Source organism: Salvia splendens, chromosome 8 (genome assembly GCF_004379255.2).
Source record: "Salvia splendens isolate huo1 chromosome 8, SspV2, whole genome shotgun sequence".
NCBI classification, from domain to species: domain Eukaryota; kingdom Viridiplantae; phylum Streptophyta; class Magnoliopsida; order Lamiales; family Lamiaceae; genus Salvia; species Salvia splendens.
In genome coordinates this window covers 3,655,287-3,885,877 of record NC_056039.1, presented here as the reverse complement: position 1 = coordinate 3,885,877, position 230,591 = coordinate 3,655,287, and the positions used below count along the sequence as shown (strand labels likewise).

Sequence of the window (230,591 nt, the reverse complement as noted above, 5' to 3'; positions counted from 1 at the left end):
GACATTTGGCAATTGAAAGAGGAAACGCAGCTATCTCAAAAAAGGGTTGTAGTTGAGGAAGCAGCAAAAATTCAAGAATGGGAAATCCAAAAAGTATTTTCAGGTGGTTAAGGAAAAGATTTTGGATTTGGAAAATGACTCTATCAATGTGGAAAAAAGATGCCAAAATAATTGGTATATATATATGTCATTTTCAGATAAATATAATGTTATATATATTGATGAATGAATATGCATGCATGGGATGACTAGTAGGTTATTTGGTGAAATTTCAATGCAGCAGCCCAACACGTTTAATTTAGGACCCATAACAAAGTGAAAGTCTTTATTTGTAATTATGATTTCCATTTTCATATCGTGAGCACACATATTCCAAAAATGTCAATGTGAAATATACTAAGAGACATGCATATATAAAAAAAATACAAATTTCGTAAAATAATAATACTCATACTAGTACTTAGTTTTTATTACAATTTTTTCGCAAATATCACAATTTGGACCCTTTTTGTCACAAGGAGCATGTGAATATAATTATGTTGAATATTGCACAATATCAATATTAAACACAATTTGAATGAATTATACTATAAATTAATTGTGTATAGGTGTAAGAGGAAAGAATGCCATATAAGCTAATGAATCTTGCATTTGGAATTAGAAAAAAGTTCAAAGCATTTGAAAGAAATCCAACACAGTGGGAAGGAATATCGAAACAGAAAAAGGAAGTGCCTTTTCACCTAAAATATTTACTTTGATGAGATATAAATCAAACGTGTTCCTTGCACTCTAACAACACTAGCAAAATGTTTAGTTAATCCTTAATTATAATGACAATACTACTTAAATGATTAAGCTGTGCTTACTGAAATTATATGTTACCATGCATATTGATATTTTTTCAATATACTTCTAGAAAAGAATTTATATATAGGGTGTATTAGGGTCATCACAGCTCCTTGATCTTAAGCTTCAAACAGATCACAACCCTTGGATCCTTGAATTGGATGGTTGTGATCAAAATAGCCGAGTTACATTATTTGATGAAAAATCTACATTATTAGTTGGGGTATATTATTAGAATGAAAATCTACATTATTAGACTATAATGCTACATTATTAGTCGGTGTACATTATTATAATGAAAATCTACATTATTAAATGACACGTTGCATTAATCTGACCGTTAGATGACAAAATCGTGGGGCTGAGATTCAGTTGAATGTTTGGATAATATTTACATGTTGAACTTGAATACATACCTATATATATATATATATATATATATATATATATATATATATATATAGGTATGGGATTGTATTCTAATCCTTTTTCCACTATTAATCCAATCTCCTTTTTAATCTCAGCCGTGGATTTGTTGTGATCGGATGGTTAAAACATTGACAGATAATTAGTTAATTTCTTAAATTTTAAACGTTTAAAGGGCATAATAGAGATTAAAATTTGTAGTTAGTTATGGAATGCTCCATAATTTTAGCCGTATTATTTTATGCAGATTTCCCACTAAGTATTTGTGCAGATTTTCATATTATTTTATGCGGATTTCGTTTAATTTTTAATCTCAGCCATATTTAGCTTCGAAGGAGGCATGTTGACATATAAAAACAGAAATGAACATAATGCAGGCACATAGGCAAATAATGTAAGCACATCAACTAATAATGAAGAGCTTATACCGAGTAATGAACAAACAAATATTCGATCAACTCCTTGACAATATAAAAAAACTTTGACATGATGCATGATACATGACATATAATGAATACAAATATACACATTAATGAACATAATCATTTACTTAATGAGCATAAGCTATTTCAACAATGACCAACGACAATTCATGCATATATGAAAATAATTCATTAACATATGAACGTAATGCAGAGATTATATGAGGTAATGAATAAACAAATATTCCATTTGACTGTTGACAATTAAAAACAGAAATGAACATAATGCATGCACATAGGCAAATAATGTAATAACATCGCCTAATAATGAACAGCTTATACCAAGTAATGAACAAACAAATATTCGATCAACTCCTTGACAATATTATAATTTAAGTTGTGCCGTGTGTCGTTGTTTGGCGAACGTTTCTTGTTTGCCCTAAGGGTTTGACAAGCCTAGGGGCTAGGGTGTAGTATGTTCTAAGTCTAAAAAATGTTGTCCAAATACACGAGCTGGAGTAATTCGTCTGGGGTTGCACATGCATAACGCGTGGGTATATTTTAAAACAGATATACATAATGTACATATTGTGTAGTATAATGCGTAGTTTAGTTTCTGTAACGCATTGTTTGTGGTATGTAATGAACATTTATCCTTACCCGTTTAGTTTAGGTTCTATAATGAACATTGTTTGTGGTATGTAATGAACATTTATCCTAGCCCCTAGTTTAGGTTGTGCCGTAATTCGATGTTTTACCCACGTTTCTTGTTTTCCCTAAGGGTTTAACAAGCCTAGGGGCTAGGGTGTAGTATGTTCTAAGTCTAAAAAACGTTGTCCAAATACACGAGCTGCAGTAATTCCTCGGGGTTGCACATGCATAGCGCGTAGGCATTTTTTAAAACAGATATACATAATGTACATATTATGTAGTGTAATGCGTGGTTTTAGTTTCTGTAATGCATTATTTGTGATATGTAATGAACATTTATCCAGCCCCGTTTCATTTAAGGTGTGCCGTGTTTTGATGTTTGGTGCACGTTCCTTGTTTTCCCTAAGGGTTTAACAAGCCTAGGGGCTAGGGTCTAGTACGTACAACAGCAACCACGTGATGCATAAAACAAGATAAATAATGCATTCAAATAGCCAAATAATGTTCATAATCAGTCAAGTAATGAACATACAAATAATGCTCTGAATGTTAACGAACAATAGATATTATTGGCTATATAATGGACCATATGTGAACTGCAATGTATACGAATAAGATGTGCCGTGTTTCGATGTTTGGCACACGTTTCTTGTTTCCCCTTAGGGTTTAATAAGTCTAGGGGCTAGGGTATAGTACGTACACATAAATAACAACGTTTAAACTAATACTAATAATGCATCGAATGGTTACGAATAATGGATATTATTGATTATATAATGCACCATATATGAACTGCAATGTATACAATTAAGATGTGTCGTGTTTCGATGATTGACACACGTTTCTTGTTTCCCCTAAGGGTTTAATAAGCCTAGGGGCTAGGGTATAGTACGTACTCATTAATAACAATGTTTAAACATAAACGTATAATGCACCGAATGGTAACGAGTAATGGATATTGTGGACTATATAATGCACCATTTGTGAACTGCAATGTATACGTATAAGATGTGTCGTGTTTCGATATTTGGCACATGTTTCTTGTTTCCCTTTAGGGTTTAATAAGCCTAGGGGCTAGGGTATAGTACGTACTCATTAATAACAACGTTTAAACCGATACGAATAATGCACCGAATGGAAACGAACTGATATGAATAATGCACCGAATGTTAACGAGTAATGGATTTTATTGACTATATAATGCACCATATTTGAACTGCAATGTATACGAATAAGATGTGGCGTGTTTCGATGTTTGCCACACGTTTCTTGTTACCCCTAAGGGTTTAATAAGTGTAGGGGTTAGGGTGTAGTACGAACTCAATAATAACAACGTTTAAACTGATACATGCACCGAATTTTTGTTCGTTATTGGATTCTATAACACTGAATTACTCTAATAACTGTGCGGTTAACTCATTGAAGTACTCATCAGCCCGTTGATAGTTCGTATTTCCTACAACAATCAAAATAATGACAACTACTATCTGGTGCCTTCAGCTTCTCCATGTTATTCAAGTAAGAGCACCAAGTGTCTATAATGACCGGGCTGACAGCTTTGAATGGTTCCAACGAAAGGAACTCACTCTGCACCGTTTGTTTTTAGTTGTCCTCATACACAATTGCATCTCTGCATATCAAAATCAAACGTAATGTAAAAAAACAGGCTACATAATGCACTATCAAATCCAAATAATGAAATAATATACCATAATGCATTCACATATTCAAATAATGTAGTCATATTGGCAAATAATGAAGAAATTTTAACAAGTAATGAACAAGCAGATTTTCAATGTACTCGTTCACAATCTATAACCACACCAACAACTTTAATAATGTAATCATATAGGAAAATAATGCATTGATATACAGTTTTAATACACAGAATCTAACTCTAAATACCCTTCCGCTTTTACTGTATAACACAGAATTACACATAATTCAAGGATATATGAAAATAATGCATTCACATATGAACATAATGCAGAGATTATATGAATTAATGAATATATTAATTTTAGATTTGTTATTTGACAATATAAAACAGAAATGACCATAATTCATTCACATTTTAAAATAATGTAGACACATTGGCAAATAATGAAGAGATTTTAAAAATTAATGAACAAGCAGATTTTCAATTTACTCTTCCGCAATCTATAACCACACCAACAACATTCATAATGTAATCATATAGGTAAATAATGCATTGATATACAGTTTTAATACACAGAATGTAACACTAAATACCTTTCCTCTTTTACTGTATAAAACAGCATTACACATAATTCAAGGATATAGTAAAATAATGCAATCACATTTGAACATAATGCAGAGATTATATGAATTAATGAGTATACTAATATTACATTTGTTATCTGACAATTTAAAACAGAAATGACCATAATGCATTCACATATTCAAATAATGTAGTAACATTGGCAAATAATGAAGAGATTTTAACAAGTACAGAACAAGCAGATATTTTGCAAATAAAATATCAATTCGAATTGCAAAATTATGTTAAACCATGTCGGAGTAAAATCCAAAAATAAACATCAATTCGAATTGCAAATGAAAAACAAAGGCTCACCCTCTTGCTGGGATTGTTGTGAATTTGTTGGTCATCCTCTTTTTGTCATTTTAAGAACTGCGAAGGAATCCAATGAAACAAAGGGGAATTAGACTGTATTAACAAATACGACCGGTCGGTGGTATGCAGTTGAATTGTGGTGTGTTACAGGCGAAACTTGGAGAAAGGGTTGTTGCAACTCGAAAATTAAACTAGTACATACACATTCGAAAACCCTACCTCTTCTTATTGGCGAAAACGGTGATGGTGGCGGTGGAGTATTGTTCAGAACAGAACGGATGACTGAAAATCGAAGGTAACAGCGGATGAATTTAAGCTTGTATCGGCTAAAACGGTGGTGGAGGCGGCTAGGGTTTGGCTGGAATTTGAGAAGTCAAAAATGGAGAGAGAAGCTGGAGTAATTAAGGATGATGATGAATGAGGCGAGGAGTACATGGAAAGTAGTGGGTGTATCCCGCTAAAATCTCGGCTCCTCGGTTTCTCCAGATTTGAGCACATATAATTACTAATTCACCCTCATAATGCACGAAATAAACTAAATAATGAACTACGGAATGCTACTATAAGAATTAAATCTAGATCGTTCATCCTCAAGATCCAACGATCCCAATAAAAACGGAACTTAAATCTAAGTGGTATATAGGATTTTAACACTACCCTATAGGTATGTATTCAAGTTCAACATGTAAATATTATCCAAACATTCAACATGTAAACATCCTTTTATATATATATATATATATATATATATAGGGTTGTGATCAATGTCGAACCAATTTTAAAGACCGAACTAGAGACCAAATCTGGGCCATTAGATCTAGTTTTTTTGATGAGATGTGCTGCTGTGTAAATTTTCGGTCTTCATTACAAACCCATTTTACTTCATTGTATAGATTTATTACTTCATTCCGTACGTAATACCTTGAAACTACAACATGTTTTTACTTTCTTCCAGTAGGTTTTGAAATGATTCAACATATGTTTCATTTGAATTCATTGACCTGAGTTTTTACTTTATTTACATTAAAAAATGCAATTTATTCAAGTGCGTTTATTACTTCATTCAGAAACGTTATTACTTCATTGGATAAGGTTTTTACTTCATTCCAGTAGGACTTCACATACTTCATTCCAATAATTTATTGCATCATTCCATGTGTTTATTACATCATATCAGCGTTGTGGCAGTGGTGATAGATATTGTAGAGAGAAAGAACGACACGCGACGGCGAAACCGCATTTACGTACTGGAATGAAGTAATAATCCTACTGGAATGAAGTAAAAACCTACTGGAATGAAGTAAAAACCTACTGGAATGAATTTAAATCTTTGTAACATGTTTGTATGACTTATTTACCTTCGGATGAATTAAAATAGGCTCGTGATGAAGGTGAAAATAAATTATAAATTTGTGCCTCTCATCCATAAAAAACTAGATCAAAAAACCCTAATTTGGTATGGTTCGATGGTTCGGTCTTTAAGAGTGGATTTGTGAATAATGGGACTCTATATATATATATATATAGGGGAGCGTTATTCTCCTTTTCACATCTTAGATCCTTTTTCCTTCTTAATATTACGCGTTAGATCTAAGGCATCAACGGATCAGATTGATTCTATAAAACTGGTTCCGTGTTGCATTATAGAAGGTGGTTGTATGCATTACAGGGTTATTATTGACATTTACCGGAAAAGTAACTGCCACATTTTGGTATCTGCGAATAATGCACCACATGGTCACGAGTAATGCATATAATTGACTATATAATGCACAATATGTGAACTGCAATGCATACGAATAAGATGTACCATGTTATGATGTTTGGACACACGTTTCTTGTTTCCCCTAAGGGTTTAATAAGCTTAGGGGCTAGGGTATAGTACGTAGACACGTATGTAATCTTCACATGGTAACGAGTAATGGATATAATTGACTATATAATGCACAATTTGTGAACTGCAATGCATACGAACAAGATGTGCTGTGTTATGATGTTTGACACACGTTTCTTGTTTCCCCTAAGGGTTTAATAAGCTTAGGGGCTAGGGTATAGTACGTACGCATTAATAACAAATTATAAAACGATACGATTAATTCACCAAATTGTCACGAGTAATGGATGTTATTAACTATATAATGCACAATATGTGAACTGCAATGCATACGAATAAGATGTACCATGTTATGATGTTTGACACACGTTTCTTGTTTCCTCTAAGGGTTTAATAAGCTTAGGGGCTAGGGTATAGTACGTAGACATTACTAACAAATTGTTGTTATTGGAATATACGTATGTGCATTATTTGGTTTAGGTAGTGCATTATGTAGCTGTTAATTGTCATTATCTCAGTATATTATGCATTATTAGAGGTATTGTGTATATGGGTTAATCAACGGATTGAAGATTACATACGTGCATTTAGTAATGTCTACGTACTATACCCTAGCCCCTAAGCTTATTAAACCCTTAGGGGAAACAAGAAACGTGTGTCAAACATCATAACATGGTACATCTTATTCGTATGCATTGCAGTTCACATATTGTGCATTATATAGTTAATAACATCCATTACTCGTGACAATTTGGTGAATTATTCGTATCGTTTTATAATTTGTTATTAATGCGTACGTACTATACACTAGCCCCTAAGCTTATTAAAGTCTTAGGGGAAACAAGAAACGTGTGTCAAACATCATAACACAGCACATCTTGTTCGTATGCATTGCAGTTCACAAATTGTGCATTATATAGTCAATTATATCCATTACTCGTTACCATGTGAAGATTACATACATGTCTACGTACTATACCCTAGCCCCTAAGCTTATTAAACCCTTAGGGGAAATAAGAAACGTGTGTCAAACATCATAACACAACACATCTTGTTCGTATGCATTGCAGTTCACATATTGTGCATTATATAGGCAATTATATGCATTACTCGTGACCATATGGTGCATTATTCGTAGCGGTTTCCAGCCATTATTAGATTACTATTGTACCCTCATAATGCACAAAATATGACAAATAATGCAACACGGGATTAATTACCCAATGTTGATTTTGACCGTCCATTTCTCTAATCTAATGGCTGATATTAAAAAGGAAAAAGGAGGAAATATAGAAAAAGGAAATGAATACATCCCTATATATATATATATATATATATAAGGATGTGATCATATGATAACTCGTATTTATAGTGATAACCTAATAACCTATCATTCTATGGACGAAATATATCATTTTATAAAATAGAATATCATTTTATGGATTAAAAGTATCATTCCATGCATGCTGAAAAAATATCATTTTATAGTGTATAAATATCATTTTTAGTAAAAATGATATTTTTGACCCATAAAATGATAGGTTATTATATATATAGAAAAGGTCGTAATTTCTTGGAAGAGCTTTTACAAGTTCTTACTTTTTTACATTTCCAGAAATGGAGAGTAATTACTACTAGTACTACTAATTAGTGGTATTTACAAGTTTTAGCATATGGTTTTAGCTTTTACGAATATTAAAGTCTAACTTATTTACTCACATCGATTCCACAATGACAATGTTACGATTATATACGCCAAACACACAATAAATTAATTGTTTTCTTGAATAATTTACAAAAAGTTATGTAAAAATTTAATTTATTGATCTTGTCGAGCAGAAATTCAAAATCAATTTTAATTTGAAATTTCTCCGTTCTCTAATGGGATGATAAAAGTTTTGTAGAGTAAATAACAAATCTCTTAAATAAGCCATTATATATTACAGTATTAATCTTGAATCTCGTATAGTCGTATATAATTAAATAAAACAGCCAAATTAAACTTTTAGATCATTTCTATACTAATAATACACCCTCATAAATTTCACAAAAGTAAATAAGAACTTAATTATAATTCAAGTAATATTTTGTTGTTTGGTAAACTTCTTTATCATCAAGTACTTACCTACATACGGAGTATCTTGTCTTTCGATTTTATAAATAAAATTGTTTCACAAAACGTACTATGAATAATGTTGTTAAGGGTGCACTCCCTTAACAAGATTCCGGCGACGACGAGCGGTCGACGACGGAAGGATAAAGGTGGACGTCACGGGCTTTCCCCGGGATCAGCTCCAAGAACAATACAGAATTGAAATAAAAACGTGAATATACAATGCTCCGTGCTCACTTTGGCCGAGTCGACGTACAGGTCAAAAAAATTTGCGGCATCTACTCGGCCGAAGAGGCGAACTACCAAAGCGGAGCTTCGGGCGCCGACATTCTGAGGGCGGCTTTGCGCGTCTTCTACCAGGACACCGGGCTACAGTTCAAATATGTTGATATTTGGCAGCTCGTCAAGGACGAGGAAAGGTGGACCGGCGGTGTCCGCTCGAGCTCGGGCTCAACCTCAAAGCGCACGAAGCACACGACGACCGGCAACTACTCGTCTGGTGACACCGGTGAGGCCAGCGAGGGTGAACAGCAGGTGTTTGGGGGTACGGGGGATCCAACGCCCGGCGAATACGGGGGATCCAGATCCAGCCGTGGGCGCCGTCGGCCGCAAGGGACGAAGGCGGCTAGAGAGAGGAAGGGCCGAGGCGAATCAAGTCAGTCGGCCTCGGGATCGGGCTCGCGGGGAGGCTCGGACACACTTATGGTGGCGTACATAACCGCCACAATGGCGGACCCTTCCCGCTTCTCGTATGCCCAATTCACGGCCTGGTGGAACGGAATTGTTGCTATGGCAGCACAACTTGGCCTTCCGACTCCCCCTAAACCTCGACCGCCTCCGGAGGATGATTCGCCGGCGGAGTAGTTTTTTTTATTTTCCCACGTTGAAGTGTGTGTTTTTTTTATTTTTTTAAGTTTAAGTTTTAATTTTTTTTAATGTTGTGTGTTTTTTTAATAAGTGTGTTTGTTTTTTATTAAAGTGTGTTTATTTAAATTGAATTGGGTTGGAAATAAAAATAAAAAATGAAATTGAATGAATAGTAATTTAAGGAACGGTTAAGGAACGGATAAGAAACGGAGGGTTGCAGGTTCCGTTCCTTAGTTAAGGAATGGAGTAAATAAGTACAGTGGGGCCCTCAAATAGTGGTTTAAGGAACGGTATAGGAACAGCGTTGTGGATGGCCTTAGATGTAAGAAGTGTCCTTCAATAAGTTTAGAAACTGAAAAATAAATTACATTATAAATTTATCTTAAAACATGTCCTTAGAAATCCAGCTAAATTGTGTCTAATTGGCCTATGTACTCTATTTTTTATACCAAAACGTCACTATATACGTACACTTAAATAATTAAGACAAATTTTAAATTATACTATAGTCGTTCCACATTAAGTGTCATATTTAGTGTGAGCGTGGATTTTAAAGAAAAATAGATTGAATAAGTTAATGGACTATGACTCTGACTTATATATATTAGTTTTACAATAAAATGTAAGTAGAATTGGTTGGTGGAATATGTAGTCTACTTACCATTTATAATAAAAATGAAATGTGACTTTTATTGTGGGATAGATCAAAATGGCAAAATGTAACACTTAATGTGAGATGGAGGTAGTAATATACAATAAGTGAGATGGAGGTAGTAATATACAATTATTTTTAAGGAAGTCAGAGTCGTATGAGACCCATATTTGGTGGTTTTATAATAAAGTTGCACGAGTTTCGACCAAAATAAGGAATGTTTGGGAAAACGACACATGATAATTTAAACAGAGGCTGTGAAATTGGAGAGAAAAAGTCGATATTGATGATCAATACGAAAAATCTATTGTTTTTCTATGCCTTATTTATATTCTTATATTATCTCCATCTTTTAAGCTTAATAACTTTTGAAGCAACACAAATTTAATAATATAATTAAATAAAGAAAAATATAAAACAAAATTAAAACATTATTAATAGAAAATAGATCTATTAACAATATTATACTTATTAAAAATTGTTAACACGTCCTCTCCAAAATGACACATCAGACTTCCATCACATGAGTAGCCAAGAGAAGAGATAAAGAGCCAAAATTCACCCATACTTATATTAGATGAGCTAGGATCATCACCAAGTCGATGTGAGAGAAGATTTAAGAGTTTTAACACACCCCCTCACGTGTGGGTCGGAATGACACATCGGACTTCCATCACGTGGGTAGGCAAGAGAAGAGATAAAGAGTCAAAATCTATCATCGACTTGGGCCCGCTCTGATAACATATTAGAAATGGATCACTCACCCATTAAAATGCCTTATAAGGAGTAGTGTTATCCATACTTATATAAATGAGCTAGGATCATTACCAAGTTGATGTGAGACAAGATTTAAGAGTTTTAACAGAATGCTAAATTGTATAATACTCCCTCCGTCTCTAAAGAATATGCACTTTGGAATCGGCACGGATTTTAATGTAAAATTAGTAAAGGAAAAGAGAGGTAGAGAGAAAAAGTAACTAAAGTATTGTTAGTGAAAAATGTGTCCCACCTCATTAGAGAGAAATGACTTTTCAAAATTAGAAAGTACATATTCTTGTGGGACGGACTAAAAAGAAAAGAGTGCATATTCTTGAGGGACGGAGAGAGTAAAAAATTAGAGCATTCACAAAATGGATAGGCCTATCTCTATTTCCTCCTACCACGTCAACATTTTATCCATAGGGCCTATCTCCCTGTAATATAAAGGTCGATCTTAGGAGCTATCCCACTTCTCATCTCATTTCCACTCCGCATTATTTCGATATTTCATTTTTAATTATTGATATAAAATAAAATGAGATAAAAACAGTATAAAGTGGGAATGAGAGATAAAAACAGTATAAAGTGGGAATGAATGGGTGAATGTAAATATATAATGGAGAGTGAAGGTATAAAAAGAGGATTAAAAAATAATTAAAACAAAAATTATTTCCCGATGATCGGCTCTATCGCCGAAACGATGGGCATGGCCGTTGGAACGGCCCTTTAGGGATGGTGAGAGAGGGCTGATGATAGGCCCCTTCTCCACTATTTCAGAATTAAAACTACAGCATGTCAAAAAGCACATGATATTCCTTCTATCAGACCACCTGGCGCCTGCCCGTTGCCATTCCACTGCCACACATGGGTCATTTCATGGTTCAAAACGCCAATACCATACTCATTTTTCACGTTGCCATAATTGACGCCACTCCGGCCATGTTATCGATGAACAAGCTAACTGTCTGCAAATTTTTCCGATCAGCAGCGGAGTTCTGCTGGAAAGTCCTCCAGATGAAGCCTGTGGAGGTATTCATGGCTTGTAAGGTATACTGGACCGACCCCGATGTCTCTAGCAAACCGAACACCACCTAGCGTCTTCGCTACTTTGTTCGTGACAGCCTCATTCCCTCGGATTGCGGATAGTAATGCCAAGCAAGACAATATCACCATGTGACCAACAATCCCTTGCCTGATGAAAGGGAGCCATGCTTTTTAATCAATCCATAGTAGTACTATGTAAAAAATAAACAGTGGGTTATTTCTAATTTTAATTATGTCTTTATATGTAACATATGTCCTTCAGAAAGTTTAGAAACTAAAAAATACATTACATAATAAAACATGTCCTTATACTCTTCATTAATTCTTTGAAAAACTTGTTGGCTAGCTAGCATTAATAAATCTTTTCATTTTATCATCTTAACCAGATTAACAGTGGGGTTTGAAATCCCAGTCCACAAATTATGAAAATGATAATTCCTTTACCTGTCTTCACATCTGCACTTGTTTGTTTTTTCTCAGTTCCTTCCGTGTTTATCGTCGATGATTCATGGCTGAGACAGTTGCGATATGTATTTGGTTAAATTCATGCCCTTTAACCTTTGTCCAGCCAAATTGTGTCTAATTGGCCAGTGTACCCAATTTTTATACCAAAACGTCACTATTATACTCACTCCGTCTAGGAACTTTTGAAATGACACAAAAAAATTGGTAAATTAAGAGAGATAGAAAGAAAAGTGTATTATTGGAAAATATAGAGAGAAAGAAATTTCCTAAAAAGTGAAGTTTCTATTTTTAAGGATCGGACTAAAAAAAGAAAGAATTTATATTTTAAAGGATAATTATTTTAAGTAAGTCAGATTTGTATGAGACCCATAACAAGCCATATTTGGGGGATCGGTGATAGTAATCTCTAACGAAAAAATCTCATGTTTGCCTTTGCCTTATCTCCATGTTTTTGGGTTGTTTCTTGGCAAAATCATGCGTTCAGTGTGGTTGATCCATTTCTGCCAGGCCCAAGCAATTCCCATGAATTAAAACAGATAAAAATCGTGGCATTTAAATCTGGAGTGGACTGTTGATCCAGAATTAGTTGTTCAAAAGACTAATTTATCCCTCCAAAAAGTAAATCACCCCCAAAAATCGAACAATTCAGGGTGATTTTTGTCCACTCATGTAAAAAAAGGAGAGCTGCACATCTCTTTTACTTGTATAGTAAATCATAGTCACCGAACAAAGAGCAATAAATCCAACTTGGTGGGCCACCCTTCTCCAATTCTTGCCCAGTTACATTTATGATTCCCTCCAAAAATTAATTAAAATATTACTTACAAAAAATAGTCCAAATCTTAGAATGGAAATTTTTCTAAATTAAAAAGTTGTTAATTTTAAGGAATTGTTTATTTGAAATTTATAAATGAGGATATGACGAACGTGCCACTGGGACACGTTATAAACATTAGGAGATATTAGGATGTTAAGGGTAGGGGTGAGCAAAAAAATCGGAAACCGAATATCCGAACCGAACCAAACCGAAATTTTGAAATTCGGTTTGGTTATTTCGGTTTTTCGGTTCGGTTCAGTTTTGAAAATACAAAAATTTCGGTTTTTCGGTTCGGTTCGGTTCGGGCGACGAAAAAAACCGAAAACCGAATAACCGAATTATATATATATATATTCTATTAATTTAATATATTATATTATATATAATATATAGTATATTATTTTAATAAATTCTACTATATTATATTTATTATATGTATTATTAATTTTATATTATATATAAATATTCTATTAGTATATATAAATAAAATAAATTATACACATATATATATTAATATTATATTTATTTTTTCGGGTTTTTCGGTTTTTTCGGTTTTGTTCGGGTTTTCGGTTTTTAAGTTCGGTTTTCGGTTTTTCGGTTTCGATTTTTCGGGTTCGGTTCGGTTTGGATATTGAACTAAATTCAATTTTTCGGTTTTGATTCGGTCTTGACAAAAAACTGAACCGAAACCCGAATGCACACCCCTAGTTAAGGGTGCTCTTATATTGCTTATTACATTATAATTCAAAATTCAAAATTAAGATTAAATTTTTACCCTTAGATGTTAAAATGAATGGATGATTTTAAATCTTATGAATTTCAATAAATAGTAGACAAAATATCAACAAAAGGGTAAGATCGGCATTCTATTATCATATCATAATTTTCGTGTTTTTTATATCAACATAGTGTATTACAAATATCAACACAATGACATGAGTATTTCAACACAAGTACACGAAAATATCAACACAGTTTTATTGAGATTTTAAATGCATTATATTGAGATTTTACATGCATTATATTGAGATTTTTTTATGTATTTGTTGATAAAAAATCTGTTTATCAACATATACGAAAACTGAAATAAAAATCATTAAATTTCATCATCCGAACGTTGTTGGAACATATGCAATTGAGATCTCGTTAGAATCCTTATAAAATTGTCTTTAATTTGATATATTTTTTGCGAAAAAATAATTTAAATCGATAGAGTTACGTAAATTTAAAATTTTAGAATAATTTTAATAAGAGAGAATTGATATTAATACCTTTAATTTTATTTAACAATTATTTAAATTTAAAATATAATCTACTTGCATTATATAACCACTAGATCTCCTAATCTAATAGTTACAAATTAGTCTTAATTTTGGATTGCTAATTAGTTAGCAATTGATCACATCTCTAAGATGATATTTTTATCTTTTTATAAAATATAATATTAAAAATTAATTCTCCTAAATGCCCAAATTGTATCATAACCAAAGATTAGAACATCCACAATAGAATCGGCCTAATAATAGTCTAGCCAAAAACTCCTCCTGCCATATCATTATACTCTTTGCATAGCCTAGCCACAGCCCTAGCCAAGTAACATCCTAGCAATAGCGTAGCCAATGCACTAGCCCAACAAATAAGTTGACAAATACAATTTAATTCATTTTAATTATTGGTGTTTATCAAATATTAAAAAATAAAGTGTAATTAGTTGTAAATGTAGAGTATAAATAAAAAAATTAAAAATAAATAAATTTGGCTAGCCGATCGCTGGCCGCCTAACAACAAGTACCAGTTTAACCTGGGGGGGTGGTGATTTAGTAGCAGTGGGCGGCAAAGTGGCTTTGTTACCTATTCCGTTAGGAACCGCGGATTTTTTGGTACATCATATCCATGCATTTACGATTCATGTCACGCTATTGATACTCCTGAAAGGTGTTCTATTTGCTCGCAGCTCTCGGTTGATACCAGATAAAGCAAATCTTGGTTTTCGTTTTCCTTGTGATGGGCCTGGAAGAGGGGGTACATGTCAAGTATCGGCTTGGGATCATGTCTTCTTAGGACTATTCTGGATGTACAAAAAAAATTAAAATAAATAAATTTGGCTAGCCGATTAGTCCACATCCGACCTCTCATCCGCTCCGCGCTCGTCCTTACCGTCAACCGATTGCAATAGTGGACTAGCCGTTAGCCTGTGGCTAGACGGGTGCTATTCCATTATTGTGGATGCTTTTAGGAGAAAAAAGTATTCATACAGTATTATAGTCAATCGTTTCGTAGGTCACAACTATTTCAGAAAACTCGAAACCTCATGAATAAATTCAAATACTGTATGGAAATATATTTCAGTTATAATTAGACGACGAAATTTGTATTCCGTAATATTTGAAAATAATTTTTTTTCGAACATCATATTCGTATTTATCATATTCTAAAATAGACCATTACAGCAGGTCACAACACACATCACATCATGTCGAAATCCACATTTTTTGAATGTTCATGTATACGATAGTTTTTATTGTTCAAACAGGAAATACAAACTCAAGCCATAACCATAATTTGCCGCCATCATAAACTCAAGTTGCATACTTTGCCTTGTAGTCTTTCCAGAGCTGATCCACAGTCTTCCCCAGCAAGTCCACAAAGTAATTGTTGCTGTAACCACCTCTCATTTTCTTGTTGAGTTGAGCCACAAACCCATTCTTGAGTCTGTTGCAGTAGTCGAGAAACCTAGCAGTCACGTCATAGCCTTGATCCCATCGGTCACCTTGCCCGGGCTTCACCCAGTGGCTCGGGGCATAACCAGCTTTCAGCCTCACAAAATCGGCTATTCCTTCTATCAGACCACCTGGCGCCTGCCCGTTGCCATTCCACTGCCACACATGGGTCATTTCATGGTACAAAACGCCAGTGAACTCATTTTTCACATTGCCCCCATACCCATTAATGTATCTGCACCAACACCAACTCATCACAAATAGAAACAAGACACAAATTTCTTTCCATGAGGTAAAAAACTACACATACCTGGCGCTGACATGAATCTGGTCGTTGCTGGTATACGCCACCCCGCCCATGTCATCGATGAATAAGCTCACTTTCTGCACATTTTTCCGATCAGCAGCAGAGTTCTGCTGGAAGGTCCTCCAGATGAAGACGGTGGAGGCATCCATGGCCTGTAAGGTATACTGGGTACCGATATCCCTGACAAACCGAGCACCACCTGCCGTTGTTGCTGCGTTGTTCGTGGCAGTGTACTGGACAGCCTCATTCCCTTGCATTGCTGATAAGAATGCCAAACAAGACAATATCAACACAAAGTTAGCCATTGCTGTTATTCTTCTTTGTGGTGTGGTATGAGTGTCAAAACACTAGGGTTATATATAGTGGACACAAAACATATACAGTCAAATACGTCTACATTATTTAAATATTTATCTGCAGAGAGTAATGATTCAAGACTAGAAGATGAGACCAAGTCTTCTGTAATTTAATTCCGCCTAACACCATAAAGATAAGAATTCCGCCACATGTAGATCTTTACAAAATTTTGGTTTTTCAATTATAAATAAATGATGATGGTACACTAATACTAATATTCATTGACTATAGGAAGGCTTCACCGTGTTGTCACTTTCCACTATACATATCCTTATATCAATTGACTTGGTTATTTCTTCTATTAGGAACAGGCCTTTCTGGTTAAAGAGTCGACAAACATTTTCCCATTCATAGTCATAAAACAAATGACATAAGTATCCTATATAATACTCGATCAAACAAAACAACAAGATCAAGTCATAAAGTTTTCTTCCTCCTCATATGCCAAATGACAAAATAAAAAAAATAAAAAGGCAAAGCACGAATTTGATATTTATTTTATCACCAAGCCTGATGAAGGAGCCAAGGTTTCTAAATATGAAAAACAATTACACCGATAAACAGAAACAAGCAGGTACAATATGGTTATCTGTTTATACATTAACCAGAAGAAAAAACATTCACAGTCTGAAGTAATATCAGCAAATAAGAGCATCACTCTTATATTTATGAGGGTGGTTAAACATGCAATGTTACCGAAGAGAATAAAACATGGAGTTAGGGGTGGTAAATCGTGTGTGTTGTGTCGTTATCGTGTCGACACGATAACGACACGACACGATAACAACAAACACGAACATGAACCGTTAAGAAAACTCCAAACACGAACACAAACACGACCCGCTACCCTCAGACACGAACACGACACGAACCACTTCGGGTCAACACGACACGATAACAACACATATATGACACGGCACAATAATGACACTATAATAATACGAAAAATGAAAATTCTATTTTCACGCTAACACCAAGTGCTCCATTAGACTAAACCTAATTTAAATTTTAAAATAAATAAAAAAATGATAATATTATAATATATTAATATTATTTCTTAACGTGTAACACGAACACGACACGAACCCAATAAGCTTTGACACATACCCATTATTTCGTGTGGGTTCGTGTCGTGTCAAAAATTGTCAGCCCTACATGGAGTAGGTGTTAGCTAGAAAAGAATATAGAACAACATGAGAAAACTCAACTATTTACTGGATAAGAACAGAAAGGATCTACATAATCTGCACTATTGTAGTTCCCTTCATACATTCGACAATGAAATAGTTAGGCTAGAACATGATGTGTAATCGTTTGGGCCGATAGGATAATCATACTAGAGAAACTATACGAGTCAAGTATGCTTGATAATAGTGTGGGTCGCAAACATATCCAGTCAGGTGCCAAGTATTAAGTGGTCGTTCACACTATGCATTCACTATGTCAATCTCTGATTCTGATGGGTTTCTTCCCCTCAAATCCCACGCACTCAAAAAAACAATATTCAAACACCCCAACGTCATACTTAACATCTGAATGGATACATACAAATAATAAATACATAACTAGTGAACTAATGGCTTACCCATAGCATTTTCCGTCATAGCCAATGAGGTCTGCACAAACAATTTCTACAGCAAAGGAATGCAAAGGGTGCCCCCATAGTGTTCACCCATAGATGCCTGAAAGATATGAGTCAACATGTCATCATAAAGAAAAAGTCAGACTCAAAAGGAGCAGAAACAATTATTCCTCCCAGAAAATGAAGGGAAAAAAGGGTTATAATAGAGTTTAAAGATAAACCACGACGACTCTGTTTCCGGGAAAAGGGCACTAAAGGTGTGTGTACGGAGATGGGAAAACATAATAAAGGAGAGTAAAGTAAGTACAGTATAGAACCTGCAAGTGAGGCATTATAGCATTGTAGACTTGTAAGAGAAACTCAAACCTCCCAGTCAACCTGAAAGAAGAAAAATTGAATTCAATAACAAATTAAGACAAGGACATGTAATGATACCACCATGAATTAGAAAAGAGCAACATGTTAGACGACATAAATTCAAAGATCAGGTAGAAACTAGAGGACAATAGGTAACTTCACATTTTCATAATTGCAAGAACAGAAGCCAAGATATTAGTCTATATCACATAGAATTCTAATATATGGGCTTCAAACTCCAACAGAACAGAGAAAATGTGAGTAAAAATTGCAACTGTCACAGCCATGTATCTTTGATGATAAACAATGCAGGGACTGAGAAAAACCAAACAAGTGCAGATGTGAAGACAGGTAGAGGAATTATCATTTTCATAAATTGTGGACTGGGATTTCGAATCCCACTTTAATCTGATTAACCTCATAATTATTTCACATAATTTGAACATGCAACATCCTATGCATATAACTGCAAATCAAACAAAGCAACTCACAATGTCAAAATGGCGACATTGACATACTCTTCTCAAAATTAGTGTGTGACATGACAATTCTTGGAGAACTAGATAATAGTACTACATATTTTCAATGTTATTCCTCCAAAAACACCCTTAACATATACTACAATAAAATCTTCTTCAGCTTCTCCGAATCATAATATATAGGAAATTAAAGAATTCTATATCTGCCTCGGACCATATTCAAGGAAACAACTAAATCTTTCTGATAATTTGATCAATTAGATTCTCTTTGAACTCATAATAAGATGGCTTAAATGATGGACAATGCTTGTAGTTAATAAAGAAAGCTAGAAAACAATTTTGATGAATTAAAGCACTAATTACAGAAAATCATGACAAAGTAATAGATGAATAAAAGATATCTTTATAACCATAGCATAGTAACAAGGAGAATTTTGATTAATAAACATACCTTCTCAATAGGCATATACATACATAGATCTCCTCAACATCTGTTGTAATTTTGAGATCTATATATTGCTTGAAAAGCTCATCCAGCCAACTAACATCATTACCAAATCCGTCAGTGCCAACTCCAGTGAGTACAAATACCCTACACATCAAGCACTGCAGTAGAGAAGACAAACAACCACCAGATCCAGACAGATATATTTCAGCAAAAATAGTTAACAAGCCACAGTTGCTTATTTGGAACTTCTTAACCCACTTCGGAGGATTTCCGACCCAAAGGCCACTTAAGTCAGAGGATTCAACTTCAGTCTGTTTATCAGACACATCACTGAAGGCTCCTTTGAAAAATTCTGCTCCTTGGTGATGGCCAAGATGCTCAATAATGTCTTTTCTGAATTCCTCAGGCAATTCTTGGAACACTGAGGAATCTACTTGACTTAGAGATGAGGGCATGATATCTTTCCGAGAGAAAGTAGCAGATGCAGCCAAATCAGGATCTTCTTCCTTGTCACATCCCATTACCTTAAGAACACATTACTATGTTTCTTAAAATCTTAACAAAAAAAGGAAAACAAATATCAATTTAAAACAAAACATTATAGGAAAAAAGTTTTAGTAGCTAAAATAAAAATGTGTTAGAAGTAGCAACATTAAGCAAAGTCGCCAGAAGAATTGTCATTATCCATCCACGCATGAAAAGTAAGATTGTTATTCGCACCTTATCAGTAGCAACCGTATTTGATTCCAAAAGATGTGCCCCTGAGAGAGATCCCATATCCTCAACTGCTACACCTGAATCTACAAGCAACATTTACAAGGTAATGATAAGAGAAGCAATTTCGCAATCATACTCAGCTATATATCCATCCAGCAGTTTATAATTCAAGTTAAAACCATCATGGTACTTACCTTCGTAACTTTTTGTTGAGGCATCATGGATGTTTGTATTGATAATTTTGTTTTTACTTGCAGAAATGAAACCTAATAACTTCCCGCCATACATTTCATTAATTTCCGAAACCACATCAGGGGGTAAAGACTCTATAACAGCCACATCTAGATCTTGAAGAGGAGGAATGCCTGTGGAATTGTGAATGCCAGTTTCAGAGCTGGACAAGCCAGTTTGCATTTCAATACAGGATCCTTTCATGCTGGAGCCTGGCTGACACAACACACCATTGGTTGGCCTCCAAGCATCTAAATCAGAGATAGATCCATCAAATGTGTGAATATATGACAAACCTATTTCATTATGCATGAGAGGAAATATCCAAACTTGAATTGCTTTTCTACCCCAAATGAGAAAGATAACATTCCTGTTGTTCATAACAACTTTTGGCTGATACTAACTCAGCATTACAACTGTACAAAGGACTACTAACTCTGGCACTGTGCAATCTATTACAGATTAGAAATTTCATTCATTCGATTGTTGCAGATGGATACAAATTTTGAACCAATAAACCGATAAGGATTGAAGTGAAAGTGAACAAAACCGCCAAGCTAGAACAGCAGATGGGATTCAGTCTTCGATGGAGATGAGAATTTAACGATGGGGAGTGTAAAAACTCTAACCACAATATATTTCTACTTTATAGCACATAAGATCATAGAATACAAAGGAAAAACAAATGTTCAAGCAGATAAAATTTACATACAAAACTACTTTGGGGAAACTTTAAACAACGTATTTATTCTACCTGACTCACCACATTTTGGAAGATCACTTATTAGGTTCTGGTTCTGCTCCTTTGCTGATGTGGAGGAAACCCAGGAAAGAATGGAATTTCGTTTGTTACCTTCAAGAAAAGAAGAAAGAAAAAAATCTATTTACGCAAATGCACTAGTATCCAGTCTAGCAAAACAAATTTGGCCTTCTTCCCAAATGATCACAAATCCCCAAAGAAATTGATCCCATCATACCACGTCTGCTATCACCGGCTCCTTCAAGTTTTGAGACCTGTAAGGCCACACCTCGAATATCTTCAACATCTGGCATTGGCATAGGCATGTTGTTTGTAAGAAAAAGATAACTTTCAGTAGACAAGCATTTAAAATAGACAAGTAGATACTTGTTATATTATATATGCTGTGCCATGGTGTCCAAAAATATTACTGATATTGCTTACGAGTCATATATACACTAGTTGTATGCAATTTTTCTCTTCCAAAACACAGCTTATCAGGGAAATGTTGCCCTTGTGTTCCCATAATATTTGGAAACCAACTTACTTGACTATGTGCTAATGCATAAATTCTAAAAACAATTCTTTAAGCATTCTTACTTATTTATCCCAAGGACACTGAAGGGAAAAACGTAGAATCACATCACAAGTCTGGATGATGACAACAGCAATAACAGTATTAAGAAACAGCAAATTACCAGAAAACTTTTAAACTGATTCTCTCATTTGGGGAAATGTACACGACGATAAATAGTCAGAGCAAGTATTTTGTATAGGGTTAAGAACACATCAAGTGTACGTGTTAATATACATCATGGCAGGGCATCACAAGTAGAGATAAGAAAGTTAAAGAAGAAGTAAGCTTTACTAGTACTAAAGCAATAACTAAACCCAAGCATCCCTATATTTCAGAAATCTAGAAAATAGATTTTATTGCAGAAGAACCTAGTTAGTTGGTCTTTCAAATATGATCAATCCAAACCAATCAACTAAAAACACCACTCTTTACATGGTAAATTCTAGTTTGTATGTAAGCAAGCATTATGAAAAACAATTGAGGCCAGTCAAGATTATTAATAAGCTTGACTACTACACTACCTATGTGGAAATGTCCAAAAAGCTGAGTTGCCAACCTCTGAAGCACGCCGACATCATCTGTGGCCATTGGGATCTGCATAGGAACCCTTAAATGTATAAGAAACATTGAGCTGATTTCCCTCAAGAACACCACATGAGCAAAGTTGGTACCGTTATCGTATGGCTCAGATTCTCGCAGTCCCCATGACCCATGTACTTTATTGGCTCTCCTGCATCACCTTTCTTCTTCTTTATCTAGAATAAAGGTGGAATAGTTGTTTAAGCATTTATGATATCATCTAATGGCCGACACATTCTATCTATGCGGCACCGATACGTCACCCTGTTGCCGTATCGCGTATCGGATACGTATCCGATACTGATACGCGACGGATACACCGACGATACGTATCCTGGGCGTATCCGCGAGGTGGGCCGTATTGGGCCGGGAAACCTCAGATTCGATACGTATCTTCGGTGGATACGGCCCAGTTTAAAGCCCATCTAAAGGAGCCCTGTTGAAAGGAGTATATAAGCAGCGGCTAATGTGTTGCCCTACCCCAGCTCGTCCCCACGCCTGAGACGACGACGACGACCCACGCCCGCGCGGCTGCAGCAAGGTTCTTGACATCGTTCTCTCCCTTCCCCTGTTAGAGCTTTCAATTTCAGCAGTATGACATCGTTCTCTCCCTTTTAATTATTTCCTAATTTAGAACCTGCTGCTATCATGTTATTTTGAGTGTAATAGACCTTTAATGTCTCTATGTTGAATTAGAATATCAATTTTGTAATTTATTATGCACTATTATTATTTATTAAAAAAAATAGTTAAAACGTATCCGCGTATTGGGTTGTTTGGGAAAGAGCTGTACCCGCGTATCCGTATCCTTCGGATACGGATATACGTATCCGTATCGGTGCCGCACAGCATTCTATAACAGTTGCATTAAAATATATACTGTTTTACTTGAGGAAATGAGACACAACCTTGAGTGTAAAAATTCGTCCTTGCATTCCACATCCCTGCAATCGAAGTGCTACCTCCTTGCATAGACTTGTTAGAAAATGCTGAACCTGAATCCAGAAAACAACAGTTACAAAATTTAACTTTCAAGTACAGAAGAATCGTAATATGATGGATGACTAACATCGTTTGCATTATTGAATCTGACACCCCAGTTAACATCTGCCCCAATAGACTTGCTTTCCTGCAGCAAAAAAAAAAGAAAAAAAAAAACATAAAACAAAATATGTAGGAGGAGTACATAACTAAAATATGATATTGACAATATCTACCTACAGGCAGTGTAGAAAAGAAGACTATTAAGGGGCACCAACATGATCACAAGAATTATGTGGATGTAAACTTTATACTTCAGTTGGAATTCAATTAAAAATAAAGGCCTTTGAAGTCAATGTGCATCTTGTTTCAACTAGTTTGTCATGTAGTCAAGAGGCAAGTCAATGCTAACAATCATGGGTTCTGTACAAAGTTCGCTCATGCAGATTGGCCTAACTAAGCCTGTGTTACACACTTTTCAGGCCAATTGAACATGTTTGTGATAGAGGACTCCAGAACCATGTCTATCCAGCAAGCAGTAAAGACTGTAGATATCATCAACTACACCAAGCATACAAATGATAACGAGTTGGACGAATATTAATCCACTGAAAAACAAAGATCCATAGAAAATAAAGCAAAGACCACCTTGTATTTCAAACTCAAAGAGAAACTCACCTGAATCAATCCAACCAGTCGGCTGTCTATTCCCCTACTATAGTTCCACAGCATTTCTCCAGTTTTCATTCCAAAATCCTTTTGAAGGGACTCCTGGACATGTTAGAAAGTGGAAAATCAAGAGGACTGAAATGACCACGAGAAATATCTGAATAAACCTAAGGCAGAGTTGGTCAGAGCAGAACGGAGTGCATCAACATTAGTCAAAGAAAAGCCACTCTGAACTTTTTGGACAACTTATGGTCAGTCTGAAAAGGATGTGTACGAAAAGAAAGAGCCATAACAAACAATGCCAAATGAAAAAAACTCGGTCCAATTACTGTAAAGATTACCTTGGCAATTGGACGCAATTGGCCACATATTCTAATTTGTTTTTTCTTCAATTTCTCTTCCAAAACATGTCCAATACCAGGAAGTGCCTTAACAGGAAGTGTGTATAAATAATCATCCACCTGGACTGAGCCATGGTTAGATAACAAGGATAAACAAAAAGTACGAATTTTGGAAGTTCTCCAATTTGATGCCAAAACTATGAACCCTCTTGAGCAGATGCTCTTTATAAGACGAGAAAAAGAAATTAGTGAAGAAAAGATATGAACATACTGAAACAACTAATGTTAGACCTGTACCTTTCCAGGAGGAATATGGAACTGCCCGTCAGGTTTTGCAGTTCTTGTGGCAAGGCAAGCCATAAGCATATTTTCTGCAATTCCTGCACTAGCAGTGCATCCTGTGGTGTTAAGAATCTCCTTTCTGATTATCGAGGCTAAAAGCTCATAGTCCCCCACTTTTGAGTCAGATACATCCAAGAATGCTTCGTCACAGCTCACAGCCTGCCATAGAAACAACACTTCAAGAATAACAGGGCCTTGGAAATAGCATTTCAACTGCATTGACGAGGACAGACCTGCACTTTGTTGCAGTGATTGTGAAGAATGTCATAAAACTGATCTGCAACCTGAAAATGAAAGAATCATATTGAAGAAGAGACAGGTGACCATCATGCAACATATAGGAAAATTATTATAACTGCTATGAGCCTACGCTTGAGCTGATACCATCTCATAAGCTCTGAAGTCATATGGAACAATTACAAGCTGAGGGCACCTAATCTTTGCATCTTTGACGAACATTCCTGCCCTCACTCCTGGAAGAATGCATGGAATTAGCAAGAGTGCATATGGAAAACAATGTAGAAGTGTGATTTACAGAGGACACCCCCTACCATATTCTCGGGCGGGATAATTGGCTGATGAAATTTCAGCTGTGCCTCGGGGATTATCTGAATGACAGACGGCAACAGGTTTCCCATGTAACTCAGGACGGTTCCTGATGACTACTGAAACAAAGAAGCAGTCCTGAAAACAGGCCATTCAATTAACCGAAACTAAAATTAGGATAAACATAAATAAGTAATACCCAACACATAAGCCAATAAGATACAAATTTGGCTGGACAAAAGAGTAGGAATTAACCAAATCAATTAGAGAGACATAAAGGGAGAGGACGTCATAATTTAGTTATAAAAGCTGCTAATGTGCTTACCATGTCTATGTGTATCACAACATTCTTCTCATTCGCTACACCAGTTTTCTGACTGGAACCCACAGTGTAGAGATTAGAAACTCCGGATGTAATCCCACTAGACAAGCTGGGAAATTTCTTACGATATCGGTTTCTCCAAGTACCAATAAAATGCAGTCTGGAACTCTGAAAGGTGTAACATTTATTAGAATACTATATATGTCTGATCGTATCGTTTCAACTTAGAATTCCGCACCAGAAGGCCAGAATATTTAAAGATCAAAATTTTCTAAACATCAGCAAGCAGTAAAAAATGGTTATCTGGATTATAGTAACACATATAAACCAGAAGAAAATACACTCAGTCTGAAGTAATATAAGCAAATAAGAGGATTGCCTATACTTATGGGGGACATTTAACATGCAATATTCGTAAAAGATAGATCTTAGTCGGAAAAGAGTAGAAAATAATATGACCAAACTTAACCATTAACTGGATAAGAACAAAAAGGATCTACATAATATGTACTACCGGAGTTCCCCTCATGCATTCCAGATATCCAGTAATTAAATAGTTAGGCTGCACAGGGGACTGCTCATGAAGCCATGTTCACATGGAAGAACATGCTGTGCAATAGTTTAGGTTGATCCAAATGGGTGCTTTCATCTCGAATCCCACACATTCAACAAAACAATCTATTTCATAAAAAATCTATCTAAACATATTAACCTGAAGCACACACTTTACATACGTAATGGAATTTCAGATTAAAACTGAAATTAAAGGAGAAACGATAGCATAAATGACTAATTTTGTTTGCATCTCCACTTTATCCAAAATTGTAAATTTCAGAGAATGATACATATTGCAACTGCAATGGTCATTCTTTTTTTATAAAGATTTGGCTATTGGACAACATCATTTCTGACGCACTACGCTCACAACCTAAACTACAAAAGATGAAAGCTCATATTTTCAATGTGTCAATTTTGAAAATTCATTTAAAGGTCTTTATTTAGAAGCAAGCAGCAAAATAAATTATAACCAAAAATGGCATATTTTTTACCTTAAAATAATTTTCCACAAAATTGGGATCTGAGAGTGTTGAGTGGAGTTGATTTGTGGGCAGACAGTTTCTTGAGCTTGAAGCTTCACAAGAGTTATAATTATCCAAGCTATTGCTGCAATGAGTAACAGTAGCCTTGCATGGACTAGACCTGTACTCCAAATCAGAAATTTTCATATCTGAAGGTGAACAATCACTCTGCTCAAGACCTTTTACTTCACATGAACTTTCTACACTGCACGATGGCCCTTCAGACATCACCCTATCAGTCTTAAGTTGCAAAAGGTCAATCTCTTCTTCATTGCAGCTTTCTGCTTGTTCTAAAGAGGCACGACCTTCATCCTTTCTAATAACTAATTGATTATTACTATCATCAACAGAATTATTTGCAATCTTTGGTGCTTCGTTGTATTGGAGAGTGAAGAAGGAAGACAACTTTGCTTGGTTATAATTTTCAGCAGCAAGTTGATCAAGTTGATAAGGAGTCCCTGCCAAAACAAAACATCCAAGTGTCATGACAGCGGACAGGTACCATGTATATCTTGAAGACCACCAAAAAGTAGCCCCGAGATAGTGGAAATCATTTGGCCTATGAAAATGAAGATTAATTGAAATCATGATATAGTACTAGATTATTTTATATTATCTTGTGTCTCTTGGGATTAGGATGACCACTGAGAAGGACGCGGGGGGGGGGGGAACTGCTTGTGTTTGCTCTTACTAATAATTTTAAATGTAAAGTAACCATGTTCACTGATTTATAGAAGCTAAGAAAAAGGAAATGAAATCCTGGGCCACAACGAATGAACCTGACATATACCACCATATCTCTTCCAGTCACACTTACAACTAAGAAGTTTATTAGCAGCAACAGATTCCAGTAGCCACGCAGGTTTAACAATTGGAAGCCCACCGCTAAATGACCTACATCATGAAAAAAAACCTTTAAGCAAGCAAAAACAAAACTAGTAAGTTAGTCGGCATGATGCCTGCTTACAGACTGAGGTACTGAACCTCAAATTCTTGATTTTACTGTCAGGGAGATTGCTGCAAATTATATGTGTGACCCGATGCCTTGAAAAATAATTTTCAAAGCGACCTCCATACTTCAACATATATCCTCGGAGCTCCTGGAAATTTCTTAAGATTACTTGAAAAACTGTGTCGCAGTAATAAACCATTGTTTTTCTTCCAATTCAAAAAGAACAAAAGGAAGAAAGAGAACCTATTGATGAAGAAAAACAATACTAGAAACAGTATATGTTACTCTGAGAAGTCAGTGATGAAGAATACTTATAACAAATAATGCATCTTCAAAGTGCAAAACAATGGCCAAATGCATCAGGGTTCAAAATAACCTGACTTGAGGGAACAGTATATCCATCAACAAAAATTGACACCCCAGAAAATATATTCCCCGAACTGGACCCACTGCATGAAGAGCTTGAAGCAGCAGCAGCAAACTGCTCCTGTAATTTCTGATTCTTCACAGCCATGTAACTAAACCAATTAAGCAGTAACCATCAAGAAACAGAAGCACTAAAGAGTTGTTATCAACAAAATTGCACCCCTCAAACAATTCGTAATAATTAACATCATGATTTGCACAATTAAACTGAACAGGGTGCTTCAGTTCATCAGTATATTACAAAATCCACTCCAACATCCTTGATTTTCACTGAAAGGTCACTCGAATAAGGTTACACGCACTGCACAATACCAATTACAAGGAATCACGCATTCCCCGCACACAGACAAAATGAAATCTGGTATCAAATAGACAATTAACATTTTATATTCATGTAAACAAATCAGAAACCTGCCAACATCGGTGAATGGTGACTTGCGGAAGGCGGAACGAGAATTCGCTCCCCAAGCCATGCCGAGGGTTTTCTGAGCGGTTTTTTTCCTCTTGCCATCGGATGAAGAAGGGTTTGAAGACGTCGAATTCAAACTCCGTTTCGATTTGGAACCCGAATTGGAACTCATCACTACCGCAAAAGACACTGGAAAAACTCGAGTGCAAATTTGAATTGTGAAAAATCGAGAAATGTTTTCGCGAAGGATTTATATAAGAAAGTGAAACTTGGAGGGGAAGAATTTAAATGACGCGGCAAAGCGGTGACGTCGTGATTTGTGTCAAATGTAGACACAGTAGAAAAATTTTGCAAAGCAAGATATAGTCGACTTTTGGTACTGAACTAATTTTCAACTATTTCAATTATCTCATTTTTTTCTTGGTTAATTACTTTACATAAAATTGGTACTTAGTAGTATATTTTTTCTCCCTCTCTTGCCGCAAAGCATCGCCAGAGATATGATGGCAAGCGGTGTGAGTCGAGAATTAGTCTCTTTTTTTTCATAAAAATGATTGTAGCCTTAATTTGACGGTCAAATCGATTTTGATTCAACTAGGAACTAAAACTACAACGGCCATGAGGATCATCCGGCAATCCCTACCTCGCAACAAAACACTTCTTCAGTTTTATTTCGCTACACAAAATCATCAACATTCCAAAATGGATCCCATACTTCAATTATAGCATAAGAAGAACAATTATACTCAACGCAAAAAATAGGAGTACATCATAAAGGTACATGCCAGTAAAAATAGTACAACCATCAAATCAAAGCATTAGAAAACAGACCAACAAACTAAATTCCTGAATTCATTTTAAAAAGTGCCAGAATATCACCAGCACACCGTTCACATTATGTTGCTCCCCCTGCCTTGGCTATTAAACAAAAATTGGGGGCCCAAAAAAAAACACTTGAAAATTCCCTACCTCCAAACAAAAATTTATCTTTACATCTGATATTTACTAGTAGGAGTACTAGTTTTCTTTTTCTTCACAAACTGCATATTTGTGAACACAGAAACCAAGCTAAACCTAGCTTGATGAAACAGTGTTAATCATGCGTGCAGACGACCAGAGGTCGGCTCCATTGGAGTCGGCCACATGCAAGGTCAGATCAACAGGGACAAGGCACAGCCCCCTGCTTCTCAGATCATCCTTACCACTCTTGCTATCTATTTCATCCTGTCAAATTACATCCAAACAATCTATTAGTACAACATATGCATAGCATACGTGAATATAAGAACAACAAACAAATGCATAGAGACATACGTACCCCAACAGATAGACAACCATGGGGGGCGTCCGAGGAGGAGGGCGACATGTGCTGAAGATATGGAGAACAGAGGACCTGCACCTGATCGTGCAAAAATCTTATGTAACCCAACGCTTCGTGAAGCACTGATGCTGTATCCGTCTGCACAATGCCCAGCTTAGTATTATGACTCTACAGTTCTATACATAATATCCAAATTAAATATGTATGTACAATAATGTAGTTATGGAACCATTGTTGAGATATTCACATCTCACATTGAAAACATGATTTTAAAAAAAATAGATCAACTTAAATACACACCAATATCACCAATTTGTTTTCGGAAAATTTGATTACTCAATGATTCATGTGTATCAATTACTCCTACTATAGTCGTACCCCTTTCGCGTATCGAATACGCTGATTGTTCTCCCCGTAAAATCTAACAACCAACAGATTTCCCTACTCATATAAAAAAACATTGGGGAACAAGGGATGAAGGGACCACTTCAAGTCTTCAAACATGTTGTTATTTGACTGTATTTCCCAATAGACTAGACAGAACATCACATCACGTGTATAATTAAGAATTGTTTCACTTCTTTGAATTCACCCCCTACATTACTCTTGTAAAGTAATCAAATCAATAAAATGAAATGACATAGTAATCAAATCAAATCAAACAGTAATTTCAGACCATGCCAAATTCAAACCGACCTTGCCAAACGGAGACACGAGCTGCTGCAACGCTGTTATTCTCTCACCAAGCTTCTCTTTCTTAACCACCTAAACAAACAGTAAATTAACATCACAATTTTTTATTTTTTAGATTAAATAACAGATGTAGAAATTAATATTAATAAATCAATAAAAAAAATCAAACTCACCTTTGCATGGCCGCCGGCGCCGGTAGACTTATCCGATTTCGCCTTCTTACCATTACTAGCCGGGGCTCCGTCACATTGCCCCGCAGCCCGAGTGCCTAACCCGTTTCTCTTCTTCTGCACCATCAAAAAAATTGAGAGAAAAAATATTTTTTTTGGCAGAGTAATAAAAATAAAATAGATAATCCTGACATTGTTAATATTGGGTGAAGGAGCCATGCATGTGAGTCCGGGTTTCTGCTCCGTTTTCTTGGCATTTCCATAGTCACCAAAACAGAGCATTTTGGGGTTGGTGCTATTATCATCAAAGCCGAAGCAACCATCCGAATCCAGACCCCAAATCTCGTCGCCGAATAGAAGCTGAGAGTAGCACCCGGGTGCTAGCGGGTCATCCCCGAACCCGGAATTACCCGCCATTGATGAAGAAAAAGGCAGAGAAAGAGAGTGGTTTCTGACTTAGATTTTAGAGAGAGAGTAAATGAAGAGAAAAGCGAAGGGCTATGGCTATATATATACTCCTACTACATACATGTAGGTGTAGCTAGGCTAGCCTATTAATGTGTTGTGTTTTTCAACAACTGTAGCAGCATAGTAATCTCTATATCTGTATTGAAATTAGTAGAAACAGTGGTGGTCCGTTTCTCTCTCTAGAGGGAGGGAGGGAGGGAGGGAGATGAGACGACAGCGGGCTTCGGTATTGTCGTCGTCTAACAGTCAAAGTTCCAAAGCCACCCGACCCGAGGAAAACCGTGCTTTATTTCTCCAAAGCGGTATGGCGACCCATACTCCATGACCCGACCCATTTTAGGTCGTGGCAGGGTTCCACTCAATGTGGCCCACTCGTCTTGCATGCATGGCATGACTCATCCATACGGAATTACTATTATTAATCAATGTAATTAGTAGTACTAAGTTTTTTTAGAGCATCTCCAATCCAATAGCAATAGATCAGCCATAGCCCAATCACAAACTCCTCCCGTCACATCATCAGCACTAAAACTCCTTCTGCCACATCATCAGGACAAGCAACTGGACAAACAATAGCCCAGACATAATAAACAAAATTATAAAAATAACAATCACACAAAATACGGAATTCAACTTACGACACAGATACGGGAAAATGCAATAATTTCATTTAAATTAAAAAAAGGTACATGAGCCTGCAATGGCGGCCACGAGATCGCCGAGCGCTCGGGAATCGGCGTGCGCTCGCCGTTTTTCTCGCCGATTGGGCGCTCGCCGGCTGCAATGGTTCGGCGAGCGGACCGGCGAGCGCCAAGAACCGGCTAGCCGGTGCGCTCACCGCTATTGGAGATGCTCTTAGAGTTTTCGGTTTGATTTTTAATTTGAATTGAATGACATTACAATTATTTTGAACGACTTTATGGATTAGTTTAGCCATACGGAACTTCTGTTTTTTTTTATTAAGTTTGTAGTACTCGTTGTCGTCTCCATTACAAATTCTATTTTGTTCGTCTTCATTAGAATATCTCATATTTCACTCACTCACTTCTTTAATATTTTATTATATAATAACCGGATTCACATTTCATTAATGTTTTTTATTCAGCTTGCAATATAAAGTCAAATAATTTCTTAAAATAAATGAGACTTTTAATGAGAACCGGAGGGATACTAATGTGTTTAGAATGTTTGTTTGTATTCATTGTTATGTAGTAATATGCATTGAATGATATTTTCATTTTATAAAACTCGCCAAGAATCTTAAAGGGTGTAAAGAAGAGTGGTGGAAAAGGTTAGTAAAATATACGGAGTATATTCCATTGTTATATAGTTATGTGTATTAAATAGCATTGACATTTTATAAAACTCAGCACGAATATTAAAGAAATTAAAAGTGGTGGAAAAAAATCGGCATGAATCTTAAAGAAAAGTGGTGGAAAATGTTAAATGAATATAAATTATATTTTTATACAATTAATTACTTATATGACAATGTGAATAAATAAATTAATCGAATGTGATTATTATTTATTAAAAACAATAAAATTAAATATAATATTTAATGATACATATACTTGAAAATAACAACATGCAATTCAAAAAAATTGATAGAAATAAGACCCATCCGGTATTTAAGGTGCATTAAAAGTGTTTTCATGAATCATGATTTATGGTTTATGGTTTTTTGTCCCGAGAAAGTAAATTCAACTTTTGGGATAAATTACTTTCGGTGATAATTCATTTTACTTATGTCGTTTTATCAATTAAGTAGAGCATATCTCAATTTGGTTAATTTGTCCCTCTCTCTAGAATAAAGTTTATATAAGTACCAAGTACCTTGCATTTAATTATTTATAGGTGTAAAGGGAAAGGGATGTGAAGAAATTAAATGATACATTGTCTGCATATGTACGTAGTATCTAATAAAACAATACGGCATATTACATTTTGTAAAATATGCCGCGTATTATTTAATTATATATACTGTCTGGCTAAAAGGCCATTTAAATTAACTAATTAAGATATTATTATCCATTCGGCACATTTAAGCGATGATGAACTTGTTATTAGTATGTTACTTATAATTTTATATTTAAAACATCGAATCTCGTACTATTATTATTCTTATAATTTCGTGGTATTGCTTATAAAAGCAATTAGGGTATACTATCATGAGTCCAATTTATAGGAAAATGAAATTATTGATAAGGAGAACTTTAAGACAACTAATTGAAAATTTTAAACTAAAAAAAGTAGTACGTAATTACTAATTACTACTCCATCCGCCGGCGATTAGGAGCCAGTTTTTCTATTTCGATCCATCAGCGACAGCGAATATGAGTCCTGATTTAGTTTTACTATATATGATAATTCCACAACTCATTTCATTTGTATTTCATTTAAAACTAATACTAACTGAAATTAATGTTACACTAATTTCTTTCCATCAATTTTTCATAAAACATGTTTCGTAGTGGACGGAATGGGTACTATATAATTAAAAAGTTTGAATTCTTTATTAAATGAAATCGACACAAATTGAATTCTACTACTATATACTCCATCTGTCTCAACTTAATTGTTACTATTTTCCATTTCAGACCGTCCCAACTTAATTGTTTAACTTCATTTTTACCATAAATAGTTAGTATGTCTCACATTCCAGTAATTCATTCTACTCACATTTTATTATAAAAAATAGGTCTCATAATCCAGTAACTTTTGCAACCAATTTTTCTTTACATTTCTTAATACCCGTGCCCACTCCAAAAATGACAATTAAGTTGGAACAGAAGGAGTACCTTCCTAGTACTACTACTATGATTTAGTAATTTCTTTTAGGGACGTTAAATATGAAAATATAAAATTATGTCTCCAAAACAAAATAAGAAAATGGGGACACGTGTGGGGGAAAAAAGAGTGAAAGCGACAAACAGTCTTTTTCACAAATAATTAATGTAGTTAAATGAAAAATGCAGATCTATTTCTCCAACACAGTCCTCGTCTCACGATCTTCTTCTCTCCAACTTCCAAAGCAATATGCATTTGACCACATTTCTTGATGCTCGTTTTCTATATTTCAAAGGAACTCTATTTTTATTTTTTAATCGACTCAGCGTTATCGTTAATTTTTTACTGTGCATATTTCAAGTTGGTAACTGCGCCGTGTGTGCTCACATTAAAGCGATGAATGGATTCTGATTTTCATTTCTCTTTACAAATGTCAAATAGGGATCTAATTATGCAACAAGGGCATATTCATTCATCCCTGGAATGGAATCATAAAGTAGGATGATTATTGCAATCACGTTTATCTGAAATATGAATAAAAATGGAATCATTAAGTAGAGTAGTGTGATGTACATATCAAATACTCAAAGTTAACAAGCATACAAAACTATATTAGCATTAAGATTGTATATCAATTTGGCATTGCTGCATCATAACTCTATCCAATCTATACAAACAAGAAACTATGGAGAAAACAAAAAAGCTATTGCCAGATTACTTTGCAAGTTTCTTTCTCCAGGTGGCTTGCAATTGCCAGATTTTGAGGCCATCGAAGTAGTGTTGCACTCTATAAGCACGTTCTTGCCCTTGAACTCGTTCTTGATAGATCGCAATTGCCTGACGATTTAATCTAATACGGAGTAGTGCTTTCTAAAAAGAGGGCATGCTAAATCACAAATAGAGATGTTCAAAGTTCGCATTCAAATTTTTCAATTGTTTCTTACCATTAAAATTATGATAAATTTCGATAAAACTTTTGTACTAGTACTATTTTTTTTTTATCATTATATGTTCACCGGATATCATTTAGAAATTGGCCACTACACAAAAAAAATACTCCGTACTAATTTAATACTAGTGAAAGTTATGAGATTAATAAAAATTCAACCAAAATTATGATTCAAATTAGTTAATTTTGTCCTTATTTGATTTAAATAAATTAAATATTTCGTTGGTATTTTAAATAAAAATAGGGAAAATACGAACCGAGCAACTGCCTACCGCAAAATTGCCAAAATCATTTCTAAAACCCTAGACAAAAACCCTAGCCCTTTCCCCAAATTCACAAGAACTCTACAACAATGGCTTGGCGTGGTTCAATTTCCAGATCTCTCATCTCCACCGCAAGGGCTTCCGCCTTCCGCTCTTCGCCGCCACTCTCCGCCCCAACCCGCCTAGTCCATTCCCCGATCGTCGCCCCTCGCCTCCGTCCTTCCCGCCTCTCCCTCTCCAACCCCAGGTCAAATTCAATTTAATCCATGTTGCACCGGAACTGCTACATTTTTCTTGCTGAATTGTGTCATTGTCCTACCCTAATTATTGCGTTGGATATTTTGTTTATCGAATTATTGTTGGCTTTATGAAGTTTTTTGATGTTACAGGACACTGGGAGAACTAGGATGTGCGCAGTCGTTGCTTCCATTGAGTAGCATGGCGGGAGTGCAGCTGACTTCACATACGTCTCTCAACGTGCGGGCTTTCTGTGAGCTGTCCCACGGTACCTTCCGCCGTTCTTGTCAAGATCGCTAATAGTTTCTTTGTGAGTCAAATACTGTTGTCTGAGGATTGTCATCGTGATAATTAAATGTTCATAAAGGAACTGGAATTTTCCTTTTTCTGAATATTCGTATTAGTGTAACTAAGTGCAATCACCCATGAGATAAAGGTTGGGGTATTTGGTTTATGTAACTTTGTTGAATTTGGTTGATAAAGAGATGTGGAATGATTGGGAATTTGGGATTGATAGGGAGGATTGGAAAAGATGGGTGATTTCAGCAGCGCTTCCAGGCAATCAAAGTCTCCCTCACTCTATCTTGTAGGTTAATTGTCAATTTGTACAATTGTAGGTCAAAAAAGTGAGATAATAGAAGACACTGGATCATGCCTTGGATCATGCCTTCTAAGTTTATTGTTTTGTAAAATCTGTTTGTTTTTAGTTTTTAACAAAATGTGGAACATATAAAGCTCAGGCCGAATATGATTAATCTTAAAACACTATGATCTTCCGAATTCAATGTCATTCTGAAACTTGTATTGTTGGTTGAGTCTATACATGTCATGTTTGTATGTGTGTGTCAATATTATACTGCCATGTTCAGAGTACTGCAAATTGAACATTTTCTGGGAATGCCTTATTTAACGAACTTGAATGATATTAAATGAAAAAGTTTGATGAACATGGATGGCAGTAGCTTCTTTCTAATTCCTTTTTTGCTATAGCACAAAATGTTTCACTGAAATCAAGGATTAGATTGTAGTTTCATACTTACTTTCTCAATGTCTCTTTTGCACCACTATCTTAGTCACAAGTGGCTCTACATAGTTCATGCTGCGCCCCCTGCCTCAGAGTGCTAAACACCTCAGCAAACACTTAAATTTGCTCTTTTATAAAAGTTAAACACAGTTTCAGACTGTTTCTCAGCTAGTGTCATTTACTCATCTTACACTGTCGCAGGTACTTGAATGTATTTCTGGGTCTTGCGCAGAAGGAGCTCAAAGATCTGAGTCTTGTCGTTAGGGGTGTCTTCCTGGAACTTTCCTCATTACATAGGAAAAACAAATAAAGATATGTCCTTCCCTCCTTGTCTTTGCTGACTGAATTGCAATTACTGGCTCAATGTCTTAAATTCTGAGACACTCAAAAGTGCTGCATTATATATGCATGCATATGCTTGACCTGTATATTGGAGTTTGAGTCATGATGCTCTTTAAACTTTGGTGTTTACAATCCAGTGCACCACTGGCTATACAGTTGCCAAATTTTTTATTTTCCCAATTAATTTGAAGTTTCTGTGTTTTTCTACACCACTCTGCCATTAGTTATACGTCTAGTGCTGGCTGGCTGGGATGTCAAACTCATCACTCTCTTAACCTGTTTTGTTTTAATGATCACCATTTTAGTTGGCAAAAGATAATGTTGAATTCTACTAGTTACTCTATCTAGCAGGGGCCTAGGGTGACTGACTGTGTGGCATCTATTTTGGATTCCTCTAAGATGGTTTTTATTCTGTAAATGGTATATTCGACTAAGCTTGGCTCATCTCATGACCAGTAGTTTAGTTACATCCGCCAGTTGCATAGACAGGGAATTGGTTAGAAGGCTGGGTGCAATGTTTGTGATGTAAAGAGGATTAGGGAATCGTCTTCTGAATTGCAGAATATAATTCAATCTATAAAATAAAGTACTGTTGTTACTTAACTTTAAAGCTCGACATGTTAGATGTTTCATGGAGTGGGAATCCATAAAAGTAACTACCTATACCCAAAGAATATAATCATATACTGTGTAGCCACCCACATATATGGATTCAATTATATTTTGACCATAATAAACTTCCCAGCAACTTTTATGAAGTCCTGAGGGAATTATGAGTTATGACATCAACTAGTTACCCAAATATTGCTCAACTTGAAATCTTGAATTTCAAGAAAGAGCTTTCCTTTCTTATACTTTTGAATATTGACAAAGACTCGATAGGAATTATAGTTTTGCTAGGATATTATTTCTGATGCCTTCCCCACCAATTATTATGCCATACAAATGATAATGTTTATACTATATATCTTGTCTTGGAGTGATCGAGTTCATTCGGACATCATCAATAATTCATATATAGACTCTAGACATGTTGTTAGGACTCCGGTGTCCAAATAAAAGGACCAAAGGAGGTCAGATCAAACCTATTTATTTTTAGTTTTTTATTTTATTTGTGAAGGTGTGGGAGGCCAATTACTATTTGGGATCAAAATGGGGCCTTTCAGAATCATGCATTGTATATAAGTACAACCAATTAAATAAATAAATGATAAGATAGCAAGAAAAAAAGTTGAAAAGAGAGAGAGAGGGGTGAAGAACTAAGTGTAAGCATGCAACTTAGTTGGTAAAATGCTTATACTCTATCCAATAGATCAGGGGTTAGAGTCACTATGGGTAAGTGATGAACCGGTATTTATATTGTTATAAACATGAGTTTCTTTCTATGTACTTTCATTTTATTTATACACGCTATTTATAGTATTAAAGCTATGTTTGTAGGGATACTGAGTTGAAAGAGATGAATGAAATTGAAGATTAGTAATAGGTTAGGGCAATGCAAAAAGCAGTGATGTGGAATTCTGACTTTGAAGTTGTGGTCTTGAGCTAGTGGAATTCCCAAGTGTTTCAATTTATGGCATAAAATCAGACAACTCTTGGTGTTCAAAACAAAAAAGTTAGGTCTAATCATCAAACATAGGAACGTCGTTTGTCTATAGCACCAGATCTATTATGTAAATAACTAGTTTTGTACAGATAATCTTGCAATAAAGTAGTGATCTAGAGCAAGTGATCATTAAGTACATAACTAGAGAACAAATCACAGCCACAAGATCAAAAAATCAAGGGCTAGTATTAATACATGTGATTTTTGAATTTAAAGGAGAATCAGTTCCACTTCGCCTTTCACCGACTCCGACTCCGACTCCTTAATTATCTGCAAATCATCTTGGGCAACCGGAGATTTGAGATCCGACCCAGATGAAGGAGACTCGATTTCTGAGAAACAGAGTGTAGTCACGTTGTCGAAGAACGAGTCCGCGTCTTCGAGGAGGTGCTGGCGGATCAGCTCCAGCATGCGCAATGATGTGTTTGAGGCTGTCGTCATTTTCTGAGAAAATAAGTTTGGAATAAATGAAATGGGAAGCTTAAATATATAAATATGATGAAGCCTTGTGATTTTAAAAAGATAAGTACATAGTGTTTTGTCGAGACAAGGATGATGGCTGCATTGTTAAATATCTTTCGGAAAATAAATTATATAAATAATACTTTTCTAAATAATTTGGATTGGCTGGAATTGTATAATGACATGTGCAACAGTTGTTCGGTGGTAAAATGCAACAAGGCACATCGTTTTCGCAAGTGGGATATGAATATGATGATGGAATGTATATGACGGCTTCTGCCTAAACTCCGGTTTAAGGAATTTCATTGTTAATGTTTCGTTTTCTATTGTTTTTTCGGAGACTTCACTCTAACCTTAGAACGTATCACTCTAAGCATGTATTTACTTCACTATTGTGAACAAAATAGATCACTATAAGAAAATATCACAGAGACTTCACTCTAATTTTGGAACACATCATTCTAAGCATGTACTTATGTACTTCACTGATGTTAACAAAATAGATCACTATAAAAAAATAGCACAGATACTTCACTCTAGCATTGGAACACATCACTATAAGCATGCACTTACTTCACTGATGTGAACAAAATAGATCACTATAAGAAAAAGCATGCTTACAGGGATGTTTCTTTGATATTTCCTTATAGTGATCTATTTTGTTCACATCAATGAAGTAAAAACATGCTTAGAGTGATCTGTTCCACGGTTAAATGATGTTTCTGTGATATATGCGTATAGTGATCTATTTTCTTCATATCAGTGAAGTAAAAACATGCTTAGAGTGATGTGATCCACGGTTAAGTGATGTTTTTGTGATATATGCGTATAGTGATCTATTTTGTTCACATGAAGTAAATACATGGTTAGAGTGATGTGTTCTAAGGTTAGAGTGAAGTCTCTTTGATATTTTCTTATAGTGATCTATTTTGTTAACATCAGTGAAGTAAGTACATGGTTAGAGTGATGTGTTCCAAGGCTAAAGTGAAGTCTCTTTGATATTTTCTTATAGTGATCTATTTTGTTAACATCAGTGAAGTAAGTACATGCTTAGAGTGATGTGTTCCAAGGCTAGAGTGATGAGGAGTAAAAATGACAATTGTTTGTAATTGTATTCCCATTTGATCAAAACCTAAAAAGGTAGAGTTGGTCTTCCTTTTTCTTTTTGTCTATATTACTGTACAATTGCAAGTTGCAATTAACATCCCCATCTGAATCCCTTTCCCAACCACATTGATTCGACACTCATTGTTACAAAACATTAATAATCCTTTGTTTCTTGGCACAATCCAACCCCATGATCTCCATCTCCCTCGTCCTCTTCCCACTACCGCACTAAAAAATATTCAACCCAAACAGCCTCACCATCTGAACCCGGTTCGAACCGCCCCTCACTTTCCAATCAATGTATAGCTGCTTATCCGGCCCCGTCGACCGCTCAAAACTCACCACATCCCCTGCCCGCAGCTCCTTCTCCTTCACGAACCGGCTCCACCCCTTCGCCAGCAATAGCTCTGGCTACTATTCCAATACGAATACCGGAATCTCCACACTTTCCCATTCCTATCTTCCAAATTCAGCAACACTCCTTTACTACTAATGTTTCCGTTTTGGAAAGGGAAGTGTTTCTCCGCGTGCTGTTTTGGTATCACAAGCCGGTTCAGTTTCCCCACGTCGCTCGGCGTCACCGCCTTCTCGAATAGCTGCTCGTGTGCCTTCGCCACCACCGTTGAAGCGAAGAGATTTTGGCTTGGGGAGATACGACCACCGCCGTCACAGCTGAAGCTGCAAATAAACTGTCAATACAAGTTTATTTCCAAAAATATCCCTATGCTATTTTTATTAACTAATAATTTGTACTTTTATTAATCATTAGATTAAGATAATATGTGGCTGGGATTTGTTCTCTAGTTGTACACTTAATATTAGTTATACTTTGATCACTCTCCTTTATTATATATATATATATATATATATATATATATATATATATATATGGATGTATTCATTTCCTTTTTGTATCTTTTCTCCTATTTCCTTCTTAATCTCAGCTCCACGATTTTGTCATCCGACGGTTAGATTGGTGCCACGTGTCATTTAATAATGCAGATTTTCAGTTAAATAATGCACACCAACTAATACTGCACCATTATAGTGTAATAATGCAGATTTTCAGTTGAATAATGCACACCGACTAATAATGCATCATTATAGTGTAATAATGCAGATCATCTAGACCGTTGATGAATGAGATCTAACGGCACATATTAAGAAGAATAAAGGATCTAAGGGATGAATAGGAGAATAACGCTTCCATATATATATATATATATATATATATATATATATATATATATATGAAAATGATCAATACAAAATTTGATCTCAATACAAAATCCAGACCAAATCCTGACCATGAGATTTGACAATCCAATGGTCAATAATTAAATAAAAACACGGAGGGTCATTGTAAAGCAGTTTTAGGTCATATAATAAACTTTGGGTTTGAGGTCATGTTAAGATCATTTCATGTCATCATTACTATAATGACGTAAAAATAAGCTTACAATGACCTAAAAATGACTTTTGTATGCTTGGTTCTGCATTTTTGTATTAAGAATGGTTTTGCATGGATCAAAACCCTAGGAAAATGATCAATACAAAACTTGATCTCAATACAAAATCCAGACCTAATCCTGACCATGAGATTTGACAATCCAATGGTCAATAATTAACACAAAAACACGGAGGGTCATTGTAAAGCAGTTTTAGGTCATATTATAAACTTTGGGTTTGAGGTCATGTTAAGATCATTTCATGTCATCCTTACTGTAATGACGTAAAAATAAGCTTACAATGACCTAAAAATGACTTTTGTATGCTTGGTTCTGCATTTTTGTATTAAGAATGGTTTTGCATGGATCAAAACCCTATATAGGATTGTGAAAATATATATATATATATATATATATAGGGTCTTGTTAGGTTGAGATTTTTTAGCTTAATTGAGAATTGAGATGCATTTTCAGCCACTCATTTTGAAATGTCAACTGCAAGTAGATTATGTCAACTAAGGGGTATTATCGTCATTTCATTTCAATAGCCAGAATATCAAATGTCAACAACTCGTATTAAAATGTCAACAACTAAAAAAAATTTAATTTTTTTAATTTTTTATTTTTTTTTAATTTTTTTAAATTTTTTTTTAAATTTTCGCGCGATGTCAACTACTGAGACATTATGTCAACTACGATGTGTAGTCTGCACATCAAATGTCAATAGCTCTGCACATCAAATGTCAACAGCTTATAATTGACATTATATATGTGTAGTTGACATGAATTGTATATGTAGTTGACATTATATGTGTGTAGTTGACATGAATTGTATATGTAGTTGACATTACATGTGTGTAGTTGACATGAATTGTATATGTAGTTGACAAAAAATAAAAAAAAAATAAAAAAAAATAAATAAAAAAATAAAAAATCGAAAAAAAATAATTTTTTTAAAAAAAATAAAAAAAATATTTATTAAATAAAATATATGATGAAATTACAAATATGCCCTTTCACAATTAATTAATGTAAAAATATTTTCCATGTGGCAAATTCTGGACCACTCATTTAATAAAAATGAGTGGCTTATAATGCATCTCAATTCTCAATTAGGCTAAAAAATCTCAATTGATCACAACCCTATATATATATATATATATATATATATATATATATATATATAAAATGCTATTCAAAAACTAATTAGCTTAACAGTGTATATGAAGTGAACTGGTACTAGATAGTAAGGGAGTACTAGATAGTAAGGGAGTACTAGATATTACTATAACGATGATATTTTCGTTCAATCATAGACATAAAGAGCAAAATATTATCCACATTTGACTCGGCACGGGTTCTAAGAAATGTGAAGAGAATTGAGTTGAAAAAATTGGCGGAATGTTGGTTCCACAATTATATACTAGTTTTGTCATAGAATGTGAGTGTTATGAGTTAGTGGCAAGTGAACTCTATTTACTAAAATGAAAAAAAACAAAACAAAGCGGACAACATTTTGCGAACGGATTGAAATGACAAAAGTGAACAATATTTCACGGACGTTGGGAGTATTTTTTTCGGACACAAACTAGGCACCAAGCCACTTACAATTAGAAACATATAATGGGAAAAATGGTTGTGAATAAATAGAACCGTATTTGCTCAAATTGATTCAATTTTAATCGCAAGAAAAAGCCATCAACACATCCTCACAACCAAAAGTAAACACTAATTTATTTAATGGATAAAAAACCAAAGAAGTAATCACCTACATAATTGCCTCATGTGATAGGACATTAATCACATCCCTATGGACACAAAACCATTTACATTTCGACAACTCACATCCTTGTGAATAAAAATGCTCTTAAATCCTAGTAGTAAGTACTGCTACTATTTAACACTATTGACATTTATTATTATTTTTCTTTATGACATATACTTCTAAGTTTTAACTAAATATATCACGCATACAACAACTCTTAAATCTTAAGCATAAACATTATTTATGTTTATTATTATTTCTTTATTATTTGAGTTCTAATTAAATATATCTTACATACAATAGCTCTTAAATCTTAAGCATTTAACGCTATTTAGATTTATTATTTAGCAAAGTCATTAGTAAAAATTATATATAAAAATTACTTAATTAAAGTAAAAATAAAACGAAAACATGGCATAATTTAATTAATATGTTGAGTAATAATAAAAAGATACATAATTTAATTTCTAAATAATGAAAATTACATAATCTAAAAAATATTCAAAAAATTAATTTTTATTAAAACATTGCATAATTTAATTAATATGTTGAGTAATAATAAAAAGATACATAATTTAAATTCTAAATAATGAAAATTACATAATCTAAAAAATATTCAAAAAAATTAATTTTTATTGTTTAAAAAAATTGTTATTAGAAAATGAAAATAGAAAAGCCATATGTCAACTTGACTGACTAACCAATTCGTGTGCTTAGGCACAAATTCAAAAGAAAATTCGTTTGCCTGACATTCTACATCAACGTGATTAAGGTGCTAAGCACCTAACCGCGTGCCTATTCTCACCCAGAGCACCGGGATGCACGTGCCCTCATTAAATAACTAGAGATCTTCTAATTAAAATTGCCAATTAATTCATATATTGTCGTGGTTGGTTGGACACAACTTAGATATTGTTCTCTTCCATTTAATAGTTTCAAGGTTTGAGTCATCACGAGGAAAACAATGAAGTACTATTGATATTTTAGAAAAAAACTTTAAATTTCTTTTCAGGTTGCAAGTACAATACTATCTCACACAACAATTATTCACACGTAGATTCTCATGTTTCCAGCAAAGATCTAATTAAAGAAAACTAGTTTAAATGCTCCATAAATATTTTTTTACTTTACCTAATTCTCAGTAACACTTTTGTTTCTTATACAACAACCATAACGATTAACAAATGAAACATTTTAAACGTTGAGCTGGAGTTGATGCATTTTATTTAGACACTAAAATTAAGAAATACTACGTATTTAATGGGTTAATTGGAGAGGAATAAAGTAGATAAATGAACAATAGATAAATACTAATTGAAGAGAGGCTATTTTTTTTAACAAAGAATAAAGTAAACGTATTGATTTGTACCGTAAGAGAAAACAAGTCAACTATACAGACGACAAGAAAATGAATGCAAGTCAACTGCTTCCACCACTACCTCCTCCAATCTATACTATATCCGAAAATAATTAAATGTATTGGTTTTTATCGTAAAAGAAAATAATTCAACTGTAGTGGATGAGCGACCAAAAGAATGAATACGAGCCATACTCTTTCGACCGTACTACCTCCATTTTGCCCCACTTCCGGAAATAATTAATATTATCTTTTTGGTTTCATCATTCCTCTTGAATAAAACATGATATCTACTGGCTCAGAAGCTTGCAGATAAAAATTACTCTTATAGCTTTATGAATTAATTAGACATAAATATAATCCCCCAATTATTAAAGTGGCACAAAAACAGGTAGTAGGCAAGAATATATGATGGCAGGCAATATATAGATAAAGTAGTGAGTTTGACATGACTAGAAATGGATCCAATTAAATGTCCACTGGTAGTCAACCTTTAGCTTTTCCAAAGAGCTCCAATGGAAGTTGATGTAGATAGAGTATTAGTGGGGAATCTCAATCTCAACAGCATACATACATAAAGTCATTAACACATAATTAACAACTCTATATATAACACCCTATAGCCCAATGTAGTTGCTCTCATTCAACAAAAACCCTAAATTATTACTTACTTCAAAGATGGAAGAAGCACAAAAGCAAGATGAAGGAGGGTGGCTGAATTTGAGTGTGACTAGCACTACTAGTCCTCCTCTTCCAATAGAAGCAAGGAAGACGTTCCCGTGCAACTTCTGCAGGCGTAAATTCTACAGCTCGCAGGCGTTGGGAGGGCACCAGAATGCTCACAAGAGGGAGAGAGGTCTTGTCAGACATTATCAGACAGGAAGGATTGTGATGGCAAGATCACTTGGTGTACAAGCTCACTCTCAGATTCACAAGCTGCCTGTGTCATGCCGGGCTGAGGAGGGAAGGCCGGGCCATGGATTGGGAGGTCATATCTTGTATGAAGCAGCGGATCATGCAGTTTGGCCGGGGAGTTTCAGATTCGGACATCAACAGGCGAAGAAGGAGGACGAGGAGGAGGAGGAAGTTCTTGATTTGAATCTTAAACTTTGAAATTATTTTAGTATGTTGTAAGAATTAAGATTACTTATAGTATTTGAGTGATGTAACATGTACTCAGTCAATATTTTAAATCTATTGAAATACTTCAGAATTGTAGATGTTGCACATTTTTTTTCTTTGTAGGATCAGTGCCCTTAACAGTGTATACTCCATTATTTAATCAAAAACAAACTCCATGCTATATATTGGTTGAAATCCCTCTTTGTTAGAAATCATCACAACCAAAAATTTGAGGCTATGGATATTAATTAAGAAACTAGAAGTTGGGAAGTCTGAAAATGATGGGAAGTCAAGAGAGAGAAAAAAAAAGTTGTGAATGAAAACGACAATGAAATGGCTGGATTTGAGGGTTCCACACCCCACAATAATTAATTATTCAATTCACACTCAGCTTAGTTAATGAAATAATTTGATTTGGGTCATGACAAATTAGGAATCATGCATTCAAAGAAATGAGTGTTATGTTGAGAGTGACATTCATTGTTAATCACAATCTATTTTAATTAAATCTTTCACATGTTAGCATTTTTGAATTTCAAGCCTTCAACTCTTCTTAATTAGACCTTATTGCATGTGCATTTTGAGGAACAATAACTCAATGGGGCAACTACACTTTGTCGTCTTCTCAGCATACAATTTTTTTGAGGTGGTCCGAGCATTATTATTATTGATCAATTTTATTTTTGCTATAGTCATTCTCTATAGATAATTTAATTGTTATAGAATAGGTGTATATTTGAAATTAACATAATTTTATTACATTTTCTTTCAATATTACCAAGCCGAATTATACATAGAAATTCGAAAAATTTAAAAAATACAACCTTAACATATACTGTAATTGAAAAAGAATAACACTACTGCTCAGAGAAGCCATCATTTTTTTTATAATATTGGTATCGAATAATATAACTGAAGATAAGACTCAAAAGAGGCGATTTACGAAAAAAGCAAAAAACTATTGCCTTCAAAAAGATTTAAGATAAACCCCTTATTACATTAGTGGGCCCCAACTTGCTCTTATCCCACCATTAATGGTTTCTTTCCTATAACTCCAAATAGGAAACAACCTATTCATTTTCCCTCTTTTACCAACACAACTTTTATTCCTCACCTTTTTTTTCTTTCTTTTGATGGAACATAAGTTCTTACCCTCAAGTACCAAAGCTCTTCATTGCACTATATTTTAATCTTTTTTAATAAAAAGGAGAGGTGAGGTCTCTCTATATTGTATCTTAATTTTCATAATCTGTATCTTTAAGTATAGTTTCTAATTTTCAATTTAATATTTTAAGTCATTAATTCGAATATTTACCCAGTAAATTTGAATCTCTATTTATTTAAGTATAGCTGAATTTGGTGGTGAAATTATGGTTACTTGTGGTTGAATGAAATATTGACGTGAGTGTTAACAATTGGAGTTGTGGCTAAATTTGAGGTTGAATATGTGGCTATGTTGTTAATGATCTTATAAATAAATTATTTAACTTTATTATTTATTTTATCCAAATTTATAATTTTTTTTATTTTAATTTATTCGATATAGAGTTTAATTTTTTCGGCGGCCCTTTTTAGGTCCAAGCCCAGAATGAATGCAGTATGTAAGCCTAGTACATTCAAATAAAACAAATACGGAATACTACATTTATTTTATTTAGTCTCTCTCTCTCTGTAAATCTAGTATTCAAATGATAAATAGATAATTTCATTTATTTAGTCCCTCTATTTTTGTAATTATAATTGGCTCAACACTTTACGTACTAATATCTTCGAACTACTAAATTTTTATTCGTTCTGTATTGATCCCAAATTCTAAAGCTCAAGTTCTCAATTTAAAGTCTAAAATATTTAAATAATCCGATCCTCCATATATACTGATATTGTTTGAGATCATTAATTTGTAATCATATAATTTCATGACATTAGTACGCGGCGATAAAATTCGCATAGGCATCAATAATATAACAATACATATCAAAATTCAACAAATGGAATCATGAACCGTGAATTGTAAAATTTGAAATGATGAGGTTTTCACATCTATATTGACTTAAATTAATCAAATTGTATTTTTTTATTTATTAATTTCTATTTTAATTAAACCTTTTACAGCCAAGAGTGCATACCTAGTAATCAATTTAACCCATGAGAATAATCGATGTTCAAATAATTCTATCACCACACGATATTTCTTTTTGTAGATCCCACTTCTTATATTTTGTTAGATTTTATTTTTTGCAAATCCCACTTTTTATATTTTGTTATATATTATTGTACTCCAAAAGCGAATTCCTACCCCAAAAGGCTCTACCCCTCGTTCCGATAAGTAAATCAAAGTTTAATCTAAGTCTAAATATTCACACTGAAATAATCATATATCTAATGCGTACAAGGAGTCACCATAATGGATGAAACTACTATCATATTGCCATTGTTGAGATTCGATTTTGAGATTTAGCTTGTGGAGACTCCCTCTCTTCTTCATTTCCTTTTTTAATTTGTCTCATTCAAAATGTTCACTTTCTATATTTAGAAATAAATATTTCTTCTTTCTCCTCGTTAAAATATTCAACTAGTACTTTTACCCTTTATTTACTCTAGTACTTTTTTCTATCTACTTACTCCATCTAACATTCCTAAAATTCTGTACCACTACAAAATATGGATATCTTGAATAGGATGAAGTAAGTACTTAATTACCTCCTTGAAAATTATCTACACTATCCGCACACATGTATTTTATTTTTATTTTTATTATTATTATTTGTTGCACTATTGAATTTTGTCCCAAATTTTGTGACAGAAGTTTATGTTTCACGTGCTCGGTAAATATTTTGAATTTTAACCACAATTAAAAGTTTTCCATTTATTATATTTATTAATAATCAGTTTCATATATTTATTCAAATTGCAATATTTTTTAGATTAAAATTAACTTATCAAAACTCTTAAAATTATATAATTTAAATAAGAAAACTACATTGTTTAAATTCTTGAAATTAATTAATTAAAGTCAAAATTAAATTAGCCTCAGTTAATCGGTAAGATACCCTTTTTAGAGTAGGTAATATAGTTAACAAAATGAATCGGATTTTATTTGAACAAATTTGCCTTCTTTTTTAAGGAACAAATTTAATTAATTTCGTACGATAATATTTTTTCAATTAATTAAACATGTAGTATGATCTTTCTTTTTCTGTATATCTAATGCGAAACATTAATCTCGTAAGTATCGACACATATATATTTAGATCCTTTTCACACGTGTTTACAAGTTTCTGAATTTACATGCGACATCTTACAAAGTTGTTCCAGAGTCACAAGATATGTTACAGTAATATAATATCCCGATTAATTATTAAAAATTTAATTTAATATAGGCATAATTTTATTATATTAAGGATTTTTGAAAGAAGAAAATGACTGATCATGGAATACTCTGCATCTGCAATGAATGAATGTCTTGTTTTATAGCAAAAGCAGCATCTGAAATATACCCCACTTGTTTCCTATATATGGCCGAGCAAATAGTCTATCATCAAAAAATATTATAGTCATATTATGGAAGGAATTGGAAAAAAAAAGAATGAGTGAAGCTTACACTTTAATAATTGGCGTGGAAAATTGTGGTAGGTAACACAAGCTTCTCCTCAAAATAACGAGTCTAAATAATTTAGATTGATGCACGACACTGTAATTTCTTTTGGTTTAAATCAAATATATCTCACGGTGAACCCAATAACTATTTTTCGTGCCGATATGTAAGCACCTCAAAAGATAAGGCAACTGACCCAAGAATTTAAAACTGCTTCATACTCAAAGGTAGAAATCCATCATCTGACCAATCAATTAAGGATGGACGAGTTTCACACCACTCGACCACATCCTTTGGGTTGATACACATAAAGGTGTGAAAAAAATACCAAAATACCACACTTACCATACTGAAAATACCAGTTTTTCGGTATACCACAATTTTCGGTACGGTATGATATCATACCGAAAGATTTCGGTACGTTAACAACATCAATTTTCCTATACCGTAGTATACCGAATATTCGGTATATATCGTAGATTCAGTATACCGAATCCTTGGTGCATACCGAAAAATCGGTTTAGGTTGAAATATTATGTAATGATTATATTATTTTTAATATATTTATATTTAAAATAGAAAAAAGAAATCTCGAAAAATCCAAATTTGAATATTTTTTATATAAAATAGTTTTTTTTGCTTAACGATATTATGGTATACCGTACCGTACTTCGGTATCGTAAAATTGCAGTATACGAAAATAACGGTATCAAAAATTGACTATACTGAATTTTTGGTATACCAGATTGCGGTATACCAAAAATTTGGTATGATATCGGTATGGTATTTTGTCGTACCGCAGTTTTTGGTACGGTATGCGATATGACATTCTCGATAAGATATATCATACCGACCTACCCCTAGATATATTGTTATTTTAGTATGATAACTAATAAATATAGAAAAATCTTTAAACCACCTACCCCTAGATATATTGTTATTTTAGTATGATAACTAATAAATATAGAAAAATCTTTAAACCACCTTCATATCTTGATTTTTTTTCAAAACAAGTCTTTGTTAATGTTTAAATCTTTGATTTTTTTTCTCTTCATATTTTTATTACAAAGATAATAACTACTCCCTCCGTCCACGAAAAATAGAACACATTTGTCATTTTTGGTTGTCCACGAAAAATAAATCACATTTAAAAAAAGAACGTTTTCAACAACTTCTCTCTTACTTTTTCCCCTTCTCTCATACTAATGATATGGACCATACATTCCACTAACACTACTTCTCTTTAAATTTTTTTCCTTCTCTCTTATTTTACAAATTCCACATTAAAACCCGTGTCATTCACAATGTGTCCTATTTTTTGTAGACAGAGTGAATATGAATTTTGTTCAAAATCCTATAGTCCCATTTAATGAAATTTGAAAATAAAATATTAAATTACTAAATTTTAGCTTTCTCAATTATTTCATTTATGTACAAGGTGAGGTCTTTGGTGATGTTTAGAAAAACATTGTTTAATTTCAATAAGAAAACAAAACAAAACAAATATTTATTTTAATGAAATAATATCGTTTCAAGTTGAAAGACGCCATTTTAAATACAAATATAGGACAACTGAAAATAATTGAAATGTTGTTATTTCCAAAACATTACGGTACTAACTAGATGTTTAACAAAGTTCGTGATTGAAATGATTAGTATCTTTTAGTATTAAATCTCAAAAAATGTTCAACTATCCTTATATATATCTCGAGAAATATTTACTCCCCATATATAATACCATACCAATACCACAATGAGATGAAACACCCATGATCCTATCCACAATATTGTTCTAGTCTTTGTGGCGATTTTCCGTATGAGTATAAAACTCAGAGAAAACGTGCAAAAATAAAACTCTTAATTGTCTACTTTAAATTTATGATAGACTAGAATTTAGATAAGAGAAGTCCACAATTACTGTTCCTCAAAATAAGTGTTTGGTCTGAGCAAGAAATTGCTAATTAATTACGTGCATAATCATGCATTGATGCCTTTGTAAAATATGCCTAATTTACTTTGAATTTTGAGTAATTTTCTAATGCAACATCGCTTTCAATATTAAGATCAATTATGGTATTTTTCTAGTGCAACGTAACGTAGCTTTCAATATTCAAATTAAGTTGTTATCCCTATTTTTTTTGCATTATCTACTAATCAGTTTTACAAGCTGAACACGTTATTATTTTAGATTTTTTGTGATTTATTTTGAAATCGTATCTATTTGGTTAACTAATGAACTATAATTGAACCAAATCAAGGTTATCATTTGAGTGATTTGGTTCGGATCAAGCAAAAATCCATGACTACATCTATATATAGCACTTAAAATTGAGATTAAGTACATATATAATCTCAATATATATAAAGTAATATATCTAGACCACCAATAATTTCATACTTTTACCTCCACTAAGAAAAAACCAACCGGTCTACATAAATATTTTTTGGTACCCCCTCCGTCCCTGATTAATTATCACTCTTTTTCATTTCGATCCGTCCCTCAATAATTGTCACACTTCATTTTTACCATAAATGGTAAGTAGGTCTCACGTTCCACTAACTCACTTCACTCATATTTTATTATAAAACCAATATAAAAAAGTGGGTCTCACATTCCACTAACTTTTTCAACTAATTTTTCTTTACATTTCTTAAAATATGTGCCCGGTCAAAGAGTGGCAATTAATAGGGGACGGATGGAGTACTATTTATGTTGGACATAGGACATGATAATGGTCGTACAGATATTGTCTGAGCCAGACTGCATGTCACTGTTGTTGATAGTAGTCAGCGGTTGAGCTAAAAAATTAAAATTAATTTAGGCGATAAAAATGTGGAGTGGTATTAGTGTATGAGAAATTTTTAGTGTTGAGAAGGGGCTTTGTTAGAATAAATTAAAATAATGTATGAGAAATTTTTAGTGTTGAGAAGGGGCCTTGTTAGAATAAATTAAAATAAGTAATCCCTTCGTCCCGCTAAGATAGACACACTTCTTAATCGACACAAGATTTTAGGAATTGTTAATTAATATAGTTTATTGAACTGAAAATAGTGAGTGTAATTATTAAATGGAGAGAGAAAGAGAGTTGAATATTTAAGTAGAGAGAGAAGAAAGTGGTTGAGTGTATTAATTGAAGAGAAAAAATTACTATAAATAGAAATATGTCATTTTTGCTAGGACAAATTAAAAAGTTGAGTGTAACATCCTAGTTGGGATGAAGGGAGTATAAGAGCATCTCCAATAATAGGCGAGCGATCGGCTCGCCGATTTTTGGCGCTCGCCGGTCTGCTCGCCGAACTATTGCAGCCGGCGAGCGCCAAATCAGCGAGAATTTCGGCGAGCGCACGCCGATTCCTGGGCGCTCGCCGATCCGCTCGCCTCTATTGCAGCCTCCCGATCGGCGAGCGGATTTTTGATTTTTTTATTTATTTTCGGAACTCTATATATACGCGATTTGCAAGTCATTTTCATTCGCACCACTTGTTTGAACGAGTACTTTCTCTATCTTAATTTCTGTACAAGAGCAACAACGGGAAATTGATTTTTTATTTGACTTTTTTAATTACTTTTAAAAATTTTAATATTATTATTGAATTTTCACGTATATGTATCGTAAATTTAATTTTGTATTTTGTTTGATTGTTTAATTATTTGTTTTTAGTGCTGATGATGTGGCTGGACTATTGCTTGTCTAGTTGCTTGTTCTGTTGATGTGGCAGGAGGAATTTAGTGCTGCTGATGTGGCAGAGGAGTTTGTGGCTGGGCTATTGCTTGTCCACGAACTGTTGTGGAAGCTCTAAAGTAAGTAAATTATAGGAGTAGTAGTACATGTGAATGAATATATGAGAGTTGATGGAACACAGTCTTATTACCAATTACTCACATCTTAGACATAGTTAAAAGAGTTCGCGATTTTTAAACATATTTGTAGTATTTCTTATGTATTTTGAACTTCGAACCACTAATTTTAGGTTATTTTTACATCTTTCAGAGTTGAATCCAATTTTACAAATTTAATTTAAATTCAAATTGTTTTAATGTTCATCCTGTTTTTACACCTGATTCTTTTACTCCATAAAATTGACTTTTATTTTCATTGACTTCCCTTTTGACGAACTGGCACAAGATTGGCCTGACGTGGCATAGTGGCCCCACCTGTTCCCTTTGGCTAGTACACAGCGGGCCCGGCATGTACACTATCCCCCCTACACGACCCCACAAGACTTACGTCACTCCGTCCCATCTCACGCATAGCCTGACGTCATGCCATAATTATGCTCCCAACTTTTGTTGTATAAATAGAGTCGAATCCCCTTATCCCAATCTCAATACCTCTCTCTCCTTCATACATACTCTCCTCCAAAAAGCTCAAAACAAATTCAATGGCAGCTGACTCAACTGTGAAAAACGCAACGGCTCTTCAGTTTATCGAAGAGATGACGCGAAACATAGACGCGGTGCAGCAGCGCGTGCTCGCAGAAATCCTGGCTCAAAATTCGGAAACGGAGTATCTCAAGGGTTTCGATCTCGGCGGCGCCACCGATCGGGAGGCGTTCAAGTCAAAAATCCCGATGACCACCTACGAAGATATCCAGCCGTTGATTCAGAGGATCGCCAACGGCGACCGCTCTCCGATCTTATCCGCTCGCCCCATCTCTGAATTCCTCACCAGGTATATAAAGCCAAAAATTTGGCATTCATGCATTATTTTCTCTTTTGAAGTTTTTATGTTTGGTTATGATTGGTTGATTGTTTTTACGTTTTTGCAGCTCTGGAACTTCAGCCGGTGAAAGAAAACTGATGCCTAGCATCAAGGAAGAATGGGATCGCCGTCAACTTCTATACAGTCTTTTAATGCCTGTTATGGACCAGTAAGTAGGAGTATATAATAGTACCATTAATTAATCCCTCCGCCAGTAATACAAGTTTTAATTTTTTTAAATGAGTTGAAAAGGTTAGGGCAAACTTTGGTTTAATTGTACTCCTTAAAATGGAACAGATATGTGAAAGGAGTGGATGAAGGCAAGGCGCTCTACTTCTACTTCATAAAGGCCGAGACCAAGACACCGAGCGGGCTACTAGCCCGACCCGTGCTCACCAGCTATTACAAAAGCCACCTCTTCAAAAACCGTCCTCACGACCCGTTCAACGTCTACACCAGCCCGAACGAAGCAATCCTCTGCGAGGACAACTCCCAAAGCATGTACGCCCAGATGCTCTGCGGCCTCTACGACCGCCTCCAAGTTCTCCGCGTCGGGGCAGTCTTCGCCTCCGGCCTCAGCCGCGCCATCCGCTTCCTCCAGCTCAACTGGAAGCAGCTTTCCCACGACATCCGAACCGGCTCGGTCAGCCCGAAATTCACCGACCCGCCCCTCCACGAATGCATGGCCCGGATCATGCGGCCCGACCCGGAGCTCGCGGATTTCATCACACGTGAGTGTGAAAAGGATACGTGGAAGGGGATTGTAACTAGGATTTGGCCTAATGTGAAGTATCTTGATGTCATCGTCACCGGCGCCATGGCTCAATATATTCCGACGCTGGATTACTACAGCGGCGGACTGCCGAAGGCGTGCAGCATGTACGCGTCTTCAGAATGCTATTTCGGGTTGAATTTGAAGCCAATGTGCGACCCGTCGGAGGTGTCATACACAATCATGCCAAACATGGGATATTTCGAGTTTTTGCCCATCGGCGGCGGCGATCTCGTTGATCTCGCCGCCGTGGAGGTGGGGGAGGAGTACGAGATTGTGGTGACCACTTACTCGGGGCTGTGCCGGTATCTCGTCGGCGACATTCTCCGGGTGACCGGATTCCATAACTCGGCGCCGCAATTCCGATTCGTGCGGCGGAAGAACGTGCTTCTGAGCGTGGATTCCGACAAGACGGATGAGGCGGAGCTGCAGGCGGCGGTGGAGAAGGCGTCGGAGATTTTAACGAAGATGAGCGTGGTGGAATACACGAGCTATGCAGAGACGAAGACGGTGCCCGGGCATTATGTGATATACTGGGAGCTGATGGGGGGTGGGGCACCGCAGGAGGGGGTGATGGAGCGGTGCTGCCTGGCGATGGAGGAGGAGCTCAACGCGGTGTACCGGCAAGGGAGGGCGGCGGACGGGTCGATCGGGGCGCTGGAGATTCGATTGGTGAGGAGTGGCACGTTTGAGGAGTTGATGGACTATGCACTGTCTAAAGGGGCTTCGATCAATCAGTATAAGGTGCCGAGGTGTGTTAACTCGGCGCCTATTGTCGAGCTGCTCGATGCGAGGGTGGTGTCGAGCCATTTCAGCCCCGAGGCACCGCGGTGGAGCCCGGAGCGCCGCTTCTGAGGAGTTGGTTCGAATGGATTGGGAATAAGAGCTACTTATGTTTAAAGCTACGATGTTTGTGTTTTTACCATTATATATATATTCCTAATTGTCTTGCGTTATATGGTTAATTAATGGAGTATTTCATTATTGTTTGCTTCTTTTTTGGTCCACAGGGTTCAAAATTGTTAAATTTGATGAAGGGTGGTATTGCCAAATTAAAATTATGGAGATATTGATCACATTAAAATTTTATTAAGGGGTATATTGTTTTCATTTAAAATATATATTGGAGCAGAAAAGCAGAAAAAAGAGAAGTGAATTAAGGGCATGAAAAAGGTTGCATGTAAAAAGAATATAGAAGTACTCCACAAATTAGTTAGATTTCCGTATTTGAAAAGGAGATCATTTTTCCATGTTTCTTATATAGGAATTGGATGTGCCCCTTACGCTAATATATTACCATGATCTCTAGTATCTACCGATCACCTGCAGCCACTACTTAACAAAAGAGATTAACAATTTAAGATCAATTATAGATTATTTTCTTCGAAAATACAATAGTTTCAGACATCAATTAGTAATTTCTTTTCAAGAAGCAAAATTTGTCCTCATGTTTGATTAATTGAAAAAGACTTAGGTACGCGCTACCGCAACTTGGGCGTACCTCTATTCAAAGCATAATATTGATGACATTAACTATAAATACGCTTAATATTCTAATGCGCTTATAATGTTTTATACGCACTTGAGACTAATCCCCTTATAACAAAGGGATTTCGGGAAGCAACTGAATTCTAGATTTATAAATGTATAATCCCAACATCTTTGTTTAAAATTTTAACTTATCTCTTATAACAAAAGTAATTCCCGGAACCTGCTGATTTCAATATTTTTTCATAGCAAAACTCAAAATCTTTACAACGGGCCATGCCCTTGGGCTCAAATAATCCAAAATCACTTTTTCGGGCTTGGATTCCCATGCTGGAAATGCCCCTCTACTTTTACTTTTGTTTTGTTCCATTCTTATCTGGAACTGTTTTTTCAGGACATAAATTTATTTTTGTTGTTCAATTCTTATATATGGTATTTTTAGAATTGTTCACAAAATGAAAACTCAACCATCAATGCAGTTTTACACAATGAATGATCATGTTGATGTATTGAATATAATGGAGTAAAATTTTATATTGGGGGAGTTTTAATGGAGTACAAACTATTCAAATTAACTTCCCCTAATCAGTAGTAGTATTATGCATACACTAATGTTAAACCGAAAATCAGGTGACGCTTTCTCCGGCACCAAACTGATGGCTTTAACACTAGAAAATCCCTCTCCATTAGGGTGAGTAACCATAGCCTCGTACTCCCCGTGAAACACCGACGCCTCGAAGAATCCCTCCGCATCCGTCGTCCCACTCGCCTCCGCTCATGAACCTATCCACCACGGTCACCGGTCGCCAAATTCCTAAAATTATTATCCGTCAAGCACATCCGGTAGCAACCCTTCGGGCCCCACAGCACGATCCCCTTCGCCTGATTCGGCCCGGGCCCCACGTCCAGCTCCGTCACCCAAATCGGAACCTTGGCAGTCGCCAGGATATCAATGGCCGACCTCATGTACGGCAAATTCGCAAATCTGAAATGCCCCAATGCCTATGGTTCCCTTGAACCCTCCCTTCCATATCCCGCAAAGCTTATCCAAATATTTCTGTGGCGAGTAGGAGGCGTCGCCGCTCTCCTCGACGGTGTTGTAGTCGTTTAAAAACGGCACCATTTTAGGGTAATCCCTCTGCGCTCGGAGATAGTAATTGAGGGAGGCGCCTTGGCCGAGCTTGCCCCCGAAGAAGTTGAAGTGAAGATTCTCGTTCATCACGTCCCAGTGGATCAGCTGCCCTCTGTAGCGCCGCGTCAAGGAGTCGAAACGGCGGCGCGGAGGTCGTTGGTGGAGAGTGTTAGGGAGTTTAAACAAAAACGTGAACAATTTGGATATCTTGAAAGGCGTGAAACACTTTCAGATCAAATCAATTTGGCGGTTCTATCAATATTTGATCGGACACAATTCAGGTTTTGAAGATATTCGTACGTTGATTCTATATATTTCTTTGAATCGAAAATTGATCAATAAGAAGAGGTTAAAACGAAACTTTGTGTCTCTTCACTAAGAGTTGCGTCTCTTCGTTTTGGGTAACCAAATTTAACCGATTTTCAAAGGGTTTCTAAAATTGCAAATTAGTCCTTCGACTATCAGAAAATATTTTTTCGGATGAATTTTCTGTACAGCAACTTTAATGGAAATAAAAAATTTCCCAGCTGACCTGAAAATTTTCTGTACAGCAATTTTCTGTACTGCTCGATCCCCGCTAGGGGCTCTGCCCCTTGGACCCCGCTACTTGGGGGCGCTGCTCCCGAACCCCCGTTTAGTCATAACGAATTCAAATAAGTGTACATTCCTCACTTCCAACTTATTTGATGCCTCATTATGATCACGTTGATCAATCAAGTCAATCCAATTACACTAAAATATCCAACAATTGATTTGATCTGAAAGTGTTTTACGCCTTTCAAGATATCCAAATTGTTCACGTTTTTGTTTAAACTCCCTAACAGAGAGGCTGGGGAGCCAGGAGGGCTGGCGGGAGGGGTCGTCCCAAAGGATGTTGTGGCCGGGGACGGAGATGCCGTGGGACTTGGCGAACTGCATGAGGGCGTCCGAGACTGAGTAGTCTTCGGCGCCGCGGGTGCGCTCGGTGGAGTACCATTTGAGCTCGTTCTCGAAGACGGTGTAACGGAACCGGGACATGAACCAGTTCTGGTATGCCGTGTTTCCGAGGATGTTTTGGTTGATGGCGCAGCCGAGCGGGAAGTTGGATTGGCGGAGGCTCATTGAGACGTTGGCGTTTCGGATGGGGCGGTTGTGTTGGTCCACCTCCTGGAACTTCACCTTTTTCTTCCGCACCTGCAAATTCAAATTTTACTATTATGGTCTGGAACCATAAATTTATGATATTACTGCCATCTTCATCCGCGATTATAAGTCCTTTTATTGCCACGTCTTTTTAAGAGAAATGCGAATTGAAATTGAAAAAATTATTGAAATGTGAGTTGCATTTGAATGTGATCGACACAACAGATAAAAATGACAAAAAGAAAATCATATTGTTAAACAAAGGTAGTAGAATTTTAAAAAAATAATAAAATAAAATATTGAAAAAATATAAATACTTGTGAGAAATGGACTATTGAGTGTTGTACACTTGCACTGTGCATTTTATATTTAATGCATGTCTCCACAATCAAAAGCATCATTTCTTTTTTATTTTTATTTTGGGTAAATGGAACAACATTCACTAAATTATTACACCCAAACCAAAGTTATAAAAATGAGATTCATACAACATGACTCATAGAGTAAAAACAAGTTACTCCGATATTGCAAAGATAGGAAGTATTTGCTTTTGGCTATAGAATTTAGACAATTGAATTAGAGGAATATGCAATAGAAACCTAAATCTAAATTTCAATATTTTTGTGGTACTAAATATTAGGTATGGATCGCTAGTTCAATTTTCAAATCCGAACCCTCAATTTCATGATACGAAACCCTAATTTAAACCACCTTGATACTTTCATCATTTCTTTATACCTTTAGTATGTTCAGATCTTGGTGCGATTTCCACTCTTCTTGAGTAAATGGCTGTAGTGACACGCTGTCTCCTCTAATATCTATGGTTGAATTTTCGCACTGTCATTAAATAAGAAAATTTTGACCATCAACAACTACTCAAGTATATGTAATCCAACCAAATTTTAATTAAATTCATGTGTTCAAAATTTATATTCATCAAAAAATGAATGAACCTGAAAATAGAGTTGGGCAGGGCCAGAAACATCAACAACCAAGCCACCCTTGAGCATGGACCAGCAGCCCTCTTTTGCAGACGCCCAGCCTGCGATTATCGAGCCTTTGGCCGTCTTGAAAACCGCTGCTACATCAGCGCTGCCTTTGCTTACTTGCAGCCAAGCTTCATAAAATATCAACAATTTTAATCACTTTCCACCACAACTTAACAATTACTAAAACATTTTATTTAGAAATCAATTAATCTAAAATTTACCAGAAAATGTGTAAAGCTTATCCTTGTCAAAATCAAATTGTTGAGAAACACTATGGTGGGGTAGGTTTCTAGCAGTGGCGGCAACATATTTGTCGCCATCGTTGGCTTCTTCAAGCCTTATTTTCGCATAAGCAAACGACGTCCATCCTTTCAATCCCTCGTTGAATTCCGGATTCACCACTATTCCTCCATTGTAATGAGGGCTCAGAGGCTTCTCCAAACACTGAAAATATAAAGAAATCATATTTTTTTAACCATTTAAATTGTTTTCTATATATGTCACACACACACATGTATAATTTATTAAAGACTTGCCTCACGTGTGTAACTGTGGTCATAAGGCACAACAGCATAAACTTGAAGACCTGCATGGACTTAGCTAGTTTAATTTTGTGCTTTTCAATTATATGAAATTCTACTGCAAAAGGAGAAGATATATAGAGTTAGATGAGTTTTACCAATGGCCTGAATCAGGATGAAAATGGCGAAGAAACAATAATTTAAATGATTTGCCATTTTTGACGCTAATCGAATGTTTCTTGGTAATGCCATGTACGGACTGTTTATATAGACATAAACGTTTCAATAATATTTTAAATAAATCATATGTGGAGTGGATTACAAAATCTAGATCTTTTGGTTACATGAATATTTTCCACGTGTGAAGAATCTAATTTTGGTGCAATGAATATTAGTTTGAGCAAGATTTCGGTTAATTGTCGAGTATTTCCTTTTAGATGTCCGTCATTAAATTTATCTATCACTTTTACGCTCTTTGTCAGTGATTAATTGTGTTACTTTAACTTATTTATCACTTTTACTCTCCGTCCGCGATTAATTGTGTTACTTTAACTTACCTATCACTTTTACTCTCTCCGTCCGTGATTAATTGTATTACTGTGACTGGATTTGGGTTTTAAAAAATGTCAAAAAATTGGACAAAAAAGTTAATTGTATTATTTTTGATAAACAGATAGATCCTACCCACATTTATATGTAGTTAATAGGATGAAAATAAATTAACTACTATATGCCTAACTTTACATAGTGAAAAAATACGTGAAATTTTAGCATGTAGCCAATTTTCTATAATAAAATATTTTGCCAAAATGAAATCCGTGTCCTATGAAAATTTTAATAAGCATTGAGTTGATGTGAAAAAATTAGTGTTGAATTGAAAAATCAACACATAAAAAAACGATGTCGTTTTGATTATTAAAATTTTCTAAAATTCGAACTTATTTGAAATTGGGGTGCATTCATGATTGGGGTTTTGGACTTATCGTGTATGGGGTATACAGCGGTGCTGAAGACGTCGGAGGAGAGGACCAACAGGCTATGGCGAAGCGACGGAGGAAACGTAAGAGAGATGTTCCGATCAGATTGAGATTTGAGAAGGAATCGACAGAGAGAGAATGGGATCAAAGAAGATTAAATTAGTTTAAGTTTAAATTAGAATTGACGAGGTGGTATTTATCCCTTTGTACTCCATAAAAGTAGTAAGATCGATCCAAATTTTACTAAATTTTTTCACCAATATTTTTTTAATATGGAGTACTTTTTGTTTATGGACAAAAGTTTGGTATTTTCTATTGCACACATAAATGAAAGATATTACTATGCGCAATGCTCAAGATCCCAAGAATCAGAGTGCATTTTCCTAATGTAGTTCCATATTTGATCTTCGCCCAGACGTAATTTTATCTAAATATTTTTTCTATTTTTTGTAATACCATTATAAATTTTAGGGTTTAAAGACGTGTTGATTATAATTATATATAAATTCACTTCCTGTGAAATATGAAATTAAGTTCACATTATTCGATTTGGATATAGTCATTATTTGATATGAATTTTTTTTAAAAAGCTTAATTTTGTTAATAAAATATGAAATACAATTTTAAATTATTGTTATTTTATTATAATTAATACGGAGTATATGTTTTATCTGAATTTGATTCACAATGCAACTTTGCTCTAATTAGTTTCAATGACATTAAGCGATTAAAGTAATTTCACTAAACTCTTTATATATTAATTTCGACATTCTTCAATATAAGTCATTTCAATTTCCAACTTTATCATTTAATATTCAGAAATATAAAATTGAGAAAACTAAATAAGCATCATGCATGAAATTATAAAGATATTTTTCAATTTTGAAAATTTATATATTTCAATTTAGTAACTACACGAATATTAGATTAAAAAAACCAGTAATGGTGGATCTTCACTTATCATTTTCGGGCATTTTCACTATAAAATTGCGAAAATACAGGCTTGAATTTGTCTTTTATACTCTATATTTGGCAGTGTTTTAAAAACCATACCAGACCGGCAACTGGTTCGGTCTAGTTCATCCCTAAAAATCATTAGTATGTCAGACTGTTTTGAGCCGGCGGAACCGGCCGATCAAACCGGGAATTGGAAACCGATTTTTATGTTTAAAATATTTTTAAAATATGAGAATCAAACCCTAGACCTCTAGTCATGACACCAACATCTCTACCACTCCACCACATGCACTTGAATGAAATATTGTGAACATTAATTATTTTTATACATTAAATCTGTAATTTTTTGTCCACACAAATTAATAATTTGTGATTAATTATATATTCTTTTAAGTAATTGTTAGTTGTGATATATTTAATTTTAATTATCATTCACTAAATTTACTTTTATTGTATTATGTATATAAATAATTAATTTTACCTATGTTTAATATTATTAATATAGTTTGTTATTTACTAAATATTACTCCAAGCATACTAATAATTCATGTTTAATTTTATGTATTAACTAATAATACTAATATTATTATCCAAATTAACTAAATATTCATGTTTAGTTTTATATATTCGATATAATATTATTCACCACATAAACTTTTTTGAAGTAATATGAATATTATATATTTATATATATAAAAATATGTACTTATTTAGCTACACTAATTAATAATTTAGGTATTTAATTATATGTATAGATAAAAAGATTATTTAAATCATTCACTTATTTTAAATGCTCTTCATATTTAATAATTTACATATAAAGTTGAATAGTATATTTTTTTGTTATATATTACTAATAATTAATTTTTTACTCAAATACTTTATTATATTTGGTAAGAGTATATTATATATAATTATATGTATTTGCAAGGTAAAACGGTTCGACCAGTAATTTAATCGGTCGGACCGGTCGAACCATAAACCAGTAACCTTACCAATTCACTCACCATTCTGGTTTTTAAAACATTAATATTTAGTCTTTCCATCCTAATCAGTGAAAAATTTATTGAACTTTTAGTTGCAACCATTTTTTTAATTTACTAAGCTGGTGATATATTATCAATTAATGAGACGCATGTGTATGTAATTTCAAATCTTATAGTAGTATATAATTGGATTAATAGCATCAAAAACTAAAAAGGTTTTGTCAAATTCTAGTCAAAAAGTTTAAGAAATCCTCAAATGTACCATGTTTCTTTCCAAAAAAAATACAATATGTGTAAAATTTGGTAATGTAGATGAATAAATGTATATTAATATGTTATGACGACACGGATGATTAAACAACTTCATTTTGCTACAAAGAAATTAAAAATAAAATAAATTTGGTGATAATTTTTTATTCGTGATTTATCGCTCAAATTATTTTTTTAAGTGTGGTTCAAACAAGAAATAACTTATTCTTGGAGGTTTTATAGGCAGTTAACTCTATCTTTTTCTATATTTAGAATTTGATTATAATATTTCAATCATATTTATAGGGAATTCGGGCCGACGAAATTAGTTGGTCCGTGGTTTGCGTTATGCCACGTTTGGCGTATGGGATATCAATCCAGTAAAACCTTAATTTGCTGCTTTCAAATATTTCATTCCATTTCATTCATGGAGATCGCTAAAGTAGTGAAAATTCCACTTTCTTCAGTCCTTGTTCGGGGAAAACAAATCCAGCACTCGAAGACGCCATTAATTCACGCTAGAAATCTCAATTTCAAATCCAAATCAAACGCACAACACAATTCTGAGATCTCCGGCGCCAAATTCGACCAGCGAGGGACCTATGATCTCGAAATTGAGGTGCCCACCATGGCCGAGATCGTGGAATCATCCAGATTGCAGAAGCTCGATCTTCAGCTTCAAAGATTTGGGCCTTTTTTCAGGATTACAGCGAAAAGCTTGGAATCGGGGAGGGAATTGGGGAGGGCGGAGGGCGTGATTAGGTTTTGGTTTGGGGGCAAAATTCTGCATGTGGATTCGATGAAGCTTGAGAGGGAGACGATTGGGATGAACAAATCGATATTTGGGATCGGTTTGTTTCTTGGCGCTATGGCGATTAGGTTTGGCTATGACTGTGGATGTGCTAAAGCTGAGCTGCTTGCTATCAATGACACTCATCTTTATCATTCCAAGGTAATAATCATCATATTTCTAAGCTATTATAATCATTTTAATCACCGTTGCAATTAAATTAGTACTACGATCAATATCATTGAATTTGAAAATAGAATATAAATATGATGTTTAATTTTACGTAATTACTTACCCCTTCATGTTTAAAACAACCACTTTTGATGATGATGTTGAAAACAACTTTTAGCGATGAAACTATGTCGATTTATGCATCACTAAAAGTCGTCTGTAAAATTAAAACTTCATGGTTTTATATGATACTAGAAAATTACTTACTTTAATGAAACGATTTCTGTCTGCAGCTTGTGAGATTTTACACGAGATTAGGGTTCAAACAAGTGTACGAGGTAGGAGGAGGAAGCCTAAGAGATTTGAGTGACATGTTAGTTTGGGGTGGTGTTGGAACTCGCATGGATGCCAATCTTGAAGACCTAATGATCAAATGGTGTTCAAGATTCAAACCAAAGTAATCATTTTTCTAGGCTACAAATTGTATTATAAAGAATGAAACTCTCAGTTACAAACAAATCACATCTTAACTGAAAACTTGTTTTTTCATCATAACAAAACATTATCAGTAAAACCTATGTACAAGGTGGAACAAACATTAAATCATAGTACTTCTACTTCTCCTAGTTTCCACCGAAAGCAGCTCCTCCGGTCACGTCAGTCCGATGCCGTCCCGTAGCCCTTGAAGGCACGCGTGTAACGTTCGCTGCACGTTGTCGGCGACCACTCTCAACCTTCCCTGATTGCTATCGCCAGCTGATGATCCATTCGCTTCCACATTTCTCATCACTCTCTGCTTGCATTTGTCCCAGTCGTCGCCGCGCAGCCAGCAGGCACGCCCTCCGTGGCTGCCCTCCATTCCGAGGAAGGACACGACGGGGTTTTCACCGAATGAGTATCTTAATCTGACAGACACGCAATATGGCAACCAGGCAGCGCCACCGGCAGCATTCAGATGGGGTATGTGGGCGGGATCAAGAACCACGGTCAATGCAAAGTCGACCGAGTTATGGGCTCGGTCGTAGTGGATATTGCTCTTGGAGGCTGATGAACTATCAGAGACCCCTTCTCTGTTGTACCCCATGTGATTCTCGAGGCACAACTCGATACGGGATTTTTGTGCGGGGGCGGCTTCGGCTCCTTGCCCTTGACCTAATCCTTTCTTCCACGCTATGAGTTTCAGAAACTCTCTTAACACTGAAATTGGCAAGGTCAGAAGAGTAATGAATGAAGCAACCCGAGAAGCATCGTATGGCTCTGATGCAACACGCCGGCTAAAGTAGTCGCATATCTCTCCTATTTCGGACTGAGTCAGTTCCTCTTGGGCAGCGGCCAGGTTTTGTTGCTGTTGTTGAGAATGATGAAACCTTTTCACACTGAGAACTTGGAGAAGAAGCTGGACTCTGTGAACACTAACTGCAAACACATAACCTCTGCAAAAACATTTCCTTGTATCAGAAACTACATAAAGAATGAAGAAAATGAATCCTTTGGTTCGAGTGTCTTACCCGACAAAGAAGCGCAGGGCAGGCTGCTCCTGATCCAAATTCAACAAAGCACCTTCATTATCCTTCAAAATCGACCCAAGGATCTCCTTTAGAAGATCTGGTAATTGTGCGAATAGCCAGAGAACTCCGAGATACTTAAGAATGCCTCTAAGGACCTTTTTAAGTGCCACGAGAGGGACCCACCCTCCCCCATAACCACCATCATCGCCAAGTCCAATAATAGCAGTATTCAGTTCTCCTCTAACGGGAGCAGGGACCCCAGAACCAGGTGGTCTACGCAACGGACTACCCATGGGTAAATTGGTTGCTCCTGGAAGAGCAGTTCCTATGCGGTTCAAAGCAGCTAAAGCGTTTCCTGCTCGAGATATTGCAGCAGCACTTGAGAGGTTAGCCCTATTCCCTGAAGCAGCTGACAGCTGTGGAGCTGGAGCTGGACCTGGATTGGCATTGTTTGGATTAGGCAATCCAAGTGCTTGCTGAGCAGCCGGAAAATTAGAATCTATGCCATTCAATTCTTGAGCAACATGCTCCATAATAAAAGGTCGAAATTGCGGGCATGGAAGGGATCCTCCAATAGGTTGGCCAACTTTTGGTGGGGTAGCTGGTTGCAACCATACTTGGTCTCCAGCAAAGCACCGCATGTCAACTGCAAATTTTTTGCGATATATAATCCTAATCCAATATGGGCCTCTTAGTACCACAGCAACATCAATGGGCAACAATGAACTGGGAACAATTCCAGGTCCGCCTCTCGCCGCCGCAGCTGCTGCCGCTGCCAACACAGCTGCAGTATTGTGAGTTCCAATAGGGCCTGGTTGTGGGGTTATGCCAGGATTACGTCCAGGACCAGATGAAGCTTGACTAGCATTTGTGTTGACATTGTTAGCAAGACCCTGAGATGGCACATATCCAGTCTGCTTTAAAGTGGAAGAAATAGAAGCTGTGATGCCAGGGAGTCCAGAAACAGGAGCAGCTCGTGCAGGCCTTGTAGCGGCAGCAAGAGCATGCAATGGTCCAGCAGTCAATCGAATGCAATCCAAAAGAGATGCAACCTCACCTCCATTAATGAAGTCTTCAAGAAACTATCCAAAAAAAACCCCATATGTTTACGTCCTCGTATAGGAAAAAACATGAGGAAAAAAGATAAATTACACATGATTGCAGGGACTAGGGAGCACAAAAAACAACTATGCAATTAGTAACCAAGTATATAACCAAACTCATCCATCAAGTCAAACTACTATTAGTAATTCAAATAATAACACACACACATGCAAGTATGCAGCACATCTTTCTCACTTATAGTAGGAGAATGCTTAATTTCTTAGATATGACACGATGATAAGAAATAAAATTGCCACGTGATAAGGATGAAGAGATATCAAAACATCTAGAACGTGCCAAATTGCCAATGACCAGCCTTTAATATCACATCCTCCTAAAGAATGCTGAAGAAACTTCAATTGTATGACAAACTATATTTCATATATACTCCTTCAGTAAAGTGAGAACGAGATGTGGAACACGGAGAGATTGAACAAATTAGTAATGAAACTCTGTCTTCTAGGCAACAAGGGAAAAAAACCTTAGTATGAGGCCAAAGCTGGTCAGGAGAAACATGCATTCTGCATCCCTCTTTACCAGATTCCCACTCCACAACAAAGCGGGCGAGAACTCCTGAGCCAAAACTAAACCACAAACTCGTAAGTCCAACAGCCTCAATTCTAAAAGCTCTTCTCATCTGTTCAGAGAATTTCTCAGAACCCTCTGTTGCAAATTTTGATCCAGGAGGTGATTTGCTATCTAAGCTTGCATTGCTATCATCTATCTTCTCATCAGTCCTTGCACCAAGTAGTTTTCTCATTCCAAGAGCAAAAGTTCTAGCATTTGATAGTCTTTGTATATCAGCAACCAACCTTTTAATACTATCAGCCTCCACAGAGTTGTAACTCAATACAACACCTTCTGAATCATAACAAATATGAGAATCCACATCAGATGTATTAGCTATTCGAACACCAGAACCCCATGGAGTAGTATTGGTCCCTTTCTGAAGCTCCCACAAGTCCTTATAGTGCGGGTCAATAATCTTCACATCCCAGTACAAGCTTCCAGGTCTGCCCAGCCTCAAACAAATGTACTGCCATGTGTCACCTCTAGAGAAAGGAAGGCGGAACCACAAGTTTGAGGATGCACTTCTTAGACCCACCTCTTCAACATAGGGGATGTCAAGTGCCTCCATCTGACTGGTCAACCGAGCATGTTTTATACACAGTGAACAATGCCTTACTATGTGAAGAAGAGCAGAGACGTAAATACTAGGAGATGCATTGCCCTTATTTGCTTCAGCTATAAGATTTGCAAAACTGTGTTCTCCCGTTTTGTTAGGATGCTCGCAAGAAATAATCGACTGCATGGGAGGAAGTTGAGCTTGTGGAGCTTCCTTGATTTTCCTTCTCTTGTTAGAAGATTCATTTACTTCAAGAGAATGGAGTGAGGGAAGAGATTTTAACATATCCAATACAGTGCGCTTTTGAGGTCTGCCCTCTTGTTTAGTAACAATTTCTTGATTTGCATTGTTGAGAACAGCAGAATTCAGTGTAGAAGCTGAGAACAGACGAGGCAAGCATGGAAATTGTGATTAAGAACAGTACAAAAAAAGGTTAATGCAATCAAAGAAACAAAGGCAATAAGAAACAATGTGGATCACCCCTTACCTGTGGGAGAAACAACCCATGAGTTAGAACCAGAGACAGCAAAGCTACCCGACATAGCCTCCGAATGTGGCGACCTAAGAGCGGCCAAATCTTGATCCGACTTTGAAGCTGTTAGTCTCTTTATGGATTGGTTTTTGGTGGTTAGCGAATTGGCAGACCCAGAATGCATCGAGCTCTTGAAATTGCTCAGTGAATTTTGGGATGTTTGCCCTTCCCAGTTAGGTGATGAAATGGAAGGTTTTATGCTGTGAATATTCATAGTGCCCAATCCAAAATTGGATGAAGAGGTCAGAACAGATTTGGAAGAGGAGCTCTGTCCATTTGACCCTTTCTCAAGCTCAAAAACTTCATCAACAATGGAGGAAAAACTAATGGGAATATTAGACCGAAGCGATGCGCCATCCGAGTTTGGGTTAGAAGGAATACAGCGTTCAGAAGTCTCATTAGCATTAACCTCATTGGGAACTGATAGAATCTTCCTCCGGTCAAGAAGGCTCAAATTGAGTTCATCTTCACACATGTGCATCCGACTAATATCCAAGTTTTTTACTCGAATAACTTTGCTGTTGTCACCAAATGGCTCACCGTTCCCTGAAGATTCAGACTGAACTTCAATTAACTTGGGACAGGGTTTAAATTCCTTATCAAGCTGCATCAACAAGAAATAAGAACTTCCACACTCCGGGAATCCCAGGAACAGTGAATTTGAGTCTTCTACTAGGGTTTTAGGCAATTTTGCTGCTGTAAAACCGTGTTCAAATACCTGCAAGGCATACCTAATTAGTTTCCTCAAATAGATACTAATACTTAACAGAAGATACGCCTATTGGGTGTCCAACATCTTGTGTAGAGTGTAGACAACAAAGTGATATAGCTACTACAATTTTACTCTTGTTACATATATTTTGACATGCAGCATTTTAGTTTGTTATATACATGGGAACCACTGTGTCATATGCTAAAAGTGGCATCAGAAATATCTTAACTTCCATATGCAATGTTATATACCATCTGTTGCATTTCTTTCAATTCCTTTTTTCTGACTGCATATATGAAAATCAAGTACTGTTGCCAGATTGTAATACCTTCCTCTTGGATAGCAATATCACAATTTATTATAAATGTATTAAAAGATTATACGTACCTCAAGACCCAAGAATCTCCCAATGCATGCAAATAAATGTAGAATACTACTACTCCTCAAGTTGACAAAAGCCTTGGCTGCAGTAATACTTCCCTGGTTCAGTCCCTCTTCACACTCTAGCAGAGTTTTCGATGATATAATATTTTTTGAAGAGCGAAGAATAAAACGGCCATTCCTGCAACATAAAAGGAAAAACAGTCCTTAGTTCTTATAAGTAATCATATCTTATCATAAAAGAATACTTTTGGAGACCATTGTTCAAAATTTAATGATTTTGTTAAATAAGAATTTTTTTCCATCCCTCAGAGTAAGTCAGACCACTTTTTTTCTGAAAGAAAACCTTATCAAGCCCCATAACTTACATGCGACTTCATAAGATTTCTTTCATAACTTCACCAAATACTTAAAGAGATCTCAAAACATCTTACATACAGGCGCATCAATTGATCCATCTAATAACCTATCTGAGCACCACATTTATATAGCTCAAACATAATAATTTAAAGTACAGTTAGCAGGTCACAGGGACACAAAAAGAAAAAGATATAAGAATCCTCACCTTATATAGTAATCAGATACACTAAAAACAATGAGTTGACCATATTTACAAGGATATATCATGTAGCAGTACACAGTATATTGTCAATATCCTTGTAGAGAATTAAAAGAGCATAGGCATTGGCAACAGAAAGGGAAGTAAAAGAAACCTTATGTTTATTCCAAGTGTGAAAAATGAAGAACCATAGGCACGCAAATGAAGAACCTCCTCGTCATCATGCTTTTGCGAATCAAGCGTACTATCCGTCTGTAAATGCAAAAATTAAAATCATGGTTTAACAGTGAATAACCAAAATATTTAGAAAAAAAATGCATGAGAACCAAAGCAAGGGGACAACTAGAATGCCAATGTATAAGAACAGTTTCAGATGATAGTGAACTTGGTGTAATAACAGGCCAAATCAGCAGTATGCAACTGCTATGTGACTTTAGATGATGGAGCAACAATTTGGCGGGAGATGGCTTCTCAGTATGCAAAATCAAGTATTCCCAAAAATTCTAGGATTACATGTAGGGTCCAGTTATTGACATAGACAGAATTAATGTAGATGGATATTTTGCATAAACAGATCACCGGAAACAGACAGAGAATTTATATGCCTTAAAACATAATGATGTGGGATTGATGCCTTTCTTCAAACAATAAAATCTGCTAGAGCTGAATAGCAGCACTGTAATAATTTTATCAGTATTTTCAAATGATACAATTTAAGTATAAAAAATCAAATGGCACTCTGACTTATATAATACTAGTTCTAGTGTAAATTCTGGAAGCCAAAAACACAGGCAGATTTCTTTTTTCATTTATCAGGATCTTCTCGCTTCACCAGATACAAGCATAAGCAAATCATACTCATTATTCAGAGTATATTAAAAGTTCTTCCTGGACACAAAAAGGAATTAAAACAAATAAGGAGATTTGTTTAACGGGACTATTTACTGACTATAGAAACCTCATTTTATAACGCAATATAAAGACATATGTACAACACTGTGACGGTTAGTACCTTTTCATCTTCAGTTTCAGAACTATCCAAATGAAATTTAATTTGGACATCTCCGGAAGTTCTATTAATCTCTACATTCTTCTCTACTTCCTTGTATATCTCAAGCAGCCGAGTATATCTATTACAGCTGATGGCTCGGAGTAGTAGCAACTCAACATCAATGCAACTCCGGTTAAGGTTAAATTCTGCCTCCTTGCCAGTTTGAGGATCAATTACAAATGTGCTATGCAAACACTTTATTTGCATATCAGGACATGGTTCAATTTTTAAGAATGGGGATGCCCCTGCTTCAGATGAAGCATTACTTTTATCAAGTTCTAACCAGTATATGATTTTCAATCCAGGAGTCCGTAACCCAGCAGAATCAGTTTCTCCTTCTTGAGAGAAGGCAGTGCTCCCTCCCTGCCCAACAGTGCCATCCGATATGAGTTCAAAGCGAATGGCATCCTTCCACCTGCCTTGTCGAAGTGCATTCACTTGTCTTATAACAGTGTCCATAGTAAGGGCAACACATAGCTCATGTAGGATAGAATACAGCATCATGAATGGTGATTCTGATGCAGCCATTCTACGTTCCAAATCATCTCCTAGAGCATGTCGTCGTGATGCTTCTACTTTCACGAGTCCACTTCTCTCACCAACAAGCAACTCCAAATGCAATATTCTCCACATTGATAAGTGACCTCGATAACCAAGTGTAACGAGAATTTTAAATTCCCCATCGACACGGAGCGTGACAACACCATCAGAGACTCTAATTTCAGTAAATTCTTTTGGCAGTGAAACTTCAAGTAACTTGGACCTAACAAGTGTATCTAGTTTCTTTAAAGCTGGACCTTGCTGGTCCTCATTCAATGTGCCCAGCATGCCCACATCTTCAACACATTTTGGTAAACGCTGATAGTTTCCAGTAAGTAGAACCTCAATGGCAGAGGGAACATCATAAATAGGAGCTCGAGCTTGTTGTAGTCCCTCATGCATAAAAAACATGGAATCTGCAGCTTGAGTGAAACAAGTTTCATGACTGGACAGAGTCGACGAAAGTTGTTGGCAATATTGTATCAGAGGGACCTGTGACTCCAGTAGCAAGAAGCAGAAATAATAAATACTATGAAAATATGTGTCTTTACCTGAGAAAGAATATGATAAGGTAAAATAACATAGACTCCTACTACTATAATCTTGAACACTGAATAGCAACTCTTCTCTGATACATAATAACGATATGCAGTATGGTCATCAGAAAACTTTGGAAAAAGCAGCTTGGTAATAGTCTGCCACCTATCTAATGAACTACTAATAGGGAACTAATTTGCATTTTGCAATGATATGTAGACTAACAAACACTGTGAACTCCGATGAACACAAGCTAAATACAGCCCCAAAAGGAAATCCTAAGGGTACTGCCACCAGATTAAACATATTCACTATATGGGTCCTAAGAAAAAAGTGAAAAATATAGATCCTCTATCTGTACCCACTAATCAGAAACAACATAGAAAGGCACAATGTCTCTCAAGCAACTCTTGTGACTGTACCCTCCAATTTTTACCAATACATTCAATTATGAATAAAGCCCCAGTTCCTAATTTATGGAATCCTTATGTCATATTTAATCATAATCTTCCCTCCCAAACAAGTTAAACAACAAATCTTCCTATACACCCGAAAAACCCCTCTCTCCACCCCATAATTAACTGAATTCAAATCAAGAATTCAGCCACTTAATCTATCATCCGTCCCATTCCATCAAAAATAACCTAAATGCCTTAATATTTCAACTGGACAAATCCACCACCACAAGTCCAGATAAACTCAACACGCTTAATTCTCTGCCACCGCATTGAGATACACATCCACACAAAACCTGAAGTAGAAAATAAAACTAAATTGACAAAAGGATAGCACCTGCTGGCACCACTTAGCGAGGACATCAAGACGGAGCATCCGCTGCTGCGTCTTAACAATGTACTTCAGAATCATAATCTTCTTCTCGGAGTCCGGCATCGACTCCGAAGACTTGGATTTCTCCACCAGTTCCTTCAGCGCGACGTATGATTCCTCCGCCGCCCTCCCCACCAGAGCGGCGAAATCCACCGTCTCCTGCCCTACCTCCGTCATGATTCCCCCAACTGAATTCGCGAATTTTACAATTGAATGCGAAGAATCGTTATGACGGAGAAGAGGAAATCATCGGAGCAGGATGTTTGTTTCTTGGTCTCTCTCCTCTCTCCTCTCTCTTCTTTCCTTCTGCTTTGTAGTAAAGAGGAATTGATTTAGCTCGCTACTGTTATTTAACATCGAGTCATAGTTCTGGGCTCGGGCCGTCGATTCGGATCTGGGCCGGGCCCAATGTATTGTTTTCAAACTAAAATTGAAGTTTTCCACGAATAAAGTTTACTCAAAAAAGAGAAATAAAATAAAAGGATTAAAAATAAGGCGTGAAAGGGTTGAGCTGAGTTGCTCAGTCGGATTGGTTTAGGGATTGAATTTGGTGCAGCAGTTTCACCAGAACAAAGTGGTGGCGCCGCTCACTCATTGAGAGAGAGTGTCAGTACGCAATCCGATGTCACGTCGAGAAGACCGTAGCTCGGAACCGAAGCGGCACCGTTCGCGGTTCGACCGTGAACCTAGGTACTTCGAAATGATACATTTTCACATTTCTCTGATTGTTCATAACAACCTGAATTTGATGAATTGACGAGTGGTTCTCGTTTTGTATGTCTGCACTGAAGCCCCAAGAGATCTAGGAGAGATGGTAAACCGGAGACTGAAAGGCCGCCAACTGACCCGGACTTGGATAGGGACCGGTCGGACCGGGTTCATCGGCACCACCGCCGCCTTCCACGTCCGCCGCGGCTTGAATATGGAAACTTGAACCGCCGGGAATCTGATAGAGGAGCTGATGGACATAAAGAATCTGATCCTGCGAAAATACCTCAGTCGCGATCCTACTTTCAGGTATCTTTTTAAATTTCTTTACTTGTAATGCAGATTGTTCTAGAATTTTGTGAAATTTTTATTGCGATGTGGTTGTTGGTTGTAATTGCTTGGTTTTTGAGTAATATATCTTTCAAATTGTGGTGTATCTTTCTGGTTTTCTTCATTGATAATTTCAAATTGATTTATTGTAGTACTACTATTATTTGTAGCAAAATTATAAGTATTATCCCAGAGTGTTCACGCATGTAGTAGGACTTGATAGGAATAGAAAACGAGCTATTCTTATCGGGTGCGAGTCTACTTAATCATAATCTCTATGGTTGATATGTGCTTGGCTGCCTGGACTCTGACATGCGTTGAAATAACCTAAGCTTTAGATTTCGGACGTGCGTGATTATGGTGTTTCTACTCGAGGTGGCTGGAGCCAGATAGGAATTTGTTCCATCATCATGAAAGTAGTTGAATGCTTTCTGTTGCTACGTTGGAGTACTAGTCTTCAAACACTGTAGAATTCTTTAAATTTAGTAGTAATTCAGAAACCTAGGGTCTGCGTGTAATTCTTTGAAATATCAGTCCTTGATTCAGTCGGCATTGTTAAAACTGTTTACCCAGGTATTTACTTTTGTGTTCAGCTGGTTGAATACGAGTACCCCCAGTTATATAACAGTTTAGGTCTGCCTGTGCATGTCTTGTAACAGCACGATGGTCGTGATAATACTGGGCAGAATGGAAGAGGCTTCAGCCGCAGGACAGAGAGTGGTATGCTTTTTATCATTTTTTTTCCTGTTATTGACTGCTGGGGCAGTTCTTATTTTGTAGGAGTACTATTAAATTTCTTAGAAGTTTTTCTTAGTGTCTGCATTATTTGGAGGAACTACAGAATGGTTCTTAGTACGAGTAAGCAGGGAACAGAAAAATGTTGAGCATTGTTATTCTTTACTTGTCCGGGGTCTTCAGCACCCATAAGATTATCATATATTGATAGACGGTCTTTTTTGCCACGCATAGCACCTTGATATGATCAATTTTATCTCTTTATGTCCTACTACATCTTCTTTGTATGTCCTTACATTTATGTGATGTCTTCATAATTCTCAAGATCCTTGTGTATTTTACATTAATAGAAAGTGAATTCATATTTTAGATCTCCATATATGTTTATAGACATCTCATGGCATTTTACATGGGAGATTAGAATTAAAATCCATCTTCTTCTGCAGAATGTGGATGGTGGCCTGATTCTAAGGAACAGCGAAACGATAGATCTATCAATAAAACTGTGTCAATTGATGCTCAGCTGAAGGATGAAAAATCTAAAGACAACAGAGAAGGCAGTCATATGTGGCACCATGATGGGTACTTTGAAATGGAAGGCAATCATAAACCTCCTGCTCGTAGAAGGCCATCTTTCAGAGAGCAGAAGATTCCTGCCGATCCAGAGAAACCCAGCAAAGCTGCTGATGATCCAGTGCTGCGAAACCCACAAGATCATGCCATAGACGGTGGAAGAAGAAACAACAGAGTGCATAACTCTCGGTACTCTGACAGACCTGAAAGACCAGTTGCAGGGGAAAGAGAGTTGAACAATGCTCAACCTTGGAGGGGTAACTTCCCATCCAGAGAGGGATTAAACAGCAACGGTAGGCAGAGAGGTAGAGATAATAGATTCACTCCTAGGCAAGGCAATCTTCCTAGTGGGGGCCGTGTTGAGAAGTGGAAGCACGACCTATACGATGAGGCCAACAGAAGTCCACCCCGGAAGAATGAAGAAGATCAAATTTCGAAAATTGAATCCCTCTTGGCATCGTAAATGCTTTGTTCCTGAAACTAGGGAGTTTATCCCCCCTGCTGAAATGCATTCTTCTGATTGGTTTGGTGCATAATACATTTGTTTGGAACTGGAAAGCAACCTATTTTGAGTAATTTTAACAAATTCTAGTTTTCCCTGCTGTAATTAAAGTTGAAAGCGATTTAATGTTTATCTTTGCTGCTTTACTAATAACAGATTCAAAGATTGCATGCATATAAACAACTTGAATTTGTATTAATTCTATCTCTTTACATTCTACCATTACAGCACCAAATAAAAGAATATTACACAATCAAACACTCCATCAAACTTCATGAAAGTATGTATGATCATCTCTTGCTAATGACCTCATTTACTAGCCCCTCCGACCTGGCCGACGTTGGCCAGGGCCCTGGCACTGAAGCTCTTGGCGTGGGGTAAATGACCGAAATCGATGGTGGATGGAGGCTGGTAGTCGGAGCGAGTCCGGCGATGGGAGGAGCCTTCGACGGAGTCACTGCCGCTGAGGAGGAGATGGTAGCTGCGGGCGGTGGTGGAGTTGTCGGAGAGACATCGGTAAGCATTTTGAGGCTTTTCCTTCTTCATGGCGTGGATAAGAAACGGTATCAAACCTTCCATTTTGTAATCTGATTCTTCAAGTATAGATATAGATGTGATTATGCTATAAACTGGTTTTGGTATACCACTTCTATGAATTGGGATGAGGAATATATATAGACTTGTTTCAGGTCAGCATAGTTGAAAAATGGGAGGTGTATTGCTTTGAACATCCACATCTACATGCTTATCCCAAGACGATACATTTTGTTGACAATTTGGAAATATTTCCATCTTTATCTGTGTTTCGACTTTAGATTGGTTGACGAAAACAGCAACTGGCAAACACAATGGCGGCGCGCTTAGAGCATCTCCAGTGGGCGGACATCCCACTAGGACATCCACTAGGACATCCCAAAAACACCTCCTGCCACGTCACTAGGACTTCCCATCCCACTGCCACGTCACTAGGACATCCCCTCCTATGTCCGCCCTTCCCACTAGGACGTCCGCCCGCCCGTCGCCGGGACGTCCGAGGACACCCGACGTCCTCACGGGACGTCCGTATCCGACCCTAAACGCCACAATGGCGGACGTCCCGGTCGCCCGTCGCGACGTCCGACCGGATGTCCGACCGGACGTCCGCCACTGGAGATGCTCTTAGAATAGTCAAATACAATTTCCATTTTTTAAGAAAATACAATTTCCCCATTTTTGTCTTAGTGCTTTCGTTTGAAATTCAATTCCAATAAATTGTTTGACTTCTTTATCTTTACAGATAAATCCAACTTGGTTATTTAAAAGATACACGCTCAAATTTATCCAATGCCTTCGACAAATGAATTACGTCATCAATTGCATTCCTTTTCTAGTTTATCACATACTCCTCAGTGTCCTATTTGTGTATCACTACAAGTTGGGTTTTTCTCTTCAATTTCAATTTCTAATATGTGAACTTAATTTATACTACTAACTAATAGTAATTCCGATTAATTATATCCAATTTAGTCTGTAGGTTTTTTACCATACTATAATTTATACTTTTAGTTCTGATTTATTATTAAGTTGTCAGCTGGGTTCAAAATTTAATTTATAATGGTGTATTAATTTTATAACAACAATTTTAGGGTTTACATGAATTGCATTCCAACCAAAATAATTTTTACTACTTTAAAGAAACTGAATACTACTAGTATTTTTCCTAATACTTTTCCATGTACCTGTGAATTAACAAGTTCATGGTATAACAAGTTACAAACTACATACTAACAGTCCAACAGTTTCTCAAAAAAAAAATAAAAAACTTACAAACTAAGCTCTTCTCTATCACAATAATAAGCACAACCCTCCTCCTTTGATGACTGTTCAATGTTCATCAGGTGTGACAACAATGACATTAAATACAAATGCACTTTCCTATCAGAATAGTACTAGAGTTTAACTAAATCAAACATAGTAGAATTATTGTGGAAATCGAAAAAATAGCGACAAGGAAAGCAAACCAGCAAATGTGGCTGCGCTTTTTCCCGTCTTCTACAGGTGTAGATGGGAACACGTAGAGCATCCGAGGCTGCTGCACGGACAGAGATATCACCATTGTCCAGGTTCAGATGGTGAAACGTGTGTGCTGAAGGACAAAATAAAAAATAGGAATAACAGTACTTTTTCAATAAATATTAAAAGTTCATGAGTACATATATATATAACCTGAGAAACGTAAAAACAAATTAGAATGTTATGCTTTTGAATTGTATATCGAAATGTAAAAAACCAACAAAAAGCTTCGAATAAAGGATAACAAACTACAAACAGTATCTGTTCGAGTTAAGGTGCGAGCCAGTCTGTATCAGTATCACAAAGCTATTATTGGACATACACCACCAACAGGCAACACCCCATATTCTCTACATGGCAGCTACTTTCACAAATATATCTGGACAGACAAACGCTCATATAGCTTAGTACTGGTATAATTTCAGTGTCTTTTGATTAAGCATTTAAAGTACTGGTATAAATGATTGTTCATCCATGGAACGTAGTGTTTGGCAGATGAGGGAAGTGCCTCCTTGTAAAGTTCATTTGGTTGATCCCCAGATCCAATTGAAATTGACAGCAGACTTGCATAAAAAATGAAAGAAGAACATAATACAACTGGTAGAAATGAAATAATGTTAATTGCTATGATTAATGAGATCATGGAGGTTGCTGGTGTCAGTTTTGTTAGAAGAACCTGATTCTCTTAACTGGGAATGCTGTGTTTGGGGACATCAGTGCAAGTTCCACTGCTCAAGAAATCAACTACGAAAAATCAGAAACAAGGGTTCAGTATACAGGACGAACTTATTACAGGTGTGACTTAACTTTGGTTAACACTGCAGAAGGGTCATAGCAGAAACAGAGAGGTCTAAACAGCAAGGGATGAGGTATTTGGGCTGTGTAATAGGACAATATAGAGGATCCGTGGCCTTGGACAAACAGAATAAGAGGCCAAACACAGGTGCACTGCTCTAGCTTTGCGCTGAAACTGATGTAAATAAGCTAAACAAACCACAGTTGTGAAGATGTAACAAAGTGACAGACACGCCCAAGCAGATATTACTTATTAGAATAATTAGTAACCTGAGAAGAAAAGAAACCAAAATTTCAGGATGAGATATTGACCAGAATTAGAAGAAACGATCTAACGAGAGTGAAATTGAGGAGGTGCACCCTTTAATCCAAGGAGAATGTAGTCAGGATTGTAAGAATGAAATGCAGCTAAAACATGAGTTTTCATTAGCAGAATCCATCCAAAACCAAGTTAAGGAAAAGAGATTATTGAAGGTAGAATAGAAGAAAATCAGTTGTAGCAGAAAATGGCATGATAGAAAAAAATTAGCAGAAACTATTGCATCAGAATATCACAATAAATAACAAATAGGAAGAGAATAGAAAAGAGAGGTAGTTTCTATTAATAAAATTTACCACTTACAAGAGTCGCATGAGGAAACTGCTTTTCAATTTTGGTAACTAATCTGACTTCAATCCTACTAACTCATTGAATAGACTCTGTAACTGCTTACTGATTTTGCTATTTACCGAACTAATATTAACTTGTTATATATTCCTGATACATCCTACAACTGATCTGGATGCAAGGATGGAATGCAAGCTGAAAAGGGCCTTTTGGCTCAAGCAGTCATCAAAGTTTTGGTTTGAAAAACTTACAACAATAGTGTTGCTTAGGGGAATTTCATTTCGCTCAGGAGAGAAAAACCTTCTCCGACTTTTCCATTCTTAACAAACATATACAAGAAACGCTAGTTGCACAGACTCACCCAGTGCACACATAGCCAAGCATGTGACTTTCGTTTTTGAAAGTTACATATCTAGCAGACAATTTCCTGGTGAGGAACTACCATTACAAACGAGATGAAACCTCAACATACACCCATGATCAGTGAACTATCTAAAAGTACAGCTGTCTTTGTTTGACCCTAGGATAACAAAAACTTCTGTTAAGTGTTGACAGAAGTTAGATGATGACATGTTTTCACCACAGATGGCCATATAGATCAAAGCATTTATAGTATTAAAAATGAGCTTTCAGTAGATACAAGTTTGAGCTCAGTATCCTAATTTCCTTACTATTACTTACCAGACCATCTTTGCATATAAAGAGAATAAGAAGCTTATCGATCTCAATCGTCTAGGACTTGTGCAGCTGGAGAAATACAGAAGTCTATTCTCGTTGATGCTCATTTAGAAGATACCAGATCATAGATATTCTATTTGCTAAACTTTGATGCAGATTATTCTGTTGTATTGTAATATCTCAATGATTGTTGCAGACTATTTTATTATGGTCATCTTTACATAGGAACGACCCAAAAGTGGTCAATCCCCCACAAAGAAAACATGATATACCCAGATGCCACAAAGCGATGGGGGGCTCTTACCCATCCTCAAATTTAAATCTGAGGTTAGGATAACCCCATTGGTCCATCCTAACAAGTGCCTTCAGAATTGGTGGCGCAGAAATATGATCATACACAGTGAGATCAGAGGTTTCGGTCCCTCTGCTTGCCAAAAAGTCTGCTGCGCGATTGCCTTCACGGGGTATGTGAGTGATCTTGTATTGAATCTGCCGAAGGAGGAGCCTGATCTGAACTATTGTGTATCGGAGAGCTGTTGGGCCTTGCTTCCCTGATTTAATCAGGGTGACAATAGCAGCCGCATCAAGCTCAATCCAAACATGGACCCCATGCTCCTTTGCCATCAACAAACCTTGAAATAGTGCAAGAAGCTCCGCTTCAAAGCCGGAAGTAGCGGCGAGGGGGGTGCAGAAGGCACCAAGGAGCATGCCGTCTGAATCCCGCACCAGTCCTCCTCCTCCTGCCTGCCCTGATCCTGCGGCAAAGGAACCGTCAGTGTTAAGCTTCACCCAGGGATGATCTGGAGGCTGCCATTGCACAAGAAGGGACCTCATAATCCTAGGTCGCAGTGGATTTGGTAGCATGAAGTCGTCCTCTTCATTACCGTGCAACGTCTCACATTGTATTCCAATACCCAAATCCGTGGCTCCTGTGAAGTCCGATCTGGTGGGTTTTCTTCTTGTAGTTTGATCAATGGGCATTTGCACAGCTTTGTTATAGTCTCTCTTTGGTCTTTTTCTTTTCTTCCTAAAAACTTTGCAGCATGTCTTTTTTAAATGCCCCACATTTCGACAATCCATGCAAAACAGAGGGATAGGTCTTTTTCTTTTCTTCCTAAAAGCTTTGCAGCATCTCTCTTTTGAATGGCCCACATTTCGACAAACCATGCAAAACAGAGGGATCTTGTCCCATTTCACCCTTCGGGTGATTTCACGTCCACCAATATCAAGCACAAACTTCTTTGGTGGTGGTTTGGATATGTCTATTTCCACACACATTCTAGCAAAGGATATTCTAGAGCGTGTGATAGTGGCGTGATCTATTTTAATAGGATTGCCAAACATTCTACCAATTGCGAATAGGGTGGCAGTATCAAAGAAACGCAGAGGCAAGGCAAATAGATTACACCAAACAGCAACAATACGGGATTCAAATGACAGATCAAACTCAGTTGTCCATTCAAACACACGCATAGGATGTTGTTCAATGAACCACACAGGTATGCCATTAGGTCCATTAAGCAAGTTAACATAGTCAGTAAAATCAGAGAGTTCAATGAGAACATGCCTATCATTTAAATATTTCCATGAACACGACCCAACAAAATTCATGTTAGCAAAAGCGTGTTGGATATGTTGGGAGGTGGGGATTGAGAGGGGAAATTTTCCAACAATGACGTGTCCTAGGCGAGGTGAGAGGTAAGGAGTATCAGTAGCCGAATAATAGATAGACGGCTTACCTAAGCTCTCGCCGATGATTCCCATCGGCTTGATTTTCGACGGATCTAGTAAAACCGGCCCCAAATTGAGGTGGTTGTTGTTCATCACTAAATTCATTCCCTCTAACTCCCTTCGCTGTCAGCGTAGAGAAGGTTGGTAGGTAGAGAAGAAGGAAAATAGTGGGGGCGTTCGGTTAAGGGCCGGTGATTGTGTAGTAACGAGCTCTACATTTTAGTCACCGGAGGTCAACCTATCCTCCTCTGCTCTCCTTCACCGTAACAACTCCTCTGCACAGCAGCTCCAGGAACGAAAGGAAGCGGAAAATAACCACCGAATAAAACCGAGGGAAAAGAGCGGCAAAGTTGAGAAAAAGCGTATGGAAAAATCGCCCCAATTTTCAAATCCTAGTTCAATACGGAGTGGAAGTACACGGCGGTGGCGTGGTGGCGGAAGAATTAGAATCTTGGTGCAGAACCTGAAAATTCTGGATTGGGGACGACAAGCTCAGGAAAAGATGCCCAAATTGATTTAGGGTAATCAAGGGAAAAGCCAAAGTATAACGATGCCGTTTCAAGAAACGCCTAACATAAACAGTCGTGCAGTTGATGGGATATTGGTTTGTATAAATATAAAGTTTTTTAAAACCTAACAATATCGAATTGAATTTATTCTTTTACTAGTCTATTTTGGATTTAGATACGGCAGGCATAACGAATTAAATTTGAAATTTATGGTAGCTTTTAAATAATAATTCATGAATTAATAAATTCAAAATAATATGAAGAGAAATATTAATATAAGTTTCCAAAATAACACAAAACTTTCGGCCTATCCATTGTATTGTAATAAGTACAGTAATTCTTTACAAATTAAGTTGTGATTTACTAATTTTGCTAGAACTCGCGACTGAGCCTCGTAAGCTATAAGAGCATCCGTAACAGCGAGCAGGACGACATCCGTCCGTCCGTGTCAACGGCATGGAGACGTTATCCACCCCTGCGCTCTCGCCGCTGGCACGGTGCTGCTGGATGCATCGAGCACGTCGGTGCCAGCGAGCAGGCGACGTGACAGCGTGTGATTAGCCAACGGCATAGCCGTTGGCAATTTAAATTTTTTTTAAAAAAAATGGATTTTAATTAAAAAATCCAATTAAAAATAAAAAATATATTTTCCCACTTCCCAAAAAATTATATCCGTTTTCTACCCACTTTTAATTTATTTTTCAATTTTTTCCCCCAAAAATACACATTTTCATCTATAAATATGCTCACTTCCACACCAAAAATTCACACCACACTACACAATTATCATCCAAATTCTCTCATTTCCATTCTCAATTCTCATCCAATCTTTCAATCACTCTTACTCTTACAACAAAACAATGTCCGGCCACGACGATCACCCCCCGGGCTCCCACGGTTGGAACCCCGATTGGTTCGGTTCACAACCGTTTCCTAATCCGAAAACGGAATATTCGGCCCCTCCTCAAACCCAAGGTTCGGAAGTTCCGGGTGGCTACCGGCCTTACCCGATCGACGACCAAGATGCCCCGAAGGGCAATACGGGTGGACACCCAAGCCTAGAGCGAGGTAGAGCGGCCCCTCCCAAACTCGGACTCCTCCTACTTGCGGTGTCCGCACACCGTACACTCCGGCGGAGATGGAGTAATTGTTCAAAGCGTTCTTGTCAATTTCCGAAGATTCGGAGATTGGCACGAACCAATCCGGCGATCATTATTGGTGGCGCATCTGTCGCCGGTACAATGAAAACCGGCCGGCTGGAACAATCGAGCGCAACGAGAGTATGGTGTGCAACGCCATATACAGAGCCAACGAAGAAATCCAAAAGTTCCAGGGGTATTACCTCCAGGAAGAGCGGTCGGGGGGAGCGGCCGGAGCGAGGTCGACATCATAAGTTCCACCTTGTCGACCTACCAATCCATGAACTACGAGCCATTCAAGTACCTCAACATTTGGCAGAAGACGCGGTCGCATCCGAAGTATAGGGGATGCGTAACATCCTCCTCTAGCGGCTCCTCCAAACGGTCAAGGTCGGTATCCCTATCCGAAGCTGGCTCCGAAGACGCGGCTAGCCAACTTGCCGGAGCTAACTTGGGTAGCCCGACGCCGGCCCAAGCAGTTCCCAACACCGACCGCAAGGAAGGAAGAAGGCGGCGGCCAACCGCCGTCGCGCCGCGACTCCATTTGCCCCCGATCCCGAACTAAAACCCGCTCCCGCTCCCTATGTGCCACCTCAACCCCCCACGAACTCGTTGTGGAGGGTTTTGGCCCAACTCAATTTGGCCGATAGGTCAAATATGACCCCCCGAGCAACTTCGATCGCATGTGGCGATGGTACGGGGTCTCCTAAGAACGTTGGGGGTATTGCCGGATGATGATTAGTCTTTACCGGGGTCATTTTTACGCTTAAATTGTGTAATTTTTATTTTTTTAGTAGTTTAATTATGTAATTTTTATTTTTTAGGATTTTAATTATGTAATTTTTAATTTTATTGTAATTTGTAATATTATTCCGGGTATTTTTAATGAATTTTAATTTTATGGAAATGTTTTTATTTAAATTGAATAATAGAATGGTGGGACCCTTGTGCTCGTCCTTGCAGAAGAGCACGAATGTGGGTGTTGTGCTCTTGCCTAAGAGCATGCAGAAAAAGTGGGGTCGGGCCCACATCCATGCTCGCTGGCAAGAGTACGGATATGGATGCTCTAACATTCTCTACTACACATACTCAAACATGAGTGATGGGGTCCATTACTTATATTTTTGTGTGTAGTAAGGAATGTTATAGGTGATCCTTAGAGCTTGTAAGTGCTTCGTAACTCCATTTGTTTATTTTATTCATGTTATGTCAAAAACATATTTCATTTCGAATAAAGGGAATATTTTTTTTAGTATGTGAATTTTGTGAAAGTATTAATTTTGGTATGTAATATTTAAAAATATCTTTTAAGGTCCATAAACTTTGATATAATATTATTTTAGCTATTTTTTCACTATTTCAATTTTTTTTACAAAAATACCCTCAAGCCCATGAAGGGTATCTCAATCCATTTATTCTCTATTCTTCATTAATATTGAGAGAACATCTTTTTTTGCTCGCAAACTTTGCCAAAATATCAGTTTTGGTCTGAGCTTTAATTCATTGAGAAAGCGATATTTCTCCATTGAGATTGTTCAAGATAGTTTAAAAAGGTGATTTTTCCGATGATATGTGGGATTACACCGTGAAATCTGTTGTTGTTCAGGTTTAAAACTAAGAGATTTAAAAGTTTTTGAATTGAATCTGAAATCGAGTCATCAAGATTGTTCTTCTCAAGATTCATCATCTTTAAAGACAACAAACTGTCAATTTCATCCATACTTCCTTCAAATTTGTGGTGACTCAAATCCAACTTCTTAAGAAAAATCAATCTCACTAAATAATTGGGGATTTTTTCAGAGAGATAATTGTGATCAAGAGTTAAGGATTTAAGCGTAGCAACAAAGCTCCATGAATTTGGGAAAGAGAATGTGAGATTATTGTGTTGAACAGTGAGAGAAGATGATAGAGAAAGGCTCACTGGGATCGAACCATAGAATGTATTAAAGCTCACACAAAAAATGATGTTTTGACAAAGTTTGCGAACCAAAAAAGATGTTCTATCAATATTTCAATAAAGAATACAGTAAATTGACAGAATTGCCCTTTATGGTCTTGAGGGCATTTTCGCCCAAAAAAAAGTTTGAAACGGTAAAAAATATGATATACCTTAACAAAGTTAAAGGATAAAAAAAATATTCCATCTTTTAAATATTGACGGTTTATCTCTAATCAATGGATTATGATGGCTCTTTGATTACAGATATATTCCATAACTTATTTTTTGTAATTATAAAAGTATCTATCGGTGAGCTCAACGACTATATCCCGCCCTGATTTATAGCCACTTCAACCTCAATTGTCCATAACTTGTTTTCAGTAATACATAATCTTTCATGCATATAAAATTGGAAGTGCCAAAAACCTAATGACGTCCGCCAAAATGATATAGAAAATAGATTTATAAATATTAAATAATTCAAATTTCATAAAGCTGGAATAGCTCAGTTGGTTAGAGCGTGTGGCTGTTAACCACAAGGTCGGAGGTTCAACCCCTCCTTCTAGCGATTCTAATCTTTTAGCTATTTGACATAAAAATATTAAAGATTTAAAAATACTTGTTTTCTGTAAAAAGTCACTATATATAATTATAATTGCGATTTCTAATCTTTTAGCTATTTGACATAAAAATATTAAAGATTTAAAAATACTTGTTTTCTGTAAAAGTCACTATATATAATTATAATTGACCTAATTTTAGTATGAGAACATGCTTCATTTTTTTTAGTTTAAATACTTGCCTTCCTTAAAACATCAATCATTTTTATCATTTAATATTAATTTAAAAGTTTTCAAATTGAATTAAAAAAATACTTGCTTCATTCCTAAAACATTATTAATTATATCATTCTAAATTGTTTAGCTATTTGACATAAAAATATTAAAGATTTAAAAATACTTGTTTTCTGTAAAAGTCACTATATATAATTATAATTGACCTAATTTTAGTATGAGAACATGCTTCATTTTTTTTAGTTTAAATACTTGCCTTCCTTAAAACATCAATCAGTTTTATCATTTAATATTAATTTAAAAGTTTTCAAATTGAATTAAAAAAATACTTGCTTCATTCCTAAAACATTATTAATTATATCATTCTAAATTGTTTATATAAAAACTAAGCGTGACATCTACCATTGATCTTAGCAAACTTGAACTCTTATTATTAAAATTAATACCCAAAAAAATAAGTAATGTTGTATGGAACAGATAAGTATTAAAGATTAAGAACCACTCATTTTTAATGTAGAATTGAATAATATTGGGTCGATTGACTATCTAATATTGGAGTAGTATTTTTACACAGTACGTTTCAAAATTTATCCATGATTTCAAGTTTAACTAATATTAGATACTACTATAATATTTTAATGACTATTCAAACTTTTATTTGTTCATGTTTATTTGGTACTCCTTTTAGCCATCATTGGATAAATCACTTAAAAGAGAACAGCACAAGCTAGTGATTCATAATCGATATAGATGGTGATTGATGATATTGCTTAGGTCTTTTTTAAATTTGAAGTCTTTGGACTTTTGGTTATTTTGATATTTTGCATGGTTAATTTTATGTTTTGGGTGGTGAATGACTGGATGGTGACTTGGTTCTATATTTTAATAAATGAATGAATGATGATGAATTTTTGAATCTGCATTACATGTAAAATTTATTAAACATACTAATATATAAGTTCCAAATCTTGAATTTATACATAAAATATAGTAACATATGAATACGGTTATGCTAAAATGAACCCAAATTAACGATGAGAATCTTTAGATTTAGAAGCAGATTTAACTATAGCATGCCAACTTACTTATGTATCGCAAATTACTTGATTATCTTTGATTTTGTATCGCATATTGTTTGTAACCATATGCATAGTAGCTTGCATACGTATTACAAATTGGTTGTCTAGGTTGTCATTTTAACTATGGTGTTACCATAGTGCTCTGATTTTGTACTATAGATTATTTGGAACCATATACTGAACTGATTAACTATATATCACATATTGTTTGTCTAGATTATCATCTTGACTATAATATCAGTATAGCACATCCCATATAAATATGTAAAAACTATAGTAAAACAGTTGTATATTTGAAGTATAGCATAGTTGTATGTACATAATACAGTCAACAACTTTTTATTTCATAACATTTAAATTAAGGTATAATATCAGTATAGCACATCCCATATAAATATGTAAAAACTATAGTAAAACAGTTGTATATTTGAAGTATAGCATAGTTGTATGTACATAATACAGTCAACAACTTTTTATTTCATAGTAACATTTAAATTAAGGTAGTGGTGTAGTTTTTTTCGCATTTTGTTGAAAAAGGCACAAGATCGGAAATTTGATGGCCACGATTTAATGTTATTGATATCATCATCATATTGTTTTATATAACACTTATCATATTTTGATTAATTCCTTCTTATTAGTAAATTTAAAATGTTGGTTTCTAATACACCTCTAAATATGTATGCTCCTTGGGGCGTCATATTTTATGCATTTATCGCCTTCCATCTACTACTACGACTTGAGTATGCTCCTTGGGGCGTCATATTTTATGCATTTATCGCCTTCCATCTACTACTACGACTTGAGTATGCTCCTTGGGGCGTCATATTTTATGCATTTATCACCTTCCATCTACTACTACGACTTTAAACCGACAATTTATTAGGTTGAATTTAATATTTTAGTCTCAAACTAAACCAATCCTAATTAATATGGTTTCACAAACTAATTAATTATTTTCTCCGATAATAGTACTATTATTTTTAATTTCTTAATCAACACGTTCACGCCTCATTCTCAAACAACAAAATGACGAATTTGATCACTAAAAATAGTCACAACTGCTAATCTAAACTCACTGTCACTATTCAAGAATTTTCAATCTTCTTCTTGAAGTCTCCCGGTCAATATTTAACACGCAGAAGTCCTACAAAGCAAGAAAAACACCCCAGAAATATCTGGAGAATTCAGCTGATCTCCAATTCCATTGATTATTCTGCAAATCCAATCAAATGGGGTGTTCTCGGGGACTAAAAGCCGCACTCTTGCTTGGAGTTGCGTTGCTGATTTTCACGGAATCAGCGGTGGGTCGTTTCGTGGTGGAGAAGAATAGTTTGAAGGTCATGTCGCCAGATAGCATAAAGGGCAATCATGATAGCGCCATCGGTAATTTCGGGATTCCACAATACGGTGGAAGCATGGCTGGAGCTGTTGTATATCCGAAGGATAATCAGAAAGGATGTGATGATTTTGGGATTTCTTTCAAGGCTAAACCTGGAGCGATGCCTAATTTTGTTCTTCTCGATCGTGGAGGTACGGTCCTTTCTTCACCTAATGTTAAGGTGTGACCGGCATCTCCATTAGTCAAAGGGGGCTTTTGACGACGATGATAAAGAGGCCTAATTTGATGTTGTTTTCGTGTGAACTTTTACTGAGATAGTGAGATGTCTTTTTTGTTAGCTTACTTTGTTTCTAATTTTGCTTTGAAGCCTGTTATTTATAGGCAATATCCCTAACTTGGAGCGATTCCCTATCGGCTTATTCTATTGATTTTTATATCAATCTGATTTTGACAGTTCTTTTCTTAGGATGGTTAGTTAGTTGACATATCATGTAATTGATTTGATTTCTAGGACGGATTTGGAATTTTGTTTTTACATTGTCTGGTTAGTGGGCTAAAAGCATAATTTCTCATCATTTTTCTGGGATGGATCCATGCTTTGTTTTAAGACTCAATCCTACTGTTATTTATTATGCTTCATGTCCACTGCAGAATGTTTTTTTGCTTTAAAGGTTTGGAATGCCCAAAATGCTGGTGCGGCTGCAGTTTTAGTGGCTGATTACATCGATGAAGCATTGATCACAATGGACTCACCCGAAGAGAGTTCTAAAGCTGAAAAGTACATCACGAACATTACAATTCCATCTGCATTGATTGATAAAAGTTTTGGTGAAAAGTTGAAGGAGGCAATCAGTAAAGGCGACATGGTGAATGTAAATCTTGATTGGAGAGAAGCTGTTCCCCATCCGGATGATCGGGTTGAATATGAACTGTGGACTAACAGCAACGATGAGTGTGGATTCAAGTGTGATATGTTGATGGAGTTTGTGAAGGATTTTAAGGGCGCAGCTCAGATTCTCGAGAAATCTGGCTATACTCAATTTACACCACATTATATCACATGGTATTGCCCTCAGGCATTTACCATAAGCAAACAGTGCAAGTCTCAATGCATCAACCATGGAAGGTATTGTGCTCCAGATCCCGAGCAAGACTTCAGCACAGGTTACGAGGGAAAAGACGTTGTCATTGAAAACTTGAGGCAGCTATGTGTGTTCAAGGTAGCCAATGAAACTAAAAAGCCTTGGATGTGGTGGGATTATGTTACAGATTTCCAAATTAGATGCCCCATGAAAGAGAAGAAATACAATAAGGAATGTGCTGAGGGTGTCATCAAATCATTAGGTGGTTACTTGTGTCTTTCTCATTAACACACATGCCTTTGTTGTGGAATACTCATCTACTAATGTTTCTTGCAAATCAGGGCTTGATCTGAAAAAAATTGAAAAATGCATGGGTGATCCTGAGGCTAATTCGGACGATCAGGTTCTGAAGGAAGAGCAGGATGCTCAGGTAAGTATTACTACAAAGTTTTGGAAATAGTTTTGAAGTGAAACAGAAATTTTGTTTGCACCACCTTTTTGTCTCGAAGATGATTGTGTAAAATTTCTGAGAAGTATAAGTCCTGCAGGTTGGCAAAGGCTCACGTGGTGACGTGACCATATTGCCTACCCTTGTGGTGAATAATCGGCAATATCGGGGTATGCTCACTGCTTAATATAATTACCTCTCATATTATAATTAAAAATCTAATGTGCCTGCTGTACAGGAAAATTGGAGAAAGGGGCAGTATTGAAGGCTTTATGTGCTGGTTTTGAGGAAACAACAGAGCCATCTGTTTGTTTAAGTGGTGGTAAGATATTTTGAGCGTACATCGTGCTGACTTGCCATAATGAAAGCGACCATTGACATCTACAACTTGGATTAATTGATCTGGTAACTGCAGATGTAGAAACAAATGAGTGCTTGGATAACAAAGGTGGCTGTTGGGAAGACAAATCAAACAATATTACTGCTTGCAAGGTGCTTGACCATAAATTATTTTTATCATTGCAGAGGTTGCTAATTTCTGACATCTATTATACGCACATCCAGGATACATTTAGAGGAAGAGTGTGTGAATGCCCAGTAGTTAATGGCGTGCAGTTTAAGGGAGATGGATATAGCTCTTGCGTTGGTAAGTAAACTGGAAGAAGCTGGTTGTTTTTATGATCTTCATTAATTATTTATAGCTGTAATGTTTCTAACGACATAAAAACGGTGTTTGAAAGTTGTTTTTTAACAATTTGAGAGTGCTAAGCATGTATAAAGTTTCTCTTATGCGGTGATTTTGCATCTTAGAAATAAATATACACAAGCATCTTTTGATCGCTTGGATCTAGTTTTTTGTGCCATGCATTTAAACAAGATTGCACAAACTTTGTGATACATCACGAAATTATATGTGAAGTGCTAATCAAATGAATCATGTGTCGACGTTGCTGTGAGAAGTCTTGGTTGTAGTTATTCACATTATTATCATGAACTGGAGTAGGCGCATGGCTTCCATAATATGATATCTGCAACCTCACCAATGAGTGTCTCTTTCAACCTTACATAGTAACATACAGTACTTGGTAATATGTGGACAAAATTTCAGCAACTAACATGAAGGGTGAAAAGTGGAGGTTTCGTCCCATATTTAAAGCCACATAGAACTGCATGCCAGTACTTCTAATTTTTTATTAAAATCATAAATTATGATGGTGCTTTCCATGTGGATTAATACTAGTCTTGAAGGCATGTAATCTCTCCTAGATGCTCACTCACATCATCTTGTAAATCAATGGGCTAGTGCAAAAATAGAACAATTAGTTCTCTATATTTTTTAACCATAGTTCTTGTTTGTAGGAATTATATTTGGTAGACCACCTCACATCTTTATTTATCTGCTAGAATTAGGAGAGCAAACTCTTATTTCCTTGCAAAAATATCTTAAGCTGTTTGGAGATAATTGTCTAGTTGTCATAATTTTTCCCATATTTAATGCAGCAAGTGGACCTGGGCGCTGCAAAATCACTAATGGTGGATGCTGGCACGACACCAGAAATGGGATCACTTTCTCTGCTTGTGTGGTTGGTTTCTTATGATGTTTCGTTATTATTTCCAAAATTTATTATTTGGTCCGATATAAACTTTTTGGCATTCCTTTTTAACAGGATAATGCAGATGGGAAATGCACATGCCCTCCAGGATTTAAAGGTGATGGTGTCAAAAGCTGTGAAGGTAAGCGACCTTGATTTTTTACGTATTTTGGATATATTTTATACCTTTGTGTCCCTCCCGACGCATTTTTCACGTGTCCGCTTGCGTGAAGAATAACTCCACTGCACTTAGTATTGTTATATAGTTCCATTATACTCCCTCCTCCCAACTAAGTTGAGACAAATCTTTTGGGCACGGAGATTAAGAAATTGTGTTGAAAAGTAAGAAAGAGGAATAAAGTAGGAGAAATAAAGAGAGTAAAGTAGGTGATGAAATAAAGTAATAGTGATTGGATGTTTTGTGTTTTATCAAAAAGGGAAATGACTCAACTTAGTTGGGACATCCCGAAAAGGAATATGACTCAACTTAGTTGGGACGCGGAGGGAGTATTAAAAACTAGCACTTCACTGATAAGCTGCCGAAACGTGACTTCCACTAGTCTTAACTGAATTGCCAAATGAAAAAAATTACTATCTCCAAAATGCATCAATAGGATAAATTGTAAGTTTTGTCTTCTCAGCTCAGCTCAAACTTCATTACATAACTGGGCGAGTCATGACTCATGATCCTAAATTTGTTCATATATCAAGTTTCCATTGTACATGGCTGAGCTTAGGAGATTGTATTGATTTTGTTATGAAGAGGATCGTGCATTTAAGATGATTGTACTGGAAATTGGGTATTTTTTTGACTCTGCTTTTATAGTATTATAAATATTATGAAGTGTTTTTTAGAAAATGAGGGCTCCATTGTAAAGGTGTGGTTCTAAATGAAAAATAATAGTAGCAGTATGTAATATGGTTGGAAAAATATATAAAGTGGGCCCAGTGAAAAATTACAACTGATGCCAAGAAACATGACCAAAGCAAAGCCATAGTTTCTAAGCCCTTCTGGTTGCCTCTACTATTAAACGTTTTTATTATTAAGTCAATTCATGAAGGATGCTAGTTACAAAGTAACACGTGAGAACAAGTTAATTGGTTGTTTCATTAACAAGATTGATGCATCTGCAATTCCTTCCTGCTATTGTTATGGAACATATTAGGAAGTGGAGGATGGCATGGAATACTATGTCATCAACTGAGAATCGGATATGATTATTGGGCAAATCTTGTTTACAAATTGAAAGATTTGTGGACATGAGGCTAAAGATCATCACTTTCTATATGACTGTCCACTGTTTTCTTGAATAAAATTCTGCCCTTCGCTGATTTTCTTTTATACATGCAGATATTGATGAATGTAGCGAGAAGAAGGCATGTCAGTGCCCTGAATGCAGTTGCAAGGATACTTGGGGCAGTTATGAGTGTACCTGTAGCGGAGACCTGTTGTACATCAGGGACCATGATACCTGCATAAGTCAGTCCACTTTCATCTTTTTGCATGTCGCTGGTTCACTTTGATTCGTCTGTTTTTCACCAATTACATTTCTTGTGCAGGTAAGAGGGCTACCGAGGTCAGGTCTGCCTGGACTGCTGTTTGGGTCATTTTTCTCGGATTGGCTATGGCTACCTGTGGAGCATATCTGGTGTACAGATATAGGCTGAGGGTATGCTTTCTAAACATATCACGATATGATCTTGTTTCATATCATTCATGGATTCACGATTGGTACAAAGCAAAAACATGGCGTTTACTAGTTAGGTGGCACTTCAAAGTCATTAACATGATATAATTTATTGTGTGATGTTTGTCAGTCGTATATGGACTCGGAGATACGGGCTATAATGGCACAATACATGCCCCTAGACAGCCAAAACGAAGTTGTAAGTCATGCAAACGAAGAGCGTGCTTGAAGATGGGGAATAGGCATTTGCATGCAAGGGTGTGACGTTGCGGTAACGCGGTTGGGAAGATAAAGAGTTATATATATTAGTAAAACTTGTTGGGATTATGAAATTTAACCCTCAGATGTATTTGGTGAACAAGAAAGAAAGGTGATAGGTTCGAACTGTGTACATTTTAGCAGATAGTAGCATTTTGTATACAATAGATGATGCATCAAACCCTTTTCTTGATGCAAGGAAAGACACCTTGTTATTCACAAAACGAGTCTTGTATTAATTTAATATTGTGGAAAATTAGGATTTTATGTGGACCTTTTTCTTTTCTTTTTCTGTGGGAATGTTTTATGCAGATTTTGGACGTATGATGGTTAAATTGCTTGGTTTAAGTCCCTGCAAGTGTGCTGAGATTTATATTGAAGTTAATACTATCATGTTGTGATTTTTATACTGAAAATTAAATTTTTTGAAACAAAAAAAAGATGTCTTAAGTGGGAAAATGAAAGAATTTTATGGAAGCATAGAATACTTGGGTTGCCGATGCTCAAAGCCCAATACTGACTGAAGTTTTAAATCATTCAAACCAGTGTCCCATATAAAAGGTAGTACAATTCAATCGATTACATCGCTCTGAACTTGTCAATGGTACTTTAGCTACACAATTCGGAAACAAGATCACGGGAGAGAGGGTTACGAAATTGAATATTGCTTAGACCAAAAATCACATCTTGGAGATTTTGTGTTTTCTACAAAAACCATAAAATTAACAAAGGTCCTTCATCGGCTGTGTTGTAGCCTGAATCACTCACTCTCAAAGGTTGATCATTGTGGCTCGTCATCGCCCAATTCGTCACCCAGACCACGTGCAATTCTGTAATATAGAATACCCATTGTCGCCATGCACGCCCTGTGCAAACGAGAAAACGCTTGTAAATGAATTCATGCTCATAACTGAAGCAAGGAAAGCAAAGAAAAACTCAATCAGCTAAAATTTGAAAACAATCTGCCAATCTTATTGACCAAGCTATCGAACTACCATTCCTAGAAAAAGCCTACCATATCTGTTAAAAGTAAAATATGCAAAGAATTATAGATGATATTTTCCAAATAAATTTTCAGAACCAAATGAAATAACTGCAGGTAATAATATCTTACATGATGGCTAAAACTAAGAGCAACTTCCTTGGGTCCATTCGTGAAGTCTTGTGGTGCCTTGTACGGCGTTCTGGGCCATCATCCCCATGAGATGCATCTTTCCTTGGTGGCGCAGTCACTGGTAGAGTAGGCAATGCACTAGACCAGAAAGGCAGCAATGACCTGAGGAACTTATGGCGAAATGAACCTACATTTCATAATTCCACACACCTGATTTAGCATTGTGCAATATAGAATATCACAAGTCGCACCTGGCAGAAACTAATTTGATTTTACACTGAGGATAGAAAACATATCACCAAATCTATCCAAACATGGACAATCAATCTAGATTTGAGGTGAAAATTAGTGTACCTGTAAAAGTAAAAAAATCTTTACCTATGCAAATATTGTTTTAATCTTTCATTTCACTGAACCTGATTGGAACCCTTGATTTACAATTTAGTGTAGAAATCCACGTACAAAAGCCTTGGGATATGAAAAATCATAAGCAACAAGGTAGTATGTTTAATTGTTGCTTTCAGTTCCAGATATAGTAGAATGAAAACTGAACAAATCAACATCTTTAGAAATAACTAGAGTTTGTAAAAGGCAGGAATATCCAACCAAAATGGCTTCATTAGGAAAGTAATATGTTTGAGATTGAGGTTGACAAGGAAGGTGCAGATTGCCAGGGTGAGAATATTATGAAGCAGGGTTCTGGGGCTGGACCAAGTTGCATGGACAAGCAGGTTGTGCATGGCCTTAGGTTAGCATAAGGATTTCCTATCTAGTTATTTCCCATTCTATTGCTTTGTATTTTAGTCAAATATCTTAGCAGGAAATAACTTCAACACACCTCTTCGAGAGTACTTTTTCCTATTTGCGTCTTCATCGTCGGCATAGTATGGAACCTCTGAGTTTGGTCTCTCCACTTGCATAGCACCTTTTCTTGTGGTTGCACCAGGCTGGGAAAAAAACGTTTTGAGAAACCCAAAACCAGCCAGATGCAAACCACACAAGACATGAAGGTGAAGAGCGAAAGCTACAAAACAATTAATGCATAAAAATATCTTACACCAGTAGGACTTGTGTTTTTCATAAAGTCGGGTCCATGATTGGGTAAAGATGACGTCCCAGAGCCATATCCATCTATCTCCAAAATATCCAGATTTTCAGGTCTTTCAGTAGAAGCTGCAATTTTAACATCAGAGGTGTGTGCCAAGGGTTCGGAAGCAAATGCAGGTGGAGGACTACGGGATTCTACTCCCTGGAGTGGTACTGGGTGGTTCCCAAATACATTTTTCTCCAAACCAGTCTGCAAGAGAGGTCATGTATATCAGATGTGAGAAGAGCACGCATTAAAAAGAAGAGTGAAAGTTCCCAACAGATTTATATGCACAAAGTTCTGCAAATCCACTACGCAAAAGAAAATTTAAATTGAAGAAGAGAGCACCTAGAAAATTGAACCAAATTCTATATAAATAATAAAATAAGCAACCAAAAGATTCATAAATACACATTATAACAGTTCCCACTAAAGATATTGTTCAACCCAATACTGGATCTCACAATGCAGGAACAAGATCATAGCAAAAGTATTCACAAGTGTCTCTTACTCTAAGAAATAGATCATCTAGAATGCATGAGCCATGGCTTTTGTCAAGAGAGAGAGACACCACCAAAGTAAAAAAAAAAGTACTCCGTACTAACTAACTTCTCTAAACCAGATATGAGATTTAACAGTTTATAAGTAACAAAATTATGCAACCAAAAAATAGAACAATGGTTATACAACCTGCATAATTGCATCTTTCAACTTTGAATGGAGGCGTGATCCTGAATCTTTCACACTTTTCGGAGGCCATATCTGTAAAAAGTTGAGCATCAGTTGCGAAAAAGTATCATGGTCTAGAGGGAGATACCTACAAACAATCTAAGTGGTAAAGATCCTATGGACTAAGTTCAATAACACACATGCACCAGAGATTATCATAGATAGCAGAGCAAAATCTGATATTCCATCCCAAATCCAGTAAGATGAAGTAAAATACTCCTACCCAAGGTTTTATAGAGTTAGATAAACATATTTTCATTTTTTCTCAAGTTACTTTGTCAGTATATGAATTATATAAAACCTAGTTTCCAATTTTAAGACTGTGACACTCCTGACTCCTTACATACCATGTGCTTGGTAGGTCTTTCCAATTTTAAGATCATCTAATCTATGATCTTGATTAGATGAACAGAAACAGCAAGGAGGTGTTGCCGTGTTGGTAGAGAAATCTTAACCAAAAATAGTCTCTTCTATTCCTGTCCCACTGGATCTTAAGATAAAAGGTAACATTTGTAAACAAACACAACACTACTGGAGTATTTAATAGGATTTCAAAAGTCATTAATCTCATCCTCGGAACACAAACCTCCCAATCCCTGGCAAAACATACCCTTATTGTAACACCATAACATTGTGAAAAGGAAAGCAAAAAAGCAAGTGTGTGGAGCTGAACATTCCAAGTGTTTTCATAAGCAGAACATACCGGTGTAGAACAGGCTGGGCAGACATATCCAGCAGGAGCTGTTTGCGGAGGAAAACTTTTAACATGCGAAACTAAACAATCTGAATGTATCACATCTGCACATTCCAAGCATTGAGTTAGATGCATAGCTAGCCACGACATTTTTCCCTCTAAACCAATTTGAATATGAATATAAAGAAGCATGAATACATACGCAAACAGCCCAATCGAGCAGTTTGAGGGTCAGTCCCTTCTGCAAGATCAGCTTGACAATGGCAGCATTTAGGAGGCCAATCATACTCTCCATCAATTACCCACTCCGAGTAAGTACGCACCTAAATGCAACAGCAAGTTTGTTTAACAGCTACACAGGTAATACTTCTCCAAAACTGAATTTTGATGAATTGTTATTAATCATACCACACAGATTTGGTGTTCCGGAAAGCATATACATTCCCCACACACCGGCACCTTGTGGACGAAGCAATACAACTTAGTCGCCTAAAACCAAATAGATACAACTCATCAGCTTTCCAAAAATCGGGAACACAAAAACACCATCAGTAAATCCATATATCACTGTATTGCGCAATTTGATTCCATATTGCGCAAATCCATCGAAGAACTAGATTCCACCGCCTATCACTATATCAGTAATGGAAAAAACGCAAGCTCGAATCTACTAAGCTAGTCGATCGCAAACTACAATCCAAATTACAAAATCGAACGATCTCCTATATCATGAGGGAAAATGGCGAATACGATCGGATCTAAAACTACCACCGATTGCAAATTAAATTATACAATAATTCAATCAATTGCAGAAATTACATAATAAGGCAAACCAGTGAAATATACCTTGCGGCATTTGCAGACCACCATGCTGTAGAGCTGCTGTAGAGCGGATACAAAACCAGATCGAAATTGAGATTAGTGGTGGGTTTTAGGTGAAATTTTTTGGTGTAGAAATCGCAGTGACAGCATTGGCATCGTGTCGGAGAATTCCTGATTTATTTTGGTTACGAATCGTGGAAAAAACAAAACTCTATTAATTTTATTTGTACTTTCACTATTTATTTAATTATTCAAATTTCGTGGATTTATTTATAATTACTTTCTAAGAGCATCCGCAATGGCGCCTAGCGCACCGCCTAGCCGAGCGCCGGCGCTAGGCGGTCGCTAGGCGAACCATTGGAGGATCCGAAAACCGCCGAGCGGTTTTCCGGATATCAATTTCGCCTAGCGCTAGGCGGTCAAAAACCGCTGGGCGATCCGCTCGGCTCCATTGCAGCGCCCGGATTGCCCAGCGCATAGCCCAACGGATTTTTTATTTTTTATTTTTAATTTTCGAAACACTATATATACGCGATTTGCACTTTAAGTAATGTACTTTTTCGATTTTGAATGTAATTTTTTTTATTAATGTACTTTTTTAAAATTTTTGTACTTTTTTAAAAAATTAAAATAGTATTATTAATGTTTCCCGTATATGTCTCGTAAATTAAATTCCGTATATTGTGTTATTAGTGATGTGACTATTGATGTGGCTGGGCTATTTATGATGTGGCTAGGCTATGTCTGGGCTATTTATGATGTGGCAGGAGGAGTTTGTGGCTAGGCTATGGCTGGGCTATTGCTGGGCTATTCCTATTGTGGATGCTCTAAGGGGAGTTAGAGCATCTCCAGTGGTCGGCGGACAAGCAATAGCTCAGCCATAGCCCAGCCATGCCACATCAGCAGCACTAAATTCCTCCTGCCACATCAGCTAGACAAGCAACTTGACAAGCAATAGCCCAGCCATAGCCTTGCCACATCATCAGCACTAAAAATAAATAATTAAACAATCATACAAAATACGGAATTAAATTTACGACACATATAAGGGAAAATTCTCTAATAATATTAAATTTTTAAAAATACATTAATTAAAAAAAAGTAAAAAAAATTACATTACTTAAAAAAAATCCTAATCCACGCACGGGCCCACCCCTTCCGGGGCCGCCTCACTCCTCGTCGTCGTCGCCGCTATACGGGAAACCCAAATCTCCGGCATCTGAGCCCGCATCTGAGCCCCCCACCTGTGTTGCGCCGGGATTCAAATCTTGTCCCATACTCACGAGCACGGCGTGAAAAACTCTTCTCCTCGGGGTCAGTTGCATTCTTCCATTGATCTATGACCTTGATCATCTGAACCCACGCTTGTTGACGCGCCAAGAAGACGAGGTCGGCTGTCGAACTGCCAACAGGGGGGATGCCGACTGGACCTCCTGGGACCTCTGGCGAGGGCGTTGCGCCCGTCTTTGACCAACCGGGCGAGTGCGGCGAGTAAACGAGGGAGGGGATGGGGTCTCCTGAGCATATTCGGGGAGGTCGTGGGAACCGCCGCTGCTACCTTCGGCGTAATCACCTGAATAGTTCAGGCGTTGCTTCTTCGGCCAGCCCGCGTTGACACCTGCCCGAAACTTCTCGGAGTCCATTAGCACCTCGTAGCAGTTCCAGTAGGTGAAGTCCTTGTAAAGCTCGGGCAGGGGGAACTATTTCTCCGCCAGCCTCCTGCAGTCGTCGTCAGTTTGGCCGCTGGACTTCATTCGGAGGGCGTTGGTGTACAAGGCCGAAAATCAGGACACCCCAGACCGGATTCGGTCCCACCCCTTCCGGCACTCCTCCCCGCTGCGTGGCCTCCCCTCTGGGCAAAATGCCTTGTAGGTTGCTGCTATTTTAGCCCACAAGTTAACGATCCTCTGATTGTTCGAGGCAAGAGGGTCATCGCAAACACTCACCCACGCCTTGGACAGCGCGACGTTCTCCGCGTCTTTCCACATTCTTCCCCTTCTTCTTCTTGGGCGGGCCCCGACCCCGCCCCACGGGAGTGTCCGGTGCCCCGAGATCTATACCCAACTCCTCTAAGGAGAAGGACTCAACCCCCTGGAACTGCGTATCCGTTGGGGTCGATGTGTGCGAAGCAGCAGTACCAAAATCAAAGCTGGGGCGATAGACGTCTGAGCCCCCCGGCGTCCCCTGCCCCCACTGTGTACCCTGCGTCCCCTGCATCCCCGCCATCCCCGGCGTCCGCTGCATCCCCGGGTACCCCGGCGTCCCCTGCATCCCGGGTGCCCACCCCGGCATCATCGACATCCCGGGATGCATCCCCGGTCCCCCCTGACCCCCCTGCATCCCCAGCCATCCCGGCATACCACCACCAGATGCCATCCCGGGCATCATCTGCTGCCAAGGGTACATGTTGTTGTAGTACCCGGGCATCTGATTCCATCCACCTCCCACGGGGACCGCGGGAGTTTGAGACCCGCTCGACCCTGAAGTTGGCTCGTTGTTGAGATCCATTTCGCGTTGTTGATCTTGTACAGAAATTAAGATAGAGAGAGTACTCGTTAAAACAAGTGGTGCGAATGAAAATGTCGTGCAAATCGCATATATATAGTGTTTCAAAAATTAAAAAAAAATAATTGGCTCGCCGGTTCCTCGCCGATCGGGAGGCTGCAATAGCGGCGAGCAGAACGGCGAGAGAATCGGCGAGCGCCCGGGAATCGGTGTGCCCTCGCCGAAACTCTCGCCGATTTGGCGCTCGCCGGCTGTAATAGTTCGGCGAGCCGCTCGCTAGCCGACAACTGGAGATGCTCTTATCAATTGTTAACTCATTCTTTATTTGTTAATTATAACTAATTTAAGACCATATGATTTTAGAAATCTAGTGGTCTAAAATTTGCCACGTGCAATTTTCGTTTTTATTAATTAAATCGAAAAAGATAAAAAAACTACCAAATTAGGGTTTTGAATGAAAATGTCAATATTGTGTTTTGAAAATATCAACACAATGCTTTGAGAATGACGTTTTACGTGTATTATATTGGCATATTTTATATAATATGTTGATATTTGTTGTTGTACAAAAAAATTGAAAATTTTAGAATTTTTTTTCAAATTTTGACATCGGAACATATGCGAGTGAGATCTCGTTAGAATCCTTATGAAATTATCTTTAATTTGATATATGTTGTGCGGAAAAATAATTTAAATCTATAAAGTTATATGCGTTTTAAAGTTATGTGATATTTTTCAAAAGTTAGTTACAACTAATTTGTTGTAAATTGACCTTACTACCCTTATTGACGTTTTTTATTGACCGTATTGACATTTCAGCACTGATGATCTAAGCTCTTGATTTGAATATGTAAGGACTATTATTTAATTGTAGTCAACAATTAAGTATTGAGTTAGCAATATAAGAGCATCCACAGTGGGACGGATGTCCCGATGGACTTCCCAAAAACATCTCTTGCCACGTCATAAGGACCTCCAACTGCACAATGCCGGACATCCCCAAGGACATCCCGACCGACATCCACAATAATAAAAATTCACAAATTCACCAAGTTAAACAATTTACGGAATTAAAATTTTGATACGAATTAAAAAATTAAAAATCGGGACGTCCGTCGGGAACCCGCAATGGCGGACGTCGTCGGAAATCCGTGGAACTCCGGTGTCCGCAAACGACGTCCGCGTCCGCCGGTCGCTCGCCTAATGGCGGACGTCCGGCACGCCGGTCCGACGTCCGCTCTACCAGTTCCCTAATTTCTACTTATTTATTTACTTATGTACTTACTACTTTTTTCATGCTTTTTCGCCCAATTATTAGACATTTCATTTCGTGGGATAGTCAGTCAATTTGGCGTATTAGTGGAGTGTAAAAATAGATTAACATTTTCCAAAAACATAATACTTTAGTAAAGTAGGCTTTAATGTCATAGTCATTGTGTGATTCATAAAAGCATAACTTTTCTAATCTTATTATCAAGTACTAAGAGTATATCTCTCTCTCTCTCTCTCTCCTCCTCTCTCTCTCTCTCTCTCTCTCTCTCCTCTCTCTCTCTCTCTCTCTCTCTCTCTCTCTCTCTCTCTCTCTCTCTCTCTCTCTCTCTCTCTCTCTCTCTCTCTCTCTCTCTCTCTCTCTCTCTCTCTCTCTCTCTCTCTCTCTCTCTCTCTTAACTACTCAATTTTGGTACTGGGCTTATTCCTATTGGGCCTTTTCGATTCTCAGTTAATTACTTACGGCCCATTTCTATATCCCAAAAACCAACTGCTTCTTTTGTAGAATATACTCCGTGATTCTATTCATAAGTAAGTAACAACGCCCTTCCCCAAGCTCGACACTAAGCAATAATTCTCCAGAATACAATATCGTTCCTATCAGAAGAGTCATGCCATAATTTCCACACCACCCAACCAAATAAAGTCTTCCAAGTATTATCATCAATTTCAGTATTATCATCAATTTCAGTATTATCACTGACAATTATATACTGAAAAACTTATTAAAAAAGAAACGAAACTCTATTTGACAAAAAACACATTTTTGCAAAACATAAGATAGTGCTATTTACGAGTTGTAGTCATGTGCTGACAATTTTATTTGTGAGTTTTGGGATGTATATTACACTCTCTCTCTCTTGATATTAGAAGTCTCATTTGAGTTGAGTTTTAGGAAATGCAAAAGAATTGGAAAAAGATAGAGGAATGTGAGATATTTTATGGTAAAAATGAACCTGAACACCTAATGAAATATGAGATCTATCTGCCGTTTATAGTAAAATGAATCGGAACTCCTAGTGGCGGACAAAAGCAGTTGTTGAAAATCCTTTTTCATTTTAACTTCTGTAAAGGCACTATATACAAATTGAATACTTTGATATTATAATTTGAAAAAAAACAATAGCATATTGACTTATTTAAATTTCTAGTTCCGTCGCTCCAAATAATGTTATGCTTTATAATTTTTTCGTCCAATTATTAAAGTTGCAAGAGATACCAAAAAGCTTATAGTAATTTTAATATAAAGATTGAAATGAAATTATAAAAAACTATAGTAGTAAATTAATACTCATAAAAAAAAGGTTTGGGAACTAATGTGTTAAAATTGAAAATTTGAAGATGTAAATTCAAAAATAATAGTACACACACATTCACACGTGCACTGACATTGCACTTAGATTAGGTTTTTGGTGGAGGTCCTCTCACAGGGCCACCGCCTTGCACATTAGTTTCATCATTCCCTGTTTGGTATACTGGTTTATCTGGACGGAGAGGAATAGCTGCAAGCATCGCGGCATTTCTTTTCGTTCTTCACATGTTATTTGGCAGGTTGTTCGGCACCTGCGGATCTTGGTGGCGGCGGGTGTGCTAGTCCCCCTTCATTGGCGCGGTTGCACCCCGGCCGTTGACTTCATGCCTTTGGCTCCTCCTCGCCGGTGAGTTCTGAGGTCCCTGCAAGTGCTTTGGCATCCACCCGACGATCCTTGGGTGAAGCTGAACACCGACGGGGCCTTTACTAGCTCGACGGGACAGGCAGGCGGTGGGGGAGTGGTTCGGGGCTCAGACGGTTCTCTCTTGGGTGCCTTTTGTACGCCTCTCGCAGCTGGGTCGGCCTTCGAGGCGGAGCTATTAGCTCTTCTTCACGGGCTGACACTGGCTATGCAGTTCTCCTCGCATGTCTGGGTCGAGATGGATGCGGCAGCAGTGGTCGCGGTGTTCGCTTCAGGACGCAGAGGAGCAGCGGATGTGAGACATCACATGGCTCGCATTCGTACTTTGCTCGCACAGATACAGTTCATGTTCTCTCACATCTTTCGAGAGGGCAACCGACCAGCAGACTTTTTGGCAGGTAGGGGGGTCCAGACCCCTGCCATCACCTTCTTTGATGCGGATTCAGCGCCTCAGTATTTGAAGTCGCTCGTCAGGATGGACCAGTTGGGCTATCCGAACTTCAGATTCAGATATCGAGATGGATGACTACTTCACTTGGTTCGTGGTTTTGATTTATGGTTTTTTTTATTTCCTTTGGATTTGGCCCGCTTTTGGCCATCATCCTTGTCCTTTTTATGATGTATAGCTTTGTTATGTTTATTCTCTCTTTAGTTAGATGGTTAGTACCCGGTCTGTGGGGATACCATAGTAGCTTTGTTAGCTCTTGTGTTTTGTATCTCTCGTGCGGACCGAGTCACTTTTGGGCTCGTCTGATGTATGTTCTTTTGGTGATTTTTGATATATACAGGTTGGGGGTCCGCCTTAACCCCCCGCCGTGATGGTGTTTGAAGGAAAAAAAAAAAAAAATTCAAAAATACTAGTACACTTTTTTGGGATTTTTTTTAGCAAACCTAAACCTGGTTTATAAACGGATACATGACTTTGCTCATCTTGATTTGAATTTGAATTCCCTTTTCCTCCGCCTCTCTCCCTCTCTCTCTAATCACCAATAATCAAATCACCTCCGTTTCGCCTCTCTCTCCGCGGAATCCCCACCGCGATTAATCATGACGGCGGCACCACCACCTTCGACGGGGAGGGAGCTATTGAGCCCCCCGACCGACGGAATTTCCAATCTCCGGTTCTCCAACCACAGCGACCACCTCCTTGTTTCCTCATGGGATAAGGTTATCACTTTATTTCATTAACCTTAGAATGCAAAGTCTCGTTTTCTAATTTTGAATTTCTTCGTTCTGATATCTCGATTTAATTTATTTTTCCTTATCTATCAGAGTGTCCGGTTGTATGATGCTAGTGCCAATGCGCTCAGAGGGGAGTTTATGCACGGCGGCGCTGTGCTAGATTGTTGCTTCCATGATGATACCTCGGGGTTTAGTGCTTCTGCTGACCATACTGTTAGAAGGTGATTTTCCATTTTTATTCCTTTTAGACAAGCTTTTTGGGTAAGTTGTTATAAAATGGTACACTATAATGTTTTAGGTCATTGGTAGGATATATTAATTTAATTGATTTTAGTTCCATGAAAGGATTGATAGTGTGATGGATCTTAGTTCCTCTTGAGTTTTTTTGGTTGCTGTTGATTTATGTGGCTACTGGTGGTTGTTATTCTCCAGGCTCGTGTTCAACTACAACAGGGAGGATGTTTTGGGGCGGCACGATGGGCCTGTGCGATGTGTTGAATACTCCTACGCAACTGGTTGGCCTTTCATCACAACCGTTTGTTGTTTCTTTGTCTATAGCTAAAGCTACAACTTTCTCTGACAGTAACGTATTCTAATGAATTCCACAAAAAACGACTTTGATTTTGCTGTAAAAGTGATTTGATTATTTGTGGAGCACGTTTAGCCTGGGCTGAACAGGTTAGGACTGAGAAAATGTTACAGCATGTATGCTCATATAATTGTTAAGACTAATGTACACATAAAAGGCCTACTATTTTTTATCCCTTGTTCAGTGCATTTGAGATGATACTTGAGCAAAATATTAGTAGTATTACTTTCTTTCTTATCCATACTTGCATGTCAGATAGGCTGTAAGCCTATGAAATTTTGAAATCTCGTTCCTTTTTTGCAAGTTGATGTAATGCAGTTCAGTTATTGGACCACTGTCTACACTTTTAAGCTTGTTATAAAGTTTTGAATTTTATTGAACTCTGTGATTGCCAAAGAGGCACTTATTTGGCTACTTGGATATCCACTACATGCTCTCGAGGTTGTATAAGTCCATTCTCGAATTTGAACAAGCTATAAGTGCAGAAGTCAGAAAGTTGAATACTTCTCACTGAATTATCCAATACTCAACTTCAGCTTGGTTCACTCCAGATGCATGGAGCTATGGATAATTCTATTTCTTTTAATGAATGTACATTATCTTCTTTTAGGTCAAGTAATCACGGGTAGCTGGGACAAAACCTTGAAGTGCTGGGATCCAAGAAGTTCCAGTGGCCAGGATCGTTCTCTTGTTGGAACCTATACTCAACCTGAGCGTGTATATTCTATGTCTGTTGTGGGCAACCGTGTAGTGGTTGCTACTGCTGGAAGACATGTAAATGTGTATGATCTTCGGAACATGTCTCAACCTGAACAACGGAGGGAATCTTCTTTGAAATACCAAACAAGATGTGTTCGATGTTATCCTAATGGGACAGGTGCTGCTTTCTCAACTTACTATTCACCATAGATTGCTGTGGAGTAAAACGAATTGTTGGTCCAGAGCATTTTAGCTATCAAGACCAGTTGTTAAGTAGATTGAATTCCTTTATATAGAAAATTGAAATATCAAATTTTATTAGTGACTGTTGGTTAACAGTTGCTAAGGAATCGTGAAAACTCTGCTATAATATAAACAATGGAGTTATGCTGCTTGGTAGATCCCATATGGATTATGGAAAAGAGTTATATTAAAAATTTCTACATCAAGTTAGTAGATAATACTGTGTACTAAATTTTTTGAAACCGTCGTCTCATAACTGCTCTTTCTGACTGTAAGTTTATGATTTGCAGGTTATGCTCTTAGCTCTGTTGAAGGGCGAGTAGCCATGGAGTTTTTCGATCTGTCAGAGGCAGGCCAATCTAAAAAGTACGTATCAAATGCGCCATATTTGAGGATGTAGGAATACGAAATAACTTCCTGAAGATACATGACTAAATAACTTTGGGAGAAAACTTCTATTTTTATTTTTCTCTCGATGTCTACCCTGTTCTTTGTGCCACTATATTTACAGTAATCGTATAACAAATAACCAATTTGCTTAATTTAATTTTCTGCAAGACTATTTATAAACTGATCTGTTGGGACAATGTTTTATCTTGGTAGCGTGTAATAATCTTTATTGAAGTTTCACTTAGCTGCATAATTTTAACTGTTTCATAATATCCTTGTTAATTTTCTCATCTGCAGGTATGCATTTAAGTGCCATAGGAAGTCTGAAGCAGGAAGAGATATTGTATACCCTGTGAATGCCATTGCGTTTCACCCTATGTAAGTTGATTTTCTCTCTAAATATTGAATTTGTGGTCCTAGATCAGTATATCGTAACTTCATCATATTCTTAATTTGGCTGAGTCTGTTGTTAAAGATAACTTTTCAAATAATAGGAAATAGAAGTAGAAACTGCTGTCATCATGCACTATAGTTGGAGAAGGGCAAGCATACATGTAGAACAAAGTTAGAAATCTGGCTAGTCATGAATTAAGATAATTGTTGGAGTCTCTAACTTCGCTTGATAACGCTGCATGCAGCTATGGTACCTTTGCTACTGGGGGTTGTGATGGTTATGTTAACATGTGGGATGGAAACAACAAGAAGAGGCTGTATCAGGTAAAAGACGCTAAATCACATATTTTTTTTTACTTCAACTGCCATGTTTCAAAATACATGATTACTAAGTTGCTCTTATCCCCATCTGCTGCTATTTGGTTATATTGTGAAGTACACAAAGTATCCGACAAGTATTGCAGCATTGTCCTTTAGCAGAGACGGTAGGCTGCTGGCTGTTGCATCCAGTTACACATACGAAGAAGGAGATAAACCGTGAGAACCCTCTCTCTCTCTCTCCCTGTTCCTATAAATTCTAGTAGTAATTTCTCACTCTGATCTTTTTGCAGCCACGAGCCAGATGCCATATATGTCCGCAGTGTGAATGAAGTAGAAGTCAAGCCAAAGCCAAAAATGCTTCCCAACCCCACTTCATGAGTTGGGCAAGAGTGAAGTTGCTAGTTGTGTGCCATTTCCTGAGCAAGTGTTATTTTTGTGATCATTGACTCATTGATGACTAGTTTTAATGGGACGATTCTGTCTAGTTTTAATGGTACGAATGTGTCTAATATTGTAGTGTGCTACGAATATAATTGAACAAGTGATTTACTAGTAAAAACTAAAGCATGCTGCTTCCGCAGCAGTTTGTCTCACTTCCATATTCCGTAATTTTACTACATTGCTAAAAATATTTAGTTTCAATTGACATGTACGACAGGAATATATTATGATATGTTATGATATACTAACATTTTCAGAAATTTAAATCAAAATGGATAATTATACACAATTTTCTTCACAGAAAACCAAACAAAAGATATCCCACATAAGTGTTGTTGCAAATGGTTATAGGCAAAATTGCTATGTACACTGTTTAGCTAGAAACACTTATTTCGAACAACATTTCACTAGTCGATACATCTTATATTTCTTTTTTCTTCAATTCAGAATACAATAGTTGTAAAGGATGAGCATTAAAGCTAATACTTGTGGCATGTGTTTATTGTGAAGTACAAGCAATATTCTAAGGGCCAGCAACATCATCAAGAGTGGTAGATCCAAGAACAGCAAGGTCATGCCAACCTTGCCACAAATGTCTCACAAGTTACCTAAACCCCGATGGAGCTGCTTGAGGGCCTGCTGCAGCTCTTCTCATCGCTTTGGACTGCGCTAGCAGCTCTTCATAGTTCTGACAACAGGAGATTCATTGTTAGAATACAAATGGTGTGTTTTTTAGCATACAGTGGTAGTTAGAAAATACTCTGCTACGTACACCAAAAAATAAAACTGAATTCAAATAATGAGTTATGTATGTTACCCGTTTCTCAAAGGCGGAATCCTGAGAAGTAATGATCTTGTCAGCAATGCCATAGTCAATGGCCTCCTGTGCTTGGAAATATTTTGGGCGTTGGATGTCTTTCTCAATCTCCTCCTGTGGTTTTCCTATTCCTTTGGCTAAGAGTTCGAGGTAATATTCCGTGTTTGCTTCTAGTTCTTTTGCCTGAGGGGACATAGAAGACATGACCTTAAGGATGCAACAAGCTATCACACAGAGAGGGGGAGAGAGATAGAGATACCTTGATCCACATGTCAATGACAGCTCCACTCGATCTATTTACTTTTGGAAGGTACAGTTTTGCTGCAGCAAGAAGCAAAACCGTAAATACCAAAAACCCACAAGTTTACGGTTAGCATGGAATCTACAGATCACCAAAGCACCAAACAAATCAACTATCAAAGCCAATTCAGTAGGCAAAGCACAAGTAGTTTCCTATGGCATTGCATTGTATCTTACATGATAGTATAAAAATTGAAAATGTTTGCCAAACCAGCAGGATCCAAACAACCAAAAAACAAACCCACAAAGCTGGAAAACTCATGTGTTTAATCAGTAGCAACAGAGAGTAGCATGTTCTTCCTCTTAGCGATTGAGGGTAATAAGGTTGGCCCCAGACAAAGATAAAAAGCAAGCCAAAGACTTTCATATTTTTTCTCGAGCAGAAAAGGAGCTAGCTTCATAGATAATCAATCATTAGGGACTTCAAAATACATAGACGATATATCATTCACTTCATTAATCTATCAACTCGCATTATATATTGTTGTGTTAGTACATGATAGCCTAGAGAAGGAGAGATAAGCTTATGACGAACTACCCCAGAAAAGTAGTAATAATAATAATAAAAAGTTTATCTGAGACACAATGCACCATTACTATCATAATATGAAATCTAAATATCGCAATAAAAAGCTGAGTGATATATAGAGGTCATCTTACTGGATGAGTTTGGCTGTAATCCGCGATAGCCTTCGGCTCCAAGAGAAAGAAGCATTGCTGCTTGTCCGTATGCCATTCCACAATTCACAGTGTAGACATCTGCTTTGCAATACTAATGACAGACAGTTGGACGAAAATGTCAAACACCAGACTCCAACAAAACATTTAAAAGAGGCAGAGTCTCCACAGTTGGATCATGAAGCTTACTGTCAACTCATAAAATTAAGTCATTATTTATAATCAGGAGCTTACAGCCATAGTGTCAGCAATTGCATAGGCCTCAGTTTCAGATCCAACAGTCTCCATCTTCTCATTCTGGGAAGACAAACAAGGCCAGAAGAGAAAAATGTAATATTATAAAATACTAATACAGTATATATATGGAGTACTAATGTATGCGAGACAATTGGGTGTGTGCACGCCACACATGTACAGAAAAACAAATTATATCAGGTGATTACTGATTACCTGGGTGCCAGAAGAGTTGATATACAGATATATTGGCTTTGTTGGGCTGTCATAATCCAACCACATAAATTGAGCAACAAGAAGCTCGGTAACAGCTGGTACTATCTGCATCAAACAAAATCAAACAGTAAGAATAAAGAAATGTGACTTTGAAAGAATCAAGTATTGTGTACAAGGCCAATAAAGCAAGAGCTCCACTACCGGCATCCCCAGATAGACGATCCGGGCATCCAATAGCAAAGATGGCAAATCAGGAGGAGCTGTTCTAGGCCTTCCAGATCCTCTGGCCCCTCCGCGGTACATGCTTACACTCATGCTATACTTAGAGGGTCCTCTTCCATTCATGCCAGTTGTGCTCCACATTCCACCATTATTCAAGTAATTGCAGGCTGATGAAATGCTTTCCTAAATAAACAAAAAACTAATCAGTATTCTCTTGGGGAAAGATTCCTCAAGAAGCAAAAATTGTTTCCTCGTACCATATAACCATGATACTTGCATATTGCAGCCGTATGATGCAATACAGCGATAAGAACAAGGAAAGGAAAGAGGTATCACATATATGGTATTGCGAACACACAGATATTTGTACCTCTGTGACTTTTTCTGACTGTCGACGGACAGGGTTATCTTCTGTCATGAACATATCCATCTGCGATGGTGAAAGGCCATATAGATACTGAGGCGCATTCTTGTAATTTTCCATCACTACAAAAGGGATGGTACCTCAGTTACAGGATGCACAATTCTTGAGGCATTTTGATGTAAGATAAAAGCTTGTTCAACGAAGCATAGAGTGATGAAGGAATTCAAAGAAAAGAATTCAACCAAAAGTAGTCTACAGTACTTTAGTACTACTACACATAAACAAAAAGAAAAACATGACCCCATGTGTCTGATCATTATTGTCTTAAGTCTTAACATCTAAAAGCTACGTTTAACTAATTGATTAATCACAAGTTACTACCTAAATGCTAAATTCAAACCAAAACTAACCAGTACTGGAAATGTTAGTAACTGATTCTGAGAGCACACTCTGCTCTAATATCTCAAGGTTTTGAACTCTCTGGATCACTCTTTACACTAAGGAAATAGAAATCAAACTTATCCTAAATTTATTCTATCTCAAATGAAAATAACCACAGATGTTCTCATCAAATAGAGCGATTGCTGCTCAGAGGACCTAGCTAAAAATAACGTCCTTCATAAGAGTAGGCTTACGCAGCAACCAGATAGCATTGACACAGTTAGCAGTATATTATTATATAAATAACTTGCCATTATCCAATTGGAAGGCTAATACATTTAACTAAGGTTGGATGACGTTTATTGTTATGTAAACATCATCTTCTCTTCTCACTTAACTTCATTAGCAGTTGCAATTTGGGAAAAGGCTTAGAGCACGATGCACGAGAAAACAAAAGGGGGAAAATCTATAAGAATCAGCTACTCTCTAGTCTTCCTTACATACATAAAATCTTCATAACATACGGTAGTTATTTCTTCTCCACACACACACACACAAAGACACGCCCCCGAATTCAAAAAATCCCCAAAAATCTCCAACAAAGCAAGGATTACAAATGAACCTCTTACAAAAGCTAACAAGCAAGACATACGCCAGAATAAAAATAAAAACAAAAAAATGGAAAAGGAGCTGAGAGAAGAGCATCACATACAGCCATCTTTGAGATTTTCGTGGCGAAACTGTTTGGGTATATGGTCGAGAGATTTGCGAGCTACCGGAGACTTGAATCCACATCTCCGAATCGCGCTTTTACGGGTCTTAGCTGCGAATAGGAGCTTGGGATTGTGCAGAAAAGCAGAGCTCGCGGCCTGCTCACGGTTGTCTAAGGAAGCAGTGGATGAGAGAGGCGAGAGTAGGAGAGAAGAAGACGCCATTGAATTTGCGAAATGAAGCCAACCAAATTGAAAGGATATTATGAGTCCCCGATATTTACTAGTTATTGGGCTTAATTTGCTCTTTGGTCTGGGCTTAATTATTGAGCTCAATTCCTCATTTTATCCTGCCCAAGTTTGTCAAATTTATAGTATTACATTTTTTTGTACATCTTTACTTATTCCTAATAAGATTATTATATTCATAAGTTTAATTTGTTTTTATAAATACTTATATGTGTGTCAAGGGGTCATGAACACCAATATGTGCGTCTTTTATGTGATGTATTATGGGAATGTGCTTGTCACAATTTCAAAATTTTAAACAAAAACTTTCTATTTAGGAAAGCAAATTTATGCATGTGCGTTTTTCGTAGCTGTGTACCTATCTATAATTTGACTATATAATGTCAACCCCGATACATATCCATAGTAGTAACATAGGAATGGAATTCAAGGCCCAAATTCGTCTGCTAATTTTGCTTTTCTTACAAACCCACAAATAAATCAAACACAATGTATCCCATTTTCATAAACCCAATCATCTAACCGAACATCAAAAGTTTAGAAAACACACCAACACAAAATGCATGAAAGCCCCCTCCATCACTTCATAATTCAATTTCACTAATCTATAACAATAATAATAATAATAATAATAATAATAATAATAATAATAATAATAATAATAATAATAATAATAATAATAATAATAATAATAATAATAATAACAATAATAATAATAATAATATATTGTATGCAGTCTGCAGTTCAGACGTAAGATTTATATCATGATACACACTTTTTTTTATGCATCAAACCGTTAAACAATGGTGAGCAGAAATCAGCAACAGCAAAACAGGGCAACAAGAGCTAGAAGAAGCTCACAGGAACCTGCCACGACGAGCCACCCCAAACAACACAGCCGCTAGCAAAAAAACAACAAAAACAAGACAGCCCGAGGGCACCCATGGCACACAAGGGCACGATACAGCAAAACACCAAGAAGGCTATAGCACACAAGGGCAAGTAGGAAGGGGACAGCCAATAAACCTGTACTCAAGCATGCAACGAATGGCAACCGAGAGGCGAGAAAGGGTACCACGAAACACACTGATTCATATGAAAATAAAAGATCCATAACTGATTACAATTTGAAATTAAAAACAACAAACACACATTGCAAGTTTCTGATCTTGTCCACAATTTCTCTTATTGCTGTCTTTCAAGCTAGAACAGATAAGATATACTAACAAACATTTAGGTTACTAAGGTGGTGAATATGGTCCACAGAGAGAAAAGAGTGTAGAGAAAGACAATTGCGAATCCAGATGTTTGCACAGTCCCAGAATATACCTGCATGCATATACATTAATCATTGTAGCCTCTCAAATACACTAGTATATTTTAATAACGAAAGATGATATTACCCGTGTGATCTGCTGAACATCAAGGCTGCAGGGATGGGCAGTTGCTAACATGTGAGGTGGGAAGAAGGGATTGAAGCTTTTCAGGCAGACTGGATAGCAGTGGACACTTAGCAAGTGTAAATGTGTCAAAGACATGGCATATCATTGCTGTCGCGGTTGTTCTGCCACTGTGTCAATTTGAGCACTTTTTTAATCACAAAGCACTTCAATGAAGGCGTTTACAATACATCAATCCCTTCAATCGAATGCTTGTAAAGTCATAGGAAGAATCACTTAACCAAGAAGGATAACCTGTGCCACAGTAGTTCCGGATGAACAACTCATTCAAATTTACATGAGGCCTAAGATTTTCAAGCACTTGACCATGTGCTACCGGATGTCCATTCAAGTTTCAGTTTGTGTAAGAGTGTCTTCATGCTGGAGTTACAACTTCAATATTCCTTATGTGAAGTGACCGCCTAAGGCAGTTCAGGTCCTTCAGTTCTACAATGCCACAACCACTGTCCTTACTACTGACATAAACTGAGAGATGCTGGAGTTGAGTTAATTTACCAAATTCTGGTGGCATGCGTTGAATCGTATCCTCATCCAGAACAACATGTCTCAAATTCGTAAGCCGAGTCATATGCTTCGGCAACTCAGTAAGATTGGGGCAATCTCTTAACTTCAGAATCTGTAAAAGCAAAAGGCTACACATAGAGACTGGAAGTTTAGCAATTGGGTTGTCAGAGTCAGAGAGGTTAAGGTAGCGAAGATACTCCAATTTGGTCATTGACTCCACAAGCACAGTTAGTTTAGCACCACTCAATCCCAAGACTTTCAAAAACTTCAAATGTGAGAATAACTTGGAATCGATCTGTGTTGAATGAAGGTCCGCAACCTTGAATTTTGAATCGACCCCTTCAACAGTAATGGTTGGTGGCTGTCATTAAGCAAAGAAAAATGACAGGAAGTCCCAAATAAAGGATAGCAACTCGATGCATCATGCTTCAAATGGAAGCATATATCCCTGGCAATCATACCATGAATGATGCTGTTGCTGTGCATTTTGTATCTTACTTGTTGATCCGATGCATCAGAGGAGCACACAACAAATGAAACTTTCTTGCTTCTTGTGCTTACAATGACTTTACTTCCTCGAGCACCGACTCTGAAAGGCCCTTTCTCGAGAGAGCATCCCATTCATCACAATTTTCACTCCAATAGTCATCTAGGACTAACAGAATTTTCTTGCAGTACGGAATGTTTTCAAGTACACGTTGAAGAGGTGGCAAATCTGATAAATTGCAAGGAGCAAGTGTGGCATACTCAATCATACATTTTGTTATCCAAATCACATCAAAGCCCACAGAGACAGAGACCCATATTTTCAGATGAAAATTTATGCTACCATCACAGTACACAAAATTTGCATCAGCTGTATTCCCAATTCCACTCATTCCCATAGCACAAAAAACTGAGAAATGTCTGTTGTCGCATCCACGTACGAAACCTAACCATACGCTCCTTCTCTGTATCTCTCCGCTCCCAAACACACTTTTCCCAGTTACCACTACTGTTTTAGATTTAAAACACTAACCTCAGCCAATTTTCCTCCCTTTTCCACCACAATCAAATTTTCTATTTCTTTTAAAAGGCCATCCAATTTGATTTGCATTTGTGATATCATGCGGAAGACAGCGGCGAATACTTTTTGGATTGGGAGTTTGAAATTTATGTTAAATACTCCCACCGTTCCATAATAAATAATCTCTATGTTCCATAGTAATAGAGGCATTTCATTTTGAGCACTAGTTTTAAAAAAAAAGATAATAAATGGTTAACTTAGAGAAATAGTAAAGCAAGATAGAGAATATGGTAGAGAAGACAATGAAATGCCTATATTATTATGGAACGGAGGGAGTAACACATTTGGGTAATGACACGAGATTTTATTTTGTGTGTTAAGTGGAGAGAGAAAATAATATATTTATTTAATGGGAGAGAGAATTTTTTCCAAAAAATGGATTGTGACAATTTTGTTGGACGAACTAAAAAGGAAAATATGACATCTATTATGGAACGGAATGAGTATAAAATAAAATAGTGTTTAAAATAACATCACAATAATATTCAATTTTAACTTAGAATTCGTATCACATAAAAAACAGCTAATATAACCATAAAATCTGCAAACATAAAATCCAAAAACTAAAAACTAAGTAGTACCTAAATTATATAAAAACATAAAAAAAACTAAAAACTAAGTAGTACCGCTGTAACTAAATTATATAAAAACATAAAGTACATTAAACAACGCCATGATGGTGGGTCGAATTTTGGGTGAATCCTATGCGGCACTAGAGCACTAGACTTTTTGGTACAAGTTCAGTGAGAACATTACATTAAGAACACATTATTTTGTACCTTTGGACGTACAATTGTACCCCTTTTGTTAGCTGCATACGCTAGGGGTGGAAGAAGATCGAGAGTTCTGAAAGAAGACTGGATCATAGAGAACAACTAGAAAACCATTATTTTCTCTCATCATTTTTTGAATAAATATTAAACAGTTTGTAATGGAAGAAATGCAGTAATAAGTGTTGGAATATTAAAAACACGGAAGATTATTATTAATCAGTTTCAGGTCATATTTTAAAATTTGGATTTGATGTCATTTTTAAATCATTTTAGGTCATACTTTATTAAACTTTAAAATACACTAGTTTTGCATAAATCAAAACTCTATTACAATATCTAGATATTATGTACAATTATCTAGAACTAGGCATGAAAATATATAGATATTTGTGTAGAAGGAGGGTCTTCTTATATTGCTTATAGCACCATAATCCAAAATTAAGACCAAATCTACACCCTTAGATTTTAAAACGAGTGGATGAGATTAAATCTTCCAAATTTCAATAAATAGTAGATAAAATATCAACAAAATGGTAAGATCGTCATATGGTTATCATATCATAATTTTCGTGTTTTTTTTATATCAACATAATGTATTACAAATATCAACACAGTGACATGAGAGTATCAACACACGTAACAGAAAATATGAACACAGTTTTATTGAGATTTTACATGCTTATATTGGAATTTTTGATATACGAAAGCTGAAAAAAACATCAAATCTCATCATCTGAACGTCGTCGGAACATATGCAACTGAGATATCGTTAAAATACTTTAATAATTACCTTAATTTGATATATTTTTTTGCAAAAAAATAATTTAAATCGAGAGAATTACGTAAATTTAAAGTTTTAGGCTAATTTTTATAATAGATAACTGACATTAATACCCTTTAATATTATTTAATAGTTATTTAAATTTAAAATATAATCCACTTGACATTATATCAACCACTAGATCTCCTAATCTAATGGTTAAAAATTGGTCTTAGTTTTAGATTACTAAGTAGTTATCAATTGATCACATCATCCTTTGTGTAGAATTAACTAGAGATAAAATTTTCTAGAATATAGATATTATAAGTATCTAGATTTTTATAGAAAAATCTAGATATTTAGAATATAATAGAGAATTCTAGAATAGGAAGGGATGCCTATAAATAGAGGAGAGTTGTATCATTTGGAATAAGTTGAGAAATTGAGAAAGTTTGAGAAAAAAGTGTGCCTTAGTTTTCCCACATCATAAACATCTCCTAAAACATTTCTCATATCTTCCACTCATTCTCCTCTTAAGTATTTCCTCCAAACTAAATTACTCCTTGAAGAGAGGGTTTTTACACGTGTGTCGTGTGCATGTGTCCCTCCTTTCAACAAGATTTATAATTTTCCCACTAATGCAACAAATCTTACTAAGTATAAGCGGCAAGAGCGGGGTCGAACCATAGGGACTAGGGACCTACTCGAGATTGTTTCTACGACACAATCGGAAAAGGGGTGGGCTGCTGCCACGCATTCATTGAGTGGGTTAAGACTCTAATCTACTTGACCTGGGGAATTAAACTGGACTCTATCTAACTGACTAGCGGATGGGAAAAGTACGGACACTTGCATGACAACCAAACTCAAGGCAACTTGTAAACTAGAGTTAAACTAACTAGAACACTTGTAATTGAAGGAACATGCTGAAACATTCCCAAAATAGGCAGACAAAGATGTAAAAGTAAGTGGAGACTATTTTTCCTAAACTGGCTGGAGCTGGCAGAAAAGCTGTGAAAAGCAAAAAGCAGATATGATTTTCTAACTAACTTCTACTTCATATTCTCCAAACAACCAAGTAAAAACAGAGCATGGAACAGAGCTTCAACACCATTGACAAAATAAAACAGAGCATGCGTCAAAACGAGACGTAAACACGAAATTCAAGCTAGAACTACCAGATCTACTCTCCTGGGTCAAGCAGAAAGCGAAATAAACACAAATTAATCTTGCATGCATTACCTAAACTAACAGATCTCAAAAATCGAGCACGTGGATAACTAGATCTCAACCTCTAAACTACTGGAAATCATGTAAACAACATAGATCTAAACATCTAAGCCACCAATTGCGAAAAACATCCAAGAAACATGAGTAAATAGCATCATCAACATGAAAATAAACACCAAAGCTTCATAAAACTGGAAATAAGTTGAGATCCAAAGGCGCAGTCGTCAATTCCTCCGATAAAACTCGAGATCTAACTAGAGCGTCTCAAAAGCGGTAAAGAAAGCAAGGATCCAACGTCGGAGTCGTCAATTCCCCCATCGAAACCATTGAACTAATCTAAGAAAGCACTTAACTATCTAAACTAAGCTAAGAGAGCAGTGACGTTAAGCGCCTATGAGAGCTTACTATCTAAACTACGATAGCGTTAAGCGCTGCCTTCTTCATTCATGTTGGTCCCTTTATATAGGGAGGCTTCAAGCTCAAATCCCTAGGGTATGCTCTTCATGATTTGACGTTTGTACCCTTAAAATAAGGATGTCTACGAATCTTGCTCTTTTGCTCCCACTTCTGCTTCTGCCACCACCTACTTGATTATCCTAGGTCAGTTGGACGGCTTCGGCTATTTCACTTCAAAATCTGCTCGATTGTATCTGCTAGGTCAATTAGCACAATCTCCTGGGTCTGGCGGATTTCTTACGCCCCTGCTCTCCTAATAATTCTCCTTGACCTAGCGGATTTTTGACATTTTTACTCCTTTTCTGTTCATTTTGCATCTACTCGGTCACTTTACAGCATCTACTTGACCCAGTAGATACCTGCACACTTACTCTCAAATTTGCGCATTATCTCCCCAAAAAACCTGTAATATCACCCAAAATCAATGCATGAAACGAGGCTTATCACTCCTCCAACATATATCTTATATATTCCAACAATAATATGCTAACAACCATTTCAACTTTTACAAAATTAGAATAACTGATTTAGCTTAAATAATCATGAGTATATGTAATAATTAATTTGGATTATATTGATCCCTTAACTAATTATTACTATAATTAGTCATAATCAAAATATTTAGTATATATTGAACAAGAACAAAAATGTCATTTTACAGGGTAAAATTAAAAATTAAAAAACATAAATTTATGCGTACTAACAAAGAAACTGTACATATAAAACATGGAGTAATTAATACTACATAAAAGTAAGAAATTATTACTCCGGTCACCTGGTTATTCTGATTGGCCGTAATGGAATAACGGGCATAGTATATAGAGAGATGCAGTGCGATCTGATTCTTCCTCAAATCTTCAAAATAAAGCTTCCATGCACTGCTACCGCCATGCAGCCTCATTGGGTTGCTCTTCACATGCTCCACCAAATCGTAGACTTAGAAGAAAGTTCTTTTCAATTTCCTCAACCACCATATCACATTAATCTATTTCCTTGTCCCATAGATTCCTGGCGATTCTTAGAGCATCCTTAACGCTTTGGGCCGGGCCGCAATGAGCGAGTCCCGGCCCGGGCGTTGCGTTGGAGGAGAGGAAGATGTGGCCTGGTCCTGGGGCCGCAGTTGCGGCCTAAGGACGCTCCCGGGGTCCGGCCCAGCGTTAATTCATGTTCGGGCTGGGCCTGGCCTGGCCGCAACTTAAATTTTTTTTAATTGGAAAATTTATTTATAAATACCACTCCATCCATTTTCATATCCATTCAACTTCATTTCTCTTCCTAAAATTTTAAAAAATGTCTCCTCGTCAAAGATTATGCGCTGCTCAAATGTCCCGAATGTTAGAAGAGGCGGTACCGGCAATCCAAGAAGAAATCAACAACGAAGTCGAATGCTACCAAGCTGCTATTCAAGCTTGGAACGAACAACAAGTCCGGGTACCACGTACCCAGATGTATATTCACCGAGACCGTGAACAAGCTACTTTGCGGTTTTTCACAGATTATTTCCCTAGCGATCCGCGATGGAGTGATCAGATGTTCCGTCGCCGGTTCCGGATGCGGAGGCCTTTATTCCTGCGCATTGTCAACGCAGTTGTAGCTCGTGACTCGTATTTCTGCCAAACCACCGATGTTGTGGGCCGGCAAAGTATATCGACTTTGCAGAAATGCACGTTTGTCATACGTCAACTCGCTTACAGAACTACAACAGATATGTTCGATGAGTATCTCCATGTAAGCGAGCATACTGGACGGGATTGTCTAGCTAAATTCTATCGGGCAGTCATCGAAGCATTCAAGGATACATACTTGAGAAGCCAACGACCGACGACGTTAGGAAGTTGGTGAACTTGCACGAGCGGACCCACGACTTCCCGGGGATGCTTGGCAGCATTGACTGTATGCACTGGCAGTGGAAGAATTGTCCAACGGCTTGGAGAGGACAATACACTAGCGGGCACAAGGGCACACACCCCACGATTGTGTTGGAGGCCGTTGCCGACCAACGATTGTTGATCTAGCATGCCTACTTTGGTGTCGCGGGGTCGAACAACGACCTCAATGTGTTGAACGAGTCTCCATTGTTCAATGACTTGTGTGTCGGGCGAGCGCCGAACGTAGAGTTCACGGCCAACTACCGTCGGTATAGTATGGGGTACTATCTGGCAGACGGGATCTACCCTCGATGGCCCGTGTTCGTGAAGACTATCACATGTCCGACAACGGATTGGAGGGCATTGTTTGCCGAAAGGCAAGAGGCGGCTCATAAAGATGTGGAGCGTGCATTCAGAGTCCTCCAAGCACGGTGGGCTATTGTGAAGGGAGCGGCCCGTGGTTGGCAGCGCCCACTAATCGCCGACATCATTTATGCATGTATCATAATGCATACCATGATAGTTGAGGACGAGGAAGAAAATGTCACTTTGTGGAGCGACGATCCACTCTCCAGCACCAGGAGTGACTACACTGTCACCGCCCCGTCCGTGCAAGGCCTTCCTCCCGACATCCGCAATGTCATGGCCCGTTCAGCTGCGATGCGCCAAGACGAACTACACACTCGCCTCCAAGCCGATCTAATTGAAGTGATTTGGACACGCACCAACATTTTCCAGCATTGACGTTATGTTTTAATGTTTTTTTTTATTTTTAAATTTCTATGTTGTAATTTTCAATTTCCGATCGAAGAACAACTTTTCCGTGTTTTAAATTTCCGGCGTTTTTTATTTTACGAGTAAAATAGATTGAAGTTGTGAATAGTGTCATTTATTAGTTGTGGCTCGGGTTGGGGCCAGCAGGGTAAGAGCAGTTGTGGCCTGGGACTCAAATTTAGGGGAATTATGACGTGGAGGGGACTTAGGGCCTGAATCCGGGCCAGGGTTAAGGATGTATGCTCTTAACAAACCCTAATACTGAGCATTCGATGCTCACAATAATAGATTTTTGCCTCATTTCTCAAATGCACAAGTAAGAAGATTAATCACACATTTCTTAGTAAATGACTCGGATTATTTTTAACACGAGAAATACCCGCAAGTGTACGGGGTTAGTGTAGCATAAAACAAGTAAGAGTTTTGTATCCCACATAGACAAATTGTGCAAACTCAAGTACCATGAACCGACTTTAACTACTATCTAGACAATCCAAAGAGTTTGATTTTATTTTTAAAACTACTAAACATAAACAAATTAAAGCAAGCAACAAAAGATAAATTTCAAATAAGAGAACAAGGTAGAGTCTTGGATCCAACTACAATGAAAACTATGCAGACAACTAAACAACTTTGATAACCCAAATGAAGTCTCTAGGATTACTAGAAAAGTCGCTAGTCTATGCTAAGCCCCCTCTCGAGTGCACTCAACCGGTTGATTAACCATTAATATTGAAGTCTCCTTCTAATAATTCGCAATTAACTCCTTAAAACAAAAGGCTCAAGCCCTCACTCCAGAATTCCTTCTCTCGAGTTCAAATTATCTAGGTGTTGTTCATTCCTTTATCACTCCTAATTAGGTATTTCTCGATTACACAAATTAGGTCAACAAACTCAATTGGTAGCTAAGCAATTGAATTGAAAAAACACAAGAACGAAACAAAGTAATCACAAAAGCAAAGGTAATCAAAAGTCCTTGAATTAATCACAAGCATTCATTGTAGTCATCACCAAAACTCTACAAAATGTTTAGCTACTCATATTCAACTCAAATTCACAAGAATAATCCAAAGAAATTGAATTTGACGTAGGAAAACTAATTAAAATGCTCCCAAGAGTGGATTGAATGGCAAATCGTCTCCAAACTCGTTGATGATTGTGACTCTCCGTCTCTTCAATCTACTCTCAAGACCTTAAAAACTCTTATGGGGCGTGTGGAATCCACTTTGAAGTCGAACCCTAGGTCCTATTTATACCCGGGGTGAAAAATGCAACAATTGTAATGCATTAGCAAAACGCCCGGCCCGGGCGTTTTGCCTGCGATCCTATAAACGTGTACAATGCCCGACCCGGGCGATTTTTCATCGGAAAACGCCCGGGTCCTATGAGTATGCCCGGTTTAATGGTGGAAATGCCCGGGGTGCTCTAGTAAAACGCACGGTATGGGGTTTTTGGTGCCGTTTTCGTCCGTTTCCACCTATTATAACTACAAAAACTCGACAAACTCATTTAAACACTAAAATAAGGGATAATGGATGAAAATTCTAGTAGTATGCTATAAAACATTAAAAATATGCACTTTCAAATATCCAACATACTTGTTAAACTACGAGTTTATCAGTAAACCTCCTTCGTCATTTGGGGTGAGGAAGATGCAATCATTAGTGTGAAATTTGGCATGGCTGTGTCATTTCGTAGAGGTCTGAAGCCTTTTTGCCTTCTAGTATAGATTTTAGTAGTAAGCCGTCGCACTCACCTTCACTAGTAGTATATAGAATCTTTTTTCAAATAGTAATAATAGCTATTAAAAGAAACACTACAACAATTGAATTTTGAAGTAAACAAATTCACTCCACCAATACCCTTAAATGCCAATAACATATATACCACTAATAATGATCATTAATCACATGAAATTACGCAAACCCACTTATGCATTATTTAATAGCACTATAAATACCTGCAAGTATATACACTAGATTTAGTATAGCTAAAGGTCAATACCGGAATATCGAACACAGGGAATAAGATTGCAACTGACTACCATATACTAAGCGTCATATACTATTTAAAGACACGAAGATTTAGGTTTGATTTATTAAATTAGATAAAAATAAATAAATAAAAAGAAAGCATATAAACAATGATACAAAGCAGACGTTAGAATGTAGAATTTTAGGATCTAAAAACACAATCGACTTCTTTGAATTACGGTCTCTAAAGTTATTAAGTCGGTCACTTAACTAGATTAAACCCCCTTCCGAGGTGAGAAATCCGTAGATTAGGTGTTGAAATCAAAGTCCCATTTAAATCTCTAACATCTAACTCCCAAAATATCGTTAAGACCAATGACCTCACATGAAACCTTAACTCTCTCGAGTTCTATTGAATTAAAGTGTGAATTATCCCTTTTCCAAGTCAATTATTTCGTCTCCCGGGTACTCTAATAAACTCTAACATGTATTCAAGAGGTAGCTAATCAATCGAACATAAAAAGCATAAGGATAAATCAACTAACTACAAGAGCTAATAAGGAAAAATCAATTGAATATTTTCTCCAAAAATTCCACAAAAGATGTTCTACTCATAGACAAGTAAATACACCAATTAAAGTACAGAGACATGAAAGAAATTGATAAAACCCAAGGTTGAATCTTCAATCTTCAGTCTTCTCCTGCCTGGATCTGCAGAGCTCCGTGCAAATGGAAGATGAATGAATTATGTGTGGATTATGGAATGGAGGAATGTGCAGAAGGGGAAGGATTGGAGGCTCCGAGATAAAGATTATGAATTAGGTTAAGAGGTATTTATAGGTTGGAAAAAAGTTTATTTTTGATAATTTTCGTGGCCTTCAAGGAATGGGAGAGATTTGGGCAATTATTTTCTTCCCTGAATTTTCGCCTAAATTCCCTCCAGCTTTTACTGCGCTGCGCAACGTTCGTAGAATAGTCATAACTTTCTCCACAGAACTCCAATTGAGACGTGCGAGATATCCACACGAAGCTCTTTCAAAGACAAAGAGAATGACATGCATTAAACACTGATTGGACTTCAACACTGCTGGGAAATTCGGCTTGAACTGAGGCTGTTGCACCTTGGCCTTTTTACATCGTTTTCTATCATTTTCTATCATTTATCAACGAACACGTCAAAAATATCAAATATATAATATATGCAATTTTAAAACATAATTTACATGATTGACATTTAAAATAAGTTAAATATAATCCTTAAAAACATGCAAAATCCGTGTTTTGTCAAAACACAATACTTATCAGTATTAATATCAATATAGATTCAACAGTAATAAAAAAAATAGTGTGGTGTTGCTTTTCTTCGATATACAGTATAATATAAAAAGCATATCATAAACTTGAAGATCTGTCAGAAAAATCAAACTATATCACAAAAATGACCAAACTATTATATATAAACTATAGCATATCCAAATTAATACTAGTATAAATCCGATTGTCCGTGAAGAAATAATCTTGTAGGTAACATGTGGCGGTTCGTATTAATTAGGTAGCTAAATAAATTAGGTTTGGTTTAGACACACTTCCTGATACGTGGCGAGTCAGTTAGTCAGTAAGTAGCCGGTTACACTCCACTCCACATTAACGTGTCCCAGATACTCAAGAAACGGCCGACTGCATATGCAACCTACACGTGTCCGGTTACTTTTCGCTACTCACACGTGTCATTACGTGCCGTGTCCACAACTACGGCGAGCTTTTCTACTAGTTATCACCCAGTTCTTCACTCTTGCCCACTTCTAAATTACCAAACACCCCCCGCTTCTACACTATTTAAATAACTTACTCTCATTTTCTAATTTAAAAATATACACTTAATTAATGGTGAGAAAAAGGGTAGAAACTCTTAAGTCGCGTACTTTATGAGAAAATATTTTCTGTGGTAATAAACATTTTAATATTTAGGAACTAAGATCTTTCTAACATTATTATTTTTAATTGTATAAGTGGGCTAGCTCAAAATACAAAAATTACTAATGGTCTTGTTCCATTTTTAGTAGCTATCATACTACTACCATTTGTATTTTCTCCATACTTAATAAGAATATTTACATACTACAAACTAAGTATGGCTCATAGAATTATATTGTTACAATTAAGTACAATATCACTACCATAAACTTGGACTTTTTTAATACTCGTCATACATTATTAACTAGTATACCATTTAACAGTACTAGCAGTTAATGTTTTCAGAAATAACGGAGATAATATGTGTTTGATAATAATAGTCAGTTAGTCACATTTATCGTAAATTTTTACTCCTAGTTTGAATTTTGAGGGGCATTTATGGTAATTTAAGTGTAGTGGAATAACACAGTTCCGTAAAGTTCTAGAAAACGAGTGGAAGGATATTTATGACCAATCATTACACACGTGGCTACGCATTCCCGATCATGAAACTTAGGTGTCTTTCTGGATAAGGCACAGCTTTTCATTGTATCAACTCTATTAAACTACTCTTTTTAATTTAGAGAGGTGCTCAACGTTTTCTTGTCAATATTTAATTAAATTTCAAATATATAAAACATGAAGTTATATTTATCTACACGTTCATTTGTGGTGTGTATAAAGGTGGACAATATTACATTACTTTGATCTTATACACGTACCTACGTTTCATAGTTTAAAAGGATAGCTACCTCTACATATATTCGTATAGTATTTGATTTGCATATTAAAGAAAACACAATTTACAAATTCGCAAGATAATAATTACTTTATACGTTGAGTGCTGTTATTTTATAATCCCTCCGTCCCACGTTACTTGAGTCGTATTTCATTTTGGATTGTCACAACAAGTTACTTGACTCATTTCTCTTTTTGACTAAAAACAAAATATCTAATCACAACTCCTTTATTCTTTCTTTTACTTTATTCTCTCTATCTCTCTTATTTTATTCATTTATATACTTTAATTAACTCACTAAACACAACTTTCTTAAATCTCGTGCCGAAAAGAAACGACTCAAGTAACGTGGGACGGATGGAGTAAGTTATAGGTTAAATGTTGTTATTTTATAAGTTAAATGTAAAGATCAAAATTCTTATTAAAAACTAATTTTTTATATAGTAAGTTTAGTGTAAAGTTCAAAATTTTAATAAAAAATTACTTGACTCGATACTATAACTGTCTATAAGTTTATTAACTTTTTAATAGATGTATTAACCAATTCTTTTGGCGATCGATGTGATAATGTTACAATATAACTATATATTTTATGGAGTAAAAATTTATAATTTTGAGACTTTTGCAGGCGCAACCTATTTAGCAGCGCCATGTAATCAATGCCATTGATATTGGTTTAGAGTAAAAAGTTTGTTCATTAACCAATCCAACTGTATTGAAGTCAACCAACTAAGCAAAAGAATATCATAAGACATAAGCTACATTTAATATTATTGATAGATTAATTTCGAATTTTTCTTGTCGCAGTTGAATTTTTAACAGAATCTAACAAACCTCGATCGTTTTGAAGGGAATGCAAATTACGTGCGCCGGGAAAACCGATTCTTGAATCCTTGCACATATTTAAGAAATCAATTGAATTATAAAATCACGTATGTAAAGGGAACATTTATAATTGTGGGTGTTTGTTATTATTCCTTAAACTAGACAAAAAGAGTGAATGTCACGAATCACTTTGAGAAATATGGGAAAACTAAAGAAGAATGCTCTTCTTTATTTAACATCTAATCAGAAATTTGTATATTAAAAATCGACTGGTTAGGTCAAATTAGTTGATACTTACAGATTAGTACTAGTAATGTAATATAAAATGCTAAGTAGATACAGTATTACACAATTTATTTATTGACGATTCTATCTCAACCGTTTTATATTAGACTGGGGGTATTTGTTTGTTATCATAAAAAATTGAAATCCATTTTATCCCCTAGATTGTGGATGTGCAGATATGGATTCAAATTCGACAGTAAGAAAATTTTGTGTTTATATCATTATTATATTTATAAAGGCAACATAATATAGAAAATAAAACACTACATGAAAATATTTAATTATAAACAACATATCAATCTCTATAGTGCTACAAAGAGATTAAATTGTCAGGAGCCAAAAAATCCCCAAAAAAAAGGAACTCTACAACCTAAGCGTTAAATCAAGTCCTTCTTCGGATATCCAATTCAATTCCCAATTGCGCGTGACGTCGCCGTCGCCGTCGCCGTAGGAGGAGCTGGTCAAGCCACCACCGGAGAAGGACGTGACAACGCTGAATCCTTCACCGTTACCACCGTCAGAAGAGTTCACGCCGCTTTTAGATCCGCCGATTACGCCGCCGTAATGCTTCCGCATGTGGCCGCCCAAAGCTTGGCCGCTGGGGAAGCTCCTTCCGCACGTGGAGCAGTTGTGAAGCCTGTGGGGACCAGCGATTGAATCATCGTCGGCGGTGGTGGCGGTGGACGTCGAATTCGACGGTTTGTTCTCCGCCGCGCCGACCGTCGCCGGTTTGTTGCGGTGGCTAGCTTTGTGGCCGCCGAGAGCTTGGTGCGACGAGAAGCCCTTGCCGCAGACGCTGCAATTGTAGATCCGAGGCGATTTCGCCGCGGCGGCGGAGGAAGAGGTCTCGCCGCCGCTCCGGAGCGCGACGAGACAGCCGGCTATGTACTCGTCGTCGGAGACGCGCTTGGAGCGCTTCGCTTTCCTAGATGAATCATAGTCGAAGCGGCGATGCGGCGGCGCCGCTGGATTCTGAGCTTCGGGAGGCATGGTCGATCGAATTTGTGTGCGTGTGTGCGTGTGAAAGGAGAGAGAGAGAGAGAGAGAGAGAGAGAGAGAGAGAGAGAGGTGAATTTGTGAGAAGGAAAAGTGCTTGATGAGCGTGCGTGTGAAGTTTGAGTTTGAACTGTTGGGGATGGGATTGCGTTTATATAAGGAAGGGCGGGGGTGGTGACGTGGCAATGGCGGTGGGGGGGAAGTAGTGATTTTCTAGAAGTGTAGATGTTTACTTTGCACGTATGGATTAGAATTTATTCCCTACACACACTATACAAGCGTACACGCTTTCCTTAATTACCAATACTTACAGTTGCGTCAAAGTTTTTGATTTGACATTTTGGTAAGTTGTGTTAAATAATGTTATTTAATGACTTTGAAGAAAATATTATACTCCCCGTCCCAATTAAATTGATACAAAACTTTTGGGCATGGAAATTAAGAAATTGTGTTAAATAGATTATATGAAAGTAAAATAAAATAGGAAAAAGAAAAAAGTAAGAGAGAGTAAAGTAGATGATGAAATAAAGTAAGAGTGATTGGATGTTTCGTTTTTTTGTAAAAAAGAAAAATGACTCAACTTTATTGGGAAGTCCCAAAAAAGAATACGACTCAAGTTAGTTGGGACGGAGAGAGTACCACTAAATTTCTATCTCCAATATCTAATTTTAGACGAAGTAATATCCTCTCGTGTGAATTGGTGTTCTGCTTCTTACATCTATTATACTCCCCGTCCCAAAAGAATATACATTTTGAGTTTGACATGAAATTTAATGCACAATTAAAAAATTTAGAGAGATAAAAAAAGTAAAAAAAATATTATTAGTGGGAATGAGTCCCAACTTACTACAGAGAAAAGATATTTTAAATTTAGAAAGTGCATATTCTTGTGGGACGAAGTGGGACGAACTAAAAAGAAAAGAATGCATATTCTTGTGGAACGAGGATAGTATATCTCCCTATATATGCATGTATAATCTTGTGAAACGGAGAGAGTATATATATATGTATAGACCAGAAGCAAATAACAAGACATAGAAATGCAAATATATATTTGAATATATTGAAAAAAATACATAGTATTTCATGTAATGTCGAAGTAATCACAGATTTTGATCAAATTGATATGTTCCGACACTTTTGAAATCACTTTAAAAATCGTGAATTTTAGTAGAAGTAACTTCATTCTCAATTCTCCCATGACGTCTAATTCAGGTGAAATTGTATGTAATGTGATATCAAAAACTTCAGATGCGCCGATCACACCGATCACTTTTATCATTGTCTCAACACACAAGTGCACTACATCAAAAATAGGTGACCGAAATAATTGGGAAAATTGAGAAAATTAAGAAAAATGTTAAACATTGTGATTATTACAATTGATTCTGAAAGTTATAGGACATGCCATAATCCGACGAAATTCATGGTTTTTCAAGATAATTTACCATTTTATTTACGAATGTATATACGGATAGTCTTACAATGTACTCCATCCATTTGTCATTAAACGTCAGACTTTGATCCGACATGGTTTTAAGAAATATAATGGAAAGTGAGTTGAAAAAATTAGTAAAATGTGTAGTGTTATTTTATTTTATTAGTAAAATGTGAGTAAAATGATTTCGTTGGATGTGAGTTCTATTACTAAAAATAGTAGTAAAATGTATCTATGACAAGTATTGATAGACGAACCAAAAAGGAAACCAGTGACGCATAATGGCAGAAGGGAGTACTGTATTCTAGTATTCTAGTGGTAGATTTTCAGATTTTCACGTTGAGAAATGAGAACCTTTTCGAGTAATCCACTCTATACGTGGATGGAGCCAGCTCTGTATTCCTAAGCATTAAAATGCCGGCTCTTTATTTTTGGTAAAGAAAAGTCCTAAGTAGTGGGAATATAAACATAAGACCTGAAAGCAAACTGCAATAGCACACTATTTAAAACCACACAATACATGAGAGAAAAGTCTAATCAACATAAGTAAACTAGGCTTGCACACTATATAGGGAATCCTCTTCGGTAGTAGTACCACATTGCCCAGCACCATCATCATCATCATCGGCCGCAGCTTCCGTTGTGTCATATTCAGCAGCAGCATCAACACCAACATCATGTTCATCCTTAGTAGCATCACCTCCGATATCCAGTGGTTGAAATTTGTCACCAATTTGATCCTCACACTGAGGCTGAGCTGCACCTTTCTTGTAATCGATGCTGCTCCCGTGCCCATCTTTAGCGTGCTTGCGGCCACTCTTCCCAGTCTTGTTGCACATCTCTTGTCGGTGTTGCTGTTTTCCGTCCTTCATATTCTTCGCCAAAGCACTCAACGAATCAAAAGGCATCTCCCCCATTCCATGCCCGGTTTCTTCGCTCTCTTCATCATTCAACCTTTCTACTTGATCACAACTTTCCTCATTCCCTGCCTGGGTCTCCTCAGCCATGGATCTGATCATATTCTTGTTATCAACTACCTTATTCACTAAAGCATCACCCATCCCTTCCTTAGTCTGCTCATATTTACCTGTTCTATTTTTACTTGGACTTTTCTTTTTAGTGGCATCATCAAACATACCACTAAATGTTTTCTCCCCAGGCTTCATATTCTTCTTCGCCAACGACACATGATCCACCGCAGGAATCACTTGTAGGGCGGCTGCCAAATTCAGCTTCTCTTCCTTGGCTTCATCTTCATCAACCTCTTTTTCATTCCCCTTCTGTGACGACTCATATTCATCAACTCCCATCTTCACCAACGCACCAACGACATTGATATCAGAGCTCTTTCCTTGAGTTCGAATTTTAGGATCATCCTTACACGCTCTCTTATTTCTTTGCAATGGATTGAAATTCTCCTCCATATTGTTATACTCATCCAAGTTTCCCTCATCTACCTGTTCAAATGGAGCAGGCCTTCCAGCCACCATATTCTTCGCATCTACTAGGTTTTCCTCTTTCTCGCCCTCAACATCACCACTTTCCATCTTCATTGATTCATCATCTCCTTCTCCTTCTCCTTCACCCTCACCAGGATCTGCGAATCCGGACACAGCTGTATCATCAACCGCTTTCTTCACCTGCTCGACATCCTCATTAGTTGCATCCACGGTCTCATCTCCAGCACCAGCTTTCGTGGTCTCATCAACATCCTGCTCATGCCTAGCAACATCTGCGCCTTTCTTGGAAGTGATGCTGCTTTTGCGCCCGGTTCTAGGATTATTGTGGCCATTCTTCCCTGTCTTGTGCCCATCATTTCCAAGGATCGAGCTCATGAGTGTTATTGGGCCATGACTATCATTACCAGTTTCTTTCAAGGCGGCTATCCCCTGCTCCCCCAACCCAAACACACTAACAGCATCAACCGGTGTTTTCGGCTGGTGCTTTCTTCCTGGCCTTATATTCTCAGCCACATCACTCTTCTGATACACACTACTCATTACCTTTATATTCTTAGGCTCGATGAAAGACTCATAATTATGCATTTCCTTGTCTTCCTGATCCCCCTTGGCATAATCTTCTTCTACCTCCTCATTTGTACCCTCATCACCATCAAACATACCCAATAACAGATCATTCTCCTTCACAAACCCCATTCCTTGCTCCTTCACACTCATTTTTTTCGGCTTTTGCTTTGTGACCTTCGTATTCTTGCTCAACAAATCATAATTCTCCGGAGCCATCTTCTCAATTCCTTGCTTGATTTCTTCTTCTTTTTCGCCCTCTCCATCATTCTTCATTTCTTCCTGCTCATTTATATCCTCACCAGCATCAAACATACCGAAAGCATGGAGTTGATCACGCTTTCTACTATTAGGCTCATCGCTCCCCTCGAGTAACAATAACAGATTATTCTTCTGCACCAACCCCATTTCTTGCTCATTCCCATCCATTGCTTTCGCTCCTCGCTGTCCGGACTTCATATTCTTCTTCACTGGAGGCGTCTCTTGTATAGCTGCCATGGCTTGATCTTCATCATACATCCTTTCATTGGCAACACCTTCATCACTCATCTTTTTTACCTCTTCTTCACCATCAGGGATGGGGCCCGCTGCTTCAACCTTGCCACATTCTGTTGGGTACTCTTCTTTCTCAGCCTCTTCAACATCACCACTTTCTTCATCCCCACCATCACCTTCGAAGGGGAACACATCCTTATCACCCACCATATTCTTCACCCTCTTTCCCTTACACCCATCATTCCCCTTCAATGCACCACTCATAGCTTTCCCATGTTTACCACTCGTCGCCACATCGCTCCCATTCAATGAAGGCTCCCGATGCATCTCATCTGCCTCGCCAATCATTTTGTGCAATCGATACACCAACCGAGTGTTCCTCTTGACAAGCTTCTCCACCTCACTGCTCCACCTGTTAAACAACAAGCCCGCGCCCGTCCCTAGATTTGCCAAATCTAGAATGTCAAAATCTCCCAACTCCTCCAGCAAACTCTCGTCTTCCTCGTCCTCATCATCATCACCCATACTTTTCCCATCTTCTCCCTCATCACTCTTCTTGTTCATATCATTACCTCCTTGTTTCTCCTCATCTTCCAAGTTGTACGCTTCACCATTCTTCTCCGCCGATTTCTCGCCAACTTGCTTCTCACTTTTGTTCACTATGTTCAGAGCGGAACTTGTTATCCGATTCCTAGAATTTCCCCTTCCCCTTCCCCTTCCCCGTCCCCGTCCCCGTCCTCGTCCCCGTCCCCTACCCGCCCCAACACCTCGTCCATTATTAACATCATCATCATCACCACCGACAACATCACCTTTTGGTTCATCTATATTATCATCACCTTCTTTTTCTACACCACCTTCCTGATACGCTTTTTCATCATTCTCAACAAAACATCGTTGAGAGAGATTACCATTACAATCTTCTTCTTCCTGTTCACCACCTTCCTGATCCACTTTGTCCTCATTAAAATACTGTTGAGTTGAGTATGTCTGAAATTTCTGGAGATCTTTGATTTGTCTCGACGAAGAAGACTGCGTGCCGCTGCCACGTGGTGATTTTGTCTTCGGGGCAAGCTTCTCAGCCGCTATTAGGGCGTCGCCAGAAACGGTCTTCTCATGCTTTGTTTCAGGAGTATCATCAGCCATTGTATCATCATCGCCATCGTCTTCGTCTGGGTTACCACCGTCGGCATTTTCCTTCAACTGATCACTATCATTGTTGTTGACAGCATAGGGGCCCTCTACTTCATCCTCATTAGATGCAGATGCTGCCAACAAAGCCGTTATAAGCCTCCTCGTCTCTCTAAGGCTCTGTACCACCGTGTCGGCCTTAAGCTTTTTCGTTTTCTTCTTCTTCTCTGACTGCTCATCTTCTTGCTCAGCTTTCCGAGGATCTTCTTGCTGGGTCGGCCTCTGTTCAGGTGCATGTGCATCGGTCACTGCATTCGATATATTTAAAATTAATCATATATCATTTAATATATAGTATTTATTTTCTTATCAGATAAAGTCTTCTTACATCACACAATAAATTGTTTAATGACACAGAAATATTAGAACTTTTATTACAGTTTAAGGTGTAACAAAATTTAGTTATATTTCACCCACACATAATACATATACTTTTGATATAAAAATATCAGTGGATTTTGCTACTTACAAAAATTAATGTACACCCTCTCGAATTTCATTAAATATTGAAACATGCATGAGAATTATCCATCACTGCATAATTTTATGTAGTACTAGGCTACTAGCAATTTTTAGAGTCATGATTTTTCAAAAATCATATCACTACCAGAACATTATTTTGTGGTGTATCTAATATTCTTTAACTACCCGTGCGTGACCCATCAACTAGCTAGTGAAATAGAAAAGGTTATCGAAAATCTGGTTTATACAAACTAATCACTTGTAAAATGGATATGGAAAATTTTCAAAAAAAAAAATTGATGTAAAAGGTTACTTTATTCATCAAAAAGTATGACACATGTAGGCCCAACTCACCACAAGCCCACATAAAGTCCACATAGTTATCCGTATAAGAAAATGAAGGGGTAGCATTTTCCTGGAGAATCAATAATTAAACTTTTAATAACACTAGATTTCAAGCTGTTGATATTTAATCCATCTTATACCCTATCCGTTCAAACTAAATAGTCTAATTAGTGGACGTTAAAATTTTAACGCATAATTAGTAAATCCAACAAAAAAATAACTTTATATTTCTAATATGAAATTAATTTGAATTGACAGATGAAGATGAAAAAGTTAGACTATATTTTTGAACAAAGGAATATACTATTTTTAATATACAGAACCGATAAAATGACAGGATGAGAAAATTTTTTAAGTACTATTCATTGAAGAGGGCATCCGCAACGCGTCTCGTTACGGGCTCTATCTCGTCTCGGAGAGACGAGACCACATCGAGACAGCATTGCGGGATCCGTCTCGTCCCCAGCCCGTCCCTTGTCTAGTGGCAAGCTCCGGTTCGTTCGTGACGCCCACTCGCCGGCCCGCGAGTGGGCGTCGTTTTTATCCGAAAAATGTTTTTTTGTATTTTTTTAAATTCAGGAAAAATTCGAAAATTAAAAAAAAAAATCCCAAAAAATATACTAGACGTTTATAGCCTTTTTTTTGCAAATTTTTATTTTTTTACGCCCCCAATCACTTCTCTAAATATCAAATCATTCCCACAAATTAATCGACCATAAAAAAAACTCTCTATTCTCACTCAAACACTCTACATTCTTCATCTCAAAACATTATTCTTCTCCCAAATTTAATCCATTCATGGATCCATTTGAGCAAATGCGTCGAATAATGGAAGAATCGCTAGAAGAAGATCGACGTAGGGAGGAGGAGGAAGCCGCGCCGCCTCAAAGGCGATCCTGGATTTACATCCATCGTAACCGGGAGAAAGCCGCCGCAAGGTTGGTATGTGATTACTTCTGTGAGAACCCGGTATGGGGAGCCGGGAGGAAGCCGCGCCGCCTCAGAGGCGATCTCGGATTTAAATTATGTATTTTTTAAATTATGTATTTTTATTTTTTTTATGATTTTATTAATGTGGTTTTTAATATTTTTAGAATTTTAAGTTGTAATTTTATTTTATTTAATGAAGTGTGTTTTTATTAATTGAATTTTTTGGAAATAAAAATAAAAAATGAAATTGAATGAATAGTTAAGGGATGAGATGATTAAGAGACGGTTAAGAGATGGGGTGAAAAGTACAGTGGGGTCCATGAATAGTGAAGAGATGAGACGGTTAAGAGACGGATAAGAGATAGGGATGCGGATGGATGCGAGAGATAGAAAGTGGAAGAGAGGAAGGGCTGTCCTATTATTCAATGTTAGAATTTAAGAATGATTGCATCGAAAAGATACGCTTCATGCATAATTTAGACTAAATCATATAGAAGTGCAAAAAAATTATTTTGGTCAGATTAAACAAATTGTACACATCCAAAAATTTATGAATTTTAAGATCATTTTCAAAGTTTTTGGAAATATTATCTACTCCCTTCATCCCAGTTAAGTTGACTCCTTTATTTTTTGCACGTATTTTGAGAAAAAATGATAATAAATAATTAGTGTGGAAAGAAAGTAAAATAAGAGAGAATAATATAGAGGAGAGTCTCTTCTATATTATTTTCTCTCTCTTACTTTAATTTCTCTTCACTTTAACTATTTATTGTTATTTTTACAAAATAAATGCGAAAAACAAAGGGGTCATCTTAATTAGGACAAATGGAGTAGTAATTTGGCAAAGTGTATGGTTTTTAAGAACACTATGATTCAAAAAGATACTCCATCCGTTTTATGTTAATTGAATCAATATTTTAAAAAATTTTAAGATAATTGAGTCATTTCTATTTTTGGTAAATAGTAACTATATTCCTTACTTTATTCTCTCCTCATCCCTTTTACTTTATTCTATTTTACTTTATTTACATTTATTTAACACAATATTCTTAACCTTCGTGCCGTAAAAAAATACTACTTTAATTAGTAAGGAACGGAGGGAGTTCGGATTAGTAATTTTTTTGGAGCAAACAGAAGAATAGTGACAAAAAGAGAGTAATAATTGTAGAGGAAGTTGGATTCATTTAGGTTGCAAAAATGAGCATACCATTAGAAGGTGGATGAGTGACAGTAGGTGGCAGTGTTTCGCTGGCAGCTGTGGTGTTGACGCCGTCATTTATGGGGGGTGGTAGACCGCTGCTGCCGCCACCGGTTGCGGGGACGGACAATTTCTTTCCGAAGAGGTGATTGATGCCAAGTGCTAAGAAGGAGAGAAAGAACAATCCACCTAAAGAGATTCCAAGTTCCAATCGGTGGTGGTTCCCTGCAGGCGCCGGGAAAGGAGCTATAGACTGTTGTGAAGTTGGGGATTGTAGAAAATATGGCGGCGGTGCTGGATTATAAAATGGAAGTGGAGGTGAAGGTGAAGGTGGAGGATTAGCAGCTGTTGATGGAGGTGGAGATGCAGGAGTAGTGTTTGTTGGTGGTGTACTTGGAGGTGGAGGAGTAGTGGCTGGTGGTGGTGGTGGTGGTGGTGGTGGTGATGGAGGTGGAGGGGCCGAGCCGGGCGGTGGATGAGTGTGATTTTTGTGTTGGCAAGGTGAACAAGGAGCGCGGGGAGGTGGGGGTGGAGCAGGTGGCTCATCAGGACAAGGAGGAGAGGAGTATGCTGAGAGTTTGATACTTCTAAAAGAAGGCATTTTCTTATTCAATTCTACCAATTTTGAACTGGTAATAACTCTATATATACTAATAGGGTACCTTCATTTTAGTTCTATTTGGTCAAATTTTATAAATATTTTTGTTATGTTTTATGAGTCGGGATAAACATTTTGAGTTATAGTATGTGATCCCTCGTTAAACAAAACATGCATAAATACATATAAGGGAAAACTCTAACCCATCAGATTAGATTTTTAAGGGAGAATAATACTCCCTCCCTCCGTCCCTCTGTAGCTAAATCGTATTCTTTTTTTAGTTGTCCCAGTGTAGCTGAGTCATTTCCTATTTTGGCAAAAAGCACCAACTTTTCTTCTCTCTTATTTTACTATCTCTTACTTTATTCTCTCTTCATCTTTCTACCTTTTTCCTTTTCTACTTTATTCTCCATTCACTTAACTCACTTTTAACACAATTTCTTAAATTCCGTGCCGAAAAGAAACGATCTACTACAGAGGGATGGAGGGAGTACTTCTCTGTGTTATTTTGTCATGTGCGTAAGGCTTGTCACATGTTTTAAAAAAAATTAACTCCTATATGAAGGAGGAAATTACAATTGATGTCAAGAGGGCTCGAACTCGGCACCTCATACAATAATGTCTAAGCTCCGTCACATGTTGTAGTTTAGGGATGTGCCGATACTATATACTGTATTGAAACTGTGGTATTTTATATCTTGTCAAAAAATTGATACACATAAAAATTTTATCTTTACTAGACCACAATCTTCAATTAATCGAAACATCAATATGACATATTTCCAATTCAAAATATTATGGAGTACTCCCTTCGTTCCTATGTAGCTGAGTCGTATTCGTTTTTGTATTGTCTCATTGTAGCTGAGTCATTTCCTTCTTTAACAAAAAATTATTTTACTCTCTTTTACTTTATTCTCTATTCACCTCTCTACCTTTTTGTTTTCTAATTTATTCTCCTTTTACTTAACTCATTTAAAACAAATTTTATTAAATCTCGTGCCGAAAAGAAATGTCTCTACTACAGAGGGGCGGAGGGAGTACTATTTTTCCATACGATGTCGATAGCAATGTGTGGTTGATCAGTGGCAGATCCAGAACCCGAGTAAATATTAAAAAAATAATTTATAAAATTAAATTAAATAATATATTAATAAAAAATATAAAAATAAAAAAGTAATACTACATTAAATAGAAAATATTTAAACACCATAAATATTTCAAATGTTTATTTTGATATACAATTATTAAGATGTAATAAAAATTACATAAAATAAGTATTTTATAATAATAAATACTACTTAAACTATAGTATCAAATATTTTTTTTAAATATTTAATTGAAATAGTATACAAAATTATATGTGTAAACTACTAAAAATATAGATTCATCAATGGTTTGATTTGGTAATAAGAAGTTACATGAATTGATAAAACAAAGAAAGGTTAAAAGAAAAAATAATGTTCTTAGTGAGGCTTGATCCATGGACTTGTTGGTTAAAAGTCCAACAACATAATCACTGGGCTACCAACTTTAATAAAAGACTTATTCAAAACTTATATTTTTCTATGGATGGAGTTACGGCTCGATTATAAAGGATATTTATGCTCTGTGGACGGCCGGGAAGGGGCAGTCACCCCCTCCCCCTTGAATCCGCCGGTGTGGTTGATAGTATTTGAATCCATGTACACTATCAAAGAAAGTGAGATCTGTATAATCTCACTCTTATTTTTTGTAAAAGTAATTAACTTCCATAAAAAAATGTATGCTCTCTTTTGAATTCAAATGTTTTATTTAGGGATGTCAATCGGGTCGGCCCATCGGGTTTCGGGCCAACCCTACTCGGGTTGCGGGTCAATCGGGTGCGGGCTAATCGGGTTGAGATTTTTTCGGGTTATAAAAGTTCAACCCTAACCCTAAACGCTCGGGTTTCGGGCTGGCCCAACGGGTTAATCGGGTTGCTACCGATAAAATTAACTTGCGATCAATCCAATAAATAATGACGAAAATTAGTTATATTTATAAAATATAAATATTTAATTATGATAAATTTGAGATATATATACTTAAACTCAAACACAAACATGATCAAATACTAATATTTGAGATTTGTGTAAAATAAAACATAAATTTAAATATTTTAAAGCATGTTTTAAAACATGTTTTACAAATTTAAATATTTAATAATGAATTAGAAGTTTCTAATTTATTTATTTATTATTATATTAATAATAATTTAATATATAATTTATATGTTTAATATAAAATTGAATGTTATTTTTTTTAGTTATCTATATTATAAAAATAATCAATGAAATTGTCCAATTAGGAGTCAAACAAATAGAACTAGAAATTTTATCGGGATTTCGGGCCAGCCCATCGGGTTTTCGGGTCTGACCCTAACGGGTTGCAGGTTAATCGGGTGCGGGTTAATCGGGTTGTAATTTTATCGGGCTAGAAATTTTCAACTCTAACCCTATAAATTTGGTTGGTTATTCGGGTCAGCCCACGGGTTGCGGGCTGCATGACCTGCCTAGTTTTATTGTTAGAAGACTAGACCTTGGTGATGACGTCAAAGCTGAAGTCAGTAGTTATACGATTAGTGTGACGGTGACGGTGACGCCATGCATTATTGCCTTGGGATAAATGATCATGATTGCGGCAATGTGAGGTCTATCAATTCTAGATAACGGTTGACCGGGTACAGTTTAAAGCTTTGCTTTTATAGTATTTGTTTATCATCGAAAAGTTTAATTTTTTTTATATTTCAGTTGACGGTATATGGTAAGCAAATGAAAACCCAATTTGTGTTTAATTTAAGATTATTTTGGAACTGCTTTCTTGATCTAGAGTTACATATATGGAGATCACTAGTTTACTACTCCCTATTTGGTGGATGAAGATTGAAGATGGACATATAATATCTTGATGTGTATTTCTTGTTTGCTCCTAATTTCATGCTTCTGTCTATTTTTAATATAATACTATTTAATTTGTGTTATTTTTATATTGATTTGATTACTTTTTTTTTGTTGTTTATACTATAAACTGCATTTATACTAAATATTTTAGCTTGAGTATTTAGTATTGCTTAAAAAACTGAATCACAACGATTTGACAGTATATATTAAAATAATTTATTCATTTAGAATAAGTATTAATTTTATTACAATTACTTTTATTTATAAAAAAATATTACTACTACTTTGTGGAGTATTTAGGTAACACTACTTTTTATGAAAATATTTTTGTGCCGTCATTTTCGTTATACTCCATCCATCTTATAAAAATGTGTACACTTTACATTTTCATTCGTCCCATAAAAATATGTGCTATATTAATTTAATAATATAGATTCCACAATCTACTAATTTTACTTTAACTATCATTCTTCTCTTCTTTCTTATTTTGCCATACCATTCTTCACAATCTCTCTTACATATTTTTATGGGAGTGAGGGAGTATAAAAAAAATTAGGAGTGACTGACTCCTTTTCCACTATCACTTAGAAGATGACACCTGGCACCAAACAGCTTGATAGTTCTTTTTCTTTGGAAAAAGGTTGGATAAGCGAAACATATAATTTCTTTTGATAAATTTAAAAATAAAAATAACTTATCCCTGTAATTCACCTTTAAATTATCTTAAAAAATGAATTACGATCTTAATATATATGTAGGGTAATATTTCAACTTAAGTGATAAAACTATAAAGTTAAAACTGGATTTATTGGATTATATATAAAATTAAACTAGTTTACTTCATTGTGTTAAAGAATGTCAAATTAAATATCCATTTTTATGGGGAATTTTCCAAATTCCAAAAGTAGAAGTATAAATGCATAGCAGTTAGGCAATTTTTGACATACATGGCTAACCATAGTCGAGAGTGATAGGAAATTTCATGATCGATCACAAATTGGCATGCTTTGAGGCCCAGTGTAATTGTGAATTATTATCATGGTGGGGTTCCAAGATGGAAATTTCCTATCAATCTATTGCTATGCCTTTTTTTTTATCGTGTTGGAATATGTCTCATTGCTACTATCTGTTTCCTCTATTTTAACTTTTATTACATGTCTGTGCATGTAATAGTACTTTATGAGGTACTTGAACAATATCAATCCCCTGTTGCTGCTGCAAGAGCTTCACCATGAGTTTCAAGTCAATTAAGCCCTAACTGTAAGTTTAATGTTGGTAATTAGATTGTAACAATGCAAAGGTTTTGTGAATAAAATATATAGTAGACTATGATTGTGATTTCTTACATTACATGTTAGTGTCAATTACAATCATATATTCAAATTTGTTTGTAGTTAATAAATGGAAAATTTTCATTTGAATCATAACATTTGGTTAACTTCTAATAAGTTTTATACTCCCTTTCGTTCATTATTAGGAGTCTCATTTCTCGACGGCATGAGTTTAAAAAAATGTTAAGAAAAGTGAGTGGAAAAAAGTTAGTGGAATGTGAGACCATATTACCATTTACATTAAAAATAAACCAAGACTCTTAATTGCGGACAAACTAAAATGAAAAAACGAGACTCCTATTCATGGATAGAGGGGGTAACTTTCAAAAGTAGCAATTGAACCATAACTTTCTTAAATTTTGTGATTGTCCCATACAACTAAAGCATAGTTTGTTCTTAACCACCCTATATATTCCTTAAATACGAGGAGAGTAAATTAGGCTCATTTTGGCTACCTTAGGTTTCTGCAGCATGTCCAATTCATTCTTGGCCCAACAAATTACTACTGAATCTCCCCATATTCAGTTCTAGGGTGTGTGGATTTCACAAAAAGCCCAATCTAACGTTAATATCAGTATAACGGAAGGAATAATAAACATGAGAAAAGATAAATGTATATAAATTAAATATATATATATATATATAATATCTTTAAATTTTTTAAATTTAAGTGAATTTAATTAAAAAATTAGTTTTGTCATTTATTGTATTATATGTATATGTAGCAATAAGAAAGAAGTGGTACGACGCCCCCTTAATTATGAATGTATAATTATTTCCATTGATATCTCTAATCCAAATGCATGTGTAACTCGGATTTACCAGCTATATATTACTACCATATATTGTTACACTCGCCCGTAATTTAAGTTAAGAAATAAATATCTGAACTATGTTCCAACTGAAGAATAATATTATAGTATATTTACACTAATTCAATTAGGGGTGTTCGGTTGGCAAGATTAAATCTCATGATTAAACATGTATCATGTTTGATTTATAAGATTGAACCCTTCAACTTAATCCTAGATGGATAGTCTCATGATAATTAGTCATAGCTTCCCCCTCCAACTAAAATAATCCCACAACTTAATCCTAGATGGATAGTCTCATGATATTAGTCATGGTAACCGAAAGCTTTAGGAGACAATCTACTTAACATAACCTATAAATTAGCATTCTTCAATTCTATCTTCCACCATAATTTCCACAGTTTACACAAACACACAGCCGTGTAGTCATGGAGCCACCGCCGCATGATGACAAATACGACGCCGCATCGTCCCTACTCCTTCTCTCAGAGTCCGGGGGTGGTTTCTGTAATCCCACGGCCGCTAATCAAACAATCATCACTCCTGAGCAAACCTCGACCATTAAAATCGAAACACAAAAAAGAGCCATGACGGTCCACAAGGGTTCACGAGTGCTCGGTTTGCCATGAGATTTTCGGCACAAGGAAGGCTTTGGGAGGCCACATGCGGAAGCACTTGGATACATCCAAACTCTATCGCCTCAACTTCTGCCTCCACCAGCGCCATCGGACCAATCATCGACTTCCAAGAACGGTTTGACGCCGTCGGCCGTCCCAGCCACACGACGCTGCAGAAATGTACTGCAGCAATCTGTCAGCTTGCGATTGGACAAACGGCGGAAGTGTTCGACGAATACCTTCACGTTGGAGACAGCACTGGGAGAATGTGCTTGCTCAAATTCTGCAAAGGCGTCCGGGCAGCCTTCACCGACGAATTTCTCCAGAAGCCAAGCACGACAGATTGCCAGTTCCTGCTCCGCCTTCACGAACAAGTGCATGGCTTCCCCGGGATGCTTGGCAGCGTCGACTGCATGTATTGGCAATGGAAGAATTGCCCGGTGGCATGGAGGGGCTCGTACACGAGCGGCCACAAAGACACCCACCCCACCGTTATACTCGAGGCCGTCGCCGACTACCGGCTATGGATCTGGCATGCGTATTTCGGGGTCCCCGGCTCGAACAACGACATAACGCGCTTCACCAATCTAACCTCTTAGCCGAAGTTTTGGATGGTAAAGCGCCGGCCATCAACTTCACCGCTAACAACCAGCGCTATAAAATGGGGTACTATCTTGCCGACGGCATCTACCCGAAGTGGCCAACCTTCGTGAAGACGTGCGCTAGGCCTGTGAACGCAAAGCAGACGCTTTTTGCGCAAGAGGCTGCTCGGAAGGATGTGGAGCGAGCGTTCGGGGTTCTCCAAGCTCGCTTCAACATTATCAAAGCCCCGGCTCGTACGTGGTTCATGGAGAGCATGGTCGACATCATGTATACGTGCATAATCTTGCACAACATGATTGTCCAAGACGAAGGACCCGAGGCGGGAAATTGGTTCGACCCCGAAGCCACTGGAAGCTCAACCGCAAGTAGTCCGCCTCGAAGTGAAGTGCATCCGTCTATACCAGAACGGTTGTCTATTCGGGCAAGGACACGTGACTCTACCGCCCACGCCCAACTCCAAGATGATCTAATGGAGCACATTTGGGCTAACTTTGGCGGAGGAAATTAAATTATGTATTTTTTATTTTTTAGGATTTTTAATTATGTTTTTTTAATTTTTAACGAATTTTATGTTGTAATTTTATTTTATATTGAATGAAGTGTGGTTTTTATTAATTGAATTTGTTGGGAAAAAGATAAAAAAAAATGAAATTGAATGAATAGTAATTTAAGGGACGGAAGGTTGCAGGTTACGTCCCTTTGTTAAGGGATGGAGTGAAAAAGTACAGTGGAGCCCGCAAATAGTGTTTTAAGGGACGGTATAGTGACGCAATCGCTGGCTTCCGGGTTTCTGCATATAACTTAAAATTGCAAAATTGTGATATCTATTAGTAATTCGTTAAGAGAATTATCCATTAATCAAACAGGTATGGAGATACGTATGAATTATCCTATAAAATAAAATAATAGAATTAAATTTACTATCATCCCTGCAATATTAAATTAAATGATACTATCAAATAAATAGTTTATCAATTTAACATATTTAGGAGTCTAATTAGGCTGCTAACTATACCTTAATAAAATTTGATAATTTTATTTGAATCTTCAATATGATTGATAATAGGTTAATGTCAACATATAATATAATGTCATCCGAATGCAATACAATGTAAATCTAATGCATGTACTGTGTCAATCAAGTTTAGTTGACATATTCAAGTTATTGAATTGACATTTTTACTATTCCGTGTTGACATAACGAGAATCACAAAAACCATAATGTATATAAGAAATGTCTTAAAAATAATTTATGAATTAACCAATACAAAGGAATTTCCACGTGGCACTACCAAATACAACTAAATCATTTAAATCTCATGGTTAAATTAGTACTTAGTACTCTGCAAATATAGCAATTGATCATATTTTTAATTTTACTTAGACAATCATACGAATCTATACTAATATAAAGGTTGAGTTTTGAGGGCAATTTGGTAAATGAGAGAAGAATACCAAAAGCTACCAAATCTTCTATAAATACCAATTCTATTAATCACACGTTACAACCCTTCCATTCTTAAATAAAAAATACTCGCACTACATTAATCAGCTCAACAAATGCTTATAATGCCCACCATCCATGTACGTTTCTTATTGATGAATAAGAGGATAAGAAGGGCATGAGCATTTGTATAGACTTTTCATTAAATACCAATAGGTATGGGAATTTATTTTTTTTAATTGCATTCGACGCCATACTACTTTGCATTAGAATGTACAATAATGATGAGTTGATGACAATTTATTTTCCTAATTTCATTAATTGTATTGTAAGGTTCGTCAAATTACATGCATCTCTAAAATTGTCATGGAATACATCAAAATGTAATTTAATTAATTATTATAAATTAAATTGTGCTCACTAAAAGTCAATAGAGACGAATTTGAAAGGAGAAGAATACCAAAAGCTACCAAATCTTCTATAAATACCAATTCTATTAATCAAAAGTGTCATGAACATGGTGGAAAAAGGAGTGTTGCCGGCGATGATTCTCATGTGTCAACCGTACAACATGGCTATCGACAACTGAGTACACTACACATCGTCCTAAATGTCTAGCGTCCGTTGATGATAGTTCTACTGAAGTGGTAAAGGGATACAGATGAAATAGTCTGAGATAGTGCGAGATGGTGAGAGTCGAAGAGCGGACCGGAGGTGCTGGTAAATAGAGGCGCAGAGCAAAAATCAACGAAAAAGCTTCAAAGGAGGAGTGTGAAAGAAAATAGAGAGCGCTCAACTCTTATCAGGATTAGGGTTTACAGATGTAATAGAAATAGGAGATATATAAATTACATCTTTCTAAATTGTAAAAATATCATGTCAGTTGTATAAAAAAATATACAAAACTACGCTATTTCATTGCATCCATATTATGCGTATGGTATAGATTTTCTAGGGCTCATTTATTACCCAAAATTTGTGCAAAGTAGATTATGAGATTGGTAAGTTACTTGAAGAACAATGGGGGAAATTGTTGCCATTTCAATTGTTTCATAAAGATGTAAAACTGCTGATTTGAAGATTGAGTGATCGTTAGTGTCAGTTGCTTTTCCCTTCGTATTTTAGCCGAAAGCATGGCCAGCAATAGGCGTCCAATCGTTTGTTCTAACAATTACTTAAATTTAAAATAATAATTTTACATATAAATTTAGAATCTTATACGACAGTTTCATATGTAGTATAAATGTAATCCTCCATAATTGAACAATTACGTTGATTAAAATATTGATTTTATAACAAGAAGATGCAATGTGAGGTAAAAGCAATATTAAATGTTTGTCGGTTAGAAATATTGGCCTCCAATATGTTACTAGAAGTTTGAATGCTTTACACAATTTAATAGTTTTAATGCTTACGGTTATGCAAATAATTAAGGGGTTTAAATGTAAGAATGTAATGAGCCATGTATGTCGTTTTTCTTACTAGAAGAATGCAAAAAGCTACCCATCTTCTATAAATTTAGCTTGTGTTGGTTTGGTTTTGAGTTGGGGGAGATTGGAGAGCCTACAGTTGCGACATGCGATTCAAGTAGGAGCTTGAAGGAGAAAGCTAGCAGGCATGGTGATGAACTGATATGGAGGTGAAAGAAATGAAGATCTGACGTATGGTGATCGGGTCGGGGAATGTCAGGGTAGAAGGCGTAAATTGCCACCATAGATGGAGGCGTAAATTAAGATTTAAATTTCTAAAATGAAAAGATTTTTAAATCAAATAACATAAATTTTATTGAAATATCAAATGTTAAATATTAGAAGTGATAGTAAATTTATTTAAAAGATTTATTCAGTTACATAACTTGTGTAATTATTTATTTTGGAAATTATGAAAGAGAAAGGTTGGAATTGAGATGGTCGAGCTGCCGTTTAAATGTAAAAAAAATATGTGTGAATTAATTGTACATTTCATATGCTACTATCTTTTAAATAAATTTACTATCACTTCTAATATTTAACGTTTGATATTTCAATAGCCATTTATGTTATTTGATTTAAAAACCTTTTCATTCTAATGCTTGGATGAAAACAAGCAAGATTTTTTTTTGTTTACCGTTCACATAGCCCTATTGTAAAACACTTTCTTAATACGAGCATATAAACAGATTTACAGACAAGATTCAGGTAAAAAAACCTCCACTATCAGTAAGGATTATCAAGTAGGCCGACCCAATGTAAGATATCAAATACAGATCTAAAACCCTCAAAATAGAATAAGTGATCAACAAAGTACAATTGAACTGGAACGGAGGGAGAATTTTGTTGATATTTGGCTCATTTGTTGGTCATGATGAGTATATTTTGAATAAGTGATCAACAAAAAATTGAACTGGGGTGGAGGGAGAATTTTATTGATATTTGGCTCATTTGTTGGTCATGATGAGTATATTTTAAAGTTAAGGGTTTATGATTTGGGTTTCAAGGTTTGGGTTTTTAGTGTATAGGGTCACTATATTGCAATGAAATGAAGCTCGACTAGGAAGTGTCTCACCAGTGCAATCTTAAATTATTGCAACGTAAACTTGCTCTTGCAGTTATAACGCAACGGTTAATTCATATTTTCACAGAATTAAAATGCTTTTTAATTTTAAGTCTGATATTTAAATGTCAAGACAGTTTATTAAAATGTCAACACAAATATGTGTTGAAATTTTAATGTGATCGTATTGACATTTTTAAGAAAAGTTAGCATTTAAACGCACTCTTGTGGTCATGTGGGGTTAATGTGATTGAAAAAGTATAAACCCGAAATAAATATGAAGAAATTAAAATGACCCGTGCATCGCACGGGCGTGATACTAGTTAAGTTTAAAGTTGGAGTCCTCGATCCGGAACTTCAAAGAATCTATTATCCTCTAAAATTCTTTGCATTATAACCAGTTATTTAATTTTTGAGTTTTGTTATCTGAATTTGTTTTCATTTTATCTTCAAAAATGAGATGTATTCTTTATCATTGGGAAACTAATTATTTAATGTTGGGTTCAACCTATTATTAACAATTGTAGGCATTTTCTGAATAATAATGCCCAAAAGTAATTATCATTACTCCATCCGTCCCTAAAATTTTGTCACATTTTTCTATTTCGGTCTATCCCACAGAATTTGTCACATTACACTTTTTTTTATCATTTTTAGTAATAGACCCTACATTCCACTAATTTATTCTCACTCACATTTTATTATAAAACTAATACTTTAAAAGTAGGACTCACATCCTACCAACTTTATCAACTCACTTTCTATTACATTTCTTAAAACACAACTTTTTCAACCTACTTTCCATTATATTTTTTAAAACTCGTGTCCGATCAAACCATGACAATATTTAAGGGATGGAGGGAGCATTTATTATCTTTTCATACATTTCTTACTACTGCTATCAATTCAGTTGCGATCGTAATTGATGTTTCTATTCCTAATCGTAAGGTCGGATATATACATTACCTGAATATATTTTAGGTAAGTAACTTTGTGAAAATTATAGAGTTGAATCTGAACAAAGATAAAACTATTTTATATTACCATATATATTTATTTACACTCAACCGGTAATTAAAATTAGGAAGGAAATCCAATCAAACTAAGATCAAACTATACATTAATTGCCATATTATGAATTCCATCCGTTTGTAATTAGGAAAGAATTTTACTAAACCGCCTATAAATAAAATCAACGCTCTTCAGTCTCACACAATCACACAGCCGCATAGTCATGGACAACGCTGCTCCCCTCCGTTGGATCAAGAAATCGAGGCGCTCCAAGCGACCACGGCCCCATTGGCGCGACGATGAATACGACGCCGCATTGTCCCTCCTCCTCCTCTCCGAGTCCGGCGGCGGCTTCTGCAATTCCACCACCGGCGCCGCTGATCCAAAAATCTCCCCTCCGAAGCCAATTCAAGAAATCACTCCCTCGCCTTTGATCATCAAAATCAAAAGGCCAAAAACAGCCTCCCCCGATACGCCGCTGCCGCCTCCAGCCTACGCGTGCTCGATGTGCGGTAAGGTTTTCCCATGCTCGCAGGCGCTGGGTGGACACATGACAGTCCACCGCCAAAAGAAGGGAAAGGCCGTCGTCGTTTCGGATGATCACCACCACCACAACTCCGCTAGGGTTCACGAGTGCTTGGTCTGCCATGAGGCGTTCGACTCCGGGCAGGCGTTGGGCGGACACATGAGGAAGCACTATGATAAATCCAAACTCGCCAGAAAAGGCGCGGGCGGGGAGATCAGCTCTGACCGCGGAGGCGCCTCCACCAGCGGCGCTACTGCTAGTGCTAGACCAATGTTCATGTTCGACTTGAACCTGCCGGCGCCGGAGGAGGAGGATTAATTATTGTTTGCAATTAACCAAATTTTGTTGTCAATGTGAAATTCTTTCTACTTCTTGACTTGTTGGAGTGTTAATATATCGATTTTGTTGTTTAATTTGTTTGTGTTGTACTGTATTCGAGCAGCAACGTGAAAGTTAGGGTTTTTTTTAATTCGATCAATTAATGATAATTTTTTGTTAGTTCTTGTTTACGAGAATTAGGGTTTCTATTAATTTGTGTCTATTGATGAAATCTGATATTCATGTCAAGGAATGCCAAATTGGACTAGCAGATCAATATGTATTGCATAATTCGGCTTTCCACTCAAATTAATAGTACGTATACGTGTAAGTTTGATTTATATGATTAAATTTCAAGTTTGTAGGAAAACTTAGAGTTCGGTTAGAGTTGATAATGAACTTGATAATTTTATTGTTAATTCTTATGTCAAAAAAAAGTTTCAGTTGGCAATCGCGTCGCGGGCTTGAGTTTCTCCATATAAAATTCAAAATCAGGATATCTATTAATTCGGGATATGTACGAATTTGATTTGCACGGATATTGATAAGATAGTTGCTAGTTGTGGTTTGAATGGAGAAAGTGTATTGATATATGTCCGATTACGGTTATGTAGAAAATATGTTACTGATATGTTATGAGGATTGGGGCAAAACTGCACAATCAGTTCAGTTCGGTTACCAATATACTGTTCGGCGATTAGGGACCGATATGCTGTTCAGTGATCTGACGAACTGCAATCATGCTCGGTGATTGGTCGAGTTTGTAGTCGTGCTCAGGGATTAACCGAGCTCAATGTTCGGTGTTGAGCTCGGTGCTCAGTGCTCGGTGTTGGTGCTCGGTGTTGGCCGAACTTAAACGAGTTCGGAGTTGACAGTTGTTATTAACTGATGCACGTCGTCGGATGCGACTAGTTAGTTAGCTTTAAATGAAAGCCGTTAGGTTTGAACTAGTTGTTAGATAAGTGTTAGTTAAATAGAGCCGAGCTGTGGAAAAAGAAAAAGAATTTTTTCATCCATGAGTTTTGTAATCTTCCACACAAATAAAACACAAGATTTCCATTGACTCTCCAAGAATTGGTTTTTTGCTTATTCATTTTCATATCAAGTATTCGTTCTTCTCGTTCCGGAATCGATCTCGTTGTGATAACAAGATTGAGTCGCGTATCTGATAGCATTACAAATTGGCGCCGTCTGTGGGAATCGAAGAAGGACGACGAATTCAACAATGTCTACCGCAAAGTTCGACGTTGAGAAATTCACCGGCGAAAATGATTTCGGCCTGTGGAGATTGAAGATGAGAGCTGTTCTGATGCAGCAAGGCGTCTGGAATTATGTGAAATCCAAGACGGACAAGAAAGAGATTCAAGGGATGGATGCGGCGAAATGTCAAGAACTGGAATACAAGGCGTATAGCTCGATTGTCTTGTGCCTCAGCGATAGAGTCTTGAGGGAGGTTCAGAAAGAGGATGATGCCGCGGGAGTGTGGGAGAAATTGGAGAAAATATATATGGAGAAGTCAATCTCCAATAGGTTGCATCTCAAGCAAAGATTGTTCAACTTTAGATTTTCTGACTCCAAGAATCTGACGGATCAGCTGGAAGATTTTCGAAAGTATATAGATGATCTTGAGGGTGTGGATGATCCCATGAAAGATGAGGATAAAGCTTTGATGTTATTGAATGCTCTGCCTCAGAGTTTTGAGCAATTCAAAGACTCAATACTTCTTGGAAGGGATTCGAAAGTGACTTTGGAGGAGGTATTTTCTGCATTAAAGCTGAAGGCAATGCAGAAATGTGTCAGCAAGCCAATCGATCAAGCTGCTGAAAGCCTCAATGTGAAGGCAACTTCAAAGAAACAATTCAAATTCAAGAAACCCCCATCTGACAAGTGGAAGCCAAGATCATCTAAGGAAGGAGATCAAAAGGAATCTAGAAGCTGCTTCTGGTGTAAGAAACCAGGACACATCAAGCAAAATTGTTTTGCTTGGAAGAAAAAGCAATCTGAAAATCACAAAGGAGATGGCACAGCAGCTATCACTGAGGAAATTGAAGAGGCAAGAGCTCTCAATGTGGTGGAGGATAGCCCATTATCAAGGCTATGGATCATGGACTCAGGCTGCAGTTTCCATATGTCCTCCAATCTCGACTGGTTCCAAGATTTAAAGGAATCTGAAGGCTCGGTGTTGCTGGGAGATGACCATGTGTGTGATGTAAGGGGTGTTGGGAGCATATGTTTGAGGATGGACAATGGAATTTTCAGAACTCTCACTGATGTGAGATACATCCCATCCATTAAAAGGAATCTTATATCCTTGGGTCTTCTTGAGAAGAATGGCTACGAATTGACTCTCTTTGGTGGAGAGATGCTTGTCAAAAAGGATGGCCAAATGATCATGAAGGCTGTCAGAAACAATGTGCTCTATTATCTGAAAGCTGAGGCAGTTGCTGGAACAGCTAACAACACACAAAAGACCATCAATTGGCATGCTAGGCTGGGCCATGTGGGGGACACTGGGCTGATGCAGCTGGTAAAGCAAGGCATTATTCAGATGGCTGATTCAGAGATACAAAGAGCCATTGGATCGTGTGAAGAATGCATTCTTGGCAAAAACAAGAAGCTGCCATATGGAGTGGGCAAACATAACTCAACACAACCTCTCCAATATGTTCACAGTGACATATGGGGCCCTGCACCAGTAAATAGCATTGGAGGAGGCAGGTATTTCTTATCATTAGTTGATGATTTTTCAAGAAAGGTTTGGATAATGATCATGAAAGAAAAGTCAGAGACCTTCAAGAAATTTCAGGAGTGGTGTACTGCAGTTGAGCTAGAAAAGGGGAAGCCTTTGAGATGCCTAAGAACTGACAATGGGCTGGAATTTTTGTCCCATGAGTTTGATGAGTTTTGCAAGAGAAAAGGAATTAAAAGGCATAGAACGGTGCCTCACAACCCACAACAAAATGGGGTCGCCGAGAGAATAAATAGAACCATTCTTGAAAGGGTAAGATGCATGTTGATAGCATCTGGAATGTCAAAACCATTTTGGGCAGAAGCAGCCTCCACAGCTGTTGTTTTAATCAACAAATGCCCCTCTGCTGCCATTGAAAATCAGACTCCGGATAGTAGATGGTATGGATCTTATGGAGACTATTCAAAATTAAGACCATTTGGGTGTAGAGCATATGCTCACATCAAACAAGGAAAGCTGGAACCAAGGGCTCTCAGATGTGTGATGATAGGCTATCAGGTTGGAGTTAAAGGTTACAGATTATGGTGCTGTGAGGAAGGGAATAAGAAGGTTGTCATCAGTAGGGATGTTATTTTCAGGGAATCTGAAATGCCTTTCTTCATGAAGCAAGTTCAGACTGTTGAGTTTGAGGTGGAGGGTCAGAGGGAATCCTCATCTGATGCTGTAAGAAGTCCACCAGATACTGTGAGAAATTCACAAGAAACCAGTGTTGGTGGATCCTCTGAACATGAAAGTAACATCAAGACTCCACAGAGACTGGTTGCAAGAGACAGAACCAGAAGAAGGATCAAGCTCCCTTCCAGATTTCAGGATTTTGATATGATGCACTATGCACTGGCCATAGCTGAGGAGATGGACTATCATGAGCCTTCAAATTACAAGGAAGCAATAAGGAGTCCGGAGAAGGATCAGTGGCTATTAGCCATGCAGGAGGAGATTGATAGCTTGTACAAAAATCACACATGGATTTTGGTGTTGAGGCCAACTGATCAGAAAACAGTTGGTTGTAAATGGATTTTTAAGAAGAAAATTGAGGCCTTCAACAACAATCAAATCAGATTTAAAGCCAGGTTGGTGGCCAAAGGCTTTACACAAAAGGAGGGAGTAGATTATAATGAAATATTCTCCCCTGTGGTAAAGCATAGCTCCATCAGGATTCTACTTGCCATTGTTGCTCAGAGAAATTGGGAATTGCAGCAACTCGATGTCAAAACAGCCTTTCTTCATGGAGAGCTCGAAGAGAAAATTTACATGGAGCAGCCTCCTGGTTTTGTCCAACCAGGAAATGAAGGAAAGGTGTGTTTGCTGAAAAGAAGCTTGTATGGTCTAAAACAAAGTTCAAGACAGTGGTATCTCAGGTTCAATGAGTTCATGCATAAGATCGGTTTTGAGAAGTCTTTGTATGATCATTGTGTCTTCATCAAGAGAAGAGGTGGAGTTGCTGTGGCATATCTACTATTGTATGTAGATGATATGCTGATCTCTGCAGAGCATAAGGAAGAGGTGGAGTTAGTGAAAGGTGATCTGAAATCTGAATTTGATATGAAGGATCTTGGAGATGCAAAGAAGATCCTTGGAATGGAGATCATAAGGGATAGAGACAAGAAAAGGATATGGCTAACTCAGAAAGATTACATCAGGAATGTGATCAAGAAATTTCAGATGGATAAAAGCAAACCAGTGAGTGTGCCCCTGAGCCAGCAGTTTAAGCTCAGTGTAAATCAGTGCCCTAAAGATGATAGTCAGAGAAGAGAGATGGATAAAATCCCATATGCAAACATAGTGGGAAGCATCATGTACACCATGGTGTGTACAAGGCCAGACATCAGCCAAGCCATAAGTGTTGTGAGCAGATACATGGCAGATCCAGGTATGGAGCATTGGCATGCTTTAAAATGGATACTAAGGTATCTGAATGGTACTCAGGATTATGGCATACTGTTTGATGGAAGTAAGAATTTTGATGCACCGCCTCTATTGGGATATTGTGATTCTGATTTTGCTACTAACATTGACACAAGGAAGTCCCAATCCGGCTATGTTTTCTGCATGTATGGAGCTGCTGTAAGTTGGAAGTCGAGTTTGCAATCTGTGGTGGCACTCTCAACAACTGAGGCAGAATATATTTCCATGGCTGAGGCCGTAAAGGAGAGCATGTGGCTGAAAGGAATCTGCTCGGATTTTGGAGTTGATCAAGGAGCTGTGACTGTATTATGTGATTCAAATAGTGCCATATGTTTGTCAAAACATCAGACATTCCATGAGAGGAGCAAGCATGTGGATGTTAAGCTTCATTTTGTGAGGGATGAAGTTGAAATGGGCTCAGTGAAGATTGAAAAGGTAGCTACTGAGCACAATGCAGCTGATATGCTAACAAAGGTGTTGCCCGGACTTAAGTTGAAGTATTGCATGGATTTGGTGAATCTGATTCAGCTGGAGTGATTGTGGAAGATGGATGAAATCTATGGATTGTCCAGTTATGTCCCAAGGTGGAGATTTGTTATGAGGATTGGGGCAAAACTGCACAATCAGTTCAGTTCGGTTACCAATATACTGTTCGGCGATTAGGGACCGATATGCTGTTCAGTGATCTGACGAACTGCAATCATGCTCGGTGATTGGTCGAGTTTGTAGTCGTGCTCAGGGATTAACCGAGCTCAATGTTCGGTGTTGAGCTCGGTGCTCAGTGCTCGGTGTTGGTGCTCGGTGTTGGCCGAACTTAAACGAGTTCGGAGTTGACAGTTGTTATTAACTGATGCACGTCGTCGGATGCGACTAGTTAGTTAGCTTTAAATGAAAGCCGTTAGGTTTGAACTAGTTGTTAGATAAGTGTTAGTTAAATAGAGCCGAGCTGTGGAAAAAGAAAAAGAATTTTTTCATCCATGAGTTTTGTAATCTTCCACACAAATAAAACACAAGATTTCCATTGACTCTCCAAGAATTGGTTTTTTGCTTATTCATTTTCATATCAAGTATTCGTTCTTCTCGTTCCGGAATCGATCTCGTTGTGATAACAAGATTGAGTCGCGTATCTGATAGCATTACAAATGACTGATATGTAGTAAATATGAATTATATAGAATATTAAATATAAAATAGTATAGAGTATGAAGTCATATTCTTGTACATGAAGTGTTAAAATTGGGGACATGACCAATATGTGCACTATATTTTTGAAGGAGTAAGAAAATATATATTTAATGTATGAAAGCTATAGGTGCGAAAAATAAAACATAAGAATAGAATTACCCATTAAATTTTGGGCTGCGGCCCGGCCCGGCCCATTGGACAAAGTGTAACGAATTGATGGTGGTCATGGACTCATTAAATGCTCTGATGTTCCGACACGGTTACTCACTCCATGAGAGTACTATTCATATTTTATTATCACCAACCAACAGTACATGTGATATGTACTATTAATCAGTCCACAAAGTGTGCATGTTAGTTTAATATTCGAGGAAAAATATACTCCATTTTCAATATTAAAACTTTTAAATCTTGTCTCACATCGACTTGATGATGATCCTAGCTTATCTATATAAGTATGGATAACTCTCCCCTTATAAAGCCTTTTAAGGGGTGAGTGACCTATTTCTAATTTGGTATCAGAGCGGGGCCTAATCAATTATGGATTTTATCTCTTTATCTCTTCTCTTGCCTACCCACGCGATGAAAGTCCGATGTGTCATTCCGGCCCACACGTGAGGGGGCGTGTTAAAACTCTTAAATCTTGTCCCACATCGACTTGGTGATGATCCTAGCTCCTCTATATAAGTATGGATAACCCTTCCCCTTATAAGGCCTTTGAAGGGGTGAGCGGCTCATTTCTAATATGATATCAGAGCGGACCAAAGTCAATGATGGATTTTATCTCTTTATCTTTTCTCTTGCCTGCCTACCCACGTGATGGAAGTCCGATGTGTCATTTCGGCCCACACGTAAGGGGGCGTGTTAAAACTCTTAAATCTTGTCTAACCCTCTCCCTATAAGGCATTTTAAGGGGTGAGTGACTCATTTCTAATATTCAAGTTTGCAGTGAAGTTTATGGTTGGGATGATTCATTTCTTTGAAAATGTTAATGTAGTGGAGTATGCCAAAATAAACTTTAAAAGTTTGTGAAATGATGGATGATAACTGATATGCATTGACGATGCAATGAGTTGATCCAATTTAAAAATGTAAATATGGACTGCCTACAAGAGTCCATATATTCGTACTCACTAGCGAAGCTACCTGGTGGTAGAGGGCATGAATCATGTAACAATTTTTTCATAATTTTCTAAGAATATTTTAATATAGTAACTAATCCATTCTATTTCCTTGTTATAATTTACTTCCTGTTTAATAAATATTTATTTATAGATTTGATATTTTTTTTGTAAATTAATTTTAAGTTTTATTTTATAGTTTGGATTAATTGGACATGATAGTTTTACAATTCTTCGTCTAATGGGAGTAGCTCAACTAGTCTTTGAGGATGAGTTATCAACTGAGATTTATCGTAATTTACCTCTTACTACTCTTTCGGGCCGAGATGTGGGCCTCTCTGGGCCCTTACTAGAATTTTATGTTTTGCAGCTGTCAAAACCTTCTTTTTAGAGCTATCGTCCATTACCAAACATTAAGAAATACATCTATATAATAGTGGTATTAGATAAGAGGTGTCCCTTTCTTTTTTTACTTTTTATTCTATTTTATGAATTCTCTAACTATATATTAAAAGCATCTGTTAGTTGATATGATCAATATTTTGATTTATTTAAATAACAAAGCCGAGTACATACTAAAATCAATGTCAATTGGGCATCATGCTGATTATATTATAATTCCTGCACATGATGAATCGAAAAAAATAAGGTGAATATACGACTTTTCCGTTCATATTTGATGACAGCTCAGGCGTTTAATTAATAATTTCATAAATCCAATATCTTTTGCAATTGAATTGTCGGTTCTAATTATAATTTATTGTATGAATTACTCCTATTAGAGATTTCGACTCTTTTTCAAAAGAGCCGGTAGATCGAGTTTGTCAAAAGAGGTAGAGAAATTCCATAGTTGTGTCTTTCCTCATCACTACTTATATGATCTTTAATTTCAGTCAGTACTATGTTTATGTATAGGTTATTTTCGGATTAATTCATAAATTATTTGGCTTGGACCAAAAATAGTAGTACTAGATTTTTCAATAATATCACTAAACATCCAAACTTTTAGAATATCATCAACTGCAATCATTATCATTGGATAGAATATTATAAAGTGTCACATTCTCATAACTTATTTATATGCGTAATTTTAAATTTGAAGTTGCTATATTACTTTTCGTAATTAATGATAAAGTTCCATAAAACAATGATGATGGTTTACATTTATTTCCATAATAAAAGACATATAGTACGTATTACAACAGCAGAGATATATAGTAAATAAGGCATATTAATTAATTACAACAAAATATAATTCAACATCTTATGAATGTGAAGATTACACAGTGGCCACAATTATTGATGCAAACACCCCCACAAACTCAACAAATTTTCACTTCCAACAATTTATTGAAATCTTGGAACAACAAATAACAAATACTTTCACTGCATCAAAAGATTAAAAAACAAACAATTACCACTCTTATCAACCACACATTCATTTTGGCTAATAACCCTGAGAGTGTGGTGGCCCACCGTGCGCACCTCCGCCATGACCATGCCCCCCCGCGGCTGCTTCCGGCTCACATTCTGCGGCGGCTGCAGGAACCATGATAGGTTTCTTCTTCTTCTTAGCTAAGCAGAAAAGGCCGACAGCAATGAATGCGAGGAAGAACAATCCACCTAAAGAGACACACACCGCGATCACGGTGGTGTGGTCTTTTCCGCCTCCCACGCTAGGAGGCGGTGTGAAGATAGTGTTTGAGGGCGGAAAAAATGGAGTAGGGGAGTCGGGAGATGGTGGGTAAATTGGTGGATATGATGGAGCACCCGGTTGATAGTATGGCGGATATGATGGGGCATAAGGCGGCGCGGCCGGGCCACCTGGTGGTGTTAGAGGATGAGAAGGCTTTGGCGGCTTCGCGGGTCTTCCCGGCTTTGGTGGTGAAGCCGGGCCACTTGGCGGTGTTTTTGGTGGATAAGAAGGAGTTGATGTCTTCGGCGGCTTGGATGGGGATTTTGGGGGTGCCGCTGGGCCGTTTGGTGGATAATGAGGTGTTTGTGGTGTCGGGGGCTTGGCGGGAACATCGGGTTTTGGTGGTAGTGATGGTGGGTAATGAGGTGTTGTTGGAACACTAGGGTTTGGTGATGGTGAGGGTGGGTGGTGGTGGTGGTGATGAGGTGGATATTTTGGTTGTTGTGGAGGGGGGAGAGGTGTTTCGGATTTTGGTGGTGGTGGTGGACAGTTTGATGAAGGTGGTGGTGATTTTGGTGGATAATGCGGTATTGTTGGAACACTAGGTTTTGGTGATGGTGAGGGTGGGTGGTTGTGGTGGTGATGTGGTGGTGTTTTGGGAGGATATGCTGGCTGTGGTGGTGGGGGAAGAGGTGTTTCCGATTTGGGTGGTGGCGGCGACGTTGGTGGTGTTTTGGGAGGATATGATGGTTTTTGAGGCGGATGAGAAGGTTTTTCGGGCTTGGGTGGTGGTGGTGGACAGTTTGATGATGGTGGCGGTGTGGCTGGGGTGTGTGGCGGCTTTGTAGGCTTTGGTGCTGGTGCGGGTGCTGGTGGGGATGAGGGCTTGTGATGGTGGTGGTGGTGGTGGTGTGGTGGGTGACGATGGGATGGAGCCGGAGAAGGGGCGGTAGGTGGTTTGTGGCGTCCTGGCGAATGCGGAGGTGGAGAAGGAGAAGGAGGGTTGCATGGAGGAGACGGTGGAGGAGGGGGGTTGCATGGAGGAGGAGGCGGTGGTGGTGGAGGTGGGGGGTTGCATGGAGGAGATGGTGGAGGTGGTGGTGGAGAAGAGTATGGATAAGCCATCTTACTCATACTTTTCAGTGAAGGCATTTTGTTTGTTTTTTTTTTACTTTGGGGCATGTGTGTGTGTGGTATATATAATGGCGACGAGGCACTGCTTTGTGGTTAAATGAATTGATTCATTGTTTGATATAATAGTAGTATTAACGAATCCGAATTGATAATCTTATACTATATCTATTTGCTTGACAAGGATGCTTTAGTCAAAAGTTTACAAATACTATAGTCTACAATAGTGGGGGAAATATTTATTGTAATTGTAGAGTGGGCACATGCTTATTTACAGTGTGTCCACACTTCAAAAGTTGGGAGATAAAATTTTAGATTCAAAATGAGATCTTTAACTTCATGTAATTAATCATTCTATCACACTATGCCAATGATATGCATTATTTCTATAACTAAGGATGAATACCATATAAATACAAATATGCAAATGTTAGTTAGATTTGAACGTTTATATGCCTTCTATCTCATAAAAATTTACCAACAAGTTAGTTAATTAAAATGAACTATTACATGTATCATGTTGCATTTCTTTCAATATTATGAGTGCCGATTATTAAATGATACTAATATAAGAACTAAAATACAGACATGGCTGGAAATAGAAAAACTGTGTCCGGTAGTATAGGCATCAGACCATTAATTTGGTGTAATTAATTATTGATTGATTAGTTTAGTAACTTAGTTCCCTTGAATTTTGCATAACCGCTCGAAAATGACAGTGCGCAGCTGGGAGGGCCAGAATTAATCTATTTGTGGTGGGGCCTACAATGTCACGCGTCCCCTAAAATTAAAGGATCAAAATAAAATAACAAAATATATAAACAACTCAAATTTTCAATATTGAGTAATTTTGGATAATTAAATAGTATGCTTGGTATTATAATTCCAACTTTAATTTAAATCAGTTAAGTAGACCCTTAATTTTATTTTATGTTACTACTGTCATATTCTCCTTGACCATCCATATAATAGATTCGGTTAGTTAAAACATTTGTATAAAAGTTTTGACACGAAACATTTGCTTATATACAACATTGCAAAATTAAAGAGATCCAAACCAAAGTTTAAAAATATAACTAAGAAACCCTAAATTTCAAAATCCTATTTTGACATTATCCAAATCAAATTTTCCATTTTAATGGGGTAGGCCTTAGGCGGCTACCTGCCAGTCAAATGTGATGGGCCTTCTTCAAGTTCAGCACTCAAGGGCTATATGTATGTACCCCACATGTCTGTCTAGTGTCTATTAGTTCATTATTAATTGTTATTGTAGCATCTTATATTCCAATTCGAAAATATTTACACTATTTGTCAATTTTGATTCATTGACTTCCATAAATAGTTAGGACTTTAGTGTGTTCTACACATGGTTTTATTGCAAACCAAAAATATCGTGATTTTGGCCAGTGCACATTGATATTATGTGTGAATTCAATTTAATTTCACAATTTCTGTGCCTCAAAAAGTGACAGATTTATAGTAGTATTAAAAATAAAATAAAAAAATGCTGACAGATGAAAAGTTATAGTTTGTGAGTTCAATGAATTTAAAAGGTGTATATGATTGTCTCACAGAATTGTTGCAAAAGGTCGTGATTTTTTTCGTATATATCCTTACTGGAAATCTGGTTTGAGTTGTCAGCATGAATGCATGATTTGAGCAAGCAAAATCATCAAACTCAGCAATCTATTACGGTGACGTTCGGTTACCATGACTAATATCTTGAGACTATCCATCTAGGATTAAGTTGTGGGATTATTTTAGTTGGAGGAGGAGGCTATGACTAATTATCATGAGACTATCCATCTAGGATTAAGTTGAAGGGTTCAATCTTATGAACCAAACATGATACACATTTAATCATGAAATTTAATCTTGTCAACCGAACACCCCCTACGTGGACGAAACTAATAGCAACTCGATGACGTGTAACAATAAACGGGTACTTAATTTTATTGATCAATTTTTTACCAGTTACTCCTACTCCTACTTAAGTTATAGTAGGATTTAATCAACTATATTCATTAACCATGCATTTATAAATGTTTATCATCATTTTTTGTGACTTAGAGTTGGAGTCATGGAGAAATGATGATTGATGAGATTTGAATTATAATAAACTTCTCTACCACTGAAATGAGGTTGTATCGTTTTGCATCTCTGAATGAAACAAATACTATTTATCATGCATGTTTAAATAGTAAGTTTTGGAATTGAGTTCAACTCATGGGATATATTTCCAGAATAAAATTATTGAGCTAGCCATTAAATTCCACTAATTTTTTATTCCTCTCTCTGGAGTGGGTGGAGTACCCAACGAATAGAGCTTATCGAGTTTCAAAATAAATGAGACTTCAAAGTCTAATTTAGTGTCAAAATTATAATTTAAATTTAGAGTAACCAAATTTGAAGTGACATGCACTATTTAAAAATGCAAGTTCGTGATTTTTATATATTCTTAAATTTGAGAGTCTTAAATTACAAATATACATATATACTAGCTAGTATATTTGATTACCGGCATATTTTTCTTAAAAAACTGATGATCAATAATAATTTTCTTATTTACGTGGTGATCCGAATTTTCAACCTGATACACTTAATTAAGATGAATAGTGCTGTAATGATGACATCATGGGTGTGCATATTACATGTAGACTGAACACATATATAAATAAAAAGATTATACTAGTATTACTCAATATAATCAACGACTTTTAAAAGATATGTAGCGATATATATAGAGTCGTAAGGCAAGTAGTTGGTGGTGCTTCAATTATTGGCTTCTCTTCCTTTTTGATTTTTCATATTCTAAATGGTCCTCACAATCTCACATATTTGTTGATGACTATCTATAACTAAATATTAAGTAGTAATAATATTAGTAAGCAAATTAATATTCAAAGATAGCTTTTTAATTATATTAGATATATTCTCACTCTCAATAATGCTTCTTCTTATATATGATTATACTTTGTTATAAATTCAATCATATTGGTTTAATTTATAGCAATTGTAGATAACAGAAGATCAAGAATATTGCAAAAAAGTTTTTGTTACTTTAATATAGAAAAATTACTAGAAAAATAAAAATATTTATCCTCTCTCTCTCTCTCTCTCTCTCTCTATACTAGTACTCCATATATAGTTCAAAACAAGGATTCAGACCAGATCCATTGTTGTCAAATGTGGTGGTCTATTAAAAAAATTGTACAGCCTATAATGATACAAGAAATTTAATCTATATTCTTTCCAAAGATTCCCTCAGACCATTAAAATTATACGAGTATTGAGTAAACTTTGAACATTTTTCCTAGTTCGAGAAAATCCCACTAAAAGGAAACGTGTAAATCATATATATATGCATTTGATATTTAGGTCAAACGTTAATTGAACTCAAGCTTACGGGCATGCATGGTTGTTCTAGCTGGATCATACAACTGGCTTTCTTTACTGAAAGTTGAGAAATAAAAAAAATTTATTTGTGTTGCTTATTTTGGAGAATAATTTGGACAGCGAATTAACGTTGTAAATTTAAGAAAGATTCTCATTTTGTAGATAAATTGAATGATATGCAGCCTTTTAGGTGACGCATTAGCGAAATTGTTAGGAAAATAATGAAAAAAAATTGAATTCAATTATCATATATATGAATTATATGGATTAGTGGTTGGAAAAAGTATTGCACAAATATTTAAAATGATGCAATTATAGAACTTTTTTGCAATTTAACATTAATTAAAACCATGCTGTTTCTCAATAATGAATCACCCCTTTACAATGCTTGTTAAACGTGCGAGTAGTGAAGAGAGAGATTTTTTTTTTTGTGAAGAGAGAGAATGTTGTTACACATTTATTTCAGTGTACATGCAAAGCATTAGATAAAATAGATAAAGAAAAAGAAAACAAAGGAAAAGCAGTTTGAAAATTTGTTAAGCCCATATGTAAAACTGGATTGGGCCTTAAAAGTAGAGATTTGTTAAGCCCATATGTAAAATTTGATGGAAAGCATTATTTCATTATCAACATAAAACAGTTAAGCCTATTCGGCCCACCCCTACTACTTTACGTTTTAAGTATTCAAGTACTATAATATGTTGGTTTATATGTAATAGTTTATACACATATATTTACTACTGATAAAGTAAATAAAATAAATAATGTCAAAATAAAATAAAAATAATACATATATTCCCATTGAATTACACTACTATAACAAATTGAGCCCACTCTATCTCTTAGTGGGTCTGTTAGTATGCACACTTTGACCCATACATATTTTAAGAAATTTGAGTGAGTTAAAAAAAAGTTAATGGAATTTAAGTCTTACTTTTATATATTAATTTTATAATAAAATAATATGTGATTGAGAATGAGCTGTTTGAAGTTTATTATCAAAAATAGTAAAATGTAAGTGTGACAAGTATTAGCGATTCGACCAAAAAAATAGCAGTATTTCTTTTTTAATGGGAACTTTCACAATTCCTAAAATACCAAACGCACGACATTTTTCACAAACAATTACTCCTATAATTCATTAATTTAAATTGCAAAGGGAACGTTAAAATATAACGAATCTAATCAAATGGCATCCATACAAGTCTATTCATTTCACATAATAAAAGTATAATAAAAATTAAAAAAATGAATATAACTAAATAACAATGATAAGAGTTAAATCTTATGAGAAATTATTGGACACGACGCATCAACACAATCTGATGGTAGCGCACGCATTATGTGTCAAATATTAATCTGCAATTATATCGGAACTTGTGCCTCCGCTATGGGATGACACGCGCAGGAGAACGACTATGATCTCATCAAATCGATCGACAAACATCAACAAATTCTTAAAATCCAGATATACCCCGGTAGAAGCTTGTAATTACAATCAAACCCGCTATATTGTAAGAACTCGTGAATGGTAAATTAGTCTTTTCCCTTTCTCCTTGCTATCCAGGCGCTATATATTCCCCCATCTTAAAATCTAGGGTATAAAAGGCCCAATTCTCTCCCTCTCTTTTTTTTCCATCTCTCTCCATTGTCGCACGCGAAGAATCTCTGCAAAACTTTCTGGATCGGCAACGATCAATCATTCGGACAAGCGGGTGAATTTGTTGCCTTGATTCGTTTATTTTATTTTATTTTTTCTTTCTTTCGTTCTGATTTATTAGGTTGACGAGGACTGAATTTTGATTGCGATTGTTCTTTTACCACTTGGACTCTGTTAGTGTAGGTGCAGGAGTACTGTTGTTGGAGAGGAATGGCGACCTTCGAGCTGTATAGGAGATCGACGATTGGTATGAGCTTGACCGAAACTTTGGATCAGATGGTTTCCAGTGGAACTCTGAGCCCCGAACTCGCCATTCAAGTTTTGATTCAATTTGATAAGGTTGTCAGTTTCTTGGTTAATTGTATACTTTATGATAACTGTTGACTGTTCTGGGCTGATTTGGGATCATAGTCGTGACTGTTAATCCAATTATCAGATAAGAGGTGTGATTGTTTCGTTGAGTTAGTTAATATTGAGGAATTTCAATTGGTTGTCGGAAGACTGATTTTGAAGTGAGCATTCATGCTAGCACCTGTTTTTAATCTCCAATGATTATTTATTTAGATTAAAATTTCTCCTTTCGTTCGTTTACTTTTCCATGTAATTCAATGTCACGAGACAAGTAATGAAATAATGCTTTCCATCAAAGTTGATAAGTTGCACAAAACTCAACTGCCACTTGGTAAATATTACTTCAGAATTTGACATTCTTCATGGAGTTGATACAGATTTGTAGGAATGTGATTGTAAGTTGATGGCTGGGTGTTAGCTCTTGACTGTTATGTTACTTGCATGCATGCTCCACACTTTAATTATATCTAATGTTGCACCTTGGTTTGCAGTCCATGACTGAAGCTCTGGAGACTGAGGTGAAGACCAAGGTTTCCATTAAGGTGAATGGATTTTTGTTATAAAGTAGTTTCTCCATGTGCAATGCAAATGACTGCTGAATGAAATTGGCTAACAGTGAAAGCTGACACTTACAATTTCCGTCATTCTATGCCGTTATTTACATTATATTTTTTCTTGGTTGGGCTAATAGTGCATCTATTGGTTGAATCTATGCTGATAGTATTACTGTCATTACTATTATGAGTGTTTTGGTTGCTATTGTTATCTTGGTGATCATTGTTTTATTTTGTTTCACTTAGTTTGATGGAAGTGTCATGTTGACTGTACTGTTACTTTTACAGAAACTAATGGCTTACAATATAAATTAATTTGAAGGATATGTACATAGGCCAGATATTTAGTAAGATTGTTATCAGTGGTTTGGTTGTGTGTATTGTGTAAGCACGATTTCTACAGGTTACTAGGATTTGTCAGTGTCATAATCTGAAAGCAATTTTTTATAATAACATGGTAGAATTTGCCAAGATTCTAGGGATACGTATACAAATATTATCTGTGAAATTTGCCTACCAGAGAAACATAATACTAGGGAGGACTAGTTTACAGTGGTTTGCTGATGGATTTGGCCTTGTCCTTCTTTAGCAATGTGAAATAATTATTTGATTGAGATATTTTTGTTGCATGGAGTTCTCTTGCTGTACTAGTGGTATGAAGGTAGATTGCTTTAGCTCTTAGAATAATATCACATGTATATCTCAGGGAGTGACTGTTTTATGTTCTGTGAGTTTTCTATGTATAAGTTGCCTTTGTTTATTCTTCTGAACTTTTAAAGCTATTTAGGAAGACAATCTGATGTTCACATTTGAGTGGAACAATCTTTCTGTTACCAGTTGTTCATTGAATGAATTTCTTATTTCCAAATTTTGGCCTCTCTTCTCTTTCGTTGTTACCATTCTTGTCCAGTACCATGTATACTACATAGGGATTCATGTACAGCTATTCTATTTTCTCCATGACTTTGTTGTTACAGGGGCATCTCCATACCTATCGATTCTGTGACAATGTGTGGACTTTCATCTTACAAAATGCTCAGCTGAAAAGCGAGGAAGGCCAGGAAACTGTTGATTGTCTCAAGATAGTCGCTTGCGACTCAAAGTTATTAACTCAGTAAAAAAGATAGATTGCTTGTAGTTTCTGTGTGGATCTGGTAGTATTTGAGAAGAGTATTGCTAGTAAGGAGAGGTTATGAGAAATTTCGGAGGCAAGTCTAGTTTGTATTTGAGAAGAGATTAATAGGCGATGGAGAATATTGGAAAATTAACACTACTAAGCTATCATTGATAGTTTCTGTGTGGATCTGGTAGTATTTGAGAAGAGTATTGCTAGTAAGGAGAGGTTATGAGAAATTCCGGAGGCAAGTCGTGTTTGTATTTTCGCATTATTATTATTATTATTATTATTATTATTATTATTATTATTATTATTATTATTATTATTATTATTATTATTATTATTATTATTATTATTATTATTATTATTATTATTATTTTGCACAGGTAACTGAATATGGTTTAGTCAAGTACAGTAGTATTAATTTCCTGTATGAAATTTATATGTCGATGCGTGTCAGTTATCACTAATTCTCCAACTTCAAAGTAAACAAAAATAAAATACGAATTCTGCCGTAAAAAGATTTTACTACTATATTATTTTTCATAAAAGTAAAGGTAATGTCCACGATTAAGTGTCTCAAATTTCTTTTGTCGTCTGTTCACGATTAAATGTCTTATTTATCTTTTTTACTAATTTCTATAACTGACCTTACATTCTACTAACCTATATTTCAACTTTCTATTCATTTCTTAAAATTTGAACCGATTCAACTTATACTATCATTTAATTGTGGACGGATAGAATATGAACTTATATCATTTAATTGTGGACGGATGGAATATGTTTATAAAATGATCATGGATTGAATTATATATTAAAAAAAGTAGATAGTATTAAAAGCATAAGACTTAATTTTGGTTTGCCAATGGTCTTCTCAAATGACGTAGTATTTCTTTAAAATAAGTATTTTTTTTTCTTTTATACTCCTTTTGTTTCTTATTTCTTTCCTTATTTTATTAAAATGTTATTATTTTTAACATCATTAAATATTTTAGACAGCAATGAAACAATTAAAAAATATTAAAACATTATTTTATAATTTAACATTCTAATTTTAAAAGTAATGGAAAATACCTATATTCAATCAAACTTCATAATTCAAATGATTATTATCCTTATAAATATCCCTGTTTTACTTTCCAATTTTCATTGTCTAAGTCTTTTATTTTCTTTTTTCTTTTTCTTTTGTTCTACAGTGAAAGGAGGTCTTGTTTGAGTCAGTGACGGTTAGTTCAAGGCAGTAAAACCTAACCCCCAAAACTCGGCTTTCGCTTTTAACCACAGCTGGGTCTAAATTATTCAACCTTGTATGCTTCTACATTATTTTGTAGTAGTTCTGTGATTATCATACCGGCTTTCCTAATTCGTATACGTATCGCATTCTGCGATCTGCACAAAGCCTCTCTTTCTCTTCCTAGACTAACCTCACAAGTTATTTGGTGCTCTGGTTTTATCTCTGCCGTGAAGCTCGTTGGGCATCGGAGGAACCCGAGGTATGTTCTGGATATCGATTTTGCTGCCGACTTCCTCATTTTTTTGGTTTAATTGATGTTTTTTTTAATTGATCGGTTATTCTCTGCCACATTTCGAGCCATTAGGTTTGTGATTCAGTGCGGAATTCTGGATTCTGTTGGTTCAATTGATGTATTTTTGGCCACTTTCTAAGTTTATTTAGTCGTTTTGCTTACGATCTGTGGTTATTGGCGGTTTAAGCGGGATAACCTTTAGTTCTCATCAGTTTTTGTTTACATTCGTTTTGTATTAAGCTAATCACATTAGCTGCTTGTTATTTACTTTTCGTGCCCACGCTATCTATAATGACTTCTGATGTGTAGATATGGCTCAGATGAAAGAGACTACGAATGGGACCAGGACTGGGAGATTTTCAAAATCTCCATCAGCTGACCCTTACCCGCTTGTTCTAGATATTAATGACTTTAAGGTGACGACTTATACATGTGTTTCTCACAGAGTGCGCCCCCGCTTGTGTGTCTGTTTGCACATCTGATGGGATTTTACCAGGCATTACCCGCTAATTACTGTGTGCTGTGTATACAACTAGGGGGACTTTTCATTCGATGCACTATTTGGGAACTTGGTTAATGACTTGCTACCTACATATGTTGAAGAAGAAACCGATACTTCTGAAGGCAATGGTGCAACAGATGCTATTCCCAATGGTCATTTGAATGCAGCAAAAGCAACCCAAGCATCATCGAGCCCGTTTTTTCCCGAAGTTGATTCTTTATTATCTTTGTTCAAGAATTCATGTATGCAGTTGGTTGATCTTAGGAAACAGGTGCAACTTCAGCTAATCTCCTTTCAGTGTTATGTTAAACACTTGGATGATCTCCCTAATATTGATGTTTGTTCTCAGATTGATCAGAAACTCTACAATGATAAAAGTGATGTTTCTGCTCAAGACTCTAAGCATCGGAAGACGCTTTCTGAGGTCAGTTAGATTGGTTTAATAGATTTTTATTCTATTTATATGAAGGCATGTCTTGCATATAGATGCTTTCCATATGATTGTGACGTACCTATTTGTGGTATCTCTGGTTTCATCACAAAGGCATACAACGTGCTTCTAACTATTTCTGGTGGTTTTATGCAGCTGGAAAAAGGCGTCGATGGCTTGTTTGACAGTTTTGCCAGGTTGGATTCACGTATATCAAGTGTTGGCCAAACTGCTGCTAAGATAGGAGACCACCTGCAGGTAAAGTCTGCATAAATATTCTAATCCTGTTTCCAAAGCATTCATGTTTATTTTATTAATTATATAGTGTTTTAAATACAAAGACTGAAGATGGTCCAATACTGGATCATATTTCTTCTACTGATGCTATTTCAAATTGTTGTATTGCTCATTTCTTCCTTGTATAATATTTAAAAGTTTTCTTTGTTTTTTTCAGAGTGCTGATGCTCAGCGAGAAACTGCCAGTCAGACAATAGATCTCATCAAGGTATTATTTTATGCTTGGGTTCAAGTTCCTTACAATTATCTGCAGAAGGTAATAGGCTATCCAATATTCTGTTTGAGTAGCATGTGTTCATTCATGCAGTACTTGATGGAGTTTAATAGCAGTCCTGGTGACCTAATGGAACTTTCACCTCTATTTTCTGATGATAGCCGGGTAGCAGAGGCAGCTTCCATAGCACAGAAATTGAGTAAGAAACTAAGATGTCATTTTCACTTTGGACCATTTAAAAAGTGTAATATACTTCTGTGATTCTTGGTTCTCTTTTTTACTTGTGGTATATATGCGCAGAGCTATGTTATGATGTTGCACCCAAAAAAACTTTAGGTTTTCTTATTGAATTAATAAGTTAATTATAATTTGGTAAAGCCATAACTTAATACTTTATATTTTTTAACATTTATTAATTTCATGGTAAAAGATATCACCCTTATGGATCTTAATTACATAGCCGTAACATATCAATTAATTACAGAAACAAAATTAATCGTCCTTTTAACCTAAATGCAAATGGTATATTCTTGACTCTGTCTTCCTAATGCTTGTTGGTTGTGATGGAGCTTGTAACCGAAGGCCGACATCGGTGGAGGAGATGACTTACTTCGACAATGTTAGATTATCTATGATATTTGAGAAAGGGAGTGAAAATCTGAAATCGTATTTCATCGAAAGATATTTTTTAAGTGGGCTGTTCTATTTTTTTCTCTAGCCATTCTTGAAGTTGTAAGACCTTCATTTCTTGGCAAATTATCTATGTCATCAGTGCTTGAAATACTAGGCTATGTTTATCACGAATTACACAAACCTGTGTTTAGAGTCGAATCAAATTTTTGGTCCCTGTGATACTTTCTGAAACACCATAAGTTGGAAATGCTTAGAAATATCTGAACTACCTGGAAAATAATACTTTTGAGTTTTTGACAATAGAAATTATAAATATTGATTGTAATGCTGTGAAAAATCCACCAACAAGTCTCATTTCAGGATCATTTGCGGAGGAAGATATTGGAAGGCAAGGCATTGACTCATCAGTCACAGGAAATGCGACAGCAAGCAGAGGATTAGAAGTGGCAGTTGCTAATCTCCAAGAATATTGCAACGGTGTGATATCTTGTCTAATTTATTAATCTGACATCTCGATAAATGATCATAGGCTTGAACTAGAATGAAGAAGCATTAAGTTTATGCTTGTGTACAACATCAAACCAGTTTCCTGAAAGAGTCTGATGCAAAGCAATTGTAAAGGGTATACTGGAAGTCTGCCATAATATTCATGAACATGTTCCCCCTATATTGTATTTTTTGTCGTGTAATGTTGCAAGAAGGATGCAATGACAAACTATTAACTTGTTCAAACTAAAGCGTGTTTAAACATGTTCTATGATTCCAGCAGCAGCTATGCATAGTCATGGAATATGCATTCCAAGAGCAAAATCAGTCATATATTAATTAAGGTTCTTGTAAAGGGTGGACTGGAAGTCATGTTGGTATTCACCATAGCTTCATTTTCAACATCAGAATCAGATACTCGTATTTAAAAAGGAGAACCATTTAAATCAGCATAAGCTGCATTCGGTTTCCTGGAAAGCTATTTTGAATTGACTTTTACATATTTAAGTAAGATTCATATGCTTATTCTATGTTGGTATAAAGACATGAAATGTCTTTCGTATAGTGATAAGTTGCTTGAAGGGTACTTATTGCATCAATCTAGTTTCTCAATTTCAATCTGATAATCTTATGTCTAAATACATGACACATCTGTTTAAAATGGACATCCAGAACTGGAAAACAGATTGTTGGCCAGATTTGATGCTGCATCACAAAAGCGGGAACTGTCCACCATGGCAGAATGCGCAAAGATTTTGTCTCAGGTAGCTGGATTTATTTCACTTGCCCATTTATGTCTTACCATGATCATGCTGGATAGACTTAATCAGTTTTCAAGTCAGGGAACCAAACTTTGATTTTGAAATAGGAAAACCGTCTAGTCCTTCTCTTCTGTCTTTCCTTCATTTGTTTTACCAGGCGGCCTCCAGGACTGGGGGGAAGCAGTGTGTTGATCAACTTGTAGTATTTATATTTGATCTTTGATTACTTCCAATCTTCCATATGATTGTGCTTTGTGAAACTTTCTTCTTGTAGTGTTTCTTAACAAATGGATTCCAAAAATACAAATACCTTAGATAAATAAAAAGATAAAAAGACAACTTGTAGTATCTGACTCTTTGGACAAGACTTCATGCCAATCTTCACATATTAGTTTTGGAATTCAGTTCAACCGGGGAAACAGTGCTATGCAACACTATGTGGGTCTACGCCCAATGTTTGATTTGGAGGTCATGAATGAAGATGCCAAATTGGTTCTTGGTGACCCTGGCTCTCAACCTAGTCCAAGCAATGTTGCACGCGGGCTCTCTTCGTTGTACAAAGAAATTACAGGTTTGAATTCCACCCTATTTCGTGAAAGTTTCAGGTTATGATATGCTCCTCTCATATTTACGTGATTGACAACCAGATACTGTACGGAAAGAAGCTGCAACAATAACTGCAGTGTTTCCGTCACCAAATGATGTCATGCTAATATTGGTTCAGGTATTTTTCCGTCACTCTACATTTGATAGGTTTGGGTTTTTCTACTTTGATTTATGCTACTATATACGCATCTAATAGGGGTCTCTTTTCGCCATTTTCCTGATAGTTCAATGCATATCTGTCATTTTTTCTCAAGAGAATAACCTATATGATAGAAAGCCGGTTATAAACTAGTGCTTGCTGGGTTGATAGGCCATACATTGAAACGATTGGCGGAAAAACAAATTAAGACCTGACTAAAAGAACAATCCAAGAGCTCTAAATTATTAAATGCCATCTTTTGGCTGATAGTATCAATATGCATGCAAAAAATAAGCCAATCAAGAAATAAATCCTGATTCAAGAAATAATTCCTGGTTTCTAGAATAACTAAGTTATTCCATTTCTGTAAACCAGAAGAGAATTTAATGAACCTTGATTCCTTTTAACATCCATTCCATTGTCTTGTAGTATCAAATACATCATTTAAAATTTTCACTAGTTAAGTCAGGCTAGTCAGAAAACTGCGTAATTGTATAGGTTTTAAATTTTTAATTATTGATTTTGAGCTTTCTTATGAATTTCAGCGTGTCTTGGAAGACCGAATTCCTAAACTTCTTGAGAAGCTATTGGTGAAACCATCCCTTCTTAATCCGCCTCGCATGGAAGATGGCGGGCTAATATTGGTAAAGTTCTATCTGTAGCTGCTAATTGCTCCTTACAAATGTAATGTTTGAGCAATGTTAACAAGCATAGTTACTTGCCAACAGTATCTGAGACTACTAGCAGTGGCATATGAAAAGACACAGGATCTAGCTCGAGATTTACGTGGCGTAGGGTGTGGTGACTTGGATATTGAAGGTATATATGAAATTTCCTGATAATACTTGTATAGTTGAGTGACTTCATCTGGAGTTAACTGCAACATTAGGCTTTACTTAATATATTGAACAGACATTATGTTGCATGTTCTATTGACGACCCTGTGATTCACTTTAGCTGCTTGATATTGTCTATTCTAAATTTATCTGGTAAAATGTCCTTAACTTTCCATGTTTGGGAGCATCAAGGTTTCACTGGCCCAAAGCTTAACTCAGAAATATGTATTAAAGTCATGCAACCGATAAGCAATCTGAAAACTATAAATTTGAATATTCGAATCTGCAAAACATACGTTTAGATAGAGAAATTAACATGGTGTTCCTGAGCAATGCACACAAGACAAGCATAAATCGTTTATGAAAAAACACCAGTAACTTTCAACTACTTCTTGGATCTTAGTTGTTATTTCCCTCCATTAATCGTGAGGTTTATCATATTCTGGAATTTTTTTGCTGGCTCTGCCCTAGAACTGCAGAGATATGATATTATCAGCATTTATCACTACAGTTATGTGATCTTTGCTTATTTCTGTTGCCCAGGTTTAACAGAGTCCTTATTTCTTCCACATAAAGATATTTACATAGAGTATGAGCAGTCTTCTCTCAGACAAATGTATAAATCAAAGGTACGCCTGGACTACTAAATTTCATATCTTCAAATAATAATACTTCCTACGTCCCTGAAAATTTGTCACCTATATCCATTTTCGTCTGTCCCTAAAAATTTGTCACCTTTCACTTTTACCATTTTTGGTAGTGGACCCTACATTCCACTAACTCATTTACACTCACATTTTATTATAAAACTAATATATAAAAGTAGGACCCACATACCACCAACTTTTTCAACCCACTCTCTATTACATTTCTTAAAACCCGTGCCGGGTCAAATGGTGACGAATTATTTGCAATGTTATTAAAAAGCGGAGATGGCGGCGCCGTGGCGGATGGCGGTGGCAGTTTTCTAGGCTCAACGCCACCGCCACCATGTGATATGGCAGTTTACTCCCTTTTTTGAATGGCAGCCGCCATTCGCGAAGCGCCGTGGTAGGATATGGCTTTCATGGCGGTCGAGATGCCTTTTTGCCTTGTAAAACGACCCCACTTACCCCACTACCCGGCCCACGTGACATGTAGCCTAGCCCATTGGCCATTATAAACAGTCTATTTATAGGGTTTATGGGAGTTTCTGGCTTCAAAACCATAACCGCTGCTGTCAATCCAAGTTATCGTCTCTCCAGTCTCCATACGCACAAGGCTCCAGATTCTAGATTTTCATTCACGATTCAAGATAACAGAAAATTTTTATGTACTACTACTTGGACCATCCACAATAGCATCACACTAGCATAGTCTAGCCAAAAACTCTTCCTGCCACGTCATCATGCCCTTCCTACAGCCTAGCCACTGTCCTAGCCAAGTAACAGCCTAACAATAGGCTAACAATAGCCTAGCCAATGCCCTAGCCCAACAAATAAATTGACAAATATGATTTAATTCATTTTAATTATTGGTGTTTATCAAATATTAAAAAAATGAAGTGGAATGAGTTGTAAATATAGAGTATAAATAAAAAAATAAATAAATAAATCGGGTAGCCTATTGCTCGCCGCAAAATAGGCGGCCAGCGATCGGCTAGCCGGTTAGTCCATGCCCAACCTCTCGTCCGCTCCGCTCTCGTCCTTACCGTTAGCCGATTGCAATAGTGGACTAGACGCCCGCCCTAGCCGCTAGCCTGTGGCTAGGGCGGGCACTAATCCACTATTGTGGATGCTCAGTTTGTATTAATTCCCCTATTTAATTCTCTCTTTTTTCTTATAACTGTTCTACTCGATGCATGGATTAATTCCACTGTATAATTCTCTTTTTTTTTTCCTATAACTATTCTACTCGATGAAAGCGTCTCCATAATATTATTGTCTTCCACCATTTAATTTTCTAATTTTCCTATAACTATTCTAATTTTTTTGCATCTTATGTTATGTATTATATTTTATTTATTTATTAATTTATCGACCGCCATTTACGCCATAATACCGCCATGCCGACCGCCATATCCCTATGGCGGTTTGTTGACCGACCGACATAAGCCGCCATACGCTATTAATAACACTGATTATTTGGGACGGAGGGAGTATATTTTGTCTATATTCCTAAACTAACTTTCAAATAATAATTCTGTTTTGTATTATTAAGATGGAGGAGCTGAGAGCTGAAAGCCAGCAGTCTTTGGAATCAAGTGGGACAATTGGACGTTCAAAAGGAGCTTCCATATCATCTTCACAGCAGCAGATATCTGTCACTGTGGTGACTGAGTTTGTACGCTGGAACGAAGAAGCTGTTTCTAGATGTACTTTGTTTTCATCACAGGTATATAAATCTTCTATACCTGAGTTTTAAAGGTTCAGTATCAATACCTCTTAGTTGATATACACGCTTTAGTTTTATGTCCTCTACTAACATCTTATTCTAATTTTCAAATTTAAGGTGATAGATCTTATTATTATTAGTTTATGTAATTAATTACCATAGGTTCTTGATCATTGAATATCCCCTTGTCATTCTGCAGCCTGCTGCACTTGCTGCTAATGTACGGGCTGTGTTCACTTGCCTCTTAGACCAGGTGACATTAGGGGACTCCTTTTTTTCCCCACTCTTCTTCTCGTAGGAGTTCCAATAATTATTTTTTTGTTCCATCTGTAATCCTTTCACCTACTTCAGGTCAGCCTATATATTACAGAAGGTTTGGAAAGATCTCGAGACAGCTTGACTGAAGCTGCCGCATTGAGGGAGCGGTTTGTTATAGGAACTAGTATGAGTCGAAGAGTTGCAGCTGCTGCTGCTTCAGCTGTAATCACTTTCACTATCATCTTATTATGTTGTTTGTATTGGCTCTCTGTCAGAGGGGGGGGGGTTTGCTTTCTGAGGTATGTTCTGTTAATCAGTTTAACCATTGTGAGATCCTTGTAATGCTAACAGGCGGAAGCTGCTGCTGCAGCTGGAGAAAGCAGTTTCAGATCTTTTATGGTTGCTGTACAGCGTTGTGGAAGTAGCGTAGCTATTGTCCAGCAAGTCTGTAGGCTGTGTTTTTGTTTATCATTGCTGATGTTAATCCTAAAATTTGTGATAGTTTTCATTAACATTAAACTCTCATTTGCAGTACTTTGCAAACACTATTTCTCGTCTTCTATTGCCTGTGGATGGTGCTCATGCCGCTTCCTGCGAAGAAATGGCTACAGCAATGTCCAGTGCAGAAGGTGCTGCTTACAAGGGACTCCAGCAGTGCATTGAAACAGTGATAGCTGAGGTTTGTAGTTACTTCTTCCTGATCTTTAAATTCCTTTACACTTCATTTCGTTGCATTGTATTTCACTGGATTTCTCCAAGTAAACTGATTTTGAAGTTTTGAACTAATTAAAGTTGACCTCGTGCAGGTTGAGAGACTGCTATCAGCTGAACAAAAAGCCACAGATTATCGGTCACCTGATGATGGCATTGCTCCTGATCACCGACCAACAAATGCATGCACGAGGTTTAAAATCATAGTCATATTTAGTTAATGTGGTAAAATCGGGAGATTGTTAAAATTGACTTGTCAGCTGTTCTTTTGGGGCTCTAAGTGCATATTCTTGACATAGCATTTCTTTAATATATCCGTTAGGATCTTTATCTTTCCCAGTTTATCTTCCTATTACATTTTCATAGTTTGGAGCCACTACATATGCCATTTAATAATATTACATTCCACTCATCTCCTTTTTTATACCAGGGTTGTTGCCTATCTATCCCGGGTTCTTGAGTCTGCCTTCACTGCTCTTGAAGGTCTTAACAAACAAGCATTCCTGACAGAGCTGGTATGAATATGTTTTTTAAGCAATATTGGGTTTTGGATGATGCCATGGATTTAAATTCCCTTGTCCTTTTCTACATTATGTATGTATGCATGTAATCATAGTTCACCTACTGTACTTGAGCATATATCCGATTGTATTCAAGGAAGCAATTCTAAGAAAATGAATGAAGAGGGAACATCATAAATAAAATGGGCATTACAAGATATATTAAGTTAAGACATCACTTTATAGGTTGGCCGCTAAATATAGCTATAATATTGTGGATCTGTTGCGACCTTAGACAAGGAGTTAATGTCCTGGTAACAAGTAGGAGTATATATTTTCCTAAGAGATTATGTTTTCCCTTGAGCTGGCGTGTAGTTAGATCCCAAGGATGAGATTTTCCTTAACTGTTTTCATGATTTATCATCTTCTTACTGCACAAGAGTATACACTTTTTCCTCCGTCCCACAAGAACATATACTCTTTCCTTTTAGTCTGTCCCACAAGAGTATGCACTTTCTAATTTTGGAAACTCTTTTTTCTCTAATGAGGTGGGACCCTTTTTCCACTAACAATAGTTTAATTATTTTTCCTTTCTATCTCTCTTACTTTACCAATTGTGCATTAAAACCCGTGTTCAACTAAAAGTGCATACTCTTGTGGAACAGAGGGAGAGAGTAAATACTCCCTCCATCCCATTGAAGATGACCACTTTCTTTTATTGGTTTGTCCCAATCAAGATGAACCATTACTAAAAATGGAAACACTTTTATCTCTACTTTATTCTCTCTTTCTTACTTTATTCTCTCTACTTAACACACAAAATAAAGTTGCATAAAATCTCATGTTGTCCAAGGAAGGGCCGCCGAAGGGGTCATCTTCCTTGGACAGAAGGAGTATCTTTTATTTGGGAAGTTTTCCAACTATAATTTTCTCCGTGCTATGTCATAAAAACAGTGGTAGTGTTATAAGCTGCAATGGAATATTTAACTCTAGTACCAATTGAACTAGTGTCATGCCGTGCCAATCAATTTCATTCAATGTGAAGTTTCTGTACTGTTTGTGCATCATGTATAATCATCGGATTCAACAGCATTTTCGAATTGTAACTTATTTGTTGGCTGTTTCAGGGGAATCGCTTGCACAAGGGGCTGCTGAATCATTGGCTGAAGTTCACTTTTAACCCAAGGTATGTCTTGATTTATGCCTGGATTTCTCGTCCAGAGCTGTCTTCTGTATTTGTACATTTTTTTCATGTTCTTGACTGATAGGCATGTATAAACCACCCTTTTTTCATTCCTCAAAACCATTCTCATGCCTCACCGCTTATAACCGGTTACCCATTTTAGAGAAGCTCTTTTAATGAATTGGTGGGATATTTCATCTAGGAACCTTCTACTGAGTACCTATTTAAGACACTTATTCCAAGAGGTTGTGTTCTATATGTGGTGGAATTAATAGGTTCTGAAGGTTAAATAAGTATCTACAAGATGGTTGCTTTACTCACTGTGTAATGTTGTGTTCAGGAGACATAGTTTCATTATATTGAGATGGGTTTGCCGCTTTGCCTAAGCTTATCCACTGAGCAAGCTCAAATCATTTACTATAAAAAATTGGACTTGTAAAAAGTCACCTCTTAGAAGAAACGAAACCTGAAACTTTATGACCAAGAATCGTTAGTTATGGCCCTGAGCTTGAAAGGTAAATGAGTAAGACGGGAATAACATTCTACTCCCTCCGTTTTTTAAAAATAGCAACTATTTCCATTTTGGGCAGTTCCTTAAAAATAGAAACTTTAGAATCTTTCTATTTTAGGACATGGACCCCACAATCCACCAACTCTACTTTCACTACTTATTCTCTTCCTCTCTCTTACTTTACTCATTTTTCTTTTCCTCTCTCTTACTTTACCAATTTTTCTCACTTACTTTACCAATTGTGCATTAAAACCCGTGCCGTTTCAAATGTTTCTATTTTTTGAATACGGAGGGAGTATTTTTTAATCTCTGCATCTGAACTGTTAATAACATTCTCCGTGAATGTTCTCAACCAAATCTACCATGGATACAAAATGAGAGAACTAGAATGCTATATTGTGGCAATATTTGGCCTTGCAGATTAGCAATGGGTAGATTCAGTTGGAGGATTTACAAAAAGATCTACTTGATTTCATTACCTTTACTGTCCCTCTTCTAATTACCTAGCATCTGTGTGCTTCTCACTTGCCTCATCTGTTCCTGTGTATGCAGTGGAGGGCTGCGGCTTAAGCGTGATATCACAGAATATGGTGAATTTGTTCGCAGTTTTAATGCTCCCACGGTAGATGAAAAGTTCGAGTTGCTGGGCATGTAAGTAACGTCATTTTTGTCACTTAATTTTCTCGTTGGTACTCCGAAAAGAAAGCAAGTTCAGACAGAGTACAGTATTACTTTATTTTGAAGCAACATTTTCAAATTATTAAATGCCATATTTTCTCTCCAGCATGGCCAATGTCTTTATTGTTGCTCCCGAGAGTCTTTCAACTTTGTTCGAGGGAACTCCAAGCATCAGAAAGGATGCACAAAGGTAACAACCATTCTGAGCAATATCCACACTAATACCAAAATGACTGGATATTGCATAATCTGCACATGGATTATGTATGTCTTTTTTGTTTACATGATTCTCTTGGTGGGTGTTTACATTGAGTGATATGATGAAATAAAAACAATCCACGCTAATCTACCATTTACCTGGATAGATTGATCTTATAATGGTTTAATTACTCAATCTACTTATATCAATCTATTCTATCACTTTTAAGGATGGGGCAAAATTTATAAAATGATCCAACTTAATCAAATGTTTGGTTTGCATGATTCGCCCGGTGATGGATAACTCGAATATGCACTCTAATCATCCAATTGGATGATTATCTATCGCCTCAAACTTGGGTTGAGTGTCTAAGCATTCTCCAATCCTACTCTAGGATTATCTCATTCACTAGGCTTATTCGGCCACAATGCATGCTCTTTTATCAGTTTCCATAACTTCATGTTTATTTGTTGGCTTAAACTTTCACTCATCACTGATTCCTGTTATAACTATTTAAAATGGCTGCAAAAATCAGGTTTATTCAGCTTAGAGATGACTACAAGAGCGCAAAACTAGCAGCTAGGCTTGCCTCGTTGTGGCCCAGCTCAAGTTAATGTAGGGAATACTCTACCGAACAGTTGATTAGTTGCCGAGAGAAAGTTGTGTTTTTTCCCATCTGATGTAGGAATGGTGATCAGCTGTCGGGATACTAACAGCGCTGTTGATTTAAGCCCCTGATTCGTTTTCAGGTGAAGTTGAATTCATTCTCCCTTGTTAGAAATTATCTATGGTTTATGTTAACAAGTTGTATGATGAGTGTTAGGCTTGACTGCTTGCTACACAGCCTTGTATGTTGTATCTATATGTATTAAATTCCTTCAATGATTGATTACTTCTAGTATTTTTGTTCTTCTTGGACCTAGATTTAGTTTTGCTTTTCAGTGGAGACGTTTTTCGTGTGTTTTAATAGTATAATCCTGAAAGTTTACCTTGGACTAACAGAATAATAGTAGGAGTACTATTTACGATTTTGTTAAAGACTTTTTTGAGTGGGGAATATAACAAGAGATCATCAGTATATACAGAATTAGATCATCTCAACGTTCATGACGAATATTTTTCATATGTGGGCATTGGAAATATATAGAATGTTATATTGATGATTTTACGAGTAGGCATTTGCAATAGGCGAATTGGTGGAGATGTTTGGCGAGCTATTTGAATATTGCCACTTGTTCAAGTCAAGAAGCAACGCAAGTCTCCTTAATTTTTTAAAGTAAAAACATCTAAGTTGTTATATAACTCCCTTCGTCCCATTAAATATGCAACATTTAGGAATCGACACAAGATTTTATGTAGTGTTTTTTGTGTGTTAATGAAGAAAGAGTAAAGTAAGAGAGATGAAAAAGTAGAGATATAGTTGTTTTCATTTTAGGAAATGTTTTATTTTTAATGAGACAATACAAAAAGAAAAACGTTTAATTTTTAATGAAAAAGAGAGAGTACTTAATAATAAATAAAAGGAGAAGGAAGTAGGACTCTATCCATAAGAAGATGAGAAACTTAGAAATAATCGTCAGACAAATTTTGGGGGTTTTGTTGGCACCATTTTCCGCATATCCAAAGACCTTGCTCTTCAATAAAACCAATAGATATATGTATGGAGTACTATTTCGATAAAAACATCCGTACTAGGCAACATCATAGGCTGTGGTGTGGCGGCAAGTATTATTTTTTATTACTCCTATTAAATAATTAGAGGCCATTAATCACTGATATGATTGATTCCTCTTATTTTCATTTAACTTAATTTCCAACCACTAAACATCTCTCTCCGCATATAACCCAAATTCCAAAAGAGAATAATTTAAACCCACCGGCCACCATTGCATCCAAATATCAGATCACAGAAGCATCTTCTCATTTTAAGTTACTAGAGTTCTCATTATTACTAATACATTAATCTTTCTGACACCTTGATGCCAATTATCATATGGGAATCATTTATTTTATCACATAAAACGTGATCAAAATTCAAAGCAATACTATACTACAAATCTCGCACCAGTGTGTTTGTGTGTGAGTGAGTGATAGATAGATAGATAGATAGATATGTATAGAGAGAGAGATGAATATACTACATTTATTAAGAGGTGCAGAGGTTGTATTTGCCGATGAAGACGTAACATTACAAGTCAGGCATCAAAGGACGACTTCTGTAACAGCAAAGGCATGTTTAATGCAATTACAACAGTTTATTTGCCCATGTAGATAAAAATACTAATACCCTTACACAGTACATCATGTTTAATGCATGTCAAATGGAAACCATCAATCTTAATAGTACAAAACCACACACTGATAATTTGCCAACAAAGACATACGAAAAAAACTTAAGGCTATAGTTTTGGACATAGATCCTGATTATTGAGATTCATAAATCAAGATCAAGATTAAATTATTCTTTGGACAGCACCTGCTTTAGTTTCCATAAAAAAGGGAAGTAGAAATATGTGGCTCTCTAGAGATCCAAAAACAACACTTGTCTCTCTATAACCATGGAAGGGCAACAATAAATCTTGCAAACAAGAGGCCCACACCCCCTAAATATTGCCAAATGCATTGCTGGAAATTGATTAGCAGCTCAAGAACTCGCTCATGCATAAGTGGTCCACTCACACATATTTGGAGATCAAATTTTTTTTGTATTCCAAATAAAAGCCAAAAAAGACTATATAGGAGTAGTACAAAATCACTAGAAGAGCCATAATCATTTGATTAATTATTGATGAATATGATTAATCAAGAGGCCATGTACCCCTACTTAATCAATGAATCTCCATTCCTAGCTTCCTTCACCATTGTAGTTGTTGATGTTGTTCTATTTTTTGTATGGTTATGAGAATTTGTTTTCATACACATATAGATTTGACCCATAGTATTATCAATCTTGACTAGTACTGTTTTAGATAGTTTGGTATTGGGTACTTATTAACAATAAAAATAATGAAATACAAACATATGTGACTTTATTTATTGATCTGATCAGTTTAATAAAAATAATTTTGGGGTTAGTTTAATGATTCTAAAATAATACCATTATAAAGATAATAATATTGGAAGGACTCCACACAGGCGCAGAAAGACAAGATAAAATGGACTTTGAATATTATTCATCCACAGTTCCAAATTTGGCACTTGTGTCATGCCTTACAATGCAATTCCATTCTTCAATAGTGTTATTTTTTTATCTTCTTATACATATTTAATTTTGATAATATTTAAGCCAAGATAAACCAACATTGTGTTTCGATGAATCCTATATTCTTTTTACAGTTGCTCAGCGCCCTAAAATATACTAATACATGCAGTAGTTATAAACAAGGCAGAACACTATTTTCTTGTAGCCCTAGATCTCATACATATAAATATATCCAAAGTATAGTCATTATTTTCAGTAGATTATAAATAGGGCATCAAAGTTATTGGAGTTTAGTAGATTTTGGTCTTACGTTTGCACGCACTATCCCTTGTATATGTCAAAATGTTCCCAAATAAATGTAAAAATAATATATGAAGTAATATAGTGAGTGGATATGATCATATGATGATGATATTGAGTGAAAGATGAGTCATAGTTATCTAACATTAAAGCAGTGCACATAGAGACAAGGAATCTTACCTAGCCCCTGTTTACAATTTAACAAGGCCTTAATGGTGTTGAAAGGACAACTTATATGTGAAAACTCATTTTTGATCTATATACCTTAATATTTAATTAATCATTTATGTCACATGATCTCACAGATCAAGATTTATGTAAGATAATTTCGCTTAATTTAAAAACACATACACATTAAAATTTCATGTGGGAGAATAGAGCTAGTAAATTAATACTATTAACAATTAAGATGAAATGTCAATATATAAAATATTTTAAACGGAAACCGAAAATAAACAGCTCTTGGCGGGGACACGGAGCCGTTCTGTTTGGCCCAACACCTTTGGAGCCTCTTCTTCTTTTCTTTTCATTTTTATTTATATACTATTTCTTTCTATATATCTAATTAAATAACCTCCTTATTTTAACAACTTTTCAAACGGGACTTGCCAAACCTTAGTTATATGAGTACTAACTTAATTATATCAAGTTGTGTATTTTTTAGTTGTATATGTCAAGTTGTATCTGGAGAAAGTGACTTGTAGATTAAAAATTAGCCTTGAATAATTCATCTTATCTTGATCTATATCTTTAATACAATTTGTATACAATTACAACAATCACTAGAAAGGGTTGATGATTACCTGGCTAGGGTTCAAAGATTCTACTATTATACTCCTTAATTCCACGATTTGAAGTCTCATTTTCATTCGGTGCATATTTTAAGAAATATGAAGGAAAATTGTTGAAAAGTGTTTAAAGAACACGAGTTTCACTTCTATACAGTCCTTAGTTTTGTAATAAAATACGAGTGATGATTTAATGGAAAGTATGATGTACCTATTAAAAATAAATATGACTTGAATAGAACAAAATAAAACATTTTTTCGCTGACCAATAGAACATGGTCCTCATCCTTAAGTAGTACATCACCAATGTAAAAATACAATATCGAGTTTCAATACTATGCATCGATTCTTGACTTTTGATAACTAATTAGTTTAAGTAGCTAGGCTAGGAAAAACAAACATAGAGAAAAGGCTTTATTTTACTATGTACGTAGGAATTAAATTGTATATATGAAAACATTAATTTGAATGGATATTGGTTGTTATAAAATATTGTAGATTGATAGGCCTAGGTAAATTTCTCATTTTCTCCACATCACATTCTTGAAACTTTCCAACCTTGTCTCCCCCATATATATATAACCTCTCCCATATTAATTCCTACCCTAATTCCTAAATCTCTCTCTCAAGTGAATTTATAAAAATCATCAACAACATGAGTTGCAACGGATGCAGAATACTTCGAAAAGGATGCAATGAAAAGTGCATATTGAGAGAGAGCATACAATGCATGGAGAGCCCTCAATCTCAAGCCAACGCCACCCTCTTCGTCGCCAAATTCTTCGGCCGCGCCGGCCTCATCTCCTTCCTCTCCTCCGTCTCCCACTCCCAACGACCCGGTTCGCCTCTCTCAACAACTTTTTTTAAATTACAACTTTGATTAATTTCTCTTTTTTTTGGCTAACAAATTATGGATATAATTTGCAGCTCTTTTCCAATCTCTCCTCTTTGAAGCGTGCGGGAGGACGGTCAACCCGGTCAACGGAGCGGTCGGCTTGCTCTGGACGGGCAATTGGCACGTGTGCCAGTCGGCGGTGGAGACAGTCCTCCGCGGCGGAGTCATCCGCCCCTTGCCGGAGTTCGAGGAGGGATCGACGCAAGAGACTAACGAGAATTCTCTCTACGCATCGCGAGATTTGAATAAGAGGCTGAAAGCATCGGATGGTGTCGAGGCCAGAAGCAGGGGGAGGAAGAGACCGGCTACGCCCTCGGATGAGTCCGAAACGACGACGTTGGAGAGCGGCTATGATTTGCAGCTCAACGGCCATGGACGTGATGAAGCAAAGCTTCTAAGCCTCTTTTCTTAATTCTGATTTTTTTTTTGTTTTAATTAACATTCGGTTTTCTAACGAAATCTTGAGTTGGGAGTATGTTTTCTTCTTTTTCTTTAGTTTAATAATTTGTGATATTCCGTATATTACATAATTGTAAATTAATTACTCCACTTGTTAATTATCTCCAACAATTTTTATACGGCGTTTGGTGTCAGTATTATTAGAACAATCAATAATATTGACATTGATTTTAGAGATAATCATGTTTTATTATTAGAGTCAATATTTAGTGTGTGTACTTTCTATTTTTATTGTGTAACCTTGAAAGTCATTATATTAATTTGACAGTTAATTTCACTAAATCTCAATACAGCACTGGTGGAGTTTCTTTTAAGTGTTCTGGTTTCAATTGAATGTGCAAAAGAAATTTGTTAAACTATTTCATGCCAATAAATTGCACAAATTGTCAAAAATAGTTATGCTCAATTGCAGGAAACCTCGTTTAATTGTTGCAGGAGTATGTGATGTTCATGTGTACTAGCTAGCTCTTATCTTTTTGCAATATAAGTATATAATGTAAATTGAGGGAGAGATACTAGATAGCTCTTATCTTTTTTTGTTCATTCCAATTATTATCCCTTTCACTTTCTCATTGAAATGAAATGAAATAATTGAATCTTCCTAGCTACATGCTACCAATAGTTATTGATGGTTCAATTATTGATATTATATATGGTTGGCAATTATTTGGCACATGCAATGCCACATTGAAACCTGTTTCATGTGCAAGATGTTTGTATAGATAGCTATCTTTTCCTCTACACCTCTACTTTTGTGATCAACCTCCGTCACCACCAACCACTACAACTTCAAACTAAAAACGAATCTTTACTCCAACTAGATAGATGTGTGTTTGTTTGTGTGTGTGTGAGAGAGGGTATGGTTATATATAAGTAGAATGAGCTGCTGCAATTATAGTTATAACTACACACTCTTATCTCATGTGTTCCAAAAATTATTAATATAAAGTTGCCAAACAGCTTTTTTTAGAGAATATGTTTGCATAATATATAATGGACCGAAATATTATGTTATACATTATATATGCAAGCATCATTCTCATTCAATTCACATTAGTACTATTATTTAATACAATTTCTTTAATTTATTCTAATATATAAAAAATTGTTATTGATATCATAATATATAAATTAAAGCAATATTAATTAAATAGTAGTGGAATCAAAGCCCTAAAAGTAATATTTTTCGACACCTTCCACTAATTATAACTCAATATTAACAAAAAAAATACTCATTCAAATTACCTAGGTCTTCTTTTCCTTGTACATATTCAATCCACTTCGTCTTTTTACTATATGAATCATAATTGTACATAGATGCTTCATATTCATATTCCAGTCAAATATAAATATATTGTGTAGATGTGAGTGTCCCACAAAATAATAGTAGTATTGCATATATGTCAGTTGGAGTTGTTTATTGAGAAGCACTAAATTAAATGTGGCCCTTGAACAGAGGAAGGCAATAGACAAATTCCCTAGGGTTAGGGTTTTTACTTGACTTCTCAATTGTCAAAGAGCCAACTATCTGGGAAGTCACTACTTGCATTTATTTTTTCCCTTTTATGATCACAATCTGTTCCAATTTTCATAATATAACACCAAATAATTGCCGTAATTCAATGTATTTTAGCTAGATTATTTAACCATGATATGTATGGTACGAATCCGAATATTTTAGGTCAGTTAGATAAGACCCCAAATGAATAGGAGTATATTACAGTGATCACTATGTTCTAACTTTTTAGCTTTACACATGAGAACAGAAGGAATATATATATATATATATATATATATATATATATATATATATATATATATATATAAGGTTTTGATCTATGCAAAACTAGATTTAAATACAGAAACGCAGAACAATATCATAATTAGGGCACTTTTAGGTCATAATTAGGTAATTTTTAGGTCATGCTAACAAAGCATGACCTAAAACGATCTTAGCATGACATTAAACCCAAATATTATAATATGACCTAAAATTGTTTAATTATGACCTTCCGTGTTTTTGGTTAATTATTGACCATTAGATCATCTAATCCTAGGGCCAAGATTTGGTCTGCATTTCTGGATTTAAACACATACTTATTTTGATCATCTCCCTATATATATATATATATATATATATATATATATATTAATAAAGTATTTGTTGTACATAGTAATTGTAATAGTACTTGTATACATTATTGATTAATGAGAGGGCTTTGCCATTGAATATTTGAATTCGGTGGCAAATGACGTCGTTTTGGTGAGCAAATGGAGGCAGTGGGTGGGCCTCCACTGTGATGAAAATCAACTGCTTTCGGTCGCTGCATATATTAATAATTTAATATGGGCTTGATTAATCCAATTTATTTCTAAACTTTGATCCACAAATTTACATAATCACAAAATTCAGTAAGAATAATGATTAAATTCTAGAACCAATATGCATATATATATATATATATAGGTCCATGATCAATTGAGATTTTTTTGGCTAATTGAGAAATGAGATGCAACATCAGCCACTCATTTTTATTAAATGAGTGGTCCAGATTTTGCCACACAAAAAATAATTTTAAATTAATTTATTATGAATGGGTCAAATGGTAATTTAATCCTCCAGAAGCCACAGCGCAGAATATACGCTAAGCTCTCCACTCTCCGCAAACTCATCCCCAAATCCGAGCACCTGTTCGCCGTCGATACCACCGTCGGCGCGGCCTGGATCTGAGCCTTCTCACTTCTCAGAGAGGGAGATCAAAACAGCCACAGCCGGCGCCGCCGCGTGATGCGCCGGAGAGGAGGAGGATCCGGCGCCGGTCAACGGGGCGGAGAAGACGGAGGTGGAATCGACGAAATTTCGCTCCAATCTTCGACAAATTTCGCTCCAGAAGCTCGCTGTCTCCTCAATCTTAGACAAATTTCACTCCGCGCCGCCCTCCGACGCTGACGTCGTCAGCCGCTGCCTCCGCTCCGCCTCTGCGGCGGTGGTCGATCAGTCCACTCGAGAAATTCGATCTCGCCGATGGATTGTTGGAGCTGCAGTCCGCGTTCGAGGATTCATCAAATCCGTAATTCGCTGCTGTCTTTACTAATAAAGCAATTGGTTTGCTCACTAGACTTGGTTTTGAGCGGAATCCGTCGTCCTTTCTGTTTTTCTCGTCGGAGAATCACCCATTCGTAAAGGTGTGGCTGTTATTTTTGAATTTGAAACGATTTGAAGTTTTGAAAGTTGAGCTATGTCTTTTCCCCAATGAATTTCTGGATTGGATTTCACAGATTGTATGTGTTATAAGTGTTATTTTTTAGTTATTGACATTTTAATATGAGTTGTTGACATTTGATATTTTGATATGTGAATTGTAAGTGTTATTTTTTAGTTGTTGACATTTTAATACGAGTAAAGATAATGAGCATTGAAAAGCTAAGGGAGAATATAACTGCTTTAGGATAGAAGCAACAAATGCAAGTGTTTTTTTAATTCGAAAAAGTGGTGTGTGCAATTACACTTTGTCACTATTTATATGTGATGTTAAGAAGGTCCTAGAACTTGGCTATAAACCCTAATAGCCTAACCAAGTTTGACCACTCTGAAACTAGACGACAATACTCTCCAACAGAATTGTTGTGTGGTCCTCTACATTCTCACATGCTGGAGATTCTTCAGCTCTTGACCAATGATGGCATGCCACTCAACAATACATCTTTCCATGTAGGAACTGATACACGTGGCTCCATCACATTGCAGCTCATTCTTTTCTCCTTAACTTCATCAGTTGCATGATTGTCACATGGTGGTGTTTTGGTCACCATGTTAACACTTCCCCGCAATTCGATCCCCGACAAGGAGTAAATTCCCAATTTGTTTCGCAGTCGAGAGAAGAATTGATATCCCAAAGCTTTTGTCATAAGATCTGCAATCTGATCAGTAGTGGGCACATACCTCAGTTCAACCATTTTATCTCTCACCTTGTCTCTTACAAAGTGAACATCAATCTCTATGTGCTTAGTGCGTGCATGTAAGATTGGATTACTCGCTAGAGCAATGGTACTCATGTTATCCACCCACACAACTGGAGTTCTTGCATAATCGACCTTCAGCTCATCAAGCAGAGAAGCTATCCAACTTACTTCACACACAGTTTGAGCAAGACTTCTGTACTCAGCTTCTGTACTAGACCTTGAGACAACTGCTTGCTTCTTTGAAGACCAGGAAACCAAATTTTTTCCAAAGTAAACACAATATCCTGTTACTGATCTTCGATCATCAAGATCGGCAGCCCAATCCGAGTCTGAAAATGCTGTGAGAACAGAGTCTGACCTCTGAACATGAAGACCATAATCTATTGAACCTGCCAAATATCTCAAAATCCTCTTCACTGCTTTCCAGTGTGTATCAAGTGGTGATGCCATAAATTGGCTCACCTTGTTCACACAGAAACTTATCTCTGGTCTAGTTATAGTAGCATACTGAAGAGCTCCTACTGTGCTCCTATAGAGCTTCCCATCCATAAAAGGATCTCCGTCATTCTTAGATAATTTGAGGTTAGTAAGCATAGGAGTGGGATAAGGCTTACAGTCTTGCATTTGCACTTTGTTGAGAAGTTCTTTGATATAAGCTGCTTGGCACAGGTGAAGGCCTTGTGCTGTATGTGTGACTTCAACTCCTAGAAAATGCTTCACTTCCCCGAGATCCTTCAGCGAAAAGTGATCACTGAGTTTAGAAATAATTTCCTTGATGGCAGTGATAGATGAACCTGTAACTAGCATATCATCAACGTAGATAAGCAAGTAGATAACTTCTTTTCCACGAATTCTGAAGAATAAAGATGTGTCTGCCCTGGACTGCTGAAAACCAAGAGATAAAAGGACAGATTGTATAGTCAAGAACCAAGACCTTGAGGCTTGTTTCAGCCCATACAGAGCCTTATTAAGCTTGCAAACCAAAGAAGGATCTCCTTGCTCAAAGCCAACAGGTTGTCTCATGTATATTTCTTCGTTAAGATCACCATGAAGAAATGCATTGTTAACATCAAGATGTGAAATTTCCCAACCAAGAGTGACAGCAATGGATAGAATCAGTCTAATAGTAGTTGGCTTGACAACAGGGCTAAAGGTTTCTGTAAAATCAAAACCCGGCTCTTGAGAAAACCCTTGAGCTACTAATCTAGCTTTATGCCTAGCAATGCTACCATCAACATGTCTTTTTAACCTGAAAATCCATGTATTTCCAATCAGATTTTTTCCTGGAGGCAATGAAGTGAGAATCCATGTTCTGTTTCTCAACAAGGCCAAAAATTCTTCTAGCATTGCAGCCTTCCAAATAGGAATAAGTAAAGCCTCAAGAGCGGATCTAGGAAGACAATCAAGGGAGATTGTGAACACCTTTGGCTTATATATACTTGCCTTACCTCTAGTGACCATATGATGAGTAGGTTTTGCAGATATGTCATCATCAGTTGGTAAATTATCTGTATCAGGAGTGTCAGCAGCAGGTGCATTTGCTGCTGGAGATGATATAGAGGAATGAGATTGGTTTTGAAGAGAAGAAGCTGAAGCTGGAGTGTAGTTAATTGGAGGAGGGAAAATTGCAGGAGGTGATTGAGGGATAGGAGAAGAGCTAGGAGTCTGAGAGGGATAGGGAGTATGCTGAAAATGGTCAAGCTGAACAGGACTAGATAAAACTGAAGGAACAGGAGAGGTGTAAGCTGGTCGAGCCGTGCTATTAGATGAAGTAACCACTGATGCCGGAAGATGAGGGAATACAGATTCATCAAACACAATGTCACGGGTAATGATTAGTTTACCAGAGGGTAATAAAGCTTTGTAGCCTTTGTGAGTTGAACTGTACCCAAGAAAGGTAGATGGAGAAGATCTGGGTTCAAGTTTGTGTTTGCTATAAGGCCTGGTAAGAGGATAGCACAGACATCCAAATGGCCTGAGTTCATGATAATTGGGTTTAGCTTTCAACAACCTTTCAAAAGGAGAGATGTTATTCAAGATAGGTGTTGGAATTCGATTGATAAGAAAAGAAGCAGTAACAACTGCATCATCCCAGAATCTAGTAGCTAAACCAGCTTGAGAAAGCATAGCTAAAGCCATCTCAATGATATGTCTATGCTTTCGTTCAGCTAAACCATTTTGTTGTGGAGTATAGGGACAAGAGACTCTATGAGCTATACCAGATTCCCGTAAGAACGAAGAAAGACCTTGAAACTCTCCACCCCAATCACTCTGCAATGTCTTAATTTTATGATTGAATTGATTTTCAGCAAGAGATTTAAACTTCTTGAATGCAGATTCAACATCACTTTTAGATTTGAGAAGAAAGAGCCAAGTAAAACGACTATAGTGATCAATGAAGGTTATGTAATATCTAAATCCATTTCTGGAGATGATAGGTGAAGGACCCCATAAATCACTATGCACAAGTTCAAGGGGATCAGAATACACACTAGATGAGTGATCATAGGGTAATCTGTGGGCTTTAGCAACACAACAGGACTTGCACAAAACGTCAGATTTTATTGAATTGAAAGGAACATTACAGTGAAGCAAAGCCTTTTTTACTGTGTCAAAAGCACAATGGCCTAAGCGTTTGTGCCATAAGTCTAGGCTAACTACAACTGCACTAGAAGAAGAAAATGCAGCAGGAGTTGCTGGAACTGATAACTTTGGATTTGAGACAGGGACACTGCTCTTATCCTTATGAGAAGAGGTAGAAGCAAAAGATCTTGATGTCTTGATGTTAGGAGCTGACTTGTGCAAGAAGAAGTGGTACAAACCATGATCAAGGGTGCCTTTGAGGATGATGTCCTTGGTTACCTGATCCCTCACAAAACAAAAAGTGGGATGAAATTCAAAATAGACATCATTATCCTTAGCAAATTGGGAGACACTAAGGAGATTTTTGGATATTTGAGGGACATGAAGCAGATTATGCAAAAATAAAGATCTAGAGGAAGGATCAGAGGTTGATTTAAAAACAGAATTACCAACATGCTTTATCCCAATGCCATTACCATCACCAAGATGAAGAAGTTTACCTCCATTGTATTCAGAGGCTGAATTGAAATTGCCAAAATCATTTGAGATATGATTGGTAGCACCTGAATCTGGGTACCAAGATGAGGATGAAGAAGCATCGGCACCATATTCTGAGGGAACATGCTGGGATGTAACAGAATGATAATTATTCTGATCTCTGGTTTGAACAACATTAGCAGTGGGGTTAAGCTGGTGTCCTCCTTGCCCCATTTGATTCTGATTTCTCATTTGAGGACCATTTGGCACAAAGCTTGGTAGATGCCAACATTTATCAGCACTGTGGCCTGGCTTCTGACATAGCTGGCAGATGATTTTGTTTCCAGATCTGCCTCCTCTTCCTCCTGATCTACCACCTCGACCTCTGAAATTGTAGTTTCTTCCTCCATCACTTCTGTAATTAGTGTTGCCATCAACTCTAAAAGTGTTGTTGTTGCTTGGAACAGTTCTCTGATTTGCTGTCTGCATCAAATTAGCTGTAGGAAGAGAGCCATCTGAACTGATGGAACTAGATTTCTCAACATCATCCAACCTTTGCTCATAGCTTGTTAGAAGAGCTGAAACATCCTTAACAGTCCATCCTTCTGTTCTTGAAGTGATAGTAACCACAGCTGAGTTGTAGTCTTTTCCGAGACCTGCAAGGATATGCATGATGTGATCCTCTTCACTCACTCTGCATCCCGCGGCTCCCAACAAATCACAACAGCCTTTAACTTTGTTTAAATAGGCTCTCATGGACAAAGACTCTTTCCTAGCAGTTTGTAGCTGCAGCTTATACTGCATCACCTTTGCTTTAGATTGGTGTGCAAAGCTGGTTTCCAATGCACTCCATATTTCATGGCTAGTGCTCAAGCCTACAACCAGGATCATAATACTCTCTGAAAGAGAAGATTGGATCCAGTGAGCTATTCGCTGGTCCTGCATGTACCAGACTGAGAAATCTGGATTTACTCTTTCTTGAGAAGTAGATCTGGAGACAATGGTTTGAGGAGGAGGGATCTTCTCTCCAGTAAGAAATCCTTCAAGACCGTATCCTCTCACAGCTGAAAGAACATGTTGTTTCCAAATGAGGAAATTATCCTCATTGAGTTTGATCGATACTGGAGTATTTTGTGGAAAGTTGTGGCTTCGTGAAAAATCATGGTGCTCTTGATCACTATCAGAGTCAGCCATTGAAAAAAAAAAAAGAGAAGAAATCAAAGAAGATATGCCTAGGATCAGAGCCTAGGATCTGATACCATAATGAAAATGGCAGTAAAGATAATGAGCATTGAAAAGCTAAGGGAGAATATAACTGCTTTAGGATAGAAGCAACAAATGCAAGTGTTTTTTTAATTCGAAAAAGTGGTGTGTGCAATTACACTTTGTCACTATTTATATGTGATGTTAAGAAGGTCCTAGAACTTGGCTATAAACCCTAATAGCCTAACCAAGTTTGACCACTCTGAAACTAGACGACAATACTCTCCAACAGAATTGTTGTGTGGTCCTCTACATTCTCACATGCTGGAGATTCTTCAGCTCTTGACCAATGATGGCATGCCACTCAACAATACATCTTTCCATGTAGGAACTGATACACGTGGCTCCATCACATTGCAGCTCATTCTTTTCTCCTTAACTTCATCAGTTGCATGATTGTCACATGGTGGTGTTTTGGTCACCATGTTAACAGTTGACATTTGATATTCTCCGTATTCAAATGTGAATTGTAAGTGTTATTTTTTAGTTGTTGACATTTTAATACGAGTTGTTGACATTGATATTCTCCGTATTGATACATGAATTGTAAGTGTTATTTTTTAGTTGTTGACATTTTAATACGAGTTGTTGACATTTGATATTCTCCGTATTCAAATGTGAATTGTAAGTGTTATTTTTTAGTTGTTGACATTTTAATACGAGTTGTTGACATTGATATTCTCGGTATTGATACATGAATTGTAAGTGTTATTTTTTAGTTGTTGACATTTTAATACGAGCTGTTGACATTTGATATTCCGGCTATTGAAATGAAATGACACTTATACCCCCGTATTGACATAATGTGATAGCTATTAACATTTAGTTAATCTTGTGGATTAGTGGCTGATATTGCATCTCATTTCTCAATTTAGCTAAATAATCTCAACCTAACGGGACCCTATATATATATATATATATATATATATATATCTTCATCAGTCATATTATGCGTCATCTTCTACTCCAAACGAAAATTAAAGTAGCATCACTACTAGAACGTGGATAATAGAGCAAGTGAAATTAATCAATAAAAAAATGGTGATCCAAAACAAAGTACTCCTAATAAATTACTGTAGAATTTTCTGTGCCAAAGAAAGTGGTACTACAAAAAATAATCAATGAAGTGGTTGTCAACTAGTGGAACCAATTCAGGCTTCACAAAAACAATCAAAAGTTAACACTGCAAATCCTTCATTTCTCAAATCTCTACTTCTTCACTAATTTATATGTCACACCCGCATTTTCTAAGGATAGGAAACACAGTTGATCGCGACTAGGGGAGGATTAAAGAAGCGGGGAAGAAGGGGAAAACAACACAACTCGACCAAAGCTCGAAACAAATGAGAATAACTCGAATAAAATCAGAGTATCTCAACAATCAACAACTCAAAAATGAATATTATCTTAGCGATACAAGAACTCAAAAGAAGGACAACTACTCAGCGGAAGCAATTGAGAGAATGAATAATGTCACGTGTGAAGACATGACACATTCTAAACACTTAAATTTCTTCAACGGTCACGCTCAACCTGCACATTTTTAAAAAGAAATGCAGGGCTGAGTACTTGATGCACTCAGTGGACTCATGTCGAAAACATTTTATAAAAAGTATTTATCATGCCACCATTGAGTGACCTCGGGGTTTTAACTTTGAAAATACCCAAGACACTAAAATCATTTCCATCGTAAAATTCGGTTGATCAACAATTTTCCAATAGCTATCTACCATATCTGAACCATTGATGAAAAGGAATGTGACCACATTCCAAGTCACTAGACCGGCCGACCCAAAAGGCGGCTCACGATCCCCATTGGTGTACACTAGCATGAGTAGGGACTCACTCCCTAGTAAGACCCGAATTCGATTATCCATTGATGGCAAAAGCCACATCAGACAGGTTCCATAGAATAAAACAAAACACGGCATGACAAATATTCATATCATTTTCACATAAAAATATACTTAGGGCATTGCCCATATTTAAAAAGAAAGCCCACCTCGTTCTCTTAAATCCTCAACTCGTCTTTCCGCCGTTTTGTTTTCAAATAGCTTGCAAAAATTCACCCTTTTTATGGAAGAACATAATATGCAAAAATTAGACTTTAGAGAACAAAACATTTAATTAAAATAATGCATGTATCCTTGTGATATTAGATCTTACTCTTCGACATTACTTAGAAAATTCTAAAATCCTCATACGTTAATCATAAGGTCAGCCGACTCTATCACAATTTCTTTGGCCCAACTTCTAATTTTTAAAAGTTTGGCTACTAGCTACTGGCCCAACTTCTAATCCGTGAAGCTCCTATCTACTGGCCCAACTACTAGCTACTATCACAATTTCTTCGACTTTAATTCAATCCGTGAAGCTCCTAGCTACTGGCCCAATTTCAATACACTATTTCCTTTATTTCTTTGGCCCAACTTCTAATTTTTAAAAGTGTGGCCCAAACAACACCTAAAAAAATTGCCTCTCTTCCACCATTCTAGTCGGTCCGTCTCTCTCTCCTTTCATCTCAATTAAAAAATCTCAAATTGCAAAACTCTCAGATTCCTCACTATGATTCAGCGCCGCCACCGGCTATCTCTCTCGCTCTCTCAGGAAATTCTTAGTAACCGTCAGTAGCTGTTCCAAAATCAGAATCCCAACCATCTCGGCGGAAAACATCGCCGTCGCTGCCTCCGTTGCCGGCGCCCAGCAGCTGTCGCCGCCACTGCCGTCCCCTATTCCTCTCGTCTTTCTCTCCTTCTACCATCAAATCGCCGTCTCTCCCTTAGTTCGCAGCTCCTCCGTCGGTCAGAACGCAGCGTCGTTGCTGTCACAGTGCAGTCGACGTCGCATCGCCGCTGCTGCTCAGTGCAGCGCTGCAGTTCGCACCCGATGCCTGCACCGTCGTCCCCCTCAACTCCTCCTTCTGTCTCCGTCGAAATCACGGTGGCTTCAGTGCCGGTGCTGGTATCCACTCACGCCGCTGCCTTGCTCCACCCGAAATCACGCCGCCGCGAGACTCCATCGCTGATCGGAAAAGGAACGCGGACTGATTTTTGTACATATATAATAGTATTTGATTTTTGCAGAGCAACTCCTTTCTTCCCCTCCTTTCTCTCGATTATTATAGTTGTGCCTATAAATACTACAGCTGTGTTTTGGGGTTTGATAAGGAGGAGATTTGTTCCTATTTTTCAGCACTGTCGTCGCAGATTTCTTTGTATCAGATTTCAGTGGAAGAAAATCTCAGCCTTTTAAAATCTTGATTGGACTTCTTCAAAATTGGGCTCCAAAGAAAGAATCAAAAATGTATTTTAGCTCCTAACAATTGGCTAGGAAAAAATAATTGTTTGGTTCAAAAAGTAAAATACTTCTCTCGACAAATAAATAAAGGTCAAAAATTTTTAATTGCACAAACGACGGTCCTTTTAAAAACGTAATAAAAAGGGTAGAAATATTCGGGGTGTTATAATATTTATCTCTAATTCATTTCTATTTTATTTTACTTTTACTGGAGAAAATATGCATCAAGATTCTCTTTTTTTTTTCTACATATTTTTTTCTGCAGCAGGCCCCGGCCCAATATTAGTGGATTAACTGAAACAGTAGACCTCACAACGACATTGATATCGCGCATTAAAGTTTTTATTTATTATTTTTCATTTCTTTCTTGTGGTGTCATTTAATTTTTAAAAGAGCAGTGTAATGAATTACAAAAATAAATTAAGTTCAGGGGTTGAGATTTTTGAGCCTAATTGAGAACTAAGATGCATTTTCAGTCACTCATTCACAATTTTCGCGCGATATCAACTACGATGTCAACAACAAACGTTATTTATGTCAACTATACAGGATTTTTAGTGTTGATGATGTTGCAGGAGGAGTTTGTGGCTAGGCTATGACTGAGCTATTGCTGGGCTATTCCTATTGTGGATGACCTCACCAAATCACATATCAAAAGCAACCGATCAAAGATCAGAGTAAAACATTCAAGCAGCCGAGCTCCCCCGGCGGCCGCCTCGCCAGCTTCTTAAACTCTCTCTTCATCCAACCATTGAAGAAGAAGAAGAGAAGAAGAAGAAGAAATCCTCCAAATCCTCCGCCAAGGATTTGGAAGAGGAGAGCCCCAGTAGGAGGAGGAAGAGGAGCAGCATCAGCCACTTCAGAATCACGAGCACCGCCAAAAACGCCGCCGCCGCGGAGATCGGATCTGGATTTAGAACTCCGCCGCCTTACGTGATTACTCCGACAAAATCGCACAAGGAGCTGGCGAGATTGGCAAATTACCATGAAATTACCATTCTGCCCTTTCATAATTAATTAATCTAAAAATATTTTCCATATGACAAATTCTGGACCACTCATTTAATAAAAATGAGTGGCTGATAATGCATCTCAATTCTCAATTAGGCTAAAAAATCTCAATTGATCATAACCCATTAAGTTCATCCCTTTTACACAATTTTCCCATATAAATATAACACGAAAAACACTAAAACAACCATAATCTTAAACAAAAAGCTCCTAGGTTCAGATTCTGCAATGCCCTTCGTGTAAAATAGCAGTCAGACAAAATCTAAGATTAACAAAAAAACAGTAAGAATATTACATATATACATAGTTTCCTCTAGAGAATAAAGTAGGTAAATAAAAACTAAAAAGATAGGCTAAGTAGAGGATAAAAGACCCCGTTTCCTGTAATATCGGATACCTGGAGGGGAATTTTCTCCGTTTCTTATCACATAATCACGGCTGCCTCCACGAGGTCTGAAGGTAGTGTATGGTGTTAGCATCTAGAGTTGAATATTGTCGAGTGCAATCAGTTCTACTTCTCTTTGTTAAGCTGATCGTACAAAGTTATGCTGTATTACATGTGTTCTCAAACTAGTGTCTCGTACCTGATTGATTCGTAGGAGGAGACGTAAATAGTCGTTGACAAAAATTATCGGGTAGGCAAGAGAGGAGGGGAACTACCTGCATGGCTGCTAACGAGGAGATCAGATCTGTGCATCTTTCGAGTAAAGCTTGCTCTTTGGCAGCCACTTGTGCCATTTCTGTCACTAAAGTGTTTACTTCCTCAACCTGTAAACAATTAACAACTAACTTTCAGCCATGAAACGTGTAATTTTTCATCTAAATTCACATGGATTAGGCGACTGCTTCTTGCTCATGACCATAAAATTTGAGCATTTTTAGTCAATGATGTGAAGAGGGAAAGAGCAGCAATGAGATTACCACTGGCAGAAGTAAAGATATTGATGATGCCATTCCGTGCATAACATCAAAAGCCGAACCTATTGCATCCTTCAAGCCTAGAACATTGGCCTGTCATGATCGAAAACGTTGTTAACTTTATTCAAAATTATCGAAAGAATTGAAAGCATTGCAAGACACATACAGTAGCTCCTCCAACGACTGGAAGGCGAAGTGTGCTAGCCTTTAAGGCTTCGATAGCTCCAAGCAGAGAATCTGAGTGGTCTCCTTCCATACAAGCCCAATCCTCTAAAAAGGGCATCTACAAAGAAAATACATTCAGGAGACATTAGAGGCATCGAAACTAAGGCGTTTTACTTGCACAAGCAGGAGAATACATCATCCAAACGAGATTTTAAAAAATGATAAATTGAACAATTATAGCTAATCAAATTTTACAAGTACTATAGACTAAAAGTTGTCTAGTTTCAAAGCCCAGCATTTACAACTAACTTCATCACCATTCGGAATTCAGAAGTTAGTTCAAAGTAAAACTTGGAATTGGTGACAGAATGATATCGAGGTCGAGATATATAATTGCAGAAGATATTTAGTCAGGCTACCAATGAACTTAATAATTGAGAAATTTATTTCTTAGTGATCTAGTCAGCTATTATCAATTGAGAAATACTATGAGATAAAGCTTACTTGTCCTTTGAGAATAGAAGCTAATCTCAACTTTTGCCTCAGCAACTGCAGTTTATGACTTTTTATGGTGACAGTATCACGTAGGTCAGAGATTGCTATCCAGGCGTTCCACAGATTTTTCTGGTACAAATGAAGGAATAAAATCATGAAATTTTACGAGGAAAGATTATAAAGTAGTGTAACAGCCTTGCCAAAAGTGTTCTGGATGTTAGTAGATTATCATACCACAAGACGATAACAAAGGGTTGGGTAGCAACTCATGCATGAACATCAACACAAACTAAAGCTTAACAATTGGCAAAAAAAAAACGAGTTTCTTTTGCTAACGTAACAATCAAGGGTGTGAATATTAGGCAAGAACTAGGTTTAAAAAGAGAGAAGGGAGAGAACTCCTGAACTGTCGCAGAAGAATTCTTGAAGATAGCAGAAACTGCATCATAGATGATAAGCATCTTCATATCTATGCACAAATCTGTTGAAGCCATTGCTTAAAGGTAAAAGTATATGAAGGACACGAGGAAAGAGAAAAAAAACGATGATCTAGTAAGTACAACTTCTGACTGAAATAAATACTAGATCAACCAATATTCTGAAACAAGGATTCTCATTCCATATATTGTTTTTCTATTTTCAGAAGGCCTCCCCAAATGTACAGTGAATTATCATCTACCCATTTTCGCAAACCTCAATATGGATAATTAGAATAACTGAATGAATCGAAGTGTCGATGAATTCTATCTGAGTCTCTGACCATAATAAGATACATAAAATTATGCCATATATGTTCTGCATCTAAACTAGCACTGCAATGCCATATGTGGTAAAAGGCATCATCAGAGATGGATAGTAATTGGTCGATTATTTAAGACCATGATACCCAAGCTTGTAGCCTCTTACATTGGTACACTACACCTTCAACACAAGAAAATAGGAAATGAAGCTAAATCCAAGATGACGACATTGCCATATTAACGGAAAACATGCTCTAGTTTCAACACAACTAACATGCATGTCAGCTTGACAAATCCCAAAACGTCATATTCTTATACTCATCAACAGATCTGTATTCATTTTCTTATTAGTCGATTTCTCAAGGTAGACCATAAACATGAAATAAATCAAAATGAAACGAGAAAGAGGCGAAGCACTTAAGCCCATCACAAGAACATATCTATCTCACAACAATTTCAAACATGATTCAATGCAACAACAAAAAACCATATTTGTATGCTCAAACATTAACACCAAAACATCCTCACCCCTGCACTGTGTTTCTGCGCCAACATAACCGCCTCAGTTGTTGCATTTACAAAGCGCCACTGCAGGTTCCGGTTGTACAAGAGTCTTAACAAGTGAGCATCAAAAATCCGATTTTCCCCTACTTTGCCCCTCCGGACATCAACAGCAAAACTAAGGACTGAAGGTGACTCGGTGAAATTGTTATTAATGGTGCTAACAGCATTTTTTATCCGAGATAGACTGTGGCCCCGAGATGGAGATGGAGATGACCTAACAGGCGTCATGAGCTTGCTCGGAGAGGCAGGTCTTATACCACCGCGAGCAGGGGACGCGCCACGAGCAGGGGATGACATCGAAAGACCATGACCATCACTAGAACTCCTTCTCAAATTTGGTGGCACCATCAGTTTAGAGGTAGGACTCATTGACAGAGGTGAACCTGGATCCTGCAGCCTCCTCAGCCGGCTATTCGTTTCCTGCCAAAACCTAGCCGAACCGGCTATCCCGCGAGGCCCATTCCAGCCATTGACTCCCCCACCGAATTCTTGAACTCCCGAAGTACTGTCTGAGGAAACACTGTCTGAATCAGATGCAGTGAGATCACAAGGCAATGAGACTCCATTACTAACTGAATTCCCATCAGGAGCTGCCTTTATTAGGTCAGAATTCCCCAAATCAAGACTCAACCTTCTATCAAGAGAAGCCCTAATCCCATCATTAATCAATTGCTGCAGAGTTCGGATTCCATTCGCAGATCCCACCAACTTACTCCGATCACCACCGCCGCCACGGCAATCCAAACTCGGTGACAACAGATTACCTCCCCGATTCCTGGCAGGCCAGCGATTGTGATCAGAAAGCTTAGAATTCTCCACCTGGTCTCCTCCCCCTCTCAACGGAGTGCCACCCCTTCTCCTCTCCGGCGTCAATTTCCTCGCATTAGGCGACGGCGCTGCCGCCTTAGTTTTACTAATGGGAAGCGAAAAGGCTTCTCCTTGAAACGATACCGACAAACTCCGGGTAGAAGTCACGCGAGCAGCTGACAATTCAGCAGCATTTCCACTCCTTGAAACGAGATCGGGCATTAGAGGCGTTGCCGCTGCCGACCTCCGCCGGTCGACGGAAACAGACCTTTTGGGGGCATTCGGCGCCGGCGTCGAGCTTCGTGAAATTAAAGGGGAAGGGTACCTTCTCGCATTGGAAGAAGAAGAGGAGGAAAGTGAGGATGAATTTGATGTGGAAGTCGAAGTTGAAGGGGACATGTATCTAGATGAAACGACTCTTGATTTTGGTTTCCTTTGATTATTTGCAACTCCATTGGCGTAACCTTTGTCCGGCTCCAACAATGGCGGTCTTCTAGAATGTTCTTGCTGTGTTTTGGGGGTTTGCGGTTTGGCTGTTGAAACTGGTTCGAGAACAGCGGCCACCATCATCATAATCGAGACTGCATTCACGTGTGAATTCACCTATCACATTGTGAATTTTTTGCTGCAGAAGCCATTTTCCTCCACGTAGCTCAGCAGTACAAAATGGAGAAAGGACAATGGGAGGAGAGAGTGAGAGAGAGAGGGGAAAGGGTCCTTTAATTTTAATAAGAGAATTAAATGGAGAAGAAAAGATATTCAAGACTTATATAAAGATTTGATTTTTTTGGAACATTAGTCAAAATTAAACTGAAACATCCTTTGATATTTATGATATAAACATAGCTTTCCAATATTTGGCTGCTTCATATTCCTATGTTCAGTAGCAGTTTATTTCATTGGATTAGAACTGCAAGAAATTAAATTTTCAATTTCTTTTTATGTCTATGTTTAGTACTACATCACTTTTATTTGATTAGATCATACATATGGAATTTCATTATTTCAATTTATTTGATATGCGTCTTCTTTTTATCATTAACATATTACTCCTTAACATATTGCGATTTTACGATTTTGGTCCAAAACATTATCTTTTGAATTATTCGGTCTCTTACAAATAAAAACGGGTCATATTTGGTCCGAATTTGACGGAACTGTTAAATAGTAACAGTCAACGTGGATTTACCCGATTTTTTGACCCGATTAATCATTTTTAATTAATTCAAAAATGATAATAATTATTATAAATAAAAAAATTTTATATTATAAATAAAAATATACCCCTAGCATCTCCGCCGCCAAGCTCCGTCGTACCATCACCTTCGGTCCCCCTCATCCCTCTTTCTATCTCTATCTCATGTCCTTCTCTCGTCGTCTCGCCTCCTCTCCCTCTCCCTCACCCTCGATCCCTCCATCGACCACCTCCCCCTCGCCCTCACCCTCGCCGTCGTCCAGGCACCCTCCGCTACAGCTGCCTCCCCCGCCGCAGTTCCACCTCCTCCTCTCAAATCGTGGCTGCGGCAACACCGGAAGGCGTCGTCTTCGCTAATTTTGTCGGAGATGAAATTGATCGGATACACCCCCGATTGCGGCACCTGCAATTACCTATTTCTGACTCTTTTGAAAATCGGTCAATTTGGGAAGCAGTGGAGGTGTTGAAAGGGATGGGGAGGGCGGGATGCGTCCCCGATTGCGACAGCTACGGGGGATTGATTGCTAAGTTGAGCGAGGCGAGGAAGGTGGACACCGTGGTGGAGGTGGTGAGGGAGATTATGTAAGGAGGGGGTGAGGCTAAGGGATGAGACGGTGACGACGGTATTGGAAGATCTCTGGAAGAATTGGGAGAATTCAAGCTAGAGAAAGGACATTAATATGAGGATTAGTTAAAGAGGTTGAAGAATGAGAGGCCGACTGTATTGGAAGATGGTGATGAAGGTCCGGAGCGCGTGGAGGAAACGTGAGAGGTAGTAGATATAGGACCAGAAGATGCGGCCGGAGGGGTGCGTGCCGAGGGGTAAGCAGAGGAGCCACTCAAAGGGGGTGGTGAGGGAGCGGGAGCGCCGGCGCTTGTTGCGGATCTCAGCGGCGGCGGAGAGAGGATACCAGCGAAGATGGTGGCGGGGAGGAGCACCATAGAGAGGGAGTGGAGGGCGAGGGTGACGGGGCGGAACCAATTTTGTGCTTTTTCATTCTCTTCCGTATTGATGGGTTTTAGATTTCGCGATTTCTTTTTCGTCTCCGATTTTTAGGTTTCAACGCTGTTGCCGGACTACGATTCGCTGGCTCAGCTACAAGAGCGGTGGCGGCAGAAGCAGCAGGAAGAACAAGAACGACCATGTCCAGCCCCACGTTTGGGCGAGGCTCCACCGGAAGGCGACGATAGATGGTGCTCCGATAGTTAATAGGTCAGACTGTTAGCAAGGGCCATCCTCTGCGACGCCGGAACGCAGGTTCTCGTCGTTCGCAGACGATCCCTTCAATTTGCTTTTCTCCAACATATGGAAGGTGGACGCCGTGGCGGAGGTGGTGAGGGTGGTTGGGTTAATTAAATATTAGACATTAATATAACATATTTATTAACTTAATCCGGTCTAAATGTAATTAAAATTCGTTGACTGTTAATATTTAACAGTTCCTTCAAATTCGGACCAAATGTGACCCGTTTTTATTTGTGAGGGATCGAAAAATTCAACAGATAATGTTTTAGACCAAAATCGTAAAATCGCAATATGTTAAACACCAAAATGAGCATTTAGTCTTTTTTGGAGCATTAGTCAAAATTAAACTGAAACTTCCTTTCATATTTATGATATGAATATAGCTTTCCAATATTTGGCTTCTTCATATTCCTATGTTCAATAGCAGTTTATTTCATTGGATTAGATGATTATCTATGGAACTGCAAGAAATTAAATTTTCAATTTCTTTTTATGTCTATGTTTAGTACTACATCACTTTTATCTGATTAGATCATACATATGGAATTTCATTATTTCAATTTATTTTATATGCGTCTGCTTTTGAAATTAATTTGGAGGTTTGATATCGTGGGAGGCCAATCGATCACACTTTCAATTGACAGTACATTTCATTTTTTATGCAAGTCTCATCAATTTTCTTTACTTAATTAAAACTCGAAATCTGATAGCAATAGTTTTTGTATTTATAGAAAATTAGCTTAATGTGAAATAACATCATTTCTATTTTTTAGGTCCCTACACATGCAAAACATTATTTACGGTCCTCAGACTATACTCTTTGCACGTTGAAGGTGTTTTTTCACTTTTTGATCAAATATTAGGACAAAAATGCCCCCAGAAGCCTAAAAGGCATTTTTGTACACTCACTCTCCAAAAGTAGGTACTTATTTTGATATTTATGTTAATTTAGGTATTTTAAATGTGATTTTTATTTTATACTCCCTTCGTCCCGCTTTAGGAGTCCCGGTTGATCAATTTTGGGTGTCCCGCTTTTGGAGTCCCGACTGGGATAAACTAATAAAAAATGCTTACAAAGTAAGTACAAAAGTGTTAAAAGTGGGTCTCAACATCTACTACAACATTTATTTATTATATACTCAATTAAAAGTAGATCACAATATTCACTACAACATTTATTTATTACACACTCAATTAAAAGTGGATCCCAACATCCACTACAACTTTTATTTATTACACACTCAAACACTTTTTTAAAACATGTGTCCAACTCAATCGGGACTCCTAAAGCGGGACGGAGGGAGTAATGATTTTTATCCGAAATGGCTATAGTATAAAAAATTTGCATAGGTTTTAATCTTAAGTTTTAACTTAAAAATAAAATTATTCTATTTCCTCGCGCCAATTCTATTCCCTCGATGAATCAATTAAAATGATGATGATCTATAAGAAAAAACGAGGTTCACATTTTAAAAGTATTCAGAAATTTTTAAAATATCGTGGCTTTTTGCTTTTAAGTACAAATTATTTAATATTTCAAAAATATAGAGTGGTAGCAATTAAAAAAATAAGTATTACATTATTATTTCTTTTTTATGCCAACTAGATTGCTTCTTCCTGAAGCTCTCGGAAACCATTTTTATTCTCTGTAAGCTTATAATCTCATAGATTCAGCTCTTTCCAATCATTCAATAATGACCATTGACTCTTATGCAGAACAATATCTGTAAAGGTTAAACATAATTTTTAAAATTTAGAAAATTTTTGAAGAAGAGAAACTAGAAAAAAAATTAAATTGGGTATGTTTTTACTAGTTATGCACATGAGCATTGCACGCTATAATCAATTGAAACAAAAATTATTCGAATAAAACACAAACAATAGTTAAAGTAATCAAACTGACATAAATATCAAAATAAGTACTTAGTTTTGGAGGGTGAGTGTACAAAAATGCCCTTTAGTCCATCCGCAACGCTGTCTCTTATCCGTCTCTTAACCGTCTCATCTCTTAACTATTCATGGACCCCACTGTATTTTTCACTCAATCTCTTAACTAAGAGACAGAACCTGCAACCCTCCATCTCTTATCCGTCTCTTAACCATCTCATCCCTTAACTATTCATTCAATTTCATTTTTTATTTTTATTTCCAACAAATTCAATTAATAAAAACACACTTCAATAAATAAAATAAAAATTACAACTTAAAATCCTAAAAAAATACATAATTAAATTAGTGGCAAAATAAATAAAAAAAGGCATAATTTAAAATACAATTTTATAGAAATTATAAAAACTACTCCGCCGGCGAATCATCCCCCGGAGGCGGTGGAGGCGGAATACCAAGTTGTCCCGCCAGATACACAATGCCGGCATGATGGGCTTGAAATTGGGCAGGCGTCATGCGGGAAGTGTCCGCCATCGTGGTGGTGAAGTACATGGACATTAAGGAGGAGGGCGGCCCTTGGGAGTCCGCATGGCTTGATTCGCCTCGGCCCCTCCTCCCTCTAGCCGCCTTCGCCGCCTTGGTCCCTTGCGGCCGACAGCGCCCACGGGAGGACCCCCCCTGCATCGTCCTCCGTGCCCTCAACCTCCTGCGAGGCAACCTCTTGTGCGGCGCTGCCTGAACTGCCCCCACTAGACGAGTATTGGCCACCCGTCGTGTGCTTCGTGCGCTTCGAGGCCGAGCCCGTGCTGGACTGGACACCGCCGGGCCACCTTGCCTCGTCTTTGACGACCTCCCAAACATCGATATGTTTGAATTCTTTGTCGGTGTCGTCGAAATAGACTCGCAAAGCCGATCTCAGAATGTCGGCTCCCGTGGCTCTGCTTTGGTAATGAGCCGCTTCAGTCTTGTAGATGCCGCATAATTTTTTGACCTCTCTGTCGACTCGGTCAAAGTGAGCGCGGAGCATCTTCAATGTGCGGCGGGGGGACCCCTTCGGCTTAATCTCGTTGTAGGCCTCCCTGACCTTTTCCTAGAAGCACTTCCGGGTTTGTTGATTCCCGACGATGGTATCGTACGAGAAGCTGATCCAGGCGTTGTACACAACCATCGTGTCCTTGCGGCTGTACGGATGCCGACCTACATCCTCCTCCTCGGCCGCCTCCGCCTCTTCCTCCACGACGTCGAATGCCCTGGAGCTTCCACCGCCTCGTCCTCCTTCCGGAGTGGGTTCATCCGGGTAATCCCTGCGAATACCTCGGGGCGGAGGGACGAGCGTATGCATCCACATCAAAATGGGGTGGTTGGTACCCCGCCGGCGTCGACGAACCGAAACCCGAACCACTCAATACATTGTACATGCCCCCCAGTCACCAAACGCGTTGTTGTCAAACCCGCCGGAGCCGCCACCGCCAGAGTTTCCGTCGCCGGACATTTTGTGATGAAAATTGGAGAGGTTAGATGAAAATTAGAGAGGAAATGGAGATGATTTGGGAAGAATAGATGTGTGTTTGTGTGTGTAATGAGGATGAAATATGAGTATTTATAGAGTAAACAAATAAAAAAATAAAAAAGAAAAAACGGTCGAAAACGGTAATATTACCGTTTGATTTTTTTTTAAATTCGAATTTTTTAAAAAAATGTATTTATTGCATCAGCGTGACGAAGCCCACTCGCAGGCCGTCGAGTGGGCGTCACGCGTGGCGCGACTGCTCGCCATCCGTCTCGGTGGGACGGGCGTCTCGGCGGGATGGTGACGAGACGGGACGCTGCAACGAGTCCCGCGTTCGTCTCGTCTCGAAGGGACGAGATAAGAGACACCCACAAGATGCGTTGTGGGTGCTCTTAGGCTTTTGGGGGCATTTTTGACCAAAAATTTGACCAAAAAGTGAAAAAAAAGTACCTAAAACGTGCAAGTGGTATAGTTTGGGGACCGCAAATGATATTTTGCAAGTATAGGACCCGCAAATGTTCGTCGCTAAAAGTATAGAGCCTACAAACATAATTCACTCTTATCTTTTTTACTTTTTCTCTCCTCGTCAAATCACAAAATAATACTAAATAAAATCACATACCGAAAAACAAATGTTTGATTTCTTATAGAACGTTAGGAGTACATATTTCAAAAACAACTTCATCATTTTCCATTTATAATTTTGAAGTTAAAAACATGTGTGACTGCCAAAATTTTAAAGATTGCATTTTTTTTGTGAATATTGAAGTCATTATAAACCAAAATGCATGAAATTTATTATCATTAGCAAGCAATTATGAGAAGGTGTTGTAATTGCAAAAAATAGAAAAACTCGTGGTTAGAAACCAAATCGTAAACTGGAAAATGTGCTAAAATTGAGAAAGTTCAGATTTTGGGATTAAATTGGACCACTTTTCAGTTTTTGGGATTAAATTCACCCCTCTTTCAGAATATGAGATCTGGCGCAAATTTTTTCATTTGGGGGGATTTTTGTCGTTTTCTCCTATTGTTCATTCTCTTTCATCTCACAAAACACATGAATATGAATTAACCAAACTACCCAATGAGATGGTCCGAGATTCTCATTTCCTCGTTTTACCCAAAGATATGAGAATCCGGAATCTAAGCAACTGAAGTAAAATAATGCTGAACAACAAGCTCATAGATTCAGATGCTGCAATTCCCTTCATGTATAAAACCACATTCAGACAGATCTAAGATTAACAAGAAACAGAGCAAGAATATTACATTATATACATGCTTTCCTTCCCCGGCAATGTGGTAGAGCGACGAGACCAGAAAAAAAAAACCGGAAATGAAAGGCGTATGAATGGCTAATTAGAGGGTATTAGACCCTTTTCCTGTAATATTGGATACCTGGAGGTCAGGATGCACTGCAAAAAAAATGGCTGAGTTCGCTCTGTTTCTTATCACATAAGCGCTGCTGCCTCCACGAGGTCTGAAGGTTCAGTATGGGTGTTAGCATATATTGTTGAGTGGCTGCAGTCAGCCCTACCTCTCTTGTTAAGCTGATCGTACACAGTTATGTTGTATTACATGCGTTCTCAAGCTAGTGGCTCGATCCTGTCAGATTCATAGGAGGAGTGGTCGTTCATTGTAAACAGTCGTAGAAGATAAATTTTAGGGTAGGCAAGGAGGGATTGGGAAGTAGTCAAAAGTACCTGCATGGCTGCTAACAAGGAAATGAAATCGGTGCATTGTTGGAGTAGAGCTCGCTCTTTGGCACTCACTTGTTCCAGTTCGGTCACTAAAAGGTTCACTTCTTCCACCTGAAAACCAATCAACTATTTCAGCCATGGAATCTTTACTCTTTTTCTCTGTTTCTTGCTTATGAGCAGCTAAATTGAGTCAATGATGTAAAGAGGGAAAGGGCAGCTGACATTACCACTGGCAGAAGCGAACATATTGATGATGCCATTCCGTGCATAACATCAACAGCCGAGCCTATAGCATCCTTCAAGCCTAGAACGTTGGCCTGCCACATATGATGACATGGTTAACTTTTGTTTCAACTATGGAAAGAATTTGTTTCTGAATTAATAGAGGCACATACAGTTGCTCCTCCAACGACTGGAAGACGGAGAGTGCTAGCCTTTAAGGCTTCGATAGCTCCAAGCAGAGAAACTGAGTGGTCATTTTCCAATGAAGCCCAATCTTCTAACAAGGTCATCTACAATGATAAGATATCAATGGAGATTAGAGAAACCAAAACTAGGATGTTTGTCAAAATATGTTCATGCACAAACAGAGTAATATCAAATTAAACATTTATACTTAGCCAACTTATACAACTAAGAATTATGATAAACTAAAAAAATTGGTGTGGCTTTTTCTCAAAAGCAAATAGAAGAAATTATTGCCTAGATTCAAAATCCCAATTTTACAAACTAACTTTATCACTATTGGGAATTCCAAAGTAATTCCAACGCAAACTTCAGCATTGGTAACAGAATGATATTGAGGTGGATTTATGCAAATGCAGATGAGATTCTAATGCACAGGAGCCACAGAAAATGGAATTGCAGGTAAATGTCGTATCAAGCAGACGTAGTCGAAGAAAATTTTTGCAGTACATATTCATGACAGAAAAGTAGGTGTAAACTGTAAAGTTTAGACAAAGTTCGTAGACTATCTTGCTGTAAAATAGTTCGGCTTCACCAGTGTTATGCCTCATCTCTAAGAGTCCCAAACAGATACCGTTTCTTGGATTTGTGTGAACCCAAATAAGGGAGTTCATAAGTCAGCACACAGAAACCATGTGATAAATGCTATAGCTTGTTCCAACAATTTCAGGCTTAAAGATAGAAATTAAATAAATAAGCCAATATGAAAATTAGCACAAATGTCTGCTATTATCTATCAAGAAATGAGAACGAAAAAAAAGCTTACTTGTCCTTTAAGAATAGAAGCTAGTCTCAACTTTTGCCTCAGCAACTGCAATCTATGGCTTTTTTTGGTGACAGTATCACGTAGATCGGAGATTGCTATCCAGGCATTCCACAGATTTTTCTGGTACAAATAGAGGAATAAGATCACAAAATTTCACAAGGCAAGATTTTATAGTGATCTTACTGGCACGCCCATAAGGTCCTGGATGGTATGGGAATAGATACCATAAGAAGATAGCAACACATTGGGCTAGGAGCACACAGACAACTCATGCATGATCAATAGAAACCAAGGCCTTACATTAGGCCAAAAAAAGCAAGCTGTTTTCCAACAAATAACTATGGAGGACCAGATTGAGATGCGGAAGAACACAACTGAAAAGGAAACTGACTAATCACCCACGTTTGCATCAGAAAATTCTATGCATGGAAGGAAGAAGACCAAGACACAGTTAAGTTAAGATGGTTTTTCTTGGATAAAATCAAATTTGGATTCATGTAGCAGAGGAAGGCTTCCCATTACCTAAATGGAAAGATACACAGCTACGAAAGAGGTATGGAGTGGAGCAGAATTGACTGGATGATAGCGTGGCAAATAAGCTTGTTTTTTTATACATTAGAAGTTGGCTTCTGAGATCAATATGTTACTTCACTTAATAGCATAAAGAACTGAAACCTTCGATCAAAACACTACATATGCGTGAGATGAACAAGAAAAAACTTTTTTAAAATGGTATATAGTGGAAACTGCACCAATGATGATAACCACCTTGGTATCTAACACACAAAATCTATGGTGGCATTGCTTAAAGGAAGAGATATATGAAAGTAAAGGTAGAAATATACGAAAGATGAGGAAAAGAGAAAACATAGTCTAGCACATAGAACGTCTGAAGGAAGTAAATAACTAAAGCCACCATAAAGCAAGTAATGAATCATGATCAGACTCGCAACAAATGTATTTATGTCCCTTTGAATCTGATATAAAAAATAAAGAAGATTACACAATTTAAAGAGAAATGGATAAAACTTGTTCCCCAGCTCAAAACCCCAGCTTTGAAAAAAGTTTGATACATATCCTGCATAACAGAATCCAGCGACAGGGGATAAGAAGGGGAACTCTACAAACTATGATTAACCGTTAATTTTTATATAAAAAATGAGTTGAAAATTTAATGCAAAAGCATTAGATTTTGCATTAAATGCTAAATAAAAACCTGAAGAATTCCTTCCAATATTCCAAAACTAGGACTCCCTTTCCATAGAGTTTCTCTTTTTTAGAAAGCATTCGCATAAGTATCAGAAAACCTAATTAGGACATTGTCTCGGGAAGATAGATGAGAAAACGTAAACCATGTCCTCTTGTTTCGACAAGTCAACCTAACATGTCAAATTGATATATTCCAATACTCATATCGTAAGGGGATCTATGTTCATTTTCTTGGTAATATTCTCAAGGAGAATATGAAATAAAACTAAGAATGAAACAGAAAAGAGGCGCAGCACCCATCATAACACCTAGATATCAAATTTGTATACTCAAACAATAAATAACACCAAAACATACTCACTCACCTCTGCACTCTGTTTCTGCACCAACATAACTGCCTCAGTTCTTGCATTCACATAGCGCCACTGCAGGTTCCGGTTGTACAACAGTCTCACTAAGTGCGCATCAAAAATCCGGCTCTCCCCAACTTTAGCCCTCCTAACATCAACAGCAAAACTAAGGACTGAAGGAGTCTCGTTGAAATTGTTATTAATGGTGCTAACAGCATTTCTTATCCGAGATGGACTCTGCCCCCGTGATGGAGATGATCCAATGGGCGTCATAAGCTTGCTAGGCGAGGCAGGTCTAATACCACCACGAGCAGGGGGCGACATCAACAGACCATGACCAGCACTCGAACTCCTTTTCAAATTTGGTGGCATCATCACTTTAGAAGTAGGACTCATTGATAGAGGTGAACCAGGATCCTGAAGCCTCCTCAACCGGCTATTCGTTTCTTGCCAAAACCTAGCTGAAACAGCAATCCCGCGAGGCCCATTTCGGCCATTCACAGCCCCACCAAATTCTTGAACTCCAGAAGTACTATCTGAAGACACACTGTCTGAATCCGATGCAGTGAGATCACAAGGCAATGAGAGTTCATTTTTAACTGAATTCCCATCAGGAGCTGCCTTAATTAGGTCAGAATCCCCCAAATCGAGACTCATCCTTCCATCAAGTGAAGGCCTCCTCTCATCATTCATCAACTGCTGCAGAGTTCGGATTCCATTCGCAGATCCCACCACCTTACTCCGATCACCTCCGTTGCCACGACAATCCAAACTCCAGGACAACGGATTAACCACCCGATTCCTGGCAGGCCAACGGTTGTGATCAGATGGCTTAGAATTCTCCACCTGATCTCCTCCCCCTCTCAACGGGGTGCCACCCCTTCTCCTCTCCGGCGTCCCTTTCCTCACATTAGGCGATGGCGGCGCCGCCTTAGTCTTACTAATAGGTAGCGAAAAGGCTTCTCCCTGAAACGAAACCGACAAAATCCGGGTAGAAGTCACGAGAAGCTTTGCGGCAGCTGACACTTGAGCAGCATTTCCATTCTTCGATTCGAGATCGGATACTACAGGTCTGGCCCGTCGGCGGTCGACGGAAACAGACCTCTTGGGGCTTGCAGAAGGAGTCCCGTTTAAGACCGGCGTTGAATTTCTCGAAATTAAAGGGGAAGGATACCTCCGAGAAGAGGAAGAAGACGAGGAAAGCGAGGATGAATTTGATGTAGAAGTCGAAGAAGAAGAAGAAGAAGAAGGGGACATGTACCTAGACGAAACAATTCTGGATTTGGGCTTTCTCTGATTATTTGCAACTCCATTACTGTAATCTTTCTCCGACGGCAGCAATGGGGGCCTTCTAGAATGTTCCTCCTGTGTTTTGGGGCTTTGTCGGTCTCCGTGAACGGCGGCCACCATCATAACAAATCAAGACCGCATGCACACAATTCACCAATCACATTGTGAATTTCGCTGAAAAATCCAAGTTTTCATAAGCCATTTTTTATATCAAGCAAGATCACAAAGGCTCAAGAAAACATAATGAGATGCCACATTTTCAGCAAGATCAAGTGAAAATTGCTCGATTGAAACCAAACTGGTCTAGATATATAAATCTGAGAAACAAAAAGCTCTGATTCTCCGGCAAAAGGAAGTTATAGAGAGAGAGAGTGTGTGTGTGTGTCGATTGGAGGTGAGTAAGTTGGTGTGGGAGGTGTGATTTGGGGCACTGAGTTTTTTTCGGTACATTCACGGGGGTGGGTTTGGGGTTTAGTGAAGCTTTGGAGAGACGTTACGCAACTAACCTTAATCAAGATTTAGTTATTTATTGCACAATGAGGGATATAATAATGATGTTTAGTAGATTTGTGTTTATTGTTGATGAAGAAGTTTTTTTAGCTTAATTGAGGAATTATGGTGTGAATTTTCTGAGACATGAGTGTTTCGTAGAGATTGATGGATGGAGCTTTCCTAACTCTCCCATAATAATTAATACTCCGGCCCCATACCTTATGGACTCCTAACCCAATTAAAAAAACACACAATCAAATAAATAAATATATGGAGTTTTTTTCCTATTTAAATATTTTTTTTGCAATATTTAGTCTAATTTTAAATTAGTACGTGTTTAAAGAAATTTGAAAATTTAATATTATGGAATATCGTCTTATTTTTATAATTTTATAATGAAAATGATTATAATGATTTAGTTGAGTGAGTGGTTCATTTATTTATGATAGAAAAAGTAAATAGGATTACGGGTGTAATGAGCAAAGTGGCAAAATGTAATTATCACGGATTAATGAAATAAAATTTTGGAGTTTATTCTAAATATGGCAATATATATATAGCGGTGTAATGGTATATAGTGACAACTCACAAGATTCATATTTAATGTGGAGTGCATTTTACTGTATTAGAAGTCTTTGTCATCCCCTTTTTCTACATTCCCTTTTCTACTTAACTCTATTATATTTAAAAGCATATAGTTTTGATTTGATTATTTGATTTATTAAAGCGTTGTCTTCCTAGATTTACTACCCTCTTCGTCGCATACTCCACAAGAGAGCACCATACTTAAATGATATGAAATTTAGATTAAATTATTTAGTATATTAAAATGAAGAAGCAAAATAATTAAAAAAATTTAATGAAGATTGAGATGACCTCTTAGTTCATAGTTGATACAAACTAAAAACAAAATTGGATATGTTGACGGAAAAATACTATATAGGGAGTGATGGGGTACGTACTAAACAAGCCCAATAGCAGTGACGGCCCATCAGCCCAAAGCCCAAGGAAGAGTATCAGTTCGGCATTACCAAAGAGTTCGGCCCCAGCCTACAGCTCGGTAAAAGCCAACCAATCAGTTCGGCATTACCAAAGAGTTCGGCTCCAGCCTACAGCTCGGTAAAAGCCGACCAATCAAGCTCTACTCTCAGATCGGCAAAAGCTGCTCGGCAATAGTTCAGAAGTTCGGTCTCAGTATTCGACCGAACTGGAAGATAGTCAACTCATGCAGGATCACATGCAGGATAGTGGATCAAGCACAGAGATAGTGGACTCATGTAGGATCTCATGCAGGATAGTGGACCCATGCAGGATCTCCATGACCTCCACGACATTCACAACCATCATTAGTGGTGATGCAAGCCACGATCTTAGTTCAATGTATAAATAGAACTCAGATCAGATAAAGAAGGGTTAAGTTCTCTAGAGATCAAATATCAAATAGCAAGTCTGTATTGTAAGCTGTAGAAAACAGATCAAGCAATACAACTCTGCCCTCTTTTCTTCCCGTGGACGTAGATTTACCTCAGTAAATCGAACCACGTAAATCTCTGTATCGTGATCTGTATTTTCCTGCATTCATCACCATCAAAAATTCGCCAAACCATCACTGGCGCCGTCTGTGGGAAACAGAGAACCAAATTTGTGATAAAGCGAATTTTTGACCCTTTTTCCACCCCAAAAAAAAATGCATACCAGATCACATACTACCCGTAATACCGTTCGTGAAAACCATGAGGAAACTAGTCCAGCCCGCAGGTCCGGAAAACAGCCTCGGGAGACATCTACTTCCAGTTTTCACGATGAAGGAACAAGCCGCTCAAAAGGTCCACACACCGAGTCTTCCCAGCAGCCTGATTTGAATGAGGCTGTCAAGCTATTCTTGGCTGAGAAGCAGGATGAGTTCTTAGCCTTCCTGCAAAAGAGCCAAGAGCCGAAGACGAAAACGGTGGATTCTCCTTCCTCATCCAGACATGAAAGTCACTACCGCAGTAGTGCCGTGTCTTCCAGGAAGAAGAATCCTCAACCCCGACATGTTCCTGTTCCTCCTCGGTACCGGAATCACAGGAGAACTCCATCTCCTCCATACCGAAGAGATGTCGGGTTCGCCATGTACGGAGCATTGAAGACTCCGTTCTCGGACGATATCACCCGAACTCCCTTGCCACAGAACTACCGAACTCCGTCGATGACTTATGACGGGTTAGTGGATCCTCATGATTTCTTGGGACGCTATCAGTATAACATGGCGAACCAGGGTCTCAATGAGGTCCATATGTGCAAGCTGTTTCCCGAGCTGCTTATCGGAAACGCAAGAAGGTGGTTCGATAGCCTCCCCCAAGGCAGCATTAGATCTTACCGAGATCTAATGGATGCTTTCCACAGGAGGTTCTTTCAGAAAGCGGAAGTCCGAATCACTTCGGCTCAGCTGCTTTCTATACGTCAAGGTCGCGACGAAAAGATCAGCGACTTTATGACGAGATTCCACAAGGAATGCCTACAAGTAGATGATCTCAATGATCTACTTGTCATTTCGGCATTCCAAAATGGAATCCTGCCCGGGGCTCTCTACAGAAAGCTCGTGGAATGCAGTCCGCAAACAGCTCAACAGATGTGGGACATTGCGGACCAGTTCTCCCGTGCCGATGAGGCAGACCGTCGCAAACGGTCTTTAGACAGCTCATCCCGAGGAGACAGGAGGAAGCCCGATCATAGCGACCAGGGACAAACTCGCCGAACTCCTTTTGGCGATCAGGGACATCCTCGCCGAACTCCTTTTGAAAGGATTCAAAGGACTCCGGTGCAAGACCGATTGGGGCCACGTCTCAATCCTGAGAAGCCGCCCGCTCAGTTCGTACCATTGAACAAGTCAAGAGCGGAAATTTTCGAACTGCATTCCGATATGTTCGAAAAACCAAAGCGGATGACGAAATCGGCCGCGCGTCGACCTCAGGATCAATATTGCTCCTTCCATCAAGACCACGGTCACGATACCGAGGAGTGCCGACATTTGGCTGCAGGTATTGATGCTCTTGTGAAAGCAGGGACATTAAAAAAATACCAAAGCAAGCAGCCGAAAAAGAACAAAAAGCAGAGAGGTGCGAACTGCGCTCCTCAGGATCCGAAAAGGCAACAGGATCCCGAAGACGATGACGAGCAGCAATATGATGGAGTAATCCTGACTATTGATGCTCTCCCTGCCGGGAAGACTAAATCGTCCCTGAAGTCAGAGCGCAGAGGCTTCAATCGAGAGGAGCCAACGCATAAAAGGCTGAAGCAGGACGAAGTGATTACATTTTCAGATGCAGATCCCGTCCCGGCCATCTCTCCTCATCAAGACGCTATTGTCATCCAAGCCGGAGTGGCAAACAAACTGATCCACAGAGTGTTTGTGGATACAGGAGCGTCAGTCAGCATTCTTTTTAAAGAATGTTTCGATAAACTAGAAGTGGATCCAGCTCGGCTTAGTCCGGCACCACTTCCTCTGAAAAGTTTCGCCCAGGAGGACACCCGCCCTGAAGGTATTATCAGCCTTCCGATCACGGTGGGAAAAGCGCCTACAAGCTCCAGTACGATGATCGAGTTCTTTGTGGTAAAAGCTCGGTCTCCGTACAACATCATCCTGGGAAGAGACTGGCTCAACGCAGTTCGGGCCGTTTGCTCTACTTATCATCTCACCATCAAGCTCCCCACTAAAGGGGGGTTAGCGGTCATCCGAGGTGATCAAAAGAGAGCAAAAGAGTGTCTGCAGATTGCGCTTAAAAGTGCCGAGCAATCAGATCGGCATCATCAAGCATAGCAATCACAGCAGCCGGAGTCAGAGGCAAGCGAAATGACCGAAGTCACACCAGAGCCGAACTCAATGACCGTTCAGTTATACGAAGATGATCCATCCAGAACGGTCAAGATCGGTTTCGCGGGAACGCCTCTACTCCGGGAAAAGACCATCCAGCTCCTCAAGGAGTACAAAGATGTCTTTGCATGGTCTCCGTTGGATATGACCGGAGTGCCCCCTGAGGTAATCACTCATCGGTTAAATATTGATCTTTCAGTCCGGCCTATAAAACAGAAGCAAAGACTCTTTGCGGCAGAAAGAAATCAAGTCATCCATGACGAAGTCCGCCAATTACTGAAAGCGGATGTATTATTCGAGGTGAAATATCCCTCTTGGGTGGCCAATCCTGTGATGATCAAGAAAAAAGAAGGAGGATGGCGGATGTGCATAGATTTTACCGATCTAAACAAGCACTGTCCTAAAGATTGCTATCCCCTTCCGAATATAGATAAAAAAGTAGAAGCTTTGATCGGCTTCGAAATTTTCTGTTTTCTTGATTTATACAAAGGCTACCACCAAGTCTTAATGGATGAAAATGATGCTCCAAAAACGGCTTTCATTACTGACTTCGGCATCTTTGCTTATAAAAAGATGCCGTTCGGTTTAAAGAATGCCGGAGCCACATATCAAAGGATGGTAGATAAGCTTTTTCGGCATTTGATCGGAAAGGAGGTTGAAGTGTATGTTGACGACATAGTCGTTAAAAGCAGAAGCACTTCGGAGTACGAAGACAATCTCAAGTCCACTCTCGACGTGCTCCGAAAAGCCAACCTCAAACTCAACCCCCAAAAATGTACCTTTTTGGTAGATTCGGGAAAGTTTCTAGGTTGTTGGGTTTCAAAGGAAGGACTCAAGGCAAATCCGCTAAAAGTTCAAGTTGTTCAGAACATGGCAATGCCGAAGTCCATACATGATGTGCAAAGGCTAACTGGATGTCTAGCCGCACTGAATAGATTCCTTTCCCAAGCAGCCGAAAAGCAAATGCCATTCTTCAAAGTGTTAAAGAAGGCACCAAAGTTTGAGTGGGGAGTCGAGCAGAAAAAGGCTTTTGACGAGCTCAAAAGTTATTTAGCCGAGCTTCCTATTCTCTCTGCTCCAACAGATGCTGAAGTGATATTCTTATACTTAGCGGCATCGGATCAGACCATTAGCGCGGTGCTTGTACGAGAAGAAGGCCTAAAGCAGCTTCCCATCTACTTTACAAGCCGAGCATTAAGAGGTCCAGAAACAAGGTATCAACCTCTGGAAAAAATTGCTCTGGCATTAGTAAATGCAGCAAGGAGACTGCGGCCATATTTCTATGCTCACAAGGTATGCGTCTTAACCGATCTTCCACTTCGGCAAGTTTTGACCAAGCCAGAAGCATCAGGCAGAATCGCCAAATGGGCCATAGAGTTGGGAGAACACTCAATCGAATACCTACCTCGGAAAGCCATCAAGGGACAAGCCTTGGCAGATTTTCTTGCAGAAGCAAAGTTCGATCAAGCAATCCCTGTCATTGCCGAACAGAAAAATTCTACCAATGCCGAACTACCACAGCCCCTGGAATCCGAAGTAGAGCCACCGGACTGCTGGAGCGGATTCGTAGATGGAGCTTCGAATAAAACGGGAAGTGGAGCTGGTATTTTACTTATCGCTCCCGACGGACACGAGGTAACTTACTCACTTCGGTTCTTATTCCCAACTACTAATAATGAAGCCGAATACGAAGCTCTCCTTGCCGGACTCAAGCTAGCGCAAAGTCTATTTATCAAGTCTCTCAAAATCCATTGTGATTCACAAGTCGTAGTGAATCACATGTTGGGTACAAGTGAAGCCCGTAATGAGAGGATGAGGAAATATTGGGACAAAGCGCAAAGCATTAGCCGAAGTTTCTCTTATTTTCGGATAATCCGCATTCCCAGAGCGGAAAACAGCCGAGCGGATATTTTAAGTAAGTTAGCCTCATATCCAAGTTCAAAGGTGGAGGAATTGATGCACAGAAGCATTGATGAAGCTGAGGTACTTTCAGTAGCCAGCTCGCCGAACTGGATGACGCCGATCTTACAGTATCTAGATCAAGGACAACTGCCCGAGGATAAGAGAGAAGCTCGGAAAATCACATGCCGAGCCCTTCGGTACGAACTTCATGGAGGAGTCCTATACAGAAAGTCCTACCTTCAGCCGTTATTGCGATGTGTAGGGCCAGAAGAGACGGACTACATCCTTAGAGAAGTTCATGAAGGATCTTGCGGTAGCCACATCGGAGCTAGAGCTTTAGCTAAAAAAGTTCTGAGATGGGGGTATTATTGGCCAACTTTGGTACAAGACGCAGTGCAGCTCGTCAAGACATGCACGAAGTGCCAAATCCATGCAAATATCCCAAAGATGCCGCAGACCGATCTATATGCTATGCAAAGCCCTTGGCCTTTTATGCAATGGGGCATAGACATAGTGGGACCACTACCACAAGCTCCTCGGCAAATGAAATTCCTTATCGTTGCCGTGGATTACTTTACAAAGTGGGTAGAAGCTGAACCATTAGCTACGATAACGAGCTCGAAGGCATTGGATTTCGTCTAGAAGAACATAGTGTGCCGATTTGGCTTACCCCACATCCTCATTTCGGATAACGGGACTCAGTTCACCGACAAGACATTCAAGAATTGGTGCCAAGAGCTGAATATTCAACAGCGGTTCACTTCGGTCTCCCACCCACAAGCAAACGGACAAACGGAGGTAACAAACCGTATCTTGGTGAAAGGGTTGAAAGCTCGGTTAGAACAAGCCAAAGGACAATGGGTAGAAAATCTCCCTCAAGTCCTATGGTCCTACCGAACTACACCCAAAGCTTCCAACGGTGAAACTCCGTACAGTCTGGTGTACGGCACTGAAGCCGTGATTCCGGTTGAGATCGGCGTACCCAGTCCCCGAACTCTAAATTTCTCCTCAGAAATGAATGATGACGGACTGAGAGCCGAACTAGATCTGGCCGAAGAAAGAAGAGAATTGGCCTGCATAAAAGCAGCCAAGTACAAGGAGCAAGTAGCCCGGTATTATAACCAAAGGGTGAAAAAGCTGCAATTTCAAGTGGGAGATCTCGTCTTGAGAAACAACGAAGTAAGCCGAGCAGAAAAGCTGGGCAAACTCGAACCCACATGGGAAGGTCCATATCGGGTGTCAGAAGTCCTCGGCAAAGGGTCTTACAAATTGACTCACATGTCAGGAGAACAAGTACCCCGAACATGGCACATTTCCAACCTCAAGAAGTTCCATTTGTAAGAGACAGTCCGGTCAGTCAGTCTTGTGTCTAGTTCGGTCCTAGAGGTATGTGCTTTCTTTGTGCTTGTTCGTCCTTTTTTGTCTATGTGCTTTTTGTTTGTCTATGTGCGTCTCGTTCGTTTATGTGCGTCTTGCTTGTCTAGGTGTGTTTTGTCTGTCTATGTGCGTGTCGTCTCTTACAAATGTTACTGAGGTATCTTGTTCTTCGAAGGCTTATCCCCTTTTTAGAACATATATAAGCCAACGATTGTGAGTCCAAGCTTCTAAGGAGGATACAAGACCACAATTCAGCTTAAGAAACAAGCAGTCCGTCTGAAACGAACTGCAACAAAGGGAAAGTCCGATCCACGCGATAAAACTCGCCAAATTAGGACAAGGGAAAGTCCGATCCGAGCGATAAAACTCGCCAAATTAGGACACAAGCTTAGTCCGGTCAAAGAAATTTACTTCATAAGACCAAAGACGAGTCCGGTCAAAGAAGTTTACTTCATAAGACCAAAGACGAGTCCGGTCAAAGAAGTTTATTTCATAAGACCGAGGACTAAGTCCGGTCAAAGAAGTTTACTTCATAAGACCAAAGACGAGTCCGGTCAAAGAAGCTTACTTCATAAGACCGAGGACAAGTCCGGTCAAAGAAGTTTACTTCATAAGACCGAGGACGAGTCCGGTCAAAGAAGTTTACTTCATAAGACCGAGGACGAGCACGATGAAATTTTTTCGCTGAGCTGTAAATACGCAGTGATAGAAGCGAAATGAAGATTTCATTTATTAAAACTTGTTCGGCATACAATTCTGCTGCCCTACGAGAAGGCGTTACGCCATTACAAAGGACTATTCTACTGTCCCTGGTTGCTAAAGTTGAGCCATCTATTCACAAAATCCTCGTGAAGCCGAGTTCGGGCGTTCTCGGCAGCTGAAGAATAAGCAGGTCGACGAGATGCTCTAATCGACCTACCGCCTCTTCCCTGAGCCCGGGAAGCTCTAGCACCTCGGCGGCGAAGAGTCTCTTCACGAAGCATTTGTTGATCTTGCTCACTCATAATCACAGCTCCTCTACGAACTTCAGTCCGTCCTTGTCTTGACGTTTCCGGTTGCTCCTGAGTCCGTTCTCGTCTTGACGTTTCCGGCTGTTCCTGAGTTCGTTGCTGACTTGGAGTAGGGTTTTGAGCAAGTGAATCAGGGGTTTGAGCTGGAGTGCGAGCATCTGTTGGCGGGAAATGCCTAAGGAATCTCTCGATTGAAGGACGCCGGGAAAGAATGATGTCGTACCGAGAAGCATAGCGCCGCAATGAATTCACGACTTGTTGGCAAACCGAGCTCTCCAGCGCATTGTTCCTCCGGAGTACATGATATTCCTCCCACAGTTCGTCAACTCGTTCCTGAACTTCAGAGATGGTCATTCCCCCGCGCCTGCAGATGAAATCCTCATACGCAGTCCTCTCAGCGACGGCGGTATTCAGCTCGGCCTCCAGATCTTTCTTTTCGGACTCTAAGTCCTTATTGTCAACCTCCAGCTTCACTGAACGAGCCAAGAGTTCGTCATTCTTCACCTGGTCAGCTATGGCTCTTTTCTCAGCTTCGTCTAAAGCCGAAGAGTACAGCCGCTTCCAGTGAAGTACCTCCAGCTCCTTAAGAGTTCAGAATATAGAGCAGCTATGTCAGTTCGGCATTTCAGATTACTGAGCAGGTAGTAAACCACAACAGGAGTAAAAGAGAGTACGAAAGGCTATACGAAGACACAAGAGCAGAAAGAAGAATTTTTTCATTCATAAGAAAAAAATTTTTTCTACACAAGGGCTTCAAGGCCGTTTTACAAGAAGGAAGAAACTAAACTAAGAGAAGGGAGACGAAATCATACTCCGCCAGCTTCGTCTCCGCCTTCTCGGTGAGGTTCAGCTTCCTTCTCCTTGTCTGCTTCAGCTTCAGCCTCGGCCTCCCTGCTCTCCCCAGCCTGCTCGGCGCCACCGTAGCCGATCTGCTGCGCCTCCTGCTCGGCCTGCTCATCGCCGGTCTGCCGCTCATGCTGCTCGGTCTCACCCTCTCCATGGAAAATTGGAGCGGGTGAAACTGACCCTATGGAGGCAAAGATAGCCTCCATGTTCTCATCGCGGTCAGCTCGGCAACTACGAACTTGGTCTGCAGAAAGCAGGACCGAGGACGAAGCAAGCTCCTCAAGCACTGGCAGACTCTGAAGCCGAGCTGCTATCTCTCGGCCGTACAGCGGCAGGATGACTTCGGGACCCTGCTCGGCTTTATCGGTCATCAGTTTCAGCAGATCACCGACAAAGGCTGAAAATTGGTTGCTCAGAAAGAGTTTCTCCGCGAAAGCACGGAGAGCCTCTCCTTGGGCAACCACGGCGGCAGCATCCCTCCGTTTCGTCTGCTCTCGCTGGATGACGAGCTGGTTTTTGGCAAACTGAGCTTCATCCTGGGCCGAAATCCTAGCAGCTCTGGCTTTCTCAAAGTTTGCCTCAGCCTGCTCGGCCCGGTGACAAGCAGCCGCCAACTTCCTCTGCATCTCAGCATAGTCGTTGGACGCTTTGGAGAGTTCAACGGCGACGAGCTTGGAGAGCATATCGTTCCTCTGAAAATGGAAAAAGCAAAAAGTCAACAGAGGGGCCACAAAAAATACAGGAAAAAAGCAAGGCCAGAAAATCAAGAAGAGAATTCACCTCGGCGAAGTCCGTGGGCCATAAAAAGGGCTCACAGATATGTTCCGAAGGAGGCGCCAAGACCACGTCTTTCTCTGGCGCTCTCGGGGGCTTCTGGGTCTTCCCCTTCCTACTTGCCGAAGTCGACTCCGGCTTCTTTGGATCCGAAGAGGTCTTTTGCCTCTTCGGATTCTTCTCGGCATCAGGCGCCGAGCTGGTAGCCTTCTCTTTCTCCGGCTCCTTAAGCTCGGAGGATTTGCGGCTAATCTTATTCAGCATGTACACTGCCAAAAAGCAAGAAAGCAAGGTTAGTTTTCGCCGCTAAAGCAGTAAAGCATAAAAAAGAAATCCTCACCCTCAGTTTCTTCGTCCGAAGACGAGATATTGAACACGAGGTCGCCCTTGACGAGCTCAGTTTCCGAGTACTGTTTCCTAATCATAGGAATCTTATTGAGCTCGCCCTCGAGCTCGGCCAACGGTTCTAACCGAGGATGAGGAATCACGGACTTCGGCCCTCTCCAGGGAAAGCCCGGAGCCGCTGTCCTATTATAAAAAAAGAAGCGGTTTTGCCATTTCGGCCATTTGGTTTTGCAGAAGGCCCTAAAAGGCTGTAAAGGGATCAGGTAAAACCAAGATCCCTTCCTCTTAAACTGGAAAAAATTAAGGATTGCCCTCAGAGACAGATCCTTATCTAGCCTACGCAGTTCGGCAGCAAAAGCCGATAAGTGCCTCCAAGAATTCGGAGTCACCTGACCTAAAGGGAGTTGAAAGAAATCAAGAAGCTCTACAAAAGGTGGGGGAAGAGGGAAACGAAGCCCGCATTCTAAGCAGGCTTCGTAAACGGTGGCATAACCCTCCGGCGGCTCGTTAGCCCTATGATCGTCGTCGGGAACCACCGCCTTCCCCCTGGGAAGAAGATATTTTTCGTATATGGATATCACAGTATCCTTACTCAAGACGCTGTGAAAATACTCTACGGTCTTCTCCCCAGATTCTTTCCGGCTAGAAGACCCCTTACCCCTTTTCCTACCGCTACCTGACTCAGAAGAAGAAGAAGAAGACATAGTTCTTACTCTTCGAAAGTCTGAAGAAATTCTCAAAAAATTCTTGAAAGCGGAAGAAAATTTTTACGCGAAGGAGATAGAGTGCAGAAGAAGCTATAGCAAAAGTATTCAAATGATGAAGAAAGGACGTATTTATCAGATTCGGAGAAGATTTCAAAATCATCGCACCGTTTCGAATCCCACCTTTTCAGGATTCAACGGCCGGATTTTACTGTCGCATTTAATGCAGTCACGCGCAAGGCACGTCCCCTGACGTCAGCCTCCCCCGTACCTTTATCCAGAATGCCGAAGTGACTCGCTTCGCCGAAGTGATTCACTTCGCTTTTCGGGGGGGGTAGTGATGGGGTACGTACTAAACAAGCCCAATAGCAGTGACGGCCCATCAGCCCAAAGCCCAAGGAAGAGTATCAGTTCGGCATTACCAAAGAGTTCGGCCCCAGCCTACAGCTCGGTAAAAGCCAACCAATCAGTTCGGCATTACCAAAGAGTTCGGCTCCAGCCTACAGCTCGGTAAAAGCCGACCAATCAAGCTCTACTCTCAGATCGGCAAAAGCTGCTCGGCAATAGTTCAGAAGTTCGGTCTCAGTATTCGACCGAACTGGAAGATAGTCAACTCATGCAGGATCACATGCAGGATAGTGGATCAAGCACAGAGATAGTGGACTCATGTAGGATCTCATGCAGGATAGTGGACCCATGCAGGATCTCCATGACCTCCACGACATTCACAACCATCATTAGTGGTGATGCAAGCCACGATCTTAGTTCAATGTATAAATAGAACTCAGATCAGATAAAGAAGGGTTAAGTTCTCTAGAGATCAAATATCAAATAGCAAGTCTGTATTGTAAGCTGTAGAAAACAGATCAAGCAATACAACTCTGCCCTCTTTTCTTCCCGTGGACGTAGATTTACCTCAGTAAATCGAACCACGTAAATCTCTGTATCGTGATCTGTATTTTCCTGCATTCATCACCATCAAAAATTCGCCAAACCATCAGGGAGTATTAGAGTTGGGTTATAGTAAAAATAAGTTTTTCTAATGCTACAACTTAGTTTCGCACTTATTTATAAACTATTGTACTAAATCAAGAATTTTATGATCATAATCTACCTATCGAAAATATTTTCACATGTGAAAATGCCAAATAGAGATCATCATATACTATTAAAATGAAACAAAACATGAAAACTTAGCATGTGGTAAAATAGTGTAAAAATGAAGTACTGTAGTTTTATTTTTCTAGTATAAGTATGTGTATTATTTTGTCGCAAAGGATGATATTGATAACACAAGATATTGTCTCTCTACTACGTGAGCAGACACATACTGTTAGCAAACATGTTTCGCCAAATCACTGCAGCCAAGAATGGCCATGCACGTGTGCTTGTTAACTTGCACCATTTTGTCTTAATTCAATGAATTCATTTATTTTAATCTTATTAATTAAAGAGAAAATATTATCCATGACGAAACTCATTTTAATTAGTTAAAGTCCATTCATGCTGTAAATATGTTTGAAACATTATGGATATTACTTTGATCATTCGTTTGCGATCAACAAAACTTAATTTTAAATTTCATGCTAACTTTTTATTGCATGTTCATAATTAGTTATGGAGAAAAAATCACTCACTGATAACCTGATAATTAAGTACTTTTTTCCATTTCATCAAAAATTTGCTACATTTTTCTCAGCGGTGGATAAAATATATTTATAGAAGACGACCAGCTTTGGATACCCTGAGATTAAATCTAACAGATTAATTTACAAATATAATAGCATTAAAAAAATAAATAAGTGTCTGCAACAAAACTGCCAGTGTTCTGAGTCTAATTAACGAGAGCTAGTGATTAGCTAGGTGGTCCATGAAATTTATATTTATACTAATTGTAGATTAATAATTATACTACTCATACTAATTATGCTGCTAACAATTAACTTTCTCCTACATGTGCCAGTATCTCATAGTAATCCATAATATAAAGATTGGTAATTTTTCATAACATGTATCACCGCAGGCATCTTTTATGTAAATTCTAAAAAAGTTACTGAAGCATGACTAATTATTTAAAGTTAGTGTTTAGCCAACTTATGTGGTGATTAATTACAATAACCTGTCACCTTTTCATTGAAAGCAGAATATATGTACATAAAAGTTAAGAGTGGAAGTTGTTAAAGGGAAAATAAAGAGGTAGGGCTTAGTTGGTTAGTAAGTAGTTTAGGAGTGATTAACAAAATAATGGTGGTTGGAAAAAAGTTGAATATGCATCAAGCCATGTGACTTAAAGTACACTCTTTTTGAAGTGCAATTCAGATCTAAAGTAATATACCATCCATCATTTGGTCATGTTTGATGTACAAGTAATTATTTAATTAGTTAGACAATATCTAAAAGTCATCACTTACTAATAACTACAATTATTGTTGCTTCTTACCTTCATATCTAACATTTATATTTCCATCTTAAGAGTGACTCTCACTAATCCAAACTTGAAAGTCACGGCTATATATGATTAGGGCATTTGCAATGCATCAATATTTTGTGGTTCGACCGCATTGTTGATGTTGATGGTAAGATTTAAGATAGGTTCGAAACTGTGATATATTAGAGGTTTGGCTGATTTTTTGTGATTGTGCAGTAAACAAGCTAGTGAAATTTTATGTTGTTAAATGTTAGAGTTTGTATACTAGAAATCACTTTCGAGGTGACTGAATACTGTAAAACTCTATATTCTATTTTTTAATGGATGCAACAGGTTATTTTTGTCATAATGTTGTTATGTTTTACATTTAATAGATGTTTATTGCATATTTAAATGTATGAGCAATGTAACAAAGTCTAAGTCTTTGTTTTAGTAGGCCGGTTGTGGGCGTCGTTCACTTTAAGGTAACACGGTCAGTTCTGAACAAAGAAAAATAAGAATTTCACAACCTAGATAGGCCTAGACTACCTATCGTGAAAGGTTGCAATGCCAGTCCCATATTTCTAAGCCTTACTGAAATAAAATGACATTGGTGTGGTATAGCACTGAATTGGATCTAACAGCAAGACGAGTCTTTATACTATCTACTGAAAGACGAGGTCTTGATAATTAATTTTTTAATCAATGTACGTTAGCATTGAGCATATGATATTGATTATGCACTACTTTGACTTACCAAAAGGTGTGGTTTTCGCAACCCAAGAATTCTGGTATATTGGGTAGTGGTGATTAATATCTAGCGGTGCTAGGATTGCTATTATATTGAATCGTGCACTAGGTGATTCTCGTTTGATAACGTCCACAAGAGGAGCTCGAAACAAGGTTTTATTATTCGGAACCTAGCTACTTGGAGTTTGATTACTCTATGAATAATAAATAAGCGTTTCTTGCTAAGTCCACTCTTGGAGTTAATAATATGTTAATTAATTAAGTTCATAGCAGACATTAATTTATTAATGGATGTTTCTTTCTTAAGCACGGAAAATAAATGACAAACAAATGGAAACCCGGAATACTTGTAATTTCGAATTTGGATGGGCAATGCAATATTACTTCTGTAGTGGCTGCTCGTAATATTCCAATATAAGCTTATATTAAATTGTGAGTTCAATTTAATTAGTAAGAAGCTAATTGGGGGAGGCCATATCCAAATTCTTCCATAGATCCCGGACTTGGCCCAATATGTGACTTAATATAAATAGGAGAATAAAGGAGATAAAAAAACACTTATTATTTTCATAGAATTTTCGTCCTCCTCCCTGTCTGGAAGAGGGACGATTTTCAGCTCCTCTCCGTGAGGGAATTCCGCCTTCTTTATTTGAGTCCTAGTATTCTGGTGAGATCAGCCCACACTAATATCAGTTTACAGTCCGAGAACCAGTCAGAAGATTCGTGGTTTAGTACTCAAGATCTTCACGTGGAGAAAGCGCTAACTATCTTCGATTCTTTGGAGAATCAACGAGGTAAATTGGCTAACTCCGCAGTAAACTTATTTTAGGTGTTAATTGCGCTAAAGCATGTTTGAATTCAAGTTATGAGCAAGATACATGTGAGAATTACGCGAATAGATTGTCTAAATAATCTGATAAATAGATCAAGATATTATGTGATCCATTCGATGCACGCTTCCGCTGCCAACCTCTTCAGCTAATACTCATATTTAGCAATCATAGTGTTCTACTTATTATATGTAATTTAAAAATACTACTATATTTTAGTTGTCTATTATGTTCGTTGAGCAGAATTGAAGCTATATTAGTAATATTACTATTTGATTCAAGTTGTGTGTGAGATGTGAATTGAAAGTTGTTAGGTTAACTGTCCTATTTCGGGTCTTATCTCTTTTTTCTTAAGAAAAAAGAAAATCGCATATAAGGAATTAATTAATATTTGGACCAGTTCACGGGTAAAGTGCAGTTTGCCATCTCTCATGTGAATATTAATAGGAGTATTTGTTTCTTTAGTAGTACTACAAGAGAGAAAATAAATAAATACTTGGCACGTTATTGTGTTATTACAACTAATAAATTCCGGTGTGATGAGAGATTAAACCCAACAAAATTAATCATCTTATAACTCATAATGATAGTACAAGAGAGAAATACAATTATGGCACATTATTGCGTTACAATTAATAAATTTGCGTATGGAGAGAGAGATTAAATCCAACAAGACTGATCCTCTTATATAACTCAAAATGATATAATCCCAACTACTAAATTGAGTTTGTTGTGACTATCAATATTTGGTTTTTTTTAGTACAAGAGAGAAAATACTACAATATTTGGCACACTATTGCGTTTCAATTAACAAATTCGGGTGTGGAGAGAGATTAAATCCAACAAAACAATCCTCTTATATAACTAAGAGCAACTGCAACTGTGAACGGACGGCGTCCGTCCGTCCGTGCCAGCGGCACGGAAGACGTCGTCCGCCGCTGGCACGGCGCTGCTCGATGCATCGAGCACGTCCGTGCCAGCGAGCAGGCGACATGGCAGCGTGTGGTTGGCCAACGGCATATCCGTTGAAAAATATTTTTTTATTATTTTTTAAAAAAAATTGAAAATAATACCAAAAAAAATAAATTCCCAATCCCAAAAAAATGCCTGTTTTTTTACCTGTTTTTCTGTATATTTTTTATTTTTTCCCCAAAATCATCTATAAATACACACATTCATCATCCATTTTTCATATCAAATCATCTCTCATTCATATTTTTCATACAACTTATTTACACATTCATCTCTCACTCAAAACCTCAAATGGATTTCACCCATCTCATTGCGGAAGCCGAGCGCGAAGAACAAGAATACTACGAACAACATCGCGTCGCTTATGAAGCATATGTCGCAGCGAATACCCCCGCCCCTCCTCCTTAACCAACTAGGTCAACTCGCCGCTACATCCATCGTGACCGGGAGGGAGCCCACGAAAGGCTCGTTGCCGACTATTTTGCCGACCCGCTGCGGTTTCTGGAAGATTACTTCAAGCGCCGTTTTCGCATGTCAAAGCGCTTGTTTATGCGTATTGTCAACACATTGTCCGCTCGTGTTGAATTCTTCCAAACAGGTCCAGATGCAGCTGGTCGGCAAAGTATCTCGGCGTTGCAGAAGTGTACGTGTGCCATCCGACAACTCGCTACTGGGCAGACGGCCGACCTCTTCAACGAGTATTTGCATGTCGGTGAGTCCACTGGAATCCTTTATCTTAAAAATTTTTGCGAGGACGTTCGTGCAGCTTTCGGTGATGAATTCCTTCGGGCACCCTCCACCGATGATTGCCAACGGTTGCTTCGTCTTCACGAATCAGTCCATGGCTTTCCCAGAATATTTGGCAGCATTGACTGCATGCATTGGAGGTGGAAGAATTGTCCGACTGCTTGGAGGGGGCAACACTTAAGCGGCCACAAAGGCAGCGGCCCAATACTTATCCTTGAAGCGGTCGCCCACTACCGCCTATGGATTTGACATGCATATTTCGGCGTTGCCGGATCCAACAACGACTTGAACATGCTCTATTCTTCACCCTTCTTCAATTATGTGTTGAATGGTGTAGCACCGGCGATCGACTTCACCGTCAACGGAAATACATACCATATGGGTTACTATCTCGCCGATGGTATCTACCCAAGGTGGTCGACTTTCGTGAAGACGCTCAACAACCCGCAAAACCCGAGACGGGTTCTTTTTGCGCAACGTCAAGAGTCCGCCCGGAAAGACGTCGAAAGAGCCTTTGGGGTCCTTCAAGCCTGATTCAACATTGTGAAGGCCCCGGCTCGGCTGTGGTACTTGAACAATATCGCCGACATCATGTACACGTGTATTATCTTACACAACATGATTATAGCCGACGAAGAACCGGGGGCGGCTAGCTTCTACGACGAGGATGAACCCGGAAGCTCAAGCGCGAGGTCTCCCCCACGCCGAGGTGTGCATACGACGGTGGGTGAGAGGATCGAAACAAGGCACACAATGCGCGATACTCGAACCCACGTTGAGCTATAAGAAGACCTAATCAAACACATGTGGGCGAAATTCGGCAACGCGTAGTGGGTTTTTTAATTTTACGAATTTAATTATGTAATTTTTAATTTTAGGATTTTATTTATGTAATTTTTAATTTTTAATATTTTAATTATGTCTTTTTTATTTTATTTGTAATATTATTTCAATTTTTTTAATGAATTTTAATATTATGGAAATGTTTTTTAATTTAAATTGAATTGTGCTCGTCCTTGCGGAAGAGCACAGCTGTGGGTGTTGTGCTCTTGCCTAAGAGCAGACAGAAAAAGTGGGGTCGGGCCCACAACCGTGCTCGCTGCTCGCTGGCAAGAGCACGGTTGTTGGTGCTCTAAAAATGATAGCCCCAACTACAAAATTGAGTTTGTTACCAACTTACTACTACTATTTATGAATGCAGTATCTTTACAACAATCAACTAGACATAAACATAGAATCGAAAAGAAAATATTTTGAAAAAGTTGATGATCAGAATATTTAGAAAGAGAATTGAGTGATTTATTTTGAACTTAAATCAACCAAAAAAATCATGATCTTAGATATCTTTGCCATAACAAAATCAATATTCAAATATTAGAAAATCTAATGAGAAACTTGTGCAATACAAGCAAAAAAGGAAGCATATAATATTTCCAGAAAATATGACATGTGCTTTGAATAGATCAAAAAATGCAATATATTGAATAAATTGCATTACAAAACAAAGATAATGATTTCATAAAGACATGAAATGATTAGCTAACGAGTAATTTTGTATAATTTTGACGGCACAGAGAAATGAGAATATCCAAAATTTAGATGGAAACGTAACGAAGAAGAACCAAAACAGAAAATGAGCAAATAAAAGTAAGAAACGTCAATATACTATGAAACCAAAATACAATCTGATTGTTCAGAAATAAATCCAAATTCGATCACAGATTGGCTAATCACTGTCATGACACATTTCTCAGATGATTGGCTATGGCTAACATTTCAAAAAAACAACCTAGCAGAGACTAGGTTGATTTCGAAATTGGGGCACACCCTTTGTCGAGATTTAACGGTACTGCAATACAAAAGCAATAGTATCAAGATGACACACAAGTGAAAATTATAAACAAAAAGGTTGTGATTTAGAA

General features: G+C 37.4%; 23 protein-coding genes, 1 non-coding gene and 2 pseudogenes across 32 annotated transcripts; 12 read left to right on the top strand and 14 right to left on the bottom strand.

Moving 5' to 3' along the window:
* Window positions 1-15,835: 15,835 nt before the first annotated feature.
* Window positions 15,836-16,855, bottom strand: LOC121744564. Its single transcript, XM_042138151.1, has 2 exons — window positions 16,523-16,855; window positions 15,836-16,447 (listed from the first exon to the last, which is right to left on the bottom strand). The coding sequence occupies exons 1-2, from the start codon at window positions 16,822-16,824 to the stop codon at window positions 16,072-16,074; spliced, it is 678 nt and encodes a 225-aa protein (XP_041994085.1). The 5' UTR covers window positions 16,825-16,855; the 3' UTR covers window positions 15,836-16,071.
* Window positions 16,641-29,002, bottom strand: LOC121744563 (DNA repair protein REV1-like). Of its 4 annotated transcripts, none has more exons than XM_042138147.1 (24): window positions 28,655-29,002; window positions 28,194-28,335; window positions 27,850-27,965; window positions 27,683-27,759; window positions 26,836-27,323; window positions 25,790-25,954; window positions 25,470-25,602; window positions 25,303-25,391; window positions 25,152-25,202; window positions 24,874-25,077; window positions 24,577-24,696; window positions 24,245-24,337; window positions 23,655-23,714; window positions 23,494-23,580; window positions 22,678-22,761; window positions 22,528-22,600; window positions 21,668-21,736; window positions 21,445-21,543; window positions 20,654-20,941; window positions 20,463-20,542; window positions 19,746-20,266; window positions 18,776-18,836; window positions 18,462-18,558; window positions 16,641-16,778 (listed from the first exon to the last, which is right to left on the bottom strand). In XM_042138147.1, the coding sequence occupies exons 1-23, from the start codon at window positions 28,822-28,824 to the stop codon at window positions 18,508-18,510; spliced, it is 3,321 nt and encodes a 1,106-aa protein (XP_041994081.1). In that variant the 5' UTR covers window positions 28,825-29,002; the 3' UTR covers window positions 16,641-16,778; window positions 18,462-18,507. The 4 variants fall into 4 exon arrangements, with proteins under 4 accessions (XP_041994081.1, XP_041994082.1, XP_041994083.1 ...); XM_042138148.1 differs by having other exon boundaries at window positions 21,454-21,543; XM_042138149.1 differs by having other exon boundaries at window positions 28,194-28,544; window positions 28,655-28,739.
* A 491-nt stretch (window positions 29,003-29,493) lies between these two features.
* Window positions 29,494-31,403, bottom strand: LOC121744061 (transcription factor bHLH113-like). Its single transcript, XM_042137501.1, has 5 exons — window positions 31,029-31,403; window positions 30,840-30,953; window positions 30,670-30,738; window positions 29,971-30,111; window positions 29,494-29,876 (listed from the first exon to the last, which is right to left on the bottom strand). The coding sequence occupies exons 1-5, from the start codon at window positions 31,251-31,253 to the stop codon at window positions 29,727-29,729; spliced, it is 699 nt and encodes a 232-aa protein (XP_041993435.1). The 5' UTR covers window positions 31,254-31,403; the 3' UTR covers window positions 29,494-29,726.
* A 3,903-nt stretch (window positions 31,404-35,306) lies between these two features.
* LOC121744379 lies at window positions 35,307-37,116 on the top strand. Of its 3 annotated transcripts, XM_042137898.1 has the most exons (4): window positions 35,307-35,553; window positions 35,696-35,811; window positions 36,061-36,129; window positions 36,769-37,116. In XM_042137898.1, the coding sequence occupies exons 1-3, from the start codon at window positions 35,396-35,398 to the stop codon at window positions 36,081-36,083; spliced, it is 297 nt and encodes a 98-aa protein (XP_041993832.1). In that variant the 5' UTR covers window positions 35,307-35,395; the 3' UTR covers window positions 36,084-36,129; window positions 36,769-37,116. The 3 variants fall into 3 exon arrangements, with proteins under 3 accessions (XP_041993832.1, XP_041993834.1, XP_041993831.1); XM_042137900.1 differs by lacking the exon at window positions 36,061-36,129; XM_042137897.1 differs by lacking the exon at window positions 36,061-36,129 and having other exon boundaries at window positions 35,696-35,853.
* An 8,106-nt stretch (window positions 37,117-45,222) lies between these two features.
* Window positions 45,223-45,825, top strand: LOC121744248 (zinc finger protein 4-like). Its single transcript, XM_042137727.1, has one exon. It carries the CDS (start codon window positions 45,333-45,335, stop codon window positions 45,765-45,767), a length of 435 nt encoding a protein of 144 aa, XP_041993661.1. The 5' UTR covers window positions 45,223-45,332; the 3' UTR covers window positions 45,768-45,825.
* A 7,902-nt stretch (window positions 45,826-53,727) lies between these two features.
* Window positions 53,728-55,784, top strand: LOC121745457 (probable indole-3-acetic acid-amido synthetase GH3.1). The gene is made up of 3 exons (XM_042139372.1): window positions 53,728-54,044; window positions 54,142-54,243; window positions 54,372-55,784. Exons 1-3 carry the CDS (start codon window positions 53,755-53,757, stop codon window positions 55,699-55,701), a joined length of 1,722 nt encoding a protein of 573 aa, XP_041995306.1. The 5' UTR covers window positions 53,728-53,754; the 3' UTR covers window positions 55,702-55,784.
* A 1,121-nt stretch (window positions 55,785-56,905) lies between these two features.
* On the bottom strand, window positions 56,906-60,314 carry LOC121744666 (annotated as a pseudogene).
* Window positions 60,315-63,621: 3,307 nt separating this feature from the next.
* Window positions 63,622-64,802, top strand: LOC121745458. The gene is made up of 2 exons (XM_042139373.1): window positions 63,622-64,219; window positions 64,522-64,802. Exons 1-2 carry the CDS (start codon window positions 63,632-63,634, stop codon window positions 64,687-64,689), a joined length of 756 nt encoding a protein of 251 aa, XP_041995307.1. The 5' UTR covers window positions 63,622-63,631; the 3' UTR covers window positions 64,690-64,802.
* On the bottom strand, window positions 64,737-73,424 carry LOC121745456 (mediator of RNA polymerase II transcription subunit 14-like). Its single transcript, XM_042139371.1, has 8 exons — window positions 73,071-73,424; window positions 71,163-72,233; window positions 70,305-70,402; window positions 69,598-69,772; window positions 68,454-69,216; window positions 67,322-68,343; window positions 65,737-66,818; window positions 64,737-65,661 (listed from the first exon to the last, which is right to left on the bottom strand). The coding sequence occupies exons 1-8, from the start codon at window positions 73,281-73,283 to the stop codon at window positions 64,881-64,883; spliced, it is 5,205 nt and encodes a 1,734-aa protein (XP_041995305.1). The 5' UTR covers window positions 73,284-73,424; the 3' UTR covers window positions 64,737-64,880.
* A 166-nt stretch (window positions 73,425-73,590) lies between these two features.
* On the top strand, window positions 73,591-76,059 carry LOC121745255 (zinc finger CCCH domain-containing protein 18-like). Its single transcript, XM_042139081.1, has 4 exons — window positions 73,591-73,796; window positions 73,898-74,123; window positions 74,804-74,864; window positions 75,326-76,059. The coding sequence occupies exons 1-4, from the start codon at window positions 73,729-73,731 to the stop codon at window positions 75,913-75,915; spliced, it is 945 nt and encodes a 314-aa protein (XP_041995015.1). The 5' UTR covers window positions 73,591-73,728; the 3' UTR covers window positions 75,916-76,059.
* Window positions 76,060-85,898: 9,839 nt separating this feature from the next.
* Window positions 85,899-85,972, top strand: TRNAN-GUU. Its single transcript has one exon. It is a non-coding gene; the product is annotated as a tRNA-Asn (tRNA).
* Window positions 85,973-88,336: 2,364 nt separating this feature from the next.
* LOC121745024 (vacuolar-sorting receptor 3-like) lies at window positions 88,337-93,962 on the top strand. The gene is made up of 12 exons (XM_042138776.1): window positions 88,337-88,810; window positions 89,271-89,963; window positions 90,043-90,131; window positions 90,250-90,319; window positions 90,388-90,471; window positions 90,565-90,641; window positions 90,714-90,795; window positions 91,650-91,732; window positions 91,817-91,883; window positions 93,093-93,221; window positions 93,302-93,411; window positions 93,560-93,962. Exons 1-12 carry the CDS (start codon window positions 88,510-88,512, stop codon window positions 93,656-93,658), a joined length of 1,884 nt encoding a protein of 627 aa, XP_041994710.1. The 5' UTR covers window positions 88,337-88,509; the 3' UTR covers window positions 93,659-93,962.
* Window positions 93,963-94,190: 228 nt separating this feature from the next.
* On the bottom strand, window positions 94,191-98,332 carry LOC121745261 (zinc finger protein-like 1 homolog). The gene is made up of 9 exons (XM_042139090.1): window positions 98,158-98,332; window positions 97,720-97,800; window positions 97,514-97,634; window positions 97,321-97,415; window positions 96,579-96,650; window positions 95,859-96,098; window positions 95,640-95,748; window positions 94,802-94,988; window positions 94,191-94,553 (listed from the first exon to the last, which is right to left on the bottom strand). The coding sequence occupies exons 1-9, from the start codon at window positions 98,179-98,181 to the stop codon at window positions 94,469-94,471; spliced, it is 1,014 nt and encodes a 337-aa protein (XP_041995024.1). The 5' UTR covers window positions 98,182-98,332; the 3' UTR covers window positions 94,191-94,468.
* A 6,170-nt stretch (window positions 98,333-104,502) lies between these two features.
* LOC121743223 (mitotic checkpoint protein BUB3.1-like) lies at window positions 104,503-107,990 on the top strand. The gene is made up of 9 exons (XM_042136459.1): window positions 104,503-104,747; window positions 104,853-104,983; window positions 105,195-105,277; window positions 105,962-106,228; window positions 106,584-106,659; window positions 106,981-107,061; window positions 107,322-107,400; window positions 107,513-107,613; window positions 107,688-107,990. Exons 1-9 carry the CDS (start codon window positions 104,628-104,630, stop codon window positions 107,773-107,775), a joined length of 1,026 nt encoding a protein of 341 aa, XP_041992393.1. The 5' UTR covers window positions 104,503-104,627; the 3' UTR covers window positions 107,776-107,990.
* A 220-nt stretch (window positions 107,991-108,210) lies between these two features.
* Window positions 108,211-112,008, bottom strand: LOC121745224 (ATP-dependent Clp protease proteolytic subunit-related protein 1, chloroplastic-like). Its single transcript, XM_042139033.1, has 9 exons — window positions 111,763-112,008; window positions 110,676-110,791; window positions 110,285-110,488; window positions 110,084-110,188; window positions 109,868-109,930; window positions 109,616-109,727; window positions 108,915-108,976; window positions 108,656-108,838; window positions 108,211-108,526 (listed from the first exon to the last, which is right to left on the bottom strand). Exons 1-9 carry the CDS (start codon window positions 111,983-111,985, stop codon window positions 108,443-108,445), a joined length of 1,152 nt encoding a protein of 383 aa, XP_041994967.1. The 5' UTR covers window positions 111,986-112,008; the 3' UTR covers window positions 108,211-108,442.
* A 1,816-nt stretch (window positions 112,009-113,824) lies between these two features.
* On the bottom strand, window positions 113,825-114,857 carry LOC121744665 (putative disease resistance protein RGA3). Its single transcript, XM_042138253.1, has 2 exons — window positions 114,546-114,857; window positions 113,825-114,334 (listed from the first exon to the last, which is right to left on the bottom strand). Exons 1-2 carry the CDS (start codon window positions 114,855-114,857, stop codon window positions 113,825-113,827), a joined length of 822 nt encoding a protein of 273 aa, XP_041994187.1.
* A 12,015-nt stretch (window positions 114,858-126,872) lies between these two features.
* On the bottom strand, window positions 126,873-127,806 carry LOC121743474 (zinc finger protein 1-like). The gene has a single exon (XM_042136776.1). It carries the CDS (start codon window positions 127,663-127,665, stop codon window positions 127,039-127,041), a length of 627 nt encoding a protein of 208 aa, XP_041992710.1. The 5' UTR covers window positions 127,666-127,806; the 3' UTR covers window positions 126,873-127,038.
* Window positions 127,807-129,578: 1,772 nt separating this feature from the next.
* Window positions 129,579-136,355, bottom strand: LOC121743015 (uncharacterized protein DDB_G0290685-like). Its single transcript, XM_042136189.1, has 2 exons — window positions 135,764-136,355; window positions 129,579-133,067 (listed from the first exon to the last, which is right to left on the bottom strand). The coding sequence occupies exons 1-2, from the start codon at window positions 136,353-136,355 to the stop codon at window positions 129,661-129,663; spliced, it is 3,999 nt and encodes a 1,332-aa protein (XP_041992123.1). The 3' UTR covers window positions 129,579-129,660.
* An 11,488-nt stretch (window positions 136,356-147,843) lies between these two features.
* On the top strand, window positions 147,844-148,579 carry LOC121744664 (zinc finger protein AZF2-like). Its single transcript, XM_042138252.1, has one exon. The coding sequence runs from the start codon at window positions 147,844-147,846 to the stop codon at window positions 148,462-148,464; it is 621 nt and encodes a 206-aa protein (XP_041994186.1). The 3' UTR covers window positions 148,465-148,579.
* Window positions 148,580-156,564: 7,985 nt separating this feature from the next.
* On the bottom strand, window positions 156,565-158,228 carry LOC121743493 (vegetative cell wall protein gp1-like). The gene has a single exon (XM_042136799.1). The coding sequence runs from the start codon at window positions 158,210-158,212 to the stop codon at window positions 156,872-156,874; it is 1,341 nt and encodes a 446-aa protein (XP_041992733.1). The 5' UTR covers window positions 158,213-158,228; the 3' UTR covers window positions 156,565-156,871.
* Window positions 158,229-163,178: 4,950 nt separating this feature from the next.
* Window positions 163,179-165,579, top strand: LOC121745187 (transcription initiation factor IIA subunit 2-like). Of its 2 annotated transcripts, none has more exons than XM_042138994.1 (4): window positions 163,179-163,302; window positions 163,431-163,586; window positions 164,090-164,140; window positions 165,130-165,579. In XM_042138994.1, exons 2-4 carry the CDS (start codon window positions 163,458-163,460, stop codon window positions 165,268-165,270), a joined length of 321 nt encoding a protein of 106 aa, XP_041994928.1. In that variant the 5' UTR covers window positions 163,179-163,302; window positions 163,431-163,457; the 3' UTR covers window positions 165,271-165,579. The 2 variants fall into 2 exon arrangements, with proteins under 2 accessions (XP_041994928.1, XP_041994926.1); XM_042138992.1 differs by having other exon boundaries at window positions 163,426-163,586.
* Window positions 165,580-166,552: 973 nt separating this feature from the next.
* Window positions 166,553-179,024, top strand: LOC121745156 (exocyst complex component SEC10b-like). 2 transcript variants are annotated; one of them, XM_042138955.1, is made up of 25 exons: window positions 166,553-166,765; window positions 167,119-167,214; window positions 167,335-167,571; window positions 167,650-167,724; window positions 167,887-167,988; window positions 168,185-168,235; window positions 168,335-168,440; window positions 169,235-169,351; window positions 170,033-170,124; window positions 170,527-170,692; window positions 170,769-170,845; window positions 171,412-171,510; window positions 171,595-171,685; window positions 172,246-172,331; window positions 173,902-174,075; window positions 174,275-174,328; window positions 174,427-174,555; window positions 174,685-174,777; window positions 174,866-175,012; window positions 175,140-175,237; window positions 175,475-175,559; window positions 176,672-176,730; window positions 177,791-177,889; window positions 178,023-178,106; window positions 178,651-179,024. In XM_042138955.1, exons 2-25 carry the CDS (start codon window positions 167,119-167,121, stop codon window positions 178,727-178,729), a joined length of 2,496 nt encoding a protein of 831 aa, XP_041994889.1. In that variant the 5' UTR covers window positions 166,553-166,765; the 3' UTR covers window positions 178,730-179,024. The 2 variants fall into 2 exon arrangements, with proteins under 2 accessions (XP_041994889.1, XP_041994888.1); XM_042138954.1 differs by having other exon boundaries at window positions 166,554-166,765; window positions 167,108-167,214.
* Window positions 179,025-182,956: 3,932 nt separating this feature from the next.
* Window positions 182,957-183,878, top strand: LOC121743631 (LOB domain-containing protein 38-like). Its single transcript, XM_042136962.1, has 2 exons — window positions 182,957-183,244; window positions 183,333-183,878. The coding sequence occupies exons 1-2, from the start codon at window positions 183,061-183,063 to the stop codon at window positions 183,710-183,712; spliced, it is 564 nt and encodes a 187-aa protein (XP_041992896.1). The 5' UTR covers window positions 182,957-183,060; the 3' UTR covers window positions 183,713-183,878.
* Window positions 183,879-196,548: 12,670 nt separating this feature from the next.
* LOC121744165 (QWRF motif-containing protein 2-like) lies at window positions 196,549-200,761 on the bottom strand. The gene is made up of 6 exons (XM_042137615.1): window positions 199,200-200,761; window positions 197,941-198,060; window positions 197,438-197,554; window positions 197,275-197,364; window positions 197,014-197,121; window positions 196,549-196,937 (listed from the first exon to the last, which is right to left on the bottom strand). Exons 1-6 carry the CDS (start codon window positions 200,613-200,615, stop codon window positions 196,878-196,880), a joined length of 1,911 nt encoding a protein of 636 aa, XP_041993549.1. The 5' UTR covers window positions 200,616-200,761; the 3' UTR covers window positions 196,549-196,877.
* Window positions 200,762-201,400: 639 nt separating this feature from the next.
* Window positions 201,401-202,473, bottom strand: LOC121744663 (annotated as a pseudogene).
* A 4,569-nt stretch (window positions 202,474-207,042) lies between these two features.
* LOC121743748 (QWRF motif-containing protein 2-like) lies at window positions 207,043-212,159 on the bottom strand. 2 transcript variants are annotated; one of them, XM_042137107.1, is made up of 6 exons: window positions 210,386-212,155; window positions 208,812-208,931; window positions 207,976-208,092; window positions 207,808-207,897; window positions 207,584-207,691; window positions 207,043-207,485 (listed from the first exon to the last, which is right to left on the bottom strand). In XM_042137107.1, the coding sequence occupies exons 1-6, from the start codon at window positions 211,781-211,783 to the stop codon at window positions 207,426-207,428; spliced, it is 1,893 nt and encodes a 630-aa protein (XP_041993041.1). In that variant the 5' UTR covers window positions 211,784-212,155; the 3' UTR covers window positions 207,043-207,425. The 2 variants fall into 2 exon arrangements, with proteins under 2 accessions (XP_041993041.1, XP_041993042.1); XM_042137108.1 differs by lacking the exons at window positions 207,043-207,485; window positions 207,584-207,691; window positions 207,808-207,897; window positions 207,976-208,092; window positions 208,812-208,931 and adding an exon at window positions 208,971-209,889 and having other exon boundaries at window positions 210,386-212,159.
* Between the last annotated feature and the right edge of the window lie 18,432 nt (window positions 212,160-230,591).

Bases quoted from the DNA above. Each gene is read 5' to 3' on its own strand.
- LOC121744564 (XM_042138151.1), bottom strand. From the start codon at position 16,824: ATGGCTAACTTTGTGTTGATATTGTCTTGTTTGGCATTCTTATCAGCA. The intron at 16,448-16,522 runs GTATGTGTAGTT...GTGTTGGTGCAG, and splicing joins CAGATTCATGTCAGCGCCAG to ATACATTAATGGGTATGGGG.
- LOC121744563 (XM_042138147.1), bottom strand. From the start codon at position 28,824: ATGAGTTCCAATTCGGGTTCCAAATCGAAACGGAGTTTGAATTCGACG. The intron at 25,078-25,151 runs GTCTGTCCTCGT...TTTCTATGGCAG, and splicing joins ATCACTGCAACAAAGTGCAG to GCTGTGAGCTGTGACGAAGC. The intron at 23,715-24,244 runs GTGAGTTTCTCT...TTTTTGCTGCAG, and splicing joins GACTGGTTGGATTGATTCAG to GAAAGCAAGTCTATTGGGGC.
- LOC121744061 (XM_042137501.1), bottom strand. From the start codon at position 31,253: ATGGCGGGTAATTCCGGGTTCGGGGATGACCCGCTAGCACCCGGGTGC. The intron at 30,739-30,839 runs GTGAGTTTGATT...CTGTTTGTTTAG, and splicing joins GCGCCGGCGGCCATGCAAAG to GTGGTTAAGAAAGAGAAGCT. The intron at 30,112-30,669 runs GTCGGTTTGAAT...GGCATTGTGCAG, and splicing joins TCGTGTCTCCGTTTGGCAAG to ACGGATACAGCATCAGTGCT.
- LOC121744379 (XM_042137897.1), top strand. From the start codon at position 35,396: ATGGCTTGGCGTGGTTCAATTTCCAGATCTCTCATCTCCACCGCAAGG. The intron at 35,554-35,695 runs GTCAAATTCAAT...TTGATGTTACAG, and splicing joins CTCTCCCTCTCCAACCCCAG to GACACTGGGAGAACTAGGAT.
- LOC121744248 (XM_042137727.1), top strand. From the start codon at position 45,333: ATGGAAGAAGCACAAAAGCAAGATGAAGGAGGGTGGCTGAATTTGAGT.
- LOC121745457 (XM_042139372.1), top strand. From the start codon at position 53,755: ATGGCAGCTGACTCAACTGTGAAAAACGCAACGGCTCTTCAGTTTATC. The intron at 54,045-54,141 runs GTATATAAAGCC...ACGTTTTTGCAG, and splicing joins ATCTCTGAATTCCTCACCAG to CTCTGGAACTTCAGCCGGTG. The intron at 54,244-54,371 runs GTAAGTAGGAGT...AAAATGGAACAG, and splicing joins TTAATGCCTGTTATGGACCA to ATATGTGAAAGGAGTGGATG.
- LOC121745458 (XM_042139373.1), top strand. From the start codon at position 63,632: ATGGGATATCAATCCAGTAAAACCTTAATTTGCTGCTTTCAAATATTT. The intron at 64,220-64,521 runs GTAATAATCATC...TTCTGTCTGCAG, and splicing joins CTCATCTTTATCATTCCAAG to CTTGTGAGATTTTACACGAG.
- LOC121745456 (XM_042139371.1), bottom strand. From the start codon at position 73,283: ATGACGGAGGTAGGGCAGGAGACGGTGGATTTCGCCGCTCTGGTGGGG. The intron at 72,234-73,070 runs GTGCTATCCTTT...CTGGAGTCACAG, and splicing joins TCGCTAAGTGGTGCCAGCAG to GTCCCTCTGATACAATATTG. The intron at 69,217-69,597 runs GTACGTATAATC...TATGCCTTGCAG, and splicing joins GGAGATTCTTGGGTCTTGAG to GTATTTGAACACGGTTTTAC.
- LOC121745255 (XM_042139081.1), top strand. From the start codon at position 73,729: ATGTCACGTCGAGAAGACCGTAGCTCGGAACCGAAGCGGCACCGTTCG. The intron at 74,124-74,803 runs GTATCTTTTTAA...GTCTTGTAACAG, and splicing joins AGTCGCGATCCTACTTTCAG to CACGATGGTCGTGATAATAC. The intron at 74,865-75,325 runs GTATGCTTTTTA...CTTCTTCTGCAG, and splicing joins CAGCCGCAGGACAGAGAGTG to AATGTGGATGGTGGCCTGAT.
- LOC121745024 (XM_042138776.1), top strand. From the start codon at position 88,510: ATGGGGTGTTCTCGGGGACTAAAAGCCGCACTCTTGCTTGGAGTTGCG. The intron at 90,796-91,649 runs GTAAGTAAACTG...TATTTAATGCAG, and splicing joins TGGATATAGCTCTTGCGTTG to CAAGTGGACCTGGGCGCTGC. The intron at 91,733-91,816 runs GTTGGTTTCTTA...CCTTTTTAACAG, and splicing joins TCACTTTCTCTGCTTGTGTG to GATAATGCAGATGGGAAATG.
- LOC121745261 (XM_042139090.1), bottom strand. From the start codon at position 98,181: ATGGTGGTCTGCAAATGCCGCAAG. The intron at 97,801-98,157 runs GTATATTTCACT...ATTTGGTTTTAG, and splicing joins TGGTCTGCAAATGCCGCAAG to GCGACTAAGTTGTATTGCTT. The intron at 96,651-97,320 runs GTATGTTCTGCT...AACTTTTTACAG, and splicing joins GCCCAGCCTGTTCTACACCG to ATATGGCCTCCGAAAAGTGT.
- LOC121743223 (XM_042136459.1), top strand. From the start codon at position 104,628: ATGACGGCGGCACCACCACCTTCGACGGGGAGGGAGCTATTGAGCCCC. The intron at 106,229-106,583 runs GTGCTGCTTTCT...TATGATTTGCAG, and splicing joins ATGTTATCCTAATGGGACAG to GTTATGCTCTTAGCTCTGTT. The intron at 107,062-107,321 runs GTAAGTTGATTT...CGCTGCATGCAG, and splicing joins GCCATTGCGTTTCACCCTAT to CTATGGTACCTTTGCTACTG.
- LOC121745224 (XM_042139033.1), bottom strand. From the start codon at position 111,985: ATGGCGTCTTCTTCTCTCCTACTCTCGCCTCTCTCATCCACTGCTTCC. The intron at 109,728-109,867 runs GTAAGCTCCTGA...GTCTGTCATTAG, and splicing joins CAATTGCTGACACTATGGCT to TATTGCAAAGCAGATGTCTA. The intron at 108,527-108,655 runs GTAACATACATA...TCCTGTTGTCAG, and splicing joins ATTCCGCCTTTGAGAAACGG to AACTATGAAGAGCTGCTAGC.
- LOC121744665 (XM_042138253.1), bottom strand. From the start codon at position 114,857: ATGGGAATGAGTGGAATTGGGAATACAGCTGATGCAAATTTTGTGTAC. The intron at 114,335-114,545 runs GTAAAGTCATTG...GCTTAATGACAG, and splicing joins CAGAGTCGGTGCTCGAGGAA to CCACCAACCATTACTGTTGA.
- LOC121743474 (XM_042136776.1), bottom strand. From the start codon at position 127,665: ATGCCTCCCGAAGCTCAGAATCCAGCGGCGCCGCCGCATCGCCGCTTC.
- LOC121743015 (XM_042136189.1), bottom strand. From the start codon at position 136,355: ATGCCTTCTTTTAGAAGTATCAAACTCTCAGCATACTCCTCTCCTCCT. The intron at 133,068-135,763 runs GTATGCTCATTT...TATCGAATGCAG, and splicing joins CACTCATCCACCTTCTAATG to TGACCGATGCACATGCACCT.
- LOC121744664 (XM_042138252.1), top strand. From the start codon at position 147,844: ATGGACAACGCTGCTCCCCTCCGTTGGATCAAGAAATCGAGGCGCTCC.
- LOC121743493 (XM_042136799.1), bottom strand. From the start codon at position 158,212: ATGCCTTCACTGAAAAGTATGAGTAAGATGGCTTATCCATACTCTTCT.
- LOC121745187 (XM_042138994.1), top strand. From the start codon at position 163,458: ATGGCGACCTTCGAGCTGTATAGGAGATCGACGATTGGTATGAGCTTG. The intron at 163,587-164,089 runs GTTGTCAGTTTC...CTTGGTTTGCAG, and splicing joins TTTTGATTCAATTTGATAAG to TCCATGACTGAAGCTCTGGA. The intron at 164,141-165,129 runs GTGAATGGATTT...TTGTTGTTACAG, and splicing joins AGACCAAGGTTTCCATTAAG to GGGCATCTCCATACCTATCG.
- LOC121745156 (XM_042138954.1), top strand. From the start codon at position 167,110: ATGGCTCAGATGAAAGAGACTACGAATGGGACCAGGACTGGGAGATTT. The intron at 170,693-170,768 runs GTTTGAATTCCA...ATTGACAACCAG, and splicing joins GTTGTACAAAGAAATTACAG to ATACTGTACGGAAAGAAGCT. The intron at 174,329-174,426 runs GTGACATTAGGG...CACCTACTTCAG, and splicing joins TCACTTGCCTCTTAGACCAG to GTCAGCCTATATATTACAGA.
- LOC121743631 (XM_042136962.1), top strand. From the start codon at position 183,061: ATGAGTTGCAACGGATGCAGAATACTTCGAAAAGGATGCAATGAAAAG. The intron at 183,245-183,332 runs GTTCGCCTCTCT...TATAATTTGCAG, and splicing joins CTCCCACTCCCAACGACCCG to CTCTTTTCCAATCTCTCCTC.
- LOC121744165 (XM_042137615.1), bottom strand. From the start codon at position 200,615: ATGATGATGGTGGCCGCTGTTCTCGAACCAGTTTCAACAGCCAAACCG. The intron at 198,061-199,199 runs GTGAGGATGTTT...CATTTGTACCAG, and splicing joins CGCAGAAACACAGTGCAGGG to AAAAATCTGTGGAACGCCTG. The intron at 197,365-197,437 runs GTATGTGTCTTG...CGATCATGACAG, and splicing joins CAGTCGTTGGAGGAGCTACT to GCCAATGTTCTAGGCTTGAA.
- LOC121743748 (XM_042137107.1), bottom strand. From the start codon at position 211,783: ATGATGGTGGCCGCCGTTCACGGAGACCGACAAAGCCCCAAAACACAG. The intron at 207,898-207,975 runs GTATGTGCCTCT...CATATGTGGCAG, and splicing joins CAGTCGTTGGAGGAGCAACT to GCCAACGTTCTAGGCTTGAA. The intron at 207,692-207,807 runs GTAATGTCAGCT...ATTGGTTTTCAG, and splicing joins TATGTTCGCTTCTGCCAGTG to GTGGAAGAAGTGAACCTTTT.